At 36.7% G+C, this 288,358-nt stretch overlaps 1 protein-coding gene across 1 annotated transcript; it reads right to left on the reverse strand.

Annotated features, from left to right (window-relative positions):
- Window positions 1-18,277: 18,277 nt before the first annotated feature.
- KCNH8 (potassium voltage-gated channel subfamily H member 8) lies at window positions 18,278-225,986 on the reverse strand. The gene is made up of 17 exons (XM_067292476.1): window positions 225,911-225,986; window positions 158,156-158,389; window positions 143,487-143,618; window positions 123,836-123,963; window positions 121,720-121,960; window positions 98,082-98,239; window positions 95,881-95,922; window positions 91,660-91,867; window positions 66,376-66,573; window positions 61,586-61,785; window positions 59,346-59,595; window positions 55,058-55,272; window positions 38,473-38,511; window positions 36,388-36,743; window positions 32,213-32,319; window positions 31,001-31,077; window positions 18,278-19,573 (listed from the first exon to the last, which is right to left on the reverse strand). Exons 1-17 carry the CDS (start codon window positions 225,984-225,986, stop codon window positions 18,869-18,871), a joined length of 3,366 nt encoding a protein of 1,121 aa, XP_067148577.1. The 3' UTR covers window positions 18,278-18,868.
- Between the last annotated feature and the right edge of the window lie 62,372 nt (window positions 225,987-288,358).

Below are 288,358 nucleotides of genomic sequence, written 5' to 3' on the forward strand. Positions count from 1 at the left end.
TGTGCATAGGATGTTTAAATTATATTTTGAAAACAGCATTGTGCATGACTCGTTATTTAGAGTGTGGTCATACTGATTGGTCTCAAAATAGAGAACAGGTCTTTTGGGCAGCTTCGCAGATTTCCTAGGGCCCTGTGAATCTGGCTATTTGAGGTGTCTCAGCAGTCTGGATTGTGGGTCTTTTAATACCATGCAAGCATTATAACAGAGTTCAGCTTATTATGAAGACAGAGTGTATTTGCCTGTCAGCACAAATGAAAGTCTCAATCCTTTCAAAGGCTACCAACATATAGTTATTTAGTGAAATACGTCCAAGCCTGTGCCTGCCTCTCCAGAAGCATGACATTTTGGTTAGTCAGCAGGAGACAAGCCTCAGGCTCAGAGACCTAGAGAGGCTCCAAATGTGAAATATAGATCACGTTTTCTTAACTGCATTCAGTAGTCCAGTAAAGGCATTATCTCTATACAGACCTTATTTCCAGTATATCCTTAGCCCATTGCAAGAACACTACAAGAACACTAATACTTCTAACTTTCCTGTTCATTGTGTACTTTATATAGGCACCTGATTCAACTATCTGAATTCTATTTCTCAGGTGTCACTATACTCAAATACCTTTACAGATGTGGGCCTACGTTTCCGACTTTATTAAGTCTCGTTATTTTTATTAGGGCATGGAGTGGTTCTCACTTCTCAAAATCTGAATTTCTGTGAATAATTGTATACATGGCAGCAAAAGAGGTCCTAATGATTCTGTTTCAGTGCTGTTTAATTCAGACACTAACTAGCTTGAATATGTTTTCTGGATATTCCTCAATATGCAATGCATGCTCTGTCTATTGTGCATTTATGGTTCACATAGTGATTTTGCACAGCAGTTCCTTTGATAACTTGAGGTAGATCTTCAGGAACAGATTAAAGGTAAGTAAAACTGTCAGAGGCATATGCAGTAATTGCTTTGTTCCTTAGAGGGTTTAAGAGCAGTGGCAGACACTTTCCTTCTGAAAACCAAAAATGCTTCAGTAAACAGTGTTATTAAAAACCACTGTTACAAATCATTTGCTAGGGATGCACGAGTGAGCTAAAAATGTTTTTGGACCTGGAATATTCCTTTCGGTAGTGACTACTATTCAAAGAATATTTGAGAGTATTTGAATGTGAAAAGTTTATAATGAAAAATGAATATAGAGCGATATAATAAAACTGTACATAGGAAAAGAGTGACAATAGGGAGAGTACCACAGGGAGGAAAAATCATAGAGAAGAGGTGGTTATTATTTTTGTTATGAAGTTTACAAGCCTCTCAAGGAACATGATAGGAATTTGAAGCTTCCTTGATCCTCGGTATGGCCTGTGTAGTGTATGGGTAGAAACAGGGGGTTCTCATGAAAACTAGTATACAATTGTAAAATTAAAGATCATAGTATGCATGCAGTTTAGGCTGTGGCTCCTTTCAGTAATGCAGAACATGTTGGCCTCTAAGGACAGGTGGAAAGGGGGCTGTGACACATGCAGAAAGCTGACAGCAGTGAGTAGAAAGGCAGAGGCCAGAAACCTGGGTCAGTGAGAATGAATCCTCTCTGCCACCATGGACTGTGAGCAAGTTTTCTTCTGCAGTGCCAAAGAAAGGCTGTAAAGTGCCACTTTACGGTCACACTGTGCAAGTCGTTTGTTAGGCTGATAAGAGTCTTCAGTGCTGGCTTTATAACATTAGTGAAGTGAGTCTACCTTTAAAAAAGAAAGAAGTTTGGCAGTTATGCAGCAAACCAGTTTTTCCACTACAGCTATAACTCGTATAAGTTTCTGCAATCAGAGCAGTATATGCTTTTCCTATCTCAGCTGACCAAAACCAGATATCCCATTAAAGAGGACACCACAAATAATTTGGTATTAAGAAAACAATTCCAACATCTATATATGTTGGTCCTTATTAAATATTCTCTTTTTATTTTGAAGCTTCTTATCACTGTGTAGCTCTACAGCCTTTTTTCTATTACCCATACATTGATAGAGACACTCGTAACAAATTATTATCTTTCCACGCACATGCTTTTGTTCTTTGCTGGACTGCTTTTGCCTTTCTTTATTGTGCTTTGCCGCTTGCTCTGCAGCAGAAGTTGGGTGTTACTAGCATTCAAAATAGTCTTCAGGAAATGTGCAAATTGCCAGGAGAGCTGTAGGCACTATCGCATCCGCTGCTTAATGTCCTTGAGTTAAGACAGTCAGGTCCCAGCATCCATCCTGGGCGGCACTTGGGACTCAGTGCTGCGGGCTGCCGCGCTTTTAGCTGCGTGGTGGCAGTCTTGGACATTTGCGCTTGGGCAAGCGAGCCAGGGATGGGGCTGCGGGTGCTGCTGGCCAGCCAGTCGCTCAGCCAAGTGCGCAACATTCACCAGTGCCAAGGTGGACTTAGAGTGAGTGGGCATATTAAATACACAGCAGCCTGTGAGAGGCAGCATGGCCTATGGAGGGGGAGCTGGCCTATAAGCCGGGAGAGCTCGTGCCTGTTTCTGGTTCTCCCCTTTCGGCTGGGCAGCTCCAGCTGGTGAGTCGCTTTGCCTCTCTATGCTCTGTTCCCTTTGGCAATGCGTATATCTTCTCTATTTGACTGTAAGCTTTGAGGGATATGGATTGTCACAAGCTATACATGTGTGCAGTACGTAGTTCATTTGTGTCTTGCTGTCAGGTTCTGCGCTGTTATTAACTGTGAAAAATCCCTGTGTCTTGTTGATCTTAACTGTCAAAACCTTTCCTCATTGCCCAGCAGAACCTTTTGCTGTGGCCGGTCCTGCTTCCAGGCTTCTGCTGGCTTCTTGCCATTCCCCACAATTACTGCCTCAGCTGCCCCTATTTCTTAACACTCGCCTTGTTCCCTCACAAATTTTTGCTTTACTGCTTCTAGCCTAAAGTTTTCCTTTCTATTCTCCTCCTGGAGAGTAAGTAACCTCCTGCCCCAAGAGGCTTACTGCTGCTCTTGCCAGGAGTTGCTTGCTTGCTCGCTGCTTGTTTTAAAGGATGATCACAATTGACCAGAAGCCTTTCATATTAGGAAGCAAGTTGAGATGGTAGCCAGAGACCACCCAGGGCATAAAGCCCTTAAATTTTTGAGATAGATGTGGTTATAGATCCAGTGAAAGAACCTGCAGTGTGGAGAAAGAAGTTGTTGAGTTTGAACTGGGATAATTTTATGGAAGTGGATCCTGTTGTTAATGGACTTCTTTAAGGAAATTTGGCCAACTTTATGATGGATCATTTGGTGGATGGGTGTTTCTCGCACTTGTGAAATGGAGTAGACAGGACATAGGCAGGAGAATAGGAAGAAAGTAGGAATGGATTTTTAGCTCCAATTGGGCAGCTTACTTTGATTTTTTTACTTTAAACTTTCTCTCTCCTTTTTTTTTTTTTTTCCCCCTCCCCTAGATTGGATCAACCTTCCAGGGGCAGATTTTAGTCAAGTCTTGGATTATTTGAAATATTTAAATATATTTATTTGAGTTGTGATCAGGTGCAGAAGTACACAGAAGGCAAAAATAGATAGATGTATTTAGTTTTAGTTCACTGATAATGTAAATGCTGGGGGTGGGGAGGGAATTGTCCCATTTGGAGCAAGAACAAATTAGTTTCAAAATAATTGCTGACCTGAAGGTTTGAAAATAATTATCTTTTCGGTAGATGTGCAGTGTTTTGCTTTCAGGCTTTTAACATTTGATGTTAAAATAAATGGAAAGGAACTGTTGGAACAGCAAGAAACTTGTCTTAACAGAAGAGCTATATGTTTGGTGCACTACTGGAGCCTTAGAAATCTTGTCTGTCTTCCTGAAAATTGTAACTCGGTGATTTCATGTGAAGTAGAGAGTACCTCAGGGAGGTTTAGTTTCCAGTTATAATGACACTTATTAGGCATTCAAGTGACTGCTCTCTCTATTCAGTGCTTAATGCATTCTTAGTGTTCAGGGACAATGGTGAGAGGCAAGACCCTTTTTTTATTTTTTATTTTTTATTTTTTGTTTTCTTATTTATTTTTATGATTATGGGTCTGCCCAGGTTGGAATCTGTTCTTTTCTTAGCTAATCAAATACTATGCTGTGACAGTTCAGGCTTCTCAGGCAATTGCACCTGATGACAAAAGTATTGTATAAATTAAAAGACAAGCAGAAAACTACATGCTGGCTGGAAATATGTCTTCATGTCCCTATAGCATGTTGCTTCAGAAGTCAAATGCAAGGAAGTGTCAAAGTAAAAACTGCAGAAAAAAAATACAGAATTGTTAATAAGATCCCAAAGTGTTAGAAAGCTATGTGAAAATATTTTCAAGAATTATATAAAAGAAGTCCATTCTAGCAGCTTGTTGACTGTATACACAGAGGAAAGAAAGATTAATTACATATTATAAAGCCTTAATTGGCAGCAGTCTGAGAGAAGTATTTTATTTGGAACTAACAGGCATGTAAATGTCCCTCCATAGGCAACTGAATAATATAAATTTTCAGGCCACTTCAAAAGTTGATGCTCATAGAGTGACCTGGTGATGACTTCTGTAAAAGACAAAAAATGCATACTCCTGCTTGAACCAGAAGATAAATAGGAAAGTAGTATCTGGGGTGTACAGGCTGGCTTCACTTGCAAAATGAACTTTTCCTTCCTTGACCCTCAAACACCCAATTAATTGAAAGCACTTGCAGGAAGAAAAGGGTGCTCCTTTTTCACAATAGATTAAACAAGGATGGTCAGTACCAAGGATGGTTTTTCAGTCATTTTTAGTGTTATTTGAGGTGGTAATTAATGGAAAGAATAATAGCTCCAAATAATTATTAAAAATGTTTGGATAGAAAAAGCACACTGAAGAAGGGCCCATGCATTTATTGAGGTAGTATCAATAAAATACTCATTATAAAGTTACCTGAGCTAGAGTGGTCCAAAGCTGGAATATCTGTTCTATAGCAACATTGGTGGGAGAAGGGGGGAAGGGTGTTTGAGTTGTATCTGAAGCAAAAAGAAGAGGATTTTTTTGAGGGGGGAAAAAACAAACAAACTTTTCTTGTTTTGTTATTTGAAATTAAACTATTTTATAAATGTGGCTATGATGTTGCATCTGACACTTTAAAGCTGTGTTCTCAGTGTCCTTGAGATCAGGAATTATACTTTCAGGGATCCCTGGCAGACAATGTCCAAATTTCCAGAGTCCCCACAGTTTGAGGAGGGGGAGAACACAAAGGCAGAAACCCTATGGTATTCCCTGTAGTAGGGCTGCCTTGGAAAAACAGACTTGGGAAGCCCAAAGACTATCAGGTTAATTGCCTGGGAACTGCCTGCATCTTGTTAAACATCCATGGCAACTTGAGTGTTTCTACAAGGCATTTCAGGTTTAATAACTCCAAATTTTCCAGTGAAATCTGCTTCATCTGAAAAATCCCAGCGAGCTGCAATTGGCATACTTCTATAACATCTGAATTTGTGAGAACTTTACATGGTATTTTTTGTAAGTGCATGACATACAAATTACTCTGTCTTTCTTTAAGCTATTAGTACAACCTTCAGCCCACCAGTCTGAGTAGAAATCTAATTCTGCTGTTTATGAAAGGGATATTTTTAGTACAGGGACATCAGTATCACTGCTAGTTCAGTCATGCACCCGAAAGTGCAAACAGAAGGCTGAAGAAAGATACCGCTCTTCTCATTATCTGAACTGGAGGCTATGTTAGCTTTAACAAGGAACCATCAAGCCTGCTGAAGGGTGGTGAGTTTCCCTCTTTGGTGGGTTGGAGAATGTATAGTTAAGCAACCTTTTTCTTATGGGCAACAAGAAATATGAAGGAGAAAAATGCACTGAAGACAGGGAACAAAGTGACCCAGGATTTAGGAAAAAAAGATAAAAATCCACAAAACTGCTTTTAAGAAAATGTAAGATAACACACTGGAATGGAAATTAAGCTTGACAATAGTCTAATATGCATGAAGCATGAAGCTCCCAAGGAGCTTCAAGGAGGCCTGCAGCTCTCTTTCATTCTTGTGCTGATTTGAGGCATGCATTTGTACTAAGGCAAGTTGGGCTTTTCATGAGAAAAAATGGTTGCTATGAAGGTTTCTGAAGAGTATTTTAATATAGATTTAATAAATGGACTTGGTGCTTGTTCAGGGGAATATGAGCCTTACAGATATTTGAAAATACTAAGCACAAATAAGAAAGAAAAAAATATAAAAAGGGACTATAAAGAGGATTGGGCTGAAATGAAATGGAAGCTGAATAAGAGAAACAGTTTTCCTTATGGTAACCTTTACTTGGCTATAGGATAATTCTAGTGAGAATAGAGGAGGAATTATGGATGCCAATAAAAAATATTCTCTCCCACATTTAGGTCATTTACACCATGGTGGTGATATTTATATAGCAGAACCCAAGATCAAGAAAACTATGACCTAGGGGCTAGGGGGAAGCCTTTCCAAATAACTGCATTCTCATCTACTCACTAGGAAACCTAAAGTAGATCTTGATTTTTTGTGTCATTTTCTTCCTGTGGGTCATTAATTGAAAACAAGGATGTTGGAGTTTTTTCTGTTTGATTTTTTGTTACTGGTGTCAATGGGAGTAGAATTCAGCTCTAAAAACCAAAGTCCTGGGAACCATCTTGTACCCTTCCCAGCTTCAGGATGATGCTTGCAGATTACTGTTGCACCTAGAGGTAGTTATCTCTTGCAAATCTCAGCCCTGGATGAGGGTGATTCTTATCCTCCCTTGGCCTCTTCCTTGCAGTGAGACTCTGGCTTTGGTGGCTGTTTTGAAGGTTTTTCTTGTTAATTGTTTCCCAGCTGGCAATGAATCATCGTGTGCTACTCTGTTCTATTTCCCACTGTTCTGAGGACTTTGTTTATTTATTAATAAGAACAATAACAAACAGAAATGCACTGCCTTTTCATAATCATTATTTGCCAAGCACGTTGTCCCAGAGCACCTTGCACCTGTGTCATAAATTAAGTCTGTAACAGACGCTTAACATAAATAAAATGAATAATAAAACTAGTGTTTACTTGGCACCAATTTAAAAATAACCTATCTACCTCTGTGTGGATCAGCAGCTTCAATGTTTGGCTGCAATTCTGAATAACACAATGAAATTATTTTATCTCATGCCTAGGCCATTTATTTTATGCTGATGTTACTTACATGACAGAATTTACACAGAATAAAACAAAACAAGCTCAGGATCAGAAAAAGCTGTCACTGTGGAGGAAAAAAAAAGGTTATTTCTAAGTAAACACACTGATTTAAACTAAATGATAGCTGAAAGTAGAAAGTGAGAAATGGATGCACATCAGTATTAAGAATTAATAGTTTACTTGGGAAAGTTCGGGCTAAATGAAAGTTGTAGTCTGACTGGAACATGAAAACTATAGCTAAGGGGAAAAAAAAAAAAAAGATTGGTTACTGCACCTGCTATTTAGAACTGCAAATAAAACAATAAATGCTCTTCTACCTTGCAAAATTCAGTTTAGGACTGGCAAGGGGTACTAGAAATATTGGAAACTTGTTATAGACTCTCTAGGTTAGACTCAGATATGGCTGGAAAGTTCAGTACTGTTATTAGTGAAAAAGAGAGAACTGGTGACATTGTGGGAAACTTCCACTCCCTAAATATAATTTGGAGAACAAATGCCACTAACAGTGGTAGGTAAAAAAACATTCCTGAGAGATGACAGCTGGCAGACTTCATCACCAGACAATCTCTGAAAGAGCAAGAGCTAAGTCCTGTATTAAATCTATTTTAGACTTTTAGCAGGGACATTGCAGAAGATAACCTTGGACCAACTGACCACATGTAGAGAGTTTAAATTAAATGGAAAATAAAAGTCTGAAAGGATGTGCATTTGACAAACTGAAGTTAATTGAAATAAGTAGTTCAAGGGTATGATTGAAGAAAGGCTTTGCATTTCTTCAATTCAAAGATATAAAGTATCTAGACTCTATATCCATTGAAAGAGGAAAACATTTCTTGAGAAAGGCTCTGGAATTGTTAGGCTATTTAGCATATCCAGAAATGACCTAGAAAAATAGATAAATAGGGAGTTATCAAAGTCTATGAACAATATTGAATTTATTCAAGGCAATAAACACGAGGATTGACTCTGAATAACTGCAGAGGACCTACTCTATACTGAATGACTAGGAAAGGAAGTGGTATTTGAAATTCAATTTGAATTGACAGATACATGTAAATTGATCCACTTGATTATTAGCCCACAGAGATGAGATCTTGAGGTTATTAACAGGCAGCTCTATGAATATTTCATCTTAATATTCAGGAACATCAGAAAAGCAAATAAATTTTAGGAATTACAACAAAAGGAACAAAACAAATTGCTATTTAAATGTGTGCTTGCATGTTGAATACTGTGTCCAAAGCATATACAGGCATGCAGAAAGGCAAGATGGTAAGAAGGATGATTAAAGATATGAAATATCTTTGACATAAGGAATGATAAAGTGGGGTAGGATGCTTCAGCCTGGAATAGAGAGAACTGAAAAGGGAATAGCGTAGATTTCCATGTTGCTCATGTTTTAAAGGACAAGTGAATAGGCAACGATTATTCATAGTCTCTTTCAATATTGGTAGCATCAAATGAAGGTAGCAAGGACTCTGCTTAAAACAAATAAAAGGAGATACTTAAAACAATGTGTAGTTAAGATAGATATGGAACCCCTTCCATATGATCTACAGGATGTTAAAAGCTTTCATAGTTCAAAGAGTGATCACACAAATCCATGAAATAAAAATCAACTGACGGCCATCAATTATAAAGATACCATGTCTTAGGAAGTTCCTCATCAATATATCACCAGATGCTATAAGGGCATTACAGGTAAATATCACTGTAGGCTTCCAAAGCTTATACTCTATCATAGGCATCTTTTATTAAAGGTGACCTGGGCTTAGATGTAGTTTTGGTTTGAGCTGAAGTGATATGGTAGTGTTCCTCAGGGGTTCCTTGTCAGTCTTATTGAATAGTTTCATTATTTACTCTGCTGATGAAATATATTAAGGACCAATTTGAGAAATACTGTCAATACAGGAAAAGACAAGTACTGAAGATCATTAAAAATGAGCTGAATGGCTTTAATGACTCAAGAAACAGTATTAAATTAAAAATAGGAAAAAATACACAGTCACATATTTTGGAGAGCATAAGCAAATCGCAAAGGGGGGCACGAAGGTGGTCCCCAACAGACAATAACCAGAAATTGCCATACAATCGTGGGGAAAAGAAGCTAATGGCTTCTAGAATGAAAGAGGAAAGCATTAATGTCTTTGGAGAGAGCTTATTTGTGACATCATTCTAAATGTATGGGATAATCATTTTTATTCTACAAGCTCAGGCAAGCACAGTTGTATATACCCACCTGGAAGTGCACATCAGCAGAGAAGCTGTCTCACTCCCGCATATTTTCTGGTTCCCCAGCTGGGCTGGTGACTTTTTTTTTTTTTTTTTTTTTTTACAAACTTCAGCATGTTGCTTTTTAATTTATTTCCTTGGAAGCACCTGCGTTGTGATTGTGGAACATAAATGAAGTTTGGAACTATTACTTGAAAGAAGTATGTAAAATAGAGAATTGGTCTTTTAAATGACACTGGGGTGAGTGACCAGGCCTTACAATGTGAGCAGTCCACCATTGTGCCATCTGCTAAAGCGCTCAGGACAGGATGTACCAGATGCAACAGAAGACCCAAGCAAGAGACCTGCTTTTTGCCAGGATACGTGTCATGTAGCTGTGGATTTAGCAGTAAGGTCTGGGGAGCTGTAGACCTTCCCAATGTGATGGATCACCCTCCTCCTCCCACCCCCTTCACGTACTACTTCCAGTCTGCTGTATTCCATGTATTTGTGCCCAACAGGGATACAGAGGACTTTGCTTCTAAAAAGCTATCGTGTTTGTGAGTGCTTTGTTCTTATTTTCTTTAAAGTAACTGATCTGCTCAAGCTGCAGTTCACATCAATGTTTCTAGTCAGATACACATTTTCTCCTAATTCTTCCCTCTGGATCTGGGTGTTTGGCTATAGTCACAGGGATAAAGAGTAAGCCTAAATCTCCTCAGATAAACCAGAGTTTATGGTGCTGTAGATTTGTAGAGCCTGTGGATTTGCTGCTGATTTTGGGGAGGAAAGGGAAGAAACCATTACCATAGCTGCCAGTTTTCTGACCCAAGTGAGTGCCTCAGGGTATATTAACTTATATGAAGGTTATGCTGCAGTTTCTTCTTCTGGTTTCAGATAGGGCCTGGAGTTTTTTGACTGTTGCTTGCACAATGATTGGGAGAAAAGGCATAGAAGTGAAAAAGCAGGGTGTAAAATGTCTGTCAAAAACTTGACTACCTTTGCTTGGATGGCTGAAATGAGTAAGGCTTGGACAGCTGTACATTCAGTGTCAGCAGATGTACTGCGTATTTCTAGGACACGTTGCCTGCCTTTGTGCTTCTGAAATACCTCAGTGAGGCAATATTTATTCTTACAGGCACTAACATACACAGGTACTGTCTAGATGTGATTGTACACCTAATACCAGGTTGGGGAGGAGGGATGCTCTGCTGCTCTCCCTACCTGGGTTTGCATGTGTGATACAAAGTTTATGCAAGTCCTTCAATAGCTATGCTTTTTCCAGCTTGCACAGTCACTTGAAAAGGTTAATTAATTATCAAACTGTCTGGCATAATTCAAGCACCTGCTCTCAGACACTTAACAAGCTGTGTTACAGAGACTGTGCTGTATAGTTCAGACTGTAGATAATCTTCCCATATGTCTTGTTTGCAGGTAACCTATTTTTTGTACAGAGCATAGAGTTCCTTCAGCATTAATGCTTGGAAATGCTTTCTGTGTTTCTAGGGCTGTGTTCCCCGCCACAGCTGCACTCCCAAACCGCTGCTGGCAGGTTGGTCGCAGTGCTGCATAAAGCAGGAAACCAGGCTGCTTTCTGTGCACCCCACAAAGTGCTGGGCACATTTCATCTCGGTTTTGGAAGAATTCCCCGAGCTCAGAAATAGCTCGCCCACACGTGTGGAGGTGAGCCGAACGGAGCTGCTGGTTCAGGGCAGCCCTTTGCGAAAAGCCAGTGGTTATTTCACAAGTCCTCCCAATTTCAACGGGGAGAGCTCAGTTTGCTTCTCCTCCACTTTCAATGCAGGGGAACAAGAGGCTAAGAGGTAATGTAGCTTAGCAGAAAGGACCCTGCAGAGGTAGTCGAGGGTTCAGTTCCTGCCCTAGTCATAAGCTGTTGTGGGACCTTAGATAAATTTTTCATGCTTCTGTTTCTCCTTTTTGTACCACTCTGTCTTGTTAGGCTGAAAGCTTTCTGAGCCTCATGTTATCCCTTTGTACTGTGCTGAACACAATGGACCCCTGAACTCTTTTAGGCACTCCAGTTTCTACTGTGATGTGAATAATCACTAAACCAAGCTCCATATGATGCCATTTGTTTTTAAATACAATTTTGTTATTGAAGTGAAGAGTGACTAATTCTTCAAAAAACTGTGTGCTATGCTCTAGTGAAGGTATTGTCAAATGTTCCTGTGCATTTTTGCAATTTTCTTGTTTTACTTCTATGCTAGTAACTAGTTATATAAACCCTCTTAAGTCCCTATTTATTAATTTAGTCCTAGGAGACATTATCAAGGATATATATTTTTTTTTCAAAAAGTGTAATATTTTACAAAAGACAACAATGTTTTTCTTTTTTATATAAACCTTTGCCTGTTAGATGGGAAGCAGGGAAAAAGGTTTGCCTAACCCTGATATGGTGGAAGTGTCAGCAGCTATTAGTGTATTACATATATTCATCTGGGATTCTCTGGCACAATCTATAGTGCAAACTGGCAATTTCCTGTAAGGGAAAATAAGCAGGTGATGACATTTTTTTTTAAACCTGCAGTAACTGCTTGGCAGTCATGGCTGAAGAACAATATTTAAAATGCCTTTATGAGACAGCATAACATTCCGAGAGTAGCTTTTTTTTTTTTTTGTCACACCTATTACATTTCATTGCAGACAAAGGGCAGAAGGGAACTTTACCATTTGCTTTTGGAAAATAATTTCAGACTGATGTGAGAGAAGAAAAAAATTTTAATCTGTATAGTTAAAATTTTCCTGTCATTTTCATTAAACAAGTCTGATTGATAGAAGAAGCCCATACAATTTTCACTTTCTGCAGGCTTTAAAAAATCTGTTTAACAGCTATTTGCATCATTACTGAAGTCATGTTGAAATTTCCCCAGTAAGACTGTGATCTGTATTTTTGTGGATCAGTGCTTTGTAGGTGGGGGGGGGGGGGGGGGGGGAAATCCAGCTACACTAGATGTGTGTTAAGTTCAAATTTTGTGGAAGGATACTCAGGAAGTAAATGATTGACAATGTTGGCCTTTAAGGGGGCATAATTAGTCTTTAAAGCTACCATCTATTGAGACATGTGGTTCTGGTTTGTCTCATGGTGCTGCTGTTTTTGTTCTGTGTCTGACTGCAGAGTCAAAAAGAAAACAGTGCGTGGGATTTGATTGTACATAGAATGGTTAACGCTTTTTTTCTTGAGCAAAGCTGCTTTTTTTTTTTTTTTAATCTTTACAATACCTCACAAAGACAAAAGTCTCTAAATATCTGAATTGTAATTGAACGCATGTTTGTCTTGTTGCATTTTATTACAGGCAAGTGAAGAAAGACATATTCCATTTAACTGTATGGAACAACCAGAGGTAGAACATTATGCTAAAAATAAGGAATCGGAATAGTTATTGCACAGCTCAGGACTGAGTGAATTCATATAATCACTCAATATGTAATAAAGGTGAAATTTAAGTGCAGATAAGATGGACTTATGTTAGGAAACTTATGCTAACTGTTCTAAATTATTAGGATGCGAGGACTGTTAAATATGAAGACTTGTGAGTTTTTTCACTTGAAACATTCCCTCTTTATCTTTGTATGTTTCCCTGAGAAATCTTTGTCACTTTTTGATTTGCTTAATACTTCCACTGTTGTTTTGTAACACCCTAGAATTCAATCTGTGCAAATTCTAGTTTTGCCCCCTTCTGAACATTTTCTTTGAGATGCCTGTGGTGTCTGAGTATCCTTCTTACTGTAGTAGCTCTTGCAGTTGTGCTTTATGATAGTATCAAATAACTCTCGTGCACCACTCTGGCCCTTATGATTTTGGGGAAAATCAACTGTAATGGGTCAAAGGCCTGTTTAAAAAAAAAAAAAGAAAAAAAAAGAAAAAAGTGTATATATATATATAATATGTTTTAATATTCAGTTCTGTTAGGCTGTAACTTTTGGGGACCTTACCTGAGCTTTTTGAATATGTGAGGGTGATAACACAACATATGGGGTAAGTAAGTAAATCTTTCTTTTAAATGTTTCTTTTAGATGATCCTCACAAGCCAGTTAGTGGAAGCATTCATCGCACATAAGACTAAGTCTATTGTCATTTTATCCTACTGTTAGTTTAATACTAGCAGTTTACCATTGCAGTACACATCCCTTGTACAGTTAATGTCATCAAGGATAGAAAGCTTCACTATTCTTTTTTTCTAACTTGCCTCTGTTGTACTGGACTGTTTCTTGGTCATGTGCAACTCCTTTGGATTTATCATGGCGAAACTTATGTTTCATAAAGGACTGTGGAAAGAGGATAAATTCGTGTTAATCATCTCTTGTATGCAAATCCCAAGCCTGAAGGCATACCATCAAGATAAAAGTGCAAGATTATATCCTAAATCTTAAACAATAAAACACCTTGAATGAGGAAGTACTGAGTCTTGTCTTGCACAACTTTTATTGTTTCCAATTTTGATTGAATTTAATCTTTCAGCTCTCTTAAACTTGATTAATTTGGTTCTTGGAGAGATTGCCAAAGCCTGGGAGATTTATGGTATCAAGGTAGACATAAAATAAAATCTGGTTTTCATTAGTCGGTTTAAGAAACAGAAGTTTCCCTAATCAAGATGATCAAATTTTTGTCATATTTGCTTGGTGTTTTGGAAGCAGGAAATTGCTATTATTTCTTGTCATTGTTGTTGCCACTGACTGTTTGTGTGTGGTAGGAGAAATACAGGGACTGTGTGAGCAGAAGCTTAAGGTGTGCAGAGGAGGTCAGTGGTTGATCTGGGAATGATGAAATGACTTTTATTTTCATTTTTGAAGGGATGAGACTGATTTTTGTTTGTGGGATCATCTAACAAAGCTACAGATATGCATTTTTCTTAAGGGAGAGTAAGGATATGACTATTTTGACTATTTGAAGATACTGAGCAACATGGGCTTAGGATTCTTGTGTTCCATTGTCTGATTTTTCTTCTGGGTGAAGATCATGTGAACTGCTGGAATTGGCGACTGCTGTGAGCCTTCCTGTTACCAAGTCATGGACGGAGTCAGGAAATCAAGCACCAGCCTTTTCCCTTTTCTTATCACATAGCTAGGAATTTGGGCAGCAATGGAGCATAAGCTTATTCTTTCTTAATGTTGAAATATGTTATTCGCACCATTTTTCTGTTTTTCTAAAAGATGAGAATGTGACCATGAACTTTTTGTGGTAGGCTCAACAGTATTAAATAGCTGCAGTGTTACACTGGGATGGGCAATGGAACCAAGTGTTTTTAGGCTAACCAAAGAAAACACTGGAAACATTAAGAACAGTTTGATTCAGCCAAAAATGGCATTTGGGAAAGACACAGTTTCTTTATAAGCTACCAGGTGAGGTTATTGACACAGTATGTTACAAACCTGCCTCATAAAATGAAATATTTTGAAATCTCATGTGCAGTTAACAGATGGACTAATTAGAGACTAAATTATTTGTGGCAGTTAACTGGCAGATGGGTCAAAGCAGGGTTATCTCAAGAAGTGGATATGACTTGTGAAAAAAAGATGGGAATTTGCGGAATTTGCAGAATTTGTGATGAACTCTGTATCTTAAATTGAATCTATTACTTATCAGGGACACAACACAAATCTATATCTTTAAAAACACATCCAAATGCATCAGGGCATAAAACAGGAGTAAATTAATGGGGGAACCTAGGTTTTTTTTTGTTTGTTTGTTTGTTTTTTGCGTTGTCAATGGAGGCAACTACAAAATATAGTGAAGATAACAGTGTTGAGATATTGGTAAGACACTGGTGTTTTACTGCCTGAACCTTGACAGAGACCAAATCTGGTGTCCCACTGTGTGGCTGAGCTCAGGAACTGTTTAGTTCATTTGTGTCTGGTTAGGATGCTTCTTTGCAGTGAACTGACAGAAAATGAGGAAAGAAATGATTGAGTTTGGTGATATTAAGTGGATAGTTAAGAGAATGGGTCAGAAATGAACTTAAGCAAAAAAAAGGGGGTGAAGGAGGAGGAGAGGATGCATAGGATTGAGCATGAAAATAAGCAAACGGAAGAGAGAACAGTTACGGTACAAAACAAACAAGAAAAAGAACAGTGAAGGGAAAGGCAAGAAAGAAAATGTAGAAAATTATCAAGTAAAGCGGAGGGGAATTAGATGGGAAGAACAAACCTGAGACAAAAATGAATTCCTTTTTTTTATTTTTTGTAAAGCTTAGTGCAGAAAAGAATACAGTAAATTGTCTGATCTGGGTTCCTGGATGTTAGGGTGTGGGATGCTTGCACTGGTGTTCATCATGAACATGTTTTGAGGAACACCTGAACATCACAATGGCTACTGCTTTAAACCCAGAAATCCTCTATGACCACACTGTGTATGGAACTATTTGTTCGTATTAATAATGTCTGTCTCACAGAAATGCTGTGCCATTCCAGAAAGCATGTTCCTTCCCATTTGTCCCTATGAGTCATCAGTTTTTACCATCAAAATTACTATTTGTTGCAGTAGTTTCAAACAGAAGCTGGCTGGAGGATTCTTTTCTTGAGCCTTTCATCTATATTGTTATCAGGGACTATAAAATAAAAACACTCTTCAAATCCAGATTTTGATTTTCCTGCCCTTCCTCTCTTATTTACCTGGTTTCAGACTGGAACTAACTCTTCTCCTATGCTAGGGTCCTGTAGCTTTCTTCTAGGAGGTGGTACTCTCACCCGTATGATGGCTGTTTTACAATCTTTCTGCAGTCTGGATAATTATTCTTTGGTATTATAGTAAATATAAATGGCATAGTGTTCTTCAGCTTTGTTTAGGGTATACTTATACTTGACATGTACAGAAACAAGGAGCTGCTTATGACAAATTGCCTGGTTTTATTGCTTCTCAATTGTTGTGCTTGCATTTTTTTACTCCAGAATTAAATGTACAACAGTAAAACTATGGCTATTTATGCAAAGTTTTTTTTTTTATTGAATTTTTTTTGAACTTTATTTAAAACTAGCACCAAAAAAAAGCCAAAACAAAACACCTAGCTTTGATTTCACTACACTAGCATTGAGACAGTAAAGCCGGGGGGGGGGGGTGAGAAAAATAATAATAAAACACCTTTAAAAGCATATACATAATGATTTATGTATTGCTTATAAAGTGAGACATCAGACACTGCTCCCAGCCTCTCTCTCTCCCTCTCCCTCTCTCTCTCTCTCTCTCTCTCTAGGTATAACTAGTGGGAATTGTTAAATGATATTGGGAACTGAGTATGGTAGACACAGACTATATTTGTGCACCTCCAGTCAACAGCGGGGATACAGCGGGCTTAGATTAGCTTGTGCATTTCACTAGTGCCATAGTTTTAGGCCAGGTTACCTTGCAATGCATGAGAGTGCAGTGAAGAATTAGGATTTGTGGATAGCTATGCGCTGTGTACCAGTGAATCCTAAAAAAAAAGAAAACAGTATCTGGCCCCTATGATTAGGACAGGCAAAAAGCTTTGCTGTACAGTGCTGGCTGCAGTGAGAAAAGCGGGTGACTTACTGCTACTGAGCGTCTGGCCGATGTGATGCCAAGTCTTCCCCGCTGGCTCAGGATAACTCAAATATTGCCATCTGGCCAGGGAGGTGCTGTGTTCATGCAGGCTGGTTCATGTGGCCTCCCCAGCTCTGCCCTCCTTCCTTGTGCTGGTGGGGATGTACATGGCAGCAGACCGCTAAAGACAGTGATATGCAGTATTCAGTCAACACTTTTCTATTTCATGTCAATGAGAAGGGGCAGCTATATATAAACACTTATGTTGAAGCTGTGACACACTGACAAAATTCAGGCAGCTCAAAATGAAAGTTGACAGTCTGTCCTTAATTTGCACCAGTGGAAAAAAATGATGTGAAAGGACGCAAAGTCAGGCACAGAGTATCAGCTGGGATTTGTGTTCCTGTGTACATCAAAACCTTAATGATAAACAGAGTCTTCAAGGTTTTTATGCAGACAGAACTCTTAAGGAAGTTAAACATAAATTTGTGGTCAGGAAAAATTTTGGTTTGATAACTACTGCCAGTTTGTTTGCATTATTAAATGTAATTTAATTTAGATCCTCATTTTAAAATGTTTATTGTGGGTTATAAATGTGTTTTCTAGGAAGCTTGATAAAGAACATGCAAATATGATGGATACTATGCATCTTTAAATATATAAATCAAAATCTCAATACAAAATAGTTGTTCTGCTTGCACTGTAGCTAAATAAGTTTTGAAGTACTGAAAAAACTTCTCATTTCTTTTGGGCATTAAATTATGTTCTAAACTAAATTATTTGCCAAATCTATAATTTCTTTTTCTGGGGGACACAGGGGAATGTCAAAGGTCAAAGCTAATTTTTAGTTATACAAGTGAAAATCAACAAATTATTTTTTTAAACTTTTTTCTTTGCCTCTGACTATAACATCCTGATTTTCTCCTTTAGTGTTGCTCTTGCAGTTTAGTCAATGGTTTCCATCCCTTTTAATTTTTTTGGCCAAATATAAAATGTCAGAATAGAGATGCAGTGTAAAACATCAACTTAGAACATTAAGACACAACATTGAGACACAAAACAAGGATACCGATTGTTATCAGTATAATAATTCACATGTTAAATATTGATAGCTGACTTAGTATAGGATACAACATTCTAGGTGTTTTATTTTTTTAAATAAAATAATACCTTATTTTTATTTGTATTCCACCAGCATGAATACATTCATTCCAAATTGCATGCACATAAAAGGGAATCCATTTGTAAACTACATCATCTTAACAATAAATAGTTTTGATCTAGTAATACATGATGGTGGTGCATTTCTTGTTAAAATTGCAAGCTTTTACCAAAATGAGAACAAACTCTTATTGTCCTTATAAATATTTTAAATAATTTTAAAGTACATATTTCATAGCAAGTTTATAAAAATAGTATTTTTTGTTAAATTAAGAGATTTCATTTACATGACAAATAACGTGCAACAACTAACCATTCTCTACCGACTCTATTTGGTTGATTGTCTAGATGACATGCAGCGATAATTGTCCCTTTGCTTTCACAGAACTGACAAACAGACCAGCAGGACCCTTGATCACCTGAAGCAAACAGTGTCATAGATATCGTTTGGGAACAACCGTCAGACACTCGGGGAAAATCTTTGCTTCAATGAACAAAAGCTGCCCATGACAGTTCTTTTGTTCCAGACTTCCAGCTGCTCTTGACCCTCAGGGTCTTTAGACTATCACAAAAGTCTGCCAAACAGACCAGTAAGTTACATCTGTATACAAAATGCTTTTGAACATGCTTCTAGAATCTAGAAAATTTTTCCTACAGTATGAACCAGCAATACCTTTTCTTACTTTCTATAAATCTGAATTTTCATTTTTTTAGGTCTCCACGATCGCTAGAGAAAAGGTCAAACAAAGCAGTTGTGCAGTACTCTATAAATTTAAAACTGGCAGCTGTGGAACATGCTTTGAGTACCACTTAACTTTTTCTATTTATACATCTATGGCTTGGTTATCTTTCACATCCCTTGTGCTTGTCACAATGTCTAATGCGAAATCTGAGGTTCGTGCAGAAACTGTTCCTGTTGTTCCTTCAAAGTCCCAAGACCCTGGCAGGTTCTCAACGCTCAGCGAGCTGACCGCTCCTTGGCTAAAGCTACCTTCCTCGGATCTGCTGGGGAGCACAAGGTGTAATGATGTCTCTGATGAGGAGCATACTGAAGAAGAAAGAGTTGCTGAAATAGACTGAAGAGGAGTCAAGGTAGTGTCTGAATGGGGAGAGGTGCATCTTAAAAACTGCAGGTTATCTTTCTGAATTACCTGATACTGGGAGGGTGAATTCTCAAGGCCTGAAGTATAGTAAAATTCACTATCCATAGAATTTTGAATGTTGGATTCAGTTCTTTGGGGACTGCTGCCTACAGAAGATGGATCTGTATCCCAAATATCACATAATGTGTTACCACGGCAAAGTTGTGCTTTGGTGCAAGGAATGTTCTCGGCTTGCATGTGCGTGCAAGGCTGATGTGTAGTCCAAGCCATTCGAGCCTGCAGACTTCCTGTGGTAGGACTCCTAGACAGGCTGTGCACTGCACAGACCCCTGGAGGCTTCTGTGGTGTCAGTAGGTTCTCCAGAAGGCACATCACATTCTTCATATCTCTACTTAATTGTGAGACTTCTTGAGTTAAAGTTGTCACCTGTTATAGCAGAGCAAAATACCTCAATACTTATTTATTCAGTACACACATTTTGCAAACATTCCTTTTTTCCTTCTAAGGGCATCAGCACTGATTACATGGCACAGTATCTTTACTTAAAAGAGATATAATCTACCAATATATGTGTGGGAAATAGTCCATCCATTTACCTTATCACAGCCACATGTTACATCAGCTGTGGCATATTGAAATAAATTAAATCAACTCAATAAAAATACATGATGAAACCTGTCTTTAAATGATACTTTGTATATACAGAGTGGCTTTAAGGTCAGACCTGAGATGAATTCCAGTGATGATATGACATCATTAGCTTCTTGATGAATCACTAAAATATTTTAGTGCATAAATCATTTGCATGTTTTATAATGATGCATTGCATATATGCAGTTTGGTAAGGATGAATTGCATATAAATGAGGCCTGGCGAAAACTGGTTCAGAAATATGTGTGTGAAATATACTGCCATCTTCATGATAAAATGAAAGAAACCTATGCCTGAATTTGTCAGATGCAAGTAACAGTTGCATGCTAGTCTAGACTACTATTTAAAGAAACAAATCAAAACAAAAAATTCTTCATTTGAACCAGCCTGGAAGCTCTAAAAGCCACCTGTTACCTCTAAGTATTTAAACAATATGAAAGACTGTGTAACAGTTTGCTTCAGTGTTTATGTGTGAAAGGTGTTGCATATAAAGTTGCCTCTTTCTAAGACATAGCATAAATTGCTCTGGTGTGTGTGTGTGGAAGGAAGAATCCTCTCTCTCCAAATCTGCTGTTGTGAGCAGGGATCAGATTCACAAGTTCTGAATTTGTTTTGTAGGGTAAATTTAGACCTGAATAGGGATGTTCTTATGACATTATAGGGATATTTGGGGAAACGAACCTAATCCAAGCATCAGAATGACTAGCTCACCGTTTAAAATGTATTTTCCTTTTTTTTTTTTTTCCTCTCCCTTCTTCTTAAGGGAAGGTTTGTAGGAAGTTAAAATCAGTCAATTATTTTTAATAAAGAGAAATGACTCTAGAGGGGCACAAATGAACTTTGCCTCCGGTGGCAGCTAGTCAATTTATTTTAGGTTAAATCACTGTCATCACTGTTGAAACAAACACAATTTCTCACAGTGATGCTAGTGAAAGTAATCTGTTGAAAATACATGACTGCACATTTATCTTCAGAAGGATAAACCACCTGTCAAAAATAGAAAAGGCTAATTCAGAGGCACTTTCTTTGCCCTGAAGTAAAGAGGCCACCAATTATGTATCCTACACAAATTAATTTTTATGTAATCAAACATACAGTGTTTGTTTTTCCAACAGGACAGTGACAGAAAATCTATTGAGAAGAACACTTCAGGCTGGGTTTGGCTGCATTATCATCTTCCACAGGGCAAGAAGTCCTAAGTTGGAAAGAAAGCGGGAAGCTCCATTGCAGCTCCTGTAAATCCATTCCATTCCCTGAACTAAGAATTCAAATCCATGATATGATTTTAATAATTTTGTTATGATCACCCTGCCCCTGGAGGGAAAATAGTTAAAGAGAGGAGGCTCTTGAGTGACATGTTACAGGAGCCCTCCCCCTCCCACTAAACAGCTTTTTTTAGTTTGGTCCATTTTTTTTCCTCTTTCATTTTTAATTGCATAAAAGCTTTTTAAAAGTTTAATTATTCTTTAACATATTTCTCTTTCTAGTTCATTGAGACAATACAAGAAAAGAATCAATCCCACTATCAATACAAATTCAGGATTGTCACAAGTAGTAATTACAACTTGCTGTAGTGCCTAGATACCTTTTTTGATATATAAGCTAGCTCTTAGGGTGTTGCTTTTTCATAAGCTTTATCTTGCACAGTGATAAACACTAACCTGATAAATTGGCCTTTGATGTATGTTTTAATAGTTTTCAGTAGTATGATAGTTTCATGTCCAAAGCTTTTGTGCCAAACTTTATTATATATTGACCACCATTTAGTAAAATCTATTTGATCTAATACTGCTAAGCACACAGACAAAGCAAATAAGTCATTTTTTGGATCATTTAAAAACTTTTTTGGGTTTTACAAACTGTTACTCTTCCTGGATTAAGAAGTGGGTTGGAAGGCCTCCAATAATATAGTATTAATATCTACACTATTACTAGTTACTATCTCTCTCTCTATATAACTATATACTCAAGTACTTATATAGTATACTATTACTGTTACTATCTATACTATACTACACATATATTTATACTATCCTTTTCACACAGAGATTCTTGAGCAGGTGTAAATAAGCAGGTGTACCAGGAAACAATTTTGTCAATAACGTTAACAATCTCACAGTGCTTCATGAAGCTCAAATGAAGAGGAATTAGTATCAGAAGAAATTTTAAGCCAATGAAACAAAAATTGAAAGGAGTAGAGTTTCCTGCTGAGTGAAAGGACTAATTCCTTGTGTGCTGATATGGCTATTCTCTTTTCAGGAGTTCAGTTGTTATTGCTAGGCTATATGGCTAGTGGTACAAATGGTTCCCACTGTGCTAAGCTGACAGCTTTAAAACATTCTGTGAGATCCCAGCTATACCAGGAATGCTACCTTAAGCATTTCTAGGACTTGAAAAAGGTACTGCAGAATATTGTGTAATGTTTCCTGATATAGAAACTGGGATTTCTGCAGAATTGGCTTGAAATAGTGAGAAAGGAGATTTTTTTTCTTCTGAGGCTGATCAAAAGCAATGCTCTGTAATCCTTTCGGGAGACTCTGTTATAAAGAAGAAACGTTTTTCAAAAGAGAAGTTAAACAAAAATTCTTTTTTTTTTTAAGGTATGGACTTTTATAGTAACATTTTTATTATGCCTGATCAAATATAAGTTTTAGTAGCTGTATTTTTCTTTTCCAAATGGCCTTTGCATTTCAGTGGCAAGATTGTTTTTCTTTACTACCAGTATTAAACTGTTGTGAAGTTTGATTGGATACTTTGTTCCATGTAGTTTAGTGGGAAATGAGGTGATTGTATTTAAATCTTTCCCTAAAAGTGATGAAAAAATCAATATAATTAAGATGATGATGATGATGATTACTGCTTTGTTCAAACACTGTTGGTTAAATTAGCTTCTTTGTTCATTATATATTTCAGCATTTTGTGTTTTTTTTTTTTTTTTAATGTTACAGTTTCTAGTAAAAATGCGCCTGTCATCACTGTTGCTGTAGAAATCTGGAATAAAGCCTTCATTTTCTGATTAGAGGTCTAGTAGAATACTTTGCTATCTTTTCTCTCTGTGCTTTACTAACTTTTGCAATTTACGCATCACACATCTTCCTGCCATCCCTCTCTCAGAGCACTCAAAGAAGTGATGAAGAAAGTTTGCTTCTTGAAAGATCGAAGCTGCATTTTGGCAATGTAGAGAAGCTGGCTGGCTCGCACTGCACAGGAGATGCAGATTCTCTGTTCCCTTGCTTAGCGTTTCATTGGTTTTTCTGTTCTAGTGAAGTCTACGAGACTTTCCAGTCAGAATGAGTTGTCTTTTGAGGCTCAAATTAACTAGCTGTTGGTACGCTGGTTTCCAGTAAGTATATTGGTGAATGAATGAGGTGAGAACTAAGCTAAGACAGACTTTTTGCCAATTGTCAGCTTCTTTGTGGCCGTTGGTGTTATGGCAACAGACACTTATGATCTAATGGTACTTTAGGAATGAAGCTAGCTGGGGGAAAAAAAAAACAACTAGTGCAACTAATCTGACTTCAGATTAAATGTATAGGATTTATGCAATGACATGATGGTTCAGTTTCAGCAAAATAACTCCAGAAATCTGGAAGCTTGTCAAATCATGTATGAGTACAATAAAAAGTTACTGGTTTTCCTGCTGTCTTACTAGCTGGCTCTCGGGTAGTTCCAGGGCAGCCAGGCTGGCTGGATAAATTGGGACCCTTAGATTACTGCTGTTGATATTAAACAAGTGAGGACAAAATGGAGAAATATAAAAGACTAGAGAATTTAAATACATTCAAGTCAACAGGACCCAAATGAAATTCTGCCTAGAAAAAGGGTTCCCAAACTGCAGTGCTAATAACAATTCCTTGGCTCTTCATAGCTGTTTGTGGATGTTGCCTTCAGGTTAGGAGAACCAGGACAGTGTCACCATGTTGGTGGTATATAAGTTTGGAAATTACTGCTTCGAGGACTTCAGAAATTATCAGAGGTAAACTCTGACTGACTTGCTACTGACTTTGAGAGCTCATGATGGATCAGGAAAGACCCAGGTGGCTGGGAAAAGAGAAAAAAATGAATGTCTACTGTTGAAAGAAATTGTGAGGACTTACATGTGATCCTAGTGGTGGTATCAGAAAAAATTATTAAGCAAACAATTTCTATAAACACCTAAGAAAATAGTTAAAAGAGAACAGACAATATAAACTTATCAAGAATAAATCATGGCAAAACAATCAAATTCTCTTCTTTAACTGAATAACTGGCTCTGTAGATAAGAAACTGTAGATATATCTCATCAAAAAACTACTGAGACGTTACCATCCACATGACATTCTTCTGCTCCACCAACAAAAATATGACCCAAATGTAATTACTGTGAATCGGATGCACACCTGATTGGAATGGTTTATGATCAATGGTTTGCTGTCATTCTGGGAGGACATTTCAAATCAGTCCTTTTAGGGGCCTGTCCTAATTTGTTTTTATTCAATATTTGTATTTAATGGCTAGATGGAGTTCACTTTCACTTTTAAATATCAGTAAGATGAAATTTAACAAAGATAAATGTTAAACATTACATCTGAAAAGAAAATGTCAGAGGTATGAGTATAAATATAAAATAAGGAATAACTGCCTATGCAGAGTATTATAGAAAAGGGTCTGGGGAGTTTCATTAAATCACACACTGCATGCATTAATCATGCTCCTAGGATATATCAACAGCAATTTTTTTAATTGGACACAGGAAGTGGGTTCTAGTCTCTCATAATCGATTGGGCTGGTGTAGCATAAGATCACATACTTTGTCTGAGTTTTAAAAGATCTGAACAAATTGGAGACAAAGGAAAATGTTGCCAGTGAAGAGTTTTAGAAGATGTGAAGAGCAAAGAAAAATTGAGGGAATTGGGTTTGCTCAGATGTGCTGGAAAAGCAAGTTTGCAGTGTAAATTCTTTTTAGAAAGAAAATGACAACCAGCTTTTTCTTGTATCTCTTAAGCATAGAAGAAATAGTGGTAAGTTTACATGTCAACAGAGATTTACATTTAGATAGATGTTAGGAAAACAAACCTTTTTGATGGAGAGAGGTTTTGAAATGCCTGTTAGAGAGTTGACTGGTTAATGGTTATTTTCTACCATGGTAGTAATACCTCTTTCTTCAAAACTTAAGTTAGCTTCTTTTGCCTAGTTAATTTTACACTTCATTGCTTCCTCTCTTGATTCATTTAAATCTCTGAGATGCCTTTGCACCAAGTACAGAAGAGTCACCACAGTGTGTAGGCCCTACGCCCTATATATGCCTTAGGACCTACTTTTTTTTTTTTTTTAACCTAAGCTTTAGAGCATCAGCCATTTTTGTCTTCATCTGTCAACAACCATTAAGCTAACATAAAAAGAAAGAAAAGTTAGCTTGAGAGAGTACTCTACAATCATCAGATTGCAAGGGCAGAGCAGGAGACAACAGCAACAAATCAGGAGTTGTTAGGAAATGTCAATATTAAAATGAAAATATTTTTGTACAAACATCAATAGACAAAAGGATGCATTTGCTTTGTGTTAGTGGTCTAGAATGGATTTATTTCTTAACAAAAACAATTCTATTTTTTTCATGACTTTGGGATTTTAACTATATAAACATAGTATAAAACGGGTAGAACAGTCATTTTTCATCATTAATAAATGCCATTAGTTTACTTTTTGCCATGTTTATCTTGATTCAAGGATGTTTTCCAGAGAAAATTATTGGGCTAGCCTTGTTGCAAAATCATTTTTCTTATGTGATAATGCAGTTATGAACTTGTTACAAAGAAAACGTTTTCAATTACTGTAAGGCAGATGAGTTCTCAAGCTACAAATTGAACTTTCCCAATATGTAAAGCTATAGGCCTGATTAACTTTCCACTAACTGTTCCAATGTGCAGCTAAATAGAAGGCAATTTACTAGTACAAAACCTGGCCATATTCCTTGTTTGTGTGTGTTTTTCAGTTGAATGGGAGAAATGGTGTATAGGTCTGTGAATTCTCTGATCATGATACTGATTTACATACTGTAGTTGTGGGCAGACATAGTAAAATATGAAATGAGCCTCCCCCAAATGCCTAATTTAAGCAATGCCTTGTTCTTGGTATGCGCTGTTTATAAATATCGATGCTTATAAATACAAATCCATATTTCTGGATCATGTTTGGACATCTGAGTGCATTGCTACATGGGCAAATGCAGAGCTGTACTTGTGCTGTCTGTACTCAGGGCTGACCAGACAAGCTCTGGTCTGGAGACCTGATAGCCAGAACACCATAGCTCTGCTTCTTCCTGTAACGCTTAGCTTTAACTAATACAGCTGTATGGTGTGGCTCAGGAGCTGAGTCAAGCATGGAAGGAGCATGGGACATGATAAGAAAGAAACCTGAGTCAGCCTGCATGCCCTGCTGTAGCTATGTCCTGTGTATCTGAGCATGAGAATCATGTCTCTGTATAGCTGAATGAGGAGCTACATATACACTCACCCTGCAAATTATGAGAGAAGGAGAATGACTAAAATTTGGATATTTTCACATTTTTAACTTGGCTACATTTTAAATAATCCAGACTTAGTTGTTGCACATTGAAAAGAGCGTGGAAATACTTCCACTTTGATTCATATAGTTTGCAGTGAAATGATACAGAACTAAATGTGTAGTAGTACTAAATGTAGTAATGACACAAGGGTAGGCAGTGACCTAATCTAAACTTTTGGCCCTTTGAGTATCTCAGAACATTAGGAAGTATTTTTACTAGGCTCCTTAGTTTTAATTCAGCGGTTATATATGATTGTATCAGACAAATGTTGCCTCTGAAAAAAATGCTGAATGTTTACATACAATCACCTGATCAGTCTTCAGAAAAATAAATTGGCAGAACTGCATTGGGTGGTGGTAGCTCCCCAAAAGAAAGAGGCACACTCGTAAGACAGAAGATGGTCTTAAATTCTCACTCTACCTAATTTGGAGCAGGACTTTGAATCACGCTTGCTCCAGCTCAGAAAATGTGCCAGGCTATTGGGTCACTTAATCTTGAAACTTAATCTTCAGTCACTTAATCTTGAAACTGTTGCATAATTAATTGCATGTTTATAAGAGTAAGAACCTGAACCATAACTCTCTCACCTAGTGCTGAACTATAATCAAAGTAATTCCTTTTTTGTTCAGTGAATATTTAGACTAAGTGGAACAGCTTCCACAGGGAGATATTAAGTAGTCCTGTTCCACTCCACCCTGCAATAGGGGAAAGTCCTGGTTGCCAACTTGGTTCTCATTCAGGCTGAAACTGAGAAGTGAGGTTAGGGGAGGGAATGAAGAAGTTGGGTAACCAGCTGAGCAACTAAACCATGGAGCTGTACAATAGGAATTTGGGGCATGTTGAAGTGTCTCTCACTTTGCCTAAGAAAGAGGCTGTGCTGGCTTTGGTGCCCAGCTCCAGGAGAAGCATTGTATCTGAGGATCTTTAGAGGAAATATGTGCCTCTGTTATTCCTGAAGTTAATACCTAATGAACTTTGAGAAGTGGAATCAAGGCTGAAACAACTTCTCCTCAGTCTTTTGTTAGTCCCATTCTTAAGTATCTGAACTTCCCTTTGGATTATGTAGTGAATGTCATACAACTAAAATGTGGCCAAGAACTCCAGTGCTTATCTAAGATATGTGTAGCTTTTGTAGATTTAGCTGTGGGAAGACTCTTTTCTTTCCTTTGCTAACAACAGACTGTACTGAATGTCTGAAGGGGAAGACACATGTCTGTCTCCCCCAACAAACAGCTGAAAGTTTTAAGCTAACTAGTGAACTGTTGTAATGCAATTGCCTTTCTTGAAAGCAGTTATTTTTCCGTTTGTTGATTTTTTTTTTTAATCTCCACTGGAAAATGTATTAATGATGCTGTTTGCTGCTGCTGGCTACTTGTGACGCATTTTCTCATATTTTCTTTTTTTAAAAGGAGGCTGCATGTCTTGACAGAGAAGTTCAATTTCTAGTTCTGCTAGTATTTTAACTACTATTGGTAGTCTGCTGTAGTGTCAATCAAGGCTACTTAGGCTCATTTGGGTAGGTATCAAATCATCAGTTTGGAAACTCCTTAGGTGCACATTTGAGTACGTGGATATATGGCCATGTAGAATAGGCAATTAAGGAGCCTTCTAAAGACACAGCTTTTTCAATGTAGATTTTGATCTGTGGGAGGACTTAGAGGATACCCATCTGCCTCTTTGGGAGTTGATCCCAGAACGTTACCTTATAAGTCTAAATCCACATCAGCTAGGATAGTCCCTTATGCTTCTTTTATGTCCCAGCCCAGTTTTGTTCCATGTTTTATGCCTATGCACTGTCACATTGACTTGAGATTGCTCACATATATAAATGTGTTTATATTTAATAATCTTGCTTAGGCAGAATGTAGAATGCTATTTTCTTTGCTGAGGGGCTTCTCAGAAAGAAAGCAAAATATGACCTTGTAAAGTAGAGAATACTCTTTTCAAGTACTGTAAGGCACCCAAAGCAATCTTAATTTTAAACATACTACACTAGTGAAGTAATTTGTGAAGGCTTTTTATCAATTCAGTTGGTTTATCTTATCAGTTCAACTGTTCCAGAATGTAGACTTTCAATAGAAAATTACCTACTGGATTTCCCCCCCGCCCCCTTGGTATGCATTCTGAGTATGTCCCAAGCATACCTGGGTATCATCTGGGTATAGATGATTTTGCACATTATCAATGAAAGATAGCAACAAGGCTATCAGCATGGAGTAAATTGATCTTAGAGATACTATGAAGTTAAATATAGGTGTTGCTTTAGGTTCCAGTATCCTCTTTAGACTAGGCCTGGTGCTTTTTCCACAGGGTTTTCTAGTCATTTGTGCAGCTTCCTTAGGAAGCTCTAACTAAACAGTAAGTACAGCTTTTTTCAAAAGTGTGTTATCATTACAATGCTATTTTACCTCATCTGTTTGTATTATCGTTAATGTCACTTTATCACTAAACAAGCTAGGTATAAATCAATCCGGGTGTTGCCAAAAGATATCTAAACTCACTAAGCACATATTGTTTGACTTCAAGTTCTAAGAAGTTAGAATTCTGCTTTTGCGCAGACCCCAATCTGTCACATAGTGTGCAAATGAATTATGTCTTGCACACAAACCTGAGTTTGTGTGCAAGACATAAGCAACTCCAGAAGTTGGTGGTACTCTTCTTAAATCTCCTAGAGATTTTCATCCACTTGCTTGCAGGACTCCTAACATCTACTGAATAGAAAGACACTATAAGCGATCCCATTTCTGTCACACATCTGTGGAAGAAAGGGAAGGAGCTGCTGGTGATGACCTCTTTCTATGTAACAACCTAATGGTTCTAGTAGATCTATATGTAAAAAGTTCAAATCCATGTCTATCCCAGGAGAGACTGCAGAAGTATTGGGAGGTGAGTACTTCTTACTTCAGGTGATATTTCACCTGAAGTAAGAGGTGAAGGTATTTTCATATAGTAACCTGACTGTTATATGAAAAATGGACTGCTCCCCCTTCCTCATTCTTAAAAGAAAAGAGTGGACAATATTCAGAACAGTGAAATGCCTAACTCTGAATTTTGGATTCTGTTTCTGTGTGTGGAAGCTTTAGTTTTTTACTGCATGTAGTCCCATTTCCTTTTCACATTAGTGTGAGCAAACAATGCTGTGTAACATTTTCTTTATATAGTGTTAACAGGGAAAAATAAAGATTGTGTGCGGAGGGAAATGGCCTTCATCTTTTTTTTTTCCTATTGTTTAACATACTGCCATGCTACAAGTTTTATTTATTTTAACTGGAAAAGCAATGACAAGCCCAGAACTACTGCAGTTGAAATGTTTGGTTAGTCCACAGGGTATCTGCTTTAACGCTTCTGCTACCATGATGTATTTTTCAATTGCCTCTTGCTGATAACCATGTAATACTTACTTACATCTTCATATTTTAAAAATCCCTATCCTCTTCAAAGCTAAAAGGCATAAATCAAAATGATTTTTCTGTTCCAAAAGCATTGCATAGATATTTATGAGTTCTTTGACTGTGCCTTATAGAAAACTATAATCAATGGAGCATGGCACTTTGGTCTGAACTCTGTAAGACACTACAGTTTGACACATAACTGAATTAATGCATTCAGAGTACCCTAGCCATGCCTACAATCTTAGTTCAGGACATGTAAACTATCTGATCAAGGTAACCTGACCCACAATGAAAGAGGTTTACAATCTCATTACTTTACATATGACAATATATTAATACATAGATTAAAGGTACACAAAATGAGAAGAAAAATAAAACAACGTTTATGGTAACAAAAGAGATCAGGAAAAATGATGCAAGATCTATGGTTGGACTTTAAAAAGTACATATTTAAATGTTTCCTCATATGAAATCATAAAAATTGTCTCTAATCTCTTCATATCAGAAGATAGAGCATGGTGGAAACCGAATTTAATCTTGCAATGTAACTGTGAAGTTTAAGTCTGATGCTTTAATTTTGTAAGCTGAAGTACTGCAGTGACTGGAAATATGAACCAAACGAAACATAAACTGAGAATATGGTATTACAAAAGATTTTCTTTTTTCAGCTGGAGAAACTCTCCTCTAAGAGTCAGATAGATTGATAGTGGGCTACAGGTTTGAAGTTATTTTGAGGGAAGGATGGAAAGCACAGTTGAATAATATCAGCCCTGTGTTTCTCAGGACAAATTCCTTGAGCAGGAATGGATGAACTCCTGTTTAGTTCTGAATATGTTCAGGTAATGTGATTTGAAATGTGTGATGTAAATTTGAACGTGACTGGATTGCATTTTTTTTTTCAAGTAGATTCTGAAAAGACGTAGTGCTGCCCAAAAAAAGAAGTTAGGAAAAGGGGGCTGGAGGAAAGAATGAGAGGAAAGAAATAGAAACACATATGGAAGAGAAGAAGTCCTAAAGAAATCAGATATACTAGCTATGCTAATCTAACTTTAAATTATGTTTGGCTCCAGCACATAACACAAACTTTTATGTAGCTTTCCTGTAGTGATTTACTTTGGGAAAGAGTTAAAAACCCCAAACTTTCCTGGATTTAAGAACCCTATCCAGTTTTGCAAACTCAAAAGCACATCTATTAGACTCGCAAGCTTTCTTAGTTTTTCCCAGCATTCCTTGAATCATTGTTAATTCCCCTCCCAATCTCCTTACCTCGTTATTAAGCCTACTGATCTGCTGTTTGGTCTCTTCTGCTTTGATAACAAGCACAGCAGCACCAATTTCAGCCTCTGGAAATAATTCAAATACATGTAAATGAGAGAAGTATAACAACTTGGAATTAGCAATGCCAGTCTTTCACTTGTCAGTCGTTTTAAGTTTAAACCTAGCTTTTGCTTGGATCAAATGAAAGTAAAATCTTGTGTTTATGATCAGTGTAGAATGTGTAAGAAAGGTGTGAATGAGATAAGCTGTACTGCTCTCTCCAGTCTCAATCTGAAAGGACCAAGAACAACAACCCTGGTGCCAGTGGTGTGATACCTCAACAGTTTTGCTGTTTTTTTTTTTTTTTTTTTAAATCACATATATAAAAGTAAACTTCTATTATTATTTTTCTGTTTTGCTTCAAGAGGAACTGAAGTGTCTTAATGGCCTCTGTGCAAAAGGTATATAACTGTGAGAACTGTTTGCTCATCAAAAAGGGGAGGCTGGAAACAGTCTGAGCAGTACTGCTTATGTCACTTCAGCATTAGACCACTGAGTTCTCTCTCTCTCTTTTACACTTTTTTTCTTTTACTTTTCTTTCTGGCCTCTTGTGTTCCTCTGTGCTGCTATTTCATCAGCCTTTTCAGAGTGCAGGTCATTTAAGGCTGCCTAAAACCTCTTGCTATTCATGCTTTCACTCCCACAAGGAGCCATGGGAGGAGGAGTGTTTTTCACTTTCTGAAAAGCACGATACTCCAAGCTCTCCTCCCTTGTCCCAAGTAAATATCTTTTTAACAAAAACTGGGATTCAAGTTTGCATCTGGCTCTTTGTGAATTATTTTTTCATTTGATATTAAAATGCCTTGATAGTGAATTTTGCCATGTGTTGAGTACTTTCTAAGCCCAGAGGTCTGGGAGCATCAGACTCATGGCTGATCCTAAAGTATTACTGGTTTGAATATAATGCAGAAAAATACAGAATTCCTTACAGGCTGTTTATCATGACTGGCTGTTAGCAGGGAAAGGACAATTGGCCTATAGACCTTGTTGTATTTTTCTACAGTGGCCAGTGCAAATGGTACTGAAAGCACAGGTACACGTTAAATCCATTTATGCTGCTTGTGAGGAATTATCCTTCTGAGACTCGAATAAGCAAAGGAGAACAAATAGCAGTTATGGAAGCTGTTTTCTCTATTGAGTGATTTCTCAGACAACACTCACCTGCAATTGTAGCAGATACCCTGGATTCCTGCCTGAGCTGATCAGAGCTGAAGTCAAAAGTTTGGCTTTCCTCATTACGATTTCCATCTTCAATCCCATCAACAATTCTGGAAAAAAAAAGTGTGGGGGGTGGTGACAGAGCTTTTAAGTAGTTCCATAAACATCACATTCATAATTATATTCTCAAAATTACTCCTAAAGGGCAAATTTTTATCAATGGTGAATTTTGCACTGCACTAAGTTTAGATAAATATAAGAACTGTTATGTTGATATTTCTTGTAAGTCACTAAAGATTAAATTTACTGTTGGAGGAAAGAACATGAGGCTAAACATAATTAACCAGAGTTTCAAAACTATCATAACTTTTGCAGTATATACTGGGCCCTAACAGAACGTATACTGAATATAAATATAGCTTGTTTTTCCTATCTGAAGTAATCTGTTGCTTTTCTTCTTTCTTCTACACAAACCTAAATATGCTTCACTATGCTGCTGTGAAATATAAATCTCCCTGCTCATAACAGTCAGGCTCTTAATTTAGGTTTACTGTTCATTTAAGCAGAGGCTAAGCCTGGACTAATAGATTTTTCAGTGCATCTCTACACCAGTCAGAAGTGTTGTTGCCACACAGATAGTTATTCTTAAATTAGTTTTAACCTAACTAGCTTGTGCAGAGCAGTTTTGTATGCAGGCTGAATACAGAAATGTATATCTAGACCCAGCCTGCAATGTCACAGTTGCATTAGTATTGGTATCTGTTCTAACTAGAAAAGGCATTTGTCAGGTTATTTCTACTCATGTATTGCAGCGGACCTCCAATTTACAGTGGCAAGAAATCAAAAACAAAAACAAAAAAGGTTGAAGCATACATACTAAGAATAGGAAATTGGAATCACACAGACAAGTCATTACACCTCAATAAAAATGAATTATAACAAGACCTATTCATAATAATATATTTGAATTAGTACTATAAAGAGAATAATTTACCTTCCATTGTTTTAAAGTCAATGGAAGTGCCTGGGAAAAGAGTTAATTGACAGAAGTGGAGCATCACTTTCTTGCTTTGTCCACACACCAGATTCAGAATTTGTCTTCCATTAGGCAGAAGATTTAGAAACTAATGTGGAAGGGCTTAAATCAGACAGTTCTTGGATTTTCCACTAATACAGTCAACGGTGATGATTTTGTAATGATGGCAATTAGATTTTCCATCTAATAAGAATAGGATATTCTCAGACAAATCTCTTGACTGGAAATATTTGACTAAAGGAAGAATAGATAACACATAGATGTCTGTGATTATATTTGGTTTGAAAGACCCGTGTAAATTATGAGCTCTGTGCACATACAATATATTCTTGACCATCTGGCCCTTTGTGCAGGTTTAGGGTCTTGTGTCTTGTCTGAGTTATCATGATATGAGCTGGATGTTATTAAACTTCACTCTAATCTAACCAGCCTCTGGGAGGAGAATGGGACTCAAATGTCGTGCTCTGACAACACTGGACTATACTGTTACCTGCAACCGAAAATCTGAATGATTACTTTATCTGGAATTTGCTATCAAGCCTATTTAATGTCATCTGGCCTCACTGCTTCAGAAAGCAAATTTTTAAATCAATATCCATTTTGTAGATATTTCTAATTATTTAAAATGTTAACATTTTAACTGCCTTTAAAGTACACAGGAGAAAAACTATTCAGACATGTCTTGGAATTTATAGCAGCTCTGTCCTTTAAAGTGTTTCAAGATACAAACTAAAAAGAAAGACACCATATTAACAAAAATAGCTGGTTCTGGAGATCCACAAGACAAGGTTCTAGTTGGTAAATATGCAGTAGGAAAGAGAGTTATTTGTATAAGAACAACTGGAATGTAGAGATACCTAGTTTGGTCAACTGAAAATATATGGGGGTGACAAAAGTAACTAGTAAATCACATTCCTTTATTCATTAGCTTTTGCACAGCCCTGAATTTTCTCCTGAAGATGAAAACCTAAACTCCCAAGCAAATGAATAAACAAACGAACAACCAAAAAAATCAGAAGAGATTAACGTGTGACCTCTCCTATCCAGTAGGTTGGGGCTAGAGTACACTCATCCACATGGGTCTGAGGAGATTCAAATGCATAAATACCTCCTTCCAGGACTGCCTTTATTCTCAGTTTTACATTATGGTGGGATAGGAACAGACTCACTCCTTCCTTTTTGAACCTCTTCTTCCCAGTCACTTTTTGGGTGCTCCGTATGAAGTAGATTATGACTACCTAGAAGTTAGGATGCTAACTTCTATTCCTTTATCCAAGGACTACTTCAATATTTTAACCAGTCTCCATGCATCTGCTCTCTTGCCTTTACTACAGTATACAAGAAATGAATTTGAAGTGCCAATAAAAAATTCTGGTTGGCTTACTCTAGGAAACATGCACAGTAGAAGAAGTTTCTTAAGAAGACAAAAATGCATTCTCTTCAAAACATGAGCGTCTCAACTGCATTGACTGGACATTTCAGTCCAAAACAATTTCTTGCCATCCCCTTGCTTACACTGCTGTCCAGGAGCAAACAAAAATATGGACCATAATTAAGATTTTATTTTCTCTTTAATGCTTATTGAAAATACGTTTAAGGCTTTAAAATTTTTTTTAACCTGTTGTTAGTTTCAATGTTCTGATTATATAAAATTATATTTTAGTAAATAATATGAAAGCTTTCTGGCTGGAAAACAAAGTCTCAAAAACCTGTATATTACAAGCCAATGTCCCAGCCTATTAAAAGGAATATTCTGCAGTTAAAAATGGAAATAAGAAATAATGTATCTAACACAACTTGTTCCACATTTGCTCTTGCAGCCTTGCGTGTCAAAGTCTGGCTGCATTTGTTCAGAACTGTAATGAATGAAATTGCATTTCAATGGAAAATATGAAAGATAGCTTTTCCCTGAATTACCACTTGTTTTGCAAATTATAATGACATTTGGTCATAGCTGACCTGAATCAAATTCATGAGAGCTACAAAAGAAATGAAACATTTTCCATTACACATTTCACTTCTGCTAGTGTAGAAGCCAATTTTCCACATATTTCCCCCCCTCCCCATTGGCAAAACAAGAATTGGCTTGTTACCTGCTCCTATTTGAAATGTGTCTATACCAATCAAATACATGATGAAGGAGAATGATTGCTTTATACTTTTTCACATGTAACTTTTACCATCACATCCTTAGGGACTGGTGCCTTGACAGAGCTAAACAAATATTGGTCAAGCTGTGGCTGTGTCATGTTTGCAATGCCAAGCTGCTGAAACTACTACTCTGCTCCTAGTGAACAAAGGAAGTTTTTGAAAATGTAAAATATGTCAAATTACAGAACCCAAAATTTGAACCGAAAGATCAACTGCTGCAGTTCCTCATATATCAGGGAAGCGATTGTGATTTCTACAAAGAACTAGTACCAAAATTCTTGGCTTGTTAGCAATTAATGATTATATTGCAGCAATCTGGAAATAAATTCCATAAATCACTTTACTAGTAAGAATTAAAATATTTAAAATTATACAGTACCAATACCACAATAAACCATTATATGACTTTTGTTTATGTCATAATTCACAACAAAACAGATTTTCTCAACTGTGTAGTTACTTTCTACATGTCTTCTATCGTCATCTTCTTTCTCTAATGTGAAAAAACCTGGAATATTTTCTAAAATTGCTAGGCAATAGTTTTCCATTAGAGTCCTCTTCTCCAGTAATTTTTGTGTTTGCACAGCTATGTTCTATTATTATCTACTTGCTTTCTAAATTGCTTTCCCTCTGATGGACTCAGAATGCTTCACAGTGCTACTGTGGAGATATATATTATTACAGAAGGACAAAATGATGCAGTAAAGCCAGACTATTCAGATAAGTCACACATTTTCATAATTGCTGAATACTTTGCCTTTTTACTGGTAGAAATACATTATTTTGCAATAAAGCCCTAAAGCCATAAAATTCTGCATAGTGTGTGATAGTTCCTACAATATGAGGACTCTTCCTTCTCTGCAGGATTAATGAAATGTTGACATTTCAAGAAAGTATGAGCTATTAAAGAAACATAAATTTTATAATATCACCACCATTTTCTAGTAAAAGTTATATAGTAAGGAAGAAAATAACCATTCATAACTATTACCTTGGGCTGAGGTCTGGTGGACCACTGATGTTCAGTGCTGAAAGGTGTAACTTAAGGTTTTTCTCTTTCTTTCTGGAGTAGTAATGGAGTTCAGTTTCATGCTTGGCTCTTGAGGGGTTTGAACTGCAAGCACGGATGGGCGAGTGAAAGGGCACTGTTCCTGAGGCCAGCTGTTTCAAGTTTCTCCCTAGGTAGCTCTTATTGCTTCCAGTCTTCTTCTGCTGAGAGGAAGTTGTGCTTCTCGTATGGATTGGTGAAAGGGAGCTGCTCTCTTCTTCTCCTTCCTCATCCTCTTCTTCATCTTCCACAATTGATGCAAGTCTCTTCTTTATATTTCCATTTCCCTTGAGCTCTGTCTAAAATAGCAGATAATACATATTAACATAAAATTCAGAGCCTGATACTGCAGGAACAATTTCTTTTAATGTTCATACTGGAATAAAACCTGATCTATTATAGCTTTCATTTCTCATTAGAACTAGGGCTCTTTTGGAACTCTACCGTTATTTATCTCTTCAGCTGTGGATATCTACATATATACACAGAGAAAGACACAAATACATTAAAAAGTTCTCCAGTAACATTGCCAGTGAACTCATTGCAATATGTTTTATTACCAAGGAAGATTATGGCTAGTTCTTACAAGCCATGTGCTTGAATAGCTAAATCTTGCTTTACTGAGGAGTTATTTCTTCTGAATGTAAGACGATTCCTGGTGCACCAAGGGAAAGAACTGAGGCTGGTAATTCATGTAATATCACATTTTTATGCAGAGCCATTTATAACATGTAAATAACACTTATAACAGTTCAGTTTGAGCCAAGATGTCCTCTCTGTCTTTCTTAATCATTGTGACTGAAATGCCTGCTGGGACAGTGGGCAGATCTCTCAGCTTACGCAAAGTCCCATTAAAGCACTAACAGTGCGACAGTGTCAACTTCGGAACGAAGCCATCAAAAGCAGAGTTACATCTATTTAAAAAATACACACTGTAGATGCATGGTGTTGTACAGAAGGCAATTCAGAGCACCTAGAGAGGGTTCTATTCTTGATGTACTAAGTAAAGCACAGCCTAAGAGAGCAATGTATTATTTGTTATTGCTTCACGGTAACAAAATAGATTGGCTGTGAGTGTGGAGATATACCAACACGGAGATCATGTTAAAATCAGGCCATAACTTAAAATAATCCCATTTACTCCCATGGTACAACTTACTGGACTAGTAGTAGGCAAAGGGAGTAAAGCGCAATCCGGTTCTAAGTCAAATTTACAAACTGCACACATCTGAGTGAACAGGAGAGCCAAATGCAATTTCATTTTTTCAGAAAAGGTTGCTATTTATTTATTTTTCAGACTATTTCTCTCCATCTTTTTACCTTCATTTAAGGGGGGGGAAGCACTGTTAACTTTACATACAAAATCTGCTCTTAAGAACTTTCACAGTCCAATTTCCCAAATCCAGGCCAAGTTAAATTGACTGGGTGAAAATGCAGGTTTGAGGAATTTATTCAAATGTTCTGAGCTTCTATCGGTGTCTATCTTAATATTTTGTAGCATGAGTTTAATTTTGCTGTGTGCTACTGCACATTTTCATTGAGTGAATGCTTTTCTGTTTGTATCCATTGAGCAGAGGTAAAGAATTAGGTTCTTTCAGTCTGAGATGTATGAAAAGGTACGAATTTAAAACAACATCAAAAGACCTGTCTACATAAAATATAATAGCAGCCTTGTTGTCAACCATAATACTCAAATGTAGGCTAACATGATGAACAAATTGTACAGGACTTGGCTCTGATGCGGCCTATACTCTACAGAGAATGAGCTTTAGCTATATTCTAAACTTTGGCTTGAGTAAACATGTATTTAAAATGCAGGTGCTGCAGTAGGATATCCAAATCCAGCACCTGGAAGAAAAGATACTAAGCTGTTACACATATAAAATGGACAGTGGCACAGCTATCTGCAGGATCCTATTTAAAAGCTTATTCTGAAACCACTAGAGTCTCTTGGAGCCTTTCCACCTTTGCTCTGGCCATACTGTGCACAATGTCAAGCTTGGCTTATTTAAAATGCAATTAACATACCTGAGATAGCGTAGACTTGTTTGATAATTTTGATATTACCTGAAAAAACAAAACAAAAAGTAACAAATATGTGCATCTGCACAATATTGGCTTCCAAGAGTGTACAAATGTCTAAATCAAAATATTTCTGTTGATACAAGAAAAGAATTTCATGACACAACCGCTGTATTAAATTAAATGGCAGCATAGCACCGATGCTAATGACGGTGCTTGGAAGTAGATGCTGGCAGAACAAAGTTATATCTGAACAGATTTTGGTTTTCCTTTCATAAAAGGAATATTTTCCTGCAAAAATAACATTTTTTACATTAGTAAAAAGTTGGATGAAAGCTCCAAAGCTGTGAACGAACGTAGATGGGAGAACTGTGTGCCTGGGGGGCTCGGTGCTGCTGTGATGGAATCCCATGCAGGAGCAGTGCGCTGCCTTGCTGCTGCCTCTGTGTGGATTTGGCTCCTGCGCCAGTCTAGTACTTACATCTACATGATCAGACTTTAGCAGAAGTCCCTAAATCTTTACTTTGGGGATTTTTCAAAGACAGTGATGGGACTGAAGCAAGTAGGACCAACATAAAACTATGGGAGATACGTGCTAAGAGCTATTCAATTGCACAAATTTTTCCCCTCTTGGATTAAATAAAAAAAAAGAAAAGAAAAGAAAAAAAATCATGTAAGTTTAATGTGTAACTACTCACAGTAAGATCCACAGGAGCTGCTAAATACCAGGTGATATGCTCATTCTGTCGTTTATTTAGCTGTCTACATCCTGTCCACAGGCAAGTTTCAGACAGCCCAAGTGCCAAATTTATCAGAACAGTTTAGTCCACCAGCTAGAATTTTCAGAAGTGATTTTCAGCCTTTACGTTCCTAAGACTCCCATGTCAAGATATATACTACCAAACACCCCTCAATTTAAAATTTATTGCATCAGCTTATTTATCTCCAAAGTCAGGTAGAAGAAGCCATGCCTTTCTGGAAGTTATTGGGACTTCCAAGTTTCGTAAAAGTCTTCAGAACACCTAAACACACAGTATTTAGGCACACATTTAGAAAACATCATTCTGTTCTGTTTTTTTCTTCACAGATCTTTCAGGTTATCCTGAAAACTGTTTTGCAATTGCTCATAAAAATGACGGTATTATTAGTGGTATAATATATGAATGTATATTTTACCAATACTTAATTTTGTGTAAGCAGAAATCCTACTCCACATCTGCCAAGCCAGTAGCAGGTGTATCCATAAATTTAGCAATAACACTCACCAGACTGCCAAACAGAACAACTGCAATAATTAGGCTATGTAAATAAAATAACAACTGCTGTGTTCTTCCTGGGGTTGATAAAGTATTAGATATGATATTAGCAGAGGAGTTAATCTCAGATATTGAAATCTCCCAGCTTGCGCTGTAATCTATGCCAATTGAAGAAACACCATACCTTTCAAGATTTCAGAGAAAAGGAAACTGGGAATGTACTAAAATACTGAAGCTTTAAAAATCAGAACTAGCAATACTTATGGTGCAATTTGCACATATGTTTAATTAGATTAATTCACAGTAGTGCCCAGAATTATGGGGCTTCAATTTTCTTGTCTTCCAGGCACAGGTGCAATATAAATGTTAAATAGCAGCATTAATTAAAACTCCAAACCAATCACAAACATTAGCAACTTGACAAAAAAGATCTCAGAAAATATGAATTTGCCTGCTGGAGTCTTTAGAAGGGACTTTTTGCTTGTACCTTTGAACAGGGGTAAAGATCTCTCTCCTCACTTGATTTTTTTTTTTTTCCTCATGAGCATCTATGTTAATTCTGATTTTACATCTTAAAAATGGAGGAGAAAGAAAATCATAATATGGGTGTCGCCTGGAGATCCAGTGTGCTTCCCCACAGCCCTGCTGGGTTCTCGAGCTTTCCGCTCCACGACGAGTCCCGGGCAGTGCTTCCTGGCAGCCAGCCTCCCTGGCCGCCAGGACTGCTGCTCTGCCAGGAACCACGGTAGTGGCAGCGTCCATCCTCCTCTACTGTCTGTATTTCCTGGTAGCTGAAGCAGGGAGAATCTGCCTGGAGAGGAAACAGGGTCAGTGGCAGCACAAGCCGTGCATTGCCTTAGGACCTCACCAGCAGAAAGGTGAAAGGGATAGGGATTTTTGAAGGCAGGTTGCTTTTTGCAGGGAGGGGAAGGAGGACCCTTAAGAGGAAGGTAGTATAAGAGAAGGACAGGTACGAGCAGGGACCAGGTGACTTGAGACACGTTTCCTCAGATTTTCTTCTTTCATTTGCCCAAATTCTTGAACCCCTTCTGAGTGGGGACAGCTTCAGTCTGGGTAGACTGATGCTCTTGGATAGTCTCTGTGCCTATAAACCATCTCCTCCATATCATGGAAACCACAATGAGGAATGTTTTAATTGCTTCTATATTAATGCACTACAGCTGCATTTATTACTTGTAACTTTGAACATTGTGTCCTTTGTAAATAAAACTGAGGCCTGAACTTTATGGCTTGGCAGTTTAAAAACTAGTAAAAGAAACTATAATTAAACCATGACCAGACAGAGTTGTCAAGAGTTAACTCTTCTTAACCTCTTCCAGCAACTCCCTTCTTGCCCTCTCTCTTTCCCCACAAAAGTACCATTCTCAAAGAGAAAAAGAAAAGATATACACAAGAACATGGGGGAAAAAAAAAAAAGTAAAGCCAGTAAATTTAAAGACTTAACCATGCACATAGTTTTGTCTCTCTACAAAGGCAGTATGAGAGAAAAGAATTATGGGTGGAAATGAGGAATTGTCCTAGTTTCTGTCTGCTAAAACTTTTTGTTTAGGTCAACAGACTTTTGTAGTCTACTTTAAAATGCTTTTTGTCTGAAATAAAAAGAAAGAGGGTACAAGATGGCTAACATTACAGTCTTTTAAAGGGAAATAGTAGTTTTACAGGGAAGTAGTATGTTAAAGGATAAGGGCAGCTGGAAGAAAAACACATATTTTCCGTATTATGCGTTAGGAAAAAAAATGACCGGCATTAGCACATGTTGTGTGAAACACTCTTAAAGGGTCTATTTCAATTTTTAATTTCAGCCCTGGTGTCTCTTTATATTTTGTAAAATCAACCACTAAAATTAATGTCACAAGATAAAACAATAATAGATCAAGTACCAAAAGCAGAATCATATCAATTTCTTTCATGAACATAATCTCAAATCTATGTTCTTGTTGTTGTTTAATATGTTAATAAATAAAGCTGAAAAATTTAGTAATCTTTATCATTGCTTATTACAAGCACAAAAAGGGCATTTTCACACCTGAAAACACTGGTGGTTTGCTATCAGAAACCAGTGATCTGAAGCAGATTTTTCCAGGGCCAAGGGACAGTAGCCATCGATAGAAGAATTTCTAAGGGAAATTGTAGCCAAACCAAGCCATCAATTAAAATTATAAAATGATAAAAGGAGAAATATAGAGATACAGCTAAATTTGGTAGTAAACCAGAAAATGTCCAAGTAGGTAAATTTGTGTTTGTCAGGCTCAAAAGAATGTTATCAGCTTTTACTGGATTCATTCTTATTGCCTTCCTATCACTGTTCCTGAGAGGTAGAAATATAATTTCACTGATTTGCTTGCAAATCTAGGATCCAAAAATATATGAATAATACTTTGCATCTGAAGGTCAAAAGGGTAAAATACTGTTTCGGGAAAGGATTTGAAATCAAGCTAGAATATTAATTTTCTTAGTTAGCATTTGGAAAAAACAAAAAAACCTGTTTAGGAGCAATGTCAGAATGGGGGACGGGGGGAACAGAACACATGCCATATGTTCTGTTCTTTGCAAACTTATTGTGTAGTATGGAAAAGATATGAGCACATAACAAGGGATTACTGTACCTCTGGAAAGCTTAATGCCTTACACGTATTCAGCCCTCAGTTTTTTGTAATCAGGAAGTTCTTCAATGAAATATCACAAATCCTTTAAATCACAGACCACTGACAAAGGAATTCTGAAGAGTCTCTTAGGTCATATACAGTTGTTTTATAAGTACATATACTGATTACACTTTCTATAATTGACGAGCTTGCTCCTTTATTTTCTCAGATTCCTTCTTATCTCTTTTCCTTACCAACTGGGCAAATAAAATAAAAAAAAAACCAGATATAGTTTGTAGACGCAGATGCTTTCAGCATTCTCTGCTTACAGCATACAGCATACTGAATGAGCAGCAAAAGTAAAAAAACAGATCTGTTTTATTCTAGGTGACCAATAACGGTGAATTGCCATGATCTTTGCAACCTTCTATTAAGTCATTATCCTACATCATCCCTATTTTCTGAACAAATTATTATAGCTTGTGGAGTTAGTCCAAGTATTCAAAAATTGACTGGGTGTGATTGCTCTGGATAAGCTTTTTTTGTGATTGAATATTTTTTGGATTCAGATTTCTCATGCAAGCTTTCATATTTAGGCATTTAAAGTTTGCTTTTCATGTATTTCTTTAAAACCTGGAGGATAATTTCACTGGATTCATTAACAAAAACATTTACTTATACTTTGATTGTTTTACTAATAATATGAGATCTATTGCATTTCTTATTAAAAAGGTAAACATGTCACTGCAACAAAAATTAACCTCTCTGTCCCTTGTCCCAGTCACGAATTGAATCAATGGTAAATGTGGTTGGTATAATTTGTCATTTCTGCTTTTATATTCTTACTCGCCCCTGCCCCCCAAACAAAAGTGGGAGTTGTTAAAATGGACAACAGACCTGACACAGATGTATGTTGTTCTGGCAGGTAGCACTTTTGGAATGGCTTACAGGTTAGATCAGATAAAAAATATTGCGAAGAAAACTTTTCAATATTCCTGCTGCATGATTGCAGTCATGACAGAAGACTCACTCTGATGAAGGTTTACATCCTATCTATAGAAATTACAACAAATGCTAACACCTTTCAAGGCAATAAAACTCAAAATTCTTCCTCTTCCTGCAAACACTAAGGCATATGCTTAAGTTATGAAACTAAAAGTCACATAGGCTCGTATATGTTTGCAGGACTGGAACTTTGGATTGATATCTGATTAAAGTCCTCAATCCAAGGCTGTAGAAACTGTGCAAGAGTAGCTTCTATATTAAAATAAAACTTTGAAGTTTTATTTATGTTTATGTAAAACCTCTGCCTTCAAAGGCAGCAGTCTTGCAGTAACTTTGAAAGTAAAGGAATTTCATGATTTTATCTCAGGGCATGAAGTCATGTCCTGGCATGTGAAGATACCAGGAGAAGGCAAAGTATATAACCTTGTTAAGTAAGAGGGCCAACTTAACTTCATTACCCTGTGATGCAATTTATTGCATGGACACACAGTACAGAAAATCTAAGTGCATAGTCCTTTGGAGCTCTTTGCAGCTTCATTACTCAAGAAGTGCTACATAGGTTAGAAACTAAGCCAACATGGATACTCAATAAGTGGATGGAAAAAATACTTTAATTTTCAAAGTAGCACAGTATGAAACCAAACTCAGTATTAATCTATATCAGTTTTGCTAAAAGAAAGGAAATAGAAGACAATATATATAAAAGACTAAATTTTACAAGAGTAACCACTTGAAAAAAAGCAAAAGTAGGATAAGTGACTCAATACCTGAGTTCTGTAGTTTCAATGAACATGACTCAAAAAATAAGTCTTTCCTGCTTTCTTCCGTATTAAGAGAATGGCAATGTAAAGTCTTTAGCCATTGGAATAACATGATTTAACACACTTTTCACCACTATGTAGGACTTTGCAAAGACTATTTATTTGAAAAAAATAGGACTATACTAAACCTATCAAAATAACTCGCTTCTTTAAGCTAGGATAAAAAAAATCTTTCTAAGATAAAAGTTCTTTGGTCTACCTTCCTTTGCAAGTGCATTGAAAAGAAAAGCAAGAGAGATTTCAGAACAGCTGTGTGGAAATTTCACCACCCCTGAATCTTATTATCTTCCTTTCCAACACCAAAAACTGATGCCTGTAGTTTTTCATGATTCCACTGCCTTCTGATTGCATATCCCCTGGTCCTATATGCCCATCAGGCAATGCCTAGATGCATTCAGATTCTTGCTCACATTAATTTTCTTTCATATAAACCAGTCCTGCTTCCTGTTGCTTTTACAAGAAACAGACTGGAAACAAGAACAAGAGTTTGGGATTGGGCCTTAAGCCTATTCAGCTGGTTGCTATACATAGTCATAATAGAGATGTGAATAATGGATAGCTCAGGAAAAAAAAAAAAAAGCGACAGAAATTTGATTCATACTGAGCATGGCTGTAAACAAGAGCCATTCCAATACTCCTTCTGGCACCATCTCCAAAGCAGTAATTTCATAATATAAGCCCCTGCAGAAGGTTACAAAGCCAAAGCATCCCATGAAAAGGATCCAGCAATAAGTCTTGACATGTCTAAAGGATTGTGCCATCTGTGCAAGACAGTTTTGCTAATGACAACTAAAATCCATCTCAGAGCCCTGCAATCAGAAAAAATGCCAGGGTTAACACAGACAAACAATGATTTCAGAAAAGGCAGAAGGAACCGCCAGTGACTGATTTAAAATACAATTGATTAATTAATAACACAGTGCTTTTCATTGAAAAGGATTCTCTCAGACCTTTTATCCTATGCATATATTGCCATTCTAGAAGCAACAGCACTTAAGAAATGAATGAACTTTACTATTTAGACCAAAAATACAACCTGGGCAATTAAACTCTGCATTCATAAATTCTATTTCATCTTTAGATTGACATTCTTCTGCTTGGGTTTATGGATTACTGCTGGGATTGCCACCCTTTTCATAAACCTGTGTTTTATGCACACAGTAGATGACCTCTATTTTCAACAGAAAGCAGCATCTCCAAAAGCACAGTGTGACCTTGGGATGTTAGTTCAGTTCTTCCTCAGGGTACTGCATGCAATGAACTAATGCCTCTTTTCACAGAAACACCACAGAAAACATTGGACTACAAAGGCCTATTGTTAAATGGTCAGTGCTTGACTCTCTCTGACATTTCTGTCATCAACCCAAATATCTGAGGAAAGTGTGCCAATTAGTTAATTAGCAAACATGGCATTTCTGGTGACACTTCTAATCCATTTGCAGAACAGGCTTAACACAAGGTTCACTGAGAGGTATCCAATAATAAGAGACACAACAAACATCCAAGGTATAGGGTCCCTATGAAGTAAAGCTTTGCTTTCTGCTAAGCTGTCTCATTTTCTCCCTTCCCCTAAGCCTAATATATAGAAGTATGTTAGTATAGTAATTATGCTGTTTATCACAGCATTCAAAAACTGATATATAGCCTTAGGTAAGAGCTGAATTTTCAGAAGGGCTTTAGTTACACTTATGTAGGTAGCTTCTCTAGCTCTAGTTTTACTGAATGAAGGTATAGAGGAACAAAAAGGAAAATATTCTGATGTATTTAGTTTTATATCATCAAAACCGTAAATCACACTTATACATAAATTAAATACCTTCTTAATTTTTGTATGCTTTCATATCTTTGAGGAGAAGGGTAGGTACAGATGACCTTCAGAGGTCCCTTCCAACCTCAGCTGTTCTATGATTCTCTGCTTCTCTGATCTTTAAAAAAACTGTACTTAAAAATTCTATAAAATTGGAACATAGAATGCATACTTGTATCCATGTAGAATGCCTACTTGATGTGCAGGTTGCTCTGATTGTAGACAGTTTGCTCAAAGACTAGATCATATTCTAATTTCACACACTTCAGCATGTATTCTGAGGTTATAATGGCTATGCAAGTGATACAGGAACTTTACCATATAAGCCAGTCTGGCATGGTCATTATATCTCAAAGGTACTCTGAGGCTTCAGAACTAGTGTTCTCCTAGAAAATTTTCCGATAATTATTCTCATTTTCTTCATAAATTGTTTTTATCTTAAACAGGATAGATTACTGAAGAATGCTTCCAACTTTAGGCCACTTACTGATCTTTGGTGTGTCAATGTAAAATAAATGTAAATACCAAAAAAGCCCCTCTAATATCATTCCATTGTAAAGTACAAGATATATAAAATTAGCTTTATTTTCCATTTTTTCCAATGCAGAAGCAAAGATATAATACTAATATTATAAAGGTTATATAATTATATTTTCCTAGGCACACTGAAGCATATTGGCAAAAGTTATGTAGCATCCCTGTGTAATTAAAATAGAAATGGTTAGATTCCAAGGCAGTACTCTTTGATAGCCAGCATTCCTGCCTAAATTCTGTTTGGCACAGTGTGATACCTTTCTCGCACCACATTCCAAAAACATCAATAAGCTGCTTTACTCTCCTGGATTTTTTCTACATGGAACTCTCTGGTTAAGCTTTATTATCTGAGGCAGAATGCAATAATCCCAGGAAGTGAAATGAATGAGAATGGAGAGAGTTCAAAATGACTCAAAAGCTAAAATTAGAAGTAAAGTTTTGTCACTTATTTAAACATCTTAATTCTAAACTACAATAAAAATTGTTTATATTTTTCCAGACAACACTAAGGTCCAGTTGTGAAAATTCTAATAACATATATATAAGCATTTAGTAGTCTTATTGCAAACAATGTCTAACTAATGATCATAATTCCTAGCTGTTAAGCCAGTCACAAGAGGCAGAGAGTGCCCACAGGGGTAGGCATTTTAAGGTGGGTTACGTACGTGTATTATAGTTCCAAACAAAACTCAGTGGATTATTTTCCTCTTGTTCTCTTCAACCTCCTGCAGTACATCCTTACAGCCCATCCTCTATTTGTTTTAGGCTTAAAATAAAAGACTTGTAAAACACAGAGAATTAATGGAAAACAATACTAAACGATTGAAAAGATGATCTAATAGCATCAATAAGTCATGACCACAGATCTTCACAGATTGGAAAAATAAAAACAAAAAAGGACAAAAAAGGAGACCACAGGTGGCTGCATGTCATTCTTTTCAAAAATATTTAGAATAACTGAAGATTAAAAAAATGAGATGGGAGCATACCAAGAAAAAAATTCTTTAGGTAAGGATAGTGGGGAAGAAAATGAAAAGGGCACCAAGACTGAAAGAGAAAAGACATACCAGTCTGTCCTTTCTGAATTATGTGTTTTGGCATTATTTCTCAGTGCTTATATCACATTGAAGGATATATTAGAAACGTGATAGTGAGATGAGTATCTTGAGGGGTAGTCAGTGAACTGATGGCTCAAAGCCACCACACATCATGCTTACCAGTGACTGCAAATAAAAAAAAAAAAGTATGGGCTGGAAGACACCAAAAAGGGGTGAAACCTGGTTTGCACTATAGCTCCAGGTCACCCCCTTTCCCCTGCTGAGTGAAGCAGGTAGTTGCCAGGTTAAAGAAGTGGAGGAAGGACTGAATGTAAAACTGTACAGGGAGGAGAATATTGTAGCAAAATCAGTTGTCTGAAACTAGTATCCAATTTAAATAGACACAGTTCCATCAAAACATGCTTAGTGTCATGAATACGGGTAGAAGAGCTGTGAAATATCTTGCAAGGAGCCAGATGAAAAAAACAGTTTCTCACTCATTTAAAATCAGAAATGAAGTGTAAAACAGGTGAAAGAATTGCTCTTTTATTTTTTATTTTTGTTTTTGTTTTTTAACCAAGATGGTCATGTGCCCTTCTATGGCTTCAAGACCCTGCTACTTGTCCTTCCAAAGAAGTATAGTGAGGTTATGTGAGTATTGTCTACTTCACCAATAGGGGTATTTATTTTGAAAAGGAAAGGAAAGGCAAGTGAAAGGAAAAGAGGAGGGAAAGAAAAGAGAGAATAAAGAGGAATAAACAGAGGGAAGAAATAGAAGGGGAAGAAAAAAAGAAAAGAGAAAAAAAGACCAGGTGTTCCCAGAAGCATGGAAGAAAAATTAAATCCGAGTAGCTTGTAAAGTGTGAGAGAGCGCTGAACAATATTTCACAGTAGCACTGATTGCAGAGTAGGCCATGCACGCGGGCTGCTAGGAAACCTATTCTAATGAACACATCAGGAGTCATGTCTCAGAGCCAATTGCATGTTCATAATTTTAAAAAGTGATTTTAGTTTTTGATAGTGTGAGGAGCACATTCATTTCTATACTAGACCCACTGAGAAGATGAGAGTTTTGCAGACCCCCTCTCATACAGAATGAGATGTAAAGGAGAAATGAGAATACAAGGCCTGGCAGGCAGAAGGCTGTGGACATACAGTGGTCAGGCACTTAGGCTCGCTAATGGAACAATGGGGTTTTGTTCTCTGCGACTTCCAAGTACACATGGACAAAAGAGAAACATAATAATCAGGAATATTTGAGTTTCTTCAGAATAATAACATGGATAAAATGTTAGACTTCTGTTGCTTTGGGTGAATTTTTCACTTCTATATTTCACTTGTAATACTGATTGTACAGAAACACAAAATCGCTACTAAATGAGGGTCTCTCGTTTTGCCAAATTTATACCTATTATGCCACAGACATCAAGGACAGACATCAAGCACCAGTGATACTGCAATTACACCTACAGTAATAATACATGATCTGCTGCCAGACAAGCTGCTAACAAAGGTGGGTGATTAACTACATGCAAGTTTGTTTAAAAATAACAAGTTTTCCTAAAAGGTATCAGTCCACACTCACAGATGTCAAAGAAGGGGCTTTTTACCTTACCTAAGTAGTCACTGCTTTCTATACAGTTGCTGGGCAATGTGGCAAAATCCACTTCCCTATTAAAAGATGGTTGGGATTATCTGGAAATCTTTTATGGAAATTATTTATTACGGAAAATATTTTGGGACCTTTTATTGCTGTCCAGTGTACAGGATGAGCTGTGATCTAGGCTGAAGTGGAGGAATTATGACAAAGTGTAGCAGTGTAGTAAGAGCTGCTTTAGAACCTAGTCCTTCAAGGTTTTACTATAACACATAGGTAATATCCAAGAAATCAGTAGATTTTTGGCATCCTGAAAGTTAAACATATGAATAAGTAATTATGTGACTAAAGTTTCTATTTGCAACACTTGCCAAAATTAAAAGCAATGATTTACAAAAAAAAGCATCCTTGTTATTTTTTTCATAGTATCTATAGAATTGTAACAAGGATAACTATGATCTGCTTCTTTAAAACAAGAGACTATTCACTATGCAGACAATAAAGAGGTACTAAAATCAGAAATAACATTCTGTTTCCATGGTTTGTGAATAATAGACAATCAAATATGTAACAGATAGATAGAATTCCTTCCGAGTTATTACTTTATTGGGAAACAGCACTCAAATTCAACAGACCTGTATTAGAATATCTAGAAGAATCAAGACTGAAGAGGCAAGAATGAATTTATGTCAGAGGAATAATGTACAGACTGAATAGGCAGACTTTTAGCTCAACTTTGTGCTTGCATTCAAAATATTTTTTTTTACTATCCATTTGTCTGCCTACAAGAACAAAACCACTAGATAGCACTGAAAAAAAAAAAGTCTAGAAATAAACAAATCTAGAAATAAAGTGGGATAAAAGCATACATGTGTATGCTTTTAAAGTGAATGCTTAATGCTTAGCTGGAATGGGCCAGAAAGTTCAGCTTATTTTTGAGCAGAAGCTGCAGATATTTTCCTTCCCAAACTATGCCCTCTATTTTATGCTACAGAGCTCTTAGAGCCATTTTCACTGTCAAGAACACTAGGTTTGGCCTGTTGTCTGGTTTCCCAGAAGAAAAGGAGGGGTATCCCTTGTAATTTGTGTGGTATTGCTAATAACAACCAGAGCTTGATTATATTAAAAAAAAAAAAAAAAAAAAAGTTAAGGTTTAATAAGTTCTACATACCAGTGTTTCAGAAGGACAAGAATTAAAAGCCATTTTTCAGACAATGCCTTCTGGGGGGGAAAAACACTTTGTCTTTACTGCTTTTTGGTTGCATTTTTTAATTTTCTTATTTTTTCTTATCTTTTTATTTTTATAATTGGGGAAACTTGCAGAGAGACTCAGTGTTCCCAACGGAGGAAGAATCTACCACCTTTCTAGCACAATCTCTGTCATTATGTTTCATTTATACCGTGGATACACTCCAAGGAGCCAGTCTTTCTCCCTTTTTCAGAGACACAGTATTTCTTTTTAAAGAGAATAGCCTTTCCTCCTTTTGGGGAGGAGGAAGGGAAGCTCTCTGTAAGAGGCAGGACACTACTTTTAATGCTACATAAGAAAACCTGGCTCTTATTAATTACCTATACTGTCAGCAAGGATAGTTTTTCGATTCTTCAGGAATATCATCTTTCCTTTTAGAAAAAGACACATATTGATAGTGCTCTAGGGAGTCAAAGATTGTGCCTGCATGCTTCAGGCCTTCCTTTGGGACTTCATTACAGCTTGAGGGATCCATAGGTGTCAAGGAGGCCCCTTGGACTTTTTATCAGTCAGGCTATACCCAACCTTTGTTTTTCTTAAACAGACAAATAATTTTGTAGACACTACAGACACTTTTGTGTAAACACAAGAAATAATCAGTAACAATAAGTTGCTACCAAGCCCACAATGATATTTTACAAATATTTACCTAACCTAAGTTTCTCATAGGATAGTTCAGAGTTAAGAACATCTGCTACTGCTCTCTAAATCTACAGAACAGCACATGTTTTCCAGGATCAGTGGGTAGTAAAATCATTTCCACTTTCTTTCATATAATTATATTAGATGTTGTAAGAGCCTTCTTATGACTGCTTAGCCTTATCAGATCAGATATATGGCTCTCTCACAGTCTTCTATATGTGCAATCTATAATATACAATGTAAAAAATATCGGGGCGGGGAGGAGGTAGAAATCTGTGCAAACTATTTCATGACTATGATATCATAGCCACAGACCTTGACAAATTGGTTGAAACATCTGAATGGCTGAATTGTTTAATGTCACCCCTCCAGCTACCAAACAAATGAGCTTTTCCTAAATGCCCTAAAATCATTCAGTACATTTACAAGAACAGTTACTAGTTTCTCCAGCGAATTTTGGCAAAGAAAGCAAAAAACTGAATTTATATAATCAACGTACAGACTTTTTTTCTAATTCAAATCTTGCTGTGATAGGAATATATAAAAAGATGGCACAATAGCATTGCCAGTGTGGCTGCACACACATTAATGGTTATATTCATAAATCACTTAAGGATCCCTTTTTTTAGACCTATCATGAGGTCCCACTGATAATTTTATCTCCCTATTTCCATATCTCTCTGTTTCTCTGTTTCTCATTAGAGGTTGAAACAGTTATATCATTGCCAGTTCTGTACTTACAATCTCCTGAGCTTTTCTTCCAAGATTGTTTAAACAATACTTTCAGTTCTTCTATAACTAGATACCTGCAGTTTCTGCTTGATGAGAGGAAATCCTGTTACAGTTCCTCTTTGTTTTACTGAAAAGTGACATGGCTATAGAAGTCCTGGAGCGTTTTCCAACATTACACCTTACCTGGCTTTTTAGTGCAGATGGAGTATATTGTTGTATACATTTTTAGACTTCCAAATGGATCAAGAAAACAAACAAAACATATTTTCCTAGAGGTATCTGTGTGGGTAGGGGTAGACACATGATCTGGCTCTAAGTATCCAACTCTGACATTTCAGGATCAAGAAACTCCTGATTACTCCTGTCCCTTTTTGGTCCACTTTGTTTTAATTCATTTAAAAGCTCTTATTCAGTTTTCTCAGTGATGAGCAGTTCCAACAGCAAAAGGGAGGGGGTAGTGGATGGTACACCTTTCTGCAGCATCACCTTTTCAATCCTGGCTTAAAGGTTTGGAAAACCACAGCCTAAGCCAGTTTTGGTGGACCATGGAGGGAAAAGCAATTTTGTTGTAGGTTAGGACTGAAAGACACTTGGCAAGTCGTCATGGGGAAATTCATGCTATGCCAATTTGCAGTTCACCTGACCCTAAATACTGTTACAGATCCATTTCCAGAAGCATTAAATTCACATTCAGTTGCAAATTTGCACTCACTTCAAACAGCCAAGATAAAAGAAAATGAGAAATTGACATATTCAAATGAATCAATCTAACTTTAAACTAACTATGGAAAAACCCTCCGAACCCAAAACTTTCCGTAAAGCTGCAGAAGCCTTAAAGACGCACAAAAGTAAAATCTCCCTATATCAGAGAGACATCAAGATACCATGTCACAGCTGTCAAACTCTCCCAACAGCACCATTTTCATTCACATTACTTGTACTTCTGCTATCTCTTCTTCTTAATATTCTATGAGAAAACCATCAGATAACTCATGGATTACCTCTGTGTGCGTTCTATTCAGGTAGACATGGTATTTTCTAGGAACTGCATTCCTGGGTGAAGCACAGCAAGTGAGTGGTTGACCAGGCACACTTGCTACTGCCACGGCCTCTGCCCTCGTTTGGTGAGCCCTTTGTCTGTGGCAGCACCATCTTTTGCCACCCTATTCCTGCTCTTCATTCTTACTGATAAATAAAATGGTTGACATCTGCAAAGGGATCAGAATGAGATGCACATGACCAAGGTTGGTTCTGCTGCAGGAGAAGTAATAGTAATAAGGAGGAGATAGTTAACCCCAGAATGTAGGAGAAAATGTCACTAAGAGATCTCTATGTGCTACTCAGTGTCAGTTTTTTTCATTATTATTTAATCTTAAACCAATGGATTATAGTATGAAATACAGTATGTATTCACAAAGTCTGAAAATATGTTCCTATTTTAAGCAGGAAGGTGCTTTAATATGTCCTTCAGTGCTTTAAATTCCATCTTCACAGGTGCATGTGAGGAGATACTTTTCCCATCTGTGCACTCACCTAAGAGACGGGCAGGCATGCTCTCAACCATCTCTAACTGTGGGGGCAGTCGCCCTTAATTTGTAAAAGTGTAATGTGTATGCAAATGATACGGCTATCCTCAAGTTTGTCAGCATACAGGAAAATATAAAATGATACACTGTGGGGATGCGTCAACCTCCATGACAAAACTGGAGAGGAGAATGCAACCAACTGCAAACCCAATCTTTAAGTGGAATTATACTCCTTTTCAGATTAAGCATTCATTCCTCCCCAAGGAAAATGTGTTGGCTATAAAAGCTTCATGCTCTCAGCACAGATAAGTACCCTCCCAGCTGTTGTCTTCAATGGTAAGAAGTTTTGGAGTATTTCAAGACCCCCCAAAACAGGATGCCGGTTTATTTTCCCCTCTATAAGTCTATATTTATATATTTACACCTTTCTATTGCAATTGTTTATTGAGCATTGTTGGAGAAACACTGGTGCCAATGGACACCTAGACAGTAAGAAGCTTACAGAGAGACATCAAGCTACTTATCACATTGATTGATTGTTTGAGTGGAAAAAAGGCCTTGGTCCACAGTTCTTGCATGCACTAGAACAGTCTTGTGAAGTCCCGTCAGCCTAGAGCTCCCTCATGCCAGCAATGTTCTTCATAGGCTAATGTGCTGCAGAAGAGTGCACACAATACTTTTCTGCACAGAAACACGTGTAAGTGGATATGAGTAGAGAGGACATAACATCTGGGTGTGTACAGGGGCATCCCTTGACACTTTTCCTCAGAAACCAGCCAAGCTGCAGTGAGTGGCTTTATAGCAGTGCGTGGCTGTCTAGGCTACGTGGATGGTAACAGTCACATGTTATGTGGAGTTTCTACTTCTAAGCTCTGCACCTCTGGGTGGTGTCTCCCCAAGCAGATAACCTTTTTCTCCCTGATTTGGTCTGACATTCATACATGATCTTCATAGTATCCTTATCCTTACTCATGTGCTTCAAATACTCCTACTCTCCATGGGATAAACAGAAGCACAATAAAAAGATAAATACCTGAACTGTTCAAAGTTTGGCCCTCACTATTCAGACTGCGTTAAGCATTTTCCCAGGCCCCACAATCTTCATACCCTCACATGATCAAGTCACAAAAGGAGAACGTCACAAAAGCTTTTCAGTATTAAAATCTGAATATACATTTGCTATATAATTTTAGTGAAAGAGCTTTGGTAAGTCTATACTGTAGTCTTTCAGTAGTTCCTTATCTGGAATTTCTTGCAACTGTAGGTTTTACCACATTTTGATTATTTCAACTTTCACATAAATTCCTGGTTTAAATGACAAAACACATTGTAGCTGCAGTGTGATGAGAAACAACTGTTTCTCGTTTTGAACGTGTGGCACATTTTTAACTATGAAGTGGTAGTGAAATGAAATGAATTTTCATTGAACTGGCATATTAGGTTCTAGAAAAGGTGTAGATTAATGCCTTTATTTGGACACATGCTTTAAATAACTAGAAATTCTTTTAAAGCATAAGCCAAAAAAGGAAAAAATGATTAAAGAAGATTGTTTTCCACTAAATGTTGTTCTCTATAGAAAAGAACATGTTCTCTGTTTATGACCTGATTAATTGATTGAAAATTCATGTAGGTAATGACTGAATTATCAAACAAATGAAATGAGTGGTCATTTTAAAGTAATCAACGTATTGTTTCTTTGCTATGATAAAATCATGAGAACTGGCTATGAGAAACATCTTAAAGGAAACAATAGCTGCAGAGACCTTTAAAGATACTTACATCGCTTTCATGGCCTTCTCTGAGATTGTATGTGAGATCATGCTGTAGGTCTTCGACAAACTTGTGAGCATACTCCGGGTAAAGGTCGAGCACTTCAAAGAGACCTTTGAGGATAATGCATTGGAGGTCACAGTACGTTAGAGCTTTAACGTCTGCATTTGTTTTAATAACTTGATCCCTAATGGATAGGTTTGCTCCAATTAAATCTCCTTTACCTAAAAGAAAATAGGAAAAGAATCATCTTCAAAGCATGAATTCTTGACTCCTCTTTTGAATTATAAATCTGTTTAACATAATTGCTGTATCTTAAAACCCATAGTTACTATTGTATTGTTTAATTACTAACATTATAAGGTATTTCTATCTAAAAGGTGTCTTTATTTTTGCAGGTGCAATGTTATAGGCAATTAAGGGGTAATCAAGGAAATATGTATAAAATTAGGATTTACACCAGTAATTAATAGCAGGAGTGATTTTGTACTTCAAGACATGAACAAACTGTTTCTGGCTTTCTTTGTTAAAATAGGAAGATGGTAACAAAGTATTTATAACAACGGCATGACTTAAGTTTAGATCCTCATTTCAAATGATACTTTTATTTAGAATTTAGATTGTAAAATGTTTGCAACCTGTGACAACTATGGATGTATAGCCACCTTGTGATGTAACTTGGTTGTACAGGGTAATAATAGATTTCCAGCTCAATTTGTCAAGTAATTTATGTCAAGAAAAAAGAATAGATTCTTAAGCCATTATAACTTCATTTATGGGCAAAACTGCCTTAGAATAATGGATGTATTAAAAATCACAACCGACCACATATTAAAGAGCAGAGAAATTTATAATGAAAAGCTTGCATAAACATCTGATCTGAGGTATAAAGTCTAAAGAGCAGTCAGTTAACTAGAGGTCTTTCCTCAAGAACAGTCTTTATTAAAGATCTGGACAGTGCGATGGATTGTACTCACAGCAAGTTTATGGCCAATACTAAATTGGGAGTGGGGGGGAGCAGATGATGCACTGGAGGGCAAGGATGCTATTCAGAGGGACCTTGAGAGGCTGGAGAAATGGGCTGACAAGAACCTCATGAAGTTTAATAACAAAAAAAAAAGGAAAAAGGAAAGTCTTGCACCTGGGATGGACCCTCCCTGCCACAGCAGTACAGGCTGGGAGATGAATAGCTAGGAAGCAGCTCTGCAGAGAAGGACCTGGGGGTCCTGGTGGACAACAAATTGAATATGAGATAACAATACTTCCTTGCAGCAAAGACCGACCACATGCTGGGCTGCATTAGCAAGACTGTGGCCAGCATGTCCTGGGAAAGGACTTTTTCCCTCTATGTGACTCTTGCCAGACTGCATCTGAAGCACTGAGTTCAGTTTTGGGCTCCCCAGTACAAGACAGACATTAACAGAGCAGAGCCAGTCCAGAAGAGGCCACCAAGATGATCACAGGACTTGAGAAAATGATGAATAAGGAGAGACTGAAAAACATGGGTTTTGTTCAGCCTTAAGAAGAGAAGGCAAAGGGGGTGATATAATTACAGTTTTCAACTACCTAATGGGAGAGCGTAGAGGAGTCAGAGGGAGATTCCTCTCCAAGGTGCACAGTGTTAGGACAAGATGTAGTGGGCACAAGTTGCAACAAAGGAAACTGATTAGAAATTAGGAAAAAGGAATTCACTGTGAGGGTGGTCAGACTCTGGAACAGACTGTCCAGAGAGGCTGTGGGATCTCCATCCTTGGAGATACTTGAAACTTGACTGGACTCAGCCCCAGGCAAGCTGAGCTAAACTGGCCATGCTTTGAGCAGGGCTTAGACTGGGTTGGTTCCAGAGGTCCCTTGCAATCTCAATTACTCTGTGATTTTATCTGTGGACCTGAGTAATAAGTTAAGATTGTAAGATCTGAAATCCACCCAGCATGTGATTCCAGCTGGATATTACACAGGAAACAGTGAACTCAAAGAGTAAGTTAGACTAAGCAGTCAAGCAACCAGCCCTCCCCAAAGCTGCTTAAATAAGATAATTTGCTTTATACTGCTTGTGAATTTTTCTTGCTTTACATGGAGCTTGTATAAATTTCTCAAGAGTGCTTATCATAAACCCAGAATAGTGAGAGATTTTCTTTTACATTAAGAATATAAATATATTCATGATACTTTTAGGTCTCTTGAAATTGCTATTAGTATAAATGAGAACCAGTACTAGCTCAGGTTAATATGAAAACCGTAAATCTGATAGATGACAAAGCAACATATTTTGCTATATGTTCGTCACATGATGTTGTAATGATTACATAATCAAATATAATATAAAGCTAAGCAATATGTTACTTTTACTTTTTACATAAATATCATCAATTCTTTAGATTTCTGTGATTATATTAAGCAGATGTTTGGCACACTTAATCTATTGCTGGCCATGTAAATAGGTATATGGGAAAAAATGTTTCAGATTTACCAGTACTGAATTTTAAATACCTTAATTAGAAACTGTTTAGGTGTATAAACAGCTTTCACAACACTAATGCATAAATAATTTCGAACAAATGTTAGGCTTGTATTTGATTGTAGCTACAGCTTTTGATGAAATAACATCAGCTTGAAAGACACCACAGTTTATCTGGTAATGCAAATGTATGTTTCTTTTCAAATGAAAAGCATGTAGCAGATACAGTAGCTACTGAACTGAAGATTCATATAGAATTACTGCAGGAGTAAAATGATTGTACCTTGAATATCAACATTTGCTATTTAAACAGAGTCATATAAGATTAATCTTAGTAGGTCTTCTGTTTTATATACTTTTTTTTTCATTGGAGAACAGACTTATAAGGGTTTATGCAGAAATATCTGTCTGATAATGTACCTGTGACATGCAAAATTATGAATTTGTTCTCTTTATGGATATCTTTTCAATCACTTATGGCTAATACTTTTAAACAACTCTAAGACGTATGCTCAAATAGTATATTTATGTTATGTTAAAATATATTTCCTTATAAAAGATCATAATCATCATTATAATGTATCAAGTAATAGCTTCAAGGGGAATCAAAACAGCTTTATTTTATCAGATCATCTCATGTTGCATTGCAACTGTATTGCTTGTTAGGAAGAATGGTTCAGCAACCAAACACTAACCCACCAGAATTAGAATTATGAAAGAGTTTTATATTCTAAAAAAAGACCAATCAAATGAATGCTAGTAAAATAAAGGAAATTGAATTACAGAAGACCAGAAGCTAGTATTATCAGCAGTCTAGTACAATCCCACAAAACAGGAAGGAAAGTAAAAAGGAAATGTTCATTTTACTTCTGCTTTATAAGAATATTAAAAGTTATTAGAAAGAATACATTTAAATCTACAAAAAGTATTTACATCATTATAAAATAATTCTTTACATTTAGAGTAAAATTTTACATCTTACTTCATCAGAGCACTTTATAAACATTAAGTCAGAAAAGTCTAATGGTCCCTTAGCTGAAGATAAAGGGAATCTGTTTTAGTAGTCATTGGACTGAGGCCTGTTACTGAAATTAGCAGACAGAGATGCTTGACCCTAGATAAGTCAAAGCATTTGGTCAAAGCACTCATCTAGCAAACAACAGCTAAACAGAATTTATTAGAACAGAATTTCTGGCCTTTCTCTGTTTTAATAAACTCAGATGATTGCTGGCAGCATCAATTAGCTAACAAAAGCAGCTCTTTGAGCCACCAGTGCCAGCAGAGCCAACAATCCTTGCTTTTCACCAAATGCCTGTGTGTTTCTATGCATTCATTGAAGTATGAGAGTAGGCACACTGCTCCCTTTCTCATTTGGGAGCATTAGTGGGAACATGACCTGGTCACCAATTTTCATAAAATGTTTAGGAATATATTTCCACTACCCTCTGAGGCATCAATACTGCCATCAGATTGGTTGAAAGGGGCAAGTTGTACCAAATGTCGGTAGCTACATCCTTACATAAAAAGGAGAGAGCATAAAAAGTTAGAAAATCAGGCTACAAGTGAAATATTACACAGCTAACACTCTAGCAATTGAAGGTTCCTTAGGGCAAAAACCAAGGAAATTTTAGACATCTAGGGATGTCTATGGAGTAAGAATAGCAGATTCAAATCAGAACAAATTCTTTCCCTCTCAGAAGACAAGGACACATTAAACCATCAATTAATAGTGGTCTAAGTGATATTCTGGAGATGTCTGTACTTTCTCTTTAACACCAGTCTTTACTTTCTACATTTGAGGGCCTTTCTTTCTCTCTGAAGCTATAACTATGAACATACCAAGGATCGCCAGCACCGTGCTGTCCTTCAGGACTTCCATGGAACCTGAGCATACAAAGTAGATCGCTTGCAGGGCGTCTCCCTGCCGGAGCAGGTATTCCCCAGGAGCACAGAAGGAGGTTTTGATATGCAGAGACAGAGACCTGAGGCAACCACGGCTGGCACACTCGAAAAGGGAGAGCTGCAAAATCTCCTTGTTCAAGTGCATGGTGATGTCTGAACGCAGCTCGTCTGGAAAGTCTTTTAAAAGCTGTCCAAAAAAGAGAAAAATGGGTGACGTGAAGTGTAAAATAATTTATTTCCTCTTCTGCAGAAGTGATTTGATTTAGTAGTGCTGCACATATTGCACTGATGCAAAGATTTCCCCTTGTTTTTTTCTTTTCTCTCTCTTTTTTTTAAAAAGTGAAATATATATGTCTTAGTGCTTAATAAATCTTTAGACTGATAAACACTGATAAATTTCAGGAATAACATAAAAATTCTACCTTTATGGAAAAAAAAAGACAAAAAAGCCAACAATTCTTTGTGTAAGAACTCCTCCTTTTGCACAATTTAACCTTGTCTGAGTTCTTCTGAGTTGTTAGAACACAGTAGGCTGTTTTGAGGATTTCATTTTTGCGTGACAAAAACTGTTGCTATAAAGTGGCATATACACTGAAAATGTTGCAAAAATGAACTTAGCTTTGATTTTCTTTAAAAATGCAAGTATAATATTCATTAATAGGCTATATTGCTTCTTTTGTGGTAAAACACCTGGAAGTGGAATTACTTGGGAAAAAAGCTCTATATAGTTCACCTATCACAACCAGGCTGTTTTTTTTTTTTTTTATGATTTTGCTACTGGACACTGAAGAAGATGTGGGAAAGGAATGGAGATGAGGCGCATGATCACTGGAAGAATCTATGGAAACTGAAAGAAAGATCCATATAATTTCCCTATTTTTCTTGGTCTTAATTTTAGGCAAGTTCCCACTGCAGCCTGGCTAACACCTGATGAAATTTTTTTATTAGTTTTACAAAGGATCTGTTGCAGAACAGCAAACTTGAGAGGAACTTCTTTCTGCTCAGAGACAATCTTCTGAGAATGGCATGCAACTGTTAAAATCTTATATTTTCTTTTGTCAAGGCACCATAAAAACTTCAGGTACTGTCCTCCTTAGTTTGAGGGGATCTCGCACTAGAGTGACACAGTCTACTAACACTTGACCAAGTGTGTTTAGTCAAGGCAGTTGTCTGGATGGGAGGCAAAGCATGAAATACTGATGGTCTCTCCAGAAGCTGCTCTTTTAGCTCAGTAGCCATCGACTTTCAGAGGGACTGAAGGTACAGAAGGTACAGAAACAGAAGCTGATTCTTAACCAAATCTAAGAAAGCCTGGATATCTAAACGTTCTTTGTAGCTCTGAAAATTTTACTAGGCTCCTTCTGTTGCTAGGATGCTGTTGAAAATCCCATTTTTTGTGCTGTGCACACCACAAAAAGAACATATCAAAAAAAGAATGTTCTTAACCCCAAATCTTTTTTCTTATTTCCACATTACTTTTAGAGGCTTTATAATGACATATATAACAACAGCTCAGTATCTGAAGGGAATGGTTCATTCAAACAAGAAATCCAGCTGAGAGAAGTCATGATTTCTTCTGGAGTATAATAAAATATAACCTAGACAAGTCATTTAAAACTAGCAAGTGAACACACAACCAGAAATCTGTCTTTTCTTTTTGCTGTCATGTTACTTTTCACATACTAGTCATTAGTGAAAAATATAGGGAAATAAATAACATTAACATCAAGACAGCATCTTTCAGGTCAAACCACTTATTTACAGGATTTCAATGAAGAGAAGAAAATGCAGGAGGGAGGAGAGGACAGCCAAGAAGTCTTTCCTTGAAAAAAAAAATACTAGAAGATTTTTAGTGTTTAGTGAAAGGCAAAAAACTCATTAGACTGTTTCTGGCATCACCCAAAAGATTTCTAATGAATGTCTTCTCAGTATTTCTGAATTATGAGGAATTTAGTTGGCTCTGTTGAAATTTGAATATATAATATGATGTTCCAAAACAGGTGCTTCAACAGCACATCCCTCCTGAGATAACCCACCTTTATTTTTAGGCATGTTCCTTTTAATACACAACTTCATACAAAACCCACCATCACAAATGGGGAATTCAAAATACCCCCCAATGTTAAGTCAATAATCAAAACAAATAAACACATGACCCCTGGCACCCCTTTGGTTACCTCATTGGAATCAATTCCATTATTGACAGACCATGTGGTTTGGAAATATTCAAGCATCCTTTGCTTTAGCTGCTGTGGCAGGTGATGGACCCGTATAAAGTCCTTTAGATCCTTGGTTCTTGTGTGATAAAGGGACCATCTGGAGTACATCCTCTGAATTATGGCAGTCACATTGCCAAACACCAAGGCATGCATTAAAGCTAGGGAGGACAGAAATTATGTGAGTGAGTAACTTGCCGTACACTAAAATGTGTCATAGAACATGATTTTCATAGAAAATCGATTAAAAAAAATCAAAATCAAGACAATTTTCATAGAAAACAAGTGTTCCCTGATTAACAGATAAAGTAAAGCTTCTGAGTATTAGACTCCATCAGAAATATATAACAGTACTCATAGTATTATTTATTTATATTTTTGTGTCACTAGCAGTCATAGTTATGGAACAGGGTAGCACCACACCTGATGCTATATGATCATCAGATTAAAAAAACAAAAGAATGTCGAAGCCAGATTAAGTTTATAGTCTAAGAAAAAAGGCAACAGATGAACACATGTAAGAAGGCAAGCTCAGGAAATAATGGAGAACTATTCATCAGTATGAAAACTACACTCAGATGGCCAGTTACTAGCTAAATAGAATATAATAGATTTCAGAGATTTCACACAAATACAAATTCAAAGCATATGTGAATCTACACGTAATGAGGGCCCACGTGCAGTGGAATGAGATTATAAGTTATATTCAGACATGTATCATATTCTGGGGAGTAGGATGTTTAAAAAAAATGCAGATGAAACATTGTAAAGCAGAAAGTCAAAATTCAGGTTAAAAACCAAAAAAATATAATACATTCAAACTGACAACCTGGTTTCTTATGTTTCTTGAGAAGGTCAAATATGTTGTGAAATTGTTTATCAGTAAGTTCTGACATAGATGGGTTTGTCTGCAATTAGAGACTGGCTTGGGAATAAAAAGACCAGAAGCAAAATTGAAGGAATGCTTTCAGATACAGTTTGTCTCTGTTTGTCTGTGCAGAAATGTGCTTGCCGATTATCAGTGGAAAAAATCACTGCTGGATTGTCTGTCATGTGGTATTGATCTGAGGTATATAATATACACATTTACAAATTGTTTATCAAAAAAACTATTAAAGAGCTTGATTATTACTCTTAAGGGACATCCATCTTTATAGCACTTGAAAGCAAGCAGACAGACTCCACAGAGCAGCTAAGGAATTGGTTTATAAACAGGACAAACAAGACGCTGACCTTGTGTGGCAATTTACAGAAGTCCGGGGTGAGTGGAGAGAGACGAGGGGAATAGCAGGAGGAAGAATGCATTTTGGTGGTTAATCATGTTGCTACATGGTAGAAACAAGCAGAAGATTCTTTAGTTTGGAGAGTAGGAAATTTTTACAGGCTGAGTCAAACAAAAGTATCTAGTAAGAATACTTATGGCTTTATTGAGAAGGGAGTTGAGAAGAATGGAGAAAGCACTCTAGTCTGATGTAATTTCACAATACAGTATGCATTCTTGTAGAGGTGATCAACTGATATGAAGCTAATATGAGTCCATTAGTAATATGCCACTCTTCTGTAAGAGTGACAATGCTGAAATGTCACAGACATTAAAATCCATATGAGTCTATGTGCATGATATTGTGCATTTTCTCTTCCTCCTCCTTGTAAATCACAAAAGGTACTTTAAGAGAAAATGTAAGACATTTAATTCAAATTTCAATGGCTTCAAAAATTACAATGCACAACAGGAAGATAGTAGAGAAACAAAGTACACATTCAACGCTTTGTACCCCTGCATTAGCTATACATTTCTGAAGTAAAACATCCTTAGGAAGTGAGCAATGCCTCTCACTAAAGTTTTTGAGCGTGCCACAGACATGAACAAATTCACCTTCATATTACCTTGTGAACAGAGGAATGAGATTTACAGGTGGGTAACTGAGATGTTAAAAACAAAATGATTTAGCGTCTGCTAATTCAGAGCGTCTTACTTTCTATAAGAAATCTATTAATTAGTTCGCTCTAAAACCAAGCAAGATAAGTTAATAATGTCTAGTAACTGTATTTCTAAAGCAGCCTTGATTCTAATGGATATTCTAATTTACATTTTTATTGTTTAAAGAACAGAGGAACACCTTTGATCACAGAAGGGACCACAGCTACTAGACTGGGCAATGCCTCTTAAAAATGGCACTTCAATCACTTGCACACGAGGGAAGGATGATAAACAATGGGATGTAAACTCAGCAGGATAAGGCAGGAGGTGGGGTGGTCTGATCCTGAGCACAGAAGAAATTTGCTTGTTCCTCCTCTGCACCCAAAACTCTAAATGTTTTGCTGAAAGAACATGACAAATACAGGACAGCGCAAACCAAGGTTGTCTGCAAGGAGCAAGAGGATAGTACTGGATTATACTCTACAGAAGCTGGATGCCCTGGGAACTCTGGTTAAAATGTTAATGATTAATTTCTTTCTCCAATTTTAGGATGAAAAATTATATAGGATAAGATGGTTTATCTTTAAAATATTACTTGTCTAAATCGTAATTGTCAAATTCATGCACAAGAAGAACAAATACTGAAAGGCAGGCAAAAGACAAGAATATAAGTTTATCTGCTGAATTAACTCAATTTTTTTCTGACAACTTTTATAATTACATAATTATAACGGAATGGCTTGGTATAACTACAGTAAAATTCTTATATAATTTTTCTCGAGACATCATTTACATCATTTTTCCATTTGGGTATCTTAAAATTAAATATCAGCAAAAGCTACACATCAAAACATTTTTTAAGAAACGAAAATATCTTATACCCTAAAGTAATACAGATTAATATTTTGTTCCTAATAGAGTTTGCTGACGTGTGTTCACCAGTGAGTACTGTATGGTGCTAACTCCTTCCTCATGTTCCCCTGTTCTCCTGATTTTCTCAAATAGGGACTCAGTTCCTCAGCACAATTCCTCCAAACCAGCTTGCTCTGCTTTCTTATCTGGATGTATATTGCTTCCTCGACTCTCCCAGATGCAAAATCGTTCTTCCACCCACTTGCCTCCAAGTAACTTTGGCTTTCAGTTTTCAGTTCCCTCTTACTATATTCAGTCCACTAATTCCTCACGATTGTTCAGTGCACAAGCATACTAGATCTAACACTCAATAATATAAGAAATGAAAAACAAAGCCATAAATGAACTAAATAATGGATGTAGGGTACTTTGATACTCTTTTATATTCTACCCTACTAAGTTTGCAGAAGCTCTGCCATATCAAAGTGCATTAAATATTCACCAATGCCCTACTCAGAATCTCTCTTGATTTCTTAATAGAAATGAAAACCCTTTCTTCATTCTAACAGATTTTGTATAATGAAAATCCTATTTCACAGAGACCACTTTATATTTTAAAGTTATATAACATTATGCCACCATCAAAGATAATTAATGAGTTTCTTGTGGTTTTATGACATTGTCAAAATCAAAACGATATCATTCTTGGATGATTAATTATATTACTGCCACTCATTTTCAGGACAGGGAAAAAGGCCAATAATTCACTGAGCATTTTTTTAGTACCACTGGATGCTGCAAATATTTAGTTTACAGGGTATTCATCATGTTCCCTGACTTCTGAGTGTCAAGTTGCCAATTTATTTTTGACAGGAAAATTTATGCTGCAAAACTGACAACCAGTGTCTTGCAGACTAGTCTTGGAGAAAAGCTGGCTGGTAGAAACACTTGCTACTAATTCCAGGACAATCAGGCAACAAGAAAAAAAAATGAGGGAGAGAGTGCTGTAACAGTGATTTGCTTTTTGCCCTTCACAAACACTATGTCACCTCTGAGTTGTGTGAAGCACACATTATGAAATAGCACAGCTCTTTTTTTTTGTTTTGAGAAGATGAAGGCAAAGAGCCACAGGATATCTTCTACATTGGTTGCCTCCTGCACTGGCCTGGGCTTATCAAGCTCTGCAGGTGACACCAACTTACTGGTTGTGCCCAAGTGACTCACCAGAGAGGAGAAGACCACAAAGAGCAAACTATTTTCCCCAACAATAAGAAAAGGTAATTAACATAAATAAATAAAAAAATACTAAGGTAATTAACATGGATAAATGAAAAAAAACTAAGAACATGAAATATGACAAAAACATTGCAATTTTAATGCTAATCTGAGGCAGTGTTGCAGTAAAATTTACTTAGTGATAATTAAACTGCTTTTTCATTAAGATATAGAGCCATCTATGGCTCAAGCAATACTTGTAGCTCTGGCCTAACTCTGCCATCTTCTCTCTGAGATGGCCCTTCAGGTGAGGATATGCAACAGCTCACACGCCAGATACGTTGTTTTGGCTGCCCACCTCTCCTCAGCATCTTTCTGAGAGGTGCTGAAGTGACTGAACTGGAGCTGAACATGCACCAATTATGTGACTGTCTGGAAAAACCCTGGTAGGTCACCAAAATGCAGGTGCTCCTGTAGAACGTGTCTGGCTCAGTAATTACCATAATAGGGTGAGTTTGTATTTTATTGGGGGTGAAAAGAGTTACAACAGTCTTTTCAGACCATGAAGGCTGGAAATATTTCCAAATATTTCCAAATAAATGACAGTTTATTTAGTGTAACAAGAACAAAACTATTTCTTTCCTTTGCCATTTTAAATTAACTTTGTTGTTTTTTTAAAACTGAAATATCGCAAAATTTCAGCTCTTATTTTACTCATTCCTACTCCACAACATTTTACATGATGCTTAGCATTTATACCTACCCCCAATCAGCATTGTGCAAATGGAAAATATCTTTTCAGCATCAGTATTGGCTGAAACATTTCCAAACCCAACACTGGTGAGGCTGCTGAGGGTGAAATATAGAGCAGCTATATAGGCACTTCTGATTGATGGTCCTCCTAATGTGTTATTGTCATAGTAAGGAGACTCTATACGTTTTCCCAGCTCATGAAGCCAACCTGAAAAACAAAGCATAAAAAGAGACTATTAAGGAACACTGACACCATGAAAACTTCACTTTCTGTAAAACAGTATAAAAAATATTGAGTTAGAAAACACTGTATTCCTCACACAATTTCAAGAATAAAAAGAACATTACAGTATAGGAAGTTATGCAGCATGTAAAGGACTATGTCTCTAGAGTATTTATTTCTATGCATGAGTACTTACGATAAGAACTGGATTTCTGCATGGAAATCAAGTGTTTTTGAATTACGTATTACAGGTCTAATTAGACAATTTACAAAATCCATTAAGGCACAGAAAAGAAAAAAAGTCATCACCTAATAACACTGCAGCAAGAATGCAACTTCAATTTCATTCTTTCCATTAATTACTACTTGGAAACCTTTTTAAGATTCTAAGACTAAACTGTTATAATAATAATTATGTATTTAGAGCTTTTTACATGTTTCTCTTTACAGAAGATTCAGAAAACTAAGCACAACTCAAACCAAAATTAATTTTCAAAAGATGCTTCACTGACTATTTTCTAAATTGCTCATTTAATCTTTCTTTTTACTTTGCTAAATGAATGTATGTGTGCTAGAGAAAGTAGAATTATATAAGTGCTTCATAGGTATTAAAAACAAACAAACAAAGAGGGAAAAGCATGCAGTTCCTTCTTTGGAAAAGGAAAACAAAGAACCTGAATGAGTTGCATATACACAATGCTTCACAAAATCAAGACAAAAGAAAAAAAGATAAAATTCAATTACCATGCCCAGTTTTGCCTGTAAAGCAGTTTGCTTTGGAGAGTGGGAATGCTTCCTGGATATTCAGGTAGAACAATCATAACAAAAAACACCTGGCATGCAGAGTAGGCTTTTAGAAAAATTGGTATGGGATCCCCCCATTGTAAGCTGAGGGCTTGATATCAAGTCATGTATGCACTGATAGACTGAATCACTTTCTGAAGCTTAATACTGCTCTCACTTCATTCAGCTTCCACTTCTTCAGTGTGGCTGAGTCCAAGTACGAAGCAGGGGAAATCCCCCTGTACAGAACATTTGTAAAAGCAGGTGACAGATTTTAAACATCTATCCCAACACTTCCAAATAGGTTAGGGAAAAAGTCTGTGAATTCTATTTACCTCCTAAAGAAGATTTTTTAGTCATTTTTACCATCGTACGGGGCCACCCACAACCCAGACCCTCTTGCATGCTGTCCTACAGAGATATATAAGCCGAAAGGGTTGGATAATGACAGCGTAAGTCTGGCCATGATCCTGCCAACCCACTCGCTGCAGGTCAGTGAACTTAATCAAATGCATAAATGAAAGCGCTCTGCATTGTCATAAGATGGCAGCCCAGAGTGGGCTGGTTTACCTTGCCAACGTACAAGAAAACATATGAATACCTCCTTGATCTTGCCTAGGTAGAGAGCATTTATCACATGAGGCTATTTTACATTTGTTGCTACTAATTATTTAAAATGGAAGGAAAGCAAAAGGCAATCATTTAACTGATACCAGCAACCCAGCCATACCGTCAGTAGTGACAGCATGTATTAACAGTGATCATACAGGAAGGGCACAAGATAAGTGAGTTATGTCCCATTCACAGTCTTAGCAAATACTAGTGCCTCTTAGTGATGTCTCTGCAGTGCAAACTGATGAATGCTAACTGGCACTGTTTAAGTGTATGTACAAATAATCAATACGATCAGGACTAACACTGCAGAAACTTGAAGCATATAAACAGTCCCACAGTTACACTTATTATGTTTATATTATCAGGATTGCACCCATGTCTTAGTCTTCTGCTGGTCTGGGTCCTCTTTATGCTCACTACTGCTGTTTCTCTGACGTTACACTACCTTCTGCAACCATAATATGACCTTTTTACAGTTTATTCCATTCCTGTCCTGGAGTTAAGGAATGTAATCCCATACATTATAGAACACATAAAAAACTGAAAAAAAACATGGCAGGCAGTAGATAGAGTTAATAATAGTCTATCTAAATATAATATAGAAATAAAATCATAAAATTCAACCCAAGTTTTCAGAGTATACCAGTACATACTAAGGACTGCAAAATTGAAACAAACTAAATAAACTATCTGAAATAACTGTCACTGATGTCTGAATATTGAGATATTAATAATGTTTCTTAGGAGAAAATCTCTTTCTTGGGAGTGTTCTAAATGTCACCTATTCTTGGCCTCTGTGGTCCCATTTTTCTACCTTTTGTTATCTGAATGAATTTCACATTCATTGTGATAAAGGATCATATTGCATCTGATTTCAAGTTTCTCCAGCTCAGTCTCATCTATCAAACAAAAAAATTTTAGTTCTCTTGTAGTAACTTTGTACAGAACGTTATGGGCCTCACTTTCAGACAACTGCATTTTCAGTGTTATCCTGTAAAGGTAGATGACTCAGTTCTTTAATTGTTAAATATACGTAAACTGGTATCTTCTCTACAGAGCACTTTATTTTGAAGGTTATAAAGCAAAAAAAAATAAAAAAAATCAGTGTTCCTAGAGGATGCATTAGGGCTAGTGGAGGTATGGTACAAAACAACAAATGCCTATGTTGTATTTAAACAGTAGAAGTCCCTATAATAATACAAACATATCTCTACTACCAAAGTACCAAATACAATATTAACATTTTATAGGTGCCAACAGTCACTTCTTTCCAGGATGGAGTCTCTCCACATCATATTTGAGATGAGTCCAGCAGTCTGTTCCCGCTTCTACGGCATAACTGTGGATCAGGTGAATGATCTAAATCAGCAAGATGAATGATTTGTCATTGAGCCACTCCCAGCAATTGCTATAAAATGCCTGACATATAAGGAAAAAATGCTAGGTAACTTTCTTTAGAGATGGACTAGGAGGTTTGGAACAAAAAATTCATATCTGAAAGTGAAAACCTAGTAATTATATTCCTCTGATTTGCAGACAGAGACATATTTACAGTTTCTCATTTGTATTTTGGCTGTTAAAGATGATCCTAATCAGGACCTTTTGAAGAAATGATATAGGACTAGATTTCAGCCACAGCATATAATCAGACATGCTCCAAGATCTTCCAGATCAATTATACTTCTGAGATTTTTGTTGACAGCAATATTCTTTTTCCAGGTGGGAATGGAGATCAGAAACTGTTAGCTGTTAATACATTCATTGTCTGTTAGAAATAATCATGAGATAACATGATTGACTGATGCCTTTTACTTTTTGGTTCCTCTGGGCAGCAGCTCTCAGCAGATTCTCTGGCGAACTTGAGTGATTAATTTCTGCCTCCAGGGAAGAAGAGAAAAATAAATACACCTTGTAGTCAAAGAGGGAGTGTCCTAGAATTTATCATTATGAATCTTGTCTTGTTCTGAATTAGCATTATCTAGATATAGCTTTCTGACTTTGAAAACATTTTAAAACATCAATTAATGCAATTAAGAGGAAGATTTTTCAACTGGAAAAAGTCAATAGGAATTGGGTATCTAACTCCATTAGGCTACTTTGAAAATTGCTGGAAGAATTTGTTTTAAGTTTCATTTACCTGTACCTGGGAAGTGCTCCAGTGTCTGTAGAAACATAAACAATCATTTAAGCATATCTAGATGACATAGGTTGTAATTGACTGTAAAACAGATTACCTCACTTACTGGACATTCAGAAAGTCAGTCATTTCTTGGTTTGGTGCATGCACTGTATAGAGCAGTATAATTTGTATATTCATTCCTTACTACTATTTAGATTTGCCTTATAGGCAAGATACTTAACATACCAAAATCCTGGCTGGTACTAAATTCAGACTCAGAAAATAATTGCATTATCTATTGCATTAATTGAAAGATATTAATTGCATTAATTACCTACAATATTTACTCTAGAAAACACATACACTTTTTTTCCAGTTAGAAGGTAAACCAAAACTTTCTGGTTTATTCTGGACTACTGTGGAAGAAAGTGCAAAAACGTATGGATGAGGAGTATCTCTTAGCGCAACCCAGAATGCCTGAGAGTGGGAATGGTTCCCCATTAGTATAATGGTGACAATACTGGAAGAGAAAGGGTGGGACATCTTCTCCCAGCTTTGGTTCCCTATCAAATTCAGGGGCTTCAAGTATTCCTAGTGGCACAACAACAGCCGGAAAGCCTGTTTGCTCCCTTCTCATCACTTTTTTGTGTTCACAGGATATTCGAATCTGATTTAGGGCCAAACCTTACATGGCCCTTTCATACTCGTGGGGAAAGAGACCATGCAGTAAGCAAGCTGTAGTAGGATTGTAGGGAAAGAGAATATGTAATGAGCAATGTTGGGTCCTAAAGGACACTGCTGAGTCTGGGTGATCTTTAAGGATTTTGTTTCAGTTCAAGGTAATGTTTTTCTGGCTCAGTTGAAAAACTCTGGAAATGGGAGCTCTAAATCAAAACATAAAGGGGGGTAGAGCCTTTATTAGATGCCACATCTACTTTATACTTCTTCAAAACCACATATTCCAGACTTGACTAAAGAAGAGAAGAATATAGGAAAGATTTGGAACTTTTAGAAAACTCACCAGTTTATCATATCCTAGGTGTCAGTGATTGTAAACAGAATAATAGAGTGGAGCGAAGGACAAGAAAAATGGCCCATCCAGCATATCATGAAACAGGTGGTCTAAGTGTTTCAATAACACACAAGCTAACAGCAGTCAGTACTAGAACTATCTTATAGAATATCATGCAATAAAAAACCAAAGCACCACCAAAAAAAATCGAGACCTATGGGACCACAAAAGACAAAAAAAACCCCAACAAACATCCGTACAGTGAAAAAAAAGAAAAAGCATACCCTGAACTGGAGCACATACAACTTTCTGATATAAATAGACTTTAGTTTTAATACAGAAATCTGCATATTGTATGCCTTCTAATGTGGGTTGCAGCAAAAAGTGTGGGGTCATTAAGGAAGAAATAAAAATTAGATAAGAGAAGTTAGATCCTTCATAACTTTCTGTTTTTTTTTTTTTTTAATTAAAATCATTATGGGCCCTGAGAGCTATGTTGGCTCCCACTGCAGCAGTCCCTGACCACCATTTAGCTTTCTCATTTTAGATCTTCAGTAAGACAGTGATGAGCTGTAGTTGCTCATGGGAAATCACACGACCCCTTCATTACATAGCTGCACGCTTAGGTCTACAAAAGATTATCTCATATTTCAATTTTAAAGGGATGTAATCCACTGCAAAACTCATGATGATCTCAATGAAGCAAAGATTTTAGCCTATATCTCTTTGCTGCCTCCTTGAACTGTTAAACCTGAAAAAATAAATTGCAGGGCAAAACAGTCGCTAAGTTCCCTGTTTTGGGGTAAGTGCACTTGTGATTTCAGTCTCTGTGAGACAGATTTTACATGCCCCAATCACTTCCATCAACTGCCCATTTCTGAATGTGCTTCTCACACAATAGTTAAGGATCATTTGAGGACCGCAGACCAGTACTAAACACTGCATGCCAATTAAGATTATACCATCATTTTATATTACAGTATAATGAAAATATTACACCTTATCAATCCCTAATTATTATTCATTACACATTAAAACATCAGCTTTGCTCTTTAGGTTGTTTCTACTTAGTTTTCTGCAATTAATGTCTAGGAAGTTCTGAAGTGTACAATACATTCAAAGTTCAGAGGCATATAAAAAGGTCAAATTGTTCTACTTCTACTGTGCATGACTCTGCATTATTAAATACTCATTACCTCTGCCCTCATGGCTATTACCCATTTAAGGTATTAAAGTTCTTCTCAAGATCCTTAAGGTCTTTTTTATCTCTGTCTAGCCAAAATATTGTTGACATCTGCAACTTTTTCCAGCTAAATCATTTGCTCTTTTTTTCAGGCTATGAATATATTAAACACACCATTCCTACTACTTAATCCCATGGAACGCTGTTATCATTTCATTGTCACAAAACCTGGCCATTTGTTTACAGGTTTGATCTTTGACAGAATTTTGCCTGTCGCGTTATGGGAGGCTCCCAGGTACCAGAGTAGATGGTTTTAGGATTAAAGACCCCTAGAAATGACAGGAGCATGGAAGACGTGAACGTAGTTTTTCTTTGCAGTCACACAGATTAGAAAACATATACAAAAAATAGGAAACCCCCCCAATCCTGAAGGTGTCATACAGTTGCAAGATCTAGGACCATGGAAAGAGAGCTCCATCATGTATGCCCAGATGGCATAGCAGAACAGTAAAATACTGGGCATAAGTCCTTGCTCACTTCAAAATAAAACCAATAAATGTTGTATGTGTAAGAGGGAAACAGAGACACATCTGTATGGCACGTCAACAACTACAGGCTACAAAGGAAAAGCTCTGGCCTAGAGGCTATATTGAAAGAAGTGAATCAGTTGGTGTTCAAAATAAATAAAAGCTAAGTGCCAGTGCATGATAGTTAGATTATAACAAATTTTGTATTAGAACAACAGACGTAACTGTAATGGCTGCATGACAATGAAGAACTCAGGATTAATACACTCCCCTTGGTTTTTATTTTGCTAGCATGCTTTCCTATAAACAATAGAGACACAAACTGAGAAAGAAAAATTTGATTAAGGAAAGATATTAACATGTTCTCAAGCACTAAAAACCCTGCTTAAAAATATTAAATTCATTCCCTAAAGAATCTATTCTAATAATGTGTTTTCTTATTTTTTCATTTTAAAATATCGGTCTTAAGCAAGCATGTTCCTTATTATGATAGATTTAATTATACTTTTTTTAAACTAGAAAGAAACATAGCATGGGCATTAATGACACTGACAGTGCAAAAGAATTACAGAAACATCTACTACAGTCGAATCTGCATAGCCAAGTTTTGTGGAGGGAAGTTCTTGGCACAAAATATAGAAAAGGAGATTTCTAAGTCAAAAAGAAATAGCTTTAGCTTGGACTATACAAAAGACAGTTCCTTCTCAGCTGCCTGTGTCTGGATTCATTGTGGCAGGGGTGCACATGAAGCCGCTGATGGCTGCTTTCTGCTCCCCTGGGTCTGGACCCCAGGCACCCCGGTTGGTGAAGCCCACTGTCAAATCCTGCTGCCTGGGCACTTCATGCCTGCAGCAAGACAGGGATTAGCACTTCAGGTCAATGCCAAGGCAGAGGAACCTGCCCACCACGGTCCATAACATCACCTTTCTTTTTCCTTCATGACACACTAATTATACACTTTTAAATCTAATGTATGTAGATTTTAATATTTTCATCCATTTTTATCTCAGACATAATCCTTTCCACTGCCTTGTCCAGCTAATGAAGAATTAACCTTGTACAAGCAGATTACACTTAATCTCTGGACTCCATGAGCTTTTAAGTGCCAATGGAAGTGAGGCACATGGTTATTATCCTGACAGAAACTACAGAACATTTTCTGCAGACATTATGAAAAGTTTATACACTTTTTCTTGATGAATGCCTATGTTATAGATAATAAAAAACCCTTTAATATGGAATCAAAGAGGCAAAAAAGTCACTTTTTCTGTCAAGCGTCAAATTCTGTGTCTCTGTTTTATTATGTAAGTAGAATCCTTAGAGGGGAGGTGGACAAATTTATGTAAGAAGATTTTACATTTGAGATGTTCATCTCTTTAAAGCCTAGTGCATAAACCAAAATAAATAATGTATTCAAGAAATTTACAAAGTGCCACATATAGTTAACACCTCCATGTGAAATTAACACTATATTTTGGTGATTTGGCAAAGGATGGCAATGAGAAGAAATGCAACATTTTAAAACGAAAAGAACAATTGTTGAGGGTTTCAAAACCATGCCCTTTCCAGAAAGACAACTTGATGAGATGCCATTTCTCTGAAATTGTAAGTGAGGATTAGAGAGCAGCAAATTTTAGAATTGTTGTCATAATAGAACTTAAGTGGACACTCTGAATGGACAGATTCAATAAAAATGCCATTTAACTTCCACTGTAGAGAAACTGGATAAAATTTTTACAACATCTCTTCCCAAATTAGCACATGAAATAAGAGATGGACATGAGCCAAAATCCAAGGTACAAACAATCTCCTAATAATGCTGAGATCTGGACCACTTCTTTGAATCTAGCTCATTTCTTTGTTATGGAACAAAGAAAAATTCAGTATTTGTGCATATGTAAGATGAAATCCTAAGGCAGACGTTGCGAGTTCTGCCACTGATTTTCAAGCATCTGTAACATCATCTCAAGAAAGTTTTGACTTGGAGAAGCAGCAGTCAGAAAAGAAAAGACAAGATAAAAATTAAGCCTCCTTGCTCCATTAGGCTAGCATACTCAAGATATTCCAATTTCTATAGTCAAAAGCATGTAAGTGGCATGGTCCTTTCATCACTGGTCCCTTTTGAATGACTACCTCAAATGATGGTGTACCCTTTGAAGATACATTAACTGGCGTTTCTCTTGGGCACAGTTCTAGAGGAAACTCAAAATTATGCTCCTACATACTTAGGGAAAGTTTTTGACTATGTGGAGATAGATAAAGGCAGATGTCTTAAAGGCTTTTAAAACCCATGGAGTTTTCCAAACTAAATGTATACTCCCTTTGGCTGAGCATTTTTAGATACAAGCTTAACTTTCTCCAGGTCTACTGAAAATCAATATAATTTGAATAGTAATATCCTGTGTAATTCTTTTGTAGGGGTGACTAATACCCTTTGTAAATAAATCGACTGTTGTATTTCTAATTTAATATATTCTTAGAAGATATCGTATAAATAATTACATTTTGTGGAGCTTAAACTCATGCAACTTGACAAAGTCATAACAAGATATTGACCCATTGTGCTCACCGAAAATGAAGTTTTCATGGCACAATAAATATTCAGTGAATTTAGTAGTTTCAGGAAGAAGAGGTTCTTAAGGGATTAAAAAAGAAAAAAATTCTAAAATGTAATTGTAGTCTTGTTGATAACAACAAAAACACAGCTGAGGCCACATAAATGGAGAAGATCTGACAATTAAGCTTTAATTATCTGACATATCTGCTTATAACAATGACATATCTGCTTATAATAAGAAAGTAAAATTTCTATATTTCCATGGTAAAACTGAGGCCCCTTTTCAGATACTGACAAAATTCCTTTGTGGGGAGCATTGTATCTCCTGTCATCAACAAGATGTGGTCTATTAAATAATCAATGTTTTCATTTTGGAAGGCCATAAAATTTAAGTGCTGGAAGAGATAAGAGATGTTTTTTGTTCTACAGGAAGCTTGTAATCTACCCTAGTGAAGGCAATATGGATGCATGAATTATACTGACATTTCCAAAATCTCTGGTTGATCGCTCTGGGGCAAATTCATGACTTGTAAGTGTCAGAGCAATAGGGCTGATACTTGCAACATTAGCATTTTGTTAGAAAACAGTGTTGGATAGTCACAGGTAAGAACAGGCTGGAATTCTGCAACTCTTTCACCGAATCCAAAATACTAGGTATACAGTCCCCAAAACATAATATATATGAATTATCAAGAGCTACACACATTTCAAGCCTCTGGTTCATGCTAGAGCCTAACCATGTTCATGCTTTAAACATTAGCAATACAATCTCTGTTGATAAACATTATTACTAGATGAAGTCTCAACTACCTTCTCTTGTCTGTGAAGTAGAGTTTTGCTCTTTACTTGTGCTGGTCTGGACAACCCCTGACAGCCAACCCAGCCATAGTTCCACAGTCAGAGTCCCAAATATTTCTTAAAGTGGTAGATAGTTCATGTGAATTAACTACTTACATTTCTCCTTCCCCATGCGGCAAAGAACTCTCTTTCCAGAGAAATTATTTCAGGCCTAGAACTACAACATTTTCTGGTGAGAGAAGAAAGAAGAGATGGGATTGTGGGGGAGATACGTCCCTTTGAGTGGAGCTCCAAGGCCATCTCCAAAAAGCTAGCTGGTTCCCTGTATGACCCTGAAGGTTATTACTGGACTTTTCCCCCAGGACCATTCACCACGTGGAACGGGAACTGGATTGCTGGTTTTGCCCTATTTGGCAGGTTGGACCTGCAGACCACCTGGGCATGCTTTGGGTCACTTGCCCCTCTCACCCCCTATGCTGCAACACTGCTTTTCTGCTGAATAAGGCTGCAGATTGCATCTTTGTGGCACACAACTGGTGTAGAGATCTAAACAATTCAAACAGTTGGACAGCTCTTTCATTCATATTGGTGAGGTCCTTGCAATATACCTTTACAACAGTCTTATAGTATAATACAATACAAATTTACTTTATAGCAGAGATGTATTCCTAAGGTAGAGACTTGACATATAGGAATCCTGTCTTAAAAGCTAAATCAGCACACCTGCAAGAAACACCTTTCTCTTGATATTTTATGATATGGTAATTCTCTAAACATTTATACTTACTGTTCCATAGAAGCTCCGGTGTAAATGGCAAATACACATGCATTCCTGCAGAACTAGGCTATAAGTTCCTTCAGTCTCATTTATCAAAAAGTAGATAAATGTAGAAAGGAAATGTACTGGAAACTCTTCTTCTCTGTGGAAAGCATGCACAGCTCTTCTCAAAAGCAATTTGTCAAAAGGCTATATTTAGATACTTGGGAAGTCTGGATTTTAGTTTAAGTCCTACTGGCTTTTGCAAGTCATCATTTTTCTTTCTCTTTCCTACTTCATTGAAAGGATAAGATGGACATATTTTTAATATCTACTTTCCAGGACTGTGGCAGTCAATACTTACAAAGTACTGCATCTAGATAAATATTTTAATAATGTTAATAAAGCATTTTCTTCTTACCAGCAAAGTGTTTATAAACAGTTTTTATATTAATATATTAATTATTATATTAATAGTTTTTATAATCTAAAAAGATTTTTTAGGATTTTTAAACTAAAAAAATTAATAACATAAGTAAATTACCTGACTTTTTTTTTTTTTTTGGTCATCTCATATAAAGTTCATTTAACCTTTAGATTATAGTTAAAACCCTGAAAACTAAACACATAGCTAATTTAAGAAATAAAATTACAAACATTATCACTAGAAATACATAAATGATCTGCAAATCACCTAGTTTAGATACAGTCATACCATCACTTCACAAAGAGTCTTAGCATTTAAAGTTACTACTCCGCAGGCAAGCTGGATGTTACCATCCTTTTCCAGGCTATCAAATGCCTTGCAGCTAAGCTTTGAATTAGAAGTGCTGATGCTCCTAGCCCACTTCAGTGCAAAGAGCATGTTTATCTATGCCCTCATTGATCCCTGCACTCCATCATTCTGTATCCATCTGTTATAGCTTTTTTTAATCTTACAGTTAGAGTGTAATATCCTTTTGGGCAGGAACAGCCTTTTTTGTTCTGCATTAATTCAGCAATGGAGACGACAGGGTCCTGACCCATAACCAGGATCCAGGGTGCTGTTCCAATAAAATTAACTGCAATGACATCTTTTCTGGGCTGTCAGCTAAAGTGTTAGAAACCTGTTCTGCAGTTCTATGTGTTCAGAGTCCAAACCCTGATGGAAAGGGTTTGAGCTATTACAGGTAGTACATTCCTTTTTCCTTTAAGAAATAAGAATCCTCCTCCAAACAGCAATACAGATTACATTAAAACTAATACATTATTATAAAGACATGCACAAAAAGCTTGAAGAATGCCAATTTAACATTGCTATCAAAACTTTGGGTCTGCACATTAGTGTGACATAGCCTAATTACCTACCTGTTGTTATAGTTGGTAAATTAATTTCACCTCTACCCTAATGTTCTCATCTGCTCAGGTCTCTCGCCTTCAGAGAAACTCAAGCTAAAGTCTTTCAGTACTTCATTTGCAGATAAGGCCTTGCAAGACAATTTCTCAGCTCTAAAAGTAAGTATATTAGCAGGTCTGACTCAGAACCTGCAGTTACATTCCCTGGGGACAATGACAGTGGAAACTAATACCATAAAAATCTCTAAAACAAAGCATTGTTAATTTACATCAAAAGGATATCAACACCCCCCTTATTTTTATAAAAACAGTAAAATATGTTACACTGATATTTTCATACTGTTTAACCACCTGAGACCCATGGGAGCCAGACTATTTCCTTCTAGAGTTCTCAGTAAGAGTCCTCTCTGCTTGCTTCTCAAGGCTGACTAACACTATAGGCAGTCCCTGGCAACCAAAACCTCCTGCTCTCCTGCCATCTCCCCCATTTCAGCAAGCAAAACAATCTTCAGCAGCCTCTACCTGTTCAAATGCAGCCTCCCAGCTTGGCAAAACAGGGATGGATGCCTCAGCACAGCAGTTATGATGATTCCCTTTGGTATGTCTAACTACAAATGAAAGGGTTTTTGCAGAATTGATGCATAAACATGCTAGTTTTCGTCTGGCTAGCTTGCATAATCACACTGGAGATGATATGACAGTGTGGAGTTCAATTCAGGTCAGTATCAACATTTACAGTCCATTTCTCCTTGCCTTCTACACTAATACCATCCATGCTAGTTATCTAACAGCTAAGTATGCTAACCCTCACTACAGTCTTATCCTTGCTTGCTTCACACACAGACCTCTCAATACCATCTAAGACTTTTCTTCTATATTCTTAGCTAAGGAGGCACTGTATTGCTTTCTTGATCAGAATACCGCCCCAACCGGGCAGTCAGATGATAAACAGTACTTTAAATAAAAACAAAGTAACTTTTCTATTATGTATCAACTTGTGTTCCATGGAAATCCTTTATTCACTCTTACCTTCTCTTAATCTTCTAATCCTTGAATCTAAAACCTAAGCAACTTTCTTTGATATGATTTTTTTTTCTATTTGACATTTTAATCAATTGGGTTGAGGTTGAAATACACCTAGATTTTGAGGGGAGAATCAAAAACCAGGGGTATTTTGCTCTAGGGTATATGTTAAAATAATACTAAACCAAGAATTTGTAAGGTAATGAAGACTTGATATAAAAAAAGGAATAAAAAGCAAAGAGGAAAGTTAGTGCCCCAATAAGAAAACATGTTATATGTTTAAAGTTATAGGAGTTCTGAGAATAAAACTTCTGTGCCTGAAGACCTGACAGATTTTTTTGAAATGTGTGGTATGAGGAAAATCTAAGCATTTTTAACTATAACTATGTTAGATCTGATGAAGAAAAATAATTTAGATTAGCTAGGCATAATTATTTTTGCAAAATTTGGCTTGTGTAAAATTTTATAGAACATAGAATGCCACAACTTACTCTTACAACTCCATATACATTTCTTCCGCTGAAAGTAGTTACCAGTTCACTTTTAGCACTATCATCCAAAAGTACAAAAGAAGTATACATATTTTCCAAGGTCCGTGAAAATGGAACAGAGTCTTGAAAGAGAAGAGTCTTGAATAGTTTCTTCATTTTAAAATGGAAATGATTTCTATTCTGGTAGCAGTAACACCCTTCTTTCACCAAGTGCCTACTCTGTTAAAGGGCAGGGAAAGGATGAATAAATAGAAAGTAGGAATATATATTAAGGACATTTCTAGATTTAAAATGGAATGCGTTTGCACTGTGGAAGAAAATAATAAGGAAAAATAGCAAGGTTAGGCACTGCGGGATATCTAGCATTCCAGCACCTTAGGCTCTCTAGCTATGTGGAGCGGCTAGGAGAGGCAGTCTATGAGGCAGTACAATCAAGTATTGAAATGGCAGATGAAAAGGTTTCAAAACATATTCCAAAGGCTTTCTGGCTTTAAGCTGGTTTGATACACTGTAATTTGTACAGCCAGGCCAGGAGCTTTGAAGTCAGAAGTTGTAACTTCTGACAAATCCCCCCCAAAACATCCTATGACCCCAATGTGCAATACATACTTAATATGCGTACAAAATGGTACAAAGCTCTCCAAGGAGGGTAGTCTAATGCTGGGACAGGTTACCCAGAGAGGTGGAGGAATCAGTCCTGCTCCAAGGAGCTGGTTGGACTAGAGGAACCCAGAGGTTCTCTACAACCAACACCTCAATGATGCAGACTACCACAGTTAGGGGTTAGAGAGTCTGATGTAATTTTTCATTGACCGAGCAAGATTTTTACAACCAATATTTGCAACTTTGAGTAAGTTACACTCAGTGTAATTAAAGCGTATCTGTTACAGAAGCCACGTGGAAAGATCACAGTGTCATTTTACCTCTTTCACTACTCCCTCTCATGATGTTCTCACTGAGCAGATTTCCTCTCTACATGTTGCACTGAGAATTTCTATTACACTTCCAGAAATTGGTCCAGCTACAGCTTTTCCACTGACATAAACACTGCTTGTGGAATTAATGACTGATATTCAGGTAAACTGTGGTTACCTGTGGACACAGCAGGACATTTTCAACTTTGACAGATCTCAGGGACTTCATCCACATACTAGATTTTTAGTTTTCTCTTAAAAATTGTCCAAGATTTTTGTCCTGGATACAAAACCTTGGAAATGTATTAACAGCTGCATAAAAACCTCACATTCCCTTCAATAAAGTATTTGCATCCCTTTGAAATGGCACATTTTAATCATTGCCAGGCTAAGGTAGCTCATTGGTCTACGCAAAAGTAATTCACCATTCTTACTACAGTTCAGGTCTTAATATTACCCACTAAATCTGCACTAAACTTTAAAGTTTTGATTTCACAGCATTTGCCCAGAGCAACATAAGCTTGGTAAAAAATTGTATACAGAACATCTCCCTGATAGGAATGCAAAGACAGCACAGGTGCTGAAGTCTCTTAAAAATGTATTAGTGTAGCTCAAAGAAAATTATAACAAACACAGTTGAACCATCCTTGAGTATGAGATATTTCTCTCCAACTTATGTCTTATCAGCACCTACATTCTGGTGAGCTAGTGGAGTGCTCTCCCTTTCAGTGTGTTGCCTAAAGATCATCTGACCAGGTGAGAACAGGGCTATGAAGTTCATTAAAACTCACTTTAGAGGTCCTGTTTTTGTTAAAAGAAGGGTTATTTTAAAGCAGTTTCAGTCTGAGACAAAAAGACCAGAATTGCTAGACAAAAACGTTGTGGCCAGAATCATCTTTTTCATGGTTAGGAATAGAAAAAAGATCAGCTGTGAAAAATACTATTAGGGCAAAACATTAGGCCAAATCCAATGACTCTAATGTGAAGAGAAGGAAAGAAAGTTTGCAGTTTGACTCATAACAAAAGTATTTCTGTGTAGCACTTCATGCAGGAAAAGATACCTGTTACAATTTATGCAAAAGATTTAGCAAAAATTGGGATTGGTTACTTCCCATGGAAAATTCTGGTATTTCAACATTTTTTTTCAGCTGGGTTGAAAAGCCAGAAGAGTAAACATTAAAAAAAAAAAAAAAAAAAAAGTTACCAAATGTTTGAGCTGTGAAACTCTCACACATTGGTGTGCTCCAGTGCTGAGGTGAGCTCAGTCGAGCTGGTTTTGCAGTTGTAGCTCACCACTCTCTGTAGTTCATGTACATCATATGCCCTATTGTCCTCCAAATACTGAATTATTTTTCTGGACTGCAGACCTAGTGGGGTACCTCAGTTCTGGAGTATCTTGTGATTGTTAAGATGGTTCAGTCGGAAGGCAAAGTATGGTGTTTAAAGGAAAATGTATTTTAATCAAGGAACTGAGCCTATAGAAAGCAACATCAGGGAAGAAAAAAGGAATAAAACCTACCAAGCCCCAGAGCAGCTGAGAAGCAAATTAATGTTAAATGGAACACAAGGGAAATATGTCAGTTAAGTTCAACAAACAATACTTTGGTTTGTCACAGCTCCACCAAAACCTCACTGCTTCAGTTCTTCAAATGCAAGAATGAATGACTCCCTCAAACATTTTTTATTTTTAAAATTTAAATTTATATTATAATTCTTGACAAGGTCTGGTATACACTGGTCTGAAATGAGGGGTGTTAACACAAAAAATCTTTCCTAGACAGTATGTATTACATATAAGGCAGGCTAAAAAAAGGGCCAAGTCTAGAGGTAAGCCTCTATGACACCTTCATTTGTAAGTATAGGTCTTTAACATGTGCGGACAGGTTTCTATATACACTTCCAGCACATATCCAGGTGAATACAGCTATGAGTGTAAAATCCATTTGTACCAGTTAATTTTCTCTGTGCCAATTATAACAGATTGGCAAACACATGAAAAATTATGTGCCTCTGCTCGTACTGTACCAAAAACTGTGGGCAGCTATGATTATATGCAAATAGGAAAAGGCTGGATTTTCTCTTAAAAACTAGATGACCTTTCCCACCCTAATTCAAAAGTGTAGTTCAGTCATACAAAAAAAACAGATTTTGTTCATAACTATTTCTCACTATAAGTTTCTCCAAACCAACTCTCAAATATATTCTACACCAGATTTGTTTTAATAATTCAGATGAGGTATCCAGCAAACTAAGGAAATATTCAATGGTTGTTCTGAAATGAATAAGTACACTTATTCACTGCAGCCTCTTCCTGATTTTACTGAATTTAACTATTTTAGTTATTGCAAGACTGCAAATCGTGTGCTACAAACATTATGTTTTTCCTATATTGCAAAATGCATACATTTTCCATGAATTAAACATTTCTTGTATTTAAGGGTAAAACTTAAGACATTCTAAACACCCACCTATTGAAAAGTTTTCTAGAAAAAGTCATTCTCCTGTGTTATTAAATTCCTGTTTCAAGTGCATTAAAATATTTCATCACTGTGAAATGCTTCAGTATCACAGTATTTCCTTTTATTTCACAGAAAATATAAAATGTAATAAATATGATCTATAATTATTGGTGAGATGGGTAATTTGAAAAGTTTAATAGCTTCAAAGTGGTTGTCTTATTTAAGTCATTTAGTTTATTCCTAATTATTATTCACTTATCACAGTCCAGGGGCTAATTATTTTGCTGCAAGTGCTGCAAGGAATAACCCAGACTGGCTGGCTGAGTCACTGAGATAGTGATGCCCCAAAATATTTTACTGTAGTCATCAACCATTTCCTTCATATATTAATTCAAAATGAATTTTCAGCCAATTAATTCACTTTTTTCCTCCCTTAGACATCAGAAATAGACAGGTGAATAGATATATGTATATTCCGCACAATAAAGGACCTTCAATACCATTGCCTGAGTTACAATGGAGCCTTATAATGCATTTTACTAAACTGAAGATGGCAGCTCATGAAAGATACAATTATTTCTATTCCTTCTCTTAAAATGGTGTCTTAAAAAAATTAGAAAGGTCCACAGCTCCAAAATAACAGGTACTCTTGTTAGTGATGTCAAAAAAATATATATATGAATAATCAAAAACACAACGAGCAGACTGAAACAGAGATTAAAAACAAACATTCAGGTACAGTGATGACAGATTGAGATGAACAATTGATTACAGCTAGTGAATGATGGTCTATGCAATTTAGTCTGCATGAAGTTCATTCCTTTCCTGCAAGCATTCATAAATCTCTACATGCCAGCTCTCACCTGATGGATGTGTGTGTACGGAATGGTGAAGCTAACCCAGTATTTTATGCTAGAATACAGCTTTTTTGGCCAAGAGTCTTGGAAATTTACAAGTACTCTTGTTGGCAGTGAAGAGGATCCATCTAGTTCTATGAATGCAACAAAAAAACACACTAAACCACTGTTCCCACACCCTAGACATACATTATCAAAATGGATGGGGGAGCGCATGAATATCACTCTTGCCAGCATGCCTGCCAGAGCGAGAGCAGATGTAAGCTGTAGCCATTCTCAAGACTCCAGTCATAGTTCAATCTTAACTCTTAATAAACTGAACTTGTTGAAATTACTAGAGTCGGTTTGGACCAGACTCAAACTCCAGGAGGTAAGTCTGGAATCCAGAAATATGAACAGCTACCTACATGCACAGACCAGTTACATGACCTGTGTCCTAAAATGCTTGTTTCTTAGATTTTTCCCTGTGTGTTATGTTAGCCGATCTTCCTGACAGCCCCAGCATCTGGAGTTCTGCGATCACACAGAATCTCGGCTTTCATAATTTTTTGAAATAAGGTTCCTTGATGTCAAAGCTGCTAAGAGTGTGTTGCAAATAGGAACTTCAGAGGGTTAAAAAGCAGACCAAAAATTTTACACTTTAAAAATCTCATTATTTTCATACCTTTTTTTGTTCTGCTCTTTGAATGCTTGGGTTTGATAAAAACTACTTGAATCACATTCAAAGACAATATTAAGTTTCTAACTGAAGGAAACCCTGCATAGAGATAAAGCTGGAATGATCTGAGTGAATGGAAGTTCATTAATAATTAAGGCAGTGCATGTATGAAAAAGAAAAAAAAATCCTAAGCTCTTAACTTTGATACCAACTCTCTTGTCACTTGTAGCAAGTCATTTAACTCCTTTGCAAAAGCTTCATGATGCATGAATATTTACCTGCTTCTATAATTCATTATGAGAATTAATATTATTTTAAAATACAAAGAATCAAGAAACTAATTATTGCTATACCAAGTTGTATGTTATATTGACCAAGTATGGGAGTAATGACAGTTGTTTTTCCAGCATGATTTCTATTATCACCTACTACATGTTTATGCTGGATCCAAAAGCACCAGAAACTTTTCTGGTTCACTGAAATACAATGTTAGAAAAAGTACTAGGTATGCACATATCTAAAAATAGTCATTCCTCTGAAAAGAGGGTAGCCTGAATAGATGTACCAATGACACAAATATCTATTCTAAAGGATATGTTTAACCCCATACATTCAGAATTTCTGGCAGAATTGCTTAGGACATCAAGAAAACTAATGAAGAATGCCTCAGGTTTCTTAACATCAGCTTGGGAACACGTTTCTAGCTCTGAAAACTTCTCAAGCCACAAAACTGAAGAGAATTATGTGACAATAACTCTCCTGATGAGATTCCAGCTCGGTGACAACTTACAGTGTTGTGACGAAACTGAAGCTACCAGGAATGCCGCAAAGGACTTGAACAGAATTTAGGAGCTTAAGATCAAGAACATACCCTTAAGTTTGCATCTAAGGCTCTAGGTGCCTACACTTCGGTTCATCCCTACCAGCAAACTTCTACATAAGGCCAGAAGTGCCACTGTCTTGGCATGAACTTCTCTCATACCTACATGCAGCAGGGGCCCCTCAGCCACCTTGTCCCACGTCTAAATCCCTGGAAAGGCTCAATAAGGAAGGCATATGTACACTCATACTCTTTCTCTCTCACTCACCCCGTATAGTTCTAGCCAATTTAGTTGCAAAAGAGGGAGTATGTGCATTGTCCTTTCCCCTAATACCTCACTGGTATAAGGAAATGTGAAAGACACTGATCTCTGTTCTCCTCAGCCTAAGAGAGTCCAAACCCTCACATCTAGCTCTGGCATTGACTCCTCCTCTGTTGAGGAAGGAAAAAAAAAAAAAAAAAAAAAGGGGATTCATGGGATAGAGCTGCCCAGGAAAAAGAGTAAGTGGAAGAACCTCTACACTGGGAAATGGAGCCCTCAAAGACATTTGGCTTGCACCCCTGTCTTCCATACCTTAGTCACATGTTCCTACACCCAGGCTACTGTGCTAAAGGAAAAGGAAATTCAATAACAATACCTCTTCTTCCCTCTGAAGCCAAAATTCAGTGGCTTCTGTTTTGTTTTTCGCCAGAATAACCTCCTTCACATCTGTGCTCTAGATTCAGACAACTCCAAGCTGCTTGTGCAAAATGGGATGAGAGTATAAACCACTGCACAAGGTGGCAGGCCTTACCAGCACAGACACAACACTGAGCAAACACAGTTAAATGGTCAGTAAGTTCAATACACCAGTTTGTATCAATACTATTAGGGAGATCTCTATGTAAAACTCCATTATGTGGTACATACACGTCCTTCAGCATCTGTGAAGAGGGTTTACAATTTCTCTGCAACCCAAACAGAGGTGTATAAGCCCTGAGTGAAAGGGACTGAAGTTACAACCCTGTTTTCAGCATTTCGTACTGGCTCCACTCAGCTGCTATGCAACTCATTTGGCACCCAAATCTCCCCATTCACTGCCATGAAAACTAATTCAGGGCATAAAGTTGTCCCTGAGAGCCAGACATCTAAGTCCCTTTAAAGGCTTTGACTGTAAGTGTGTGATAAACAAAGAGGGGAAAGCTTTATACTGTAAAGCACATGAAAGTACCATGGTGAATGAGTTCTTGTTTTCAGAAGTCCTGTGGATTACAAAACTAACCAGAAATGAGTAAAAATTTCACATGAAAATTGAGGTATTTTATTGAAATAAAGGTTTAAATAAATGAAGAGCAATCTTTACACTCCTGATTTTAAATCTTCTCCCAAAGTAAATGTATATCCTTTATTTTCTATATAAGCAGAGGTCATTTGTATATAATTTTTAATTTGGTTCTAATAACAACTCCTCCATAGATAGAATGTTATAAGTGTTACTATGAGTGGACTAATAAAAAGTTGTAGATGAATTTCTGCTGGACAGGAAGGAAATTTTTTTCAAGACGATTACACAAATTATACCTGACAGCTTTGACTATCTAATGGAGGCAGCATCCTGACTCTTGGCCTTCTCCTAATCTCCTCACTGTATTTAAAGCAGTTGAGTTTCAACAGCTCATATGATTCTCACAGAATGAATGTCTTTAGCAACAAGAAACTTTTTCAATATTACCTGTTTCATGGAGAGACAGATCTAAGAGGCATTTTTCATATTTGATAAGAGCTTGAAGGGAGGTAGCACAGTACATACAAATTCAAAACAGCAGACAGCCAAAAAAGACCTTATGTTTTAATCTAATATCAGTAAAACCTGTGGAAATGAGAACCAATGTACTGAAATCAATGGAATTAGAGTCATAGGAACAGTCAGGAGCCTAAACACAGTCTAGCCTCTATTCGGTGTCAGCTAACCAAAATTAATCTTATTTTTACAGATTGCAGAAAAGCATGCTGTGTCTCAGGAAAACACCTGTTTCACCAGGGAGAATAAATGAGGGGAACAATGTAGAATATAACAGCAAAGGATTTGAAAAAGTGAAAAGCAGGAAAAGGAGCATAACACTGTCTCAGGTGCATGGGAATGATCAGTCACGTTTTTATCAGACGTTAGTCAAGCTGTTGCACATGAAAGAGCTTTTTTCTGAGATGGGAAAACTTGCTGGGGTAAATGTCTCAAGCACCTGAAGACTGACAGTGCCCAGCTTGCATATCTTCCTCATATTCCATGTAATCAGTTAAAATATCAATACTAGAACTAAGCAAGAGAAATAGATTTTAACACCATACTGCACTGGTAAATGTTACAGCGCTACCACGTTATGACCCTTCATGAATAATATTCTCAGAAATGACATCTTTCTCACTTCACAACCAAGTGACTAAAATTTCAATGTAATTATTATTTTAAATTATTTGCAACTGAGAATGCTTTCTGAATGAGGACAAAAAAAATGAAAGGAAGGCTTACAATTAGGCCCAGTAAGAACACAGCAAATATGCTTTTCTGCTCTGTGTATTTTCACAGGAAGAACTTTATCACTCCCATTGCCCCAATCCAAATGCAAATGAAGCACCTTATTTGTTTAAATTAGCCAGAGAAATAGATATCAGGAACCAAATGCTACTCCCACTTAAGTCAACATTGTGAGATCAGGGCTATGGTGCATATCTGATAGCACAGCAAGATCTAAAAGTATTATGTTACAACAGTACGGCTTTAAAATGTTAGAAAGACCTCGGTCTTGATTCAGTGCTACAAATTTTCCAAGGAAACACTAAATGGAGGAAGGATGTTGATAAAAGCTTTCTTTCTCCCTCTACCTTCCCACCAAAAATAGATCCACACATAAAAAGCAAAGAAATCTTTTTCTTCCTGGCACAGTTTTACCTCCTTAGAACAGATCTGTCCTTATATTTGTAGCTGTTACATGTGTTGCAGCATCCATGCCCAGGGAGCTAGTTCTTCAGCTGGATGCTGGCTGAGACCCACCAGTGAAGAACAGAAAGCATACTTTTCAAGGGGGGAACAAGATCTTTTTAATAAAAAAGTAAAGGAGTGATATTTTTGGGTTGCATTTTTCTAATGTTGCCAATTAGAAGACCTCCGAATGCCTGCAAAGGACTTTGATTAAGGTCTATTGATGGAAACTGAATATCCAGTTTTGGTATTACTGTAACAAAACTGAAAATTTTAAAAATGAACATCTGTTAATACAAAACTAAGGATCATGCTCTGTTGTCCTACTTGCATCAAGTAGTCTCTTTTACACATCCATATTCCTTTTGCTCTTCTTTGAATTCTTACCATCTTGTCTACATCTTTATTAAAATGTTATCCAAAGCTATATAAAAAAGCTTCAATTGAGGCCTTAGCACAGGAGAACAGAATGCCCTCTTTGTCTTACCATAGCACTACCTTTATTACATCCTGAAGCAAGATTTCTCCTATTTGTATTATTCAGTCTGTGATTCATTGTAATATCCAAATCTCATTTTACTTGGCTAAATCACTTTTAACCCCTTCTCTTCTCCCCTCAAGACATCTCCTACACGGATGCTGTGAGGTGTACACTGTGAGACTGAGTAGCACCCTCATCACTTGAAGTTTCCCTAAGATTAAAAGAAATGATAGCTAAAATTCATTATCTGTAGACCATCAGAGTAGCAAAAATTGCAGCAAGCAGAGGGCCAAGACCTAACTTCATTGTGTTTCACCAACAAGCAACTTGTATGTAGAGAGCAATAGGATTTGCACAGTCTGGCTGAAGAAATGTCATAATCTTTTATTACTGTTCATATATGTGGCACATAGGTTTAAACAGCAATTTCATAGGTGCTATCAGTTTTTTTTGCAAACTAATGGCTTTATACCAGGTGTTTGGAGTTTTCTGAAACCCCTCCCTCCTTTTTTTGCCTATTTCCAGTATTTTAACCTTCTAAAACTGTTCCCCTTAGAAAGCAAAACAGAAAACAAGCCAAAAAATGCCTTCCTTAGTGCTAGAAAGAACTTTAGAAATAACCATCCTGACAGATATAGAACTAATATCTCATCATCTGGATTTGCTAGGCAATAATGTATGAGCTTTGCAGGAGTCATTTCAGTGCAATTTTTATCATACATTTATAGCATCTAAATATTTTAGAGTCTCTCTGTAAGTGTGATAGAAAGGCTTTCCAGAGAAAATTGCAGAAACATTTTTTTGGGGGGGAAAAAAAATCCCTTTCAGGCAGTAAGCTCAACAACCAAGCAGTTTTTCCAGGTAAGAGGGCTAAAACCTAAGAGTACACACCTTTAAGAAGTGCTTCGGTCCTTGTACTGGAGGTGTATTGCCTGTGGCTGCCCAGGAAACGCTGACAAGTCTCATGGTGAGACAAGTCAACACTGAGAGGCTGTCAAGAAGCTGTTCCCACCTCGGACTCCACTAGAAGATGATCGATATGGGATAAGCTAGATACAAACTTAGCATGCTTCTTTGAGACACAAACGGGAGTCATGCAAAATGGTTCTCTTCTGGACACGCTGGGCTTTGTTTTAATGAGATTCTTGGCACATTTGATTGGCATTTGAATTTGATTTCAATGACGCTGTCATTACCCAAGAGAAAACAAAACTGAAGAGTGAAGGTCAAAGTTTTTGTAGCAATAACTGCCAAGAGCCCCAGGGGAGAGGGAGGATTTCCTGAATCCAGGCAAAAGGCAGAGGGATGGGCTGCCAGGGGGCAGGGAGGCAGCTTATCCTCATCGCTCTCACTGTGCTGTTTTGAGACCAGCTATCATTGGTGGCCTAAATAAGCTGACAGTGTTCCTTCATGGCTGCTTACTGCCAGAGTGACTCTTTTTGTTATTATTTCTGGATTTGTTTTTCTGTCATCAATATTTGACCAATTTGGGCACAGTGGGCTTTCTTTGTATCGTCTCCCCTACAGCGGCAGTCTTTTCTTCGCGGGGTTTGTACTCTGCAAGGAGTTCAGCAGCAGGTCACAGAACTGGTTTACAAAAGCAAGGAAAAATAAAGAAACAACTAGAAGAATAAAGACTCCACAAAACTTTCAGTAACCTATAGGCAAACTGGAGAGATGCATTTAACAGATCTTCTTTCTCCTTTTCCTCTTCCTGACCCAGCATCCTCACCTAGACAAAGGTCAGGCACTTTTAACATACTCATTTTTTTTCCTTCAGACTTACCAGTATTCAATCTCTAATGAGGTTAAGGGAGAAGGAAGAAATTAAAGGAGATAAGAATAGGTGATATCATAGTTCAAATCCAGCTCGCTGATCCCTTGGCCACAGGTGTTTGCCTCACACCTCCACCAAACATTTTTCCTGTCAGGAATGTCTATCTCACTATGAGGCAGCTCATTTATGAAAGACACGTACACTATTTTTTTCTCATGGGTTACATACATAGTCTAAATTATTCATGCTCTTTTAATTGTGTCTTTAGTATTTAGCAGCATAAAGAAAACTAGCTCAGCTTTCTTCTTCCAGTTAATTTTATCACTGGCCTTGTTTCCCCTCCTGCTTAAATGAACACACAACGGATTTTAGGCTAAAGGTAAATACACCTAGAATTAAAATGATGAAATACAAAGAAACAAAAAGAAAAGGGAGAAAAGGGGATGCTTGATATTGATATGCCAGCTGAGAAAAAGAGCAGAAGAAATTCACCTCAACAGAAAAGCTGTAATGACCTATGAAGTTGTAGAGTATTGCACTACCGGGTATTGCTCTATCAGGTATCATATTTTCAACAGCATACAAGTACCTAATAATGTCAGGCTCATATATAAGATATATTGTTTTCCCGTTGCATCATCACACATAGGTACAACCTTTAATAATAATACTAAAGTTTAAGGAAAAAAGAAAGATTTGAAGTCTAAAGAATCAGTCTGAAACAGGATCAAAGAAATCAAACAGGCTGGGGTGGGGACTAAATGCAGGATTAAATATGAAAGTTCCAAAATCTTCTATTCATTGATAAATGCCTCTTCTCCAGTCCTGAAAAGGACACAATGAATGGTTTATACATCTACGTGTATATGTATATGTGTATATACCTATACATACATGCGTACACACACACACACACACACACACATATATCCAAGAAAGAGAACTCACCTATGTCCCAGGTAAGGGGATTATTCTGCTCCATCTCCCTCTTCCCAATGACATACCAAATGCAGGCCATCCAGTGAGCAAGCAAGGCAAACATGGACATAAGAAGTGTGAGAACAACTGTGCTGTGCTGGGAATAACGATCCAACTTCTGAAGGAGACGCAAGAGGCGTAGCAACCGGACTGTCTTTAGGAGGTGGACAAGAGAAACCTAGGAGAACACAGAGAAGAATCAAGTAGTCAGCAGTTGAATTCTATATACACAGCTTTTGTGCTTCAATGAAAGGAAACTCTGTCTACTAAAACTCTATAAAATCTTGCCTTCACTTCACTCAGTTACTTAGCTGCACATTATACTTAGTCTAAGTCTTAAGACATCAGAGAATGGCAAAGCTCATAGTTTTTAAAAAAAGTGTTTATTTCTGCTGTGTACATATATATTTAGTATTTCTGATTTCAATCAAACAAATTTGGAATACTGAGAGATCTTTCCTTTTGCCTTTTTCATTCAAAGTCTCTTATTTTAGATTTAACTTAAAATTTTGTGTTTGTGCACAAACAGATCCTTCTCCACTCTAGAATAAAAACTTAATTGGCAAACTGACCAAGGTTCATTTGATTCCAGGATGAAACCACAAAATAACTATCTTCAGACACACAATTTTTATAATAGTTTTCAGTTTCTGCTAACGGCCAAATAGTAGGCCCAGCACAACTTAAGTACATATGAGATGACACCAGCTTAATAATTAAGCCCAGAAAAAGCAATAACATAGAGCTGACATTTTGAAGAACAAGGAAGCAGAGGGATCACTGCAGACTCAGATTTGTTCTTCAGGTTTAAACCTGTGTTCAGGGGACTGGACACGTTTTACTGCTGCAGGCTAAGTTGGAGTCCAAAAGGGTTTTTATTAAACCTCCTGAAGAGCTCTTTACCTAAAAGAAAGTGTTGCTTTTCAAGTGTATGTTGCTAAAACAGCATCTAATCTGCTTAACAGTCTAAGTGTGCATCAGTTTAGGAGGTGTATGGGCACTGATCCCTAGAGAAGATGCAGTGCTGTTCAGCAGTGCACAAAGCCAGTTGTCCGTTGACCCTCCCAGCCCCTCCAGGGCATCCTTCAACCTACATCCACACAGGAGCCTGCACCACAACTCGTTTTGCATGGAATATACTTGGCTCATGTTTCAGCTGTTGGGCAGAGTTAGCAAACAATATGCAGATTAGAACATTTTTCATTTACTTTTCCAAGATCAAATAGGCATAATTTTCTTTAACAATAATCATTTTTTCTTTCATTAATGATAATGAGTTGTTAGGTTTAATGCTTACTGGATACCTGACTGATACAGGATACATACATCAATTGACTGAAAGAAAAATAACATGAAACTTCATACCTTCTGACAGCACTCACAGAGCACAGTAATGAGCTCTCTGAAAAGAAATTCTAAAAGCACAGCTGGATCAACATCCTTTTGTTTTCGCTAATCCAGAATAACGTGAAGCCCTTCTGTTTCTATTACCAAACTGATATTCTGAGATCTTAATTGCACTGGTGTGAATTCTCTCACAGCTAAGTTGAGGTTGACTGATAAATTCTGTCATGGGGAGTATTTTAGATTTATTCATGAAATACTTAACCAATCATTGACTTTATTCCAATCTCAAAAATTACGAGATTAGGTGGCAATACTGTAAAAAGAAGAAACTCTGCCCTGCCACCTACAAACATTCCCATTTTTTTGTTCTACAGTTTAGATAGTGATAAGGATCCTCTCATGAGCTTCTTCTCTTTGTGCAGTATTCACTGCCCATTATTTCAATTTTTTATTTACATTTTTCACTTTTACATTTTTTTACCTTTACATTTTTTCTTAGACTCTCATGTACATGAGAAGAAAAAAAAAAGTCAGCAAACACATTAGACTTATTTGTTTAAAATACTTTCAGGTTCACTTCCGTTATGAATAAGATCTGGCAGTGCTTAGCCAGTCAGGCAGGTGAAGTTGTTCTACACTGGAGCAAACAAACAATTACAGTGTCTTTCCTCTCTTCTTGCATTTCTTTTCTCCATCTCATGCCATCTACCACTGTTCAGCAAGATTAGTTATGTCTGTAGCATTAAGCGTGAGAACATTTGCAAGTCTGTGACAGGAGGTTGTAAAATATTTGAAGGAATTGCCTTGTTTGTATTAATATAATTTTTTAACTATTAAAATACAATCATTCTAATTGATTGCCATGCCCACCATACCAGTTGCCTCTTTTCCTATGGCAACTCATTCCTCTTCTCTTGTCTCCATTTTTCCCCTCTCTTAGTTTCTTCCAAAAGAGAACTAAAGTTATCTTTGTCCTCCACTTGGCTCACTCCTTTGCTTTCCAATTCCTTCCATGCAATTCTTTCTTCTTCCTCCCCAACACAGACACATTTATATCTATTTTCCTCCTCTAGCCTCATCATTTGCCAGAGTGATTCTACCCCATGCTTATTTCCCTTTTTGGATCCTTTTGATCATCATTTGATCCTCCTGAGCCATCTCTTGTCTTTCTCTTAGATCAGCCATTCCCAACAAGGGCGCTGTGATCTACCTTGGAAGCCAGTTGCAGAGGTGTCAATATAGGGAGAAGTTGAGTGGTCAGTTCCCCCGTGACTGCATTTTGGTTCTTTTTGTTGCATGCTTAACAGAAAGGCGTCCCTATTCATGACTGAAACTCTAAGATGTTGTGGTAGTGTGTGTGTATACATATATATATATATGTAAATAATAGATATAATATATATCTATCTACCTACATAAAAAAAAATAATGATTGTATATACTGTATGTGCTGCCCTCCACATTGGAGGCCTCGCTTTTATAAGGGTGCCTATGTTCTACTGCAGTACAAACAAATAGTGACAGCTAAGATGAGATTTTTTTTTTAAATCGGGTTCTTATAAATAAGAAATTTCTAAACAGCTGTTAAAATAATAAATGTACCCAGACATAACTCGAAGTTATAAACCATGGCAACTACTATTGTTATTTAGCTGCTACTTGCGACTGAATTGTGACCATTTTTTATTAAGTTACAGAATACTAATAGATATAACAGCAGTGCACCAGATATCATAATATATATATTTTTAAGTAGAGACATAGTTCATTTTAAGGCCAAAAGACCTCCTCGTTTCAAAATAATTTGCTCATAAATTTGAACACAGATGTAATAAATCATACATAATTGCATTGAATTTTCTCATTAGTCATGCCAAACACTTTTCTTCTATTGTGTCCAATCTGTCATTGGAAGACCTCAAATGCCAGCAGGCAACTTTCTTTTCTATGTCATAAATGTAGAAAGACAAAATGAGGAGTCAGCACTCGTACTTGTGCCTACATAGATTTTGCTTTGCCCACAGACATAAAGCCATTAAATTTTTCATTTGGTTAATCATTTTAGACTTGCTGGGTTAATCTTTTTCTGTCAAAATGACAGACACAGAATTTTATTTAAAACAAACACAGAAGAAATCATAGCAGTCTGTGGCACTGAAAAGCACTGAGAAATAAAGTTGCTACAAACTAGTGAAGGAATACTCTGCCTGGAGAAATCATCTCCTACAGCAAAAAAGCAAATGATAAGGAACCATGATATCTTTCAAATAAAGACTAGTGGCAAGGATCTTTAATCCTTTTTGTTTGTTTGTTTTTCCTTCAAAAATGACTTTCTTGCTCTACACCACCAATAGACAAGCGCAAACAAAGTCATTACAACTAGAGGTTAATAATCTGATTTTTACTTTGGCAGCATTTCATACTACATTTGCACAGACTAAGGGATCCTTTATGTCAGGTGGATACACGGATGGAAGGAACTGGGGAGCTCAGCAGGCACTGAGGTTAGGAAGGAGCATGCATGAAGTCTCAAACCTCCAAAGATTTGTCCATTTACTGGTAGGGCAGAGTCCCTGGAAGGTTTATATGCAATATTGCCATTTCCTACAGTTCCCCTCTTTCTTTGTTCTGAAATATCTCCAAGGATGGAGACTCCACAGCTCCTTCAGGCACTCTGATGCCACAAATCTCCAGCTAGTGGGTGACATTTTTGTACACATACATAGCTGTATATGTACGGCACTATACCTATCTTGCAGAATTTAGATCATCCCTAAAGTGTTGGCCTTTGTGCCGGGGTCTGGACAGCAAAGGAGTGAGATGCTCCCTGATGCCCCTTCTCACTGTTCTGCTGAGGCAACATCTGAAAGCTGATGGAGTGAAAATCTGAGAACAGATATGAGGAAATGGCCCATTAAATCAATAAAGTCTGTAAACAGTGGAATGTGATAACACGTCCCTCCACTCTTGAAACAGTCGATAGTTATTATTATCTAAAGGAGTATATTAATGGTTGCCTTATCTTGCCACTCTGGGAAATAGAGTATAGTAAAGCACTGTGTTCCCTTTGTGGAATCATATGGAAAACACCACAACTGAGTTTGCAGGTGGGAGTGCAGGGTGCAGACCTCAAATTTCTGGATTCCCTTTCAACTAGCAGAGGGAAGAGAGGGTTAAGCATCAACTCTGCTGCATAGCGATCTTTACCATGTAGCAGCCAGCTAATGAAGCTGAGCCAAAACAAACTAAGGAAGCAGATTATATTTTGCAAAAAATCTTTAGTGAGGAATTTAACTCTTGGAGCATGCAGGAAGCTATGTCTGTCAGTCATTTTAGATTTCTAGATCAACATGGCTATTATATTGTCTATTATTTGGACTTAATCTATCCTTAATTATCTTGTTAAGGATCTACTACTAACAGAGGGACATTTCGGTGCCCTGGATATCCTTAGTCATCATATTATTGATTTTGAGAAAAAAGTTAAAAGGTACAATAGACAACAGAGGTGTACAACTAATTATATTATAGTAGCATTTTTAATAATGTGACTTTTTAACTGTAAAAATAATTATGGGATAATACTTTCTTTCACAGAATTCATTACTATAAATGTATCAGTCTTCCTGATGAATAAAAAAGCCCATCTTTTTTTTTCTTTTTCCCTCCTTAAAGGAAAAGATCAGACCTGGCTTATTCAATGCAAAATACTTAATGGAAATTAAACCAACCCAGTTATGCTGGCTGTTTGTGTTTATTGTAAGGGCTAAACTGGGCTAGTAGTATATTTAAATAGTTTAGCTACTGTTTATAAAAAAAAATGTGATTTAAGAATGTGGAACTACTAACTGCCTGATATTAAAAGTTACTACACTAGCATCAAATTGACAGTTCTTAACATAACAAATGAAGTGAAAAGAGAGGTCCTCTAAGGATGAGGAACTAAATGAATTAAAGCAAAAAGGATACCTTATACAGAAGGCTTCATGACTAGTGTTTTTCGGTGTTTTTTTTTTTATAAGTCTATTCTACCATCTATGTGCTTATCTGTAACCTGCATTTAATGAAAATGAGATCAAGTGGATCTATTAATTAAAGATCACGATACTGAGAATTAGAACGTGCATGGCTTAGAAGCTCGAGTCTCTTATGTGAAAAATCTACAAAACTGAGGAATCACTGCCCACATTTTTTCCAAAATTAAACTTTCTGACTCCGGGGGAGGGGGGAGGGAGTTGTTTGTTTAGTAGATCCTACTGTACTAAAGCCAAGAGGCCTATCAGAAGAATAAGCTGTGTGTCACCATGAGTAAAGAGACACAAATGTAACCCACTATGACTTGTGACATTAAGTAGGATCATCAGACATTAGACCCATACATTTTTCAAAGTGGCTTAAGCATTTTGTCATTAAATTCCTAACAAAGTTGAACTGAAAATGACGTCAAACAGTTAATGAGAATTGTAAGTAGTCATCATCTCAGATTTCAGGTATGGCGTAATCTGAGCTGCTTATCTGGCTGCTAAAGACACACAACAAAAATAGGGATCAAGATCATATATTAATATTTGCATTCAAGTGCTCAACAGTGTTCTAGGGGTAATAAGAAAGAAGACTGCCTGCTGAGTGAAGAATATATCCTACTGACCGTAACAATGATCTGCTTGCACACAATAAAACTTTATGAGTTTTGGAAAACTATTAAGGATTCAACTTATACAGCAAAAGAGAATAAAAGCTATCTGGAATTGTATTTGGGTACACTGAGTATAAATGAAGTTAACATAAATGCAACTGTTTACAAATTAAAGATAATTGAATGAGAAAAATGGTAAATATGTAGCTTTCACGTAAATGAATGGCCACTTTGACATCCAATCTTGCAATAGTTAAATCAACATAAAAAATTACATCACATAACATCCAATGTGAAAATACACTACACATCAACATATTTTAGTTCATTTAGTTTTAGTCAACAGATCTGCAAAAAACCCCAACCATCTCAAAAAAAGGTTAATTAAAAAAGTAAAGTTAGTACTTACCACAGTGACGTTGAAAGCATAAAGGAGATCAAAGGGCAGTGCAGCAATTAAATCAATGATAAACCAGGTAGTCACATAGTGGATACAAATAGATCTTGCTTCAAATATAACTTGGCCAGACTTGCTGACATATGTTGTTCGGAAATTTAAAATAATATCTGCTTGACAAAGAAGAAACAGAGTCAGAGACAGCCTCCTCTAGGTTCCCGGGGATGGCAATGCCCACCACAACACTGAATGTTTTCATTATGCATGGCAAAGACCAGATGAAAAAATCTAACGCATAAACCAAGAAATAGATAGTAAGAGACCCACATACATAGAGTTAGATCAACTGATGCACAAAGTTATTCTTTTTTGTATAAGAATGCTAGCTAGAAGAATCTTTCAAATGTCTAAGTCTCACTGATTTCAAAGTAGCTTGAATTAAAAATGCATTGTTCTTTAATCAATATCAAATATTTAAAATTTTTTTACAACAGTGTATTTGTGTATGGAAAATGAAGATATGATTACTGTGCATGAAACTCATTGACATTTATTTTAAGATAAAAAGCATTAATTATTCAATTTAAATGTGTAACTGCAACTTTCTGTTAGTGATAACTGTCCAGCACAGAGGACAAGTAATGTCATCTTCAAGGATAACCACTTGTTTAGCAACAGAAAAGTGCTGAACTCACTTGAAAAAAATGGCTTTTGTGTTATGGAGGAGATAGCAAGAACAATATGAATTGCTTGGTGGCTGGTGCATTTTGCATATTCCTATCTGGTGCTCAAGGATGAATGTCTTTCAGTATAAGGTATAGTTTTGACATGTCTTGCCAAAACATGTTAACACTCAAAAAAGAGCTCAGCTCTTGACAACAGAGTCTCAATTGTTTTCATGCCCTACAAGATGAAGACCATAATCTGTCCTCGAGCTATGCACCCACTTCCTACCAACATAGTGAGAACTACTTGTACAACTTCTACAGTGCCAAAGAAGAGTGCAGCCAGCCATCAAGGCTAGCATTTTACAACAACATAATTAGCCTGCTGCCTTGCAAATTCTAATACCTCTTCTTGAAGACCATCTCATAAAAGAGAAAGAAGTGATCTCAAGTGTTAGAAGGAAATTCAGAATGTAGTTGACTTTTTTTCTTGTAAAAGTCTGCAAGGTGATGGTCTTGGCAGGATCTTGGTTGTTCCTTTATGTTTGTGTTCTGAGAGGCAGCTTTCTAGATATTAGTCCAGTGTGTAATAGAGCTGTGAGCTATGTTATTTATATATGTTGCCTATTACAAAGCATTAGAGGAAGGAAACTGCATGCCCTCTGCCTCTGTCCACTGCAGCACTGACTCCTTTCTCTCTGGTAGGCCATGCACAAGAGCATGTGCCTCCAGTGGCCTCTTCTACACACTCCTCTTGTGCGGAGGTGGCAGCAGCTGCTGCTGGGACTGGCTCAGTACCATGTTCAGGAGGGAGCCTGCAGTTGCTTGGGAAGCATTTGCTGCCCAAGCAGATGTTTCCTGCATCCTCCGGAGAAGAGGAGGTAGAAATGTCAAATAGAAGCACCAAAAGCCAGATCCAACCTCTGTCCCACCAGTGGGGTGAAGGTATATGAAGATGATGTCTGCTTTGAAAATGGAAGCAAACACAGAATACAAGTATTTCATAGGTTCAGTCTATTTGAAGGCTTTGTTTTCTTTTGGTATATAAATATTTCCTGTCCTCACAGCTAGCTTCTTGCATTTTGTGTAAATCTGCTCCAATTCAACATGCTCCTGAAATAAAGCAAGCTATGAAGTCCTAAAGAATAAGCATACCTCACTTTTGTCTCTTTGCAATTAAAACAGAATGAACACTAACAGTATTGTAACTTGTATTTAATGCAAATCACGTTAGAACTAAAAAGTGGGTAGCAGGAGGATTCCTCTTTAATCTACTCTTTGTTTTCTATGCAGTTTCAAGGACCTGAAGACTTTTCTTTCTACTATACATGTGAATAAATGTCTGATTCCTGATATACCTTTTATCCTGCATTTTTAATTCAGTGCCTGACAGATGCCTGTAATAACCAGCATGCATGAACGGACAGACAACAAAATTGAAGGATAGCTTTTCAAAATACTACACACAAAGTACTGCTACCACTAGGGCCATAAAAAAGAGTAGCAGGTCCATTTGCAAGCTTTGTGTGACCTAGACAGCAAAACACAAAATGGACATTAAAAGTTTCCCCATAATTTATTAAAAAAAAGAAAAATTTAAAATCAGGAACAACTACACATTACTAAATGTTCTAGAAATGTATAGGTAGATCTATTTTTCACTGATATGAATGCTGAAGAAATAAAAATATTTATAATGGCTTAAGGGCTTCCACCCTTAATTTCACAAAACATAACCACTATAGAGGCTTTTGCTTACATAGAACAGGTATACTGAAAACAAAGTAAGTAAACGTTAATGTAGCACAGAGCGCTCTCTTTAATAAGCCAGAGTTTATCAATTAGGTTAGTTTTGGTTGCTTTTAGGTATTTTTGCTATATATCAAAGGCATTGTTTTTCATTTTTTCCCATCTTTTCTCTCTTTCTCATTGTAGTTTTTGTTTTCTGTGCCATTAGTTCTGAAGTTGGCTGGCTTTGGAAATGACACTCGTCTGTGATGTTGTCACTATAATGAGAACAACAAGAGAATAGACTGTAAGCACTGTAAAGGAGAACAAGATACCTGAATGGGTTAATCTTCAATGAGAAAATCAACTTGGCATAAAACAACCTGACATGTTATAAAAGCTTAATGCAAACTCCTGCCTCATTGAGAGAACATGGATTGTCACCAGCCTACATTAAAGCAATTTTTCACATCCAAGTTTCATTTTAGAACATTTTGGTACTAAAAGAACATTAAAAGTGGAAGTTGTTTGACTCCCATTACAGTAGGAGAGTAGGTATCACTCTTCAGGATGGAAAGGCTTAGGACTAGTACTGTTCAGGTTTGGACCAGGCAGATCCAGTATTTGATAAGAACTTCTTTTTCAACGCCTGATGAACACAGATATTCAAATGGGGCAGCCACACAATCCATGAAAAAATTACTGTTGAAGTATAGAGCTTACACTCTTGTTCTTGCAAAGGAGTTTGAAAATGAAAAGCCATCCCTCTACTAACTTCATCCAATTTCTTGCTCTTTTAAAAATAGTGTAGTAGTCTGCCAGTGAAATGAATTACTACCCAGGTTTGAGCAGTAGATCTGTTGCAGCCACTCAGTATCTATGACTCCATTTCCATTTTAAGAACAGCAATATCAAGCTTTCTTTCGTTTAGCACACTAGTGGAAATGTGTTCTTCAATGTTTGCTGTGATGTACTGCTTGGACATTATGATGATGAAAGCTATGATGAATTAGGGCAAAAACCCTCTAGGTTTCTAGGGCACATGGTATGAGAATGTTTGCCTAAAGAAGTGCCAAACATTGGTAGAACATTTTACAGAATTATCAATTTTACAGTCTCTTCTAATTATACGTGGATTTGCCTTGAGATATTAATTTTATGAATTCCTTTTATGTTGATTGATATTCTGAACCACAAAATGATCTGATGAAATTCATAGCTGCAATAAAACTCTCTCATGTTTTGCTAAATACACTTGAACTTTTTTTCATCTAATCCCCCCCAGTGAGGTTTCAAAGTTCCACTTCCCTAGTGTTTTCCTTTAAATATTTGCACTGTCATCAGAGAAGCACTATTATGACAGATCAGCTTCTAGAAAATATTAATTAGACTTTAGTTTTCAACTTGTAGTATGACAAACGCACATTTAACCAGTTTCACTGTCATATGCATATCCTTCACATAGCCTCAAAGAAAGGATAGTTCTGATAAATATTTTTGCAATTTTATAAAAAATAAATGTTAATAGCTCCAGTTCTTGTTTGCTTTTTTAAGTTATTCAAAATGGATGGTAGAAATGATCTTTCAGCTGCATTTCATCCTGCCTTTCACTTTAGGGCTGTTCTTGTATTTTGGCAATGAAGCACAGGCACAAACAGGGCAGGTATACTTGCTTATAAGGACAACTTGTGCCTGCAAAAAGAGAGGCAACTGTTGAAAAATATCATCTGTTCATATTGCGTAGGATGACAAACACAGCATCATAGCTGACCACAAGAGATATTTACTGGCTGTTTTATATGCTTAGTAACAAAAATTCCTCAAAGTTTCTAAACAGTAATGATATCTAAATACAGGATTAGAAAATCTGTACTAATTTGAGATAAATTAGTGTTGCAGTCTTGTTTAATGGACAAAAAAGACTTAATCTTGACTAAAAATCAGTTACTTTTTGGATCTGGAGAATATGATGTTATCATACGCTTACATTGTGAAAAGATGACACAATCTACAGTGTTTATTTGGAAGTGTAAAACAGACTGTTATTGAAGACTTCAAATACTTTACCAACATATATGATCTGAATACATTTTAAGCATGAGTTAACATTCAGGTCCTTAAGGAAAAACAAGAAGTTATCCTAGTTTAAGGAATAAAAAATCTGTAAAATACAAAATAACCCAGGAAATGTAAGTGAAAAGCAAAAATATCAGTGACCATCAAAATTGCAGGTTGGAAAGTGAGAATGAAATATAATTAAATTTAAATGACCAATGGAACTGAAGACATGATTTGAGCATTAAAGTCCATTTACCTCCTCTTTTCCAAAAAGATGAAAATAAAAACTCTCATTGTGGAATGAAGTAGAAGATTCATCCCTCTAAATGACACTGCAGATGGTACAGAAAGCTTATCATATAAAAAATTTCTTTTAAAATGTGTAATGTTCCCTTTGTTAAGATAAAGTTCCACCTAAGATTCTAAGTGGAACCTGCCGAGAACCATGCTCTGACACACCAACATTCTACTAAACTAACTTCTACTAAAATCTCATAAATCTGGGGAAATGCCAAGGAAATGAAAATTTGCTGAGATAATAGTAATATTTCAGCAGGGGAAAAAAAATAAAAGTGATGCTCCAGAAAAGAGTAGATTTGTTAATCACAAGTAAAATGATGGAGTTGTTCATTCTGGCATATATGTTAAATGTACAGTAATAAGAACAACATGTTAAAGTATAACTGATGCCTTAATTTCACGTAAGGTGTGAAGCCAACACACTTTTTGCTAAGCAAACTATGTCTGATATAGCTATCAAGCTAGTTGACTGCTGCAGAATACTTAGATGCACTCAAGTTATTTGACCCTGTATCATGTTATTGTAGTTTAAAGGCTTCCATTATCCAGAATTAATATGAGATGTACAAAACAAAAAACAAACCTGGCTTGCTTATCAGTCTCAAAATGTTGTTGCTGTGGGTTTGTTTTTAAACAAAACTGTCTCGAGAGGATTCATCTTTGCTGATAAAGTTTTCAGTGATACAGTAGTTTTTAAATGAAGAAGATGGATGACTGTGGCCAATTGATTGAAATAACCTGTGTAAATGGTGATAATCTAAATATAAAATAGGCTTAATATTACTATATAATAGGCATAACACATCTAAGACTCAAGACAGAAAGGAGATTATGGCTTGGAAAGCAATGACTCAGAAGAAGATTTATAATAGCTAAGAGCATCAGTATGGGCTTACTACAAAGTTGTGGTAAAAAGAACTTCACGTGTGAATAGAAAATGGTTCATGCCTTTGGTGAAACAGCTACAGCAATATGATTCTAGCACCCACACTTCAAAATGAATGAAAAGAGAGAGAGAAGACCTATAAAAACTATCTGGAGTTCACTTTATGTGATGCTAGAAATTCAATTTATTCAGCTTACTCAGATCCTGAGGACTGACAGAAGAACTGATACCTTTTTGCTTATTGATAGGCTAATGAGGCAAAATAGGATACACAAGGCAGACATTGATATTAGATAAATTCATTTAGGAAATCAGTCGTGGTATGACAAATGAGTTGATGAATTTCCATCTTTGGGATTCACATTAAGTACTGTTATAACACAGTACCACAGTGTTAACACGGTGCCAGGCTAGAGATTATGTTAGGTTCCGGTGCACAACACAATATAGCTCATGCACATGAGGAGTATGCACGCATGTAGATGTTCGAGGGAGAAGAAAGCCAGGCTTGACTGTCACAGTCATCCCCTGTAGCCTTGAGTGCTCCTGTTTTTCCCTTCACTTCATAGCTTCAGGGGAGAAGAGTTTGACTTGCATTTTTCTCAACATGTTCATTAGCTAGGCTGCACTAAGACTGACCAATGTAGGATCTTATCTTCAAGGCTGCCACAGATTATATGAAAGAGAGCAGGAAGGGATTTTATTTCCCCCCGGATATGCTACTGGGAGCAAGGCAAAGAGGCAGGCAGAGATTCAGTACAGACACTGGCCCACAGTAGGTCGTTCCTTTGAGGTATCAGGAGATTTCTTTATGATGTATTTGGACCAAATATCCAGTTCCAATGACAGATCTGGGTCTGGAAAAGAATTTCTTACCAGGTTTCACTACTTAACCTGTTCACTACTCATAGCAGGTCTTTGGTATTTTGGCAATCTGATCTCTCTCATTCCCTCTCATTTACCCATTAGATCTGAACTGTCTAAATTAGTAACATATTCAGGGGTTCAGGCACAATGTTGATCCTCCAAATTTTTCTAAATTTAGTGCAAAGTCTTAACAAAAAGCTTTGACTTAAACACATATCTGAGGGTAGGTGGTTTCACTGATCAAGGTCTTGCAGATTATAAATGGATCATGCTTTGAGAACTGCTGTTCTCATTCAACAGAGTGTTTAGACTGAACAGAGCATGTAGCTAAAACTGGATATATAAAAATTTTGGTTTAGATGACTAAGTAGTCTCAGCTGGCTTTGCACACTTAAAGCTACAAAAATTGCTTGAAATTAAGAAGCGAAATGAGCATGGTTTCATATGGCCCATAATGAGCAGGAAGATCAGTTCAGCTCCACAGGTGTTTAGTAGAGTTATATGGTTTCTATTCACATTTACAAGCCTGTATGGTTGCACCAGCCGTGCATGTAACTACTTCACATAGATTTGCTTAATAGAGGTAAGAAAGAAAGAAAAAGATATTTGCTTCATTGGTTAAAGTATTTCTCAATAGAAAACAGTCCCAGTCCTGGTTACAGAGATTTAGAAAATACAACATACAGAAGTATTACACTTTCTACAATTGGTGTCATGAAATTCATAAAAAATGGTGAAACTTCTCATTCTCATTCATCTCAGAAACCTCCAGTGTGTAGTTATTCAGGATAGAAAAAGGATTTGCTTACTTATTCCACATTAGTTTTGAAAGACAACTAAATCTTTAACAAAAAAGGAGATAAATACTTGTTTTAAATTCCCCTAAGCCATTCAGTACACCAAAGGCTTAACAATGTGCATATGGAATTTGCTGTTGAAGATTGAAGAGATTACAGGTTTTTCTGCATGGCACCCCTTTTTCCCTTCTTATCAAAGCAAATTAGGACAACAGTTCCAGATAACTTTTATATATATAAAATTTAATAGAAAATGATAAGTGCCTCTTTTTCCATCCAACTCATTAGATAAAAATCCAGAGGGAGACAGGTGAATGTGATCCATCTTTTATTTCTTGACAGCTTTCTGAGCTATATACTTGGGCGTAAACAGCTTCTTTCTCTGGGCAACTTTATTCACAACTTAACTGCTGGGCTAAAGGACTTACTGAGAAAGCTGAAAAGGAAAAGAAAAAGAAAAGTCCTAAGGCAAGAAACTTGTAAAAGCAAAGAAAACCCCCACTGTGAAACAAACTTAGAAACTGCCATTTCTCCTGAGAGATTTTATTATTTTTAGAAATTACATGTTCCAAGGCCTTTCTGGGATTACTGTTTGAAAAGTGGAAGATTAACTTTTTTTTTTTCTTTTTAAATAAAATTTTTCCCATCATTAAAATCTTGAGCAACTGGAATGGTAACTAAATTGAGGCATCAAGAAAGCGTAAAATATCAGAACACTGTCTGATACTCCAACCTGAGAGATCATCTCCACAAGAAGGATAATGCACTGTGTGTTAAGATCTGACTTTGCAGAACATCAAACAGATACAATTGGGCCTAGACGCATTGCAGAGTAACAGTACCTACGCTAAGCACCTACTGTACAGACCATAGCCTCTGTCTATAGTCAGAGGAAGTAGAGGCATCTTTCAGAGTATGATCCAGCGTTAGCTATAACACCTTATCTCTTGGAGATGTCTGTCCCATTTCTGTTTATTACAGAGGGAGCCTGAGATGACAAGGCCTTCAACTTAGGTATCTGAGTGAGATGGTATGAATATGGATATTGATGCACACCAGGTATGAGGTAGTTTACTCCATTTTACTCCATTTCAGGGCACTCTGAAAGTACCTATGGAATAGTTAATATATTATAAGTTATAAGCATTATATGTTATAAGTGAAGCTTACTGTGCACCACCTTCCTCCTACAGATGACATTAACCTATCTAAGCACAATTTGAAATCCAACGCAAGCATCAATAAGTTAAAGCTTTGGAGATACCAAACAACTCCACAACACCAATGCTATTGGTTTTCTTAGTACTAAACTTTGCTGAAGTTGTATTCCAAACGTCCTGAGACGAGGTGGTCTTTAAGAACTTTCTAGAGAGGAAGGGCACAAATTTACAGCTGTACAACAGACAAGAGGGTCATTTAATCTCTGAATGCGTGTTAAAGCATATCTGAAGTAACATTAGTATCTTTGAACAATTAGTGGCTCAGAAGCTTTCTATAAGAAATATTTTTGAATATATTCTAAGTATTCTATAAAAAACAGCTTCAACCTGTGCATGCTTCATACTCAAAGCTGTGTTTTATATGCTTGTCTCATACTAGGACAAGAACTACAATTTCTTTTGTGTTTCAGCAGTTCTCACAACACAAACAGGGGTAAATAAATCATTAATAAGCAAAACTTCTTATTAAATGCTAGAGACAATAAATTCTTCAGCAAGAAGGAGTTATCTCACTGGGAAATTTTTCCACGTAAATTGGAAAAAAGGCATTTTAAATTAAATGCAAGTTCCATAGGTCATGCCTTGTGTTCAGGAAAGGAGAACATGGGAAATAAATAATGTCTTTGATAGGAGCAATGCCATTAAAAAATTATCTAAAACTAAAGCAGCAATGACAGCAGATAATAGCAAATGGGTTGATTCATGACATTCTGTGCCAAAACATCTAAAATGTCTTCTTTACATTAAAATACTTGATATAAGGAGGAAGGAAAGGAAGGAACTTCTTTCTGTATTCCTGTCTTCATGAGGAAAAAAGTTGGATTCTTAATTCAAGTTATATAATTCAATTTTAGTGAAAACTAGACAGCAGAAAGCTGGATTTCACACAAATTAAGATAAAGATTAAGATTCAATTGAATTGAAGAATGGCCTGCTAAGTCATGTAAAATTTACAAGGTCCTTGTTTTGCCTTGTTTTAGCATAGATGGACCTCTTTCTTAACAAACACCTATACATTTTAAGACAGGCAGGACCCATGTTGCAGACTTTATCTCCTTCCCCACTTAACTGCTGTGCAAGTGAGCCTGTGAGCTTAACTGAAACAATGCGTTTCCCTCCATAAAACAGCAAGCACTTTTACTGCTGTCAAGTACACAGCTGAACCAGACCTGGTGGCACTCAATAAAGATAACCCAAGACGACCAATTTCAACAGGTTTGGAACAAGCAATCATGTCACCCATGCACACACAACCCTCCTCTCAGAAGATTTTAGTAAAGCTTTGTTCAGTTCTTTTGGCTCTAATTTCCACCCACAGGTTATGCAGAATCACTTCACATTAAGAAAAATTCAACTGCAAATCAATAGCCAATCACCATCAGAAAGACTGCTCTTTGAAGGTCGCCTTCACCGAGATGTCTGTCATTCTACCCAGGCCAAGGTGAACCTTCTACCTTCCTGTCCCCTCACAGGCTCCTTTTACAAGCATGCTTTTTCCCTACATCCCCAACATCTGATCCCAGCTCCTCAACACGCTTTGACCATGCACCCTTGTTGATCCAGTTCCTTTTTGCTTCTCCAGCCCAGCTCCTTCTACACTCACTTGCAGAATGAGCACCTTCTCTTATCAGCCCTACGCAAGGTAAACCAGAAGCCCTGTTAGTCATTAAGTGACTAAGATACTCACAGAGAAGATTAACAGTGCTTGACAAATCTCATATTACTGTTTGTATAGTTTTGGTAAAATCAAACCCAAATTTGAACCTTGACTCTGGTTTTCATTCTAATTAATTCCCATGCCTAACTAGTTCAGCTCATTTATTCTCCCAGCCTATCATTTCCATTACTGATAGGACGCATACCTTTATTAAAAAATAATTTTTCTCATAAGATGAAATGTAATTTCTCTAAAACTTATATGAAGTTGCACTGAAAGACTAAAGAAAATGAATATATACAAAACAGTTTTTTTCACCCATTAAAATGTCTACACTCAAAAATGCTAATATACATACAGTTGCAGATCCTAATTTATTTATACATTTTATTCCAGTTAAGCTCTTACACAGCATCCACAACAGTAAACATCAGAAACCTGGGACCAGCATTATCCTAATATCTCCCAAACTCTGAATTACCATCACTATATGCTTTTGTCATATTTGCATTAAAGTTTTCTAAAGCCAACGCTATGGTTTAAGTAAAATGTTTTAACTTATTCCTTTCCTTACTTAAGTATTCTAGTGGGCTTTACTCACCTATTTATGATCATAATCTTTTTCACAGTTCCCAGCGTGAAAATCCGTACCCCAGCCATGCTTAGTTCCTTTGAAAAGCCAACTTATTTCATAGCTGATGATAAATCAGGTGGGAACTCTTAGTAAGTTGGTGCTTTGGAACTGTTTGGTGACTGTTTCTGAGTTAAAGCTCTGTAGGACACACTACATCCTTTACCAACCTAGCCCTTTCCAGATTTCTTGTGAACCTTGTGTTCACTTCACACACATGCGTGCACACACCCATACCCCCTCTATCTCAGTGGTATGAAAATACCAGTTTAAACTGGCAGTCAACAAAGGGGAATAAATGATTACATAGGAAATGGAGGTTCTACTTAACGTGTAATGCAGGTTACACTCCTAAATGATAAAAAACAAAGCAAAAATCATAAATTGATATTCTCCAAACTATCCTATTAAGTCATAAGATGTTTCTAGAATAATTCTCCTTTACTAACTTCAGTAGCAAAATTCCATAATATATATTCTGTATAATCTCAATTTCTAATCCCATATAGAAAAAAACATAATAACACAACGGTAAAACTAACCAGAGGCCAGCTGAACCTCCTTATCTATAAACAGGATTGTTTTCTCTGAAGCAACTGATTTTCCTGTGCCAACCTTTTTTTTCTCTTTAGGCTTCTTTTTTTTTAATAAATCCTTCTGGGATTAGGCATATGATCAAGTCACAGCCGAATAACAATTTAGGATTAGTCAGATGATTCAATAATTGCCCACAGCACACTTTTAGATTGCAGAAAATGCTAAGTAACGTAACTTGGCTTACCTCTCTCTTACTGTGAACTAAATGAAGTTCAAAAATCCTGTACCTTTAGGGCATGTAGTACACATACAAGCAGTAACCATGGGATTGGGTGATGCATGGTTACTTATTAGACTACAGTAATTCAATCCTGTGCTTGGGACCTAGATGATTTAGCTGTATTAACCCCACGGATTTTCAGAGCAGACAGTTTCCCATACCTCCTCCTTCTCTTAGATGTCACGACTGCCTCTCCTCTTATTTCTTTTATTTTTTTATCTTGCTTTATGTGCTTTCACATTGATTGTCTTTAGCTAGCTATACTTTCCACAAAGTCCAAGCTCTTTGATCTATCTGATTATTTGAGCCAGCCTTATTTAATTAAATATGGATAACAGTATCAGAATCTAGTCAGAGAGCTTTTAGGAAGGATTCCAGAAAATATTAGCTCCATATTGCTTGAAAAACAACTTAGCTGTCCCTGTCTAAACTCTTATGTTTTCTATTCTATTGCTGCAATAAACCTAAATATTTTTAGTAAATCTCCTTGGTACAATTTATTCAAACAGATGTGCAATTTTTCAACTCAGCAAGTCCCCCTCTTAGAATGACTATCAGCACAATTAGCCTGATGATTTTATTCCAGATGCTGACATGATAAGGTGAAGGAGATGATTAATATAGGAAAGGAAAATAATGCTTATGCTAATATTTTACACCCAATGCTTAAAAGTCCGGGCTACTATAAAGTCAAAGAAAACTTATGAGAAAAAATACCAGGATAAATATCTTTAAAAAATAGAACTTATTTTAATTGCTCAGTTGAACTACATTTCCAAAAATAACAAGACTTGCTAACAACCTGTTGCTGCCGCTAAAGGAAGAACAGATTTTTTTTTTCTTTTTAACAAAGTTATAACAAATGGACAACAGAGACTAGGTAACAAATCAATATAAAGTATAGAAAACTTGACTTGAAGGTCTAGACCTCTTTGGGAAAGGGAAGGAAATCATTGGTAGGCAGTGTTAAGGAAAATTACAGTTTTAGATATATTAGGAACTCAAGAAACACTACTATGGAACTTGAGTTCTATCATGCTACTGGAGTTCTATTACTAGAGAAAATGTTAATAACATTGCAGAAAAAGCAGGCACGTTCAATAAATACTTCTGATCTAATTTTGGAATGCAGCAGCAAAGTATGCTTGTATTATATTAGATGCTAAATTACTATCTAGTGTATCTGAAGCAAGAATCAACAGGTAGAAAACTAGCACTACTAAATGCTTAACAAGAGCTCACTTCTGCAGACTGATGACAAATACAAAAAAATAAATAAGCCATTCATAAGCCACAGATGAGAGGGAGTTGTACATTGTCCTTCTTCTGAAGTCTTCAAACAAGAGCAAGGGCCATTCAGAAAGAAATACTTTAGCCAAACACAGCTTATTGGGATTAATCCTGGATGAAATATAATGTCTTATATTATGTTAAGATCAAGCTAGATGTTCAAAATTCTTCTGACCACAATCTTTATGAATTGAAAGGTCATGTAATACCATATAAAATGGAAGTCTTGGCTTCAATGCATCAACATACATAACAGCACAAAGGAAGAAGCCAGCCTAAATTTCATACTTGTAGAAATTAAAGAAGAAATGAAGTTTCCCAAGATACAAAGTATAAGTCCCAGTGGACTTGTAATCTGAAAAGTAATACCAAAAGCCAACATTGCACCACCAGGAAAAAAAAAACGAACAATGTATTTAGGAGCACAATCACGAAAAAAGATTTACTAAAAGGATTAGAGTTAGTCCTTATACAACCGTATGTTTAAAATGATAAAGTCCATCTAAAAGTATACTTCTCCCTCCTATTTCTCTTTGGGTGCGATGCCCAGTCACATTTTTTCCCGGCCATTAGCATTGCAGAATATTGTGGAAACAACCCCATCTGGTTTGCTTGGGCAGTCACAAAGGTCAGAAACTTCATTCCAGAGACATGTGACACCTCCACGCATAGAAGCTCTTTTTAGAAGTTCAGTGGCATTAGTTGGACAACTAGTGTTCAGATGAATAACGAAAGCATAGTTAAAGCTATAAATTCTTAAAATCCTCAGCACAAGGTGATCACACTGATGTAATTTGTGGACGCTTTGGGAAAAAAAGCTTCTGCTAATGTGGAATGAATATAATTCCTAGGCTTTGTTCTGTTGAAGTCACTATTGAATATACTAAGCTGTCTTACTAGTCAAATTTCTCTTAAGGAATGGGTTTATTTACTACTGAATATTGAAATGCTTACTGTTGTACAGTGCATAAGAAATGGCATGGTCCCTATTCTAAGGCAGTGTTAATGACATATGTTCTCAGCCTTGAGCCATTACAGTTTGTGACAAAACTTTTAGTGATCTTAATGAAGTAAGAACTGTTCTCAGGCATGACAGATCATAGCAGAACTGAGTCCCAAAATTTGTCTCTAACTAGCCAGAAGCTACTGTGAAGACAGACTGATTTGCTCTCCCTCTCTAGTTTTCTTACAGTAGAGGTTAAAGTGGTATCAGAACCATACCCAAGTGGAAATACTATTTTACCTGGGTAAATTATCCTTTAAAATCAGAATCTGAAAGTGTTGTGAATGATAATTGTGGTAACAAAAGTCACTCCATTCTGGAGTTCAGCATGGACAGCTTGAATGCATTTGCTTCGTATGTAAAATTAAACACCATAGTTAGGCTGATGCAGCCATTACTGTAGGCATTCCGAGACATCCAGAATGACTGGCACATCAACCATCATTTAATGTTTTTTTTGTGGTCAGTGTTTACTATATTGAGAGCCCATGAACTCAAATCCCAATAGTGTGGAACTGACCAAAGACCATAAGCTTAAAAAATAAAAAGATGAACCGTATTCTTCCATTTGCTTCCTTGATTTTCAGTCTTTTGGCTCCACCTTTTCAAATTGCTCCCTTAACTGCGAGGGTGGGAATCAGAGATTATGTAATCTCAGTTCTACAGTGGCTGATACTCCACAAAAGCATCACATACTGTGATCTTTACAATAACATACTAAGCACTGGAATAATTTTACTTTTTTTTCTTTTTTCTTTAATAAATAATGCTCTGCCTTTTAAAAACAGACTCAATGCATGAACACATTGAGTAAATAAAATATATTACACTGATTGGTCTTCAAAGGAAGATACGGACTTTAGAGTCTTGAAATACACACAAAGAACTAAACATATTTCTGAAATGTGTGCTTATCTCGGCTTTTAAAAGGAGCTTGCTTTTGGGGCTGTAAAAGTGTGACAGTTTCTACATGGCTAACTTTCTTAATAGAACTTGCTGAAATATGGCAGAAAGAAGCAATTCCAAAGAGTGAAGAAACATCAATCATATGACTCAACTTTTCACTAAATTCAATGTGTGTGAAGCAAATGTAGTTGTGAGGCATTTTATGAACACAGTTCATTTTACACAAATGCTGAAGACAACAAAGAAAAGATGGAACAAATAAAACATTCATCAGGCAATGGCAATTGCTTATTCACTTTAAATTTTGATTAGTTTTTGGCAGATTCCAAGAAGGAAACCTGAAACTGAGTAACTTCTCTGAGAAGTTACTTCACGTAGCTAGATAAAAGTTCATACAGGACATTATCCATAAATCAAAAAAATGGACCACATGCAAGCTCACAGAAAAAGCATGAGTATGGTTAATTACTAAACATTTCCTTGGAAATGCTAGATGGTCAACTAAAATACTTTAATCTTCATTTAAAACTATACTGTTGTTCTACCATTGTGTTATATGGTAATAAACCTAAATACAAACATTGTCCAATTGTAGCAATAATGTAAGTTAGTCATTCTGTGTAACAGGATAGTCTTAACTTTTTTGTATAACTTAATGAAAGGAAACATAGTAGAGTGAAAATTGCTGATAAGACTGTAACTACAGCATTTCACAATGTATGGGCTGATTAGAAGTGAAACAAATGATTTGTCACAGTATTTTTTTTTCCCCCAGTGACACCACAGCTTAGACAAAAAAAATGAAGAGCCAGCTGTGATTTGTTCTTAAGTTCTAAGAAGCTTTTCACTTTGATGCTACAAGTCTCATTGTGAAATAGGAAGGAGGAAAGAAAAAAGGTCTGCCTCAATAGATTCACTTAGGACAGCTGATAAGTGGAACAGTGACTATATTTGGCAGAAGCACAGATGCAGAATATCTTGACCCAGCTATAGGCTGCCTGCGGAGCTCTCCCCAGAATAGTAAGGAATTACATATGGTAAATGTTACGTATTTCAGCCTGTAATCATGAAGTTTCCATCATCTTAAATGTGTTTTTGAAAAGGCCTTCATCCTGCATAATCTGCTTGCTTTGTTCTAGGTATTCATTTACAAGCAGCATTCAGAATTGAGCCTGTTAAGAATCAGTAATTCCTATAGGCGTATCTTTACACTTCAGATTTTACTTTTAACTTCAAAGGTGCATGGTACAATACATAAGGATGGCGTCTTGTAACCAGTTCAGTAGTAGTTTAAGTCGATGTGATTCATTTTGGTTTCAGGAAAAACAAGAATGCTCAGATGAGCAATTTTGGTGTCTTAATTGTAAGGTGAATACCTCCCAACTTCAGGAGTAGTGAGAAACATTTGGGGCAGTGATTTCTTAAAGCACTTTGGCTAGATCTACAAGAGCACATTGTTTTGTATTCTAAGAGAAACTGGATAAAAATATGTATCAATGACATCACATTTCACTAAATGAAGAGAAAACTTTAGCAGAGTCAATACAACTCTAATTTTCAGGGTGCCTCCATTATCATATCATGTATCTGCATCTATTTAGAGGTACAGAAATGTTTCCATAGACATCACAGAATCACAGAATCACAGAATCGCTGAGGTTGGAAGGGACCTCTGGAGATCATCTAGTCCAACCCCCCTGCTCAAGCAGGGTCACCTAGAGCACATTGCACAGGATTGCATCCAGGCACGTTTTGAATATCTCCAGAGAAGGAGACTCCACAACCTCTCTGGGCAACCTGGTCCAGTGCTCTGTCACCCTCACAGTGAAAAAGTTTTTCCTCATGTTCAGATGGAAGTGTCTGTGTTTCAGTTTGTGCCTGTTGCCTCGCGTCCTGTCGCTGGGCACCACTGAAAAGAGTCTGGTCCCATCCTCTCGACACCCTCCCTTCAGATACTTGTACACATTGATGAGATCTCCTCTCAGCCTTCTCTTCTCCAGGCTAAACAGGCCAAGCTCTCTCAGTCTTTCCTCATAAGAGAGATGCTCCAGTCCCCTAATCATCTTTGTGGCCCTTCGCTGGACTTGCTCCAGTAGTGCCACATCCCTCTTGTACTGGGGAGCCCAGAACTGGACGCAGAACTCCAGATGGGGCCTCACCAGGGCTGAGTAGAGGGGGAGAATCACCTCCCTCGACCTGCTGGCAACACTCTTCCTGATGCACCCCAGGATACCATTGGCCTTCTTGGCCACAAGGGCATATTGCTGCCTCATGCTTAACTTGGTGTCCACCAGCACTCCCAGGTCCTTCTCCGCAGAGCTGCTTTCCAGCAGGTCAACCCCCAACCTGTACTGGTGCAGGGGGTTTTTCCTCCCCAGGTGCAGGACCCTGCACTTGCCTTTGTTGAACTTCATGAGGTTCCTCTCTGCCCACCTCTCCAGCCTGTCCAGGTCTCTCTGAATGGCAGCACAGCCCTCTGGTGTATCCGCCACTCCTCCCAGTTTTGTATCATCAGCAAACTTGCTGAGGGTGCACTCTGTCCCTTCATCCAGGTCGTTGATGAAGAAGTTGAACAAGACTGGACCCAGTACTGACCCCTGGGGGACACCACTAGCTACAGGCCTCCAACTAGACTCTGTGCCACTGATCACAACTCTCTGAGCTCTGCCATTCAGCCAGTTCTCAATCCACCTCACTGTCCACTCATCTAACCCACACTTCCTGAGCTTGCCTATGAGGATGCTATGGGAGACAGTGTCAAAAACCTTGCTGAAGTCTAGGTAGACAACATCCACTGCTCTCCCCTCATCTACCCAGCCAGTCATTCCATCATAGAAGGCTATCAGATTGGTTAGGCATGATTTCCCCTTGGTGAAGCCATGCTGACTACTCCTGATCACCTTCTTGTCCTCCACATGCTTGGAGATGGCCTCCAGGATGAGCTGCTCCATCACCTTTCCAGGGATGCAGGTGAGGCTGACTGGCCTGTAGTTCCCTGGGTCCTCCTTCTTGCCCTTTTTGAAGACTGGGGTGACATTGGCTTTCTTCCAGTCCTCAGGCACCTCTCCTGTCCTCCATGACCTTTCAAAGATGATGGAGAGTGGCTTAGCAATAATGTCCGCCAGCTCCCTCAGCACTCGTGGGTGCATCCCATCAGGGCCCATGGATTTGTGGGTGTCAAGTTTGCTTAAATGATCTCTAACCCACTCCTCCTCCACCAAGGGAAAGTCTTCCTCTCTCCAGACTTTCTCTCTTGCCTCCAGGATCTGGGGTTCCTGAGGGCTGGCCTGAGCAGTAAAGACTGAAGCAAAGAAGGCATTCAGTAACTCTGCCTTCTCTGCATCCTTTGTCACCAGGGCACCCACCCCATTCAGCAAAGGCCCCACATTTTCCCTAGTCTTCCTCTTGCTACTGATGTATTTGAAGAAGCCCTTCTTGCTGTCCTTGACATCTCTCGCCAGATTTAATTCCAAACGGGCCTTAGCCTTCCTCATCGCATCCCTGCATACTCTGACAACGTTCCTATAATCCTCCCAAGTGGCCTGTCCCCCTTTCCACTTTCTGTAGACTTCCTTCTTCTGCTTGAGTTTTGCCAGGAGCTCCTTGCTCATCCATGCAGGTCTCCTGCTCCCTTTGCTTGACTTCCTACTCATAGGGATGCACCGCTCTTGAGCCTGGAGGAAGTGATGTTTGAATATTAACCAGCTCTCTTGAACACCCCTTCCTTCTAGGGCCCTAACCCCTGGGATTCCTCCAAGTAGGTCCCCGAAGAGGCCAAAGTTTGCTCTCCTGAAGTCCAGGGTTGCGATCCTACTTGGTGCCCTGCTGCCTCCTCACAGGATCCTGAACTCCACAATCTCAAGGTCACTGCAGCCCAGGCAGCCCCCAACCTTCACATCTTCCACCAGTCCTTCTTTGTTTGTTAGTACGAGGTCCAGCAGCACACCTCTCCTTGTTGGCATCTTGGTGTCCACCTGGAGTTTAGCATATTTGGATCTGAAGGTATGCTTTCTAAAATATGGTTCAGCACACCACCATTTTCATTCACAAATGCACAAATCTTCTTATTAGGTGTGAAGTTCTCTAGACACTGCCATTGTTTTAAATGCCTTTCTGTGCCCTTGCAAAGATATGAAATGATAGTCATTATAGTAATGAAAAAGACCATTAGAAAGAAAAATAAGAAACCAAACCTTTTAATTTAAAGTGAAGCAACCTAATAAAATGTATAGCATTGACTATTATATTATTTTCAATAAAATAATATGCACACTTGAACTACTTCAGATAAGTTACCACTAGTGATATGAGTTTCTCCTGGTTTTGTTTTGTAATTTTAAATCTATACATATTAAAGATCTGAGACTCAATGACTTCATATGATTTAAGACAGTTTTGGCAATATCTGAAAACCATTGCTCCTGCTTCAATTACATTTGTGATGGATGCTAATGGCCCGACAAGTCTCTTTACTGTACAGTAACATGCAACACAAATCATGGTACTAGCATTGTAAACATGCTGCTTTTAAAAACTGAAATTGCCAATAAAACACTTTATTTAATAGTGTTTAACAAGAGAGAGATATGCATATACAAAAAGAAGCCATCACAGTAACCATGATTAATTTTCTCTCTTGAAATTGCAAGCCGTGAATAAAATCTTTAGATTATTGGGGGTCTTTTCTTCCCCCACTTGTAGGCAATGGAATACTTTGGGGAAAATTATTTAAAATGACTGCTGCTAGTATGCCTATAAATAGTATAAATTTACAATTATAATTAGTATCTAGTGTTCTTCACCTTCTACTTGAAAGTGTTTGAATGATGCACAAATAGAAAACTGGAAATATAAGCTAAAGGTTGCTCATTCTTATAGCTCTTCTCCATAGAGCTGGTCCTGGCCGTCTTAGAAGACAAAACACTCCAAATACTCTGATCTGGTCAAGCAAATAAAATATTACTATTTATTGCCTGAAAATGTATGCATATTTTCTCTGAAACATCATACCAATCTCAACTCCTGTTCAGGATTTCACTATTTTGTGCAAATAGTTTTGTGTAGTACCAAGTCTGAGAACTTAGCAACAAAACATCTATTATTCTTTAGGTAATGTTACCTAATTCTTTCAATTAAGGTGCTCGACAATGTTTTAAAAAATGAAAAAATTTATCTGAAAACTAGAATGAAGTACAGGAAGAAAAGCACTACACTAAATATATACGGAAGAGTAAAACCTATATACTCACGAGGATATTACCAATAAAATGGAAAGAATGGGGAGAGAGCTTCTTTTAGCTTTTCTCTCAAAAGGAAAGGATATTATTATCAAGTAACCAAGGTTTTTTATGCATCTTAGAAATATTTAAAGTGTGGCTGCCCTGGCCCAAGACATACCTACATGCAAATGAAGGACCCAGCAAACACTTAAGCAAATTAAGGGGCAGAAAATTTGTAGTAAATTGTACAATAAAACAGGTAATCTCACTCACAAAACAAAAGCTACTTTCTAAGATAACTACTTTATGTGCATGCTTAAATACACTAATGTTAAAAGCTTTTTCTCTTGATCTCTTTGTGATTTTTAGATACATAAAACAGTCAAAAAGTTCCCCTAAAACTAGAATTACTTTATCATTGGATAGAGGAAGCAAAAGATTCATTTACAGAACATTAAAGAAACTTTGCATATATTAAAGAGAAAAACAGAAGTGAAAGTATACTCAAACATCATGCAATTTATCAAAGTGCTAGCATATGCAGGAAAAATCAAGCAAAAAATAATTTGAATTTAATCTGAGAAGCCTTAATTGTGTTCCCTGTCAAACCCCATTCTCCCAGGATGTTACAGAGTGGAAAACGTATCTTCTGTTTGTGCTTCAGAGTACTTGAAAGGTTAAAGCAGTTAAACCTCTAGCTAGATATGTTCTTTCCTCTTAAATAATTTCATTCAGATCAACACTCCTACTCATGAGCACCCCAAGTCAGGAGACCACTTCAGTAAATATTTCTGTCATGCTTAAGCATATGCTGAATCAGAAATTTGATGAGCCAAAAACATTTTTTCTAGACAGTAGATTTATACAAACTCTTGTGCATAAAGGAAACCCTTAACTTCCAGCACATTATTTCTCTTGAACTGGTGTGAAGACAACATTATCCCCTTTTGTTGTCACTGCTTTGATCCCATTGATAATGCAGCTAAAAAGTATGAACTTATTCTGTCAAAATAAAATAAAAACTTATGCAAGTTATGTGCGTAAAAGGAATACTATTCTACGTTCTGAGAAATCCAAGCAAAATCAAAGCAGATAATTTCTTTTTCATCAAATCCCAATTGCAGTGTTTTAATACCATAATTTGTGATTACTGTGTTGTAAGGCCCCATCTCAGTCAGATCTCCCCACTAGCATCATCATATGAAGAATTTTACTCAACCCTTCTCATTGACTCTTCTTGGAGTACGTAAATCATTCATCAAGATGTGCTTGTCAGAACCACAATGCAACAATGCCCTCAAACTTATCCTTAAACTTATGTATGCTGTAATCCTACTACTCTGAATATCATTGCATGTGTTCTGAGATAATCACCCAATATTTTAATGGACAAGGGACCTTTAAGAGGTGACTATAAGCACACAATTTTCTTTAAATTCAGTGCAGAGATTTAAATGCAGTATACTGATGTCCCGAAAATATTCTGCAAACATTTCCCCAGAGCAACAAATTAAAAAACAGAAAATCAACTCTAGAAACAAGCATTTTGGGAAAAATCAAGACATTATTGAAACTGTGGGGGAAGAATATTGGTATACTTCAATATACTGTTTGTGATTACCACTAACATTAAATGTGCAAACAAGACTTTACTAATACTCTAAACACTTCTCTGAGTCCATTTAGTCACAATCACAGTTTAGTTTTCATGGATGATGAAGCAAAAAGCCTAACCAAAAATACCAAGCAAAATTTACAGAAAATCTTCTTCCATTTATTTTTCTTAACCACCTACTCTACTAATTATAGACATAGCATTGCTATTGACAACTGATATAATAAGAGTTTTGTATTTCCATCAAGGGATATAAAGAGAAAAGCAGCACTGAGCAGTACACTGTCTTGATACAAATGAATAATATAGCATGTATATCAGATAGATCCAGATTACACTCTGTTGTGTTCAGATTCCAATAAACACATTCATAACAGAAACCAACTTTCTACACCTGTGTGAGGTGAAGGATACAACTGTTATGAAATCATCTTAACCTCCAGCCTACTGTATTTTATATGCACAAAAAGACTCTCAGGTAGATCAAATGGAATTATTTCATTTTGCATTTCTTAAAATAGAATGTGGAGTCACTTATAACTGATTAGAGAAACCTTGCTCTTTTTCACAAGAAAAAAATGATCCTTTTGATTCAAGTTGCAGAATGTAGGTTTCCTACTGCAGTACTCGAACAATTCAATGTGGATTGCTTGTATTAATATGAAGGAGCAACCAAGATTCACTAGTGAGCATGAAAACAAAAAATTGCACCTTAAACCTAACGATAGATCAAAGTCCAAAGGAGGAAACACAAATCTTTATCCATTATGCCATCTGTTCTTCCATCGGCCCCTTCACCTGCTAGTCTTACTGTGTACAGTAAAGCTGCCAGACAAATGGAATAAACCTCTGAAAAATTTCATAAGAAAAACTTCTGTTAAAATAAAGACATTCAGAGCTGTTGCTTAGTGTCTGAGAAGTTTAAGACTTATTTAGTTCTCCTAGAGAAGATCATAATATCACTTTTAATGTAAACTACATTTTTCAGGAAAAAATAGAAGAAAGTAAAGTAGAAAAGAGTTTTCAAATCTGAGGATGATTTTCTTTTTTCCTCAATTTTCCTTTTCCATTAGGCCTATCCTAAACCTCTTCCCATTCAAGAAAGATATACTCAGCTTTCTTATTTCTTCAAAATCATAGCTTCTCCACCTGTGCGTTAGCAAAAGCTCTGAGCTATAGATTATCAATGCGATAGCAGACAGAGACTGAGTGGTGCTGTAACAATAAAAACTTGAGAAAAAAACCCTCTGTGTGACCCATTTATAGTTAGGGATTCTTTTCTATATTCTTGAAGAAATGACAAAAAGTCATGCAGGAAAGAAATTCTTTTGCTATAGGACCACTATTAGGAATAACCCTGTTTTGTTTTTAATCTGTTGAAGGTTTAATTACTACTTGGATCACTGAAATAAAAAAGAAAATGTGTAGAGAAAGGAGCAGATGACAGCCTGTAACCTTTATATTCTATCCTGATTGTCAGTGTTCATGTGTACTACAGAATGCATCAATAACACAGATATTGTACATTAGCTTTACTGCAATACAAATTTTAATCTTATGTCATTAATTATTTAAATCTAGTGATTTTCAAGTTGTGGTCCATGAATTCTCTAAATGTTTGCCAAAGGTAATCAAGAAAAATGTGCATATTATGAACAATATTACTGTAATTCTAGAGAACCTATATGAGAAGAGCAACTATGGGAAGGTTTTAGGCATCCACAGCATAAAACAATGGTTTCAAACCTTCTTTAAGGCCAAACTCACTATTAAAATCTTAATAGCAGGACTATCTGGAATGTACATATGAATAAATTTAATGTAAAGACAAAAAGAAACTAATCTAAAGTTCAAATAAAATCTCAAACTATACAAATAATTTTTGTAAATCATGAAAGAATATGCTTATTTCCTTTTCTACATTAGATATTCTTTAAAAACCTTAATTGTCAAAAAAACCCCACCCCAACCAACCCTCCAAAATATCTTACCAATGATAAAAAGAATTTCCACTGCAATGTCACTGACAGTTGTGCTTCGAGTTGTAGACAGCTCATCATGGCCAATAAAGCAAACATTGTAAGGTACAGTCACAGCAACATAAAACGTTGCCAGTAAAATAAGCCAGTCCCAGCCGGCTTTAAAAGTGCTAAAATGCAACAGTATGAATTTGGATTTTTTTGCATCTGAAACTTTGTATTCTGGAAATGCTGGTTTATCTACAAAAACATTCTGAAAGAGAGAGAAAAAGAAGAAATGAGACAGAACAATAATTTCATCACAGAGATGCATTTCTTCTAATGCAGCCTTTTTTTTTTCAAAATAGACAAAGAAATTTGGCATACTCAAATACAGACAAGAATTGATGCTGTAAACTACCTTTCAAATACATAAACACATTTACTAAGTATTTCAGTCTCAGTCACATTCTGTGAGTTTTTTCTATCTTCTGGAAGGAATATTTACTAAATAAAAAACTAATTATAAACTATTATAAAAATAATATCATGAAATGCTGAAACACAGATTATTCTTCACTCTCAGTGGAAATTATTCAGCCTAGAAAAAATGAATCAAAGATTACAGTCATTTAACCTGGCAGTTAAAATTCACAATATAATTCAGGTATTCCCTCAAAGCCATATCAGTATGGAATATTGAAAATTTATCTGAAAAATAAGTTAGAAAAACATAGCTGATGTTTTCAAATGATTCAATACAGAAAAGAAGCAAAGCAAAGTGCCCCAGTATCTCTGTCCACTTCTCTTACTCAGAATTCCCTCCCACCTTTTGTCTTTATACTTACATTTTAAATTTTGGAATCAAAATATGGTAATATAGGTCCTAGTTTGAAGTAGGGCTTTTTGATGCTAGTGAAATGTAAAGAAGAAACTAAATACTGTTCTGAGATTTTAAGAAAAACTGTCTCCTTTCACAGCCTCTGCTTCTAATAACTATAAGCATATATCTTTTTCCCTGGGCTCTCATTGTTGGTGCAGACTCTCAAATATAATTCCAGCAAATTTTTATATGTAATTATTAATTTCTTGCGTCTCTCTCATTTTCCTCGATTGACTTTCCTCCTGAAACTTAGTTTCATAAACGCGGAGAATTATTCTTTTTTCTGAACATACTTCTTTAAAAAGTCTTTCTGCTGTTATATTTTTGGTTTTGTTTATTGTTTGGATTTGGTTTTGCAACATTCACAGGGTTCTTTATGAACTTACTTATAGTTACTAAGAAAACACAAATGCTAATTTAAAGAAAGAATCGGCATTACTTCCGTTACAGAATCACAGAATCGCTGAGGTTGGAAGGGACCTCTGGAGATCATCTAGTCCAACCCCCCTGCTCAAGCAGGGTCACCTAGAGCACATTGCACAGGATTGCATCCAGGCACGTTTTGAATATCTCCAGAGAAGGAGACTCCACCACCTCTCTGGGCAACCTGTTCCAGTGTTCTGTCACCCTCACAGTGAAAAAGTTTCTCCTCATGTTCAGATGGAATTGTCTGTGTTTCAGTTTGTGCCCGTTGCCTCGTGTCCTGTCGCTCGTGAAAACATTAATTTACCCTCTGCAAAGCTGGGAACATTCATATGAAAAGTTTCCTAAATGAAGTGTGACTTTCTGGAGTTTACTCAATATAAAGATTTTCAGCTAGAGTAAAGCCTTGAGTTTTCATGGATTTTTGGGGGGTAAATGGTGATTATTGAAATGAAATAATTGAGATGGTAAGGTAAACTGGAAGCTAAAATTATATTTTAAGAAATTTCATAATGTGGTTTTCCTGGGGTAAAATAAATGTCTATGTAAAGTATAGCTAAATGCACTGTCTTGATACCTGAACTGTAACAAATACCATAGTATGCAGAAGCACACTTCAGTATGCTTTACTCCTCTTATTACGATAAAATTGTGATTAGGACTTTTCTCAGATATCTACTGACCTTCTACAACACATTCTTTAAAAGAAATGACAGTAAACAAAAAAAAAAGAGAGGAAATAAGAATTAGCAAAGCTAATTAGACCATCCTTTGCTCTCAGAAGCAAAGTAACATAGGTATAAAAGGAAGGTGAAAAAAGGAACTTGTATGAATTACACCTACATTATTAATTTTTAATTTGTTCTTCTCTCTTCTTTGTAGGTGTCCAGAGATGTGATAAAGGACAGCTCTACTTCGTCTTCGTGCTGAATCAAAATGCGACCCTGCCCTTCCTCTTCCTTTCCATTTTTCTGTAGAACAGAAGCGAGAGTCCCTTAAACATCAGGAGATGCCACTTCAACCTTTGAGAGCTGAACTATTGACATTTTAGCATTTGGTAGAAATAAGACTAAATGTACAAATTACACACACTTTTTCTAGGTTTTGCTTAATCTTTTGCAGTTAAGATGACAAAACACCTCTTCTGAAGGGAAAATAAGAGTCACTTTTAAAAGTCGAACGCTTCACTCAACTCAGAAATGATTAATTACAACATATTATTTCAAAGATAAGAGAAATGTACTGTTTCAGAAAAAAAAATAGTAGTAGGTGGTGCTTACTGACCAGAGGCAAGAGTGGCTAGGATTAACCACTTAAAATGTCCTTAAGATAGTCCTACCTTCTCTTTATTTCAGGAAAAGAAAAAAAATCCTCCTCTTGCAGTGTGCTTTAAGAACAAAGAAGCTGACTTGTACTAGGCTTTTGTTATGTCAGAATATGCTAATCTACAACCTTGATCATTAGTAATATCCAATTCTTATTTTCATGTCTTTAGATTTCTAATTTTCCTACCACGTAGCAGTCACTTGACATATTCCTTGGTGACATGAAATCCATTAAGGGAAAACACTGAACATTGCGTTTTGGAAAGTTCTGTGTTCTTCCCTCCATTCAGATGTCTGAAATTGTCAATCATGGGATCAAATTTTGTTCTTGCTTATACAGCAGTAAATTCAATGCAAGTCCGGTGACTCTGATGGAATTACAGTGAATTGATGCCAGGGTAAATGAAAGTAGGCATTCTGCAATGTGTCAGGACTAAGAAAAAAGGAATTGTGAGAATAAAGGAAAAAACTGTCTGTCAAACAGGTTTAATTAAAGTTAATTCAATGCATACAAATGAGGGGGGGGAAACAATTAGCGCAGCCAGAAATTAACAACAAGCAAAACAGGTACGTTTTGAAACCTGTCCAGGAAAAGCATGAAAGGTTTGATATCTAAAAAAAATTATATATTTTTGGCTTTATAATACAGAACCATTCATGAGGAAATTGTAGGAAGCCAAACTCTCCAGACTTCTCAGTCAAGAACTTTTCATTTAACTCATGCAACAGAGACCTCTCCAGATAAGCACTTTGCCATATCAGTTAGAAAGAGGGGTAAAAAACACCTCCCCCCTTCCCCGCCAAGAAACCTCCAAAACGACCCAAACTGTCCTGCAAAACCAAGCAGCTACACGAAAGAAAGCTGGGGAAGCCAGAGGGAAAACTTCCATGTTTAGTGCTGCAGCTTTCCGATCTCCACCTTGGGCACTTGCAGGTGGGCTGGAGAGCTATAGCACATCAAAGTGCCAGCTACAACAAAGACAGGTGATACACAGCAGGGCTGACTCAGAAAACCCTCAGATGAATGACTCCTCCTTCCCCCACCCCCCCTTTTTTAAAAAAAGCTTTCATCTTTAAATCTCTGATTCAGCAAAGCATCTAAAACACAAACTTAATTTGAAAAGCATTCTTAAATCCTAAAGTTGAGCAAAGTGCTTATTTGCTTCTGTAGACAAAAATGGACTTTAGTCTTTATTGAATGGGGTCTCCACTGTAGTATCGGCAGCTATAGTAGTCTACCTTTGTCATTTTGGTTTAAAATCCTCTTTAAAACTCCTTGCAGGCCTCTCTTTTTCTTTGAGGCCTCAGCCTAAGCTGCCATGTTGGATCAGGCAGCTCAATTCACAGTGCAGCCTCCCAAAGCGGTCAACAAAATGTGCTTCAGACCTGCTTCAAGGCAGGGCCAGAAAGGGCAAATGCCTCCTCCCAGCTTCTGGCAGGCAACGCTTTCAGGGCTCTTCAGCCAAAGGCTTCATCCTCACAGTATCTCATATTTATCACCTCCCCAGGTCCTTAGCCTACAAAGCACAGGATAATCCATCTCAGTACATTTTGTTCCTAACAGCTCCTAACTGATTTGCCTCTCTCTTACCTGCTGAGCACTGAGCTGAAAGCTGTCTGCAACTCCGGAATCTCTATCCGGAACTGTAATTAGAGCCAGTCAGTGTCAACATATTCAGTTAAGGTTGTTTCTTTTTTCCCATGAGCAATGTCTTTGCATTTATTGACACCAAATTTTCACTGAGATTTTCTCTTTCAGTCATTCATTTGGGGTTTTCTCCGGCTATATGCGCTCGATCTAACTTTTCCATTTATCCTGAATTATTTTGAAATAATTCATATCTGAAGGTCTTTTGAACTGCTCGGTGAATATAATCCAGTCCTGTCAATACGACGAGCAGCACAAAATTGCTTTGTTCTAAAACTTGGTCAGACTTTTCAGATCTGGATAGTTCTACTTTTAGTCACAAAAGACTCCTTAGTGTTCATGAACTCCTTAGATGCCTCCATGATGAACACTAATGCTAAAAAAAATAATAAACTTTTCTGCTTAAAACCTTAATGACTCCTTATACATCTCAAATAACAATTATATTTGAAAATTCCCAATAGGTTTGGGGTTTTTTGGTTCAGGGCAGGGGAGGAGATTTGTTTTTCCTTTTGTTTCTGATCTGTTGGACTTGGTTGTTTATGTCTTTCAGAAATTGTTCCTTGTTTTTTTTCAGCCTGTTATTTGTTTATCTCCTCAGCTTTCTATTGTTCTGGTTTTCTTATTTGGATACCACTTTCAGTTTCGGATTATCTTTTTGTGTCTAATAATGCCTTTTTGTTTGTTTTAATCTTGATTATCTCTTTTCGGTTGGTCTTTATGTTTATCATTTTTAAATAGCCATTTGGTAGATGATATATATCTACTCAGAGCCTGTAATACAATATTTCCAAACCATCTCCATCTCAAAGGCAAAGATTTTTCCCTTTTAGATGTTCCTCCTAATTTCTCTTTATCAAATTTTCTCTTTTTTGTATACCTCACATTTAGAAGAATAACTTAATTGTAGTGGATTATTTGGGCTCTTCAGTTAAATAAGAATGTTGAATTGATCACTTAATATTACAGAGAGGTTATTCTGTGGCTACATCTTGAAGAAAGTCTTGTATACTACTCAGGGCTAAATTAAGAATTGTTTTTCCTTTAGTGGATTTTTGACTAATTGTTCTTAAAAGAAGCAAAGTGCATTATCTAAAACCATATTTCCTTCTGCATTTGTCATTTCTGCCCACTCTTTAAATAGTAATAAAAAATCCTTATAACATTTTCAATTTTAAGTGTCAGTGGCCTGATAATATTCTGTTTTAGGTGGATCCCATCTTTCCTATGTAGGCTTAACATTCCAGCCACAAAGAATTCTGTATGCATTAACCTACTCGGATTGAATGGCTTGATATGGCACTTAGAATTATACTCATTGCATATTTGCACAGCAGGTGACTGCCATCACATGCTGATTCCACTGTTTGTAACACTACCCCTATGTTAATATTAGAAGCCAGTCAACCACCAGAGACAGCTAAGAAGGGCTAAAAAAAGACAGTATAAAATTCATTAAAAATTACTATTTTTCTTTTTAAAAAGAAATGACAAAGAATTTTTATTGTAATACTTAGTAGGGAAAAAATACAAGTGCATATGCAGATAAGATGCCATCAGACAATGGTGTTGCTGGGGCCTGTGTGTCAATACCTTGTAACATAAACCAGTGAATGAAGTTTGTGAATGCCCCTTCTTTCTGATCTTTCCAGTGCCTTTTGGAAAAGGACAATCCTAATCCTTACTGAACTACTTTGTTCACCAGCTGTATCTTTGATATATGCGGAATTATTATCTGCAACCTGCATTCTTTTCCTCTCACATGCAGTTTACGGATCACTACTTTGAAGGAGATTGTTTTATATATATATATACATGCACATATATATATGGAGAGAGAGAGAGACACACATGCAGCTGTCCTACATGGTTCTTAAAAATTATAACATACCTGATGTATTTACCTCTCTTTCCAAGGCTGATCTTAGAAAAAAGACACAATAGTAAATCCACCCACAAACAGAAAGGCACTTTAAATGCTGTTGTTTTATTTTTACCCTGTGCTTAAAATCAAAAGCATTTCTCATCTCCCCAACTATTGTGACAGATTTTGGGCCTCTCTCTGCTGGCACATGTACACACCCCTTCCTGTGTGATGATAATCCCCCTTGAAATAGCTCTTAAAAAGGATGCTTTGCAATTTAGTTTTAACTCCCCCTCTTCTTGATGACAAAAGTAGGAACATGGGTTTTATCTCTTCTTGCTGCCTTTCTGTGCTGTTCTTTTATATTATTATTTTTTTATGAAGCTAGCTATAGCACCACAACTATCACGTGACAAAATCAAAAGTCTTTTCCAAGAAAACAAACACCTTCCCCAAAGCTCATCTTTAGTTCCATAACAACTGAAGAATTCTTACAACCTTGTGAGGGAAGGTTGCTGTGAAGAAAGCACGGTCAGACCCCAAACACCTTTATATCTGTTTACTTTTTTGCTTGCAATCTTATAAGAACTTGAAGCATTAAACTTCCACTTAATAGAAAGTGAGGGCTTAACTCTTTTCTTGTCCCTTTGAAAAAAATCTACTCCTTAGATATAAATCAAAAAAATAAAAGAGGACAGCTTCTGATAAGCTCTACTAGGTTTGTCCTGCTTTAGCAAGGCAAAAGAACTGTAAAGTCAGCTTTGCTTACCAAATTAAAACCAAACCTATGTCTGCTCTCCCCCAAATTACATCAAAGCATTTAAAGCGTAGCGCTGGATATGGTACAGAACACTTTACGATTTAGAATATTCTCATTCACCAGATGAAACACAATATTTTTAAATCCCTGATATGTAAAAAATAAACTGTTTATTCATCAAATGGGAGGTAAAACTTGCACCGTTCTTTCAGTAGTGGACTTTGGGTGGTAACAAATAAAAAATGGCACGAATTCCCCCTGAGGCAAAGCAGGGCTAAGCAGAGGATGCTCAGCTCGTGGCCAGAGGAGCCCTTCCCCGGGTCCTCGTGGACCGTGACTCAACACTCCCCTGCTCTGCTTCCTGCGGTTGCCTATGAGCATGTATAAGACCTTACTTGGAAAGCAAATCCATCACCACATGCAGAGCCACCATAATCTTCCTGCTCAGCTCACTCGAGCTGCCTGCGTTTAGTACCTCTGACACGAGCTGGAAGCAGTACGTTCACTGGCACGTGAGAGCAGCCACGGAATGCAGCTCTTTCCAGGCTGAAATAAGCTAAACAGTCCTAGCCAGAAAAGTTGCACACTACTGACAAAACATCTCAGCCTTGGTATTTTTTCATTTTTCACAGCATTAGTTTGTATTCCTCCAAAAGAACTGCATTCACTTTTCCCTCAGCTTACTCATTATCACAGTAGAACACGTGTTAATTAAAACCACTACCTAGATTTTCCTCTTCTGGCATGGAGCGTTTAAATGCCCAACATGCTCTGATACGGCATCATCTCCCAGTCTACTCATGGATCATTACCACAAGAAGTTTTTTACGCAAGTGCATGTGGGCATGAAAGAGAAGATTAATACCTAGCATTTCAATCATATTATACAGGAAAATCCAAGAGATTTATTTGTTTTTAACCTAAGCAATCATATGAGAAGGATTTAAATGGATAGTAGCAGTCTAGACATAGATTTCTGAATTATCTCCCAGATTTCAGCAAATCAAACAAATTCCTAAGAACCTGCACTGGGCACAAAAAAGGAGAACTTGCACTACATTGAAAGTGGTTCTCTAGTTTTCTGTGGCAGATTTAATTAAATAAAGAGTTCAGTAGTGTATCAAAAGGAATAGACAGAGGATCACTTAGATTATGAGTCTGAATTTTGTAAAGCATCAGTAGACCTATGCAGGAGCAGGTGAAACTGGAACATGACTAAATACAAACAGCTTTTTTTTTTTTTTTAATACTTGTATTTAAGATATGTAGTACTTCCATGTGGTTTTAGGTAAAACAAATAATATTTGGTTCATTAAAGTAGCTCCCAGAAAGTTAGAGGACGAGCTAAAGCAACCAGCACCTCCCCTATTTAACCCAGGAGACAATATACTGGCAATATTTGCATGGAATAGAGATGGAACAGATAAAATAGTCTGAAGGTCTAGCCCTGCAAACACATAAGTACTTGATTGGCTTTATTCACATAAAGCAGTTATACCTAAAACAATGAGACTAAGTTATCCTAGAGGCTAAAAGGCTGCGGATTTGGACTTCTGAGCAGTATTTTTTCCAAATTTGTCACTTCTTTGAGTACAGTAGCCATTGGAAAGATAGACAATCACATCTATGGACCATGCCATAATTGTTCACTGCTTTTTTACCTCTACACAATCCAATCATATTAGTTCCAAGTTCAAGCTTGTATTCCAGCCCCAACTACTTGATTACCACTGCTGTACTGTTTGCTTGACAGGTAGGGCAGTTCAGGCTTAGGGTAAGAGTGATTCATGCACGTTGACTGTCCTCTTCAAACAGCATAAATATGACCACCTCAAGTTATGACATGTCCACCGGGGTACAATTAGCAAAGACAGTATAGACATAACTATCTGTAAATACTTTTCAAGGAAGAGTTCGTCAGGGAAGCAGTGAGCTACAATGGGACAGGTCTGGCTTTACACAGTCAAGCCTGCAATGCCCATTACCTGGAAAACTTTTATTTTTGTAGTTTTTTATTTTTTATTTTTAAGTGTAGTACACAGTTTTATAAATAGATTGCATAGAAGTACAGTAGAATTATAATGAGATAACTTCTTAGCTCTCACGAGGTCAAGGAGCAAGTATGAGAAATAAATAGACCTAAGACATTAAGGCCTTATTAGTAGATGACAGTTACTGTTACATGGCTGTTTCTCCCTAATGTTTACAGAAAGCAATCAAATCTGAAAGGATTACAGCAATACCAGAGCCAGTAGACAGCAAAAAATGGGGAACTTCTATGCACCTTTTTCACCTTTCCAAAGTTTGCTACTGTGCAAATGTTCTTCTGAAGCTGAGGCAGCTCCTACATGCCTACGCTTCAGACGGTTCAGGGTTGAGCCAGACCATTGTTTCAGACCACACTCAAACCTATAAAGATGATGATTTCTATAAAAAATAATTATTTAATTCTCACTTAGAGTTACTCTAGAACACAGATTAAGAGGATTGTATCTAGGCTTCTTTGTTTTTCATCAGATGAACCGTCCAATTTGTGAATTCACACATGAATCACAATGCAGCAGTCAAAAGAGTTGTAAGAAGCAGAGCTCTTCAGAAACCGCTCTGTAGCATCAAAGTCTGAGCCTCAATCTAGTCACGCACTTTGGATTTTCTTAAGTCCTGACCATCTGGTCTACAGAATTAGAGGCAGTGGGACCCAAATACTGGCCACATTACTGCTGCACCACTGGTGGAAGATGGCTTTCCTTAATTATGCTAGTCTGATGCATCTAGGCTCAGGCAGAAGATGAGCGACAAAGGCAAAAGCACTAATATTTTGCCTGCAAAGGGGAGCTGCCCACACTACTGATGCCTAGTGAAAAGAAAAGCAGAGGTGTGACGAAAAATAACTTTAAAGCAGCAGTAGCAGCTGCTATCCTGTGGAGAAGCCTGTTTAAAACTGTGAATGAATAATACATGAAGTCCATTAATGAACAAGGGCTTAAGAGTGTGGAAAATCTGTGTTGCCATTTCCAGGACATTATGAATTTCTATTCTGTTAACTTTGTACTCAGAGGACTAGATAAGTTAGCAGAGTAGCTAAGGCCCTTTTTATTTATTTCATTTTATAAAAAGTAAAAGTCAGTCATGAACTGAAACAGAAGGCGATGCAGCTCCCAGCTCAGAAAATGTGTCAGAGAAAGAACGTGCTCCTGAATGCATGAGCTAGATTCCCAGCTGAACAAAAAAAAAGCAGAACAGGACAAACAAACTTTCTTCTTTGCTAAGAAGTACCAGGGTAAGAAAGAATTGGAGAGGTTCACAATACTGCTTCATGACAGACTAAGATGCTTGAGCACAGTGGAAAGGGTTTGTAATGAGGCTAACAGCAGTATTTCAAGCTGCTAAAGGCTGGACCCTTCCCTCCTCAAACTACAGTGGGAGTGACATATTCAAGTACCTACGTGATCGCCTCTGCTACTGTATTCTAAAATCAGGCAAGGAAATAAACCTCTCCCGTTACCTTTCCTGTGTATCTCTATAGGGTGCAATAGCCCAGCAACTCAATCCAACTGCAGAGTAAGATGTGCTAGCTAAAATGTAGTATAAGTAGTATGCTATTTCTTCTGTGATGCTGGGTTAAATAAACTATTTATTAAAGAATTTCTCAATTGTTTATTAATCTTACAGCCTATTTATAAACAGCTTCCTGTAAAAAGTGCAACGGAGATTTTTCCCCCTTTTAATACAACTTTTGAAAAGCCTTCATCACTTGTATCATGAAGTACAGAAAACTGTAGTAGAAAGTACGGTCTCTGCATAAACACCTATGAATAGCCCACATGCCATAAAATAAATACAATTATGGCTAAAGAATACACAATGGTACTTGATCATAGACACTATCATTAACTCAGGACAACACATTATTGTCTTAGGCAATCCTCAAACACAAAAAAATTCAATTCCAAAGGACACAATGGAGTAAAGCAATACAGAAGGATTCTGAATGAACACAAAAATACTTCCCAAAGAGATTACTTGGAAGGCTGCTATGAGTTTTTCTAGGATTTTTAAGATCTTTAGCTAACTTTCTGATCTTATTCTCCAGGGGACAACACACCAGTGGATGTCAATAAAGAGAAAACTGATAGAAGCCCATTTGTTTTTAAGACAAAATAAAAGCACCACCCTTGGGAATGCACTGTGGGAGGTCTGTTTGTTTCAGGAAGCATTCCTTCTGTCAACAGCAGTCAAACATTTACAGAGCTATCAGCAGTATGGTGGATCCAGGGCTCTACCTACCTTCTAATCATTTTTTTTAAAACTGATTACGTGATTCAAGAAGAATATGTATTTAACAGACATACCAACTGAAAAGCTGTAAATACAAAATATGGACCTTTTTTTTTTTTTTTTTTTTTTACAAGGACTGATTTTTCACATCAAATCAAGGTGTATGATTTTGGTCATTCTAAAATTATGCCTTCAGAGAAAATTCATCTTACTAATAGCTAATAGGAAGTTATTACAGGTAGAGAAAAGCAGCAATAGTATATGTTATTATTAGTGTTACATGGAGCAGAAAGACCTTTATACAGCAATATGCATGTGAGATAAGGAATCCTTAATCACCATCCTTTAACCTGGCTGCCAATTATTCCAGTATGTGTGCATACATATATATACAAAAAATATATATATATATGTATGTGCACACGCACACACATACACACAAGAACAACCCCCCCCCCAAAAAAAAAAGGCCAGAAGAAAAGGGGATCTCTTTCCACCTCAATTTTTGAAGTTGAGGGGAGTGCACTCCTAAATAAACAAACAGACGTTCATTTTCAGATGCAGGTCTTATAAACTTAAGAATTTAAAAAAACCCAACAAGTCGAATGCTTCTCTTCAACTGCTTCTAAAAATAGACTTAGATCTAGCACAAGAACTTGGAAGATAAATTGATTTTAAGCTATTGTTCCACTGATAGAGCATATCTATTGATTTACCTGAAGTAACTGTTTGTATGTAGTTACTACAGAACAAAATTCTGTTCTGAATTTACAGCTGTTTATTTTTACAGCTGTTTTTTGATGTGACTTTTCTTATTTTTGAAAAAAAAATTACATCCCACCATGAATGCTATTTGCTATAACATGGCTAAGTTGTATGCTTTTTTTATCATTACAAAGGAAAACATGAGTGAAATAATACAGAGAATATTTTAAATATTCTAAAAAAAGCCCTTGGTCTTAAATATTTTCAAAAATCCTATTTCTCTGCTTTCTAAAGTGTGGCCTTACAGCCAGGTAGGTGAGAGAACTTCCTCATAAGTCATTGAGAAACTTTTCACTGACTGCAACAAGCGTTAATGTTTATCTTTCTGTATAAGGATGTAGTATTTAAGGACATAATCTTACTGAACCTAAAGGACTTTTTCCCTTTAATTCCATGACTTTGATCACATACTTTCTTTACCGATATTTTGCCTTCCAGAATCCTTAGGTTATTTGTAATCTCCAGTGATCATAGTTTCACACTCAATGATCTTTGCACAAATTAATTAAATAAACATTTTACACAGAAGCTGATTATAGGATATAATCTTGCTCACTTAATAAGTGAAAATAAGAATATAAACTCCTGAATAGTTTCTATCTTTCAATGCAAGCATGTCTTTCATTAGATGAAGACTTGTTTTCTTAATTGCTTCTGAATTGTAGATAAGCATGAGCAGGCACTTTCAAAAACATTTTGTGGTCATTGCAACTTGTCCAGACTTAAAATAGGGAGGGGGGAATTAGTTAAAAAAAAAAAAAATAGGTAAAAGCTAAGATAGTTAAAAGGTCAAAAAACTATAACAACTGTGCACATGTTTCATGAGGTCATTGAAACACTCCAAAACTGTTTTTGACTACCTTTTGAGGACTAAGAGTTTCAGAATATGAAAGTCAGAGGTCAGAAAATAAAATTGTTTTACAACCTTAATTACAGAAGGTATTATGGTCAGTTCACAATTGTAAAAATTTATTTGCTACAGCTAGACAAAACTGGCTTATAATAGACCCTATCTTCAGAGACTTTATAGGACCTCAGAGCTGTTCTGAAGAGCTACTGCATAAAACTACATTGACTATAGCCACAATTACAAGTGAATTTTGAAAATGCTTTAAGTTGTCTTATTTGTGGAACTGTTTCTGAACACAGAATACATGTTCAACATGCATTCCAGTCCTAGCGGTCTCTTGATTACTAAAATGTAAGATTCAAGGCTACGTCTAGGCCTGCAAGAGTCTCTAAAGATATTTCTTCCTTTTCAAAATTTTCCCACAAAAATAAAACATTTTTGTACAAAGGTTTGCTTTACAGCAAAGCTAACTCTTATCAACCCCCCCACCCAATCCCTCAAAAACAAAATAAAACAAAAAGCACCACTACACATACAACAGCTCTGAAGAGCACTTGTAATTGGCAATGCACATACTAAACATTCCCATGCAATTTCTTCCAGGCTGTTTTGCATAGTTAAGCTAACGAGCTCTGTAAGGAAGGTCCAGAGATGTTTTCCATTAAGTCTGTCATCAACCTAGTCCAACAAACTAAAAAGCAAAAAAATTGAAAAACAAAACAAATCAAACCCACAAAAACATTACTTCATAACTTGGCTTCAAAGGAAAATCTGGAGGTGATTGCATGAGTTCATCAAGGAATTGGTGAGTTAAAGAGTTATTTGGTTTCTAATATAGGTATTCTCTCACCCTTCCATGATATCCCAGAATACAGTCTGCCTCCTCCACATTTGATCAGAGTTTGAATCAGAGTTTGCTTTTCTTTTTCTCCTTTTCTCCTTCAGTGTGCCACAAAGGACACTTTGCCCCTCATCTCCAGAATATATCCTGTGCCCCTCTAAGAACTGCTGGAATAGGACTGTCACTCACATTTAACACTTGGTAAAAAGCTAAAGCAGTAGTCATGAAAATTGTTGTTTCTCTAAAGGCTCAAGACTCAAATACAGCTTATTTGCTTGCACAGGGAAGGTGGAAAGGGGAGAGTTAAAGCATGTATGTGCTCACATATGCAGAAACAGGGAGTATAAAGACAGTTATATTTTTTTCCCACAGGTATTTGCATGCACTAACCAGGAGGAAAACAGTTTCTCTTCACTGAGGATGGAAGAGATGCAGTCCCATCGCTTCCTATTTTGATGGTCAGCCAGAATTGAAGCCCTCATAGAGAAGATGTAATCGAGTCATTGGAGAATAAAGGTTTCCACAGTATACTGTTCCTTTCAGCAAAGGGAAAGCTGGGGTCAGACTGTGTTTCTATCCCACCCCTGTGTCGACTGAACTGCATAGTGCCCTTGCATCCCGAAACAATTTTAGCTGCTTTGGATACTATACATCTAGATGACTGTAGGTACCTCTCCCAACATCCTGCCTCCTGACAGTCATGAAGAGCTTTAAAACTAAAATTTGTCCCCTGAATATTCACTGCTGTAGCTTGAGCAATCAGGAAGGGGCTGAGACAATAATTAACCAAAATAAATCAATCTGCATATTGCAGAATTTGTTAGAAAAAGAGCTCTCCCCTGCCACCTAACAGACATTTTTACATAAAAATCTGGATTGCAAAATGGTTGGCACATGGTATTTCTCTTCTGGCACACTAAAAAGAAAAAAAAAACCTCAAAACAAATGATACGCAACCAAAATAAATCTGTTTTCTTAGAAATTCATACAGATCTAAGGATTAATAGAAAGTCAGAAAAAGACAGCTAGCCAGTTAACCCATAACACTGCTGCTTAGTTTAACCCATGGTAGGAAGGGGTAGAGTCTAGCTTTTAATTCACACTTATTACTGGGGAAAAGCATCTTTGCCAACAGGCTGGCCAACTTGGTGAGGAGAGCTTTAAACTAGGAATGATAGGGGAAGGAGATGATGACCAACAAACGAACGAGAAAGTGGTAGACCAGGTTAGCAAGCAAAGGGTGCAAGGTTATGTGGGCAAGAGAAACCTTATAATCAACAAAACAGAGCAGAAGGGGACCCACCTCAAATGTATGCACACAAATAAGGAAGTGCCTACAGGACAGCATTACGGGGGAAGCTCTCCTACCTTTTTTGGGAAATCAGCACAACTGGGTGTCTCTCTGAAGTGCCTGCACCCTAATGCATGTGCCAGGGGGAACAAACAGGAGGAAGGAGATGTCTGCAGACAGTTACAGGGCCGCAAACTCATTTGGATCAATGATGTGGTGGGACAGCTCAGGCGACTGCAGTGCTGCAGTGGATGGATACAGGCTCTTTAGGAAGGACAGGCAAGTGGTGAGGAGGGGGGAGTTGCCCTGCATGCGAGAAGGCAGCTGGAACCCATGGAGCTCCGCCTGGGGACGGACGATGAGCCAGACAAGAGCTGGTGGGTTGGGGTTAGTGGGCGGACCAACATGGGCAATACGGTAGGTGTCTGCAACACACTACCCAGTCAGGAAGAAATAGGTGAGGCTTTCTTTAGACAACTGGAGGAAGCCCCACATTCACAGATTCTGCTCCTCGTGGGGGACTTTAACCTCCCCTGTATCTGCTGCAGAGACGACACAGCAGTGCATAAGCAATCCAGGAGGTTTCTGGAGTGCATTAATAACTTCCTTGCACAGATAATCAAGGAGGTGATGGGGGAAGGTACTCTGCTGTTCTTACAAACAAGGAGAACTGGTTGGGGTGTGAAGGTCAGGGGCAGCCTTGGCTGCAGTTACCATATCAAACTCAGGATCCTGAGAGGAAAGAATAAGGCAATAGCAGGATCACAACCCTGGATGTCAGGAGAGCAGACTTGGGCTTGTTCAGGGTTCTGCTTGGAAGAATGCCATGGGAGATGGCCCTGCAGAGAAGAGTGGTCCTGGTTGATTTTCAAAGATCACCTTCTTCAAACTCAAGAACAGTCCATCCCCACATTCAGGAAGTCAAGCAAAGTTGGCAGGAGACCTACATGAATAAACAAGATGCTCCTGACTAAACTCAAACATTTAAAGGAAGCATACAAGAGATGGAAGCAGGGTCAGGTGACCCAAGAGGAACATAGAGACATGGTCCAAGTATGCAGGAACAGCATTAGAAAAGCCAAAGCTCACCTAGAGTTGAATCTGGCAAGGGATGTGAAAAGCAAAAAGAAGAGCTTCTACAGGTATATCAGCAACCAAAGAAAGACTAGGGAAAATGCAGACCTGCTGCTGAATGGGACAGGGGACCTGGTGACAGATGTTGTGAAAAAAGACCAAAGTACTCAATGCTTTCTTCACCTTGATATTGACTGGTAAGATGTGCCATGAGAAATCCTAGGCCCCTAAGACCAGTGGGGAAGTCTGGAGCAATAAAGACTTACCCTCAGTAGAAGAGGGTCAGATTAGGGAACATTTTAATAGATTGGACATACACAAGTCCATGGGACCTGAGGGGATGCGCTCATGAGCGCTGAGGGAGCTGGCTAATGTCATTGTGAGACCACTCTTGATTACCTTTGAAAGGTCATGGTGATCGGGGAAGGTTCCTGAGAACTGGAGTAAAGCAAATGTCACACCTATCTTCAAGGAGGACATGAAGGAGAATCTGGGGAAATGCAGGCTCGTCAACATCACCTTGATCTGATTGAAGATGATAGAGCAAACCTCCTGAAGGCCATTCCCAAACATATGAAGGACAAAAAGGTGATTGGGAGTAGTCAGCATGGATTTACAAAGTGGAAATTGTGCCTGACTTATCCGACAGCCTTCTACAACTCAGTGACTAGATCAGTGCATGAGGGGAGAGTAGTGGTGTTGTTTATCTTGACTTTAGCAAGGCTTTTGACAGTGTCTTCCATAACATCCTCATTGACAAACTGACAAAGTACAGATTAGATAAGGGGATAGTGAAGTGGACTGACTACTGGCTGAATGGCTGGGCTAAAAGGGTTGTGATCAGCAGCATAAAGTCCAGCTGGATGCCAGTCGCTACTGGTGTCCCTCAGGGGTTGATACTGGGACCATTACTGTTTAACCTCTTCGTTAATGACCTGCATGATGGGAAAGAGTACATCTTTGGCAAGTTTACAGATGATACAAAACTGGGAGGAGTTGCTAATACACCAGATGGTTATGCTGTCACATGGTTCAGATGGACCTTGACAGGCTGGAGGAATGGGTGAACAGGAACCTCATGAAGTTTAGCAAAGGGAAGTCCTGTGCCTGGGGAGGAAAAAAACCATGCACCAGTACCAGCTGGGGGCTTACCAGCTGGAAAGCAGCCTTGCAGAGAAGGACCTGGGGGTCCTGGTGGACAAGTTGAATGTGAGCCAGCTATAAGCCCTCATGTCATAGAAAGCCAATGGCATCCTGGGCTGCATTGGGAAGTGTCGCCAGCAGGTCGAGGGAGATGATCCTTCCCCTCTACTCAGCTCCGGTGAGACCACATCTGAAGTGCTGGGTCCAGTTCTGGCCTCCTCAGTACAAGAAAGACATTCACATACCAGAGTGAGTCCAGCAAAGGTCCACAAAGATAATTAAGGTCTTGGAGCATCTGACATAGAAGGAGAGGCTGAGATATCTGGGACTGTTTAACCTGGAGAAGAGAAGGCTCAGAGGGAGAGGGGGGTGTCTTATCAATGTTTATAAAAACCTGATGGAGTGGAGAAGTAAAGTAGATGGAATCAGTCTCCACCCAGTGCTGCCCAGTAATAGGATGAGAGGCAATGGGCACAAGTTGAAATACAGGAAATTCCACTCAAATATAAGGAAAAGCTTTTTTTGTTCTGTGGGTGGTTAAACATTGGAACAGGATGTCCAGAGAGTCTGTGGAATTTACTTTGTTGGAGGTATCCAGAACCCATCTGGACACAGCCCTGAGCAACCTGTTCATGTTGACCCTGCTTTGAGCAGGGAAGTTGGACTAGACAATCTCCAGAAGCCCCTTCCAACCTCAACCATTCTGTGATTGATATCTATTACACACATTTTTATACTAATGCTAGAAGAATGGGGGAGAGAACATATCCTAAGATTGTTTTCAAACAAAATGCTAATAATTTTCTCAATGAAAAAATAACTAATAGATTATCAATGAAGGCTACAGGAAACTCTTTGGAATGAGTCAAATTTAGCAGGGGAATTTTGGCAGTGATTACAACTATAGCATTCTATGTCTACTTAACCCAAGTTATTATGTATTTGCATACAGATTAGAGACCCAGAAGTAGTCACAGAATAATTTCTTAGTTCCCTACATATATTGTTGTAATCTTGCTCCCTTCCTGCATATGTCCAAGTATATTACAGAATATCCATGTGCAGAAATAAAAAAAAACATAGATCAAACCTCACTGTATTGGAGTTGAGATTTGGACTCTGGCAATTCCAATTTAAGCTGTTTTCCTTCAAAGGGATAATGGAACTTTTAAACCAATTTACCAAAATATACTTCGTCTTAGGTTAGAATAGTAAAATAGATCTCCCATAAAACTGCTTGAGAAACAGATCTGGGAGGGAACACTGTTTTTATAAAAGAAGTTTTCCTGTGAATTAGAAAGAAAAAGACCATCAATTTGATTAAGGATTCCAAATTTAGCAAAAAACTGTTGAAGAGTTTCTTTTCACAACTGTACTTAATTATAGGTATTATTAAACAGACAGAAACTATTGTAAATTTCTACGAGACTTACAGGTAGAGGAAACAGATGTATTGTTGAAAACAAATTAACAGTATTGAAAAGTTGAAGCTTCTGAGAACATTGCCATTAAAAGGGGTGGGAGAGCGGGGATGGATGGTAAATTAATTAAAAAATTAAAAATAAAAAGCCAAAGGAGAGAGCTGCTAATTGCCCCAACACCTCTTAAAGACTGCTAATCTTCTCATGCACACGTTCTTTTTCTTATACAAAAATCTCAGGACATAATGTCTATCATCACCGTTGGCTGATCAGGCTAATTTCGCTGAAAATTTTTATACAGAAGAGGAACAGAAAAAGATTCTGTTAAATTTGTATTTAAAATGAGGCATTCAGAAGAAAAGGTCACAGACAGTGTCTGACATTTGGGCTGGGTAAAGTGAAATTGGGCAAAAAAGTGGACTTTTGCAAGGCATGTTGGCACAAAGGAGCAACAGACCTTGTATGAACAGATGATACAGAACAGATAAGGAAAGTTTTGCAGAAAAGCGAAGAGGGTGTCAAACTCTTGAGGTCTACAAAAGTAAAAAGATAATCCACAAGAAAAGAGAGGCCATAAAACCAGGAGATAAACCTCAGGAACATGTCATTGTGAAAGTATGGGGGAACAAGATGTTACAGAAAAAATACAGAAGGTATCAAAGTTAGGAAAGAAGTGAGGAAGAATGAAGTCTGATGAAGACTTTTGGAGGTACAACCAGTGAGAGTGCACTATTGAACAATGTGGCCAAGGGGTCCAGGGCAGACTTTGGAAAAAAGGAACATGAAACAATTTTCTTAGATAACTTTTTTTAACAAGTTTAGAAATTAAAGGGAGGTGAGATGTGAATCTTAATGCCCTGTGTGCAAATTGTTGAAGTTTGTTCTGGATATAACAGAGAGAAGAGGGAGACGAAGTAAAACCTATTAATACAAAAGCCTTGCATGGACGGAAGAGTTTCACACTGAGCATGTTTGTATCTAAACTCTCTTTCCCATATATATAATCTAAGCACAAGAGATACGCCAAAAGGGCAATGAAAAGCTGTATGTAATGGCAACTGTCTTATAGCAAGAGCTGGCCTTTCAGTCCCATGTGTATAGGTTCCCTGTTTTTTGAAAGACAAATTCGATAATCTTGAACATGTAAAAGTATATTTTGGCTATATTAACTGTGAAAATAATACCTGACAACATATACTGAACACTGTGCAACTTGGTGTTACTCATTGAAAATTAAAAATGATCTTTAATATCTTCAAACAAAGCATGAATTCACTTTCTGTAAATATGGGGCACATACTGCATGCGTGACAGTCGATATGATCAAAGTAAAGAAGAATCAGTTACTCCTAGGGTTGAGTATTTTGAAATTTCAGGTACTGAATCAGTTTCATAGATTGTATGGGTTAAATTAAATCATCATATTACCATTAAAATTATTTTTATATAGCCAGATATATTTACATAAAATTAAAATATTGGAATTGTTTGTAAACATTTTTGGATAAAAGGTTGGATCTTATTTCCTATCTCACCATATTATATAAAACAACGTATTTAGCAAAGACCCACACTAAATTCTACTTTCTGTTGCCACAGTGTGAACAAGTACCTCCACAGAATAGGATTACCATGGTTCTACATGAGTATAATGAGAAGGAACAACAGGGTATCAAGACTGTGCTCTAAAGAGTATATTGTGCAAGACAGCAAAATGTCAATATCCAAAGCTTACAGCAATTCCTGAAGCCCAGAACCTACACTGTAGAGCAGAGAACTGAACTGGCATTTGCTGACCTAAATGTAGCTTTGTATGAGGGCATTCCTCTGTAAGTGCAAGGGTGGGATCTAGGAGGAGTATTAATTTTTAAATGTGTAATGGCAAACATGAGCTAAAATCTGCTTAATTTACAGTTTAACATGAGCTCACATAAATAACTGAAGAACATTGAACTCCATTTTAATATAAGCATGGAGCTATGAAATGTTTAACTGATAAGCAATAGCTATCATTTTACAAGTAATCAGTCATATACCTATTTCAAATGGTCACTGGTATACTAAATGAAATTTCTGTTAGTGTATCCTGAATCTCTCATAAGAGGTAAACCATTAGGCTTTAGAGCACAGATGTTCAGACAATCTCTCTTCTACATGGCCTCACGCATCATGTTTTAATAAACTATCTTCCTAAAGCATTTGTAAGTGTAAGGGGTTTTTTTTAGGTCTTAAGCAGAAATCAGATAAAAATATAAAAAGGATTTTACTTTGATTAGTTGAAGCTGGATGTAAAGGTAATCTGCAAAATGTACCTGGTGCTACTTCAAAGCCTTTCTTTAGCCTTTCAGCTCAGAAATTCTCAAATATGTTCTGTGCAAAAAGTGAAGAATGCACAAAAATATGTCCATTATTCAGGGCTTCTAATGCGAGACAAAGGTGAAATTATTTGTCAAACCACACAGAAGAGGCAAACATTGTTAGAATAAATGCTGATTTAAGAGCATTCATCAGCACAAGGAAGCACAATATTTTCTGTTTTCAAATATTAAAATGCTTTAAAAGAATACTGCATTACAACTGTCTCTATAACTGAGATATAATTATTTTAATTGAAAAGCTTACCAGCTTACTAGCTTTAAAATCAGTAAAAGCTGAATATAAGTTGTTACTAACTGATCCCCTGCCTGAGAAACCCAGAAGAAGAAAAGGAGTCCTAAAGACATATTTACATTGTTTCAGTGATATGCAGAGATCAAATGACTATCATAGGGATGAAAAATTCAAATAAATCCAAACAGCAGTACCAGAATTGAAAATGCAAAAGTAATGAAACTTTACAGGAATTCTGAAAGTTACTCCTTCCCTTCACAGGAAAATCTTTTCTCTAGACAGTTCTTCTGACGTAGAAAAGTTGTAAAACTACTCTCTTGTTTCAGTGGACATTTATAAGACGTAAATCTGGAGCAAGTTCACTGCCTTTGGTAGACAATATAGGTCAGTGCTGACCATCTATCTTCTATTCCCCCTCTACTGCTCCCTCCAATATCATTGCTTTGTTGTAACAGAAGGCAGCAAAACTTGACTGCACTGTGCAGTTGATATTGATTTACGGCAGCTGTGCATCATTAGAGTGGCACAAATAATCTTTTTCCAAATTTACAAGAGTATCCTTGCATAGTTTCCTTTCAGAAGCAAATAAATGTGAGAACACATTTCTTATACTATCACACAAACCTTCCTTTTTGTCTTCTGCAGCAATCTTCACTTTTGTGTCTGTTATATCTTTGAAAGAGGCCAGAAAGAGTACTACATCTCCTTTTTCATTCTTTATAGGAACAATATCCAATAGGCACCAGAATGAAGACCCTGTAAGGATAAAGAATAAAATTTAATTCAGACAGCTGTCTTTTAGCAGGGGGGGTTGGGGGGAGGTAAAAAAGCAAACTATTAAAGCTACAACTAATGTAATTCTAAAAAAAAAATCTTATTTAGGAGGTTAGTAGTCAGGAAATCGCAGATGTTCAGCTCATGTAAATCTCTTTGCATCATTGGTTGAAGCTCAGTAATACTGTTGTCTCTGGAAGCAAGGCATTAATTTAAATGCAAAATTTATCTACAGGGATCATTAACAGAGTTTAATGAAGCTGCTTACTCCTCTGAAATCATGTTTTCCTTTGAACTCTCAACTGATGGTACTTCCTATTTTACTGGAATAGCTTCCACTATGTTAACTTGACATCTGAAGCTTCCATATTAACTACAGAATCATTTTACCTTAATCATCCAACTAGGTACTCATTAAAATCCCTCGGCAGAAGACCTGAGAGTTGGAGCATCATTCCACTAATTCAAAGATATTTAAACTAATCAGACATGATACTTAGAATAGAAATTGTAAATGCTCGAATCAGAGTAACCTAAGCTATAAAAGAATTAACTCCTTGCATCTTAAAGATGGTAAGATTTATAATAACATATACCATCTATAAAATTAATATCAACTATCTTCCTTACTATGCATAATGGTCACCTTGCTAAGACCTAAGCTAGACAACACTGTGTTTTGCAATATTTTTAAATCATGCCCTGACCATGCCTGCTAAATAATTATACCATTTAAAATAAATGCTTGGCATTGATTCAGACCACTCAGAACAAAAGCTAACTTTTGCTTAGGTCCTGGTGAGTCCTTCAAATGCATTGGGAATACAACTGAGAACTCAGTAAACACCCTGGATCCCAATCCCATCAGTTCTGGGATAACTCGGTTCAGTGCCAGGCTTTTGTGTTTTTCAGTTTTTGGATACCAACACAAACTGTCTCCACACATTATTGCTGTGCTATCAGCCTACTAATATTATTTACAAGATATATAACTACTGCTACAGCATGGCTTTTTTCAGTTTCAAATTTCTTTTTAGGAGATGCCTCTACCCTTACATAATCACGTTCCTTCCCATCACACTATTTTTGGCATTCATTCACAGCCAGAAGTCTATTTTCATTCAGAAAAGAAAACAGGCTAAGCTCCCTGGAAGACTGACTATCGCCAAATGATCAGCTGACCTTGGAGGGGTCCTTAGGAAGGCAAAGTAGATCAGTCACTTCCCCATCTATACTCTCTTTCCCAAACTCTGCAGTCTTGGAAATGAATACAAGATCACAAATCAGCTTTCTAATTTAAATTTTCAGATAGAAGTTCTCTGACTGCCTGTTGAAAGCTGCAGATGAGCATGGGAGGTGAAACAGCAGCTTCCCCCTTGAAGGACTACCACAGTTGGAGGTCCAGAAGCATGCTTCGAAGGGAAGTCAGGTGGTCCTCTCCATCCTGGCCAAACTTCTCAAGAGGCAGGCAAGAAGCTTTGAGGGTAACTACTGGTAACCACTACTGGTTACTTGTTATAACATAAGGCTTCCCCTTAAGCTCCTTAGAGTAGGCACAGGGAGAACAGTGAATGGCTGGAAAGACAACTGGAGAAAGAGAGAAAAATCATGGAAGGTAGACTGGCTTTATATTGGGTTTAAACGTTCTCATTTTGAGGTTGTAAAGACAGAGAAAGTAAAGCAGCCCTTTTAAAAGTAGGTAGAACTGACATCAGAAGCAAGATATTTCTGCTGTTTCTTCCTTCACTTTAATTTTTCATTCTTAAAACATTTTTGTGCAGACTTGATTCCTTTATCAAAACTTCTGGGAAAAACTGCTTCAGTGCTGTTACTGTCAGAAATGTGATACGGAGCCACCACCCTGTCAATCTAAAGTGGTGTATTCAAAGATGAGAAGAAACATTAAGAAATTTTATTTTCCTGCTTAAAAATAGAATCACAAATGTCCACATAGTATTGTTATAGCTCTTAAACTGGCCAAATTCTACTTTCTATAGTTACATTGTGCCTGGCTAAATTCTAGCAGTAGATGCAGCTGGACAAGATGCTGTAAATGACAGCAATGGCTATAATGCTCTTTTAAAGAGTTGTTGTAATCTATTCCAGAGGTAGAAGCATATCCTCTTTTCAATTGCTTCTTTTTCACACACAAATTAGTCAGTAAGGCTGCTCCTGGAAGAAAGTTACAGGTACCAGCCATATTCAAACAAATCCAATCCAGCTATCCCGAGAAACACATTTGGTAGTGCTACCTGAAATGATAGATTTGTAGGTTTAGGGAAATTATTGCAGCACTGCCCATCAGCAATCATTAGAAAGACAAACAAACCCTTTCAGAGTTTCATGCTGTAACACATTTACTCTTTTGTATAACCAAGAAGCATTTGAATTCATTGCGAGTGAACACTGGTCACGGAAATTATTCCAAATTTTGCCATGGTTTAATGTTATTTGTTGTTTATCTTTGATTACATTTTCTGTTATTATCTGTCCTTGTTCTCCTCCTCCTCTGTAAACATGCCTGAAAATATTGATTAAGCAAAGCAAATATGCAACATTAACAGTATGCATATACAATACATGCATATGCTACTTCTCTCATGAAGGGACTTCCAGGTTAGTGCCTGGCATGGTGGAGCTGCTGCTCATGCCATTACTTATACACTCAGTCTTCACAAGTCCTGAGCTGAGCTTCTGTTGCTGGATTTTCTGTCACTGCTCTGAAGGGAGCAACCGAATACAAAGTACTCTTCAGGACTAGAGGAGATGGCCCAATTTAGCTCAGAAGTAGATCAATATGTGCTAGCACTCTGTCAGGAACAGAACTGTGTCATCTTTCACTATTGACAAGCATTCTTGGAAAAATATACTGATCCAGTGCAATCCATTATAGAGCTTTTATTCTGAAAGCCAGCATCATACAATGCTATAAGCCAAAAGAACTTTCTACTCATCAAAAAAAGTAATTCCCTATTTAGTTACAGTGCTTTTGAGTGCACTCATCTGTGAGACAGAAATTCCCTCCGTACTTCAGATGGTACATACAAAGGTCTTCTGAATTGCCAAGAGTCGTCTATCAAAGAAATTTCTCTTGGAGTTTTATTTATATACAGACTCTATTGCTCCAAGCCACCACTCTGAGGAAAAGTTTAATCTTTCTCTTGTATTATGAACTGAAGGTTCAAAATATATTTTAATATCCTCAGGGCTTATAAAAGCACATCACAAGAATGGAGAAGAAGAGACTAAATGAAGCATAACTATCACAAAGCAATTTGGCTATAGTCCACCACTTATATATACATAAGGAGCAGAGTGCTTTATGGTCACTCCCTCAACCACCATTTCTACCTCTCCTCAGTCCAACAGTCTGTCCTCAAACTGAAATCAAAACAAGAGTCAACAGGGAAAGGACTTTATGCAGAACCCTGCCATCATACCAATATCCCTATTACTACAAAATAAGGGCTGTTTAAAACAAAGAGCAGAATCAAATAGTTAGCTCTATTCATGAACAACATATGCTCAGCATGCAAAAATACTCACTTGGTCTTTAGTCACACCCACCCTAGACAAAGCTTAGTGCAGTACTCAGAATGAAAGACTTTAGTGGATATTTGGGTATTGTAATGGTATCAGAATACAGAAATTGAGTGGGATTATTGACAACTGGCTTCTTTAATTCTTTATTAAAAGAATTAAACTCTGTACCCATCCCCTCTGTTTAGTCAAAATCTTAACCATACTTAGCTGCAGCAAGTACCTTCTGCAGTAAGGACCAGTAAGCACATACATTCCTCTGAATCACTCAGAACTAGTAATAGACACTGATGCACAACTATATTCTCCTTATTATCTAGACCCAGCCTGGCAGACTCGTATCATCCAGGCAGACTAGCTTAAGACTTTCTTTTCTGCCATGTGTCAGCTATTGGCAGCTATATCCACCACCAGGCCTTCACTTCCCTTTAGACTTTGCTTGCCATGCTGCTTGCTAGACAGGCACCGGGCTGGCTTGCACTGCCCCTTCCATCAGTCAAGAGCAATAAATTGAACAAATTCCCATGATTCAAGAGGGATTCCTCTATTGTGAGAGGAAAAGGGACTAAGACATAAAGCTCTTTTACAGAGCTTTGCATCTGCACATAACATACCAGACTAATGAAATGAGATGTTTTATGGACTAAGAAACTGAGTACTTGGAAAGAAAAGAGTATGTCTTACATATTGGATGTTGAAGTGCCTCATAGCAAGAAACAGGGACTCTTCAAGCCACATAATTATCATGATATATATTCACAAGAGGACAGAATTAAGCTGCACAAGGCATCATAAATCTGGCACATTTCTTTACATTATAGTGCTTTACTTAGCAAACTAAATGTTCTTTCAAGCAGATGCAAACCATACTTTCTTTCTTAAGCTATTTCTAGGGACTGTTATTTAAAAGACAAAATAAAAACACTGTTATATGGGTAATGGCAGTAACTTGCCAGCAGGGTTGATCCTGAATCTTCAGCATGAGCACACAGACTTCTTTCATTTATAGAGTTATTTGTTATTAGCAAAATAAAGCTGCTGCTGGATACATGATTATTAACAAAACAAAGCTGTTGCTCTATACATGATATCACCAGAGAAGTTTTAGCCTGATCCTTTTCCCTTTTCCACCATGGAAACTCTGGATACCAATACTGACAGACTAGGCTGGAAACGACTTCACTCGGAGAGACCAAACTGGCTCTTTTGCTAACTTATCGAAAGATTTCCAGTGCCACTGATAACATTTTGGCTGAATGTTTTGTGGTTTCGATAGTGTCAACATTTTGTTGAAGAAACCAAAGTGCAAAAAAGAAAACTATGCTTTAAAAAAAATTGCAACTCAATTAAACAGAAAGGGAATGGAGCTGAAAGAAAAAGTACTGCTATAACCAGAATACTTTCTCTCTATTAAGTACCAAAACTTTGACAATGATCTATTAAAACAGATAATGCAAGGTTTTTCTGCTTTAAGCAAATAAGTACCTCCTTCTCCATCATCTTTGTAGAAGTCACATGCACATATTAAAAAAACTATCAATTTTTCCCTTATATTCTGCTACTGTAGATGACAGCCTGTATGCTATATCCTAGTGCCTGTCTTTGGTCTGACAGTATTTCTCAAGAAAACAAGGATACCCGTAAATAGGATATATTTGTTAACTGACATATATGGTCAGTGATGTCTGTGCTAACATTTTCACAGCAGTAGTATAAAAGATTCAAGAACAGATTTCCCTGAGTTTTGTATGGCAGATAGATCATGCTTGTATACTGCAAGTGGATCTGCTTGCAAGATTCAATAGACACAGTAAATCCATGCCAAAATATCTCAAACTGGAATACAGAGGTATTCCAAGAACTTGGTAGGAGGAAGGTGATAAGTGAGATAACTTAATAACAGGGTAAAAATTATGTTTCAATAAGAATAAGTAGGTAACTATGTTAGCTCTGTGGAGCTATGTAGTGACTCAGAAGTTTTCATTAAAAATACCTCTGTATAGGTTATCATTACTGCTGTAGTGTAGAGCTTGAAGTTATGAATGACTGTTTTTCCATAGGCTTGTAGAATAAGCATTCAGAAAGCTGCAAAGTTCTTTATTCATTAAATTGTTCATACAGAGGAGATACTGACCATGGTAAGCCCAGCATTGTTTCAGTTTGTCGACAAAGAAAGAATTAAAGGTTTCAGACGTGAGGAAGCCAAACAGAAGGTAATGCTTTGGCTACAAAAATGCATGGCAAATAGAATCAACTTTACAATTTCTTACACGATATGCAATTGCATGATCATATATTGTGGACATTTCTCTTATACAAAACTGTCACATCCCACCAGAGAAAGTGAAAAATTCCTTGCATGTGCTTCCTCACTCTTTTTTAGTGCCCAGCTTCAGCCTATGCCCTGTTGCCTCCACTGCCGGGTAACTCAGAACGGCTTGTACATCATATTACCCAACATATCTAACTAAGTCATGACTGCCACAATGGGGAGAGGGAGAGGTGGCAAGGATGTTTTCCTAAGAGGAGATACACCTCAGCACAGCTGAGTCCTATCCTTGCCTCTGTTGCAAACTTCCAGTATCAAGCAGGTAAAGGCTCAACTTATCACCTCAAAATCTACATTTCATGTTATCTCGACACAGACTGCCTCAGCTCTGGCAGTTTGAGCACATGACTTTCCAACCTTAATGTTCTTTAAATTTTTTTATGCAACAGCTAGTACGGTCTGCAGTATACATTTTATATAAATTAATTTATGGACTCCAGCACATCTACATTTCAGCTTTATTTTTACTCAGCTTTCTTGACTCCCCTTTTAGAACTCCAGTATCTTTCCCACTTAATGAAACTCCTAGTTTCAAAATCCTCTAGTTACATTTGAGTTTTCATTGAGCAAAAGCAGAGAAGCTAAGCAATGCCTGTTAAAGCCATGTGACATGCTCTCATTATCCTTATGTGCACTACTTATTTTTTGTCTGCTCTAATTTCCTTTTCCTATCTCCCTCCAGATTAGAAAAACCTCTATTTTAGGAGATAACAACCTGCCTGATGTAATACGTTTACCAGGTTACATTTATAACAATTAGCAAAATACACAAGATTATACAAAAATGCCGTGAAGTCAATGAAATATATTCTGTTTATATGCAAAAGGTCTAAAGGGCAAATTCATTAATATTCGCAGTCTGCAACTTACTCCTCCCCAACCCCAAAAGATCATTACTGTGTCCCAGTCATAATGTTACAAGGTGTTCAGCATTTGTCAGCTGACTCCTCGGAAAGTACTAATTGAGGTGGCTTATTTATAATTAAATATCCAATATCTCTTGTTAAAGTGATAAAAACTTGTCCTAAAATATTCTGGCTTCCTTATTTAGTAACTACTATATATCTTAATCATGCAGTGTACCCAAACAAAATAATTCTTCAGCATCTTTCTATGGACTGTTTCAGAGTGAGTCAGGCTCAATCCTACCTTAGCAGTCTATTCTTTGCTTTCTTCAACTAATATTTTCTTTTTTTTCATGGCTTTCAGTTGCACAGTCCCAAAACAAGCAAAGTCTGCTTTCCCTTGATTACTATATTTTTGTAATCTATCATTAGAACTGTGTTTACAACTCTTGGTCCCTATTCCTTTTGGATTTTAAGAGCTCCTAATTCAAAACATAGACGTAATCACACTAGTAAATATGATTTTTCGGTCTACTGAGGGATGTACTTTTGTCCTTCAGAAAAAAAGCAACAAATTTTCTTAAGCCAGGGCACTCTCTTGTACACATTTATGTACATGTGTATGAGTCTATATATATGTACACACACATGAAAAATCATGTACACACACACACACACACTTTTTCATTTCTCTCAGTTTCTTCCTATAACCTGCCTAACTTTTGAAACTGTGTCTGATATTTCTGATGTCAGGAGAGGTGTAGCCCATATTCTTCTGAATACAACCATATTTTCAAAGGACATTATTCTGTTTTTGAACTCATTATTTTATTCTATTAAAAAGAAGCTTCAAAGAGGAAAAAGGATTTGTTGTTTCCTGTAAGTGAAAACAAAGCAATACCAAAACAGGCCACTCCACCTGCAATGAAAATGTTCACTTTTTTAACTCTAAATAACAACTGATAACAACATAACTAAAATAAACTTGTTCAAAATATTCTAGTGATCATGATTCTGGTGTCTCTGTCAGTGACAGCCCCTAGAAATGGAAGGTCCACAGTCTGCAGAGTGGAAGATCTCCCAAAGTTGGGAGGATTTGCTGGTACTGCAGCCTCATGCTTATTCATAATGTTTTGGACAATTTTTCCTTGGAGGAAGAACGGATTCTGCTGACTAAACGTTCACTCATGTTGAAAAGCTCCATTTTACAAACTGGTCACTTGTTTTCCATCACTTTTTCCATTAGGTAAGGTCAAATATGGTTTTTGTTTAAGAAGTGCCTCTATAGTTCATGCCTACTATTTCATTTTTATCTGTTAGTATGCATCAAGAGTTTTAGCTGAATTTGAGAATTTTGTTTGAGCACATGATTCATTCTGCCAACTGACAACTTTTTGGTAGGAAGGGGCTAAACATGGAACCTGACAAGAAGTCATGCCACAGATTCGGACTTGATATCACCATCCTGTCAGGTTATGCTTTTTGTACAGAAGGATTTTGAAACATACTCTGAGGATTTACCTAAGGCTGTAGAGAGGATTAGTCTCCCCAGTTCACCATCTGAATCCATGTGAGCACATGCTGTAAACAGGTTTTGAGCCTGCTCATTGAAAAGAATTACAGTAACCCCATCAGTTTGAAAGTAATAGGTTTTAACCTTTTCATTACTTAGCCACTCTCCAAAATTGCACTGCTTTCCCTAAGCCAAATCAGTAAGAGGTTGCAATAGACAGTGCTGACATGAGCAACATGCTGCTCTTTCAAAAATTGTGGAGTTACTGCATGAATTCATCACAATTGTCAGCACAGGAGAAAGCAATTGGATAGAGCCTAGGGCACAATTCAGTAAAGGGATTTGAGGATCAGGAACAAATTAATGAAATTGTCAGCAGAAGGGAGAGATGGGATCACCAGAAGAAATGATATGTTCTTTTTTTTTTTGAACAAAGAACAGCCTAATGGATGGTAAAGCACAGGGGCAAAAGCCAACTTTCAGCTGAAGCCTAACTAAAAACCCTCATAAAAATAAAAGATAGCCTATCAACAACCTCAGTGAGGTCTTAAAATCATGAGAAAAATTGAAGAAGAGAGTGACTGGTCTGACTTAGTAAAAGTATCCCACCACAATATAAATAGCTGCACTTCTTAAAACAGATATGTAAAAGGGTGGGTGCATAATTAAGTAATAATGACATATATCATGCATGCAGTGTTACTAGCAACCATCCATATTAAGCGCGGCTGGAAGCCCAAGGTGCCTGTTTGGAAACAATCATCTGTAAGCATCTGTAAGCAGTGAAGGGCTATCCCTCTGTAACAATGAAATAAACAGTAGGAAACTCGCATACGGATTTAGTTGCTTATCTCTGTGCTTCCAGTAGAACACATCTTTTCTCAGGAAATTATGCTTTTAATAAATCATGCTGCTATTGAAAGAAGCTATTAGCTGATGTCACCACCAGTGCCATCAGAACAAAGTAGTAAGCAACAGTTCTGTTGAAGTCTCATTAAATTACAGTAAAAGATCACAGGTATTTCAGATCACACTGCTAACAGGGCATTTTACCACCATTTCTTTCATGTAACTGAAATTCATCCCCTGGTTTTGTCTCATAGCAAGCATTCAGTAATCGCTTCATTCTAGACTCTGCAGAGTTCAATTGAGGGCTCTTCACAAGAGTGGAAGGAAGTCTGCCCCAACTTCTCCTCCCCGACGCAGGGCTGCATTGCCCCCATCGCAGCAGCAGGCAGTGTCTCTAGCACTTCTACGCATTTCAGAGCTACCCGTGTTTCATCAGTGGCTGTGAGTCAATCAAATCAAATGTTTGGAGAGAAAAGGAGCTAAAGCATTTCCTCTCCTATGAAAATGTAGGAAAATAAGGATGTGTCTACATACACAAGTATACTGTTCTTTAAAATGAAAGATTTCCCCAAGATCTCTGGAACTTCCAGGTACACTACTATTGAGCTAAAAAGGGCGAGGGGGGGGAGGGCAGGGAAGATGCTTTTCTGAAACATGATTTATGAACGATTGTTTACGGCTCATGAAATTGCAGTTAGATATTACCATCAGATTCATTTTTTGGTGTTGCTTGCTCTTTTGATCCCCCCCCATTCCTACATTTTATACTATATTTAGACAACATGAGCAAATCAACCACAAAAGCTTTTTAACGGTCTTATTTATAGGCCATATTTCTAAGGTGGAGCAGTGGTGGAAGGGCAATGAGGTCACATTGCTATGGACTCTCCTGCTTGTCAAGAGACTTTCTCTACATAAGTAACTCAATATCTCTAAAAAATTAATGTTTCCATATGGAAAATTCTAATGTTCGTCAATTAGAAAATTTTAATAAATGTCTCTTTTCTAACTGCTAGGCTTACATTTCCCACAGACATAGGTTATTTCAGGAGACTGCAAAAGCTGGTGAGTCAGTTTATAGAAAAAAGGTACTATACAACTCCTGTAAATTACTACTGTGGCACTGAAGTTTCAAAATATTACAGGACTTTAGTGAAATACTTCAATTTTCAGACAATAATTAAAAGTAGATCTTTAAACTTCTTGATGGAAGAAAGGAACACCATTCCTGTAAAGAGAAAAATACTTTTTGTAGAAAACGAGCTTTACGAAAACTTAACTTTCTTTAAAGAAAATTAAGCCCATTTCTTAAAAAAAAAAAAAAGTTTTGTTTGTTGTATTGGAGCCTTTGTTATCCTGAAGCCACATTATTCAACTGTACACCTATGGGAATGGCTATAGATAATGTCTCAATCTTGAGGCTTATTTCTTTTCCCTGTGGTTGTCATTGCTGTTCATCTGAGAACAGTGTTACACCCTAGACTTTCTAATGGTCTTTTAGCCATGTATGCAGGTATGCAGTAACTCTGCAAGAGACTCTGACTTTCATTCCTTCTCCACTCATATTCCACTCTCCTGAAATAGAACCTTGTTCCTGAGCTCTCTTCCAGATAAAAATACAGAATTATTAAAACATGTATTCTCCAACACTGTTGGGAAGGGTCAGACAGAATACCTTGATTTTTTTTACACTGATTCTTGAAATTAAAGAATTAAGAAAACATATCTGAGATATGAATTTTATTTCAATATCAAACCAATAACCATGGCATGTCTTCTCGATCTTCTAAAATACCAAAAGCTTACCAAAACCTTTAAGGCCAAGAACTATAAGACACATAGCCAACACACACCTAAGTGCTTAGAGCAGTTTACAGGTAGAAGATAACAAAGCGTTCCTTGAGTCCCAATAGTCTTATCACATAATGAAGCCAGCTCAGCATATGGCCAAACTCTAGGGCAACTCATAATCGTGGTTCCAGCAGCACCTTCCGGCTCCATTCCTCTGACAGGGGGGATTTTTAATTGCCCACAAATGCTTGTGCAAACAGCCCTATTGCTGGCCTGGGGAACAGACACAGCGGACACCACACTGAAGCTTCTCAAAAGTCCATTAGTCACCAGTGGCCATCATTGATGATGCAATGTTTCATGCAAGTTGCAGATGTACGGTAAGAGGCCAATTTCCTTTTAACTAAAAGAAGTTTGTAGGGATACTGCAGATCACAGGGGTGTGGGTGTAAGAACAGACCCCCTTTTAAAGGCTAGAAACTGATTTGAGACATAGGGAATGGTTTCTGATGGTTTCTGGTAAGAATTAAGGTAAGACCTTCCCAGCAATTGAAAATGAAGAGCTTACTTTGGACTGAGTATGTGATTACAGGGCTTATTGTCACATCCTCTTAGGCTGTCTACAGAAAAGAAAAAAACTCCAATCTGCTGCTTGTTAGTACTTTAGTTTGGGGACTTCTGAAGACCTTATTTAACTTTACATACTTGCAGCTGATAAGTTTCTTCAGTGTTTGGCAGGGAGAAAAAGAAGGGATTTTCTAAATGTAGTTCTTTAGCATAGTGTTCATCTGTTTTCAGATTACTCTAGAAACAAGTTCCAGGGAGTGGGTTCTCTTCTCAGCTGCACTGATAAATCCCAAGCCACTTGAATTCAGCAAGGTTATTTTGTATTTACATTATCATAATCGACAACTAAATTAGTTGCAGATGTTTTCAACAAAGTGTAGCAGTCTACTCTGTCAGCTCAGAAGTATCCCTGACACTGCTCTTTAGATAGCATAGCAAGTTGGCATAGAGAGTATGTCAAGGCTATCAGTTAGAGGAGTCAAACCTACTATAGCATTTTTGTTTAAACATTACAGAATGAGCAACTTTTCCTGGCATAGAAACAGAACTGTCTAGGCTGTTTTAAAGCTATCGGGATTAGTTTGAGTTTCTGCAAAACAGTATTAAGAATGTTCAGGGGAATTTAAAATGTTAATCTTAGTTGTTAAACTCTGAAACAGTCCCTGGGGTGTTCTTGTAACATCAGTCTTGGGTTGTAACCTCTTCTATGCTGACTGCTCTTAGGTTTTCTCCAGCAGGACCTCAAGTGTTTTGCTTAAGGAGACTTTGCATTTGTGATCGTATGTTGAAGTTACTGACGTTCATTTAGTCTTGTAATTAAGCCTGCAGAGCAAGTTTGTACCTCTAAACAGAGGGCTAAAGCCAGATACCCAGTTACACAGACATCCTAAAGTGATAATAGGATATTGAAATTTTACCCTATGATGACCAGACCTTGCTCATCACTCTTCTCCCACCCATCGATGTTCTTGGCATTTACTTTGGCACCAGCCCAATTGACAATTACTTTCAGTATCAGGGGAGCCTCAAGTTAGCCATACAGTCATTTGGGGGCCATTATTCTGAAAGTTCTTTTGCCTTAAAATGCTTTTAAAACATTTGTCTGTGACACAGACACCCTTTTTTTTCCTGCCAATGTTGAATAAGCCTAACTGCATCATAAGTTCAATTTTTTTTTTCCAGAAAAAACACTCAACTAAAATGGATGAATGATTTACCAAATTCGGTGTCTGTACTATGCAGCTATGTTGAAAAAACAAGACTATTTTTAAGAAAAATTTTGCTTTTATTCCAGAACAGTCTCATGTTATTTTAATACTTATTCATTTTTGCTTCCCATTTGTACAGAAATACATGAAAATGGAAAATATAATAGGCAGTAAGGGAAATTTATTCATACTGAGAAAACATCTTGGAATGGCTTTTATTCAGATTATACAAAAGGATGCAAGTAGGATGGATTGTGGGAATGCTTTTATCCTAAACAATTTCCCTTTGCCTATTTATCTATGGTTCAACTGTTTCATTGATAAGCAAATTGACCTGCAATTTTTTTGTGCCTGCACTGATCATACCTGTTACAGGTTTGAAGCACCCCTTCATAGCACAAAGGAACCACAATTTATCCTTTAGGACCAAGCCAGTGAAATGAGTATAGTAGCTTTACTTCTTACATTTACATACACTGAAATCTTTCTTACTGTGTATAATCATCACTCTACAATACTAGGGAAAAGCAGCCCTTATGTTTCTGGATTAAGATAATTTTTTTCCCCCACATTCAGTTTCAGATTTGTAAATCCTGTCTACTTTCTTTGAATAACCTTCCTGAAACACAGGTTCAAGAAACTGTTGGAGTCTCTTTCAAATGCTAAAAAACTAAGAGGAGGAAGCATTCAACAGCATCTTCAAATAACTTTAAAATTCATATTATGAAAAACAGCAGTCATGAACCGAGTCAACTAGGCAATCTTTCTCTCTTTTGTATTAGTCAGAGAAAGAGGGGCCATCTTCTCCCAACTCTCTAAAAGACTGCCTATCTTCTTGACAGTATATTCCTGTCACTTTTATGAAAGAATCCTTAAAGGTGTTTAATAAAATAGTAATAACATTCGAGAGGAAAATGTTTCAGTAGCAAAGACACAGATAGGACCTATAAGGAAAATACGTAGCCTAAACACATACCTAGAAATCATGCATTTAAACAGAAGTGATGTTTAACAGGCACCTATGGATCATTAAGCACGTGGGAAGGCTCCTAGAGCACTGTGGGAGTTGCAGTCCTATTTGTATCCCACAGTGTCATCTGTGATGGGTGGCACAGTTCAAAGGCCACAAGAAATATGGCAAAAAACCCACTTACCTAGTACGTAGACTGAAGGAGCCTGATATAAATGACAAACTGAAGAGGGTGCACCATGGGTTACTTTCTTCCACTGTACGCTTTCTCTTTTACTAAGTAAGCATCCTTGTAAATGCCCCACTGTGAGAATGAAAGCTTTTAGAGTGAAACCCAAAATTTACTGAAGTCTATGAAGTTGCTTAATGCTCAGAAAATTTTAATGTGACAGTACATACTTAAATTAGAGTACTAACCCATTTTGAAAATCGTGACTGTTGTGTTTATAGATAGTGGCTATGGAGAATGAGTCGCTTAGACCAGTCAGTTCTGAACATTTTAATGAAGGGGCTGAAAATGTTACATACCCATTTTCTATCTTAAGATGAATATTAATTTCTGAATTAGAAAATCAGCAATAGGAGTCAAGACTTCAGCATGACAAGAAGTAGATACAGTGTCATAGTGAGTGCAGAAAATACAATGCCTCATAATGCAATTTAGGACTCTGAATTTCTTCTTCTACGTGGCTTTGTAACTTGTCACGTAAGTTACTTTAGTTACATAAAATCACTAACACAAATATAAACACAATCACAATGTGTACTGCAAGAATGTGTCCTTATTCAGATGTATTCCTGTAGATCTGATTATAGACATACAAAATCATTACATGCATATTGTATTTTATACAGGTTAAGTTTCATACTTTGGAGCTAAAAGAAAACTGAAGAAAGAAAAACTTACCATTCTTCTTATAGAACATGATTTCTCCTTTGAATTCTACCTTTTCCTCCAATGACTTCTCAATTTGAAGAATCATCTGCTCATTTGTTTCAGCACCGAGTAAAAATTTACAACTGCAGCTCTTCTGCATGACTTCAGTTCGTGCAAATCCAGCAAGCTCACAGAAGCCATCTGAGCAGTAAACTATAGGGAACCCCTTTGCCACCTGAGCATTTGCAAGGATGAAGTTACTATCTGTAGAAGAACACAAAAGTAAAACATGAATTACAGTCTGAACTCTACATCGTTTGATGAACTGCTTTCTTTAGCTTTATAGGCAGGCACAACTGGGCATGCATTTTAAAATGTGTCAGGTGCCTGCAAACAAGACTGCAACCTAGACCATTAGTCTGAACTGAAATCAAGTCTTTTAGCCTAAAGAGCACCTTCATTCAGTGGTTCCTCATGGCTATGTACAGCACACCTTATCATATCCTCATGCAGTAATTTAAGATCACTGCCTCAGAGCTGCTTAGCAGATATAAATTAGCACATCAAAACCACCACCTGCACAGAGAGTGGTGATGAACATGGATGTTTTGGAGAAGATTCACAGGTGCTAAATTACGCTGTCACTCAGATTCCTCTACAGTCAGAACAGACACAGCTGTATCTTAAAAATAGTTAATCTCCCTATGCTCTCAATAGGCTAAAGCTCACCTTTATCAACAACCAGACTTATTTCTTGTATATAATCCTTCAAAGAAATCCTTAGAAATAGAGTTGAGGCACACTCTGGGGCCATGTGGAATCATTTGCCTTCTGCTTTTTTCTTTCTTCTTCTCTCTCTCATTTTTTTTTTTTTTTTAAGGAGGAGATTTCATTCAAAAAATACTATCAGATATCTTTCAGAGCCCCATCATAACTCTTTCATATAGAAACAGACATATCAAAGATTCCCTGCACTGTGGCACCTTAATGCATTTTTTTTTTTTTTTTTACTTCTACAATGTGTTTAGGATGTAACTAAGAAGTATTAAAACTGGTATTTTGATATGAAAACATTTGGACACCAACCAATAAAATGGGAGGTTCTCATCTGAATTCAAACCTTTAAGCAAAGTTTGCAGGCCAATAGCTCATTTCCACCCTTATGGAAATGTCTTTGAAGGTTTTCTGCCTTAAATTCTCATCCTCAGCTTATGTTAGCAGTTCTAGCATTATAGGGTTTTTCAAATTAGCATAGGGATGCTTTCCAGATGTTACATAAAAGCCCTCATATTGTATTTTGTCTGTGGTTCCTTGTCTTCAAGGGGGAAAAAAATGCAGTTTTGTGACAGGACTCTGTCTACACTTCATATTGAGGGAAGAAGAACTACTTTTTGACTGTTGCTCATTAAGGCAGGTTTACCCTACAGCTTGCCAATGGGAACTTAGGAGCAGTCTAGTCCCAAGACAGACACTTCTTATTTTTCATAACTGTGTGCATGTGAATGCATGTGCGTGTGTTAAGGGAAAATACTATTAACTAACCCAACATCCCTTGATAAATATTTATACATTTTAGACAAAAATGAATAATTTTAAATGAAAAATTCAGGTTGGTATGCCTAATCCCCATACAAGGATATATTATTCATGAATGGGGAGGGGAGGAGCAGAATGCATAAACTAAAATATAGCAAAAATAAGTCTGATTCAGCTTTAACTGTCACAAGAGTTCTACATCCATGAAATTTCATCAACTACATTACTCTTTATTCACCCAAGGGATAAAATACTATGGCTGATGTTGCTAAAATTTCAATAATTTTAAGACAGTGCCGAGGTTTATTAAATGATTAATTTGCTCTCAAGTCTTTGCTTCATTACCTTTTGCTCATATCTAATTAAAGTCTTTCAATAAGTGATTGTTAAATTAAAATAGATTTTTCTCACTTATCAAATACCTATTTTAAAAATGTATTTTAGTTCAGTGCAGTGCTTGACTTAGCCTGTCATTTTTATTTGCCTAACCAGGGAATAAGTATCATTACCAGTCATGCATTGACATGCTGCTCCCTCTGTCAACACAAAACTAAATTCCCACACTACTAAGAGAATTAAAATCATATGCTTGCACTGCAGTTTAATGATGGTGTTGCAGTGTAAGACCTGCAGGTCATGCATCCCAAATGCATCTGTAGCTATCAAATTAATTTACTCCTGGGTTTCTTATTGTTTAAGATTAATTATGCAATGCAAAGACATTCTTCTTTTTAATCTAATTGTTTTGAATTACATGAAGCAGAGTATGGAAAACTGAAAGGACAAAAAGGGTAGGGAGGATGCTATCTGAGTGTAGGAGTGCTTGAATATTATTATGAACAAGAATACAGTGGAGCTTACCAAGTATATCATGATTTTATGAAACATTTAAGGTGGCCAAACTCTACTGTCATTTACATCAAAATAAAACTATGTCATTTTTGGTGACTTTAACATTCATAACAGGAAAAAAAAAGTTACTTCTAAAAGTCCAGTCCAATGCCTGCTAGAATCAGAGACATTTTTTCTGTTAACATTAGCAAATGTCTGATAAGGCTTGTGAGCCTGATTTTGCTGCACTTTTGGAGGACAACAGTAAAGCATTAGCTTCAGGAAAATAAAATCAAGATTATGATTTCTGTATTTCTTGAGCTTCAAATGGTCAAATAAAATAATAAGTGATGAAGCTATAATCCCAAACTAGTAGACTAAAGGAAATATGTAAATCATTTATTCAAGCAATTCCTTGCAACATTTAAAGATCAAGCAACATAATTTTGTCTGGTAGTCATCTCTGTTTTCATCACATCCTTAAGAAATATTTATTAGGTGATAATTAACATTTACCTAATACACAAAGGAAAACTTCTTTTCAAACACATCTTAAAATATTCTGGTTCAAAGCATGTTTATTTATATAATTTATTTCTCTAACTTGGAATCTTTAATAACAGTTACTTTTATTGTGCACATATAGCACCACAGCATATTCCACAAACTGTTCAGGTTTCAGTGATGACAGAGAAAAACTCAGTTATTTAATTCAACACTCTTCAGTGATGATTACTGAGATCTTAAAATCCAGAGCAAGAAGAATGAAATTTTATTTAGAATAAATTATTTGAAATTTATAGACTAGAAGCCAACACCTTTTTTCTTATTTTGAATTTACAGTAGGAATGTTGAAGTGAGCAATATAAATCTATCAGTTTGTATATTTTTGATATGTGATTATATGTAGATCACTTCTTTTCCATAATAATAAAGAGGTTGAGTTTCACTTTGCACTTCCAGCACATCAGCATAAATATTAAATTAATTCACTCAGGCTGATTGTACTTGCTGATCAGCTTCTAAATGAAAGTTGAAATGGGGCAGTACTAGATTACAGAAATATGGCATATTTTAAAGTCATTAGATTTCCAGATATAACACAATTTTGTGGCCACACTGGTAGGAAAATAAAACTGTTTCTAGATAAGAACTAAAACCTGGCTGAAATTCAAGTTTTGTTGAGAAAGACGTAATTTTGAGCTTTTCTGACTGCATAGGAGTGCAGGTCATTTGCAAACAACAGAGTGGAACTTCTGCAGATCTCCAGACCACCTGAAATAATAGATCTTCCCAAAATCTTGAATAACGCTCTTCAACTCGGAAGTTACAAGTATGGTAAAACTGTGCAAAATAAATCAAAATATCCAAGTTGTGTACTTAAATGTTAACTCTGAATAAAAAAAGCTTGTATGTTCAAGCATACATGTGATGTATAAAGGCTGCTTTTAAAAATTCTTTTAAAGAAGAGACAAGAAGCCTAGACAAAGAAATCCAACATTTGATAAAGTTTTTCCTTTAGCAGCAATACAGCAGAAATGGATGAATACAGCAGAAGTATTCCACATGTATCCACCAGAATTTAAAAACAAATTTGTTTCAACTATGCTTCTTTTCCTTTGCATTCATTTTCTGTGAAGATTGAATGACTCTTTTCACTTGAATGTTTGTAGAAAGAGTGATATTAGAAGCTGTCATGCCTGCATTTGCTTTGGAAGCAGTACATATTGGAGTGGATAGGACATTGATCATCAGCAGAAGACTCGCATGGTTTCCTGAAACTTTCACTGGACACAGAGCACAAACTCAGGCACAATTAAACGAGCTGAATCAGAATCATGCTAACCACGTCTTCAGTCACAGACTTAAACACTATTGGCTTTTTCAAAGACTATATTGATATCTGAAGATTATAACACAAGACACAGAGATTTATATCACACAATATACCATGTAATACCAAAGGACAGGATTGTTAAACTTCCAACAACAGAGTTTCAGAATTGAGATAATTAAAGGAAAAGTCTACTCTGCAATTCTCTCCTTCATAATTAACTCACACAATTTATCTGACTGTAATGAGATGATGTTACATTTAAACTCAGCACTCCCTTGCTAAATCTGTCAACTTATTTAGAGAAAAATGACAAGAGTTCTTTCTCTAATATGCTAGCTGTCTGCTATAAGTCTCACAGTAGTATTTCCCTAACTCTTGTAACTGTTCTTTTCAATCAAAGCCCAGATGGTTTCTGCAAGTCTTCATCAACTTTATCAGTGAAGGGAACATCTACACGACTTCTCATGTAACTGATCACAACCAAATACCATTCTAATTTTAAGTATTTTAGTTATTTATGATTGAAATAATAATAAAAGCCTACAAAAGAAAAAAATCTCAAGCAATAAAGGAATTTACATTACTTAAACAAATGATTCACATAGCTACTCTGTAGAATGGAGACCAGCCCCAAATTCTTCCAGATAAAAGGAATCACTACATTTAGGTTTGATTTCACAGTTCCTGTATAGGCAACTTAACAGGAGAAGTCTCATTCTAGATTCACTTAAGCTAGTGCTACAGAGAACATGAACATATTGATAGTTGTTAAGAATAGTTAATTGAATGATTAAAATAGTATATGAAAATATTAAGCTTTATGTCAGCACATTTAGATGTGAGAGACTTTAATTAGAGTTCAAGCTTGTTTACCAGCTACTATGCTTTCACTGTGATTGAGACCAAAATGATTTTATAGCGCGCACACTTCCAAATATTGAAATTCCTCTTGAAAATCTCAGTGAAGATAATTGAGTCAATAATGCGAGGCTAAGACTTGTTCAGACCTAGGTGAGTCAGAAATAGCTGTTTACTAGTACCTCTCCCCACTCTTCATTAAAAGGCATTTTATATTTCAATGAATTTGCAGTAGTACTGCAAAAGGTAGAACTGTTGTATAATAGACCACAAGCATGGATTGATGAACAAAGGACCCATCATTATAAGCTGTACAGTTGGTTTAACTGGTTAAGTAATTTCATATGAAGGATGACATTTATTTAATTCTCAGTGAAATATATAATTGGATAACATTTACTAATTCAGAGTACAAAATAATATTTGAAGTACCTAGCCCTAAGGATGGACTCAGCTTGAGGGCCAAGCTGCCACAGCTCCCAACTAATCTGTGGTGCCAAAATGAATTCTCACTATGTACAAAAGTTCTGAATTAAAGAGCTGAGAAATCAACCTTTTGCTCTGGATTCACAATAATATTTAGTCTGATAGTGAAAATGCTTCATGTCACACAATATTTATAGTTATAAAAAGAGTTAAAACTGTATTGCAGTTTAGCAGGAGATATTGACATGAAACTTGAGCAGTTGGATGCAAAACCACCTCACAGTCTAGTTGATACGCACAGGTAGTAAGTCATTTAAGGGGGAAAAAAAAAAGTCATTTAAGAAACTCGGTGCTTAATGATCTCAAACCCACTCTTCAGTGCCATTAATACACCACATCAGCACTACAGCTTTCTTTATGAAGAACAAAAACAAAAAAAACCCAGACAGTACCTATTCCTAGGGCAATGCAGACCAAAAAGCCAGAGAGTATCACACCCAAGAGGAGTGAGGGGACTGCAAAAGCCCCCAGCCAAAAAAAGCACTAATTTGAAGGGAGCTGATAGTGAATTGGATTCCGGGGAGACACAGATGCACACGCTTAATAGCAACTCTGTTACTGCTAACTTATTAGCACAGAGGACCGTTCAAGTAAAACAATCATCACAAGCGTAAAGTATCTGGATGATCTAAGGCAACTGGACATATATCCCAACTTCAGGATCTACGTTATTCAAAGTCACAAAGCACCAAGACAAAAGAGGTAATAGACAATATGAATGAGTTTCTGCGAACTATCTTCTACACTTAGTATTTATGTCATTTTAATTTTAAAAATGTTTTGTAAATAAAAAAACCTGTTCATAGAGAATAAAGCTGGGAAACATTTTGCAAAGATAACTTTAAAGTTCTTCAAAATTAAACTTCATTAGGAGAAGCAGATATCTATATCTCTTCTTCAGAAGGAAATTTTAAGTAGTCTAGAATATCTCTTTTCACTTTTTTGTCATTTACCACTTTCTATTTATTTACCTGGTGTTACACATACAGTATGCATAATAACTATTTAAATGCAATATATAAAGTTGAAGCAAGGTTGCAATGTAACATTTTTTTTCTTACTTTTAAAGCTGTGTTAATTTTGACAAAAAAAAATAATCAGTGAAGATTATTACTTTTTATTTCACCAGATTCATTTGTGCTATTATTGTGCAAGGACTGACTGCACGTAGTACTGACTTAACTGAAAAAACTATATTGCAATGGTCAAATATGTACATGCCAGTGTGCAGTTTTATATGTATTGAAATGCTGCAAATAAAACAGCACTGATGGAAAAATAAAATAAAAAAAAGAAGAAACTAGCAGTGAAGACACACTGCAACTGATGAGTCACCAGCATGGTATAACAATGTACAATGTCATTCAGAAGTTTCTCAATGGGAATTAAAGGTGCTTGTTTACTTGGCAGAACTGAAGCCTTCATCCCTGAAAAAAATTCAGCTGTTGTTTGGTTAGAAACATAAATGGTTATTTTCTGCAGTGCACACTGGAGAGCAAAATTCCTGCCTCCACAGGAAACATATTTTATAATTTCTCCAATAAAGTAGGTAAAAAATTTAAGTTCATCTACAAGGCACAAGGGCCATTTGTGTAATGCAGCTATACTTAATTTGCTGTTTTTTTCAGACTGTTCTGATAGTTTACACTTCGCCTGGTCCTATGGATGGGACAGCTATAATTCGGACTAACATATTGAGTTCTTACATGCTCAACTCATGATCTAAGACTGTGGGATCTTGATTTAACCCCAACAGCACAGCTGAGGAAAAAGGTTTGCAGATCAACAGTCCTCACGAAAAGAAGCATTTTCAAAGACAGGAGTCACATCCTTGTCAGACATCTGCATATCTGATCCCGCCTATACCTTTTGTTATCGCTTGCTTGAAATAAGAATGAAATAAGGAGTTAAAAGATGTTTTTTTACAGCTGTTCTTACCACTAGCCGTGTCACCTACTCACAATAGGTGCTGATCATACAAGATTTGCACCATTGTATAATATTTTTTGGCGTTAGTGTCCTACATATGCCATTATTAAGTACCATGCCTGCTGAGCCTGTCTGTAAACTCCTGCAGCGGATAGCTCTTCGGATATTTGTCCTCAACATAGGTACAGATGCTGATGTTGCAATATATCTGAGTAGGCAGATGTTATGGATTTGCAAATAGAAGTAGTTGAAGAATATAGGGACTAGACTAACTGGCTGTTATTACTACACACCAGAGGGAAAGAAAGCAAGCTACATATTCTGAATCCAGTGTGAAATGTCTTTAAAATACCATTTTCCTGTCTCATTGAAACTTAATGCTCCATTCTTCCTATGAGACAATGTTGATTATGGAGTGGTAGCCCAGGGGGCTGGAAAATATTCTGATGACAAGAATACTGGAAATGAAGGACTAGATTTCTTTACAATGTGATGATTTAGGGTTGAAGAACTATTTAACTACTGTTGAGAAAGTTTCATCTTATCACTTGAAATGCATAGAATCTGTGGAAATTTATTTCCCCATTGGAAGTGACCATGGGAAAAACCCCGTGGTACAGCATATTCAATACAGGAAAGAAAGTTAACAGTAAATAAAGAACATATTTTTAACTCAGAAATATAAAGGGATCTGAGGACACAATTGAAAAGCTTCATGGCCTTTCCCTTTTGTCTTGTTTAGACCATGCAAGGCCGGTTGAAACTGCTTACTGTCCACACACTGAGCACAGGGAACTCCTAGTCATTATTCATGGAAAGAATGAAGGAGAAAAAATTGCATTTGCAACCCCTGAAATAGGCCATGGAAGAAACTGAGAACAAGCTGTACCCTCTGAATACTAGAGACTCCAGCAAGGCACACATATCATAAATGTACTAATTCTCCTCTGGCAGCAGTGGGGGACCTTACAACACTATTCATCATCTGTACAAAAGTGATCTAACCTCAAAATAGGCCCAGACACAGGTCTGTGTTTAATGAGATGGCAAAAGGGACAGCAGTCGTCCTTCCTTCAGCGCCATCTGCCTAGTGTAGCACTTACACTGGGTGATGGAGCATTCTCAACTTCCAACCCATCACTATCACAGATGCATCTGGCCCTGCACATAGTAACAACACATAGCTTTTGTATACAGTTTTCATTCCCACATGCAAGATACCCGAAAAGCAGTATCCAGACCTTCCTCATGTTAAAAACACTGGCTGTTCAAATACCATGTAATACATACATTAGTGTTATTGTCTCTGAATAAGAAACATTCAGCATTTCACACAAATGCTATAGCTATATGACCCTAAAGTTACTTGAAGTGGCTTAAAGGTATTTTCATGTACGCTAGCTCATATACATCATTTCTGGGGTGTTCATTGTCATGTTAACAATCCTCTACAACTCCCATAACAATGTGAAACTACCTTATGAAAACTTCTACTGAAGATTTTTCTTTATAATTATTACACTTCAATATTTAGATGCCAATACAGTGCCAGGGCTCCAAGGCTAAGAGTGACCATTCTGAGCCTTTGCAGTTTACATGCTCCTCTCTCACTTCCTGAAATTGAATAGAAATCTTGAATTAATTTTAACAGCAAGAAGCAGCAGTCTCCCATGTGTCTATTCCTATGAAATGAGCTCTCTGATAACAGCAGGAACTTCTGAATGCAGTTTTCTCAAGAGAAGCAATGCTAATCTAAAATGATACTGTGGAAAAGAAGTCTGTTTACAGAATGTTCTTCTGACAGATTGATACAAATTATGTCAAAAAGATGCTTCAGAAACTGATGAGCAGTGTCCAGGGAATGTCATTTTCAGAACAGGTAGAGTTCTATACTGCACTATTTACAAAGAGTTTTACTGTGGACTCCAAACTCGCCCTTGCTGGAGCTTGGTTTCCTCTTAAATCAAAATAACTCTGAGAATCTCACAAGAGAGCTCATTAATGTTGTATTCTTGAGTAATACCTGTGAGCAAAACTTCTTTTTGGGGTGGAAGGAAATGGGAAGGAGGTTACAGGTGGGGATGTGGTTAGGTTACCACTTTCAAAAGAAAACATAACACCTTGTTTTGGGTTTCCCAGCTGAGAACAACCTAGTGAAAAATCCAGATGGAAAAATGCTGAAAACTGTGGAGCGATCACTGTTGTAAGTTAACAAAAAAGCAGAATAATCTTAATGGAAAAGTAAAGTAGGTGTCTGAGAAGCACATAAGCAACTGTTTCTTATAATGAAGCTATTATGGACAGCTATCTTTCAGTTAGCACCTCCTCAATGATTGGCACTAATTAGGGCAGGAGTGCCTGAGCCTTGATCTATTGATTTGTGCAAAGATCCTAATAACTAAGGAAGAAACTGCTTGGGGAATCCGAAAGACATGAAGTGAACATTGTCAAAAAAGGTCCTCTGGAGAAAGATCCAGATTTTGGCCGAAGAAGGGGACACAGTCTGAGAAATTCAAAGCATCTGGAACTTCCTTGCAGTAAGGAGAACAAATTTAAATAGGCAATAAAACCATCAGGCTTTTGTTTACCTTAGAAGAAGAAAAAATAATCTGGTGTCTTTGTTGTCTCAGTGACAGAAAATCAGGCACAGTAAAAGGCAGCTGTCAAAAAAACTCATGCATTCAACCTCAGAAAACTTAAACAGTGCAAACAAGAAGCAGCATGCCAAAATCATGAAGGAACTGAAGATACTTGTTTATTCCAAAACCTAGGCCTTTGTTTTGTATCTGCGTGCTTTGTTTTATTTTAGTTCTTTTTTAAAGGAAATAAAGAAGCTACATAACACAAAACAACCATTGGCATTTGCCAGTAATGTTGTTCTCATTCTGATGTGGAACAAAACCAATCCCCTCCTTCCCAACGCCACCCCAGAAAAAAAGATGCCTTAGTAAATCAAAACAAATAATATTTCAACATTCGGTAATTAGCTCCAAATAAACCCTCCAATATCTCAGAAATCTTTTTTATTTATTAATTATTCTGTAATGAGTCAGCGGCATTAGGTAACCAAGCAAGTTTTCTAACAATTTTTCGGTCAAAAATATAAGTTTTGCTTTCAACTAAATTCCACTTACTAGTCAAAAAAGTTTCAAGTAAATAAATTTTGCCACTTTACTTTCAAGACAATGTTGACACTATTTTTAGCCTACAGGAATGAAGTATGCAGATGCTGCAATCAAATACTAGTGACATTATGGGAAGCCTGAAGTCTTGCCTTGCCAAAGCCCAGTCTAAAGAAAGTGATTGAGAATGTCTTAACCAAATGCCAACAAATATTTGTATCTGATTGCAAAGCTTTGAGAGAGAGAGATAAATATCTTATTCACTCAGAGGCTATTGAAATAATTTGTAGAAAGCCTGGTGTTTATACCATGGTTTGGTTCTCTATCTCATCAAGTAGAAATGACACTGAATACACAGAGGAAAAAATATTAAAAAATACACCAACACACAAGCTTTTTAGCACAAGCTGCACAAGGTTCTGTAAGTTACACTTATTGAAATCACCAGAAGTAGAAGAAAGCTGTAAATGACAACATGATTATACTATCACATTTGCTATGCAATCCAAAGATGTAAATTCAGTATCTAGAACAACAATCACTTTCTGTTTTGAATATAAAAAATTATTCGGAGACACGGTAAATCATTTCTCCAATTTAACCAGCAGCATTGCATACTATAGCAGTAAAGTCTTTGTCTGTTTTGTATCCTTTTGCAGTTCAGGTGGCCAGAATACCAAAGGGGTGTTAACATCTCGTTTAGACAACTAAACCTCAGTACCAAGGTCAGAATCTTCATCTGCACAAGAATGGTGTGAAGTGACTTCTTCCAAGGAGTTACTGAGAATAAGGCCCTACATTTATCATATGGGAAACCTATGGAGACTAAACTCTGTCTAAACTAGACTGAGCACTCTCTTAAAGCACTGGAACTGGATAATATCATTAAATATCTAAGCCACTAGAGAATTCAGAAGAACGTTTTAGTACTATATGTATGTAGTACTGTAGTACTACATAGTACTACTGTAATAATACTACATAGTAATACTACATAGTACTATATATAGTACATAGCAATACTACATAGTACTACTACATAGTACTATATATATGTAGTATAATACTATATGTATTTAGTACATATGTACTATATGTATGTTGGTTTTACTTACCAAGCGGATGCACCTGACTGTGCCCATGTTTTCTCTTCATGTAAGTTAATGGCAAAGAACATCTATAACTAAGTGAGGTTCTGTCTTGTCGGTAGTCACGGAAGTAAACCATCCTCTGCTACCAGATGTCGGAGTGGGGGGACGGACCCGGAGTAACGATGAGTCTCAATATGAGTATGGTCATTCTCCCTTTATTAGAGCTTACACACAGTATATATAGACAAGCAATAAGCATGCACTAGCAATAGCTGTATGATTGTTTTACAGTCTGTTCACGCGCCTAAAGCGAATACACGATTGGTGCAAAGTTGCTGTTCACGTGGAGGGGCTTGTCAGCCCCCTCCTTTACTTGTTTACCACTACTTGCCTTCCCCTTCTGCAATGGTTTAGGAATGCTCAAGGACAGTTCACACAGCCATGGGATCCTCCCTTCATCATGAAGGCAGGATTGCTCACTTCTAAGAGATCATGCCCTCTCTCGCTTAACCATTCTCCCACACTGTCTTAATTGGAAATTCTTACTAGGATGGAGGAAAAACACAGTTTTTTCTTGCTGTTTTGTTGTTTTTCCTTTTATTCTAGCAAAATAAGGTGACTTGAAGTAGGAGCTGGGATTCTTATATTTTACTATGGTGTAAGAAAATCGCTTCATTTCAGGCCTCCCCATATATGTAAATATGAGCAAATAGGGTAATGATACATTTTGTGCACAATGGCATAGAGTAACTTTCCTTGGTTTTAATAGTAATACTGCAAGACCTGTTTGAAAACATCACAAAATCTGCTGTTTGCTGATTAAAAACAAACCAACAAAAAAGCATGAAATTCAGCCTGCTAAAACAAACAAATACTCCCAACACAAACAGAGAAAACTTATGGCACAGTGGATTCGCACAGAAAATAACTAACAAATGTTGCACAGTGCCTTAGGTATCTTAGTGCTGCAGTCTTAGTAATGCTACGGGCCTGCTATTTGCAGCCTGGTAACCTTTACCTAAACTATTGAGGCAGTGTTTCCAGAGCCTCTGTGGCATTATTCTTCCTTTATTCTTCTCATGCTCTTGTTCTCATATTGTTGTTCTCACAGCCTTGCACCTGCAAACTCCAATAGCATGTTACAGCAGGTTCTCATGGGAAGCTCCGAACACTGGTAAAATTCTCCCTGTTTCCTTACCGCACTTTGTAGATTTTAGTTTATTACAGAAAACTAAACGCTGTGTGCAACACAGTAGATAATAGTCTTTTAAAAACTTGATCAATATTATCTAATAATTTATGTACACACAGGTTTAACAACCAGTGTTCAGCACTGGCATCTAATTTGCATACTCTAACCAACACTAATGCCATCAGAAGGGAGCCTGAGCAGCTCCCAGTGACAAATATATAGCACTAAGGGAAAGCAAGGTGAGAAATCATCTTCCTCTTTGCCACCGGCTGCACTGGAGAGAACTCCTCCAGAGGAGGATGCTCATCTAGGGATCCTGTCACTGCTCTTCCCAGCTGGTCACTGGGGAGAGTTTTCCCTTTTCCCTTCTGGCATTCTCTCCTTTGTTCTTTTGTTTTTCTCCTAAATTGCTTTCATCATTAGTGTTAATGTATGCCATCAGCCATGGATTCCACTACTAAACCTCTGTGCATGTAAGCCCATCTCGATATCTATTGTGCAACACAAACTTCTTACTCATTCCTTATTCTCATCCTCTGCTCTTGACTATGTGGCTTTCCCAGTCCCTTATGCTTTCTCTGTCACCCAGCTGACCTCATCAACTAAGCCAGTAGAGAAGTACTACTTTTTTTTTTTCCTTGCATTAATGTCCTGCCGAATTAGAAAGATGAATCCTGCAGTCAGATGAGAGCAGAACATCTGTGCAAGGAACAGTAGACTGTAGAAGAAGGAGGGATGTGATCTCCCCCTTTAGATGTCAGCAAGTGGTAGATGAGCTTAGCTAATTCTTTGTATGGCAATATATGCAACTGACTTTGGGTCAAAGTGGTCTGCAGTAGGGAGCAATTTGTGAGATCATTAAAAGACACAATATTCCAGAAAAGGGGCATCTTTCAACAAACACGTTAAGCTGAATACTGCTGCACTGTTTTCTACATTAACATGTACTCTTGTGTGGGAGTCACATCAGTGGAAAACTGAGCAGCCACAGCAGAAGCCAAAAAGAAAATATGTCTCAGGGAAAAATGAAATCTCTGATCAATGCAATCATCCAAGTACTAAATAACAAGTAAGCATCTGACGCAGTAATAAATTGAGATTCATTCAGAAGACAGATAAAAGTCTCCCAACCCTTTCAGAACACTTCTTCCAGGCTTTACTTCTTCTGTCTTTCCCTTTCATAAGGCTTTCAAATAGTTTTTAGCCTCAAGTTAGATGGAAAGACCCTTTAGAAAGTCGTGCAAGAACTTTTCTTGCCCCAGGGAAACTTGATCATCCTTCTCACTCTCAAAAAAAAAATAGAAAGTCCATAGCCTTAGTTTCCTGACCTCTCAAAGCCTTGCATGAATACTAAAGCAATAAAGACTTCTTTTCACTCCAGGAGACAAAGGAAATGAAGAGGCAGACCTCTGAAACTTGGTTCTTATTCCCCTTTTTTATTGCTATTTATTTCACTCCTCAGTATCACTTGGTGGTGGTGCTGGCACCCTTCTGTCAGTATTATTAACTAACTTGAATTTTGGTAGATTCCTTGTTCTAGTGCATTTTATAAGCATATATAAAAAGGAGAGTCCTAAACTGCCTAAATCATGAACCAAATTGTGACTTAAAAGAGAATATGGAGAGAAAAAAAAGAACTAGATGAACTAAGGAAAGACAGTTGCTATTAGTATAATTAGCCTGCCATTTCGAGAAGATATTGTGGGATGCAGCTGTCTATACAGGTCAGATCATTAACCTCTTTGCTATGCTTCCTCACTCTACTTCATTAAAGAAATTCCAAAGGGAATATTACATAAACAAAGTTTTGTAGATATTATTAAAATAGTGTTAGTACTGCAATACCATTGAAAGACTTAAATCTTTTGAAGAATAAAATGAATTCTATTTTACAACATATGAAAATGTGCAAATAATTATAATCATTTAAAATTAATTTGAATACTGTCATAATGTTAGTAAGACTAAGTTTTAAGTTTTGCAAACTTGTCCAAGAGCAGCAATTGTCCATTTTTCTAACCCACCAATCAATCCACTACCTGCCAAAGTGCTCCTCAGAAGTAGGAAATACTTTACTTAGTCTTCTGGAAACATTCACTACCTTTTAATTATCTTATTCATATGTTTGCTTCAGAAGGACCCACGCTCAGAAAAATAAGTCAAACAATAAACCATACATATACACAAAATGTAAAAATTTAAACGGATATGTCAAAGTTTCAAATAAAAGGGTTTTCATTAAATATTCTGTGGCTTTCTAAAATATAAATCAAAATTAATAATGATAAGCTATTTCATTTACCACTTCATATAACACAGAAACAAAAATGTAAAACAGCACACAGTGAAAAAAAATCAGTTAAAGAAAACCATTTCCCAAAGCTTTTGTTCTTCTCAGGATATAGCCTCAATAATGGATTAACAGACATTTTTGCAGCATGCAAGAAAAATAAATATGCTTGGACCTCTGAAAAGTAATTCACTGATGATATTTCAGTAAAGGGTTTTTCGTTGTTTTTTTCCCCCCTACTTTTGAAAATGAGTAGATTGGCAAAGTATGAATGGCATTGAAAGGTCCAAGCTACATGCTGTAGGGCCTACATTTCCTTCTTCAGAGGCACTCTCAGCAATTTCTGTCAGTTACAGAGGTCATTCAGGTCCTCTGCTTTAAACAACTTTGAAGGTTATTTTTCCTTCATTTAGTCACCTGTTGTGGCCTCAGCTGCCATTATAGTCCCCAGAACTATTACTATTTCTTTGAACAGTCTGATTTCTTGGGGAAGGGTTTTTTACAATTGCAAGATTCATCTTGCTTTTTATGGTAGCTGTCTTTGACTGGATTTAGGAAACAGGAACTAATTAGAGTGGAATAGAAAAGCATTTGACTCAAACTTGAATTAAGCAAAGATATTAGGTTCACATATTCTTGAACTTCAGTCTACTGTACTAAAAGTGTGTAGCATGCAAAAGGTTAATCACACTGACTCCTGCCATCACACCATTTAATCAACTAATCTTCTTCCTGAGCAATTTTCTCTTCCATGTAAGCTTTCCTCAAAAAGAGTAAGTAACCATGTTCTGGGCTGGGGTTCCTTGCTCTTATCCCAGACTGGAAGAGATATGGCAGAGACATAATCTGCTCTCACCTACATTCCTAGAGTAGGAGACCAAATAATCTGGCAATCATCTGTACAAATTTCAGCTTCCATTACAGGCGAAGGAAACTATGCAGCGTACACTTAATATCTTCTATTGTAAAGAGAGGCAACCTTAAGATTTCTTTTTTACAAATATATACCTGTACAATTAATCTCCACATTTTCAATTAAAATCCAGCAACTTTCACATTTTTCATTTGATTGTGTATACAGTAATTTGGTTGTTTAGGTAATTTGTTGTTGCCTCATTTCTTACTAGCATGCCAGACATTTTCATACACTGCTCTTAGCTATGCTGTTTCTCACTTCAAGAAGTGAGATACTAATTGAGCCAATCACATTCAGCTGGTAAAACTAATGACTGAATCTTACTTCACTTTCTCTAACTGATAGCAGATTGAAAGAGATGATCTATTTTTTCTTTTCCAAATCCAGTATTACTTGTTTCTTTAAAAAAGAACAATATCTGACCAAATACTTATGTTGTTACAGAGGCATATATGCAAGATTTGTATTGATCCTGATATTTCTGTAACTGAGATGTTTCATTTCCTAAGGGTTTTTCTCCCCGTCAAATGACAAGTAAACAGAAAACACAGAATCACAGAATCGTTGAGGTTGGAAGGGACCTCTGGAGATCATCTAGTCCAACCCCCCTGCTCAAGCAGGGTCGCCTAGAGCACATTGCACAGGATTGCATCCAGGCGCGTTTTGAATATCTCCAGAGAAGGAGACTCCACCACACATTCATAACAAGATTAATACATCATTTACAAAACATTTCAAGAATATTATAATTCACAAGAAGCCTGCCTCTCAGGCATAAGACAGATGTGTCCTATTCATGTCCCGCTGCACTCACCACTACATTTCTCAGAACACAGAACTACAGAGAGTTAACTGACATTGTTAGCAACACCCCATCTGATGCTTTCACGCAAAGCGGCAATGTCCAAGTCAGCTTTATTTTGAAAGCAAGACATGGTGTATGTGTGCTTGTTGCCTTGGATTTGCATTTTCTGTACTTGATTTAGAACTCTAGGAGGATTCATGACAAGGAAAAAAATCCTAAGTAGGCCTTTCAAAAGAGAATTATAGTAAGTTGATTATAGATGTTCCTTAGCTATTAGCTCTGAGAGAACTAAAACTCATTTTATGAGGGATTTGCAGCTCTTAGCCACTGACTTCTTAACTACACTCCACTTTGACTAGAGCACTGTTATAACTGCTTACATCCTCCTCCTTCTCTATTGCAGTACCCCTTATCTCCTACATATATCCCTCACAATTCCTGCAATTCTACTCTTTCTTCTTCTGGTCCATATTTATTTTAGTTTGCTTTCATTCAACATATGAAAAGGCAGAATAAATTTTCCTTGCCTGGAGGTGTGAGTGTCCTGGTTGGCTGGCTGGTGGGTCAAGAGTTGGACCTGTCCCACCTGAGAGGCACAGGTAAACCAAGTGGAACTGCTTCTCAGATGCTGAGAGCCAAAAAATGGCTTTCGTGATTTTATATGGCTTCTGGTTGTTTCTTGTGAAAACCTATTACACAAACTTCCTATTTCTTAAGTCATCCTGCATGTTTCCAGATCATTTATTTTTGTTCACCACTGCACAGTATTTTTTCCAGAAGTACCCAGTGTATACACTTTTCTAATCTTATTGGCCTGAAGAGCCCAGATCAGATGCAACTCTCCTCAGAGCATATCAACATACGTGATATCTGCCCACAAGCAGATATTTACCTTTCAGATTTTGTTTCTCCAATCTATAAATGAAAACCATTGCAGTCACTTGGGTTTGTAGTGTGTTCCTGCCTCCCCCCAGTTAAAAAAGTGTGATTGGTGGACCTAGGTCTTTCTTGTGCATGTTAAGCTGCTCAAAATTAAATGCTACTGTTCATGAGTCAAAGACAGCAAATCCACAACTAGCAATAGCTAAAATGTGGAAAGTCTCAAGCTTGCTATTGACTGGACATGTAAATGCTGTTTACATTCCTTCACAGGATTCAGGCAGGAGCAGTGAGAGCACTAGTCCTGAAGTACCCTCCTGTTCTCTGTATTGCTATTATTTCCCTTATTACTTTTTACTTTCATTTCAAATCGCTGCAATTCAAAAATTGTCTCTAGACCTATCACCTTATTCTCAACTTGCCTGTCACAATATATACCAATAAAAGGTTATTCTTGTGAAAAAATAATAGTATCCAAGGATTAAGCTCTATATTTGCTTTTTCCAGTTTTTACGTGTAGTGGATGTTGAGTCCTCATGAAAATCTTCAGGGGAATGGACCCCAATAAAAAACTTGGTCACGTGCAACTTCTTTGGCCTTTTGTGTTTCTTTGGAGTCACAAGCATGCACACCAAGATCAAGATATAAAAAAAGAAAATAAAACTCTGTTCTTACTAATCAAATTTTATGTAAAGATAAGAAGCAGGGGTGGGGTGGCAGGGAGAAGAGAAAATCTTTCCTGAGTTTGCCTCATTGTTTCCTGCCCTTGATTCCCTAAGGAAACAAATTCATAATGTGAAGGAATGAATGCCATTTTAATCAGTACATATTTTTTTTCTGCTTTCAGAAAGGGGTTTATCAACTTCATCCTTAAATATATATATTTCAAATCTCATTTTCCATGCTCTCAGTTAGTCTGGTATGTCTCCAAGGCAACTCACTTGACCGTAATGAACCTATCTGACTCTAGCAAAGATTAAAATCTGGGAATTCAGATTAAGCTCCAGTACTTTGAAAAGTATTGCAGTTGAATACAGCACTTTTTTTTCCCCAGCAGCTGGCAAATTAGATTCTGATTTAAATATTATTCATTTGCATCTCATAGAAAATATTTTCTGTGCAGATCCAAGGAGAGACAATAACTTTAGGATCACAATCCAGCAATTAAGAATATTATAATTTAATAAAATTGGTTATCAAAGAGAAAGAGTGAAACTAACTAATGCAATAATCATTTTAGGTTGCTGTTAATTTTAGTGTTAATTAATATAACTTGTTTCCAGACTTTCACATTCTCTCTTTTATGAACTGTTTCAGTCCATTCTTGAACAGATGTTACACTATTTATTCTCTTACTAATTTTGGTTTTGTTGTTGTTTTAAAATTCCTTCTCCCTGCAAAACAATAGTGCTGAAAAACATTCAACTGCCAATCTGAAAATACATGACAGTCTTAAAAAAAATGTTTTTTTTTTCTTGATAGTTTTGTCACCTGTATCTGCTTAGGAAAGAAAATACATTATCAAATGTGCAACTCGCTTGGTAAATTAATACACTTTAAACTTTTATAAGTACTAAAAAACAGCAACACCAGCAGCATTTGTAAAACAGAGCATTGTGAAACTGTGCAAAAGATTTTTCATTGAAAAGTCATTTCAAACTGATAAAAGAGTTACACAGCTTTTGCAGCTTAGTTCATAACATGATTTTTCCAACCATTAAGAGTGCAAGCATTACATAAACTCTAGATCGGAATGCTTGTATCCTTTGAGACACTCACCATCCCAACCCCAGTGCAATCACTTGCTGAATGATAATTCTCTTGGCTCAGTTTCTTGAAAATTACAATTTTTTCTCTCCAACAGCTGTAACTAAATCAACACTTTCCATTGCAGCAGACCTGAAGTTACCTCAACTTCTTCACCATTATTGGTGTCAAACCTTTTCAATATTATATATATCTGAAAATCACAAACAGTAGAAGAAATAAAGAGACTTTGAAGAGCCCAGACTATACCATTCATTACTAGAAATGCAGCCTTTTTACAAGAAGGGAGGTAGCAGGACCTTTGACAGGTTTTGTAGAGAGATCTACGTCTGGATGAAACTTGACTGTCTGAGATGAATGTGCTGTAGCATACAGAGTCAGCTGAATAAGACTGGCTGTTTAATAATCAGTCACTTGGCCTGATTATTAAAGATTATTTTCCTATTTTAACACCTATTCTTTTACTAAAAGATAAACAAAATAGAATTGAAATAAACAGAAAATTTAAAACCAACCTGAATCCAGAAATAATTGTAGTAGACTTGTGCTCGAGAATCGCTGGTCAGACTAAAGTACATCAAAATGGGTTTCTGTCTTCCCAAACAAATTACTAGATTCTTCTGGATTATTATATTTGGGGATTTTTCATTGATTTTTTTTTTTTTGGAGTTGCACATGGGATAGATTGATACTTTGTATTTCCCTTCTTATTTCTATTATTACATATTTATTTTCTATTTTCCTTTTTTTCCCCGCTTTCCATTATCTCCCCTCCTTTCCCCCCTTCCTCCCTAATTTTTCTCATTTAATTTTTCTGATTACTTTCTCCCAGCTCAGTACCGATATCTCAAGCCATTTTCCATTCCCATTTTGCCTCCCAGTCAGAGATTCAGATCAAGGAAGTAAAGGCACTGCCAGCTACTGAAACCTAAGAAAAAGACTGAAGCTAGTTCTTGCAAACTATATTTGAGCTTGAAAATTAATTGTTTGTGACCTATTCCTGCAGCCAGTTGTGTTACTACAGTTATATGACTACAACATTTTCAGGGGAGAATGAATAGATAACTTTCCTGTCAATTAGCTGTTTTATTTGCAAATAAAAACAGTCTTGCGCTATATGTACAGGATCAATATAACATCAAACAGCTTTCCTATTAACCCACTCTTCTGTCTCTCAAGTAGATTGTCATCTTGAAGAGATTCACCAAGATTGGGAAATGCCAAACAGAGTTAATAGCTTTCTTTAAGCTACAGGAAATGAGACATTGTGCTCAACCTCAAGATTAAAAAGAATAAGTAGAATAAATACCCTTGTTAAAGTTGGGTCAAACAGAAAATGGGTTCTTCAAGCATACAGACAGAAAGAAGTGCTAATTAAGTAGTCATTGTGTCACTTACAACAACTAATTAGCAAATCTTTTAAAAGATTTGCTAAGTCAGCTAATAAAAAGTTAAAGGTACGCAGTAATTATCTACATTAAGATGAATGATTTCAGCAGAGATATAGATAAACTGGATAAATCTGACATGGCAGCCCATTTCTGAATGATCAGACTGCCCATCATGTCAGTAGAGAGGTGGCAGGCAGGGAGCAGCACCCTATCGCTCTAAAACTGGGAAGTATTTGTTCTGGATCTAATTCTATGAATCCAAGTAAAGTGAGTTGTTCAATCAATTAAGTATGCATTTATTACATATCCTACCTTGTGAGCTCCTAATTAAAAACAAAGCTTATGGATGGGCTGCATTTATTAACTGTTAATCGTAGCTTGCAAGTGGTCTCTAGATGGAGTATATTAATCAAGTTTATTACACTATAAAAGTATTAACTTGAGTGACAAGAGCATGAAGCACATGTAAAAGAGTTACTGTCAGTTATAACTCCAACAGAGAGCTTGAAATAAGCTTTAGACTGGAAACTTGTGGACAGGGCTCTGCATCCTGTGGGGAAGGAGCTCCCCTGAGAAGAGTGGGCAAATTTTGTAAGAAATGCTGGAGTCTGGAAATACAGGTCTTGATCCACATCAGAAAGAAAAAAAGAAAAAAGTGTATGTGCCGGGGAGATGGGCTTTGGGGTGTTGCTTGCCACCCCCAGAAAAAGTAGGAGTAGGAACTGCATATGCCTTTACCCTGACTGTTGTCCTCCCTTCTACCCCTAAAAATCAGAAGCTAAGAAGATGACACTCATCTGGCATGCAGCATTAGAGCCCAAGTGGGATGTATCCGTAAGTCCCTGAATTATCAAACTATATATTCGGACTATATATGCAGTTTCACTTTGTAAAATAATATTCACTGAGTCAGAGAGAGTTTGGGCCAGTCAACTATGTTCCAGGCTGTTGAGAATTTTGGGTGGGGGTCACCATCAACTTTTCTGATACCTCCTGCCCTCTCAGCTGGATTTTATTCTGAGTATTGTCCTAGTATTAACACATTAACCCAGGATGGTAGGTAAAAGCATTTTTCTTTGCTGGGGTCTCAGAACTGAAATCATTTCCCCCAACTTCAGGCTCTTTCTTTTTCAGACTTGCTGTAAGATGCTAGTCCCGTTTAAAACAAAACAAAAGAAAAAAAAACCCTCTTACTTCTGTATCTGTTACCTAATTCCTGATTCTATTTGACTGAATCATTTTAACTTAATGAAATAGGCATCTCTAATGCTTAAAACATTATTTTTTTCAAAGACAACATGAGAAGAAGCCACTTTGTGCATATAATAATATTATTAACAACCATAACACCACCACAATTCCAAATGTTCTAATAATTGGAAGAAGACAGTTTTGACTATCTGCCTCTTAAATTATGTCTTTGTGTGGCATGGCTGCCACTTATGTGTGTGTGTATGCTCCTCTCAGTCCTGCACAATCTGACTCTCCAGACATCTGGAGCACAATGGGATATTTATTAGTAGATCCCAAAATTAATTAGCCTGTATTTATACAGTGTTTTGAAAGAGAAAAGCATGACACACGTATTGATGTTACAAGTATTTATGAATGAAAAGCATCTTTGTTAGGATCTGATGTTAATTCCCTGATGTCTATCATACAGTGTAATTATTTCCACAAAGCTTGAGCTTCTTGTATTGCTGAGAATAGAAGATTTTACTAAAACCAGACTTGTATAGAACTGTATTGTTTTCATCTTCTAGACCTATTCTTCTAGGCAGAGTCACAGATGAGCATCTCTTCAGACTTAATAAACACAGGATTAAAAAAAAAAGTCAACAATTAATCATAGACCAAGCTTTCTTGCTCAGCTTAACAATGAAGCAGACATCAAAGGTTATATCTACATTAATAAATACAGACCAGGGGCCATTCTCTGACCCTGAAGACAGTGGCACAGAACATTTCTTCATGATTTCTCCATGGCTACCACCTACTCACTTAGTTTAAAAAAAAAAAAAAAAAAAGCACAGAAGAAACCCACAAAAACAAGAAAAGGCAAAGCCACAAAAAACAAATACCCCAAAACAAAGAAGTCAGGGTAGCCACATCCCCACTGCCTGCTGAGGACATGCCTGTTCCCTTGGCACTGTCTCTGAAAATACAAATTTTGGGGGCCAAAACCACATTATGAAGCACACTAACCATCAAACAGTATGAGTACTAAAAGAATGCACCTTGGCCTTGTTTCAAAAATTTTAACTAAGTCTACACCAGTAAATGAAATAGGTCAATTAAAGCTGATCACAATAATAAGCACTGAACAACCAACAGTACTCACAAAATGCAATCAATTGTTTGATCAGTGACAATGGATTGTAGCTGACTATATGTCTCTATCTGATACTAGGTTTAGCTCCATACAGACACTGTTTATTCTGTGGTATATATTCTGTAAATACTTAATGAGTAAGGTGAGTATTTTACCACACCTTTGTTTGGTTCAATCAGTATGACAAAGCTTTCAAAGTCTTGATTAATGTTAGAGCCAGACTCAGGGATTTTTAATAGAAAGGGAATCCCACATTGCTTTAAATTAAAAAAGATATAAACTATCTAGAACTTTCACTCAACAAATGAGAAAAAATTGTAGGAAAGAGCATCGCAACTAAATGGATAAATATCTACATCAGAAAGAAATATGAAAAATAAGCAGAGAGAATATACAAAAAAAACTTAAAAGGACTAATAAACATAGAAATTCATAGTCCTTAAATGTAATGAAATACCAGAAAAAGGTAAAAATCGCCAAAACCAAAAGTTGGGTTTGATATTCCAAAAGTAATTAAAAATCAACAGCTAATGTTCCTTCAGCCATATAAATAAAACAAGCAAGGAAGAACAAAAGTTAGCTTGCTGCACAGTGAGGACATGGTACAGATTAAAGACTCCTCAGCAATGTACATGACCAAAATAAATACTGACTCTTTGTTTTCGGAACAGATAATGTTGACCCCACTGGATGAAGGCAGGATGGCTAACATAAATGACTGATAATGGAAATTACCTCACGCAAGCAACTTAAGCGATCCATTTGCTTGAGACAGAAGGAGTAAAAGGTATGAAAAGAACCGACAAAGTTGATGGCAGATTCATTAGCAAGATCTATAGCAAATATATCAAATTGAAACAATAAAACTGGAGAGTGATACCTTTAAAAAAGACAAAGTGGTTTGAGCAACTACAGGCCCAGTCTGTCCAAAAAATTATGAAGAGACAGAGAAATAAATGGAATATGGGATAAAATAATACCTGAGTTTATTTAAGTGAAGCTAGTTTAAAGAAGTCTGAAAGCTTTCTTTGATAAGATACAAGATAGTCTAGACAAGTTATACTAGCTGTATCTGGCTCACATAAAGTCTTTGACACAACAATATAAAGGAGCATGTTAATTGAACAGCAGATGGGAATTAATGTAAAAATGCAAGAAAGGAAAGGAATTAATGAAATGTGGATGACCAGTATTTTGTGCTGGAAAAGGAATTATAAGTCCAGACAAAGGTTATTAACAAAGTACCTCAAGTATTAGTACTAGATTCAGTTTTATTTAGGAATTTTCATGAATGACCCTTGAAAAGACGGAAAAGGGGGTAAAGAGAGAAGGCCACTGTAGGTTAAAGGAAGTTATTGATCCCCAAAAGTTGGGAAGTGCCATCTACCCTAAAGAAGATCGGAATATCTGATAGGAAGTAAAGTGGAAAATTCTCGAGGACTGTAGTAAAGGAACTATATCAAGTAATACAGCCATGCAAGTTCAAGCTGATTTCTCAAGATGGGTATTTACCAGCTGGAGATGACCAAAGGAACAAGAAACAAGTGCATTAGCTGATCACAGGATGACTGATCCAAGAATTTGATGTGGCCATAAAAAGAATGTATGAGCCTAGGATGTACCAATATGTTGTATGGCTAATAAAAGAGAGCTGTATTAATTCCATTAACAAATATTGGTGAGAGCTCATTTGGAATATTATGTGCAGCTTTGTTTTCATTCTTAACTAAACTGAGTAGTGTCAGAAAAGAGCTACTAGGAAAACTGAGAGAACTGCAGGAACAGATAGAAAAAGAGCAGAATTTTGTTTGGCAAAATAAAGACTGAGCAGACATATGGCATGCATGCATGCTTATGTGAGAGAGAAAATGAATAAGTGAGGTGAGTAGGGAAAGAAAGAGATACAGAAACAGAACAACACTTTCCCCATATATTCAGTTTGAAGATTAAGCTGAAAAAAAAAAAAATTACATGATATGTTGCCTGCTTTATAGCAAGACACTTGATCCAGTGACTCAGGTAATCCCTTCTACTTCCATACTCCTAGTCTCTTTTGAAACTACTAAATACAAGAAGTCATTGGCTAAAATACCAGTTCTGCTGAAATAAATGTGATACAAGACAGAGGTGCCAGAACCATCTGCCCAGGAATGGAAAATCTGGGAGATTTCTAGCTCTTTTACTGGAATGAACATGGCAGGACTTTAGGCAATCCTCTTCCACTACCTACTTTTGAATTTGACAAATAAAATTTTGGTCTGTGCTACCTGGTATCCACTGAAATTGCTTTGTTAGAATGACTTCAACCAATTATTTTCAGTATCAATAAAGACTTTCTCATTTTTAAACACATGGGGAATATTTTTCCATTTCTGATTTCTTTTAATGGCATAAAATGAAATTTCTTTCTTGTCCCCAGTTGCCATCAAAACTATTGAACTTCAAGAACATTTCCTTAGCAGTATTTTGCATTAGTATCTGCTAATATCTGTTCCATTAGCATCTGCTCTAACACCACTAATTTTAGTAAAAGAAAGAGAGAGCGCTACATCTTGTAATAGAAGCTTCAGATATGTATATCTGTAAAAATACATACAGTAACAACTTTTATCTGCTTCACTGTTGAGTTATCAGTCTTAGCTTTTAAGAACATGAATATTTAATTTCCACCATGCCTACTTTTCCATTTCTATTAACTGATGCAACATTACACATATGGGAATTTACAATTCTGCATTTTCATTTACAATTGCATATGGGGATGATCTATAGGGAGTGATATAATTCCCTGCTACTTTAGTTACATATTGAGAAATCCAATAATAGTTATCATTTCCCTTCATCTAGATGCAAAAATAATTTTGCCAGCTTAGACTTCAAAAGATGCATTTTTGGACTATGATAGATTTGTCTTTATCCATTATAAATCATTATCCAAGATGACAGATAAATTACAAAGCACATTTGTGTGTAAAGGAAACATGGCTTCTTTAGGAAGAAATAAATAATTTTAACAAATTGTTGGTAGTTTAGGTATGCTCAAACTGTTAAAATGGCTTGAAACCACTAGAAAAAACTACCACACAGTCTTTTAAGAAGTCACTAGAGATTAGAGAAGCAGGAACTCAGCAATCTAACATTTTTAGTAATGGAGCACAGAAAAGAGAAAGGTAATCTGCACGATTACTTGCAAATTTTAATGTTAAAGCCTGCACAAGTGAAATGAGCACACTGAAAGAAGTAGTCTTCAATTTCTATTAAATTTTTGATAGGAATATCTCTGTTTGTTAACATACTAGGTTCTTTCTGCTTTTTAAGTATCCTTTAACAAATGTGCCTATTCTGCACTTATGCGCAAGGGTGGGAAGTACGATCAAATTCACTGCAAGAACCAAAACATTAACAACAAGCATTTAAAAGTTTGTTAGTTTTGAGATGAATTATTTCCAGCTCCTGTCTTAAGAAGTAAATACTGTAAACAGCTACTTCAAAATTCCATGTCTTTGCCACTTACAGTATAATATGTTTTGACAAATTTGTATAGCAAAATATTTTAAGCTATTTTTCTCCCCAAAGTGTTCCTGAAACAGACTACTGCTATTAAGGCATATACCAGAAAGAAAAGACAGACTATATATATACTGTATTTTTCAAAATGTGCATTTCTCAAACTGTGGATATGACTCATCTGACTAAGTGTGCTTCACATCTGAACTAGACATCCCGACTTCCTTTATAGTTAGGGAGAAAAATGGATGGTTTTGGTCATGATTTTGCAAGCATTTTTTATTTTTATTTTTTTATTTATTTGTTTTCTCCCACTAAGCCATCTCTCTTTCCAATAACAATTCAGAAAGATTGGGACAAGTAAAACTATCACATCAAATTTTAAAAATAAATATTTAAATCTGTTATCAATGCCAATAGCCAGGGGCACCCTAAGATCCATTATCCACAAATTTGCATCACTGAAAACTAGCTTCAAACCTTTGAAAAAAATCAAGTTCCATCTATGTGCCTGTTCATTAATGTTTGCTCACGGTGTATATATTGTTTTAACATGAATATCCTCTCTCTCTTTTTCTGTTACAAAAATCTCAGCGAGATGCTAACCTGTTTTTACCATGTCTTATTGGCAAAAAAATTTGAATTTCACTTTAAAATGTGTTTTTAAACCAATCTACCACACAAACACATCTGTGATTACTTTTCTATTTTGTTTTGTCCTACACTTAATTTTAAATAAAATACATTTTTTAAAACAGCCTCTCACACAGCACTGGCTATGTTCACATTGGATGCTTGGTCTAAACCTGAACCCAAGAACCACAGAGACTCATGTCACTGTTGCTGTGCCCACATAACCCAAGATTCAGAGCAGCAGCAAGTATCAGACCCTGGAAGATGGTGCTGGGAGCTGATGCCTCTCAGCTGAATGAAGTACTTCAGGTATATGAACAAACTTCTTCCGTTCTAAAAAAAATAATCTAGATTTAAGTTAACTTGCTTGACTTTATCGTGGGGTGGAGCAGGGAGAGCATTTGCATGGACCCACACTAACCAGCAGGCAACATGTAATAGCACCATGTTCTGCAGGTCCAGAGTACACCTGTGCAAACTTTTCTGTAGGCCTCTACTCCACTATGAAATCAAAAAGGCAGCTGAAACTACATGTGATTTGAGGTGACCTGCAACTTTGCCCTGGAACAAGCGTTCCATACAGTCAGGACCCAGACTCTGCTGAGAAGCACCAGCTAACAAGCATAGTCACGCTTATGGGTTGATAGCATTTGCCTTACGCAGTAAACAGCAAGAAGGACACTGGTTCCCCCCAGCCACCTGATTCCACCGGGACCCTGCACAACCAGCGTGCACACCACCGCACAGGCAAGTAAGTGTTTGAGTAACCTACAAATTAGAGCTTATTCTTGAGCAAGAACCAGTGATCAGACCTTATCCAGTAGAGGCCAGGGGTGAAACCCACACCAGTTATTGGCATCAGTCCTCTTGTATAATTCATAATATTCATAAACAGGGAGAAATTCTGAATGGACCCTTGGGTAAGACTATTTGCAGAACCATCCATGACTAAAATGCTTTCTTACACATAGTATCAAACCGGACATGATAAAGGATTCAACTCTAGCTATGTACGGCCTTTTGTTTGCTTTGTGTTGTGATTTTATCTTGACAAAGTTTTCAGAAAAAAGTTAATTTAAAAGATTGATCTGAATGAAGCAGGGGCATTTGATACATAATGTGCCCTTGTGGCCAAGAAGGCCAATGGTATCCTGGGGTGCATTAGGAAGAACATTGCCAGCAGGTCAAGGGAGGTGATTCTCCCCCTCTACTCAGCCCTGGTGAGGCCACATCTGGAGTACCGTGTCCAGTTCTGGGCTCCCCAGCACAAGAGGGATGTGGCACTACTGGAGCAAGTCCAGCGAAGGGCTACAAAGATGATTATGGGACTGGAGCATCTCTCTTATGAGGAAAGACTGAGAGAGCTGGGCCTGTTTAGCCTGGAGAAGAGAAGGCTGAGAGGAGATCTTATCAACGTGTATAAGTATCTGAAGGGAGGGTGTCAAGAGGATGGAGCCAGACTATTTTCAGTGGTGTCCAGTGATAGGATGAGAGGCAACGGGCACAAACTGAAACACAGGAAGGTCTGTCTGAACATGAGGAAAAACTTCTTTACTGTGAGGATGACAGAGCACTGGACCAGGTTGCCCAGAGAGGTTGTGGAGTTTCCCTCCTTAGAGATATTCGAAAGCCGTCTGGATAGGGTCCTGGGCAACGTGCTCTAGGTGACCCTGCTTGAGCAGGGGGGGTTGGACTAGATGATCTCCAGAGGTCCCTTCCGACCTCAACCATTCTGTGATTCTCTGATAAAAAAAGGGGCTTTTCTTGTACATAAAAATACAAGACATATAAGAAGGTTAAGTACAAGAAACTAGATTGACAGACAGATTGGAGATGACAAAGACGACATGATAGGAAAAAAAATTTGTCATTTGGCTAGCAACACATGTTCTGTTAGCAACAAAATCAGGCTCTACCTTGGCTTCCCACTGTCTCCTATGGTATGCACTAAATTTCACATTATGCTGCCCTGACATCGTCTTGGCTTTCCCAACAATCTAGAAAGTAGATTGCCTACTGAGAACAAATTGACTAATTTGTGTTTCATCCTCAGATACTTTATCACCTAAGACCACCCATGACATACACCAACACCTAGAATTTCTAAAATTCATGCAAAAAATAAAATACTTTAAGCAAGTAAAATAATTTAAAACTAATACAAAGAATTTAAAGTTTTGACCTTGATTAAAGATATCAAGTGCATGCTTTCAGCACTTCTTATGAAATAATCAAAATGCCGAGCAGTTTGAAATATTTTATAGGTTTGTCTCTAATTACAATGTTTGCATTCCAAGTTCTGATACCTAACCGTGTATCTGAAACTGCAGGTCTACAACAAACGAATAGTCCATGGAGACTAATGCATAATCACTTTAATAGGTATTTGCAATTCTCCATGGTATAGTTGCAACAATATTTTCAGCTGCTTCCCAACTGACTATTTTCTAATTTAAAATAACAGAATTTATGACCCCAATTACATCATACACTGTAGCAACTTTATACCACTACATTTTTGCAGAGCTAATGTTGAAGTGCTTGGACAGCCATGAGGGGTGCTACAAGGTCTCCAAGAGATGACTTAGAGGTGAAAGAAAAACTCTCTCTCCTACAGTTGGTGCAGGGACCATTTCAGGAAAAATGAGAAACCATTAACAGTCCCCTTCTGTCTGGCTAAACTCAGCTCATAGGTACATGTTGACAATTTGTTAGTTGTTAGTATAAATCAGAATAACTTGAAAACTACTTGGATCTATGCAATGGAAAAAGCAGTAGCCAAAAAGTCATTATTTGGATACAAGAAGTTTACCCTTCATTCTTCCAGTCTTTCTTAGTGCATCTTGTATGCATTGTGTATCTAGAAATGTTTTAACCTTGTAACTATACAGTTAAGACAAAAATCACACATCTATGCATGTACTTGCTGTAATAATGATGTATGCATTATTATTATCAAGATTCCATTATATATCTAACATCTGCTCACATATAATCTCTACTGACTCAGTTTTGTCTTTTAGCCCCTTTTATTTTGAGGCTGTCCTCTCCAAATGCTAACTCCACATTTAAAAATAAATAAATAAAGAAATTGAAAAGATGTAGCAATGGTGAGACTCACCATATCTAGTACAAGTTGCCTAATCCTGTAGTCAATGAGGAGAGAGAGAGAACTTAGGTGTTTCTAGAGTGTGATTCATCCAACTTGGGACAGTATGTATCACCCTCTAAGTACCTCTCACTTTTCACTAATGCCTGAGCTTTAGACCTTTTGGATAGTCGAGTGAGAAATTCCACCCTAAAATTCTAATGATCAGTAAAGCTTGCCTAAAATATGGGCAGGTTGCTTCTTGTTCTGGAAGAAAAAAAATAAAATAAAATGTGACTGAAAAACTGGGGATTTCATGATGCACCCACAATTTCACAGAGGTGTTACTGCAAGTCCATGGAAGGCACATTAGAAAACAATTTAAATGCAGTTCAAGTAGGCTATACTACTACAGTGTGAGATTACAGTGAAAAAAAGACTCAAATCTTGGTTATTATAAGTTAGATCTGTTACAATGTCACCATGAGGCTAGATTTATGTGGAGGAAATTAATTCACTGCAAGTCCACACTCGCTGATAACTCTGCTTGCAATGTAAGAGTACAATAGCAGTAATAATTTCAGTGGAAGCCTATAAAGAATCCACTATAATGAAACGAAATGCCAGTGTAAGGTATATTACTATTAAAAAATGCAAAGGAGATTAAAGCAAATAAAATCCATGTAAAATTATTATTAGGTTTCACAGGTAAATCCACATATATAATCTGTCCCTATTCTTCTGGTTATAAGCACAGATTTACCATGATCCTAAGAAACATACATCCACAAGCTGCACAGGCACCTTATCCCTCTCTCCTCTGATTAGGGACTATGCCCTTGCATGCTTGTGCAGATATAGCCTGCACCTTGTTTAACCACAAAAGTTGTTAGATCAACCTGATGGGAAAGATTTCAATGTTAACTGAAAATGATTAAGAGAAATCATTTTCTGCTCCATGATTTAATATAAATGCAAGTGGATTTCAAAAATTATTTTCTTAGCAAAAGCATTTACACGAAAAAATCACCTGTTTTTGTTTCAATGAAATTCCCTTTCCTTTTACTGAATGTTCAGTCTGCAAAGAGATGCCAGATTCTGGCTGCAACTGCCCAGGCAAGCTTTCTTCTCATCACTCTCTCCAGTTCAGCAAATATTGACTGGGTCAATAATGACAGCTCACAGGCTTCCATCCCAGACAGAAAAGGTGCTTGCAGGGAGCCAAAAGAGGTGGAAGACTACAATTGTACCATGTTAATTTTCAGCAGATGTTGAACAGCTAAATAAGCATCCTTTAGACTGCTCTGATTTATATCAAGGCCACGACAATCACACTTTGGGAATCAAGAAGTTGTGTTTGGCTCTTAAATGGCATTCTCTCCATCTCCAGCATTAAACAGCTATCTATGAAGTAGATAATCTGATAATGTCTTCTTTAATTCACTGCAGAAAATTTTGTAACTCTGAATCTATCTGATATTTTAAGTCATATTCTTGGTGTGTGTTTATTTTGAATACATACTTACACTGATGTAGTCAGTTTCAATGATTTCTGCAAACATGAGAGGCCAATTTTAGAAAAAGATAGACCTGTACAGCTCAGTGGTATCTCTCCCCCAGGGCACATCACAAAGACTCACACTTTAAGAAGTAGTCTGAGATGTCTGATAAAAAGTATTCTACGCTCCACAACCAGAAAGGAACCAGTCCAAGGATTTCCAGGGTCTAATCTACCTCTGACAGACCTGATCAAGAGCCACCCTGTGAAAGCTGGAACAGACCACAGCTCCAACAGAGAAAACTATAGCAAGCACACAAATATCCTAATGTAATATCCTGACTCATTAATAGGTCATATCTGGCTTGAGTTCCTGCCCTCTCCATTTCAACATAATGGAACATCTCCGTTAGTGCAAGTGGTGGAGCTTTTTTTTTTTTCTTCTGAAGGTCTGCAATAGCTCTACATATGCAGACTTATATCACTCCCTTAACATAATGTTTGAAAACAAGACAAACTTCACTATAATTAATATCCTGTAGTAATAATAGAAATTTAAATGATCTTGGAAATTCAGTAGTATTCAGTACATTCTTCCATTCTGTGACAACTGTGATATGAATGTGGAGAATGAAAATTTCACATCAGAAAATATATATCATCAATAAAGTACAGGAAAGTTTACAGTGAATGTTTTAATAACACTTGAATTATTTTCAATTCTTTGCCTGAAAAATAAACTCAAAGAGTATTTGATATGACAATATACTGAAAGGTGTCTAGTGGGAATTGTGCCACCAGCTTCAATAAGAATAATATCATGCTCTATCCTTTTAAATTAGGATGCGTGTAATGAGCTTGATTAGGATAAAAGTCTGCGTGTAGCTTTCCTTAAACAATTTTGTTGGTCCTGCTATACTGATTACTTAGAACTCAGGTATTAGTCACAAGGACAAAAGAAACATTTCAGAAAAGTGACAGGTTTTGTATGCATGATAGCATCTAAGTGACATCTCAAAGTAATCCATAATAGCATGGAAACTTGATCTTGAAGAGAAAAATGTCAAAAAAAAAAAAAAAAAGAACCCAAAGAGCAACTTAGGAAAAAAGCTAATGCGTTCAAATGGATTGCTCAGACACATATTGCTTCTAATCCTTCTATTACAATGAGCTTTTAAATTAAAAAAAAAAAAAAAGGAAAGGTTTTATTCAATTTTATAATATTTTCCTACAAAGCTTTGTGCAACAATCAAGAAAGCAGTAAGTGCATGTAAGGAGACAAATCAAAAGAAAATAATGCTACTTCCTTCAGCTCAGTGGAATCATGGTGTAATTCAGATAACAGATATAAACAAGAGCCAGTAAGCAAGCACCTACAGACCTGTGTACCATTCCCTAAGCACAAAATATTCTAAAAACAAGACAACCTTTGCTAGAATCAAATGATGAAAACAGACTGTAGAACTTTTTGTATCTTGGAAATTCAGTAGCATTCTGTAGAATTTTCCATTCTATGGCAAATAAGGTATGAATGAATGCGGAGTGATCATTTCACATAAATAAAGCACAGGAACATTAACAGTGACTGTTATAACACTAACACAGAATATGGAATGTAAAATAGCATTGCAAAGAATATCTATCTTTCTTTTTTAAAAGGTTATTTATTCTACTCCTGAAGAGGAACTTACCATTAGATACAGTGTTGAGCAATGTAGTCAAGCTGGCAAAGCAAGGCAAGAAAGAGACCCTTCGTTCTATTCTGATTGTTATGACCAATTATTTATTGCGTGACCACGTGTAGGTAATTTATCTCTTTATAATACTGTTTCTTTTCCTTCCAACTACTCCATACTTGAATTACAAGTTTCTCAGGAGAGTGCCTGTCCCTTAACACGTGCTTAGATTGTGTTTGTCACAGTGGACCTTCTTTCTCTTTTATTGTGTGGCAGTCCTGTAGTATATTTCTGGTGTTTCTGTCCTGAAGGCTCTTTTGGAGATATAACTACATCATAATTTCTCATTACTCCCATTTCAGAATAGCAATGTAGCAATTTCCCTTGAGAGCTGGGAAAATTATTCACAATAATTATCCCTTTGAAAATGTCTTTCTAGTCACAAATTATCTGTTAACAACTGTAGTTATTTAAAAACATAAATAAATGGAATTTATTGAATTGTAATGTAATGCTATATGTATGTATTGTTCATGAATGGCTTGCTGTGACGGCATAGTTGCCAATATAATTATATTAACATATCTCAATTCTGTGTCATATTCTCCATCTATAACATATCCTAATTTGCTAGCAAAGACATGTGAACAGTTAAATAGATTGCATTCATTATCCTAGGAAAAATTAGATAGTTTGTAGAACAGTGTAAAAAATATGTAAAGCACAACTGACAGACAGCAAGGTGACAGACAGGAAATATTATAACTTGGTAATGCCAACTCAACACTTTTTCAAAACTACTCTTTGGCTTAGAGTAGGTCATGTTAATAACTTATATCTATAGACATAAATGATTTTGTGATCTACTTTAAATATAAAAGTTCCCTTTTAATATATTTTTCATTGAAATCTGACATTGAACAGGGTCACAGTTTTATTTTCAGTCTCTTGACTTAAAGATGGACTAGTTTACAAAACTAGTCTTGCAAAAGAAAAAAAAAAACTCATATCCTCTTTCTGACAAAATGGAGTGTTTCCTCTATTTTTCCCTCAGCTTCCAAATTGCTACTATTCAACATGACAGAGCTGTGTGTACACACATCATCATAAGTGAACATTCAGCAGTTATGCAGCAATCCCTCATCTTCCACTCCATTCCCTGGTCGCTGCTCCCAAAAGCCAAAGCGATTAGGTGATACAAAAGGCCAGACTTACAGAGATGTGCAGTATGAGGTGAAACAAGGAAAAGCAATCAAAAGAGTAAAAATTCCCTCCTCTGCTGTGTAATTTGTTAATGTATTTATTTCATTTGCAAGTTATTTTCCTTAGAATATTCATAAAAGACTCCTTAAATTTAGGCTATTTAATCTTGCACACTTCCATAAAGAAGCTGCTAGTTACATGTACGTAGCAAGAAATGTGAGAGTTTGATAGACACTGAAATAATCTCCAGTAGATGAAACTGAATTCTTCCATTGAAAAAGCCACATTTTATTGAATTTTATGTTTGAAAGACGTATGGATTCAAAAGAAACCTTTTTATGCCTTTATAGGCATGAATCTCAAAGGCATGACTTGAAACTTATGCGTTAGAGCTTATGCCTAAACCCAGATCAAATGCTACTGCACATGGCAGGGGAAAATCTGTTATCAGTAGGTGAAACTGAGTGAAGGAGTTTGCCTTGAATTAATAAATTAAAGATCTAATTATACAGCAATTTCCTGTGGTGTTCTTCCCACATGAGCTGGGATTTTTTGTCTGATGTGGGGAGGAGTGCAACATTCAGTTAGCCTGATTCAATCTTGTTTCCATGTTTGTCAAACAAATAAATCAGGACTGTGCTTGTGCATTTATCTCCACGTATTTAGCCAAAGCCACAGAGGAATAAAAAGAAAATCCTCAGAGCAAGCTGTACGTTCAGTTGGCTTGGCTGGTGGAGTAGTCAGGATTTCATTTGATTCACAGGCCAAATCAGGCAATGACAAAGGAGTATTTGCTGTGGGCTGAATCAAGCTGTTTCACCAGCTGCAGGAGTTATTAGGCAAATGCTCTGGCCTTGTACAAATCCAACCTATACCTTTTCTGTTAGAAAGTCAGCACTCCTTTTCCAGCAAGGTCCCTTAGCCTAACAGAAAGACATTAGGGAAAGGTCTAGCACTTAAAATCCAACTGAGATTTGTTGCAGGGCTTCAAGTCTATCTGCTCAGACTTGCAGTTGTTTAACCACAGTCACATTAGTTCACCCAGTCCTCATGCCTATGTTTTAAATCCTTTTCTGATCAACAGCTGAAACTGATTGGGCTCCAAGTATTTAAAACTTTTTAGAGTATGCCCCTGGAGCATTTCCTTCATCTAATCATATAATTGCACAGCTACTTTACTGAACATGGCATCAAATGTTTTAAAGGTAGGTAAGAGGCAGATACTGTTGCTTTCTAAACATCTCTTCTTCTTCCAGTGGGGGAAAAAAACCTCTCAGCTGTACATACATAATATGATTTCTTTTTCCTGTAAGACATGGACACTTAAAGGCACTCATTTTTTTGAATGAAAAATGTACTCTCAAAGGCAAATCTAGCATATTTTGTGTACAATGTGAAAAATTTCAGAGGGAGCAATTCTCCTTTACAGTATCGTAAATCTTTCCAGAGATCTTTTAATCATTTAGCAGGTAATTATGGAGTTTCTCCAAGAAATTGCCTTCCCCCAACTACGAAAATGTTTAAAAGACAGAAATACAAAGAACATTGAAGACAGCACCTCTCAAATTTGCCTTTAAAAACCTAGTAGCAAACCCTTCTCCTTCAAGACCCTGTTTACATTCTTTGTAAAAAATTCAGACAGTTATTCCTTTGTCTCCTGTTCATACAGTATGTTATATGAAATTAACTACTCAGTCCCCCAAAATAAAAACTTCATACCAAAGAGGCATTGCATAACAGCCATAATGTATGGAGTGATTACAAACTTTTGCAGAGTTAGAAAGCCAGTGTGTGAGCCTCTTGAATTTCTGAAAGGACCCCTATAAACAAAACCCCGCACAGCCTTGCCTGCTGCTCTGTTGGGAAGATGAGATTTCCTAGTGACAGATCATAGTGCCATTGGATATTATTCAATACTATGATGCAGGCTTCACCAAGTATAACTGTTTTAACGTGTCTATTCACTCTCTCTCCTATCTCCACTTAAACACAGCACCTTCCCTGTCATCTCTGCCTTCTCGGCTGCAAGGATGGAATAGTATCTCTTCTAGCCTGTAGCTCATCACTTCCAAAATTCCTGACTGCTCAGAGGAAATATTAATCACTTCTCCCCCTCCCACCTTTCCCACTTTCTGCCAGGCTCTAATCACGTGGTAAGACAGATGACAGAAACTCAGATCCCCCTATTCAATGTTCCTTGCACCACTGTGACCCATTTTTTCACATCAACCTGTATAAGAAATAATTTTGTGCCTCAGAAGAAGTTCCACAAGAGTTGGCTGATGTGGATTAAAAGGATGAGGTTTGTGAATTTATATTTATCTTCCTAATTTAGTCTTGCATGCTTCTTAAGAAGATAACATAAATACAATAAAACAGTAATTTTAGTAAACAAAATCTAAAAAAAAAAAACAAACAAAACTATTGCAACTATCTAAAACCTTTCCCTAAAATCTAACTAAAATGTGAGCCTAGTAAGTTTAGCAAAAATTAAAATATGAGAACTTTTAAACATCCTTCAGGTAGTCAATGAATCCAGCAATTTTGCCTTAAACTTAAGCCTCAAGTATTACTTTTGGCTCAATATGCCACTGTTCTCATCTGTATTTTACCAAGTTAAATTTCCAATATATGTTACCTCTCAATACCACCCAGTGTAAGAGGCATTCTGATTGCCACTCATTTCCTCTATTTATGCCAGGATGCAGGAGCACTGGCCTTAACATTTGAAGAAAAGCAGAGACTGATTCCATTGCCAACAAGAAATTAAATGAAATCTGAACAGGCTAAATCCTGCTGCTAACAGCTGACATACTTCCCATTTTTTTCCAATGGAACTGTGAATATCTGTGCTTTCTCTAGTGCTTGCATTCATTATACTTGCAATCTTAATTGTATATTCTGTAAATCTAAGAGTAAGTGTAGAGATATTACCAGGACCTCAGAGCTGCAGAATCTTATTTATATGAGTATTCATGTCTATCTTGCATGTCAGTTTGCAGATTTAAGCATTTTATTCAGTACTCATAGAATTTTAAAATAATTTTTATTTCAACCATGTGTAAGTAAGAGTTCTACTGAAATATAATGAAGTTGTACCAACATAAAACTGGCACGAAAGATTAATCAAAAGCCAGTAATTTCTACTGTATTTTTCCATTGTTTCTACTTCATCTTTTGCATTTATTTCATTGCTCACAGTTTAGCATTCACTATAATAGATGTGTCAATGTCCTTATTTCCACCTTCTTTTTTAACCAGTAATTTGAGAACAAGGAGATCTAGAAGAATATGTGCCTTTAAGTTACTTGTGTACATCTCTGAAAAAGAAATACCATCCATTTTGGATGAAATGGAGGAGCAGCTAAAGGAGGAAATAAAGTCAATGAAAAAAAAAATCATAGTTGCTTTCTGCATCAAAATGGCTATGTTTGGAAAACAGACAACTTTTTTTTTTTTAAGTTAGAGCTTTACTCATCTGAAAATGTCATAGCTAGCTTTGTTTTGCCCACCAAAATAATTTTCAGCAACACCATTTTAATCCTGAAATTATCTTTAAGTCATTATACAGTGTTAAACTTTTTAAATACCTTGTGGAATCTAAATAGGAAAAATTCTGATGGATTTATTTTTTGTTTATGACTTTCTACACTCAGATTCTTCACTATGATCATATGTCCAAGTGGTTGAAGGAAAAACTAGTTATTCTATCATTTATCCTTCTAAAATTAATCTATTTCTTACTATGTCTTTAGTTTCACATTTTCAGCCGTCATTAAAAGAATCTCTTAAGAACTTAGCTCTGTGTGCTGCGACTACACTTTCCTCAGCAACTCGATTTAACTACACTCTTTAGTTATTAGTGACGCATCACAGATTTACATCCTTTCTGCTGAAAACTGACAAAGTCAGAATGAAACATTTTATGTACCTTCCTATGACTTGCAAGTATGATGTGAAAAAGTATTATCACATTCGCAGATTAATATTTATCCATGCATCACTCCTGGGATCATAACACTTCAGTTTTAGGCAACATATTACAGTAAGAAAATGAATACTGAATTCCATCTATTTTATGATTATCCTAGGTATAGCTTAACAGATAATCAGTATGATTATTTTAATTTGCACTGAATATGCAAATTGGTCTGGCAATAACTGCATTTGAAATGTTCTGTGTTGTAATTAGAGCAGGGTGAGAATCACAACAAATTTGCTTTAATTATTTCCTCAAACTTAAAAATAAATGGACCATATTCTGCACTCTTCCTTCATGCTGGAATAGATTTGCCCCTTCTAATTCACAATTCACCCTGGGTAAAGGCAGTAGTCGCTACACCAAGCAGGTCAGATAACTTAATATGTGTTCCCTCAAAGATACAGATCTGGTTTCCGTCATCCCTTGGTCTTTGGATTTTAGGGAAGGAAAGAGAGGTTAGGAAAGAAAGATGTGCCAGCCCCTTTTCTTTTTTCTCTGTTGCCATCAGTGATATACTATAGAGAACGGAGCTTTCCGGGTCCCAGTTACTCCTTACTGTTTTTGTCCATCTACCTGCCTACCATTACAAAAGAAATAGCAGCCCCAAAGAAGGACCTGCTTTCCTTCTTCATGCTTCTCTGGGGAGAAAAGGGAGAGACATGAATGGGGGGAAGAACAGAGAGCCACATAAATCATTTACTTCCTTAGCCCCTCCTTGTCATTCTGGCTTAGTATATGTCTGGTCTGCAGATAGTTCTACTGAAATAAATGCAATTATTAATGGCAATAAGGTACTGAGTAGAGCCATCAGAAGAGGATCACTACTAGTTGTTGCCTGTCCTCCTAAATCTCTCTTCACCAGGTGGAAAACATGACCTCATGTCTCAGTCAGCAGCAACAGCACCTGAGCACTCCTCATCCACTTCACTGCAAAGTTCACAGAAGACAGATTAAGCTACGCTGGCTGATTTTGCATAGAAACCTCTGAAGAGCACTAATAGGATCCATTTTGCTGGCTGCGCTGTGAAGGTACTAACCACCCTTGAGAGAATGCAAACATTGTAAATCTCCATGGCTGTTTGTGCTATAATCATTAGACCATGGCCTAAGGGAATAGCTGCAGAATTTGGCCATGTTTTTATTATTTTTGAAACCAAAATTCATTTTTTTGGCAGAGTTAGCTTGCTGGAATTATACATGAAATGCAGGAGCTCTTGACTTCTGTCCCATTCTACAGAAATGTCATGCATGCCTCAAGAAAACACAGTTTATCTCAGCCTACGCAGCTGGAACCATGACCATAATGACTGACTGAATTCCTTAATCACACTGATGAACAGATACTTGAGTACTGCACGGATCAAAATTGCAGATAAGTTAGGCCCGGTCTTGCTAACTCTTATGCCTGTAAGCGGCCTTCCTGAAGTCACAATCAAGCTCAAGAGGATAAAAAACAAAATGTGCCCCAGTGTGGATCTTTTATCTCCTCTTTTCAAATAATGAATGTGTCTAGAGTAATTGTGATCTGAACACAGCTATTTCACACGCAGAAAAAAAAAAAGTTGCATTTGCTGAAGACAGTTTTTACTGGGAACTGTTCATTCACACAATTATCTATGTTGTTCTTACAGTAATTCAGAGTCCATATACTAAACTGAAATTTAACTGGCAACTGGCCATGTCCTGAGATAGCTCCAGTCTCTGCATATTGCCAGGGAAAGTTCCATGAAAAAGCTTTTAAGAGCTGCCTTGAACGCCGAGGTAATTAACTATTGCAGCATCTAGCGTTTGACTCAAAGCCTAGAATACGTGGAAAGAAATAAACAAAGTAATCAAAAGTGAACTCCCATAAACCCTGTTACAGTCCAAAAAAAAAAAAAAACCCTATTGGGGAAAACTGTCTTTTTTTCCTGTATATAGTCCTATTTTCACTTGTTATGTACTGTATCTTGCCCTGAAAAGGGAGAGAAACTCTTTCACTGAATTTGGAGTGCTCCAAAATATATAAAAACAGCAACATAAAAGTTTAGGTAAAGAAAAGAATGTTAATCTCCATTAATGCTTACAATCTACCCAATTCTATGAATTTATGACTAGTTTGTATAGGAAAACTTGATTATCTTGTTAATAAACCCATTCCTTAAAGTCTGTTTTCACAAATGTTTTACCTTCTTGTAAAGATTATATCAAAGCAGAATACTTCTGTGATAAATTACCTTCTATTAATTTGCCTTTAAAAGTATATTCTTAAAAATATAATCTAATCCAAGTTATAACTGCAACACTTACTCATTTTCTAAGCAAGTCTTTGTATCCACATCTAAATGAAACAAAATTATTTATGTACCACAGACTAAAAAATAGAATGAAATTATTTTTTGACTTTTTTTTGTCATAGTTCTAAATCTATTCATTTAATTTGAAAGAATTGACCATCATTTTAACTATTTAATCTCTATTTTAACAGAGATTCTTAAACTTCACACAGTTAATTCTACTTATTATGATCTATCTACCACTCACATGGCCCTCATAGAAATGCTAATACTCCCCAGAGAGATAGCTAGCTGATGGCAGATTTTCTCCTTTTTTCCACCTGCTATACTGTATCAAAATAGATAAAAGAGTATTAAATACATCACTAATACTATTCATTGTAATTGTCATCGGGATATTTTTCCGTCACTACTGAGATATACCACAGTGCAGAAGATAATCCTAGAATTCAGTGATGTCATGAAACTGTTTTTGACATATTTGTAAGTTAAGCTAAACCTAGCAAAAAACCAAAAAAACAAAAAACAAAACAGAAAAATGGCAAGTATCAAATGCCTACAACCCACTTTGCATAAACTTGAACCAAATACCATTTCAATTTAGTGGATGGTTTCATCCCAGAGACTGTGACTTTCTGAAGTGTAAAAGTGACGTATTCTTCAAATAAAGTGTAGTTTTCATTTTGAAAGTGATCTAAATAAAAGTATTTGCAAATAAACATATTTTTAAAACTTCTTCATAAAAGTCCTAAACAACGTTTCATATTTCCAAATTTTTTTTCCATTTTTAAAAGTTTTGTTAGGTCCTCAAATAAAGGATCCCATTATTTACACAGCCTCATTTCAAAGTTTTGATGGCAATTTCCTTATTAGTTACACAATTGTTTATTCATGCATTATGAAGTTATGAAGTGTGTGCGAGTGTATGCATACATACACACACACACGCACCATCCAATACATCAAATTTTGATCTTGATCAAAGAAATATAAACCCTGATTAATTCACTCAACAGGAAAGATTATCAAGTTAAATAATATGGAAATAATCAGAAAAGTTCAGCTAAATCTACTAGGAGGACCATCTTTTTTGTGGGAAAAAACAATCTTTTATCTGCTACTAAAGTAATATTTAATGTTTTCTTTACAAAATTATGGGAAGAAATAGTTAAATTATGAAGATCTACTTTTCAAAAGCAAAGGTAAATATGTTGAGTAGTCATAAACTAGTAAGGCAAAACCTTGGACCACAATGAGGAGGGAAAAAAAAGTCTAATCCCCTAATGCAACGTCCTTCCTCTTGTATCTTAATGGTGGTTAAAAAAATAACAGACAACAGGATTTTGACCTACACTTCCTGTCAAGCTTGTGCTTAAGTCCTTTCCTAAATCAGGGCTTTGGGAAAAAAATAGGTATAAAAAGTGTGATTTATTATCCCTCAGATGTCCTCCTTCCCTTAGGGTCTGAAATGCATGCAGAAACCCATTCTAAATCTCCCTACAGACAGATAAGTGGAAAGATGCTTGGTGGGATGACAAAGTAGAACAACAAGAAAAACAACTTTGTGAGAGGACTCAGTGCTGATAACAAGGCCACTTATTAAAGGAACCAAATCACTGAACAGAATCATGAAAAACAGCATTTGGGACACAGGGTATAGACAAGGGATATGTGCTGTGATAAAATAAGCTGAAAGCCATTCTGTTTTCTAAAAATGCAGGATTTTACTATGCTTTTCAGTGCAACCAATCCCAGGTGATTTTTCCTCCATTTAGCATGCATAGCACTGTCTGATAGAGAAACATTGCTATATTCAAAACCACCTGTATATTTGGATACTTTTGTACTGCAATTTTTGGAAATATTTAGGCCAGTTTTGCTTATTGCTGGTTCTTGTTAATCCTTTCATCACTGAAGAAACTGTAATAAATAGAATTTCTTTGTAAAGGTTTTTCTACACTATAATTAAGTTTGATTGCACAGGAAAGAAGTAGGTGTGTGATGTTGCTTTAATTTCTGAGAGCATGTCTTACCAACCACATAGCAGTGATAAGCAATTGCAACATTTGTAGCCCTGCATGTCATTAAAATGAAAGGTATGTCATGATCCTGGTTTTCAGCAGTAGCCTACCATAAATTAGACATGGCATCATTTGGTGGTAAACTGCAGTTGATTGAATAAAAACATAATACATGCTTCCTTAATGACCAGCATGCTGCAATATATTTAATATTTGTTGTTCTCTACTAAAATCAGTTTTCTCCACAGCGTTTAACAGGGCTGAAAGAGTCTAAGATATAATCCTATGTGATATTTAGGAAATCTTGACCCACAGCTTTGCATTAGACTTTCAGCTACATTTTATGGGAGCCTATTTTGCCTACAATATAAAATATCCTTCTAAATCCATTATTCCTAGTTAAAAAATATATATATGAAAATGAAATGCATGTGCAATAAGGTGAAAATGGTTTAATGAGGATGTGATGGCACACAGATGTATTCAGCAATAAGTGCTAAACACAAGCAATCACACCCTGAAACCAGGCGTTTGGTCATGGCAGTTCACACACTTCATTATCTCTGTCTTTTCTTCTATCCATTATCTTTTTTCCTCAACTCTATAAAACATGAGATAGATGGTTTGCTTTATTCTCTGTAATCTTTTTCCCCTGCTTATCTTATTTACAGTCATTTATCACACACATTTTTCTCTCTGCCTCTAGTTTTCATTGTTTTATATATTTAAAACAAAAATGCAAACATGAAGATAAACTATTGAAACTACCGATCTGTTTTCAGGGAACACACTTTACAATCTATACAATTTCAGAAGTGAATGGAACATAGTACCCCTGAAAGAAATAATATGCAAAGGGATTTTTTTCATCAAGAGGGCTTCCATATAAAGTACATTTAAGAAATCTAAATAGGTTTTAACAAAAGTATCCAAGATTCATACTCACAAACCAAAATGAAAATGATCTCCTATGATAAATCAATAATAGTAAGAAATAATTAAGTTCTTCTACGATAAATCAATAATAGAAATAATTAAGTTCTATGATACATCAATAATAGTCAAAAATAATTAAGTCACACTTTTAATCAATATTTGAGCAAAATAATTCTTTTTTAAGTGCTTTGTTCATTTTGATCATCTGTCAGTAACACATTTGAAGTAGTTTGCAAATGACATTATACAAGGAACTGCTAGTCTACAGTGATACCTTCAGAAACCAAATATATTTCAGGTTTTCCTTAAGTCAGTTTACTAATGGTGTAGATATATTCTGATCTAGCACCCTGATATCCTGAAAGTACAATAATAATTAGGGTCTGCATTTACAGCAAACAGTGCCTGAGGGTACTGTCTTGTTCCTGTGCATTAAATAAACTATTTTGTCTACTTACTACATAAGCTTATAAATGTTGCAAAACTTGGAATCATTTTTACAAAGTTTTGTTGCATATGTTTATCAATGTTTTAGAAGGTTACCTTGCAAGTTATGCAGGCTCCTTCATGTCACAGCCATGCATTATTTATGAAATGCCTGTATAATGTTACATTATTTATTCTCTGATATTTATGGCACTTCCTGATCTAAAAGTCTCTATGAAATGGTACAAGAAACAGGAGAAACAGCAACACTTAACAAGAAAACCTACTATTAAAAATGGATGACAAACAAGGCTTATGGTATTGTGGTTTTGGGGGGGGTTGGTTTTTTTTTTTTTTTTTTTTTTTAAAGATAGATTTAGGAGTATTCTCCTACTGCCTTGCAAATAGGAATTGGACTTTAAAGTCCACCATTCAGGAATTAATGTTTCTTTTTCTGGCTGAAGATGGGCATAAGAGTTTTTCAGACAGTTCTGTCTGAACAGTAAGTTTCTATTTCTGAGCTGCAGTGTCCTGGGGATACTTACGGTTCCTCAGAAGGCTTAAAGGTTAAGATTTAAATAAATGCGAATTTAAGTTCCTCCCCATGAAATGATTATTTCCTTTACAATTCAAAAGATAAATTTCCTGGTAAAATTATGTAAAAGCTTCTTTGTACATGTTTTAAAGGCATTTTTGGTGAAATCCTCAAAGAGGAATTAAGACCAAGTCTTCCAGTGTCACCATTCACACGATTTACACGCAAACCCTTATCAGAGGTGGATTTGGACCAGCCTCTAGAGCTCAAAAGGAGGGAAGAGCCCAAGCCCCTACCAAGGTTTTTTTTGGTATATTCAGGATGAGTCAGGAGCGAGCAAGGTCGAGTACACTTGTCCATCAGCCTGGGGAACAGGTAATCAATTAAGCTCTTCCTAAACATGATGGTAAGATGTGGTAAGTCTGAGCCACAGCTGGACACAGCTGTGTGGGTGGAAAGCAGGCACACCAAAGAACCAGGTATTTTTAAACCTGTTCTTCACCACCCATATATACCCAGCTTAGATGCAAAAGTGAAAAAAGTATCATACATACAAAAGGATAGACTAATAGGAAATAGATGTAAAAAAGAAATTACTTCAAGAAGTCAAGGAAAGGAGGAAAAAGGAAAATTAGTTTTCCAGGGACAAACTTACTAATAGGTCCATCATGCTTGTATTTCTCTACGCTGAATTGCTGAATGCATAGTGTGTGTAGATTTTCAGTTTAAGCCCTGACAGTCTTTAGCAAATAAAAGGATCTAGTCTTTCATCTGTTTCTCTATTACTCTTATCTATCCCAGCTATCCATCACTCTGATTCCTACAAAGGGAGCATGGAGGACTCGCACAAAGAAAAATTGTAACTGGCCATATGGAGGAGAGAGGAAGAAAAGATAAGTCCTGCAACTTTATTTATCCAATGAGGCAGTTACAGGCGAAAAACAAACACAAAAAAACACAGAATAGAATCCCTCACATTCTTCTTAGTGTCAGAATAGTTTGTCTCATTTTGTGATGTGTTAAAAAATTACTTTGCATTATGAAAGTATAAACAATTCCAACTGGCAAAAAAAAAAAAAGTGAGACAATAAAACATATGAGACAAAAAATGGTTAAAAAAACAATAACGTCAAGGGTAAGATTTAAAAAGAACATGGAAATAAGCTCTTTTCCAAAACCTGCTTCTATTACAATTAATTTGATAATGCTAATTGGAGAATATGTGCTTATAGTGGAAACCGTGAAGGTTCTTAAAACACACCTGATACCATAACTAAGAAAAACGTAATTACTGTTTAGCCGAGGTTTCATAAACAGCCCTATATCTGCATTAGTACCTATTCTTTATTGTTCTACGGCTGGTTTAGTTCTACTAAAGGGTGGGAAGACTTGAGTTACCAACTCTATAATATTATGTTTGTGACACTGGCCACTCACTCCAAGAGAGAGTTTGAAAAGCTAAGTTTTAACTAGAGTAAAAAATATATTTTGCAGACTTTTGACAATTTAATTGAAATCTCAATTTGAAAAAAATATTCATTCACATCAGTAACCAAAAGCTAACAATTTTGTTTTGCTTCTGTTCTATTTAAATAATAGCAGTACTAATGGATTTGGGAAAGGAATAATTTCTTAGTAATAAGGAATAACACCTAACATTATGCAAAGCATTCTACAACTTCAAAATGTTTTACAGGCATTAAGTATTCTTCAGAATCCCCTTGTGAATTAGGTGTACAAACCATTATGTCTCACTTCAAAGATGGAAAAAATTTAATTAGGGATTTTTTTTTAATTACTCAAGCTTACATTAGTAGTGTCCCAAAAGCCATAAGTAAGGTAAATCTTAGACAGTCCTACCTGCTAGCCCTTTTCTCTATCCCAAAACTATCAGATTTCTGAGCTTCCCCCAGACTTGTCCTTTTCTTCCACTTAGACCTCTTGCCTGGGAAGAATTTCAGTATTTCAGATTTGTCCACAATATATGCCCTATGGGCTTAATTGTCATGAAGGAATAGAGGGGTTGTCAGGTCTGTGGGACATCCAGAAATCCCAAAGCCTTTGCTCATGGACAGACCATCAATGAAGCATTTGGATTACAACCTTTAGAAGACATTAAATCTCCTGTGAATATTACTTGACTCACTGGAGCTAAAACAGGGCATACGTGGTAGCTCTGATGCTTTCCTGACCTAGTGATCACACGCTGAACCAGTTGTCTCCACATGCATTCTCCATCTCTTTTTCAAAACAGATGGAAATGGCAGGTCATTTGTGGTGGATGCAATGTATGCAGGACATGTGAAACTCACTACAGATACTATGGAATGATTACACATAAATGTTTTATTTAAATTCCAGAAAGAAATATTGGAGACCTACTCAGACCACACCTCAGTCTTTAATAAAAGCACATTAACAATAGGCATGATGTAAATTAGTTTGAATTATAATAATAATAATAATTTGTAGTCATGTTACAAAACACTGATATTGAATTCTTCCTACTAACCTAGAGGTCATATTTTCACAACATAGAATGAATTACCCGCACAGCTACAAACAGTATCAGGGGAGATGAGAACAACATTCCTTTAGAAGATATTACAGCTGGGAAAAATATTATCTGTGGAACTATATTTTCAGCTTTCTTTTCTTTCTGAAGGGTGGGCTTTCAAGTCATCAAGAAAGGAAATGTGCAGTGACAAGCAGGTAGTATTCCAAACCTAACAGGGCTTGTTTTAAAAAGGGCATATGTGTTGGTGCGTATTCAGTGTTCCTTCTATTTTACTGGGAAAAGGATTCTTTCCTGAGTCATACCCTCAGCATGGATGTGCTAGTCACCTCAATTTTAATATTGTTACAGGGCCCCTCTTTCCGCTGTAATCTCGCAATAGCCTGTGGGATTACGAAGCAACATGAGCTAAATGATAGACAACCACCTGATCACTCCTGACCCACTTATGTTTCCTCACAACCTAGTGTCCAGCTTCTTATGTTCATCTACCTCTCTATGTGCTATATCTATTCTATTTAACTATCTCTGCACTGAAAGCCACGGCAAATACTGAGATTTTAATCTTCAGTTTACTTCAGGAACTGAATCAAGCTCAAACCTGGTATAAATCAGTGCAACCCTGTGAAATACTGTCCCTCATTTGAATTTGGCCCACAGTTTTCAATAATTTGTTCCACAGATGAAAACATCTGACTATGATAAATATAACCAATATTTTTCAGTTAAAATATCAATATTAATATGGTTTACCTGAAACGGCAAGTTAACATTGAACTGTTTTCAAATTGTATTACTGCAGTGGTTAGAACTTGCTGTGATATTTTAATACAAAGAGGCCTAGGGCTTTTTTTTTTAGTTGATCAATGACAGATAATCTCCAATGACCTAATCCTGCAATACAACCCTGCTATACAGCTTCCATTGCATTTAGGCACAAGAGGGCCATTCAGGTTATCATTCATCCCATCAAACTTTAGACATTTATTTCCTATTTCCCCTGTCTAGTCATCAGAGAGAGGGAGAGACACACTTTTCAGATTAGAAATACCATCTGGAGCTGCCTGTCCATTTCCCATGTCTGGCAGTCCGTGTCGGAAGTACATTCATAATAGAGGCACTTAAGGGCTGAAGTTTGGTGTAAAAAAATTGGTCCTTCAAAAGCTTGAACTTTAAATTAAAGTTAACTTCATTCTTTAGATCTGGTTGAAAATTAAAGATAAATTTTCACAAGAATGAAGTCATTCATAAAAATAATGTGCTACAAATTATAAATTGTGTGCTGATTCATCAGTGACAGATGACTAAGTATAAACTAATTTTGCATCTGTGTTTTCAGAAATATCAGGAGGGCCTGTTTCTTATTACCTAATTTCCACACCAGCTAATATAAATGCAGGCTTAGCCAAGCAAGCTCTCCTAACTTTTCTCTCTACTAATAAAACTCTGGCAATCTACAGTCATTAATTCTGAAGGAAAAATTTGAATATGCATCCCTAAAATATTAACAAGTCCTTTTGATGATTCTGATTTTTATAAATACATTATATAACTAAGCATCTTTTCCTAATAGTAGATAAAGCTATTTTAAAATACTTAATGGTATATCGTATTGTTTAAATTATGTGGAAGCTACTTTAATGGTGATTTTAACATTTCATAGAACAGACAATCTAGTAAGTACAGAACTTTCTGATACTGCATACCAAATAATGCCACTGTCGTAAGAGAAGTTTTACATGGGGAAAACTTACTAAAGACTGTATGATTGATTAGTATCCTGCAATGTGCAATTCACTGGTCAGCCGACCAACAGTTGTTTTAGCATTGTAAAATAAATATAAATATGAAGCACACTATGATCCCCTAAATTAGTTAAGGTCATACTCAAGTATACTTGTAGGCATACAAACATTATTCCACAAAACTAAAGGCATTAAACACCTAATAAATAGCCTGGTCATGATTTGAGTTATCAGAAAATATCTTACAATCAATTGCTACCTATATCCCATCTCCCTAAGAAAGCCCTTCTTGTATATAAATGAGTTAAATCTATGGATGCAAGTTCTGCTCCTTTCTCAAAAGGGTCACAGATCTAAAGCTACTCCCAGCTGCTTCTTTTTGTGTGCTAATATTTGATTTAGCTGAAGTTGTGTAAAAATGTTGCTAGATAACTCCTTTAAGTGTCATTTATTTCTAAACTGCTTCAAGCACATAAATTATTCCAGTTAACTCAGGCAGTAATTTCTACAGATGAAATTAGCTCAAGTTCCATCTGTTTCAAACAGATGCACCGGGGGGGGGGGGGGGGAACAAACCCCAAATCCCACACACAAGACAAAGGAGCTTGCTTTTGACTACTCTATTTCACTCTCCCCAGCTTAAGAGCAAGAGGCACAACTTTGAGTGTGTTATAAGGGAGCCTTCCATAAAAGCAGAATGGAACATAACTCTCAAACATAACTAGTTACAGTATTTCAAGATATCAGAGATTTGTGAAGGGCTATTATAAGATTATCACAAGTTTTATGCAGTTGTGATGGGTAGTTTTATGGTCTACTTTAGACATCTAAGAAAAGTGCATCCAAGAAGCATTTAAATTTAGGAAACCCAGATTCCCTCTGTAGTTAAAAGAGAGAAAAGCACTAGGGGAAAAAAAAAAAATTCTGTTAATAACTTAATCCAGCTGAGGTGCCAAAAAAACCCCAATCAATCAACCACAAAAAAAAAAAAAGTACCATTTTCACCATACCTTTCAGAGCATCTTTCATCAGGAAAGTGAATCAGGTGAATCACTCAAAGCCCACTCCCAAATATTCAGTTGACAACGAGCTCATCTCCAGTCCTTCAGCTCAGACTTGTGAGGGGTGGATTAGGAAATTTGCTAACTAAAAAGGGAGGAAGGGAGTCTTAATAAAAAGCTTGTGTCCAAGATAACAGGAAAGACAAGTAATGTATTTGGCTATTATACATCTTTTTCACCATTTTAACTCTTTCTTTTTGAATCTACTGCTGTAAGAGAAGAAGTTACAGTATTAAGCGTTTCTTTTGGAATGCTGAAGTCAAACGCGTCTAACCCTGGAAACTATTAATGCATAGTCAGTTAAGTGTTCATTTGCGAGTGTTATAAAGGATAGTATTTAAATGACTATGGATTGCCCAAGCTTGCTGGATCTCTTGAGAAATTTTTAATCTGTAGCTAGTTTTTGTCAGAAAGCAAATAGAACATACATGATTGTGCTACCCGTGCATGTCTCACTTCCCCCGTCTTTCCCCTTCTTGACACTGAATCCCCTGCCCATCTTCAGTAATATTTAGCAGGTGAGAAGGGGTCTGAACAATTCAGAGATGCTTCATGAAATAGCCAGGAGAGAAATTGGTCATACCCAATTTTCATGAAGCCTCAGTGCCAGCTTGACTTTACTGGGTGTCAGCAAATTTGCTCAGGACAGGAGCTCTACTGCAAGATGAAACAAGGCTTCATTGGTTCTTTGGCACACTAAATTACTTGTTTCCCCTTTCACATATTTGGGAAAGCTAGAGGGAGATTTTTGTATTTGATACTTAACAATTTTTAAATGCTGGAATCACTGCCTATTCAAAGTGATCAGTTCAAGGCTAGGGTCTGAAAGTTCACATTTCTCATCAATGAGTTTATATTCCTTCTACAGAGCAGAACTCAGGTTAGCATTATAACTCCCATGAGACATCTATGAAATCAGTGTTTTGTTTATGGAAATAATAAGTCTGAATACTTGCACAGTTACCATAGGAGATTACTCAGTTAAAAAAAACAGAAATAAAAAAACAAAAAAAACCCATGTAGTTTCAACCCAAACAGCTACTGCAAATAATCAACTCTGGTTTTTTCCTCTCCCTCTCCTTTATGTTTTTAGTAAAATAATGCTTAAAAACAAACAAAAAAGTGCGACTGGCATGGAGAGGAAAACATTCTGCAAACAAGTGAGAAAGTGAACCTTCCCACACTTTGGGGACAGCTCTCTTGTACTTAGCAAAAGGAATTTCCCAGCTGACCTGAGCAGTCAGGATCCACCTTCAGACAAAGGCAGCTAGGGCCTCAGGTTCCTAGTCTTAGAGGAAGGAACTATATAGGTTAATATTTTGGGAGGGGGGAAAAAATTAAAATACACACAGATAGCTAAAGCGCTAAGAGGAACTGGTCTTGATGATTTTAGAAACAGAAAGACAGACCAGGACACATTACAATAGTTATATTGTTTACAGTAGACTGAAGACAAATTCAGCTGTGCCTCAAAAAATGGAGTCAACATCAGTAAAAGCCACTGTTTTGTCCTCATCTGCTCCTGATGCTTCACACAGTGTGCTAGAACCTGTCATAGCAGTCCTGAAGTTATGAAACAATAAACATGTGACAGTGACGAGAATATGGAAAATAATTATTGCCATATTTTTATTTATTTTTAAGCATGTTTGTTTAATATTCACTCCCCTGGGTTCCTTTGGTTCCGTTTATTTATTTAAACATTAATATCATTTTTTTACTTTTATTCTGTGTACATTTTATTCTGTGTACATTTTATTATGTGTACAAGTATGTGAAGGGAGGGTGTCGAGAGGATGGGACCAGACTCTTTTCAGTGGTGCCGAGCGACAGGACGCGAGGCAATGGGCACAAACTGAAACACAGACACTTCCATCTGAACATGAGGAAAAACTTTTTCACTGTGAGGGTGACAGAGCACTGGAACAGGTTGTCCAGAGAGGTGGTGGAGTCTCCTTCTCTGGAAATATTCAAAACGCGCCTGGATGCAATCCTGTGCAATGTGCTCTAGGTGACCCTGCTTGAGCAGGGGGGTTGGACTAGATGATCTCCAGAGGTCCCTTCCAACCTCAGTGATTCTGTGATTGTGTGATTCTGAGGGTTGCATTATTGAAGGAACTTTTGGAAAGTAGAAACTACATTTTTATAGGAACATTTTTCTCCTGGACATTTACTGCAACATTTATATGTCAGTCATCTTGCTGACTGACCATTAACATTATGAAATATATGCACTGTGAGTAAAGGAAGTATTCCTCTTTATAAATATGCTGTTTCATTATAGTATAAGCTGTTACAAATCCCTTGTTGCTAAAAAATCCTCTCCATTTCTTTGAGATTCTGTGATTAAGAAAATTCCAAGATTAGAAAAAGAGCTACTTTCTCTTTCTAATACAGGATGAGTTTCTGTGATCTAGAGCAGCTAGGTCTGTGCTCTGTTCCTTCAGGTTTGTCATCAGTAAAATTTAAGCTGAAATATTTTCTGCTAGCATGCTCTTGTTAAGATATCTTCTACAAACATAATTTTGGAAATACAGAGTAAGGATGGAAACATGCTTATCGTGTAAAACAAGGCATTCACATGAAGTAATTATCCCACAAGAATAATTAAGGGTATGAAATACATCTCTTTCATGCCAAGACTGGAACATTTATGCTGCAAGGGTGGCTTTTAGTTGTGGCAGTCTCATAATTGTATCTGCTAGTTGTTTGCTCTTGTGGAAATAAGACACCTCCCTCATTTTTCTCTTTTTTGTTTCTCTTCTGTTACAAATACCAAATCTTTTACCACTGTGCCTGAGTAATAGAACCATTTAGATGCTGCTAGAGATCCTGAAACTATTTTGATCATCATGCCCTTTCTGGAGTAGCAAAATACAAAAGGCTTCTGAAAGTTACTTGTTAGCTTGAAATCTGATAAAACTGTAAAATTGATCCAAAATTTCAGATAATTAAAGAGTGAAGTTCAGAACCACTTTTTTTTTTCATTATAACATTGTATACTTAATAAGTGAAAGTACAAATTCAGTCAGGAGACCTCAGATATTTGACAACAATAAGAAAGATATCCCTTAGTGTAGGGTAGCAGTACTGTCAGAAAGAAGTAGAATTTGTATAGATACAGTTTGTTTTATTTCTGGGGATGATTTTACTTTCTTGACAATGCAGAGAACAGCTTTGCTGGTACAGCTATTTATTTTGGAGCAATACTTGCTGACCTTGGCATTTTGCCTAGCATGGCTGGAAAGAAGAGTTCTTCCATTAAGCAACCAAAGACTGAGGTAAATCATCACTATAAAGAATAGGCAACTACAACAAAGAATCATTGTCTAAGAACAGCTATCCTCAGGGTAAATGCCTAGGGTAAAAATGTGCATTGTATTGCTATTTCTGATTTACCAGGAAAACTAAAATTATGAGATATAAGTTCTGACACTAGAAGTCCACTATTCCCTTGCCACACCTGCACAGGGAATGGAAGGGTTGTTTCTTTCAGTCCAGATCCAGATGACTTTACACTTGAGACATAGGGGGCTTTCTAATGGTTAGTGTCAGAGCACTTGTTTGGAGCAAGAAAACTTCTCAGTTTTTCTTCTTTCCCCTCCAAGTTGTTCCTCACACTTGGCTTCACATGGTGGGAATAAGGTTGTGACTACACTCTGCCTTCCATAAAACTCAAACTAAGGGAATTTTTAAAACAGTCAGGAAATCTCATTTTCAAATACTGCATAATCACATCATGGAACATATTGCAGCTGGACATTACAGAGATCAGCTGTAGAAATGGCTTCAAAAAAAGATTAGACCCATCAACCCACAGAGGCTGATTCTATCAGTGGCCATTAGATACGGTGGATGAGGTGTAAACTCTAGCATGGGGACCTCCCGAACAACACACTGTCAAGAGCTGAACAAGTCACCCAAGTTAAAATCACTCTGAAGATGTACCATCTCTTATACCCTTCCTCTAGGTTTTCCCTACTGACTCCTGTCAGAGAGAGGATATCAGACTACACAGGCCATATGCTCAGCTCAGGATCTTAAGCTCCTGCCTTCTCCTCAGGCCCTAATCTTTTTCCAGGGTCACACAGAGCCAAAGCATAACCAGAGTGGGAGCGCCATACTGCACTAGGAGCGTGGCAGAAGAATAATGTACAGGACTGACAGGTATGAGCAGAGCAGGAAACATACCTTACAAGTCTCTTGAGATAGAAGGTACACTCTGAATTTTACAACTGTCCTTTTTATAATGAACCAAGGTGCAGATCTGTCAAATTTCATGTGCTAGTCTTACATAAATGGTGCTTGTCACAACCTCAGCACATAAGCCCGAGTCTCATGCAGCACAGCATTCCAGCCTCTTTCCTGTCAGGCGCCCTGTTATGTGATCTGCTAAGCACATGCTGATCTGGCACATGGGTTCATGGAACAAGGCAGAGCATTGGTGCTTCCCTGCAGCAGTACAGCATGCCATGTAGCTGGACTAAGTCTGGCTGGAAAGCATTTCACTCTGCAACCTCAGTGCAGGAGATATTCCATGTCATGTGGCCCAAGATGGCATTGTCTTATGTATGGAAGAAAATATTTGTAAGGTCTGCTAAACTGGACAGATTCAGTTTGTTCACAGTCAAGCTCTAAAAAAATTTGCTTCAGTGTGTTACTGCCAGAAACTGTGCTTCCAAAGCCTGAAAAAACTATCAGCAGGCAGCTGATTTCAACAATAAACTAGTCCATTATTATATTTAGTTTATTCTGCCATTCACAAACTCTCTGGAAGCTGCAAATTAACTGTGATAAATGAACCCCCCAAACATTCAAGTGCTACACAAACTAGTGTAATACAGTGAGTATTAAAACAGACGAAATAGAATCACTGTGTTCTGCACAGTGATATGTTAAATTTTAATAGCTGGAAATACAGTATAGCAACTATCAAACTAAGAAATATCATTATAAAAATTAATTCTCATTAACTTTAGTTTAGAAAAATATTTTCATTAGAATAATTACTATGTATATTTTAATTTAACACGAGCAATAAATTTCATCACTTCTGAGCATTAAAAAGCTTAGGAGAGATCCAGGACAATACCTTCATGTTCATGACATTTATTTTTATATTATTTTATATATATATATATATATTTTTGTGTGTGTGTGTGTGTGTGTGTGTGTGTGTGTGTGTGTTTCTTCATTCTCACTGACCTTCAAAAGTCAGTTCAAAATAGAACAGGGTATGCAAGGGTGGCAGAATGTGTCTTATAACCTTTAACTGTACCCCTAAACTTATTTTTTCCAATGACAGTTCACAGAAAATGACACATCAGTTACAGTAGGTTTTATCCCCACACTGATGTAATTCCCTCAATTAATTCTAACCTTTTAGCTTTGCTTGTTATTATTTTACTCAACTCCCCAAACTTAGCTTATTAAGATCTATCCATTATGGTGTGGGTCATACAATACTTCTGTTGTCAGGCTTTCTTGCCTTCATCTTTCTGCCTTTCAATAGGAGGACCCTGTCTAAAGAGAATCTGTAACAGGGAAAATTGTGTTTTAAAACACAGAATAAGTGTAAAAGATGAAAGAATGAACACAGTGCCAGACTATTTAGGTGGCTAATAATTTTCAAAATCTATTCCTTGCTTTCCTGGAAGAGACACTGGTTGTACTATTCACTGGTGAGATTACTAGTTGAACAGTTCACCTATACTTTACAGCTTACTTTAACGATGCATACAGCAGCTGTTCTTCTCTTTTCTCCCCCTCTCCATCGGAGAAAAACTTTTCGTTGTCTTACAATTACTGCCAGCGATCATGCTCACTCTTGTATAAAATGCTTATTTCAGTAACTGGTTATATTTCGGGTGAGATTAGATAAATAATGATAATCTGACATGGTATCAAAAATAAAAAGGTAGAATTAGTAATAGTGGAACAATTTGTGTGTACGTTTAAAATACACCTTCAACCAAGAAAAAAATAAAATAAAATAAACCACAAACACTGGTTCCTCATTCCCTTTTCCAGTAGTCTTTTGTAAAAAAAATAGCAAAGGAAAGCAAGCGGTCAATTCTTACTGTGCTTTTTCACCAAGTCCTATTTGCTTCCCTCCCCTGTGCTTCCCCCACATCCATCAGCTAGAAGCGACAATACAACTAAAGACTTAATCTATTGTTTTTAGTGGTTAAATATTCTCCAAGAAGATATGTTGGCCTATGATACCCAGTGATCTGACTGCCTGATCACTTGATATTAAATGCTAGAGTAGGACCCCAGACAACTCAGTCTCTGAGAGGAGAGAAGACTGCACACATTTAATCCTCTAGTGAGTATAGCCATTCACAGTAACATTTACTCTTGCTGTATTCTGCACAAAAGTCAAGCTTCCAACAGTGTTATTTCCATTTAGTTCATTCCAAATCGCTACCCACTGCTCACTCAACAATCTGATTAGGGAATCACAGCTTCTTAGCTGCTGCTGCATCCTTTCTTTTCTTGGCTAAAGATGACTTGTACACTTTACCACATAAGACTGCCTCCTTCCTTCTGCAAATCAATCTATCTCCAGTTCACACTGTAAGGAAAAACCTATAAAACCCATTTTATATTTTTTTATTTAAAGTTACTTATAATCTAGTTTTTCCTCAAGGTTTTTAATACATTTTAAAGCATAGCCTGCTTTCTACAAAAATCATGTGGCACTTATGGCTACTGGCATCAGATACAAAAATCAGTTAGCAAATTATTATTTGTAATTGATACTGAATTTGCAGATGAAAATCAAATTCAAACAGAGAGAGAGAGGGGAGAAAAACAAAACAAAACAAAAAAGTCAGTCTCTCATAGGGATTCCAAAGCTATTCAGATACGTGGATGCAAGCCTGCACTCAAGTGCAACCTACCTGCAGAAAATCTGGAAGAAAACATTTACCAGCACCACCTTTAGCACAGCCCCACCTGTAAGTGTGGAAAGGATCAGTCCTCCATGTTTTGTCTCACACTGCACTATAGTGATGTCACATAGCCGACACAAGGCAGATAAGTCTCCTGGGATGCTTCTTTGAGGGACTCAATGCAAGACAATGTAAATGCTACTGTCTGCCTATTCCAGGCAAGATTTTGTTGGCAAGAGATGCAGAGTGTGGATCTGAAAGCAGTTAGCTTACCCTATGCGGCATGCAAGACTGTATCAGCAGAGCCAAATTCTCCTAATGAATTCTGAAAATCTCATACAAAGTCCACTTGTTAAAATAAAAAAAAAAAGTATGTCTATAAAAAAATACACGATAATAAAGAGATTTGGGATGCCTAATGCATGCTGCTTTCTGTTTCAAACACAGAAACAGCTCTTAAGCACGACTAAGAAGAGAATTTGGTTTACACAGGGCCGTTAAAGCCACAATATGTTTTGAAACCACAGACTCTAATTTACAGTAAGACTTTGAACAGCCCCCAAAGTACAGAGCCCAACTGTACTATTCTATCATTTTTTTCCTCCCATGCTGCCCCATTACCACAACACTGAGATAGACAGTTAGGACCTATATGTTTTCCTTTGAACATCAGTGGTCCTATTAACATTCCTTATTTTTGGTTAAGGCATAGCTTAGCCTCTTACATTAGTATTTATTGATTATATTTTTCCCACCTTGAACTTTTATTTACTGACATGCCTCACACATTGTTCTGTAACTTCAGGTTTCACAAAGTATGTGAATCTTCCCACCATTCTTGAAGAGAAAAAGAAAAAATGACAATCCAAACTCCTAGCAAATTAACTAGTCTCAAGATCTTTCAACTCAATAACTAAGTAATCCACAGTTTAGTAAATGGAATGACTATCCTATCATCTCTCATACTTAGTCCATACATTGAAAAGGAAGTGATAGGTTAAAATATTATGTATTTTCATTTGGATCATAAAAAAATTAACTTAGTACTGAAATACTGTGGTTATTATTGATTTGCTAAAGTCTGAAGAAGGTGTTTGATCTTTCACAAAGCAGCTTGTTTTCCCCCCAAAATAAAATAATAATAATAATAATAATAAATAATAATATTTTCCTCTAAAACAGGGTAGTACTCCCATTATATTTCTTATCATTGTTAATTCCAGAACGTGAAAAATTCAAATACCTTTCTGATCACAGGAGACATCTGACAGAGAGAGAGACAAACAGACACCCCCCCACACACACACTATTTATCCTAGGACAATTTTGTATTTGTAAAAACCAAATAAATGACCAAATGACCAGGTTGAAATTCTCTTTCATATATGTGACTAGACATACTTTCTTATTTCATGTAGCATAACAAGCAGTTAAGGGATATGGAGGACAAAAAGAAAAAGGCACACAAAAAGCAGTAATAATGAGTTATCTGGACAGCATGAACCTTAAAATCTTTCTGTATTCTCCTTCAGGTTGAACCTATGAAAAGCAAAGTAATAGGACTGGCAACTTGCAACTTTTAGAAGTCCTAAGAGCTGAAACCTACACTCCTACCAGTCATAACTAATGCCTAGAAAAAAAGCAAATTTATTGCTGATATCCTGGAAATTATTTTCTCTACAAGAGGATACAGTTACAGCTTTGTATAATAATACCTCAAAATTGACTACATCACCTGAAAGATAATACATCAAAATACTGAAATTCATCTTCTCTACTATAAATAAGACTTTTTACATTAATTTTACTTTATGGTAAAATTAAAAAGCAATATTAACTGTCAAAACAAAACTAGAGTTAAATATTGTGTCACAAATTTTTTTTCTTCCAACCCTTTCCTCTTCAGAACCGGGGAAGGCCTATTCAATGCATGGATGCATCTACATTTGTTACGCACATTCTCTCTCCCTCTCCCCGAAAAAAATCCAAATAAACAACAACAAAAAAAGACTGACATTATTTTGTGACAATAAGTTTTCCTTTGTTTTTTCTTCCTATATGTTGGATCTACGAATAAATTTGTTTCAACTATTCAACTATATTCTTCAGATATTGTGAATTCTGAAGTAGTGCATTTCCTGGTATTTCATGTTCTGTTATCAGGAGTTTTTCACATTTCCTAAATGACAGACTTTAGTTATCTGTTTTAGTATTTCTATTTTTTGCTCAGTACTATGAAAAAAAAAAAGTACATAGCATATGAGTATTTTTCTAATGCCTCTTCTGGAAGAAAATAAGAAAAGTTTAGCTGCTATTTGGAAAGATCAATCATATATGGTCCTGGGGCCACTCTTACACAATTTACCTAAATAAGATTCTGATACAACTTCAGTGATCTCTATGGGATACATCTGGATTCACTCTAAGAAATAGACTCTGACTTTATTTGCAAAAGTGTTAAAAACCCTTGCTAGGGATTTGAAAAATACTACAACATTGTGGTGAAACTTGTACCTGACCACTTCAATTCTCATTGAAGTCAGTACTTTGACAATAATAGGAATAGATTTCCTGTTGGCTTCACTGAGAGCAGAGGTAGACCAGCAATTTTTAGAAATGCGTTTTCTTTCATTTTGACCAAGAAAACGTGACTTTGCATGTTGCCAGTTAATATTTCCACTACAAAATTCTGTGAAAAACCTGAATGGTAAGGACATTCGTTTTACTCATCTTTTCAATACTTTTCCTAGGTTTCTCAAAGACAGACAAATGCAGAGAACCAGTTTCCACTTGCATTCTATTTGAGTCTCTCTCAAGTAGACATTTTGAAAGTCTCCTAGAACAGGTCCCTTGGCTATCTATCCTCATTACTGCTTGTTTGCTTTCTTCCTTATATACAATGAACATGTTCCTTTAACATATTGTTCATCTTCACAAAAAACAACTGTTACTTTTGTTAAGGATAAAATACAGCAGAATTCTGAACATTTTTATATCATCTGATGAAGAATATTAATGGAAAATAATTAAGTATGCCATGAGCTCTTGAAAACGTGTGCTGTTGGGAAGTGTCTCCTGAAGACTCAGGGACAGCTGACTCAACCTATGGGTCTCACAGAGGATCAAGAACCTCTAGGTATAGTCTTCAGCAGCCACTTAGAATAGATCATTGTGAGGGTGAGAGAAAAGAAAGCGGCCACCAGTAACTTCCCCCTTCCTTGAAAAGGGGCAAATCATTGCAATGTGATAAGACAAATGCAGGGCTTGTTTTAAGAAACGCGGTCCCCTAAGATCAACAGGGAAGAAAAAGTGTTTCTCCATAATTGCAATTGTTTTCCAAACTCGCTGAAGTGATTGACAGCCAAGCTTAAAGTTTTATGGATGGTCAGAAGATATTTAATGTTAAATTCAGTGCTGAACATGCTAGTATTTTAAAAACAACGCCTGTTGCAAAGCCTTTGACCACTATTATCTCTCATGGAAAACAGAGGGAGTCAGAAGCACTTGGCAAGAGAAACTCCAAAAGAAGATTTTTCTGCTGAGGCAGTCTCTCTCCTGCCTGTAGTTTGAGAATGATTTCTTTGTTTCTTTATCCATCCTCCTCATCTTTTTTCTCTAATATTTTTTTATTTTTCAGAATGAGTGGGCAGGAAACAATATTACTTTGGGAGCAGTTTGTTCTTTAATTGAGCTTGTTCTTAACTTACGGTCACTTGAACACATTATGATAAGGTAAACTAGCTTGTGAACATGCTGAACTGCTGCAGCAAGTCCTTGTATTCATCTTTTCAGGACACAGCTAGTGTGATACATGCAAGATAACTTACTCTTCTTTCAAAAATACATTGCATCAGAATAAAGAACATGCATAAAATAGTAACAGTTAATGCTCTGTAAACCCATACACCTTCCCTGATCTATTGTAACATATTCATGCAAATATATCCTAATTGTTTACTCTTCAGCAGGTGTTTGAGGCAGTACTTTTGTCATATTTCTATTGTTTTGTTACTCTGAACAACACTCTGAGCACATCTGCTTTGCATCCAAAAAAACTGAAAATGTCTATAAAATTTCTACCTGCATAAACAGAATAAAAATAGGATAAAATAGATGTTAAATGTATAAATGTAATGATAGCAATGAGCTAATTCTACTTTCATAGTAAGTTTATGTAGTCACTGATTTTTTTTTATTTTTATTTTTTTAATCAAAGAGGAAAATGGTATTATACATCTGCAAATCTAATCCTTTTTTCTTCCCCAGTGTAACTGCTGTGGGAATCCTGGTAATCATCTAAGATTTAGAATTCCTCTAAGGAGTTTGTTCTGTAATCCATGACAAATATACATGCATTCAAATGTATGCCACTTCAAACACACAGTGCAGTGATTAGAACAAAACTGAGTGTCAGATTTCTTGGGCTCACATATAAAATCCTACCCCAAAACAATACTGAAGATATTATTCTTAGATTGCTCAAAAAAAAAAAAAATTAATGAGTCTCTTCCACTCCTAAATTTCAAATGCTCTTATTGAATTCAAATATGGAGTTTACTTCTGGAATAACAGTGTATATTACCAGTCCAACTTTATTTTATGAGCATTAATCTGGCACCTTAGACTTAGAAGTGGTGCATTTAATGAGTTACACAGCCTTCTCTTCCCTCTGGATGAATATGCGGCAGGATTATCATTCCATCTTTCTTCTAGGTAGAACAGAAAGAGGATAGAACCATCTGACTTAATTCAAACACACTATTCTTTTTTCCCAGCAATAACATGCTCTCTGAATAAAACATACACTAATGACAAATCTTATGATTTAAGGAACAAATCTATCCTGAAAACTGAGTAGATTTTAAAAATGACACCTGCATACTCTCGCATCTCTGACCAGATTCTCAGGCTCAGAACTCAAGAATTAGTTTAAAAATATTGTCTGAATATGCCTCTAAAACCCTTTGGTTCTGGATCTTTCAGATCCATTTCCAGTTCAAATTAGAATCAGAAGTTATACCTGCTGAAAGCAGAAATCACCCAAATAAAACTGTCTTGGATTATGAGGTTGTTCACTCTCAACCCTTGGGAAGAAGTATCAGGGAGAGATTTTTCAAGTAGCTGTTTAATCTAGTCTCTCAGTGACTTTCAATGAGAAGCAACAGCACAAAGCAGACTGGACTCCAACACCTGATCCCTTGTTTATATTCAAAATCTTTTTTTTTTTTTTTTTTTTAAAGCATCAGAGCTACAGTAAGCTGCAACACAAGCCATGTCTTACAGAGTCAAGTGCAGAAAGGAAAGTGTTTGCTTTGTTTTAAATGAACCATGTATTTGTCACTGCAAAAAAAAAAAAAAAAAAAAAAAAAAAAAGGTCAGTAAAGGAAATAGTCTGGCTTTTGTTCAGCTCCAACACAAACAAAACATTACTTACTTATCCAAGGATATAAGCAGGAAGGAAGGTGAGTTTGCATAATAGAAGACTAAGTAAATATTTATCTTTGGAAATTTGCCTCTGGTCAACTAGCTTCATCTCTATTGAAAAGAACTAGACCACCCTCACCGCATGTTCCCCTTCACTCCTTCTGAAGGAGAGTTTTGACAGACCATTAGATTTTTTGTCACTGTTAGGAAGTTTCCTGATGGTTGATTTAAATGTCAGTGTTTTTTGAGGTTTTGAATCTTTCATCCCTCTTTGATCACGGGCTTTTGTCTTTGAGAGGTGGACACTTCTGAACGTGATGTTTGATTGATCAATAACATCTTCCTCTTGGAAAGTATAACTGATGCTTTTCCTCCACCTGCCATTGTTTCAATTCCTTATGCCTAGTCAGGTGGAGTGCTGCGAGTATCACCAGTAGCCAGTGTTTTGTTGCCTGTGACGTTCTTGGGATAATTATGTTACGATTAAGCAGCACATTGACTAGTCTAGAGAGGATAGGATTCAATCCGAGTAAGACACACAATTTGATAACAAAGTAGCAGAAAGTTAGTGTGTTGGTGCACCCTGGCAGGCCTTACTGTTTTTTTGTTTTGTTTGTTTGTTTTTTAATCTCATGAACAAACAAGAAAATCACAAACCAAAACACAGATATGCAAACTATCTGCCCCTGCAAACTGGCAAGATCAATACATATAAAGGCTTTCAGGTCTGTCTCAACTGCTGACTATGCAAAAAGAGACAACCCTTTTCATAATGGGAGGCACGTGGAAGCACATTAACATGACATCTGATATGCTTGAAGTCTATATGTTCTCATCAGATACCTTTTGATCACCCCTTAGCAGTAACTAAGGCAACTAGGATAACTGAATCCATTGGGTTGGTGGGGGGGGGGGGGGAGGATAAATAAGTAAATAAACAAACTCACACACAACTATGAAAATTCCTGCTTATGTACAAATTTCCATTCATTAATACTTGAGCAAATTCAGCAATGACAAACAGTCTACCTATAAATCCTTCAATATATAATTGGAAAACAAATCTGAAAGCAGAAGTTGTTCTACAAATAGGGAATTATTACCTTTGACAGTGAGCAAGAAGGAATGAACCCAGCTTGATCTTAGATTAGACTGATCATGCAAGATTGTTAATAAGGATGTGGAAGTACACACTTAATTTGGAAATTGATCATATTTGATAAACATGGGAGATAATTATAGAACTTCAGCTGTCATTTTAGAGTACAGTATAATGATACTGTTCAGAGTAGTCATGCTTTTTTTTTGTAGACAAATTAACGAGGCCATTTGCTGTTAGGCTTTGCTCCATAAGAAAGTATCATAAACTAGCAGAAACAGCCACTTCTGGTGTGGATTTATCTGTTTTTTAAAAGAAAATATGGATCTTAAAACAGAAGAGAAAGATATTTTCCTACCATGTAGCTATTTCTGAATACTTTTCCTAACCTAAATTAGAGAAGCCAAAATGTGAGAATTTTCCATTAAAAAGGGATAAATGATTGACTTCAAACATTTACTTTCATAATATTTGGGAGTTGAATCCTGGGTTTATTTAAGATGTTTTCATATTGGAAAATAATATTTTGACTTGAAAATCTGAAAAGAAATGAAAAAATAATCATTTCAAAGTGTGTTTGCTCATTTGTTTTCCTGAGAGAGAAATAATCAAAAACACCTTGCTGACAGAGTGAGGAAAAAGTGTTTGGACGACCTTGTGCTTGTTTATACGGGGTGGGGGAAATAAAAGTACTTTACGAAAATACTGACTAAAGCTACTATGCCAGGTACACAAAAGACAGTTCAGGGTTGTAACCACATGAAGGTGTAATAGCACATAGGCAGACTCAAGAGCTCCATCATGGAAATCTGAATAGAAAGATCCTTAATGCTGTTCTTCCATGTACACAAGGCAGGTAACGGAAACTTTGCCAGAGAAGATCTCTGGATATCCCACACATCCAAGAGTCATCACAGTGTAAATCTAATTCTCTTTGTTTAGCATGTATTCACTGCTTTGAAATGGAAAGAATGCTTATATGTAAATCCATATAACAATATATCTACTGTGAGAACTCTAAGTAGCTGAAGCAATTATACTGCTTGACATTATTTAAACGTTTTTGATATTTGCAAATTTTTCCATAACCAGATTCATAATTGCTAATTAGACATACATTGTTGCAACAGTAAAAATCAAAAAACTATTATATGAATGAATTTTTGGAAAATTCTATGCAAAGCAAAGCATATTTTTTAATATTATCTGGAATCCTTTCTTGCACTGTTGCCCAGAATTAGAATTATCCCTCTTCTGGATTAAAGATGCATTGGTGGATTACTCTATCACTGATGACAACATAACATATCCTTCCCAGAGGCTTAAAATGAAAGGAGGTTTGTTAACCACAGACTATGTTACAATAGAAAATAATAATAATAAAAAGACACCTTTTAACACAAAATTGCATTTAACACTAAGATATCATCATGTATGAGGTCAAATTATTTCATAAAACAAAAGACCCTGGTTCACTGCCATGTATCAGTTTATATTCCTTGCACAGCCTGTATCCCCTATAAGACTGGTAAGACAGGGGACTGATTCCTACAAGGATTACACATCAGTATTATTCCTAACTTTAGCCATCTGAACATTCTCAGGAATATCACTTGGACAATTTAAATGAGAAAATTTGGTTTAATGTTTCTTTTTGGTGCTCATATATTAATACTTTGCAAAACTGTGCATCTTTATTTGAGCAAGAATCCTCGTAAGTTAAACAATCAATATTCTTACATTTTAAAACTTTAATTTTTAAAAGAAAATTTTATGTCATATCAAAGCAAAGCAAGGAGCCAGGACTTATTTCCGCAGATTTTAAATTGAGCTATGATATACATTGGCATACATAATTTGGTTTCAGAAAAATAGAGTTTAAAAACATTAATTCATCTCTTCACTCTAGCACTCTAAAAAGAAATGTTATTTTGTTCTGTAAATTAAGAGTCACATGCTGTTGATTTTCCTTAGAACAGCATCATGCTCCATAAAAGAAAGTTCCAACAGATGCCAGATGATGTAGCCCATAAAACGACTTTCTTTGTGAACTTCTGGGAACATTTCAAAAGCCAATAGCTATACAGTGATACCTTCTAAATGATGCCCATTTAATATTTAAGCCAAATTGTGAACTCTATCTAAAAAGCAAAACTTCCAGTGAAATGAATATTAACTGTCCACCATTAAATATAGTGTGCAATATTTTCTTGAGCTACTTAGGGGAAAACATGTAATTTGGTATTTATTACATCCCAAGAAAAGTAGATTAATTGCTAGCACTAGAAATTTCAAAGAAAGACAATCAGGTATGATCCTTTTTGCTTAAGAGAAGATTGGTCCAGTTGAATTTAGAAAGGTTAGTAGAATTATTACTTAAAGAAAGTCACTACATGTGATAATAACAGTCAGCTAAGCAATGAACTTTCTACCACACTTGTCTGTTGGTGTCACCAAGAACACAGGGATTAGACATTTCTCCAGTGTTTATTTAATAAAAACCTGTATGTCATCACTAATGCTGCCTGTTAAATTGGACCTTTGAAGAACAAGATAGAATTTGTGAAATGTTTGTGCATATAGCTCACAGGCTGCGTGCTCAATCCTTTGAAAGGAAGCCACTGCCAAGGGTCCTGAGCACACAGCAGGGAAGTACTGCTTTTCTGGCAAGTGGCAGTATCAGCCAAAAAAACTCCTATTAGAGCTACATGCTTTCATATGCAGCAAATAATACCTGTTCACTTTATAGAAAAGGTGGGGATCGGGAGGGAAAGGACTGAGTAGTGTATTCTCTGAGAGAAGGAATTTACAGGTACATCTAAGTAGTCTTAAGAGAGATTGCTTTGTAGTCAAATACCAACTACACACAGCCCTGATTCATCATTACCTGCCTATCCTCAGGCTAGTGGAACAGTTATCATGTAGTTCTCTGTTTCTCTACAATTGTCCTCAGGGACTATCACTTTTCTTTTGACATTTAATTACTGCATCAGTAAGTTGTAAAAGTTCAGTTGTCTTAATCGCAGCCTAACTCCGAAACGTTCATAGAATGCCAACAGATACATGATCAAGCAGGTATCAAACACTCACACCAGTTAGACTACAACGTTTCCAGTCAAGGAACAACTGGCAGCAACTCAGAACAGTTATTTGTCCTCCACTTTGGATCTCTCCGGGGTTTGTTTTGTTTTGTTTGGGGGGGGGTATTAAAGGCAAGGGAGTTCATTTCGGCCCCCCAACCTCCTCTTCGCTCTTGTGTGTAAAATACAGACAGCTCCTGACCAACAGCTCCCCGCAGTAGCACCAAGTCTGTGCTCCGAGGCGGCCGCTCGCGAGGGAGCGGGAGCGGCGGGAGCGCGGCCCGGGGCCGCGCCGCCCGCGGGACCTGTCCATGGTACTGCAGCCGCGCCGCCCGAAGAGCCTCCCTCAACAGCCCCGGGCACAGCCGCCGGCCATCGCAGAGCCTGATTTACTTGGTTAAGCTTTGGAGAGGTTTAAGGGTGGGCGGAAGAAAAGGGAAAACGAAACAAAATAACTCCCCAAACCCTCCTTGCAGAGCTCTGTTCAGCTCTGAAGCCTGTCTTCCCCCCTGCAGTCTCTCCAGCGCCCCGGGGCTGCCTGCCGAGCTGCGGCGGATGGGCAGGAGGGAAGCCCTAGTCCCGCGCACAACTTTGCTGTCACGATCCCGGCGCGCCCGACACCGGTTTCCCCGTCACCGGCCCTGCCTGTCCCCTTGCTGAGCCCCAGCGCGGCGCCGCGAGGTGAAGGGACCCAGCACGGTCCCCACCTACAAAGCTGCAGACAACACAGGCAGGAGAGCGGGAGAGCCTAGGAGCTGCCTCGCCTCCACCTCCTCCTTGGCGGCTTCTAGTACCAAAGAAACCCCCTGAAGAGGGACGGGAAGGAGAGGAGGCTCCCGCTTCATTTACAGATACCCCCGTACTCGCAGGATCCCCTTCCCTGAGCAGCCGGCGCCGACGCCCGCCCCAGACCCAGACTCACGTGTGCCGTCAAACCGGGTAGCGATTGTGTCGAGGAAGGTGTTCTGGGGTGCCAGTAATCCTTTCATAACCGGCATTTTTCCAGCGTGGTGTGAGATTCCCCATCAAAGTTTGCCTACAAGGGTGGTTGGAGAAGAAAGTGCAGAGGGCACCCGGGGGGAGGGAGGAAGCGGAGGGAGAGGGGGGGCGTGTGGGAGGGACGGGGAGGGCGGGGCGGAGGGGGATGGGGATGTCGCCGCCGCTGCCGTATAGTCTCCGACGCTGGAGCCCCGCGCCCGGCAGACCGCGGCGCGGCAGAGGCCTCCCGGCCGCGCCAGCCTCCGCCACTGGCGGCCGGGCCCGGCCCGGCACAGAGGGGAACCGCCGCACAGAGGGACGCCCGGGCCCCCGCCGCCCTCTCCTGCCCTCCCGGAGAGGAGCGGGGGCGCACGGGGAAAGACTGGGGCGGACCGCCAGCAGGCGGCCTTGAGGGAGGATGGACTGGGGGTGGGGGGTGAAAGTGAAGAGAAAGGACGAAAAAAGAATGGGGGGGGGGGAAGGAAACACACCCTAAACCAGTTCTTAGCCACCTTTAGTTGGAGTGGAGCATGAGCATCACTTGAAATAGCAGCCGTCACGCGTCTCCTAGGCCCTCCAACTCCCCCCATCCCCATTTGACAAGTCAAGTTCTCAGTGCTAGTAGATAAGAAGTTTCCTTGACTTGTAGCAGGGAAGTTTGCATGCACATCACCATTTTGCAAGTAACAATATTACAGGATAAAGCTTAGGCTCTTACTCAGCTGAAAGGGGAAACACTATATAGACAGGTATAACAAGTGCACCTGTAGACGTTTATTGGAGAGTAAGACTAGAACACAGAGAATGCTCCATTGGCCAGCCAGGCTCATGTGTCATTTATGTACTGAAGCTATTTTTCAAAGTTTGGGCATAGGCATTTTCACATTTGTTGTGAAAGTTTCCTAGATCATATTTTAGAAATTCCCAACTAAAAAAAAATATTTTTCTTTGCCAGTCACAGAGAGCATGGAGACTTAGGTCTTCACTCAGATATTTGAATATGTAAATTCAAAAGAAGATAAAATGAAGTGGCAGGCATGCAAGCTGCTTCCACGTTGGGGCAAGTGACTTGCTCAGACTAGTACCATGGCTCTTTGAATGCTGTCAGATAATACCCCATGGTACAGTCATTTCACTTACTGCAGCACCAATGTCAAAATTTCTCCAAGTTCTTTCAGGACTTAAGAAACTGCAGAAAAGAAGGGAGAGTACACTTTAAACCCACTGTGCATTATAGAGGGGAAGGATGTTGTTCTCTTCCTATTTTAGAGTATTATTTTCATTTCTTGTTATTCCAAATCCCTTGTGGTTGTCCCTTTCTCTCGACAGTGGATAGAGGACTTTGTTTCTCACTCTCTAGGACAATCAGCACAGAGAGACACTCCAGGAGGGACAAAAAGTGTTTTTCATTACAACTGATTTAAAAAGGGAGAGAAAAATTGTTGACACATAGGTTTTATAGCACAATATAGCACATGGTAACCCCACCTCAGCCTTGAAAATAGAGCATTATTTTCTGGATATCACATTAATCTGTCCAACCCTCTTTATGGTGGGAGCTTGTGAGAAAGAGAGCTCCCAGTCCAGTTTTCAGATGAAGCATGTGAAAAAGATTGCCCTACAAGCACTATTACTATGGAAGTCTCCAACATCTCACAGAATTATCAATTTTTTAGCTGATTAACCTCATTCATGGCAGGCTTTCACCTTCAGTGGGCATTAATAGCATAGTTCAATATTAAAAATCATACATTTTAAGAATTCCAGAATTCCTTAACATTCTTTTTCAAAATTGTTCTCATGTCCTTCAGTTTAACATATAAGCAGAGCCCCAAATTTAATTCCTCTTAGCAGCTTTCCATTTAGTCTCACTGGCAGGTAAGTATTACACCCCCTAGTTAGGTTTCATACAGATATCATGAGCTACGACATGTTCCCACTAGTGAGAAAGAAAATCCTGTTCCAAAACTTGCAAAGTCCAAGAGAGCATAATCAGATTTTCACTTCTGTAAAACAGCTCATTAAGGTAATTCTGAACCTTTGAAATTTGCAGAGGGATTTGCCTCTGTTGTACCTGCATGCTATGGTCACATTTCAGCTTGCATTCTCTTCCATGACCTGTCCTAAACTCTAAGCAGGGACACAGTGGAGGAGGAAGGAGTACTTTAACTCCAGTACAGGCAGAAGAGAGTAACTTATGCAATGTTTGAAGACAGAAATGCATTTCTCAAATTTGATTCAGCAAAAATCATAACAAAAAGGAAAAAAAATTCCAGCTTTCCAGGGAAGTCAAATTACCATAACTCTGCCAGCCCCTAAGTGGCTCACACCATACTTCCCAACACATAGCACAAAGTGAGCCAAAAGGATCATGCTGTCTTTTGAGGGCTGTATGACAAAGGCTTCAGTAAGCATAGATTCAACAGCAGCATCTGTGCTGGCCTGTTCAGATGAGAATAGCCTGATCTTTAAAAAGAGCTCCTGGAAATTTTGTAACAACCATGAGATGAAAAGATCTTTAAAAACTCTAGAGCTTGACTCAGAATTTTTTTTTTTTTTTTTTTTTTTTTTGGAGTGGGGGGCAGAAGGAGAGGAATTAGTGTATGTATACACACAAACACACAGAAATTGCTAGAGAAGTTATCTGGCATGTTTCATATTGATAATGGTAGGCGCAAGTTACAGTTATTGAAATGCGTGCCCCACTGGCCACGTAAAGGTGCTGGCAACTGCAGTGACAGCTCTTACAGCACCGAAGACCTGATGGTACACCAGAAGGAGGGAGAATACCAAATTCTTTAGAAGGAGAATGTGCTCAAGGCCTCTTCAAACATGAGAGCTTCTGAAAAGAGGAAGGAAATTTGCTATGTGCTTTAGGAATGTAGGCAATCATGACATGTTGTTATAACTTGGTTATAACAATAGCTGTGTACTAGGAAAAACAGTAACAATTAAGTTTGTTATGCTCGTGTTCCATGTACCACATAACAACCACCCAAGCTGAACTAGAACTGATCAAACATTTTACAAAAGTGAAACACACAACAAAAGGCGTTTATCTACAGAAGAGAAACTAAAGCATAGCGTCCTATTTTGCACTTGGATTTTGCTGTTGTACAACGTTTTACTCATAAGAGTAATCTTTCTTAACACAGACTGGTACTTAACTTCAGAGAGTTAGCTACAAAACGCTGAAGCAGTAAGTCTGGAGTAGTTCAAAGCAGACAAATTTAGCAGGTTGAAATTTCAGTGATCTGAGAACAAGAAGTTCAGGAAAGCAAAGACAGAACAGATGAGAGTGGTTGAGGGAGATGAATAAGCAGCTGAGAGTTTGTAGTCAAAACCTTGAAAGTTATTTCTTAAGATTTTAACAAAATATGAACCAGGAATTCTGAATATTCAAATACTTTTTTTTTTTTAAATGTTTAAGAGAAGGTAAAATCCACAAACCAGAGGTTTTTTATCTTGTTTCAGGAAATCAACTTTCTGTTCTGCCATGTTAAGTTCAAATTTGAGCAGCTGAGATACCTAGTCACTGTCTCTAAAGCAACATGTTTTTTGCTGCCAAAGACAGATAAACAAGAGGTGAAAACTAACTTTGATTTTTTATTTATAAATCTATACCCACTCTAGGTAAATAGTCCACTCCATGTATTACTCTTTGTTTACTGTAGAGCACTTTGCCAAATTCATAATACAAGATATTTATAGAAACACACTACCAGGGCTGAGACACTAGGGGCTAAACAGCACTGCTGTTACACTCCAGATTGCCATTAACATCTACATTGCAAAAGGAATTTAGTCAGGGGTTTACAGTTTAGACCAGAAGTACAATCAAACAAAATAAGTTTTGTTGCTTCAAATTACTCAACAGTACGTAAAATATAATCTCAGCCATACGTTGCCTCCCACCTCTCCACAGCTACTTGGGCATTTAACATAACACGTTACATTTTGAGATACTGTATAGTCTTTTTAGATATCACTAGTTACCCAGAAATCAGGGCATGGGCAGAGTGTTTTGCACAGAACATATGCAAGGAGCAGTATATTGTATTATTTTTGGTCATAACTGCACAGGTTTTCTTTATTTTTAACTGGAAACTTTTTCTAAGTTTCTTGATTAATATTCTTGATTATATTCTGTGAATATACAATCCTCATATGTAGTAAGGTAGGAGTTGTCTACTGCTTCCCTAGCATAAGCACTTGATCTCAACTTACTGTTACAACTATGCAAATGAAAGCAATTAGTGAAAAATCAAATTAACAATCAGAAAAGACTGCCTGCAGCTTACTTTTGTGCTTGAAATTGTCATCCACTTGTTTGTTTGTTAACATGGGCATCCCGGGGCAGAAGGAGAAGCATGAAAGAGTCTGAAAATACAAGGAAAGGGCAAAGAATAGCAACTTGCTGTTCTTCTCCTTAGAAAAAGGCTAATTCAGCCTGAAAGTAGTGTGTGTTAGGAGTATTATCATAATAAATGACCATTGTGCTTTAAGAAACTGATCTTTTGTTTTTCATTATCCAAACCCAACAATAGAACTTTCTAATAATAAAGCTGTATAATTGAAGACCTGCAAAGAGACAGTCTGAGTCAAAGTTTAAACACAAAGATACTGCCTTTGGCTCAGGAAATGTCTAAGATACCAGAGACTGGGGCAGCTTGCAAGAAAAAGGGTTGCAATACACCTGTCTGGTTAATATGGTCTTCCCCAGCTATCTGCTCTTGGTCACAGTGGAGAAAGGATCCTTGGTCTGACCCAGTATTGGCTGCTCATATCTTCTGTGGGTTATAGAGGCCTACCTACAATGGCATGTCTGCCAACAGTGCCCACTGTAAGACATAGAAGTTTTATACTACAGAAAACAAACATGGTGATCTGTTTCAGAGAGTATTTCTCTGGGACATTTCAGCTTAAAAACAAAACAAAAAAACCCCCACAACCTCAGCTGTTTTCCAGATTCAAGCACATGTTATGAAATCTCAGCAAATGAAGAAGCAGATCACTGGACTGTAATGCAAGGGAAGCGCCATACTAGGAAATGGGCCTGGGACATGATCAGTAATTGGGGTGGAACTGATGAGGAGAAACAGGAAGCAGATGGAGTAAGGAAGAGCTGGAGTCCTGCTGGGAGCCTGGAAACCCGGTTAGGAGAAGTCAAAAAACCAAGACGATTGTTAGGAAATATATTCCATTTGAACTGGACTCAATAAGCGCCTGGTATAAGATAAGCAGCAAGAGAGACTCAAACAATGGAGCAAAAGATCAGCAACAGGGTGAAAAGTGAGAGAGGAAACTGAAGCTGGCTATCTAAACAGAATGATATGGGGAAAATATGTGATTGGATTGAGGACAGCTTGCTGGGGAAAGGGCAGGAAGAGTGAAGTATGGGGGAAGCAAGCAGAATAATCCGTATGCATGGAATGAAGCTAAAGAGTCAAACCTCACTTTTTCCCCCTCTACTTCTTGCAAATACCTGTGAAATCTCCTAGCAAAAATCTCATTCCCTTTTTGTGCTAGTCTAAATAAAGGATGCAAGCTTACCAGTGTTGACAGCCACTTCATTTGATCAAGCACTTTAAATCTGATTTTTTTTTAAGCTTCTATTTATTCTGATATCAGCAGCATATTGCTATAGGGTGAACTTCATGTTTTCATATTTCCTTTTTAAAAATGCATCAGAAATCACACATCAGGTTTAATTTCATCATTCATGTTGCTGAATTACATAGAATGATTATGGTGGCCTGTACAATCTTGTTTTGGTCTCTCCATAGTTAGAAAGCTGTCATACTTTCACAGATAATTTTCACAAGATATGGGTCTCTCAAAAACAATAGCTCTCCTTTGACTGTGCATCAGATTTGTATAAAGAGGAGACACTGCCTCAAATCTTCCAAAAGGTGAAAGTTGAAAAAAAAAAAAAAAAAAACGAAGATAATCTTGTGGTCTTGTGGTGTACAGATCATAACAGATCTCAAAGTTAGTAAGGTTATAAAAACCACTCATGCCCCACTTTCCTAACCATAAAAGCAGGATCATATTCCTCATCTATAGTTTTATGTGGGTTATAGAGGCATTAGGATGATTTAGAAAGAGTTAATGTTTAACAAGTTTCACAACAAAAAGCATGTAGGAACAAGTTAGCTGTTGTCATTCACATAATGTCTGAATAGCATTCAAAAGCTACAGAACCACACTTCAAACAAGAAAGAGTTAACAAAACACTGAATTTATTCATCATTAAATGAGCACCATAATGTGGGAAAAAGATAATCACTGTTTATAGGGAAAAAAAATATATATATATTTATAATTGTTAAAGGGAAATTGTACTTCTATATCCAGAATCAAAGTTGATTCAAATTAAATATTGTTTCTTCAAGTTTGGCTTCCGTCAGAGCAGAAAACCAAAAAACCACCAAACCAAGGCAAAACACTCAACCATCCCCACACCCCCAAAAAAGAAAACCCACAAACCACAACACTTCATAAGATGAAGCTGAAGTTCGTGGTTAACTAAATGGGAACAGAAGTTGTCTTCTCCAAAATCTATGCAAGAAAAAAAAAAAAGTTATTTCACCAACTGTTTTTACTCTGACAGTATTTCTGACTTGCAAAACAATACAGGTAATGCTGAAAGTAATAAAATAGTACAGTTATTGTTACTAATACTCTTGTGGTGCCAATCTGAATTAAGATTTTGGTGGCTGTTCATGAACTGACATGAGAGCAGTAAATAACAGCAACACTGATTTAAATAAATCAATGCAAATCACTTATAGAAGACTACCAAGCCACAGAAAACTCAAAAAGAAACAGACAGACTAACATTTCACTGGATGCCATCTTCAATTTTGTTTTCAGTGTAGTTACTTTGATGGAGGATTCATTAGTAGAAAGCCAGGGTGGTATTACTGATTTTTATTTCTTCACTGATTTTACCTCATTTTTAAAACAGAAAGTTTTCACATTAAAATGCAAGATTAACAACTAAAACATGTTAGTGTGCAGGAGTTCCACAGCTGCAAGAGATATTTCTATCACTTCATATCATAAAGACACAGAAGTAAGTGTTGTGACACAACAAATATGTTTTAACAGACATGTAAAATGAATAGATTAGACCTGACATATAACTCTTTTCCAAAAGAAAAACAAAACAAAAAAACACACACACAAAACCGTAAATCCAAGTTTCTACATGCTTAGTTTTTTTGCTATAAATATTTATAGATACCACTCAATTATGTGGCTTGCTAGAGGTGTGAAGTGAACAGTAAAAGATGTTCTCAGAGCTGCAACTAGCAAGCTCCGCTGAAGTCAGATATATTTGAGGCCAGCTAATATGTTTTGCTTTAAGATTCCAATAGAAAAATTGAGGTTTTCCCTCAGTGTATATTTACAATCAGTTTTATAGCATCTTTCATATTGTATAAACAGTAATTAGACTGTTTGTGAACTTTAGTTTTTTCCATCATCATTTTACAAAAGAAGAATTCAGTGTTAACATTAATGGCAGCATGAACAACTTCTACCTCTATACATATACCTTTTAAAGATACCCGAGGTCTTTAATCTTCGTCGTAGAAGACCATATACACAGCGATCACAGAAATCAAAAAGTTTGATGTATCACTAAAATATCATCAACATTGGCTTAAAAACTTCCATAAGTTTAGAAGGAAGATGTTTCTAACCTCTAAAATATATTACCATAATTCCAAAATGCCTTTCCATAGAATGTAAATGCACTCAAAGTAACAATTTATTAGTAAAAATGCAGTAAAAATGCATTTGACGTTCATCAACATCAAGTGTTTTATCAGGAGTTAGTTCTGACACATTTCCCAGCTCCACTGGAAACAGAGGATTTTTCTCATCCTTTTTCCAGTTTCAGTTTCCAAACAGAATATAGAGTTCGTTTTCCATCTTTTTATTAGGCACTCTTGTCATTCTTAATTCAGGAGCCAGAGTATGAGTACAGTGCTAAACTTAAGGTTTGGGCGGGGGGAACTAGTGGCCTATCTTAATAGCTAGACCTAAAAATTGAGTAATATGAATATTTCAATATACACAGCAAAAAATATCAGTTACAGTGTGTTAAAGCAACATAAACCACAGCCAGATGCATAACAAAGAAGTTTTCTAGTTTACAAGCCATTCTCATTTTTTACATCTCTAGTTCTTTTTCCCTCCACAAAACACAGATATTTACTCACATGCCCACACATCCCCACAGCTAATAGGTTTGATTTAAAAAAATGAACCAACCCGGTTTATGAATATGTATGCATATATATATACACATATGCATACATGTCATGTATGAAATCCTACAACTAGAATAGTGCAAATAACTGATTGCTTAATTGGTCAAGCTGAAGAGTTTGAAGACAGAGCAGGGAGAGTGTTCCATGACAATCTTACAACTAGTTAAATGAAATACATGAAAGACTTAAATTTGTCATCATGCTGAAAGTAACCCCTTAGCTCCTAATGCAAGATATATTTTGGGACAGAAGAATGACAAGGAGAGGATGAGAAAGTTTAAAAAAAGACAATCTAAAAATAACTGAAAAGGGTTAGATGCGTTTCAAGAATCCTCACATCAGCTAGGATAGGTAAAGTTAGTATTGTGTTAATTAGTATTAGTATTTCTGAAAGATAGGAAGAAACTATACAAAAGCTGTGGAAAATGGTTTCTAATAAGTGTTTGTTTGTTTAATCAAATACAGTTCAGGTTATTCAGGCTTTTCTTTGGTATTATATTTTTCTCCCCACTAGTCAGTTACTACATGACAGTAAAATAAACAACAACAACACTATTTGTGCATTAGAAGTACTTCAAAAGACAATGGATAGACTAAAGTAATTAAGAAACAAGAGGGTAACCTGAGCCAGCAAAAATATAAAAGATCAGCCTTAATACTGATTGATCTGCTTTTTAATCTTCTCCTACTCATCTACTACTTTTCCTTCTTAATAACAGATTCATTAGTTTTTTCCTCCTCATGAGACCATTCGGGCATAAGAACTAGTAAAGATACATCAGCATTAGTATTTCATTTAATTTTTCTACCTAGCTGACAATCTGCATCTTCACAAGTAAGCAAGCCTCTCCCATTTTCATACAATTTATAGTAACTTAAAAAAAATAAAAAAATGCAACATTTTGTTCTAAAGGGCATCTTCACTAAATGTACAACCTGAGTTAGACATTTGTGAAGAAAGACACTACAATGCAGTGGAGGTAGAGAAGGAACACTACAAAAACTCTCACCATTATTTGCTTAGAGAAGAAATTACACAGGCTAAGAATGAAGCATTACAGGCAAAGAAATTCTAAGCAGGAAGACAGAAAAATAAGTTAGAAGGAAACATCTAATAGGAGAGAGTTATGTTTGGCACAGGAATAGACTTTAGACTAAATCTGTGGTGCAACATATGTGAAATAAGGCAAAAGGGTCTAAGTAGGAGGAGATGATATCTAGGGAGAGAAGAGTGGGCAGCACACCAGGTCTAAGAGAGTGAACAGCATGAGATTCAGGGAAAGCTTAGTTGTGCAAAGCCCCAACAGAAAAAAGTCAGATGTACTTTTTTTTTGTCCGTGACAGAAATAATTGCATGAATATGGAGTTCAGGATTAAAGTGAGCATTTACACTGTAATCAAATGCCTCTTGGTTTTGTGTGCTCTTCCCCCAAGTAAACCCCAGTAGTTCAGAGCAAAAGGATACTCTTGGACTCTGGTTTAACAATCAGTCCTGAACTCCAGTCACCTCCAAAATAGGCTGTGCTACCTACATAAGACAATTGGAACTTGAAGAATGTTTGCTTTTATTTTTAATATTTCTAACAACTGGGGATTTCAGGTGCCTCAATCCTCTGTTAGTTTGTCATCTGTAGTTACAAAATCCTTTATATACTTCCATATTGCCATCTATAAGCAGCACCTCCAATCCTACAATCAATCCAAGCAAGTATATCCTTGCACATGCACCGAGAGACATAGTGAATTTGGTATAGCATAATAGCTAGGTGTAGGGATTACGTGGGGATCACATTACAGGATTAGGGCAACTATATGTACAATGGATTTTGCAGGAAGTGACCAGCCTTGCAGTAGATGCAGCCATCCTGCCTCTCAGAGTCCTATTTATAGTGTAATCTACTCCCTAGTCAGGTCAGATTAATCTCCTGATCCTTTTTATATATATATATACTAGTTTACATATTCTTAGTATGATATTCAAGAATCTTATCTATGATGGCATTTGCTGTTATAGCACAGTTTAAGAATAGGCACAGAATCTGTGTCAGCATTTTTGGTCTCACAAGGAGCTAAAATTAAAGTATTAAAACATAGACAATGTAGACATTGTTCTAATAAGACTGACAGCCTATGCCAGCATCATAGTAAGTGACAGCAAAAAACAAACAAAAACTACTTTCACAAGCATTTTGGGGAGCTTTTTTAGCCATAAAAAGACTTTATATGTATTTCTATTCCACATTTATTTTCCAAGAATTCACAGATTGTTCTCCTGCTTGGAATAAAAATATTGTATTTGGATTATTTCAACCCAAGCCTGAATTTGTTTCACACAAAGTGACAGAAACCTGTGACCATCTTGATATTATTGGTCATTAACAAACAGTAGCGGTAAGAAACATTACCACTGTAATGTTAAAGATGGAACGTAGGATCAAAACCGGGGTGCAGCAGAAGTTTTGAATTTGAAATAAATTAAAAATTCAAGATCTGAATACAATTTTCACACCTTTCTGTGCAGTTTTGATAGGGAAGTTGGTCTACCTGGTTATCTGTGGAGAACAGCAACCAAAGGGCTTACAAAAATAAAGATCAGAACTTTATTCAAGTGATCTGAAAAATATATTCTTGTTATGAACAGATACTTATAAATACCCCCAAATCAGAATAGATCTGATTATCTATCAAAACTCAAGAAGAACATTCACAGTCAAGGGCTAGATACTGTGAATTTCTTTATTGGATTTGTCTGAAGGGAAATATTTGTCTGCACCAGTAGCTACAGTTAACAGTGTGTATTTTATCCCAATTGTTTTAGCTTACAATTTAAATTATGTTTTAGTAATACTAAATTTATTTCCCAAATTAATGCCTAGGTTCCCATAATCCAAACAACTAGATCCTCATTTGGAGTGGTGGTCAAAAGTTTACTAGAGGCGGTAATGAATAAGCCATTGTCTGTGCTCTGTAACTGATCTGGAAAGAGATTTTTTTTACCATCAGAACAGTAGAACATTTTGTCACTTACTGCACTGGGCAGAGAATAATCTCTCATAGTAGTTTAGTTTTGACATAAAAATTTTAATTTGTTATATTCTTCTACCACTTGGAAGCAGCACTTGATTATTTTCTTATGCATTCAAAGCATGTATTTTGCAGTTTTTATTTTACTATAAACCACATGGAAAATGAAGACTTGCAGAATTTGTGAAGAACTGACACAATCACAACTGTTTCAGGAACTAGGGTCTAGGAGGCTTTGTTTCAGTTAAAAGCAAAAATGAATTGTTATAATGAACAATATGAGTGATTAGTTCAGAAAAATGGCTGCTGATAAAGTCCAAGGACTGTGATATCAGTATATCACATCTGGTAAACAAGAAAAGCAAGCATTTGGAAATCAACAGGCTGAAGCAGGCTATTAGACATCCAAAATGAGAGTCTAAATAGCCTATTCTATCATCTCTTAAGCATCACTGTGGCAGCTGAAACTCTTTTCCTCAGTGAAAACAGAAGACCCCATGTGTAACCATCATTCATACACTGCCAAGAGCCACAGCTCTGTAGGTGTGAGATCTTGTGCTCCAACTTCTCATCTTCACAAGTTCCTTCACATCCCACCTGCCTGAGCTTTTCATGAAAGCCTAAGACCAAATGAACTGTGCATCATTAGCAGGATATAATGAAAGAGCTTATCTCTGGCATGGCCTAAGAAACGGTGGAAGAACAGGCATTATTTACCCAGTAAGGTCTCTAAGACAGGGGCAGAGCAACATCAACAGTTGCTGGCACCAACATCATGTCAGAGCACCCACTTTTGACTAACTAATTACTTGTCTGAAAAATGAAGAAGTCATATTTTCTCCCCCCTTCATCCCAGCCACACTTTTCCTTCATTTCTTTATGACTGTATTTTCTCAAAGTCTCGATTGTCATTCACAACTTCCTAATTGTCTACAGAACTAATTCTTTCCTCCCTTTGGCAAGACAACTAGACAAAATTAATGACTTGAACTGATATTGTGCATCTTAAAGAGGTTCATTTTGATAAGCTTTGATTCAGCCTGCTGTTCTTCACAAGCATTTAATTTCAAAACACTGAATGCATTTTCAAAGTTTGGGTTACATGTGCACTAGAATACATTTCCAGACTCTGGTATGAATATTCTATATTTTGCCATAACCGCTAAACATTGAGATCTTTATCTTGAAATCCAGATCTCACTCAACTTTATGTAGTGACAAGGTCATGTTAGCACCTCCAATTTCTGGGCCTCTGTATCCTATCTAAAATAACACAAAACATAAGATTGCACTTGGACTTTAACATTCTCTAAACTAGAGCAGAGAACACCATGACATTTTGGATTAAGAATCATCTTCTTGCTCTTTCTTACTATAAGGAGGAAATGCAATAATTTCTGCAACTTTTTCTTGCTAACTTTTGGACTATGTGTACATTTAATAAAACATTTTGTGAATAATAGGACAGAATTGTTAGATGGATTCCTCCTCCCTATATTTCTTTATTATAGTCAATAAACCGTGCAGTGCAAGGATCAGGTTCAACCTTCAATTAAGTTCAGGTAAAACATTCAGTTCAAGGTACTAATGGCTAAAGATCAAGTTTACAAAGTTTTTTAGGTGCTTAACAATGAAGGTAGAAAATTTACCAGATTTTCAAAAATGTCTTATTAAGTGTAATTTTGCCTTCTGGGGTGTCACCTCACAGGTGGTTCTGCAAATCACATGAGGCACTTAAGAACATGTTCTCATGCTCTGCTCCCCTACACCTACTCATGAGTGGAAGAGGTTACAATCTTCATAACCCCCATGCTCCTTCTCCAGGATTTTAATAGCTCCTAATTCTCCTGCATAATCATCCCCTAATCTTTACTTATCCAGCTCATTTTGACCAAGATGAGTGAGGAGGGCTGCTCACAGGAGCATCTGTCAGAGCAAATCTGAGTAATCTGTGTTCAGTAGGCAGTGGGGATAAGTAGATAGGGGCAGCATCTCTTCAGCTGCCCCAGCAGCAACAGCTGAAAGAGGATTCAATTAGATCCTAAATACTTTGGAAGTCTGGTCCCTGAGTCTTATGAGATCTGGGCCCTTATTAGTATATTGGAGAATAAGAAAAATAACAGTAAGAGCTGTATTGCAGCAATATCACTGTATTGGAGAATGCCATTGAAATACAGGTGTTACTTTAGATGTACGTGAAGCATTTTCAATGAGAATAAAAGATAAATGTGAAAGATTTTAGAAAAAAGTTAATGTCAGAATAAAATTCTGTGAAATACTAATGCGGTCAAACCACTTTCCCAAGTGAAAATACAAGCCAATGAACCATCAATTGCTATTAATTGCATTTTTCATGCATTTAAGATTACAAAAATGTAGTAAAGGTTGAAAGTTTATTTCACAGCTAGTTGTGCCTCCATCTTCATTAGTTTAATAGGGCAATATGGTACTGAAAGCCTTTTAATTAACAAAAGTTTATTCAACAGAATATTTTCGCTGACTACAGTTTGAACTGTGGTAGAACCATTTGTAGATGCATATTCTGGGCCCAACACTTCAAAACACTGATATACATGACTACTACAAGTATTCTCAGTAAGGCAACTCATGTGCCAAGTTAAGTACATGTTTTTTACTTTTTCTTTAAAAAAAAAAAAAAAAAGAAATTGGAACCAATGCTCTAGTCCTACAAGCACAAGCTAAGGCTCTCTAGAGCTGATCCAGCAAAACACTTGAAACATATACTAATATAGAACTGCTAATATGCTTAACATTAAGTCCTGACTCAGTGAAATGCTTTTAGCGCTTGCTCAAGCGTATTTTGTGAGAGAAGCGCACTGAAGGATCAGACTCTCAACATACACATTTTTCCAGGACTATGGTCAGTGTTTGCCTCCAGCCACAGCATGACCTTGTTACTTACATATTTGAAAGTTCCTGAACAGACAAAAAGCCTGTCTTTCTGCTGGTGTAATTTCATTGACTGCGCTAGAGTTGAAACAAAACTTCCAGCCCATGTCTTTAAACACTGCACAGCATACAGATTTGGTAAGTTCGCAATGTATCTGTACACTACTGCTGTCACTGCAGGTGTCTGCTGTGGGCTCAGATCAGATGAGCATTCAAAATTACAAGATTTAGGTTTCGATGATTTTTCAGAATCAGAACCAAAAATCAAGTCAGAGAATCGCCAAGGCATATGTTTAGTATACTCATTCACAAGTATTCAATTTCTTTGTAAAAGTGTTAATTTTAAATTGAAAGAATTATGATCCCTGAACTTATCTGTAATTCATCTGGCTTTGAAAATTAATAATTCTCAGATGTAGTGGGATTTACTTCTTTTAGAGGAGGATACATTTTTAATAGCAGTTTTCTTTATATGCTGTTACCCCAACAATCGGTTTTATTTCTTTAAAATCCTTAGGAAATTGTTCAGTAACTGTTGTTATATAATAGCTGAATTTGGTAGAAGATAAATGCAATACTTCCAACTTATGTCCAAAAATAAAATTGACACTAATGGTTTTTTTTCCTCTTATTTACTTTTTGTTTTGGCTCATGACAATCCATTCCATATTTCCTTCATTTGTATTCTCACTTTTTATACAGCCTGGGTATACTGAAATTCTCATGTCCCGTTTTTAATGTTTTCTCTTATTTCCTAATTATATTGGGTATGGTAAATGAGTAAGGACTAAACATGAACAGGAAGGTATTATTTCATTTGAGGAGTACTGTTTCAATTCACCAAACACTGTTTACAACATTAGCAAGGCTTCTACTGTGCTGTAGCACAGTATGCAATTTGGTATTATTGTTTATTATTGAGCGTGCAAGGAATAAACTGTCAAGAAGGCATCAGGAACGATGGAGAATGGAGAGGCAACTGTACCTGAGATTACTTTAAGAGAATAGGTCTTGGATCAGGTTGAGTTTTCCTTTCCTTTGTGCCATACAATTTTTTTTTATTGTAAAGCTGTCATTCTGTATCCCAAATTCAGGTAGTTGCATAAGCACATGAACCATATTATGCATGTGAGTTATTACAATGAAATTAAGCACATCATTTATACCAAACAAGTATTTAAACACCCTTTTGCATCTCCACATGTTTTCATGTAGCATTTAACAAGGCTTGAATCTTTAATCACCTACTAAAATAGAGCTGATCTCATATGCAAAGTCTAAGCAGTCAACTTAAAGAAAAAATATTAGACAATAAATTTTTTTAAATGTTGAGTGCTTATGTGATTTTGAAGATTATAAAAGCTGCCTATTTGCATCATAAGGGCCAGATACACAAAGGCATTTAAGCACCGAGTATTCTTTCCTTTTCAGCATGATACAGTTATCATATTAGAAAGAGAATGAGCAGCTGTTAGGTAAATCTGTACTGGCACAAATCCAGACAAATAGATTCAAAAAAAAAAAAAAAAAAAAAACCAAAAATACAAACAAACAAATGCACACCACCACCAAATGTCACCAGCCCCCATTCAAACCTGAATGAACACCAGTATTTCAGAGAAAGATAGGGGTCCCTGAGCAATCTACTCTAAAATTTTACTGAAAGTGTACTTCTGTTTCCCCCCTCCCTTAAATATAAGGAGTTCTGTTGGCCTTTTTGGAGGCTGCTAATTGAACCTTGAGGATCGCATGGTCCTTTGCTTAAAGATCTTTATTTTGGATTCAACAAAGTCAAAGGGATACTGGTGAAGTGTTTTAAGATCTCAGAGTCCCAGGCCTTGTGCCATTCACACTTCCTTCTGTATTATCACTCAGGTGCATTAGTAGCTTTCTCCTTTCAAAATTTTTTAGCTTCACTCAAATAAGCACATATTTAAGTTTTCCAATAATTGTTTCTACCTAAGCAGATAACCTTACATTTTCTGATATGGAAAGAGATGATCTAAGGATGGTGTATCAATATTAACATTGAATTTCTTTCCTTTTACTAGTTCGAATAAAAACAGTTTTTCAATCTAATTTTCTGGATTAATTATTTTTGCTTCCCAGTTAGCACTGTACAAGGGACACAACAAATACCTGAGAGATCTGGAACCGATATAGCTTCTAAGAAAAAGTCCTCAATAATTTAATTTTGCTTAACTCTCTTGGTTTATAAAAGTCTGCTTTTAATCTTGGAGGACAAATTTCAATCTCAAATTCCAAATAAGATTTTCAGCATATAGTTTTTGCAGGCTTTTTGAAGCAATGCATCAAGTCTCACACTCACATTCCTGTTTGCTTTGAACAATAACAAAAACATTCCTTGATAATACTGCACAATAATACAAGTAGAAAAGAAATTCTAAGAACTTTCTAGACCAAGCAATAGCACATGCTAGCAAGCCTCCAGTTCAATATCAATGTTAAAGAAGGATGCCACCTACTGCTTAATACTCTGAATTAAAAACAAGAGAAACAAAAGAAATATCATCATGAATGCTCTCAATTAGGTTAAGAATGCTCTGTAATACTGTTGCACTAGTCCAGTTCTCAGTGAAGAGCTTCACATCTATCTTATAGGACAAAAACTGCTATGATATGACTGCTATTAATTATGAAGAACGACACTCACTTAGAAGTAACACATTCACACAAAAAGTAGGTCTTTCCACATTCGTGTGGAAAGTAGCATTACTTTGTGACATAAAATTACATTTTAAGTGCAAGTCTGATCCCTAGTTCATTGAAGTTAGCAGAGAGGTGGCCATTGACTTTGGGTCAAATCCTTACAAACAGGGGACAGTTCAGCGACATTTGATTTGCTATGTAAATGTCTGATGCAGTACACACTCCCCTCCCCCCCAAAAAAGCACTCTCAGTTCAGCCAAAAGAGTGTACTCTAGGTTTCTAAGTGCTAGCTAGCAAGATATCTAAGAGACACATGTAAGTGTCTGCTACCTAGTCTGTATTCCTAACTGCACAATACTGCATTAGTCTTTCCTTTGCCTTCAATCATAGCCTAAAGGGGAGGGAGGGGAGGAAACAGCATTACTACAGCCAACAAATAGTGAGAAAACTAAACTTCAGCCAGCAAAACTAGTTGAAGAAGCTCCTGCCTTGCTGCTCCCTCCCACCTCCCTGGCAGAGTTTCAGCCTCCTCACTTTTCCCAGCAAAACTTGTTCAGTAGCTGCTCTGTAAACTAGATCAAAGTCATCTAGGTTCAGAGCAATTTTCCAAAACCATTTTTTTCCATCTCCCCACTCATATAGCTTCTCTCATCCACTTTATACTGCAACTTTGCAAACATCCATGCTAGCACAAAACAGGGACAAGGATCCCTAGTACAAGATCTGGTGATGCAGGAATTTAAGTTACTAGAAGCAGTGCACAGTGCAATTTCTGAATTAAGTTCTCCTCTGGTTATGAACTGAAATTATAAGTGTTTGAAATAAACTGGACATTATTAATCACATTTTAACTACATATGACATCTTCTATTCAAGAAAAAGCCATATAGCATTTGTCCAATTACTCTCCATCTTTTACATAAGAGTGAGGAGTTAAGCAAAGCACATGAAGAGCACACAGGCCCTCTGCTTCCATTTGTGATTCTGAGTGCAAGTCTTCACTGCAGTATTTGTGTATTTGCCAGAGTTGGCTGTTTATAATGGAAAATAATTATGGATTTAGAATATAAAAGATTAAATTAAGGATTTTCCTAGGGTGATTTAGAACTTCCCTTTTGCCAAACCAGTGGAGGGGGTGGAGGGAGTGCTTTGCCACTGGTTTCAATCAGTTTTAAACTGAGTTCGTGCTATATCTGTAACGGTCGGACAACTTCTCCAATTTAAAATCAAAAAGCCAACAAATATACACACACACACACACACACACACACACACACACACAAAGAACAGCTTTAATCCATCTAGAAGTTCTGTTGCTGCATGAACTGACTCATTAAAAGATACAAGAGCTTGACATTTTATAACTGGAAAACATAACCATTTTGGTTTTGAGCTATTAATTAGGACCTCAAGGAAAGGGGGATAGCCTTTTTTGAGGGAAACTAGTTATTAACTAGGCCCTGCTATGATGCCTTATACATCCTAGCTGCCCAACAGCTTGATCTGGAGAATCCAAGCCATGCCTGTCGTTCCTGCATAATATATAATCCTTTATGGAGCATAACATGATGATCTATCACACACTTTATAATTACCAAGCATACACACAAAATCCAAATGTATGCAACTAAGTGTGTGCTGTTCAAGCTGTAATTTATGAAGATATTGCAGTTTGTGCAATAATTGATTCCCCAACAATGAACACCACATATTTCACTTTAAAGTTATTAGTCCTCTCATGAACTAAGATATCCTCATCATTAGCTGAGCAGCTAATTACCTACTACACTGAAGCTTCAAACCCAACTCATCCAGAGACCAGCCTTTTTTTTTGTTTCAGTTACATAATTATTGCAATAATTAAGCTTTTGTATTTTTGGACCTTTGTAGCTTTGCTTTAACCTGCAGTGGTTTTCTGGTGAATAACACGGGAGTTTTTCAAGGAGTTGAAAAATTGAGGTTGGGCCTCCTATACAACTGCTTTGCCCAATTTTACAGGACGTAATACTTGCACGAGGAATGAGTTTTAAGAGATTACTAGTGGAAGAATTCTGTAGAAATTTTACAAATTTGCATGTGTAAGAAAGAAAGCCATTAAGAGATTTGTTCACCCAATCCTAAACGCTAAGATTAATATTAAACATGCACAATAAGTATTTACTTATGATGAACAGGAATTACAAAAAACATTTCCAGGAAGCCTTTGTTTCTGGCCTGGAATCTGATTTTCTAAACAAACAAGAAAACCCCCAACATGTGAACACCGGAGGTTGCGCCTCATTACCTCAAAATGATGTTTGTCTGCCCCCCTTAAACACATTCCATTTCAGAAGTGAGAAATTTAAATATATCTAGGGCTGGATGGTTTCCCTTCATATAGATTTGAAAACTAGAAATTTTGAACACTGAAAATTTTCCATTAAAAACTTGTCACAGGCTTGAAAAGAGATTTTCAACTTACTGGTTTTCAGAGAGAGAGAATATTTCACTAGCATTTATGCTTTGAAATTTTCATTCATAACCTTTTTTGAGGAAGATCCCACAGGAACAGCTACTCCAGGTGACTATTTATTAATTCTCTCACTGCTTTATTCGCTTCCACACACACACCCTCACCTTTTCATTTAGTATGGCCTTTCATGTGTCCTGCAAACAGAAAGGATTGCACAGGAAAGAAATCCACAGCTGGACCTAACTTATAAAAACAGCATCCAAACACTCCAAAATGTGCTTTGAACCACTCCAGACAAGGTACTGTTGAGTTAACCTTTCCCAAAGTTGCAGCAATGCTCGATTTTAGATCAAAGAAAAAGACATTTTAATTGTTTTTGTCACGTCATATTCCTCATGTATATGAATAATCTGATGAAGTGCAAACCGCATTTATGAATCAAGGATTATGCAGTAACTCGTATTTCTAGGCTGTTATTCTTACCCTTCCCTTACTTCTCATTTTTTCAAAAAAATATCTCCCAGCATTTTGATTGTTCATATCACAACATTGAAAATACAAAAAACAAGCCAGTAAAGAGAAAAAAAAAATTTTTCAAAATAGGACCAGCAAGTTTAACATATGCAAGTGTTCCATTTGAAGAACTCGGTTATGTATTACAACTCCAAAACTATTAACTTTCTGTCACACATACCTAAAACCTTTTGTTAGATAACCAAGAAGATAAGGAAGAATAAGTTGTTGTAATACTTAGAGTTTAAGTAGGATTTATGAGGCTCACGAAAAAGCAATTGCCTACAGACTTTTAATTATAAAACTGCTGTGGGATGTTCTTTCAGCGACAATGAAGACTTTCGGGATCCTTCTCTGCTCCTCATACCTCATGAATAAAATTAAGGAATGTGTTCAAACTAAGGCTTTTACACAGCACATTAGGGAAAGCATTTTTCATCATCTGGGCACTGATGTGGCTAGATCACCACCTAGCGCTCCTTACACTACATTGCACCCAGAAGACAGGGTAGATGATTCCATTATTGAGACTACAGCTCTCCATGGCACCAGGCTCCATGGACATGTTTTCCTTAGTGTGAATAAAAGTCAAGCTTTAAAAGACAGCAGAGGAGAAGTGTGCTTCTGTTAGACCAGCTTTCTTTCCTCCACCACACCCCTCAGTGTGAAACAGAGGATAAACACTGCAGCTCATGCAATTTAAAAAGGATATTTATTCATCAATATGGAATTAATTTTTAGGGCTAGTCATTAGTACACTGCAGCTGCTTTGTTCCAATACAAACAGGCAATCACAAATTCAGTCTGATTTGGCCTTTCAACCACCATTTATAGTAACTTATCTAACGCTGAAACACAGGCATTGGATTATTTTGCTCCTTCTCTTCACTGTGTACAAAAGGGTGTTGTACAAAATGAAAAGGAAGGATTTTAATGTTGATGTAATGAGAAGAGGATCAGATTTAGTAATACAAAGTTCTGTGTTTACAGAACAGTAACAAAAACTTGCTCTATGCTTTGGCCATAAACAGGTCATCAGCTGGTAAAGACTAAGGAAGAATGATCCAAATGTATTAAAACTGTGTTAGTTTGCAACAGCAAAATCATAATCTGCTGGCGCAATACAACTGCAACCCAAGCATTTGCATGAAGCAATATCGATATTTATTGAATAGGGCTTTCTTCTGACCTCTTGGGGATGCTGTGTAAAATTGGTGGTTCAAGTTTCAGAGAGATGAACACAAGAAACAGATCAGAGAAGATACTCAAACGATTAGACAAAGAACCTTGCTTTTTAGAGGTAGCTAAGAGACTGTTGTAGGTGGAAAGAATAGCTTAAATTTTGAATGTTGACATGTAGCAGATAAACATGCATGTGTTTTGTGTGCGAGAGAATGTCCAAAATTGAACTTCTGCACTCTCAAGCACAAGTCTACTACTTGCTAGCTATGACTGGTATGGGCAGGCTGCTTGTAGATTTTGGTAATACCTGGACTAAACAAAAGTGACATTTCCCAAATCCTCTAAACAGACATGTGACAGAACCACCAGTCAGGAGGCTGATCATGCATCGTGCTTCTGCACATCCACTATTTAGATTGGGAAAACCAAACTGGTTTCCTCTCTTTGCTCTACTTCCTCAAGTTCAAGATCATGAGAAGGCAGTATTATTCTGAAACAGTGCTAGCATACATCTCACTAAAATCTTTATACTGACTTTTTAAAAACCAACATTTCCTCTCCCAATTTATCTGGATGCCAGCCAGTCTCCTATTTCAGCCCGTCTCTGACATCTCCTGATAATTCTGATTTGGTGTGACCAAAGTTGAAAAATACAATCCATTTTCTCTGTTCCATGTTAACTGAAGTAATAGGAATTAAAGTATAATAGATGAAGTGTTCAAGATATCAGTTGTCTTTGTATTGGACCTGACAAAGCTCTTTGAATCCACAACACTGGTTGTGGTGTTCTGCATAGGTGAGGAGTGGCTTATGCTATATAGTTCACTACCCCGTGGCGGGCAATATCTGTAGGAATCTGGGAAAGGTTTCTGACACCTTTTGGTCATCTTTCCAATCTGATGCTTTCACTAAAATGGCAAATGGAGGACTAGAACCCCCACACTGCAGGCAAGTTTCCCCTTAGGAGAATTCCCCACACAAGCAGAGCACCTAAACTGTCACCCCCAGATTAAGACAAGATTGTCTTGTCTGGGGGGTTGAGCTGGCCTCAGTCTCCCACATGCAGACAATGTATTTTTAGCTGTGAACTTACCTTCAAGTTATTGTACACAGAACAGAAAACAAAGAAGAAAAAAAGAAAAAAACAAAGCATAGAAACCTCAAAACAAACAGACAAGCTTAGCTACCAAAGCATAGCTGTGTGCTGCAATTATTCCTTAAACTGTACAGCAATAACTCCTCATTAATTTCAAAGAAAAAGGGGACACAATAACAACCTCTCCCACTTTATACTTTTCTCAGTGGAGCAGATGCTTTACACTCAAATTAGGGGGTTTGGTTGTCTGAAACAATGGAGCCAGGCCTCTAGAAGATCTGTGTGTATAGACTCAGTAATGGCTTTAGTCAACCACAGTTGTTCTTTATCATCTAATTTATATCCTCCTCCTAAAGTCATGAGGTAGCCCAATATACTACACAAGCTTCCTTTACTTCCATTTTGTCCTTTCCTAAAATACCGTCTTACAAGTCTCTCACTCCTCTGCAACCTACCTTTTTCTGTCACAAAATACCTCATATATGTGCAAACACATTTGCACATATTTGCTACTCTACTAATGATGCCCATCTTGGATGCTCCATTGCCAGCTCCTCCAACATTTTCAAAGTTTTCTTCTATATTGTCTTGTGAATATAAAGTACTCTCCCAACTGGCCACAAAACTATTCCTTTGGAAAGACACCCTTTTTAGAAATCATGAAAAGGATAGGTCTCAGAAGTCAGCCACCTACAATTGGCTTGTTTATGCAGCAGTTAGAATTAACAGATTTTATTTAGCAGTTAATATATGACAACTTCAGAACTATGTAAAAATATTATAATAACATGAGTAGCAGCAAGATCCCAGTTTTGTTATCTATGTTCTCCTGCTTTTTATTCCTCTTAATAACTTGTTGTGTCTTATTCCAAATTAGACTACATATTCTTTGGAGCAAGAGTCTTAGTTATCTATGTACTTATGTGCATAGATTAGAATCTTTGTGTGTGCATATAAAATAAACAGTAAGTAATAATGAAAGCAAAAGTTAGTGGCTTCCTGACTCCTAGTGAACTAAGATTTGTGGCCCATATTTTCAATTTCAGATTACTGAATGTTGTGAGGAATTCTATGAGCTTTACACTTAGATTTTTTTTTTCCTCCAGATTTAAAAGGGTAGGGGGTTGCTTATTTGTTTTTAAATTCAGCTGATTCCTATTCTTACTATCTCAAATACTTAATGTAAAGGCTGTTTACTTAATGTTTACTAATGTAAAGTAAGCTTAATGTTTACTTAAATGTAAAGGCTGTATTATCAGGAAAAGCCAAGACATGTACACGTTAGTTATATTGACTAAGAAAAGGTACTGCAAAACAGCGCTTACATTTTAGGGGCACACAGTTGTTTTTGAAAACTTAGCCCAGCTAGTTGAAGTGGTTACTACGGTTACTTCAGGAATGATTTTAAGCATAGGTCCAACCTTATGCTTGAGCTCACACTTGTACAAGATGAGGTATTTGGACTTAAGCCCAGACTGTGATGAGGAAGAAATCTTGTTTCCATGGTACCCTTTAGCACAGGTCCAAGCATGCATTTATCTGCAGCGTAGGGCAGTGGCATGGGAACAGTCATATCTTCTTGGTCCACGTCTCCCAATACACCTCCAATAATGCCTAGTGATAACATTACGTGACTGAGGTAGGGAAAACAAGTTGGTCTTGAATTCTTGCTAAAAGTGCATGTCATCAGGCCCTTCCAAGATAGCATAGTACAATACTTATGCAACCAAGATCTGGACTCCTGTGGATGCAGGTCTCGAAGCATGCCATACTTCCCCCAGTCTTGGGCCTATTACTTATCAACCAGGCATACTGATTTGCCAAAATGGAGCTGCACTATGGCTCAACATCTGGCTGAGAAGTATTTGTGGAGAAGCCATCAAATAAGGGTTTCAGGAAAGCGTATGTGATCAAGGCATGAGAAAGTGAACTGAGAAAATATATCTAGTCCAAGGAATATTTATGCAGTTTATGCAGCCCCAGTGCTTATGCTGAAACCTGTGGCAGTTAGGCACAACAGGGTTTAGCATTTTGGGGGGGATGGAGGGGGAAAGTCATGTTTGTACTGGAGCAAATTCAGAACTGTAAAATAAGGTTTTGCAGGTTTAAAGGACCGTGGAAAAAGAAAAGAAGAAAAAAAAACCCCCCACCCTCTCCTGCTGTCCGTTCCAGTTTGAGATTTAGCAGCAAAGGCTAGTAAAGACATGCAAGACAGTTTTAGCACACTTAATGCACACATATGTAGAAGAAAGTCTACATACAATTTTCATCCTACAGAGACAAAAAAGTGACATGACCTGAAAGGAATTATATTGTTTATGACTGGAAGGTACTCAGGAACAGGGGCAGTATAAAATTAAATGTCTGGTTTCCTCATTTCACAATTAAAATATAAAACGATGGTGAAACTTACTTTTTGTAAGTACTGGATTTTTTAGATTTCACCAGCCATGAAAACAAACCACTTTTTTTTTTTTCTGTCTCTAGCCAAGCTGAGAGCTTGATTCACATGAGAAATAAATAAAATAATAATAATAAAGAATTAGCATGCTACCCCAAAAATCTTTCTTTGAACAACATCCTGTAAAGCTGTAGGGAGAACTGAATCTCTTTAGTTACTTCAGTAAAGCACATACCTTCCTAGTTGCTAATTCATCCATACCTCCACGCCAGAGTGTCTGTTTTTTTTCTCCAGTGACTGCTTTCATCCCAATAAACTCTTAACATGGAGCATACACATACCTAAAGATCTAGTTATCATACCCACTACAATCAGTGAAAAGGTCTATATAGATGATGATTTAAAAGAAATCTTGAAGCATTTATTACAACTAAAGTATTAGTTTCCAGGACAAGAATAGCAAATACTAATTCTGTAATAGAAGTCCCTATAGAAATTGTAAGTTATTATTAATGAATTATTGTTAAGCCAAGCAAGTTTGCTACATCACTGGTTTCTCCCCAACATCTAGCTCAAGGAATTTGAAAGAAATGACCTGACAAAACACTAGTAGTAAACAGGAGCAAGAACACCACAGTAATCAAGACAAAATTTAGTTTAGAATCAGAATCTAAAACTTCCTGCAAGAAGCTTCAATCCAGCTTCTATTATCACGCAAAAGGCATCTTTTTGCCTAGCTGAGACAACAGAATAAGCCATTTATCATAACAGCCTGCTAAATGGAAAAAGATTACCCTCACCTTTATTCTTCCTCATGATGTTAAAATCTGCCTCCAGACCATTCCTCCTTCACACACACAGCCAGGTCCTCAGCTGGTATAAATCAATACTGCTGCCCTGAAGCAAATGGAGCCTTACTGATCTGCACTAGGTGAGGACCATTAAAATCAGTGTTGCCCCAATGACACTCTACTGAGGATCTGTCTCTGCCATCACACTGTGACCAAAACCAATATCTACAAGTGAAGATTAGTACTATCTTAATTCTGTCCCTGACTTAAAAGCCAGTCAGATAGCAAAATCACAGCTTTTGCTTTTTTCTGAAGCAAAAGCTTTAGAAAAATAGATTTTCATTACTTCAGACCTTCTGAAAAGTGAGCTTTACTTCATATTTAAGATATTTCTCAAGATTGGTGTAACAACTGTATACAAGGTAAAGTATAAAATATTTTAAACACTAAAAAATATTGTTAACAAGTTTTCTTAACCTTTCATCTAGGAGTACATTGAAGTTTTAAATCATTTTTAATATTACTTAACACCTTTTAATGTCTCAACATAAAAGTAATCTAAAAAAAAAAATCTTAACCCCCCCCCACGTTTTTCTATAGAGCAGAGACTTGCTACTGCATGACAGAGAGACAGTCAATTTAAATGTCTGTCTGTATTTTTTCCTTTCATTAAGTGGTAATTCAGCTCTTCATCTTTCCCGATTTTCTTTACTCACTTTCAGGCAATTACTGTTGGGGGCTCTGATGTTAATGAGTTATACACAGCATATTTAGAAATGAAATATGCTTTTAGGGTATGAAGTTAAGTTAATGGAAGCATCAACCTGAACAGATGCAAAAGACACACATCTTTGATATCAGTGCTTGATTGATTTGATAAGTCAGGTGCTCATATGAATAAGCAACCCTTACTTACCTCAAGGAGCATTTTGACGAGAAATTTGCACTGATGAGCTATGAAGGCAGCCTTTTTATAAGGCTCTGCTTTGCATTGTTTCTGATTTTTTGATCTTGCTTGGTTTCACTTAAGTAGTCTAAATCCATAACATCATGATGAATCTACACATTACCATAAAAGCACTTGTACAGCTACTTATCTTTATAAATTAAGAAATATGTGAAACTATTGATGTGAAAAACATGACCCTAACTTCAAATATACATTATTATACTTTACATATAAAGAACTCTTTATTCTCTATTCTTTATTGTTATACTGAAACATAACTAATAAATGTTGGCCAAGTATTTCCCAGCTAGATCAACAGGTTACACTTAAAGCTGTCTAAATTCCAAGCTCTCTTCTGTACAAGATTTTATTTTTAAATTAACTAGAAAGTTAATGTTCTGATGGTAAAGTACAAAATAGGTTATTGTAAGTAACACAGTGCTCAAAAGCCTGGAAAGCCTGTTTTACCAACAACATAAGCTGTCAGACTTCTAACCATATCAAAATTATAATATTAATCAAATTTTGTAACTCACTTCCTTTTTTTTTGAGCTTCATTTTCCCCTTCTGATTAGGCTAACTCCCTGGTCTGAAGTGGCAAAATTAGTATATTAGTTAGGAAAGACTCTAAACCAAATAAAAATTGTTACTCTCCCCTCTCTGAATAGCTATCCATTTGTCACATGGAAGAGACATGTGAAGGTATGCTTTGGCTGTACAACCACAGAGACTGAATATGAACAAGAAAAGGAGCCAAAATTTTATCTCATTATAGAACCTTGTTCTACCTACTGTAAACAGGAGGCAGTATAGTCTTCAGTGAAAATGCCTAATAAGTTCTTCCTCTTTTCCCCATCCCCCAAGAAGGCCCTTTTATGGAAGCGTTATTATCTAAATGGCTCACGTGATCATTTTTATGTTCTGAAATTATAGCCAATCTTAGAAAATATGTGGAAGGAGAAACTAGACAGACAAATAAGAATCATATGTTTGTTAACCACAAGAGTAAATAAATACCAGAACAACTTACCTGTGGAGATGGTAGACTCTTCATCACTTGAGATCTCTCATTCAAGACTACCTCTTTAAAAAAACAAAAAACAAAAACAAAAAAACCCAACCCTTTGCTCAGCTAAAACTATAAAAATTAGGGACCAGAATAGAACTAGACTAGTTATCTAGACTATTTCCTATATAAGGCAACATTAATTCAGTTTATGTACTTAAGCTGTCCAACCTGTTGAAGACTCCATGGCCTTTCCAGGAGATGGATGCCATTGTTTCGCTAAAGCTGTTTTAGATAAGAATCACCTGATGAAATGCTATGGTCTATGTTGCACAGGTGGCTCAGACTAACAGAATAGGCCCCCTGGTTTACAAATCTGTTGATCCATCACAATGTGTGCGATCAAGACAATTTTCTATACAGCCAGCAGGTGTCACTGTATATACTCAAACAAAATGAAAAACGGAATCTTTCTGTCTCCCAGGTTTCAGCTTAAGGTGGCTTTTGAAAAAAAAAAAAGATGTTTAGGAAATTGCCCTCAGCTCAATGACAGCTGTTGCAAAGTGAAAATGAAGGTTTTTACATAACACTAAGAAGGCTGAAAGTCTTGAAGTCGGTCTGATTTCTGGTAGTAGTGGGTTATGCAGCCAAAATTTGTTCATTGCCAGAGGCAAGGAAGGGAGGCTGACTCTGTAAATTCTGGCTTTTCCTTTGAGCTTTTTTGTTTTATTTTAGGTTATGTGATGTACTAAATCAGATTTTAGAGCACTTCAAAGTAGAGCAGAAACACCACAGCCGTAACATAAAGACCTGAACTGGTATGTACTTATTCTGATTATTCATGTTTGTTCAAAAGCTTTGTGAAATTGTGTCTGCCAGGCAGACTTCATCCCAGACCTGGTATCACCAATCTACAGTGCTCTTATGTCATGCCAAATGCAGCTTTATCTGTTCCCTCACAACCAGTATTAACACTGATTCATGAACTCTAAGGAATTTAACAGAGATGTGGTCCTGTGCTTTTGCCTAACTCAGGTTAAGTGTATACTGTGAAGTAATCCCACACTTCGCAGACCCAAACCTGTGACCATGCAACTACAGCTATTATGTTTATGTAATATTTGGGTAAGCCAAAGTGAAAAACAATCTTTGATCCAATTCAGCTCCATATCATCCAAGATTTTGCAGATATGCATCTGGATTTTCAGCTCTGTCTGCAGCTGTACCATAAAAAGCAGACAGCTGGCTTAAGTGCTCATGCCGTTTCAATCCATTCAAGCTCCAACTCATGAAATAAACAGAGATTCAACTGTGAGACACAAGCTGAAAATACTTTGGTAGTAACAGGAATAATTAGTTCAGTGAGAGAGACCTAACACTCAGTTCCATAGCATTTCTCTATCTGTTTATAACAATAATTTCTGGATCAACCAATAAATCCCACTCCAAAGTTTTAGAGAAACGGTCTTCATACACATGTCCTGGCATGGAAACTAGCATACCCAGTGCCTCACTGTTACACATTTATAACAGTTTAGGACAAACAAGGTCATGGTTGGTGGCAGCCATTAACAACCTTCTATCTGATAACAGCCCCATTACATCTCTGTCCTTCCAGTGTGCCTTCAGATGATTAATAATCTGGAAGACTTTCTTTCTTGACAGAAGAGAATGCTGAGGAAAGGAGACAGTCAGAGCCTAGGCATGGGGAAGTGTGTATTCATACATATCTGCTGGTGCAGGAAAGCTTACACAATATCTGTTCTGCAACCCTAACATGGGGGAACAACAGGTAGCTGAACATTAGAGAGATTGCTTCTCCATCTGCACTGCCTAGCAGCAGCACCTGATGTAGTCTCCAGAGCAGCAACATCACCACAATTCACCACTACAAACCAGGGTGAAATGCTGGCACATCTGAGTCTAGTGGAGCTCTGACTTCGGCAAGACCAGATTTCAGCCCATATTCTTATTGCCTCAAGAGACATGAAAGCATGCTCACAGATATGCAGGAGAGACATTTATACTACCACAAGCTGTAGTTTATAATTTTACTTTGGAGGCAGAGTCTTATGGAAACCTATTGGATGCTCATGCATTATTAATTTTCTTCAGCTATAAAAATATAAAATGGAATGTACAATAGCATGTTGTTTATTGCTTATGCCCATGTGATGCTCAGAAACTCGGATCTTCTGCCAGACACTTACAAGCAGAACTGTTCCACTTCATGCTGATGACACTGCTCCGTCAAACAGCACTAATCAAATTGCCCAAGGCCTTCCAAACAAACTGTTAAACTCTATCATCAAAAAATAGTCAAATGGTACTGCCCGTCTTAGTCTTATACTGACAGCATGAGTTGGAAAGTCTCCAAATATATTATAAAAATGTAATAGGTTCTGCAGATTGGCTTCTGAAATTCCAGCCATGTTACATCACTGTCCTTAAACGAACGGCAGCTGATAGCTATCACAATATTTAGAGGTTTATAAAGAAAAATGTTCCACTTTAAAGGTAGCCAATGTGTTAGCATTAGATTTGAACATGCTGAGCGACAAAGATTCCTGCTTATGTAGAAAAGTTGTTAATATTGGTCTGCTGATTACTCTAAACATTTCACAATAATTTAAAAATAACTTCATTCTGAAGAACAAACCCATTCCAGTTTTCCCAGTTCTCTACCAAAGAAATATTAGGACTTGTGCTAATGGGAGACCATCTTTATAATGTTTTTAAATTTTTTGTTTAGTTTTTTTTTTTTTTTAAGGAAGCATCTCAGTCAATGTCACTGAGGTACAGGCATAAAGTTGCCCTTACGCACCTGTTTCTTTCATTAATTAGCAAAGAAAAACATTTGTTTTACTTAGTTGGTCATTTCCCTCTTGGTAGTTGTCAGTCTTACCCGTGCCTTTTGCTTTGCTTCAGTTTTAACAATTTCAATAGGATGTAGAAGGATAAGCTAGTAAGATGATCCTTGCAGAGGCAGGCAACACTGGAGAAAGGTTCTGTCACTCCTGGCTCTATTCTATAAAGCTGAGAAGTGTCTGGACACAGGGAGATATCATGTGTCTTTTTCTCAAGGATCACTTATCTCCTTGAATAGTAGGAGAACATTAAGAGTCTTTCTATAATATAGATTTTCCATTTTGAGTGACTGACAAAGTTTTGGGTGGAAAGATATTTTTACTTCAGGCAACATATTTATCCAGTTTTTAGCATCCATGGATCCTCTGAATTATACTGTTGGTCATGTCTACATTAGCAAATGGTGTGGTACAATAAGAACAGATCTGTAGAACAGAACAGTTGATGTTGAACATCTGACATCAACACTACATGTGTTTCAGGGGGTTTACTTGACTAGGTCTGGTCCATCCTATGTCTGAACACCCGTTTGAAGCAGGAGCACGAGGTGCACATCATGGAGCACACCTTCTAGTTTAGTTCCATTTGAAAGGATGGAGCACTCCACAATGCAAACATAAGTATGGCGAGTGGGGAGGATCAGATGATTCACTGAAAAAGCACACTCTTGATCTAAACTAAAATGCTAGTGTAGATGTACCCTTTGAAAGCCTCTTAATGCTTTAGCCTCTCAAATTCTGTAAGCGCTCATGAAGAGCCAAGCTGATCTTTCAAAAAATGAGACAAATGTATTCTGTCTTTCAAATACACCAACTGAATGTTGTCTTCATGCACATTGTCAGAGAAGGCTTCCCAAACCTGAAATTTCTTGGCCCTATCTAATATTTAGTTCTAATATTTAGTTTGAATGTGGTCAGTAAAAAAAATAAATAAATCAGTATTTAGGTGGTGGAGATGTTTTATTTCCTATAAAACAGCTGCAGATGCATCCATACTTTTTCCCATTTTCACTCTTTTCTTAGGTGTGAAGTTGATGAATGAAATATAAGAAACAGCAGCAGACAGGTCCAGCTAGAGCCAGCCATACTGTGGGCAGGTGTTGTTGCACACTTTTGTGGGTAGGTTTGCCAATACACTTCCATCCTTGCTTGCAAACTTCGGTTCCAGGACTGGACATCTCTCAGCAGAGGCTCCCATCTGATCCGCTGTGATATAGTGTGGATAGATGAGTGCTGAGAAGCATGTTCTGGTAGCAGATACATGGATCATCAGTTTTAGCAGGTGCAAATTAGTATTTTTTATTTAGGCACACTGGAAAAAGATGTAATTACAAAAAAAGCCATAGATAGTAGAATGATAGCCCATGGATAGGTATATGCCTTCTGAGTCATGAAAGATTGCACCTGGCCTAAGCTCTAATTCGGACACTCCGCTAACATATCTTTAGTACCCCACACATTTTTAATGAAGCACACACAATAATTATCCTTGCTATGCACAGACAGTTTATTTTTTTTTAATAAACTACACTTTTAGACAGACTTTTAGTTGAAAATAAAAATACCAGCTTAGTATATTAAAAAGTTAGGTAGAAAATCTGACTTTTCCTTCAGTACCAATATATCAACAGTTCAGCAGAATTACTGGAAAGTGGGGAAGAAATAAAATTTTAATTCTAGTATGCTTTAAAATATAGCTCATTTTAAATTGCCTCTCCACAGCTTTTCCTTTTTATGTGTTCTCTGCTCATGTGTTTTGCTATGTGCATGCCGATATAACCAGAAACCCACAGAATGCAATGAGGTTTATTATTATGGGTCCAGAAAGACTGGAGTTAGCATTAGCGCCTATAAATGTTCTTTCTTTCTCTGTGTCCTAGGTATGAAACATAAAAATAAATAATAAAAATAATCTGCTTTCCTATCATGGCAAAGATAATTTCTTATTTGAAGGAAATTGGCCAAAAGTGTTGAAAAATAAAACTATTTCCTCTTCTCACTTGATAGACATCTGCAAAGACTAAGAAAGAATGTCCCACAGTACTATGACGTGAAACTCCTCCCACATTCTCTTACAGACTGTGTACAAAAACTGTCACTGGGCTTACACGTTTTTTGGCCAGCCACAATTCAGTAATACTGTAGAACTATTTTATTGTTCCAAAGATAAATACATATTATGCAATTTGACTTTCACGATGATTATTAATTTTCCTTATTTCTCAGTCTTCCTTTATGAGAAATCACAACCATTCTCTTCAGCAGCTGTACCAATATACCATGTAATCTATTTGACATTAAAAAAGCCAAATACTGACAAAAAAAATGCACTAAGGAAATCCCAAACACTCCCAAATTTATTTACTATCTACACACGCTCTTTAGTAAATATTTATTATAAACAGATACATATGTATATCAGAATAGATTTGCAAACAATTAGGAAACAGAAGAAAGGTTGAATCTGCAATTGATATCATTCCCAGTAAATAATTAAACATCCAGTTTAATAGTGTAAGTAACAATATGTAACAGGCATTATTTCAGAACAGTCAAACAAAAATAATCCAAAAAAAGCCCCCTGTATTCATAGTGACAATTCTCTTATGACAACATCACAGGAAAACGTAATTAATGCAAAAATAAAGCAGACAATCTATTAGCATAATCTGAATAAAATCCTTCCACAGTTAAATGCAGACACTAAGTGCTAGTATAATACTTTATTAATTAACAAAGTATTTATCCACTGGGAAATGAGGATAAAAGACTGTACACTTTGTCAGGCTGCAGAAAAACGTGTTAGCTCTTCATAAGAAATGCATAAAACTCAAACAAAGGAATGATTATCTCTTTAAACCAATTACATTTAATCACAGAAGAAAGAATGAATACATCGGTTCCTTCATGTGTCTGTGATACAGCACCAAAATTATGTAAAAGATCACAGTCATTTATAGATTTCAATGCTAGTATCAAGCTATTCTATTGAACTGCTCAAAGTATTAGTATAACACATGGAATCTTAAGTTATAGGATTTTTTAAGAGGACGAATAATTTTGTAAATGCATTGCACTAAGTGGAGCTGTTTTCTAGACCAATGAAATACATGCTGCTTTTGAAACAGTCTTCATCACATAACAGCCAACACAGCCAGACACCTTTACGCAGTATATCTTATCCTAACTGCACTGTCAGAAGCTTACACTTACCATGTGCTCTGAAGATCTTATTCCTCCTACATTTACATTCTGTAAATATTACATTTTTTAGATAATAATATTTTAACTAATTGTAAATAATTTCTTATCCATTTTCTGAAAAAAAACCAAACCTTCCAAACTACAAAAGATTTACAAATTAAAACAAATAAAAGTGAATAAGCTACTAAAAAAGTTTTTAAATATTTTACAGTGAACAAAGGCAAATTAGAACAGCAAAGATAGAAGAGGGTTTCTCAGTGGGACACTAAAGTCAGTTAAAACCTGGTGAGTGTGTGACTAAGCTATTTTAAAACAACTATTGAATCCAGTTTCTAACATGGCTACTCTCTAATGTGACTAATTTTTCAAAAGTGAAATGTTTTGAGTCACAAGATCATTCAACTGTTAGATTTCTACTACTTGCGAACCTGATCCAAAAGCCCACTACAACTGGTATTCTTTCTAGTGACTTCAGTGAGTCCAATATCAATTTCCATCCTCTAATCCTCATGAGGACACTGGAACTTGAAAAAAAGGAATTCTCTGAAAAGCTGAAAGTTACTTCCTACATAGTCTTGCTCAAGGTTCAGGAATAAGATTAGGAATAGATTGAAATCTACCCACTGCATCATTTTAACCCTATTAAAGTCTTGATATAAATTTAATTCATAATACATTATCATGGAGTTGTATATGACATTCATTTAGTAAGAAAGAGAGAAATATATGGCAATTACCATCACATTTTTTTGGGGGGGAGGGGAAGGTTTATTCTAAAATGAATCCAAAAGTTTCCAGTCTTGTCAAAAAATGGCAAATATTTATTTTGAAAAGATATTAATTTTTCATATTAGTATTTCATATATTTTGATGGGAGTTGTAGTTTTGATCCATCATACTTTCAGACCAATTGTGGACTTGTGACCCAGCTAGACTCCACCTCCATTAACGTAATGAAACATCACAGGATTGCAGATGCATTATAAAATACAAAATCTGTTCATAGCATAAATACTTCAGGGCGTAACTCATTACCAATTCATGGATATTAAAGTATAAGAATAGCCTTGTTGTGCAGATGGACCTTCAAGGTGAGGGTCAAACTATCAAAGAAGATTAAAAGTATGCATTTTTTAAATGTTACTTTGTTGTTTTCAACAAAATGCTTCTTCCCACAGTGGGAAGGGTTATAAATAGCCAGGATTTGAGCTTATTCAACCGAAACTGCAGCAAAACTTGTGCAGCATGCAGTCTCAGATGGGAATCTGATCAGGATCTTCTTGTCTGAGAAAACAGACTGGGATACTAGGTCAATGGCACAAGTTTGCTTTCTATCCAACAGGCAGTATCTTAACAAGTCTCCAAGAACCTCCTTTTGTACCTCAGATTTTAATTCTGTTGTTGAACCATTCTTAAATTTTTGACAAAGGGTTTTTCTTCAGAAATGTAGAGAAAATGTATTGCTTTGAAAGACTCCTCATGATTTGCAGGCAGAGTTCACCTGGCATCCCTCCTGTTCGTTATCATTCCCACTTACCTCATCAAGTAGGAGGTCCATAGTCCTGAGCCAGCCCTGATCTGCGGACTCTCCCCCTTCTCTCCTATGTTACTCAAACTCAAGACTTGCTTTCTCTTACTGTAAAGTCAGAGCTCTCAAGTCAACTATATCATTGGGACCCTCAAAAACACTAAGTTTCTGGGACTTCCAGACTAGAAGTTCCCCATCAAGAGGCTAGGGAGCTTCATATTCCAGGATTAATTTCGTACTGACATTCTCTAAGGTAAATACTCTGTTATTAAAATACAACTTTGGTGGTCTGTTTTGAAATGGAATACTTCTTCCAAAACAATTTGTGGATTCCTCTTGATTTGCAGCTTTTAACCAGCTCTGTTCAATAGCGATGTGGAGAGAAGAGCACCACCTACTGCATCACCAGTAAAACTCTCCCTGGAGACCTTAACAAATGTTCTATTTTTTCACTGCATAATTGTCTGTAAACCAGTGACCATACCAGTTCAGGCTTACTACTTTGCTAGAATATTAGGTAATAGCCCATAAGCCCCATACTTTCGATAAAATAGCATCTTGCAATTAATATTCTAAAACCCTTGCAGGCTAAAAGTCTTCATCTCAGTCTGAACTCTGCAGCCCAGAACTGTGAAATATAAATCCACGTTTTGCAACAGCAACAGATCTAGATCTTGTCTCATTCAAGTTTGAGCCTTATCTCTTCTAGAATCTATTTTAGAAGATCTCTGTGCATCTAACAGTGTAACTGCAGGCCTTTACTTCTGGCAGTTGTAAAAGGGTATTAGGCTACATCAGGTAACAAGATAGCTTTAGTAACAGTGGCCTCCGTTCCAAAAACAGCATACATCTCAGCCCCCCCCCCCAAAAAAAAAGGGATGGGAAAGAAAAAGGACTTTGACAGGTATTTATTTTGGAAAAAATTAACATAAATACACAGGAAATAGCAGAAAGATCAAACTGACTAAGTCAAGTGCAGTCTTACTAGTTCCTTATACAGGGGCACTAATACTTCCCTGTCTCCATGGGGAAACCCTCAAAAGATAAAACTGAAGATCACATTTGTTTTCATAGACAATCAAACCTAGAAAATTGTCCTCAAGACACATCAAACAAGTAAAATCATCATCAAAAAAGTTCAGTAATACTCCATTTCTATCACACTACCTAAAAACTTCAAAGTTATTTTGTGTTACAAAATGTTAATAGTGCAAGATTTTGCCTCATCACACATTAGTAAAAGGGACTTGAATTTCATTAATGAAAAATGAACACTTTATCTAGATATAGTCCTGTCTCTGATTCATGTGAAACTAATCAGTTATTTACTATTTACAATTCAGCATTGATTTCATATTATTATTGTTTCCCCTTTATGGGATATATTTTCACAAATGAAAGGATGAAAATAAAAGACATTCAGATGGGAAAGGGAAAGCTTTCATTACGACAAGTAAATGCTGATTTTTCCATAAACATTCCAGTAAACTAATCAAAAATTATTTCTATGAAGGCTTATTGAAAAACTAATGTATAATGCAGTGAATAGCACAGAGGTAACCTCAAGTTTCCCAAACTGAATTTCTATGAAATTCAATGCTGTCTGAGATTTTTTCTCACTTGTATTCATAAAAATTGCATTTATTTGAAATGACTAATCCAGTAGATAATCTGAGTTTTCTACTTTTTGTTCATCTCTTATTATTACTACTGTTCCATTTAACAGAATAAGAAATAGAAACTTTCTCAAAGTTGCAGAACATCTCTTGCTCAAAAACAGAACTGAAAGTCAGAAAGTCCTAATTGGTCTTAGTATTTCATGTGTCAATCTTTCCATTAGAGCATAAATATATTACACAAGAGATTCTTGGAAGTTCAAAACATTGTAAAAGGGATGAGAATGGTGAACTTCCTTTGGATGAAGCATTAATACAAAAAGAAAAGCTCTATCTATCACTACCTGTTTTGTATAGAGCACAGTCACAGCAATGTAGTGCTATCTTTCTCCTAATGTCTTTGCATTTTCAATATCCTTCTGGTGCACTTTTGTTACATACTTAATTTTGCTACAGGTGCAAAATTGTAATTTCAATCTTGAATACAGTTGCACATGTGCATCAAAAACACTGAAGGCCAAAACTCTATGCTGCTAACACAGATTGTGGGTCAACAACATTTTTCTTTGCTTGCTAATGCTTTATTGTCTCTTAGTATACATTGAAATAATAATGGTAATTTATGCAGATATTTTGTATGCATAGCAAATAATGAGAAACACCTGCAGAAATTTCCCTCCTTCTCTGAGTTCAGCAACTAATTATATTTTTAAATAATGGCTACCATTGAACACAATTATCCAAATCACTTTAAGTAATGGAATCTTTTAAAGGTGTTTTTGAAAATTTTCACACAGTTTTTAAACAGTCTTTTTATATACAGGATGGGAGACAAAGAATCTGGTAAGCAGCTTAGTAACCCAAAAATGTTTTGGCAGTTATAAATCAGACAGTGTTTTTTCAGCTTTCTGCAGCTAATACTTCTTTGCTGGTTAAAAAGAGGCCAATACTTTCCCCAATACTTTCCCTTCCTGATTGACATTCATGGATGCTATGTATTAAAAATAAACTACGGGAAAATATAAAATACCCAGCCACTCTAGTTCAAGTGACTGACTCAGCAAATCTTGTCTATCCAAAACAGAGATTTGAAACCAGAAGCAGAGATGGAAAATAGCATACTTATGAATAAGGAATAACAGTCTACTTGAAGGAGAGAAGTAGACCAATGGTCTCTGAAGACTAAAGTAACATTCTTCCACCAAGAGAGATTCATACGTTCATATCTTATATGTTGAACATTCTTTCCAACTCTTTAAATAAATGGGCCAGAAGTAACTGTTGTTTCTTGCTGTACTCTCCTTTGCAAGTAAATAAGTGAAAAAGTGTAAAAGAGTATCACATGACAACTACAGTAATTGGCTTAACTCCTAGATTTGGTTCTCCATATCTGCTTGTAAATTAGAGAAATGGGTCAATTTTAATTCAGCACCTCTTTCTCCTGTTTTCAGTTCCAAGGTTTCAAGAATGGTAAAACAGAGAACAAAATAGTTTTAAATACATCCGAAACAACAAATAAAAACAACATATGAAACAACAAATGAAAACAAAGTATTACCCAAATCCTCTATGATATTTTCTGCCTCATATTCAGACATCTAACCAGAAATTTCCTGTATTTCCCAGCACTTGGGTAAGCCTACAACGTAATTACCATATTAGTCACATCAGAGCCACCACCAGACTTCTCAGCAGTGTTAATACTGAATTTTGCTACACCAAAGATGACAGATAGAGACTAACTCAAGGCCAGGATGTCTTGCCATGGGAAAATAAATGTAAGCATAAAGGCAGAGCTGGTCCGAAGAGGACAGGGAGAACCCTGTGCAGTCAGAGTGGCAAATTGGGCTGTCGCTGTAGGGTAGAGGCAATTACTGCTGGTGGGAGAGTCCTCCCTATGGTGTTATAGACACTGTCTCACACATCATAATCTAATTCAAAGTGACAACAGAGAGCCAGCTCAGTTTTCTAGGGTTTGGCATAGGCTATAGGGTCATGCTACTGTTGCTGCAGGGAGTCTGTGCCCTAGGCCTGCTTTGCTTCAAAGAGTGAGACCCTGGCTGCATATCTCACACTTTGCTGCTCTAGTTTTGTGACTCTGGAGTAGATGTATTTATGTTCTGTGTTGTAAATACAGCTAATCCTTCCAAAATGTTGTAATGCACATAGCAAATCTCACTGATCACCCAAACCTCTGACATCTAACACAGAAAAGTTGAGGAAACCACAGCAGCACCCTAAAATTGAAACGGAACAGACAAGAACCAAATTTAAAATGTTACTGCAGTCACTCAAGCTTGGTCACTCCGGGAGGATGGTGCCTTTGTAAAGGATGGCTGCCCCAGGTTTGTGATTCGTCTTCTTCATCTTCTGTTGCTAGGGGAAACCGACATGGTGCTCCTGAAGGTGCTTAGGAATGGCAAAAATTACCACTGCAGCCTCAAAGAAGGCTATTCATCTCTAGCATTACAGGTGCATAGTACAGTGAAATGGGACAATTAGAGATAAAAGGGAGGGAAATTAGGATTCAGTTCTATGTATGATACTCCTGTGTGAAATGAGTTGTTATTCTAACTCATCTCCCTGAAGCTAGACATCCACATCATATAAATGGGAGGAACTGTTACTTATAATTCACCCTCTGAAAAGAAGCCAAGAATTAACTTCTAATTTTGAGTTAATCAGAAGAAGAATGAAGTAGTTCAGAGATGTGTAACTTTCTTGCAGTTTTGAAAATTAACAAAATATTTCACAGTATTTGAATGGAATCCCCTCTCACAAACAGTTTTAAACTAATTTTAATAGCTGCAGTGGATCTTTATCAGCTTGAAACACTTTGGACAAATGTGGAGGCTTCCATTTCTGGAAATTAATTCATTTTGCTAAAAAGTCTGACAGCTGTGCTCCATTGTACACCATACCGAAAGCACGTTTAGCACAGAGTCTTGTCTCTAAGAACAGTCAGCAGTAGAAGGCGAGGAAAAGTGTAAAGATAGGGCAAGCATGTAACAGTACTTCACAGGGTGCTCCTCCAGCTTCCAGGAATCTACACCTGAGGACCTGTTTTTTCCTATTTCTTAACCCCTTAATAGATTTTTTTTAATGTAGTAGCATAAACATGTCTTTCTATAGTCTTCCATCGGCAGATTCTTTATAAAACATTTTAAGAAGCCAAAATATCCTAAAATTATTAGATAAATATTTTATATATAAAATTAATTCTAAAAATTTCATTATGTCTTTTGCAAGTCTGAAATCAAGACTGATTTCTGTTAAAATGTGCTCAGGAATGTATCATGATATATTTGAAGTGCAAGGAATAGCATATCCTAACTGTCTTGCTGTAAGGTCTAATACTGAAAATCCTGTCCAGGAAAATCTCCCTTTGTCATCTGGGTTCTCAGTTTTTAATATATGCATTTGCTAACTGGCTGACTTCACCTTCTAAAAGAGAGAAAATGCAGGACTAAGCTTTAGAACAGCATCAGTGGGGTTCCAAACTTGTCTTGATTTCCAAAACAAAGCAGTAGAATGGTAACACCGAGAGCTTAAACAAATCTGTAAAAGATTTAGTAGAATTTGTAGTTATAAGTAGATACAGAAAATATACTGAACAGTTTGCTGCTGCTTTATGTAGAGTCCTGTGGGGTACCGTACTGACTGGAGAGAGAGAAAGCAGCATAGTTTTACAAAGGAAGTCAGTATAAGAGCTGAGTAACACCATTTTAATGAGGATAAAAGTAGATAGGCTTTTCCTGAAATATAGCAAAGGGCATTCGAAGGAGAAGGAAGGTGTTGTGAGAATTGAATTCTCAAGTCCAATACAGAGAACTGGAATTTCTTTCCACTTCCAAATCCCAAAGTGGTCCTGGGCTGTTTGATCTTGCAGGATCAAACACAGTCTTAAGATGCCAAAGGCCCATGTTGAGTACAACAATAAAAGACATAATTGCTAATCTCATTTGACCAAGTTAGTTATTTTAGTTTATACTTGAATGTAATGAAATGCTAGGTTTTTTGGTTAGTGTCAGGAGTGAATAAGGTATTTCAAACAATCCATAATATTCTTTAAAACTTCCTGGTAAGTATATACTTACAGTTCAAATACCTTAAACAAAAAAAGAAAAAGTTCATCTCCTTGCAAAGTGTACGAAAGATCTCACATTGCCAGTCGCAATTGCAACAGATTTTGATAGTGGTAAGTTTTTTAGGTATCATTTCTTCTTCTGTCTATAGGCAAATATCTCATGGTTGATATGTGGAAGGACAAAATTGTATTTTTTTGAAGTACTCTGACGCTCAGGAGGCCTTTCACAAACCGCAGTAGCACACAATGTCCATGAGAGGGAACTATTGTTTAACTGTTGAAGAGTCGTTTCCACAGCTCAGTTCGTTCAGTGCAATTTCCCTCTGCTTATCTGAACCCTGCCAAATGGGATGTTCAGAAAGTAAAAGGACAATCTCGATCCTCATTAGAATGCCATTTCTGAAAGCTAAACTGTTTTAACTTCCAACAAGAAGGGTACTCAAGATGGTGCTACTAATGGGATTTGGTGTGCTGTACAGATGGAACCAAGTGACAGGCGCCTGATACCAAAACCAGAGACATGATAGCAGTAGACATCATAACAAGAAAAAAATTGCTGTGTTTTGTGCTTTCTAAGGAGAAAGAAACTTTTCCTAGAGATATATTAATTTAAAAACATTTTGCTGTAAAAAATAAAATAAAATAAAATAATAAAATAAAATAAAAGCTCAGTATTCATCAGATCAGATTGCTGCCTAACAAGTAAAAATAATGATCTGTAACTGGTACAATGCAAACATATGCTGTGAAGTATTCTTTTTTACAGTCTCTCAGACCATCGCAATTGGCAAAATCCAGACTAATGTGATAGAAGATATATAGAATGGACTCCTGGAGATTACACAGTATCCTGCTGGATTCTGTCCAGCTCTTATACTGACAGAATCACAAAACAAGTTGGAAAATATATGCTTCTTGTAAGCTTTTTTTCTTTTTTTTTTTAAGAAAAGGAGAAGACGAGGAGAAGACAAGTATGTTCATTGATCTTGACAGTCTCCTGATTTATTAGAGTGTTGACATCCATTCCTTTTGTATAATTTGGCAAATGATCAGTAGAATTATACTTGGTGCAAGCAGCCTCAGATTGACCGTGGCAGCAGGTATAAAAGGCATAATACCAGGCTAGGGTTTGGAATGAATTAAGAGCATAATGGGACTTCAATTTTACAGACTAGATTGAAAAGCAATAAGTAGGTTGATAACGTGACTGAAATTCATGGAAGCAAGTTCTAGCAATGTGAAATTTATACTGATAAACATTTTCATTAAATAAACCAAATATAGAGACATATAAAATATAAATATAAATGTTTTTACTAATATTGGTTGGAAAATTGGTAGGCAAAACAGTGGAAAGATGGTTATAGACTCTGCTCTTTCCTGTCTGCCTAACTTTACACAAGTCAGTAGTTCAACTGAATATAACAGGTTTAATCTTGAGTGTAAAGTTAAGAAAAGCATTGCAGTAACAAGTTACAGCTTTTGTGCGTTTTGATTATGGAGTTATTTTTCTGGTATATAAAATGGATCTGAAATAAACACAATACCTCCAGAATTATTTAAATATATGTTGATTTAAAACTCCACACATTTCCTGGCCTTAATTTTGCCCTTTGTCTGAAATTAATAGTCATCAAAATTGCAGTTGCTTAACTGCTGTCTCTAAAAAAGAAAACATTCCGCATTTGATTAAGAGAGAAACCTCTTCATCAAGAATTTTTTCTTTTAGTATTCCATTTTTTATTCCTTCATTTAAAAAACGCAACGAAATAAGATGTATTATAAGTAAAAAAAATCTATCACAATTAAGCCCATTCTCAAATTAATTAAATAGCACTGTCCTCAAAACATTTTGTTCAAAAATGTAAAATCCCTCAACCTAAAATGCTGTTAATTAACATTTATTTTTTGTATTAAAAAGGCTCAGCTTCTCTCTGTGCTTCAAAACTGACATATTGTGCAATAAACAGCAATCAGCCTAAAGATGCTATATTAAACAAACCAAGTTTTGTTTTGCTAAACTAAGCAAAATTAGTTGAATGCCCTAAGTAATAGTTGCTGGTATTTTTTTGTAAATTATTTCTCCACTTGTTTTTGTGTCTATGCATAAATTAAAAATCTGCTGAAATTTATTATTCATCTGAGATGTAATTAATATGCAAAATTATGCAAATTAAGATGCAATTAGGCTTCAATTCTCTAGTGGAATTTTCCATTATAATTTAATACAAAGTAATAGAGTAATTGGTGTCACGTGTAATTACGGTTACTCACGTGTACTTGCAGACGTGAAAATGGTGTGGTATATGTTAGTTATCCTATGCAAATGTACTGTACAGTCTCTTAACACTTGGGAACTAGGTAAATAAAGATTGTCTTAAAAAGGAAGTGAGCAATAGTGACCCCTCTTTCTTGTCATGTCCTGTCATTTTCAAGAACATGAATAATTGTAATTAATTTTTGCTGCATTTATTCCTTAGAATTTATAAATAGGTAGCAAGATGTGACACTATGATTTCTGTTATAATGCCTGCTATAGGAAAGTCTTTAGTAAAACAAGAAATGATAATCAAAATGACACAAAGCTTTGGAGGATCAGTGATACATGTAATACCAATTTGTTAAGTTTTTAACACCAAAAATATTTATTGTTTTAATGTGACATAAAACAAGTTTCAGTAGCTTTATAATTTGCTGCTTTTTAGTATACATCATTACACTATAATCTATAACGCAAAATCAGATTTGTATTGTTTACTTGGAGCTTGAACCTGCGAACATTTGTGGGCTTGAGTATGTGTATTGAGTGAGCAAATCGCACTGAAGTCAAGTTCTCTGAAGTGTAAACATCTGCAGGATCAGGCTCTGAGTTCATATGAATTGTCAATGTAATTGGCTAACTATGATACTACACAAATAATTCATAATGATTTTTAAGTCACTTTCCTCTCCTGAAGTTTAATTCTTGCTTTGCTCTTAAAGAATTTCAGATATACCAATAAACTGCTCAGATCACTCAAGTAATCCAAATTCTATAATTTCTCCAATAACTAGATATAAAGCTGTATCAAATGGATATATTACTTAGCACTTGAATTAACAAAAGAGATAAGGAAATAAGGAACAAAAAAAAAAGCTTTTCAAATTTTATGGTAACAAAAGAAAACAGAACAAATACAACATGCATTTGTTCTAAGCTCTGAGTCCTAACTCATCATTTCCTCACAGGAGCAATCACCCCCCATTTTGTAACACCCTAACAGCAATACACATAAGCCAGTAACAAGTACAAAAGAAAAAGAATGATTCCAGGTTTTCTCTGAGTGCTATAGCATTTTGTATAACCGCATTTTTGTTTTTATGCTATCATATTCCTTAAACCCTTTTTTTCCCCCGCAGGTCGGAATTTTTCTGTTGTTCACTTTATAAGTTTAATGTGGATGGATCAATAGGCAGGTAGGTGGGGTGAAGAGAGGGAAATTGGAATGATTTAATATAATGAGTATAGAGCTTCATCGTGCCAAACTGGTCTCCTTCTCTTTCTTTTCATTTGCTTCTACTGCTGCTGGCTAATTATTTAAAGGAAAAGGCATCTATGTGAGAAAATAAAATCTACCATTAGTTTCTTGTGCTGCACCCTTCCCTAGCCCCACCCATTCATCCATATGTAGCTTTCCATTCACTCCCATAATACCACCAATTACTATGCAGTCAGGACCATTCATATTCATATTCACATCTCACTGTGGGCATTTAAGCTACACTCTGAGCAACACTCATACCTTAAACTACACCTATTATACAGCTGTTGTACAATTACTGTAAATGAAGTATACAACATGGGGCTCAGCTTGTACAATAATTTGTAATCAGTGATAGGGAAAGGAGGTTTTGTGTACTTCTGCCCTGCCTACCTTTGGACTCTTTCTTTCCATCACTCTTCTCTCCCTTTCTCCCTTTGGTCTTGGCTTGTTCTGGGAGACACAATAAAGAATGCAGAGGCAAACAATGACATTCTCATCTGGAGTAAACTGACTTTGCCCTCCTGCAACTGCACCAGTTTATGACAGCTGAGACATTCAGCCTGTCTTCTCAGCACTTGTATCATTTTTTACCAAAATGGACTCATTCTTGATTTACATCAGAGATCATAATAAAACATGTAACCTATGTGTGATAAGATAAGATGATCAGAAGAAAGGTCAGAACAGAGTTACTGCAGGGAGCATTACTAACTAAACCATGGCTTTTTGTCTGGCTAGTTTTAACAATTGTTTATCAGGTATTAGCTACTCCCACAGGCAAAAGATTACAGACTTCAGGGATCAATGCTCTGATCCAGTGGCAAATTTCATGCTGATAACAAAGGAGAGGAAACTCAGTATATTACGATATATGTAGGTCAGCTACCTCGTTGGTGAAGTAAAGTTTTCACAACCATTTCTTTGTAGTATTTCTAAACTTGCAGTTTTGTTGCTTGGACTTAGGATGGATTTATCACTTACGAATGCAAGCCCCATACGGAATATCTTAAACCTTTGCCCACTAATACCTGGAGTGTGCTCAACATTGGCTGTATTTTACAGAGAACCTAAGACAAGAATTGTTATGGACAGTTTAACATCATTTTATTCAGACTGTGTGTTGTGTCTGTTTATAAATATGCTATCATAAGACCAAACAAATTCCACAGCTGGGAAATCTTGACTGGTTTCAGAAACATTCTTTAATAAAATGGAAAATCTTTTTAGAATCAGTAGAGATTTTAAAACCACAGAAACTATTTAAGAGTCCCTACCTTATCTTCTTAAATATCATGTAACCCTCAAAATATATCCAATATTTTCTCAAATACTATATTCTTTCTACAAGCCTCTCCTATATTTCTCCTTATATTGTCATGTCCTCCTGTTATGTTTTCCTGATCTGCAAATCCTATGCATATGGGTAACTTATTCTTGCAAATGGATTCACAAGACTATACATTGACTGTTTTGGGACTAGTTGTATATATTCTCATTAGTAACTGCTTGCCTTAGATTATATCCCTGAAATAGGCAGTCTGTCTTACTAGTGTTGTAAAAGTCTTGTCATCTCACATGCTATGGTATTATTGTTAAATAGAATAACAATGCTAACAAATTTTTTATAAAATTTTAATGGACATTATTATTTCAATTACAACAGGCTTTTTTCCTTTCTCCCTTAAAGCAGAAGGTCTCAGTCAGTATTTCTGGTGCCATCCAATTGGCTAGCTAGTAGCTGAGTTCTTGTTATGGGTTTTTAGCTGACTTGCTTTCCATGTTACTGCAACTCTCATAAGTGAATCCACTGACAGAGGGGTACTGTAGGTCCTTCCCCACTCTTGTGTATTGTATTAAAGGGAAGAAGCTGCACTACTGCTCCTTCATCAGCATGTTGTTTACTTGCAGCCACCCCTTCCCTTCTTTCTCTTTCAAGACTCTTTCCTGTTACTCTGTGTCATAGGAGGGAACAACTGATTTCCATCAGAGACTAACCAAAAAGTCAGTCTTTCTGTCTGTTCCTGCAACTCAAGATGTTTATTTTATTCTCTTAGAAACATGGTTCCTACCACAGAAAGGTGGGAACCACCTGTATGAAAAAGGACCAGAGATTATTTGCTTGTTGCTGCTGTGGTACATCTTCATTGATGCACTTGCACATTGTGAATATCATTCTTACACTCATTCATGCACTGATTCCATCCAATTTCCACACTTCTTACAAAAATTACACATTTCCATATGTCAGCACATAGGAAAGAACAATGAAGTGGGTTAGTTCAAACAGTTGGCAGCAAAACATTGTTACTTATAGGAAACAAATATATATCACATTCAAGCTATTAATGGTTTAGAGTTGCTGTATCTGCCAGGTATATCAAAAGGTGTAGTATGAAAAGAAAAAGAAGAAGAAGAAGAAGAAGAAAAGAAGAGAAAAGAAAAAGAAGCTCAGTCATAGATGACCTTGTAGAAGGTAGGTGTCCCAAACACAGTATATACTCCTGTATATACAGCATGTTCTCCTCCTCTACTCATATCGTAGGCCTCTCTAGGTGAGGTTCAAGATACAGCTATAGAGAAGCTTTGCTCATCCTGCATAAAAAGGCATTCAGATAAAGAAAATCACTAAGTTAGTTAAGGTATCTCCTTTCACAAGTACAAAGAGAGACAGAAAAATATATTCTGTTAAAAAGGAGGCAAAACTTGCAGATATTAAGAGCTTTTGATAAAATTTTCAGGAATGAATGATGCCAGTTTTGGAGGCCTATAATGAATCAATGAAACTATTCTTTAATTGTTTTGGACACAGAGTTCTCACTCAAGTGACTTATCCACTCCAAACAGATCCTCTGTCTCTCTGTGCAGGTGCAGAAAAGGAATTGTTTTTAGCTGCTTGATCATGGGAAGAAATGAGGACTGCCTCACAGCACTAAGGAAAGGTGTAGTCAGATGAGTATTTCTCTTGGTAGCAGCACCATAGTAAACCGTCTGTCTCTTCCCTCTCCCATGTGTGGTCCCTGTCTTAATGCTCCCACACCATTTCCACCCTCCAGCTGTGCACCCACTAGCAGGGGAATGTGATGAGTTGATAAGAATTAAAAATAATCTGTTAAAAACAATTGTTTTTAACCTGACTGCTTTAGTCACACTGCTGCTAAAAAGAATTTGTCAAACTGTGCTTGTGCTTCTGCATGCTATGCCCTTTTTTAATGTGTCCTCTAAAGAAACCTAGAGAGTGGACTTAATTTGTAGGCTTTTCCATGGAACCCAGAAAATGTTCCAGATCACAACTGTGTCTCTTCACCTTCCTCAACAACACACCATCCTGCTCCTCCTTTTTTATTCACATTAGCGAAGAAAACAGGTGTCAGAATGTTTCATCTGCAATATTCCATTCTTTCATTAATAATTTCCTACTTTAACTTCCTGTCTAGGAAGTATTGTGTCTTGTTAGCTTTGCATTGCCATAAAATGCTTCCCTTCATCTTTCCCAACTTCTGCAATTAGTCTGCAGTAAAATCAGAATCACCCTCCACTTCCAAAGACTATGTGGTACTGTGTTATTGCCTCACTGACCTCCTTTATATTGCCTTATCTTTTAACTGACTTGATCTTCCTGTTTTGGCCTCCCATGAACTGTCCACAGTTCAGGACTAGAGTTACATAGGGCTCTAGTTTTGTAAGATCTTAAGTTAAAATTTCCTAAAAGTTTCTGTGCATTTCTAGTGTGGAAAGTACAGAGAGAGAGAACTCAGCTACCAGCAGAAGAGCCCATGACCCCATGCTTGGAAAGCTGAACTGGCATGTGAGAGACTGACCTGCTAGTACAGATCCAATTTAATTACTGATATACAGTAAAACAAGTTTCACCAAGAAATACAGCAAAAATCTGCCATTTAGATTCACTGTCTTGGTGAAGCTCGCCAGAAGACAGGAAGGCAGAAGTTCAAGCTATGTCTGCTATCAGCCCATTGGAGACTTAACTTTAATTGGGTGACTGCCTGCTCTATTTTATTATTTTCACTAGCAGAAAGGGAACAGTGAGCAGTGTCTGTTCTCACAAGAGAAATCCATCCTCACCAAAACTGGAACTTGCATTTCAAACAAAGGAGGGAGATTTTTAAAAAAACAAAAGCAAACAAACATAAAAGCAAAACCAAAAAGCTTAAAAGATAGAGTTCACTGGGAAATATCTAGCCAGCTTTACATAAGACCTCCCTCCTTCTCCATCCATAACTAAGTAGTATGTATCTTCTATTTGAGGCAATTTTTCTCATTCAATCTGCAGAAAATCTTTATTTCACCACAACCTCAAGACTATCTCCTCCTCCCCAACTGCTGATCATCACTACTACTCTAACAAAGATGCCATATAACGATTAATTGCATTGCTTTGTATTATAGCTCATCAACTTGTTGGGAGCTAGGAAAATGAAATAATGGGGGTCACTTCTGGAAAAATGAGTTTATTTTCATGCCAGCTGCAGAAAATGAGCATGGCTGGCTTCATGCCAGTTAAAGGGATGCTGTAAGAGGTTTCCTTCTGTTTGCCTGCAGCAAAAATGTCTATCTAAAGAATTACATACAAACATACACACATGCATGTACATGCATGCAATCTAAAGAATTTATTATTTTCTAAGATAGGCTAGACTTCCCATCTCTTGCTCTCTCTGGCTCTCACTTTCTCCCCTTTATTTAATTAGTGCCAAAAACACTTTCTCATGAATTTATCTTTTTGAAAACAGTTTACTAATTTAACAAGAAATACTGTTGCCTTACTAAATACAAAACAGCCAACAAGGGTTTTAGAGCTACGTGATCTGGAAACTAAACATTACTGAACTTGCTTAGAGTCTAGAGTTTTTAGCCTTTTAAAAGCAAGTCTGATCACCTGCTTCATCTGTCTGTGAAACATTAAATGATTAAAAGTTTGATACAAATAGAAGGAACAGCATAGATATTTTCAAGGTCTCGGCAACTGTATACTGATATTTTGTCTTAAACATGTCTTAAATCCCCAAGAAAGCTGAGCTCTATAGTTTTAGTAGATAACTTAATGGCCATATGTGATAAGGTACTGCCATAAGTCAGTTTGGAAGTAACTGATGACTGGACTCAGCACTGAGGAAAATGCAGGCTCTATCTAGCAACACTTACTTGAAAACGGCTTCTTAGTTGAGAAACAAATATCTGTGTAACACTTACTTGGACACTGCATATGGCAGTGCCTTCAACTTCCAGATTTCAGCCAAAGATGAAATGCCTGCTTAATGTTGTAATTTTAGGAGATTCAAATCAAGAAAAGAAATTATGAGAAAAGAAGGAAAATCTTTATAATAAAGAAAATGTGTGAGCCTAATAGCAAAGAAAAAAAGAGAGAAGGTAACTGATAAGTAAATGAAACAAGGTGTAAAGAAGTATTAATATTTTCATTATTTCATACTATTTCTATTCTGTTGCAACTGATTTCCATAGTAATATAGTTAGCTCAAAATCTGTCTTTGCATATAAGGTCTCCATAGAAAAAGCAAATGTGAAAATGGCAATATTTTCAACACTTCTTTTGTTTAATAAAAATAACATTTTCAAATCTGCTTTTATTAAAACACAATAAATACCATCAATTTTTGACATGAAATCTCATTACACACTGTAAATATTTATCACTTTGCAGAAAGAAGATTATACATTAGTTCTATTCATTCAATTCAAATCTGAGTAAGAATGAATTAATGTTTTATGTTTCTTCATCTATTTAAAAAGGCACAGTAGCTAGAAGAAAATGAAAGATACACTTTTTGTTGCTACTAAGAGATAGGCACAGAGAAAAATCTTAGAGGTAAGTGCTCTCACACACTGTTCCTTGACCCTACAATTATTCCCTGCAAATGCTATTTATGATTCTCACCAAGTCCCACTGATTTCAAAGGGACTTAGTCCATGAAGATCTTCTTGGAAGATGAAGATACTAACCTTTCATTTTCTGGAACTTGGTTTCAAATATGGACTGAGGTTACAAGAGAAAAAAGAAAATCTGACAATTTTATTCTCCTTTTACCTTTGTAACAGAATCACTATTATATTATCTGCTAGAGTCCAGAATACAGAGGAACCTCTGTTCAAGAAGCTCAGAATTGAAATACCAGAGGTGTAACACAGCAGGACAAGGTAAATAGACATAAAAATTGTGGTAGTTTATGTTATGCCTGTCAGTACTACCCAACATCAGAACTCCTTATTATTTTCTTCATTAAATCTAACCACAAGTATTTTAAATGACCACTTTTAAATTTCAAACTTGTAAGTAAGTCAAGTAAACAGCATATTTTCTAAGAAATCCATTCTTGTACTACTGCTGTTCGTTGAGTTTATGGTTTTAGGTAGATAACAATATAGACCATATCCTGTTGCACATTCTTTGAAAGATCTTCAAGTAACACAGTTTAGTTGCATGTGTCCCAGTCTCACTTAAATCCTTTGAAGGATGCTTTTACTAACCTACATACATTTGAAAACAGAGCAAGTGGGTTTCCTCTCCTTTTTCAGAGTGCAGTCTTTGCAGAACAAAACAATTTCATTGCATGCAATGATCCTCTGAAACATGGCACAAGCTATTTGAAATTCTGCAAAAGTCATTCAATCATTCTGATAATAAACAAATGAGCAAACAAAACTAAAAGGAAGCTTTTAACCACAAGGAAGTTTGATTATAAAATGTCTGTAATCAGAAGACAAATGTCAGAAAGGAACATTATCCTGAATGAAGTCTGGAAGTAGTACAAAACAGTACTAAGTAGAATTTATTTACTTGAGAATCAAATGAGAATCAAAAAGAATTATGAATGAGTTCAATCAGGAAGATAACAAAAATTTTTGGTCCATGACTTCATGAGGATTACAGAACTTCTCCAATGAAATGATACAGTCCACTCACAGGTATATGGGAGAATAAAGGATTTTTTTCAGTCATGAAGTTCAGTCTCTGGCTGGCTATTTAGTCTCATAAATATGTCAAGATCTGTCTCTGGCTTTTCTTTTCTTTTCTTTTCTTTTCTTTTCTTTTCTTTTCTTTTCTTTTCTTTTCTTTTCTTTTCTGTTGCACCATCAAAAGAGTTGCCCTTTGGAAGAAACTTACACAAACACCAGAGCTATCTGTGTCTTTTAAGAATAAGTTGCAATGAGACTTTCTGAACAAAAGCAAGAGCAAGGGATAATTTAAAGTTTAATGGAGTGAGGACTGCAATACTCCCAAACTTCACTTTCGGACTAATGAGCAAGAGAAAAAATGTCATCACAGTTTCACCTCCACTGTCCTTTATCCTAGCAGCTTTAGTGTCAGCTATACAAAACATGACTATACTTTCCCAGACACAAAAATAGCTTAAGAGTTTGGTTTTTTTGACAAATCAGGAAGAAATATTAAAAATTATACGCAAGTAATCTTGATAAGGATTCACTTTTTCTCTGCACATACATTTTTCTAAAGAATTTTTATCCTGAAGTGCTATCACTGATCCATCTAAATATGTATGGTCATGTTCTTACTATGACTTCTGTCATCATCAGTAAAACAGTGAATACTGAGTATGAAGTTAAGATTTTGCAATTTACCTGTCAAACAGTAAGAACTCTGAAAAAATGTCTTTGAAGGATACTGAAATATGTAAATTCAGGAGAATTTTTATTTTTTGATAGGTGTTCCAAAGGCAGAGAAAGATAATTTTATGGAATATAGAAATAACCTACAGTTATTTGTTGTGGGTTATTTAAAACCCAGTGCTCAGTGTTTTACTATCTTTAAAAACTATATTCAACTTATCCAAATATACAAAATCTGCCAGTATTATATCAGTGTTTTTTGGCATGGTGATTTTTAGTGGAATCATGACTTCCATTTCCAAGCAAAACTTCTCAGTTCAGAGATAAATAAAAAATAATAAAAAATAATAATAAAAAAATCAACCAGAAATAAGAATATTAGAAAGTTCCAGTTTAAGTCTGGGTTTAAAAAATGGGTGAATATTTATGTGTAGATGGGTGAGGCTGAATTTTATCTGAACAAGCCTGTCCGTCTCTATTCCTTACAGGCTCAGAGAAAACCCACTTTCATTATTCGCATACCTAAACAACTATGTTAACAAGTACTTCTAATTGCCATATGGAACTAGAGCTCTGAGAGAGATATTTATATGAAACAGAGACTGTAGAAAAGGATATTCTCTCCTTTATTAATCTGATGCCAACATTTTGCTAATTAAACCACCACATGTCTCATGTCACTTCCTACGTAGGTCACTGGAAGAGGAGATACATTTGGGCAACCTTAAGGATGAATCCCAGGGGAACATCCCACAAACGCATGGTATTTAAGCTTGCAAGTTTATTAAACAAATCACAGAATATATTCCAGCCTAAATCACAGATGTGGCATGACACAATTAGAAGATTTATTGATTCTTTGGGTTAGAGATCTCACAGCTTGCACTGGGGGCTCTACACCCACCTGAACCAACAGATTTGCTTCATCACAACTAATCTTTCCAAACTAGTGCAGGGAAGTTTAAAAAGTTGAAACTGCCTGACTTCAACTTTGCTTGTTTTCAACTTTGCTTCTATTTTAACCTAACTATAAACTGAACACATTTTGTATTAGTCCCATGTGTCACCACCCTGAATTATTGGCACTCTGCCTGAAATAGCAGAATCACTGTATGAAGCAAAAAAAAAAAAAAAGAAAGAAAGAAAGAAAAAAATTGTAATAAACAATATTTTCTTCAGACTAGCTACCATCTGCCTATATTAGAAGTTCTTACCTCTTCATGTAGTCCTTCTTTGCCTGTTAAGCAACAGTGATCAGAACAGTGCAGGGATCTGGCCTCAGATAATAAGGTTTTAAAAAAAATTTGTTATGCCCTCTATGTCATATTTCCAGTCAAAGATGGTTGATTATGAATGAACTGTAGGTTGTCTAGGACTTTATTCATGTATGAAGTGCTTCTTTCCAATAATTACTTGTAGTTGTCTGTTTGGCAGGGAAGTATATGGAAGTTTCTTTTGAAAATCTAATTTTTCTTTTCCTTTGTAGCATCTGAAGGTGCCAATGTTTCTGTCAACAGAAAATTTATCTTTGTTTGAGATTTCATGCTAAAATCTATCTGTAAGTGGAACAAATTGGGTTCCTTACGCCTCCTATTTCTTTGGATCAAGAGACCCCTGCCAGTTCTTCATAGGTAAATAGGTAACATTATCATCAAATTGACAGTTGAACTATAAATGTTACAGGGTAATATTAATTTTGTCGAACATGTGCAAACTTGCTTATCATGGCCTCACCTATATCAGTGGTCCATGAACCACTGCTTAGCTCTGAGGTTAAGGTAGTCACTACCATGGCTATAATTTAACTGGAAGAAACCAGAAGACTCCTGTCCATTTTGTTTCTCTGAAGGAAAGAACATCGTAATCATTTTGGTACTCAAAACTGATAAACTAGAAAAACCAAGGTCACTTTAATGATAAAAGTTTGTACCTTAAGGCTGGTACCTGTCAAATAGCTTTGTGATGGCTGCTGTACTTGTGCTGTGATCTTACTCTCTTTCAGTTGAGTTGTGCATTGTGAAAAGGTCACTAGCACAGACAAGTCAGAAGTACCAAAGACAATAAGAAAGGAGCAAGGGAAAAAGCATCCTTACTTTTAGTTTCTATTGCTGTTTAAAAATGAGGCACAGTAGAATCAGGTGTAGCGCTTGGCAATTTGGAATGCCTGACTGCTTGATGCATTTACATCAGTTTCTGACCTCAGTCTCCATAGGATACTAATACAAGCAATAGCAGCTTATTTTTAGACATCAGATACCCTTTTGACTTCATCAGGGAACTGGACCTCCACACAGAATTTATTATGATTCCTCAAATTCATAATACATGGAAATTCTGAATGGGGGGAGAAGGATAGAACACTATCAGCTTTTTTTACTTGACCTTTACATTGCTTAAACTGTGTTCTGAGATAACTGTTAAACCAATATTCCTTTTTTTTTTTTTTAATATAGAACATCTGCAACTGAGCATATTTTGTTACTACATCAAAACAGAACTTGGCATGTGTTTTTGGAAGGAGGGCCTTAAAGATTTTCTTCTTTTTTAAACAGGATTTTCATTACATTTCTTTCTTTGACAGTACCAATTTTCTGAAAAAGTGAAGTGGCCATCTTCTCAAAATTCACTGGAGCCTTTCCCTTTCAAAGTTTTCAATCTATGCAACAAATATCTTGCTTTCTCCTGGGAAGCTTTTCCTTTTAAGATGTCAAATTACATGTGAAGGGCTAATTTCCATCTGGAGACCTTAACTGTGAGGATCTTTCTTCTTCACAACCTTGGGAGGGAAACGTTTTCCTCTTCAATAACTTTTTTTTTATTGGGATCAGCCTCTAGAGCTGTGAGGAACTGTCTGATCCAGGCTGCAAAAGCATTTGCACTCATCCTAGGTTCAACCTTAAAGAAAAGCAAAAGTTGCTTGCTCATATTTTGTGGGTGTTTGAGAATTCCCCTCAGGAGTTTTCTATGAGTTTTCACAACACTTACAGCTGGGAAAGTTATCAGCCATTTTTTAAGGTATATGATATTTACGGTTGCTACTTCTGTCACAAAGCATGAGTTAGGCCATATGCCAGAAGTCACATGGCATTTCTTCTCTGCCCTCAGATACTTAAAATAACCTGATACGTCAGTCCACATCAGAAAAAAAAAAAAAAAAAAGTGGTTCCTCAGAAACAGAAGCTGCATTTTAGTGTAATTCTCTGATCTGAGCTTGTACAAATCAGGACACATACCTTCTTTTAGCCCCTGTGTCTGGCTGATTACACTGTATTATTTGTTGTTAATTACACCTCCAAGAACATGTAAAGTATCTTAACAAGTCACTTTGCTTATTGGATTGACAACCAAGTTATGCTGTCTTCTAGAAGTCACCTAGGCCAAAACTTTTAAAATTAGTACTTTTCTCTCCATCTGCAGCCTACTCAGCCTCACCATCTTCCTTCTCTCATATTTCTTTATTTCTTGGAAATCAACCCCTATCTTGGTTCTCTGTTCCACAATCAAAGTCATATTCAGTCACAGAAAATTCTCTTTGTAGCTCCCCAACAAAATGAACACACTACATCCAGTGCAAATTTTAAAAATATCATCTTTGAGATTCTAAATACTGGTCACAATATTGATTTCTAACATACTTTCAAACATTTGAAAAGTTTTTGACAACTAAGCTATCCTCTCTGTACAAATGCTATGTCTAGTAAGAAGAAAAAAAACCAAGGAATTTCTATTCTGATGGTCATTTTCACTGTCAGTATGATGTCTCCATTTGAATTTTTTATTGTTGGCCCACATTTCTATTTCCTATTAATGTTCAACAAGTTATGTCTTTCAATTTCCAGCTACCTCTGCATTTCAAATACATGTGTTTGAGAAAAGAAACTGCAAGGTGGCTTTTCTTAGCTTATTTTAGTACAGCACACACATACTCATGTCAAAAAATGACAGAAGGATGCAATGATTTCTTTTTTCATTTTGGTATCCTTAAACCAGAAAGTTTTGGTGTAATTTTATGACAGCCGTACTTTATGACATTATTTTATTTTTCCTTACTGAGGGCTTTGACTGACTTGAAAAATATCATAAATGAGGGAATAAAAAAATCAAATGATTTTCTATAACACTGTTTCTAGTTTTGAGCTTCTAAAACTAGTTAATCGAAAAATGACCTTATTTTTGAATAGAGGGGGCAATTGAAAATCATTGAACAGACCTACCCCCTAATGATTTTTTTCTCAGACATAATTATAATAATTAGCATTATAAAGTGCTAATTATCTTTGGACACAGAGGACTTGCACACCAGAGACAAAGGTCTACATTAAGTAAAGAGGATTTTTTTTTCTTCTGTCACCAGTCTTTTTCTTTTGTAAAGAGGTAGAGGACATTTAGCCCATCAGGCCTCCTTTCTGTATGCTCACATTCGGCTATTGTTAGATGATTGAGTCAGATAAAGAAACAAAATAAAAAACAATGTGGATTGGTCCAGCAAGCCACATGTCTGATTTTTGGATCTGAACTAACCCAAGCTTATCTCCTCCATCAACTGGACCTCACACTGTCCAGAAGCATTCCAAAGACCTTGGATACATGTCATTATTGCAAAGGGTTATTTACATCAGTCCTACTCAGCCCTAAAGGAACTGGATTAATTTTGCTAGCATGCAGTATCATTTTCTCATAAGTTCTTCCTTATTGATATAGCAGAAGGAAGGTTTCAGTCTCCCTAAGAAATACCAGACGGACATTTTTTTAAAAAGTACTGTATTGCCAACTGCATATGTTTGAAAATCAGGAGTGAGAGCATCATAAGTGTGAGATAACAAATAAAAGATCGAGAGTTATTTTTCTTTACTTCCTGTACTGAACCTTACATCTGTCCCTAGCAAAATAATCCTCCTCCTACCCCTCACCCTGTAAATCATTGCCTAAAGCATGAATCATTTATCTCTTGCCAAAATTCTCACTCTCCTTTGCTCCACCAGGCTATAAATATTGTTTTATCTGGATTTTCTCCTGCATGTTGGCAGTCCTGCTGCAGTGAACACTGCTATGTTATGTCCAGTCATTCATCTATCTTTCTCAGACTTCTTTCCAGCGTCTGAAGAGAGACTTTCAGACATACTTTAGTCACACTTATTCTTTCTCAGAATTCTGAGTATCACAAATGTTGCACTAAAAGTGATATTCATATATGTCTAATTCCTACAGATATCATGAATGTATCTCACTTTATCATCACTGACTGTTATTTTAAAGGTTATTTTTGCTCTATATACATCTGAACTGTCTCTATTGATGACTTTTTATATGACATAAATGTAGAGCATTCTTTCTTTAAACATAAGCAGGTTGTGTATTGCAAAAGAATTGACAACTCTTATCCTATGTTTGGTATTGATACATTGTTTCAGATATTCATAGCAGTAAACAGAATGACTGTAAGAGTTAGTTCCTAAGAAATGTGTTCTGTTTCTGCTAGAGGACACCTACCATCCTTCTCATGATATTAGATGGACTACCAGCAAGAAGCTAACCTTCTGCTAGCTAAGATGGTATGAGACCACTCTCTAGACCATAACTGAAACTTCACCCAGCAGAACTCCTCAGGCAACTTTGTCTACATTCCTTCAGAAAAGACAACTTGTTCGTCAGATTGTTATGGTTTTTTTTTCCTCTGGGTCTAAAATTTTGTTTGAATTTAAATTAAAATTTTGTTTGAATGTTAAAAGTAATGTCTGGACTCACATGAGAATGTCTGTCTCTGGAGATCTGGCTTTTCTTTTGTCTTTTTTTCAGTGCAAGTCATTGGTCAATGATGATCATATCTGAAGGCAAAACTGATGAGGAGTGTAATTAGGAGTCCCTGTGAAATGGTTATCAAAAAATATTCTCATAATCTCACACAATAAGATTGACAGAATAGTTTTGCATGTTCTCTTATGGATCCTCTGGTTCCATTACCTTTTAAGATTTTCATCAGTTTAGCTGCACTAGTTATTCAAAATCACTGATACTGTTACAGCTCCTGATTGGATAAATATGAAAGTACTTTGTATGTAAGTACATATGTACTTGTATGTAAAAAGTTAAAATTCAATTTTTGTTAATGGGTACATTTTCTCTAATATAGAATCTTTCCCTGACTCTTCTGTGTGAGAATCAGCTTTGGGAAAAATAAATGGAACAGTAAACAGGCTGTGGTCAAATTAATTTGTTAAAAAGGTCTACAAAATCTTTGCTTAAAATGTATGGCAGTATGCTACAACTTTGTTTAGCATGTGCGTGCATTTTTAAGTTTCTTAGTCTGAGTGTCTGCTGCATTGCAAAGGAACTTCATAGAAGTTGGTAGGAACCTCAGGTCCTGATGCATGTTGGATCAAGGCTTAATATCACTCTGTAGAACAGAAAAAGGAATCTTCTCATATTTAGGACTCTCTTCATATCTGTGTCATTTTTTTTTTTTTTCTGATGCCTTACTTTTAGTATTGTGGGGAAGGTTTGTTGCCTTTTAATAAAAATACATAAGTACAGACTTAGGGATAAGAGAGAATTAAAATAATATCATATGAACAGAATACATCATACCAAGCATCTCAAACTATATACACTTACAGGAGTAACGAAAATTAAATATAACGTCATCATCTCCTTCCCATATGAACAATCAAGGGAGCCAAAATCTAGCTAACCAGCAAGAGTAAATAGTTTAGTGATGAAAAATTGATATAAAAAGTTCACTGAAAATATAAATATCCTCTGGGCTGTCAAAAGCAATCGGTTCAGCTCAATCTGTTAAATCTACTTTTAATGATAATGGCAACAACTTTTCCTTTTTATTACACTTTACATAAATTTATGAGCTTTATCACTTCAAACCAAATAAAATATATTTGTCTCTGCATCAAGGCTTAAAGTTACCATGTGTCTTGGAAACTTACCTAGAAATACAAGAATGCAATGGTGATTTTAACCTGTTTCTGCTAAGCTAAAAGTAGATTTCTGGTATCATACAACTGTTCCTAATTAAAAGCAAATTGTTGTATAAAGACTGTAGCACTTTAAGCTGTATTTTATTTTTCTTAAATAGCTAAAAATACTCATATAGTTTCTGCATATGAAAAAATTCCAGTTAAGAATTGTGATTTTTTTCAATTAAGTCCTTTCATACTAGATTATATATTTACAAATGACCCCTGATGAACTGACTGTGCCGGTGTCAGTTCAAACCTATAAGTAGACAGACTTTTGAGATCTCCATAGTAGATGCAGGAAGCCTATTTGTGGTTATCACCTTCCAAATATCTCTTATTTTTTTCTGACAAAAATTCAAGGGCATGTATCACAAAAAGCTGGGATCTATTAACTGGTTATCTCATATAACAACAGAGAAAAAACTACCAAAAATACCTGGTTTTATTAAAACCAGAAGAAAAATGTTGGTGAATGTTATATACCAATAACATGCCAATGCTATTTAAATACTTAGTACTAAACTCAAGCCAGTTCACATTGGTTTTTTTTCAGTGGTTGTTTATCTTCTAACAGTGACATCTTGTCATAACTTTAATTAAAAGTTGATGTCTCCATGAGCTCATTGATTATCACACAAATATATTTTAGGAAGCATCATCTGCAGTTAAGGCTGTAGATTTTTCAGTACACGTTGCATCATGTCCTATTTGAAAACTTAATCCAGTTTCCTTTTTGTATCACCTTTGACCTGTCAAGCTTTACAGACTAATGTTTCAAAAATGTTATTGTTTTGCTCTTCATAGTATGTCCACTCACAAAGCAAAATTACTGTGGTTTATCTATCATTTGAAAGAATGAAAGGAATCATTCCTATTGCATTTGCCTCAATATTTCTGGAAATTCCAGGTATATCATACAGGTTACCCTTCATTATATTTCACACCATCCTAATTTATGAGAACCAGCCTACTTAATGTTTTTCTGCTCCTGTCTTGTTTCCAATCCTTAAGTCAAGTCCAAATTTAGTTAATCAGAATCCAGTCTTGCACCACTGTGTAAAATCAATTATCTCCATTAATTTTTCACAGTTTCCTAATTTTACCTGTCAGTAGGTTTTCCTTTGCTTGTTCTGTTTTTATCCACAAATCTGTTTTGTAATCAAAGGAAACCTTTTATTCAGCTACATATTGCAAATCTCTCCGAATAGACTGCTGACTTTCCTTTGTATCCAGAATATTTACAGGTAATTTTTACATTTGAGATGCGAACCTATTTTTCTTACATGTTAATCATAAAATATTTGCTCTATCTATAGATCTCTGAAATTAATTATTATTATTGCCCAAGGTCTTTTATATTCTTTGGTTTTAATTGATATGAGTTAGGAACTTTTTCAGCTTCAAAATGATTTAAACCAAAGTCTCATCCCAGTGAACACCAAAGCTCACAAAGATTCACTTCTGACACCACCTGAAAGGTAAGATACATTTCAAGGACAAAATATGTGGTTGCGGCTACACCAAACATAATGAAGCTGGTATGTTTGCACTCCAGGTAGATGTGTGAGTGAGAGTGCTCATTCAGGGCAGAATGGGCTGAAGATTTCCATCTCTCCTCATGCTCTGAAGCTTATCTCAAGCCAGGCTTGTATCAATGCAGTTTGGGCAGTCAGTGAATTTAGATTCAAGTTCAGATTCAGTTATCTTGATGGTAGTCCAGGGAAATACTAGCATTTATTACATGACAAGAAAGCAGTTGTTGTAAGCACCTAACAGGTTGAGACCTCCAATTATTTAGCGGTGATGCACATAACTTTGTACAAGGCACAGAAATGAAAATACAGTGCAGAAGAACTTTCTAAAAACGCTGACAAGGTGCAGTGACCACCTGGGAGAAAAACTGAGTAAGAATCCTGGTAATAGAGGAGGTCGAGGTATTCTTTCAAACATCCTAAGTTTAGATAATAATTCTACCTCCACATGTTGACACTGCTTTTTTTTTTTTAATTTTATCCATAAACAAATTCACAACATTCTACTTCCAGGTTAATTTTAAATTAATAAAGAAGAAAAATATAGATTCCACGACTGTATACTATTCTCAGGCGGAAGTCTGACAATAAATTAATAAACACACCTGTTGTCTATGCACAGTCCTTATACTTAGAAAATACAAAACACCATAAGTAAAATATGCCGATTTCAGCATTACATATAATACAGAACATAGAATCAAAAGCTCTGTAGGACTCTGTAGGACTTTCACAGTGGAAGATCAATACTATTCCTTTCTCCCTTTTTCTTTAACTTTGTTTATACTGGGATTACAAAAAGGCTATAAAAGTATCCAGGATAGGCCGTTTTGATAAAGCCTTTTTTGGTATTTGTGGATTAGTGGAGAAGGAGTAGGGAACTGAAAATTACTGTTTCTCCTTTTTTATGGAATTGAAATTATTTGACCTCATATATTTTCGTGGTGGACTGAAAGAAAATTTTCATATTAAATTACATACGAACAAATACAGCCTGAAAGTTATTTCAACGCAATACAGCAAAATATCTCAGATGCCTATGTAAGTTAAAGTTGATATTGCTAATTAAGTATTTAGGAAGCAAAACCATAGTAGAAAGCACCACAAGGAATTATTTTACAATAGAGAAACCATTATGCAATATGGTCAGTCTAACATTGACCATGGTTCTTTGTGAGAGAAGGAGGTTGCTTTATAAATACAGGCCCAAAAGTGCTGCACTCAGACAATTATTCATGACAGAGAGGTAACATATATTACCATAATACAGTGGGAGTTTCATGACACAAAGAAAAGCTGAGCAACACCACCTTCTAGAGTTACAGCACCTTATAGCGATTATAAAACATCTTTACTGGAAGGGAAAATGCAATATTTTGATAGACGGAGGAGATGAAGTACTGGTTCAAGTGAAATTGTTCACTGAGAACATTTAAATTTACAGCTGAGCTATACCTTTTTATATGTATCCTGCAATGTTCATGGTCCATCAGGAGACAGCTGTCTCACTGTATCCTGCTTGATATACAAGGTGATGCTGGAGTGACATTTTAAACCTGAAAATGGAGCAAGGTTTTTAAACAAGAAAATACTTCAGTGAAAATGAGCCCAGAAGTTCCTGTACTCATCCCGTCTCCCCTTCCCTGCAAAGAGAATTTTGTATTACGAGTGTTACTCAGGAAGGATAATTTCACTGTCCGTCACATTTCATTTAAAATAATATAAACTGTTAAAATAGATTCTAGGGCCCAAACTCCCATTGACTTTAAAGGGAGGGGGATTAGGCCCAAGCTGGTTTTTTTGTTTTGTTTTGTTGAGCAGGAAGCTGAAAATTCATGCCTGGCAATGTTCTTTTGAAATAACGTATGCTTTCACTTTTCTTTGGTTATTATCTGACTCAAGGCAACTGTACTCTTGCTCCCAACTCCACTAAAGACCATGATAAAAATCTGTTTTATAATGTGAACCTGAGTACAGCACACAAATTCATTGGTATTCAAGATCAGCCTCAGGGAACAGCACTGAAATATGCTGAATTTTTACTTTTAACTAGCACACCTGAAAGAATGCTAGCTGGAATATTTTCAACTCTGTCAATGTGTGGTGGGTTATAATGGTCTTTCCTACCTTTTTTCCATTTATAAGGCTCTGCCCAACTTTAAAGGATGTCACTGCTGCACAATAA

Source organism: Apteryx mantelli, chromosome 2 (assembly GCF_036417845.1).
Source record: "Apteryx mantelli isolate bAptMan1 chromosome 2, bAptMan1.hap1, whole genome shotgun sequence".
Taxonomy (NCBI): domain Eukaryota; kingdom Metazoa; phylum Chordata; class Aves; order Apterygiformes; family Apterygidae; genus Apteryx; species Apteryx mantelli.

What these genes read in the sequence shown, in the direction of transcription:
- KCNH8 (XM_067292476.1), bottom strand. Translation starts at nt 225,986, where the DNA reads ATGCCGGTTATGAAAGGATTACTGGCACCCCAGAACACCTTCCTCGAC. An exon ending in TACCCGGTTTGACGGCACAC is followed by an intron (nt 158,390 to 225,910) that starts GTGAGTCTGGGT and finishes GTTCTTCTACAG; the next exon opens with ATAGTAACTTCATCCTTGCA. An exon ending in TTGCACAATGCTGATTGGGG is followed by an intron (nt 61,786 to 66,375) that starts GTAGGTATAAAT and finishes TGTCCTCCCTAG; the next exon opens with CTTTAATGCATGCCTTGGTG.